Below are 268013 nucleotides of genomic sequence, written 5' to 3'. Positions count from 1 at the left end.
AGCTGCACTTGTTAGGTTGCCCAGAGACTGGTTCTGCTGCAGGCAACCCCCATTCCTGAAAGGGTAGACAGGCCAAATTTCAGTGAGTGGTGTTGTGACGTGGTGTATGAGGTCACAACGCCACTCAAATTTGGCCCCGCTGCCCAGGCAGAGGGGGTGGTAAAGCCAAATGGTGTTGCAACCTGGTGCACAGGAAGTCTGTTCCTGAATGGCCCAGTACAAATGAGTCCACGGAGAGCCTGACTCCTGGCAGCACTGTCTCATGCATTGCAGGGGCCATCTCTGGCCAAGGGGGGGCCAGGGTCCTTGTGGAAGGGGAGAGGACAGTGGGGACCAGAATTGGGTCCCTTCTGGGAGTTAGGAGAGCAGGGACCAGAATTTGCTTCCCCGCAGAAATACCTAAATTGGTGCCACTGTTGTCCAGCTTGTATTTTTACTGTCTATGCTTTACACATGTGAGCCGACAGACATCTTCCTTGACATTTATTCCTGCTAAGAGCAAAATTAATTCATATAGGATAATAGGCAAATTTGTATAATTCCCAGAGCCACAACAATGAGATGAGGGCTATGTGCACAAACATGAGGACCACCCCACTGATATCTCTGTATCCTCAATTGCAGAAGGCCTTCCTAGTGGTTTCTCAATATGTTTTGTGAAGGAGTCAAAGCTAAGGTGAAAAAAAACATCTACCCTTCATTCCCCTGACACACCTATGCACAAATGGTACTATGTAGTCATGGTACAAGGTTTCCTGACATGCACAGGTACACATGGTAGCCAGAATTTTTTCAGAGCATAGGTGGCATGTTAGCTTCCTCTTGCAGCTCTGTTAATGCACCTTTGTTCTGGCCTCCAGTGCTCCTGGTATTCAATTTTTGGGCCTTTTTTGAGCAGGGGATTCCTTACATTATAATGAAATGTATTGTGTTGCATGCCTGTGTTACATGACAAAATAATAACTACTGAGGTTGAACCAAGCTGAAAAGTTACTAAAGTTTTTAAATGGAAAATATAGTGTCAATAGAGCAAGAATTTCCATACAAATAAAGTATTGCTAATTCAATTACAATAATGATTTATATAGAATAGTGGCATATTACATTTTTTCATACATTTTTAGTAGTTTAACATTACCATTTTTGTACCTTTTCTTATCCTAGCCTAATCATAAACAATTCTAAATTACAAATTATTACTAAATCTTTCACAAGACTATTTTTAGCCATTTCTTTTCTGAAATCAATAATTTTAGTCTATATAATTGTGGGAATTATACAAAGGAGCCATTCCTGCAATCTTTACATAGGCAAAAGGATGGAGTCCTAAGTATTGTGTTCAGCCAAAATATAGGTGTATTTCTACACCACAGAAATCTGCCTTCCACACCCAGCTAAGCTAGTCAACAAGGAACTTGTCTGTGCCATGGAACCAAGATGTTCAAGATCAGTAATCAGCTCTAGTACAGAGAGCTGCTTAAGGTGTAAACAGTGTAGTTCTTATCTCATTTCTTCCATTCAGCCCTTCCCTATGGAAAACACTAATCCTGATTAACAGCTGACTCCATGATGCCCATTTATTATGACACTAAATGCTGTAAGTGACACTAAAGTTTCTTCAAAAAGAAAAGGAGTACTTGTGGCACCTTAGAGACTAACCAATTTATTTGAGCATAAGCTTTCGTGAGCTACAGCTCACTTCATCGGATGCCATTGGTTAGTCTCTAAGGTGCCACAAGTACTCCTATTCTTTTTGCAAATACAGACTAACACGGCTGTTACTCTGAAACCTAAAGTTTCTTCAATTAACCTAATAATTTTCCATAAGGACTCAACTATAGTCATTTATCATCACTTTATTTTTGTATGAAACAGCTTTTCTAAAATATTTCCATTAAATATGTTGTTGGTCCCTTTGATATTGCCCTTATATTTTACTTATCTTATATTGTAGAATACTTAGTTTAATGGTGGCCTGAATGTATTTTGAAAAATTGTGGGGTTATATGTTGAACCTTCCAAATACCATGGGAAAATTTATCCTTTTCAGTACTTGGGTCTTTTCTCTGAAGAATTTACAGCTTAAGGGCTGGATCATAAGAGGTGCTGAGCTCTCAAGTTGCAGGTGCTCAATACCTCACAGGATTGATCAATTATTAAATAAATAAATCAGAAAAGAAATGTAAAACTTTCTGTCCCTTTGTGTTGCAAAACTGGAGAAATACTTCACTATGTGTTAGTGCACTGTTGCCTTCTCCACCCACAAGGTGAAGTAATGCACATTGCCTCCAGTCTTGTGATTGCAATAATAAAGGTATCCTTCCCACCCAACCTTAAAGTCAACTTGAAATGACATAACATGAAAGTCTGGTTGGACAAAGTGTTCTCAAATTGTTTCATAGTGTGAACCACATCATAATAGAAAGATAATCTTATGAACCCCCCACCTCTCCCAGTTTCATATGCAATCATGCAACATATTTGGCAACTGCAGCAAATGTTTTACATGGAGATGTCATATTAGGAAAATATTTATTTATTTATTTACCTTCTTTGATTGTGATAAATGTTTTGTCCTTTTGAGGGAAAAAAAACCCCTGTTTCTTCTTGCTCTTTGTTTCATCTCTCCTCCCATCTATTCTGTTTCTCTCTTCTGTTCATCAGCATGTGCATCTCGGTCTTTGGCTTCCTCTGCATGTATTTTTTCCCCTTCTCTTCTGTATATATTTGCCAGGGACTTGGTTTCCTTCTCCCCCAACACACTGCCTAAATGCCTAATCCTCTTTCTCTGGCATGTGCTGCCTAGCTCTGTTCTGCTGTACCTTTCCACTCTTTCTAGGTCGCCATTTCTGATAGCGCTTCTCGTTCCTAATTTTTCCTCTCTTTCTCCTCTTATGTAGAAACAGCTTCTGGTGGAGCTAGAAATTCTGTCTTCTCTTCAAGTTCCATTCCAGCTCTTGAAGCCTCTCGATGCCTGCAGAACCAGTTGGAAACAAGGGGCGGAACCAGGAATACGTGACCTGCTGACTGCAGGCCACCAGCAAGTGCTCCATTGACCACAGTTGGGTAACTGCTGGTTTAGACTATTTAAATGCTAAAAATTATTACTCACGACAAGAACAGAACATCTAATTGTAGAAAACCCACTTTAAAAAGCTACACTTGGGCAGGAGGTTATGACTGTAGGTTAGAAAAATCTACACAGAAAATCCATCAGCTGTCTACCCTGACCAATGGTTGACTTGCTTTGGGATAATCTCAGCCACTGATTGGGTCAGCGGGCCAACAAGTGAACAACTGATTGCTCTGGGAAAGGGCCATGCAAAGTTTAAACTCAGTCTACTGCTCCTGCTTGCCTCTATGACCACATAAACTGTATCCTGGGATGTGGCACTCCCGCTAATTTTTGTAGTTCTTTCGCTACCCCAGCTCCACGTGGACTAAGATAACATAAGTAGATGGCCTACTGTTACAAGGAGGGGAAGTTTGGTTCAGAGGTCCTATGGATGTACCATGTGCTCCCTTCCTACCACTCCCCAGGCTTGGTGCTTCACAGGACCAAGGTGAAGGCCTATGATCCTCTCCAGCATGCAGTACAGCTCTCCCTGTGCAGGTCAGCCCTGTCACCCAACATGCAGCAGATCTTAGCAGGGAGAAGTTGTGGGAGAATTGGTTTAGTGTAAACTTTAAAAGGGTTGGTGCATAGAGCATTGTTCAGCCAAATACATGGGAGATAGGACAATGCATTCCCCAGTAATGGAATGTCTTTGGATATTGCAGTGTATTGGGATATTATGGGCGTGACTTTAAATTCAAGTTGTGTTTGCTCAACACTTCTGAAAATCTGGCCCTTTGTTCTTTGAATTTTTCCAGTATTGGTAGTGTTTATTGCCATCTGGGTCACACCTCTTAAGGGAAAGAAGGTACAACTCTAGTGAGTCTGTGCTCCAGATAGTTAGTGAATAGACATACTGGGGTTGCCAACCCTCCAGGATAGTCCTGTAGTCTCCAGGAATTAAAGATTAACCTTTAATTAAAGATTATGTCATCTGATGAAACCTCCAGGAATATGTCCAACCAAAGTTGGTAACCGTAAGGCCTGGACTACACTACGAAGTTAGGTCGAATTTAGCCGCATTAGGTCGATTTTATAAGGAATGTGTCTACACAACCAATCCCGTTCCGTCAACCTAAAGGGCTCTTAAAATTGACTGCTGTACTCCTCCCTGACAAGGGGAGTAGCGCTAAAATTGACTGTCCTAGGTCGAATTTGGGGTACTTTAGACGCAGCGCTGTGAAATTCAGTGGTATTGGCCTCCAGGAGCTAACCCAGAGTGCTCCAGTGTGACTGCTCTGGACAGCACTTTCAACTCTGATGCACTAGCCAGGTACACAGGAAAAGCACCAGGAACTTTTGAATTTCATTTCCTGTTTGATCAGCATGGCAAGCTCAGCAGAAGAGGTGAACATACAGTCCCAGAATTGCAAACGAGCTCCAGCATGGAGTGAACGGGAGACACTGGGTCTGATTGCTGTATGGGGAAAAGAATCTGTACAGGCAAAACTCCGATCCAGCAGAAGAAATGCTGCTATATATGCCAAAATTGCACAGGGCATGGCGGACAGAGGCTACACCAGGGACACACGTGAAAATTAAGGAGCTCAGGCAAGCCTACCAAAAGACAACAGAGGCAAACAGTCACTCCAGGTCAGAGCCCCAGACCTGCTGCTTCTTTGATCAGCTGCATTTCATTCTAAGGGGGGACCCTACCACTACCCCACCACTGTCCATGGACACCTGCAAGGTGGTAGCCTCACGCAACAGGGAGGAAGATTTTGTGGATGAGGAAGAGGAGGAGAAGGAGAATGCACAGCAGGCAAGTGGAGAATCCATTTTCCCCAGCAGCTATCAATTGCTGGCAGTTCAGCTGTCCCTCCCCACACTACCCTCTGCCTTGGAGCTGCTCCCGGGAGCCTCCTGCTTGCTGTGCGGGCGGGGGGAAGGGAAGGGGGGGGCTAATGTCAGGGTGTCCCCCTCCCCCCTGCTCCTGCCCTCCCACTTACCCCTTCTCCATATAAGCAGGGTGGGGACACCACAGGGCTCAGGACGGAGGGAGCTTGCTGGCCGCAGCTGCTGTCTCAACTTGCTGATCTACTTAAAAAGGCAGTGTACTTAGAGTGGTGTCAGCATACTTAAAGGGGCAATGCACATCTCTCTCTCTCTCTAACACAGGGTGTGTGTTTCTGTCTCTGTCTGCCATGCTGTCTTCCTTCCCTCCATTCCTGCTGCCTTGAAGAGTGTGAGGCTACATTAACTACGTGTTAACCCTTGAGGGCTCAGCTGAATGTTAGTTCATCATTTAGCAGTAAGGCATTCACTGAGAAATATCCCACCCTCTTCCACCCTGTAACTTCACCTTTCACTTAAAGTCACATTTTTCAGGAACATAACTACAACATTAAGCGAGGAATTACTGTGTTGGCATTTCAACATCCCCAACGGTAATTTTCTGGTCTGGAAAGAAAGTCCCTTCTTGCAGCTTTTCGAACAGCCCAGAGTTCCGAAAGATGCGAGCGTCATGCACCTTTCCCGACCATCCCACGCTGATGTTGGTAAAATGGCCCTTGTGATCCACAGTGCTTGCAACACCATTGAGAAGTACCCCTTGCAGTTTATGTACTGTTTGGCAAGGTGGTACGGTGCCAAGATAGGGATATGCGTTCCGTCTATTGCCCCACCACAGTTAGGGAACCCCATTGCAGCAAAGCCGTCCACTATGACCTGCACATTTCCCAGAGTCGCTACCCTTGTTAGCAGAAGGTTATTGATTGCCTTGGCTACTTAGATCACAGCAGCCCTACTCCGCATTGCCCACTCCTAATTGACTCCCGACTGACCGGTAGCAGTCAGGCGTTGCAAGCTTCCACAGGGTTATCGCCACTCGCTTCTCAATTGTTAAGGCAGCTCTCATCTTGGTATTCCTGCTCTTCAGGGTGGAGGAAAGCAATTCACAAAGTTCTAGGAAAGTGGCCTTACGCATGCAAAAGTTTTGCAGCCAATGGGAATCATCCCATACCTGCAACACTATGCGGTCCCACCAGTCTGTGTTTGTTTGCTGGGCACAGAATCGGTGTTCCACTGTATCAACATGCCCCAGTGCTGCCATGATATCCCAATTGCCACATCCCGTGCTTTCAGGAACGTCTGTGTCCATGTCCTGCTCACAATCTTCCTTGTGCTGGCATTGGGAGCTTATCCCAGAATTCCAATGGGCAGCAGGAACTGTGGGATAGCTACCCACAGTGCACCACTCCGTGAGTCGATGCTAGCCACGGTATTGAGGACGCACTCTGCCGACCTAATGTGCTTAGTGGGGACACGCATGATCTGTTGCTAAAGATCTACTTCTATAAAATTGACCTAATTTCGAAGTGTAGACATGTCCTAAAACCTACATATCCTCTTGGTAGCAAACGTTAGTTGATTCTTTGTTTTATGTGAACTGCTATAAGAATTAAAAAGCATGTATGTGTGTGCTAATTGTACTGCTGATTCTCTCTCCCTTTGCAGACCAAATGGTTTCACTAATTAGCACCAAAGAATCATTTGAGTTAGAATTTTATTCAGGGTAAAAAGTGAAAGATAGCAATGCTACTGTGTATTTAATCAATTATCTTTGTAATAACTTTAGATAACTACAGCTCCTGCTGTTGACATATCCTGTCCATGAATACCAAGACGGTACCAGTATTGTGGTTTATTTTCTGTAAAGACAGGTTTCAGAGTAACAGCCGTGTTAGTCTGTATTCGCAAAAAGAAAAGAAGTACTTGTGGCACCTTAGAGACTAACCAATTTATTTGAGCATGAGCTTTCGTGAACTACAGCTCACTTCATCGGATGCATACTGTGGAAACTGCAGAAGACATTATATACACAGAGACCATGAAACAATACCTCCTCCCACCCCACTCTCCTGCTGGTAATAGCTTATCTAAAGTGATCATCAAGTTGGGCCATTTCCAGCACAAATCCAGGTTTTCTCACCCTCCGCCCCCCCCCCCCCCGACTCACTCTTCTGCTGGTAATAGCCATTCCAAAGTGACCACTCTCTTTAAAATGTGTATGATAATCAAGGTGGGCCATTTCCAGCACAAATCCAGGTTTTCTCACCTCCCCACCCCCCTCCAAAAACCACACACACAAACTCACTCTCCTGCTGCTAATAGCTTATCCAAAGCGACTACTCTACTCACAATGTGTATGAAAATCAAGGTGGGCCATTTCCAGCACAAATCCAGGTTTTCTCACCCCCCCACCCCCATATACACACAAACTCACTCTCCTGCTGGCAATAGCTCATCCAAACTGACCACTCTCCTTACAACGTTCATGATAATCAAGGTGGGCCATTTCCAGCATAAATCCAAGTTTAACCAGAACGTCGGGGGGGGGGGGTAGAAAAAAACAAGGGGAAATAGGCTACCTTGCATAATGACTTAGCCACTCCCAGTCTCTATTTAAGCCTAAATTAATAGTATCCAATTTGCAGAGGGGCATTGCTGGCACATGATGGCATATATCACATTGGTGGATGTGCAGGCATCATCCACATCATGTGGATGGCATCATGTGCCAGCAATGCCCCTCTGCCATGTACATTGGTCAAACTGGACAGTCTCTACGTAAAAGAATAAATGGACACAAATCAGATGTCAAGAATTATAACATTCATAAACCAGTCGGAGAACACTTCAATCTCTCTGGTCACGCAATCACAGACATGAAGGTCGCTATCTTACAACAAAAAAACTTCAAATCCAGACTCCAGCGAGAAACTGCTGAATTGGAATTCATTTGAAAATTGGATACTATTAATTTAGGCTTAAATAGAGACTGGGAGTGGCTAAGTCATTATGCAAGGTAGCCTATTTCCCCTTGTTTTTTTCTACACCCCCCCCCCCGACGTTCTAGTTAAACTTGGATTTATGCTGGAAATGGCCTACCTTGATTATCATGCACGTTGTAAGGAGAGTGGTCAGTTTGGATGAGCTATTGCCAGCAGGAGAGTGAGTTTGTGTGTGTATGGGGGTGGGGGGGTGAGAAAACCTGGATTTGTGCTGGAAATGGCCCACCTTGATTATCATGCACATTGTAGGGAGAGTGGTCGCTTTGGATAAGCTATTACCAGCAGGAGAGTGAGTTTGTGTGGGGGGTGGGGGGGTGGGGTGAGAAAACCTGGATTTGTGCTGGAAATGGCCCACCTTGATTATCATACACATTGTAAAGAGAGTGGTCACTTTGGATAAGCTATTACCAGCAGGAGAGTGGGATGGGAGGAGGTATTGTTTCATGGTCTCTGTGTATATAATGTCTTCTGCAGTTTCCACAGTATGCATCCGATGAAGTGAGCTGTAGCTCACGAAAGCTCATGCTCAAATAAATTGGTTAGTCTCTAAGGTGCCACAAGTACTCCTTTTCTTTTTTTTGTAAAGACTACATTACAAAGGTACTGTTGAGTAAATGAGGAAACTAAATTGGTTTCTGTTTAGGTCTCATAACCAACAGACTCTCATTTTTTGTGCGTCTTTTATTACACTTCCTCTCTCTTCAGTACTTAGACTAGCACTGTGCAAGTCATTTTCAGTAAATAGATTTATCTCGTCAACTTCTTTCTTTATTTCTTTGGGACACTGCCAGGAGCCCATCTTGAAGGTGCTATTAAAATAATATGAAGCTGCTTGTGTGGAAATGTTGAGAAGAACATAGCCTGTTTTAGCCTAATCCACTGGAGAGAAGAAGAATGCAGAGGGTAAATGCTTGTAGAAAACGAAAGAGTTTCCTGATTGGTTTGTTATAGCTTGGAAGCCTAGCAGTCTGTAAACCAGATCCTTCCTCAGCCCTGCTCAGTACAGCTGACAGGACAGGGGCAAAAGTGACTTCAAACCACTTGCTTGCATTCTGATGCTTTAAGTTCTACCAGCTGCCACAGCCCAAAAGGGTCTTCTCAGAGGAACACCTCTGATACTCTCCATATACTAGGGGCTGCAGGGTGTGGAGTACTAACTCAGCTCTATGCCACTTGGGGTTTCTCCATACTGGAGGAATCCACAACTTTCTAGACATGGCAGCTTAAAAAACCCTTTATGCTACCAGAGTGATGCAAAGGGACTGTACTGAGACCAAGGACCTGGTCATGTATCCTCTGGAAAAAGTGAGATTTTAGATGATAGGTGTATTTGTTTCAATCAGGGTAGCTCAGCTGAACTAGTTGGACTTGACTGGAAATATCTTCGCAGACCCTGTATAGGCAGAGGTTGCTCAAACAATCTGAAAGGTATTAAACTGCATTAAAGGGGTTTCAATCCAAGTAAGCTAACTTCAATGAGCTAACTCAGTTAAAAAACACACCTTTTTGCCTGTGAAGACAGGACTTTAGAGACCTCACTGATGTGGGTGGGAAGAAACACCTGAAGAATGAGAAGGGAGATCACCTAATTCCTCCAAAGAGAAGATATGACTACATTTGAATTTTTAGGTATGTTACTTTAAATAACTGTAAATTCAGCTATACACTAGATACAAACTTTGTGTGTGCGCTAGTCATGTTTAACCCTGGTGTTTGTGTCCTGGAACAAATATTTATGTAGTATTTAACCTGGAATTTACAATCATGATAGTTAATGTGAAGATTACTAAAATCTTCAAATACAGACAAGTCCCAGATGGTTGGAGTCTCACAGCAGTGATTGCTTTCAAATCAAGCAAGGACTTATCTTCTTGTGCCAATGCCACTCAAGTGTTTTCCTTGCATTTGTTCTATGAGGTGGGATTTGGCCTCTGTTTGGGCTATTTCATCCAAATTTTATGAAGGGAAATTTCAGTTGTGGGGTGCCCTTGGGGCCTTTGGCTCTGGGGTGGCTAGTGTCAGTGGATGAGAATGAGGTGACAAAAGGACTTTACTGCATTTGGAAGATTTGTACTTTCATCTAATCAATGGCTACAGAATGGTTGTATGCTTTAAGCCTAGATAGTCTAGAAGTCCTCCATTGTCTTTGGATCTGCCAGAAGATTTTCTTCCTGCATTCATTCCCATAACTTAGGTATTTGAGTCTGAATGGTGAGCTATGATGAGGTTATTTGCCCTTTGGCAGGGTAGGTAGGTGGTTGCCTGGTGTTCTTTTAATTATTGGTAATTGTTTATTTGTGTCCAGAGGCCATTTGATGTTTCCTGGCCTGCAATGGCAAGTCCCCTCCTCTCCTGATGTTTTAAAGGAGAGAGTTGTATTCTAGGGGAAATAATTTTCTGGTTTGTAAAGTTTTTTGTGTCTGTAGTAAGGCATTTGGGGGAGGGGGAAGGGGCTCCCACTGCTAGTAAAGTATGAGAGTGGGGGCTTCAAAGAGGTTTGGTTAGAAAGGTAGAAGTTTGTTCCTGGACACTTGTATCTTTTTCTGCTTGGCAACAGGACATAATGGCCCTAATCCTTTTTGCATTAAAACATAAGGAAGGGGAAATCTAAGGGCATGGCTACACTTGCAGATGTAGAGCGCTTTGAGTTAAACCAGCCTTCGGAGAGCACAGTAGGGAAAGCACTGCAGTCTGTCCACACTCACAGCTTCAAGTGCACTGGTGTGTTCACATTTGTGGCACTTGCAGCGGCATTGGGAGTGGTGCATTATGGGCAGCTATCCCAGCATGCAAGTGACTGCAACGTGCTTTTCAAATGAGGTGGGTGGGTGGGGTGGAATGTGACAGGGAGTGTGTTGTGTATATATGGGGGGGGAGAGTGGGTTTTGGGGGGGCTGAGAGCATGTCAGCATGCTGTCTTGTAAGTTCAGACAGCAGCAGACCCCCTTTGCCCCCCGCCTCTCTCTCTTACACACAGCATTCCACACTAATGGCTTGCTTTGTCTCAGAGCAGATAAGGAGCCGGCTGTCAGAAATGGAGCTTTCAAAGGGCATATCCACATTCCTGCAGCGATTCAAAAACAATGACAAGAATGGCCACTTGACTTAAGGGGATTATGGGACGTTTCCGGAGGCTGATCAGAGCGCAGTAATGGAACACCTCATTCACACTGGCGCCGCGGCGCTCCAGCAGGGGCGCAGCAAATGTTATTCCACTTGCCGAGGTGGAGTACCAGCAGTGCTGTAGCTGCGGAGTCAGAGCGCTCTACGTGCCTTGCCAGTGTGGACGGGGAGTGAGCTAGTGCACCCGGGGCTCCTTTATTGCACTGTAACTCGCAAGAGTAGCCAAGCCCTAAGTAAAAAAGCTCCATGGCCAGTAGTAGCCTATACACCACCAGGGGTTTCTCCTCATGCAGACGGAAATTCTTAGCTGGCCAGTTAAGCAGCCTTTAAGGCCCCTTTTGCACCAGGGTGCTAAAAAAGAGCTGTTTTATAGCTGAGAATCTGGCCCCATATGTTTAGACATACTGTATTGTATGGCGCATCAGAGCTACTATACATTATCAGTTTGTACTCTGCTTCTGTTTGATTAAACAGTAATGAAAAGAAAGTTAAATAATGATATGGGTACCAAGAAAAAAACTGCCTGACCTAATTTGTTATAATGCATATAGTGAGAAGAGAATATATTCCATAAACAAACTGCAAGGGGAAGAAATTCTGACTGTTTGATTTTTTTAGTTCAGACTCAGCTGAATTTGATCTGTGAGATCCTTAACCTCACTTGCTGTTTGATCCCTATTTCTCCATTTTCTCCTTGAGCACTGATTCTCTTGAATAAAAGCTCTCTTTCATCTTTGGGTATGGCTCGAAGACATCTTTAATCCTTTATTCACTGCAAGCAGAGCTTTTCAACCACTAGAGAGGTGTTTATTGTGTTTATCTCGTTGATGGCACTTTTCTATTCATTTTTATCAGTGAATTCCACCCTGATTTCTCTTGTGTGGCTGCTGACTCACCAGTCTATATCCTGAAACTCTTTACCATGATCTAATGTAAATAGAAGGGATGAGCTCATCAAAACACACAAATCTCATTTCTTGCAGTTGCAAGTAGGGCATATCCCAAATACCATTTATTTGGGGTATTTTATAGTTTGAATAAAATCAGTCATAAAAATGCCAGAGGTTTAATTTCTGGCAGACATTTCTTATTGTTTACACAGGATTCTACATGTTTTAATTGCATTACAGACAAATGGGCAATCTAAGACACATGAGGATATGTGAGCCTCCTTAAAGAGTATTTTGCTGTACTAAAGATCTAGCTGCCTCTCGGAGAGATGGATTAACTATGTCCATGGAAAAAACTCTGCCACTGATGTAGGAAGTGTCTATGTTATGGCACTGTGCCATAGCTCTGCTGCTGTTGTAGCTGTAGTGTAGACATGCCTAGAATGTTGACCTGGGTTACTCGTAGAACAGTAGTGGTTTAAATTTACTCCTTGGGTTATACTGAAAAACCTTTATGTGTAGGTAAGGCCTTAAACTACATCAAAGCAGGGCACTCTCAATCTGACATAAGTGTGTCAATGTAAGACGGTTTCCACCAATTTAACTAAATCAGTTTCTAAAGCAATTTATTTAAATCTGTTCTCAAAGGACCTGTGTATAGATCAGCCCTTAGGGAATTTACCCTCTAAAGAAATGTGCTGTTATCATAAAACTTCCCTATAGAAACACTGAATAGATGAATAAAGGTGACCTGAAAAGGAGTTTTTGTCCTTCTAAGCTCATTTATTACGTACCAAAAAGGCCTGTCTATTTTTTACCTTAGAAGTATCAAGAACATAAAAGCTGGTCTTCACTGTTTTTCCTAGAAGTGGTATCAGGTATTTATTGTGAGTTTTCACACTTTAATTGAAGGGATGAAGTGTGTCCATTGAAACGTTAACAGAAACATCCTTTCAACCAAGACCTTGTCTGGACTAGGGCTATGTCTTGGCTGCAAAAAAGGTGCATTTTCACATTGTGATAACTATCTTGATAAAAATCCTAATGGAGATAGGGTGCAGGTAGTTTTTACCTCAGTATAGCTAGTCAAGATCAACACTATACACCCATCTGGTAATTTACCATCTAGGCCAGGGGTGGCCAACCTGTGGCTCCGGAGACGCATGCGGCTCTTCAGAAGTGAATATGCGGCTCCTTGTATAGGCACAGACTCCATGGTTGGAGCTACAGGTGCCAACTTTCCAATGTGCCCGGGGGGTGCTCACTGCTCAACCCCTGACTCTGCCATAGGCCCTACTGCTCTGGCAGCTGAAGTGGAAAATGTCAAGAGGTCTCTGGAAGTCATGGATTCCGTGACTTCTGTGACTTCCCTGACATAATTTTAGCCTTATTCATTATGCATTGGTGTTAAATAGATGTTAACAAAAGTGAACAAAAACCACAGAGTTTTAAGCAGTCTGACTAAAAAATCCCCTCAGCTCTCCAGTGTTCAGCTTTCAGCCTTTTGTGGTATCAACATTTCACTAATTCTTCAGTCACCAAAGAGTGATCCTGGTTAGACAAGACCTGAGGCCTGGCCTACAGTAGGTAACTAGGACAATTTAACTATATCTGTCAGTGGTCAGAAAAATCCACACAGCAGGATAATTAAACTGACTTATGTCCCTGTGTAGACAGTGCTAGGTCAACAGAATAATTTTTCTGTTCTGCACCTAGCTACCACCTCTTGGGGTGGTTGATTATCTACATGGACGGGAGAATCCCTCCTGTTAGCACAGGTAATGTCTACACTGAAGTGCTACAGTGGTGCTGCTGTTGTGGTGCAGCTGTGCCGCTGTAGCGTTTTAAATGTAGACAAGCCCTGAATGTCTTAAAAAAATAAAACAAAATCCTTTCATGGCTTCTTTATACATCAAAAAGAACCAAAAAAAGGGAGCAAGCCCATATTTTCCCCCTATGGAGGTCACAAAGAAGCCAGGACTAATTGATGGGAGTGGGAATAAAGGGCTCTGAAAATACAACTTGCCTCTACCTCTGAGGAAATAGTACCTACAAACAGCTGAGTATTGCTTCACATTTTGAAATTAACTTACATATGGTCAGCTAGAACCTGGAGGGATCAGGCCCTCTCTCGCCTTTTCCTGACAGTCGGAAACAGAGCTTAGTCTGCAACAGTGTCAATGATTCGGCCTCCAACATATTCTCTACTTGTCTAAGAGAAGAAAAAAAACATACATAAATTTGGTCAGGCGAAAAGTCCACTGAGGGAAGGCACAGCTCTTTTCATCTGATAAAAATAAAATGTTCCAACCAACTACCCTCAAAGAGAGCTGACCTATGTCTGACCATTTAGGGCATGGCTACACTTGCAGATGTAGAGAGCTGTGAGTTAAACTCGCCTTTGTAGAGCGCAGTAGGGAAAGCGCTGCGGTCTGTCCACACCGAGAGCTGACAGCGCACTGGCGTGGCAGCATTTGCGGCACTTGCAGCGGCATTGGGAGCGTTGCATTATGGGCAGCTATCCCACAGAGCACCTCTTCCCATTCTGGCGCTGTGGCTTGTGGGAAGGGGGCAGGGAGGGGCATTCTGGGTCCTGTCCCAATGCCCCGTGATGCATTGGTTCGCATCCCAGCAATTCCTGTGCTTCCGTCCACATTTGGCACCATCTTTCAACGTTTTTTGTACTGCGTGCTCTGTCTTCCCTTTCGGGCTGCAGGAATGGAGCCCGAACTGCTGAGGAATATGCCGACGAGTCTCGCCAGCACGTCACGTTTGGCAGTCGAGTTACTCCTTAAGCTACAAAGTGATAGTGAGGACTCCGACGATGATATTGATGTGAGTAATGCATAGAACACAAGTTTGCCTGTGGCATTCACAGACATGCTCATCACCATGGAACGCCACTTTTCGGCTCAGGAAAAAAGCACTGAGTGGCGGGATCACATCGTCATGTAAGTCTGGGATGACGAGCAGTGCCTGCAGAACTTTCGGATGAGAAAAGCCACTTTCATGGGTCTGTGTGAGGCACTCGCCCGTACCCTGCGGCGCAAGGACACGAGATTGAGAGCTGTCCTAATGGTGGAGACGCAGGTGGCTATTGCAATCTGGAAACTTGCAACTCCAGACAGCTACCGATCGGTCGCTAACCAGTTTGGAGTGGGAAAGTCGACCATTGGAATCGTGTTGATGCAAGTTTGCAGGGCCATTAATCGCATCCTGCTCAGAAGAACCGTGCCTCTGGGTAATGTGCAGGACATTGTGGATGGCTTTGCACAAATGGGTTTCCCTAACTGCGGAGGGGCGATAGATGGGATGCATATTCCAATTCTGGCACCAGCCCACCTAGCCTCTGAGTACGTTAATTGAAAGGGCTATTTCTCTATGGTTCTCCAGGTGCTTGTGGATCACCGTGGGTGTTTCACAGACATTAACACAGGCTGGCCTGGAAAGGTGCATGACACACGCATCTTTTGGAACACTGGCCTGTTCAGGAAGCTGCAGGCTGGGACTTTTTTCCCAGACCAGAAGATCACCGTAGGGGAAGTCGAAATGCCCATTGTGAGATCCTTGGAGACCCCACTTACCCTTTAATGCCGTGGCTCATGAAATCTTACACAGGGAGCCTTGACAGCAGCAAGGAGCGGTTCAACATCAGGCTGAGCCGGTGCAGAATGACTGTGGAGTGTGCTTTTGGCTGTTTAAAGGGCCACTGGCACTCTCTGTATGGGAAGCTGGACCTGGCTGATGATAGCATCCCCGTGGTTATATCCACATGCTGTACTCTCCATAACATTTGTGAAGGGAAAGGTGAACGTTTCACTCAGGCATGGAACTCGGAGGTTCAACACCTGGAGGCTGTATTTGAACGGCCAAAGAGCAGGGCTATTAGAGGGGCCCAGCAAGGGGCTGCAAGGATTAGGGATGCCTTGAGGCAGCAATTCGAGGCTGAAGCCACCAGTAATGTCTGGTGCCCTGCACGGGAGTGAACAGTGCAGTGGTTCCAATGTTTGTAGGAATCCATGTTTCCTACGCTGACTTGCAGTGCCTGTTTCTTTCCTGGGCTAAGGTATCTCTTACTTTATGCAATAATAAAGAATGTTTTCAAAGCCAAAAAATTCATTTATTGAAAAGAAACACAACTGCTTGGGAAACAGAAAGGGCCAGGGGGTGGGGTGGGGAACGGTACAATCACAGATTTGTGTATGTCCTGTCTGGAGTGCTGTGCAATGAGTGCTGCACTTTAGGATGGCTGTACTGCATGGTGATGGAGGTTGAGTGCAATGGGTAAGGGTCGTAGTTTTCAGAGCTGGGTGGTGAAGCTACTGGTTTTGGAGGCAGCTGGTGGCGGTAAGAACCTGGATGTTGGGGAAAGTGGGTTGGAGGTGACATGGGGGCACAAGGGAAAGAGTTTTGGGACAAGAGCTGCGGGGTGGGGGGTGAGTGCGGTAGTGCTCTGCATGGCTATGAGTGCCTGGATAGAGTCTGCTTGGTGCTCCATGATGCTTATCAGCCGCTCCATGCTTTGGTGCCGGCGATCCGCATTCTGCTGGCGGACCCTCCTTTCACTGTCCCGCCACTCCTGCACTTTTCAATTTTCATTACTTGAATGCTGCATTACTTCATGCAACGTGTCTTCCTTGCTTTTACGTGGCCTCTTTCTGATTCTTTGGAGCCTTTCGGCCGGTGATATCACGGATAGCTGAGATCTCAAGGTTGCATCTGTAAAGGCAAAATGCAACAATTAACAGAGGCAGCATTGTTCACACCAGACAGAGCAATGATTCCCCTGTACTTAAGGGCAAGCACGGTCTACACAATAGCATAATTTGCCCAACCCAAAGCAAGCACACATAACCCACGGGAGCCCCAAAATGGTGAGTAAGCACAGGCTCAAGAGTGACTGTTTCAAGGCTGTACTGTCCTCTGGGTTTCTGTGCCCTGGGGAGAGCCAACAGCGGCAGGGGGCCCCTATACCGAACACTGTCCCCACATTTTCCACAGGATGAGTTCGTCCTGGAAGATATCTCGCTGCTGAGGGTGACCTGGGAAGCAAGGGAGGGTCTTCTACTGCAATGTGGCTTCTGCCCTGGCCCATATGCAGCTTGCCTGTGTTCAGCAATGGTCCCCCTGCCCCTCATGGCACAGTGGCACGGACACGTTAGCCTGACTGGGACAAGGACCACAATGGCTCGCCCAAGTTCTGGCTGAGACCTTTGAAGAGATCACTGAGGCCGGTTACCGTGATGTTAGAGAGCACATCAACGTCCTATTCCACATCTAGGCATCTCTCTCCCTAACCCTCCTCGCCCCAAGAGCCCGTACCGAATAAACTTCCTTCCCAAAATAAAAGCCGCTAACCGGGAACCTCCTCTGGTGTTTGTCCTTCCCCAAGCACTGGCTGCCACGAATGGCTACCTTCCTCCTGGCTTGAGAACAGCTCCTGGCTGCATGCATCTAGGGGTTCTGGGGTGTCTTCCTCCTCCTCAGCACCCTTGCTCCCACTTTGCTGCTCCTCCTCCTCCTCCTCCTGCCTTGTTGGACTGGCCTCTGAGGTGTCCATGGTTGTGCTCGGAGTGGAGGTGGGGTCGCCCTCAAGTATCCCGTCCAGCTCTTTGTAGAAACAGCAGGTGGCGGGGGTTGCGAGGCTAACCAATGGAGTGCTGGTTAGCCTCGCAGGCTTTCTGGTAGGCATTCTGCACTTTAATCCTGCACTGCAGTGCATCCCGCTCATGGCCCCTTTCCATCATGTCCCTTGATATCTGCCCAAAGGTATCGTAATTCCTACAGCTGGAGCGCAGCTGGGACTGGACAGCTTCCTCCCCCCAAACACTGATGAGGTCCAGCACCTCGCCATTGCTCCATACTGGGGCTCGCCTCGTGCGTGGAGGCATAGTCACCTGGAAAGATTCGCTGAGAGTACTCCATGCCTGGCTTAGCAAACAGGAAGGCGATTTTCAAAATTCCCAGAGAATTTAAAGGGTGGGTCTGACGGTTGGTCACCTGTGGGCAGGGCAGTAGCATCCAAAGTGATGACCAGAGAGGCTAGAACAGGCATGTGGGACACCTCTGGAGGCCGATCAGAGTGCAATATAGGGCCAGGGAGTCCACACTGGTAGCGCAGCGCTCCAGCGGGCGTGCAGCAAACATTATTCCACTCGCCAAGGTGGAGTACCAGCAGTGCTGTAGCCACAGAGTCAGAGCGCTCTACGTGCCTTACCAGTGTGGACAGGGAGTGAGGTACAGTGCTCTGGGCGGCTTTATTGCGCTGTAACTCGCAAGTGTAGCCAACGCCTCAGTCATCTCCCTAGTAGTTGTCAAAATAGTTTGTTTCTTTTCAGTGGTTCAGAAAAGCTTCCCCCACCCTTGAATAGATATATATAATTTGAGAAAACTCTCATATGTTCAGTTTAAAGGTACATTTTCCAAGCATAACTCACTAAGAACTTCTGGGGACGTGTACATATTCTGTATGTATGGCACCAGCCAATGCTGAAACAGCCAATGGGCAAACTTGAAGCTTGTGGCAGGGTTTTATTTTCATTCTGAAGGAATTAGAAGCAGCAGCAGCATGGTCAGAAAAGAAGTTGCATCTTGTGATTATATTAACAAACATGTACTCGTGACGTGCTCCTTGCTCCAGCCAGTCTCTGCATAATTGCAATGCAGCATGTGTTACATACTATGTGGTACACTGAGAGAGGCTTAGCAGACAGGAGAGGCTTTGTGTATGTAGTAAAGAACACAATTTCATGTTATAATACACTTTGAAGATATGCATGTGTTAAACTATGGGATAACAGTAAACAGTAACTGTTTTCAGTTCCTATCTATTATTTCCAGTGGACTGTGGAGCAAAGCCATTCCCAACATTGCCTACCTTAAGCATCTTTGTCTAGAAAGTTGTCTTGGCCACTTAGTGATTTATAGTTAGCCATATTTTTCTCTCTCCTAACTTCATCAGAGACTACCAACTTTGATAGTATTGTTTCAATTGTTGTCCTCTTTACAGTAAGTTTAATCAAATTCAATTAATGTCTTCATTTACTTTATTTATGTACAGTTTGAGCCTTCAGGCAGATGTTCTGGTTTTGAATATTTCACAGAGTATCTGCCTACGGTGTTAGGAATGTGCATTCTCTTTGGCTAAACATTTAAGTTATGACCTCAGGTATATCTGAATCCCCACTGACAATTTCTGTGTGTAGTGAAATAGCTAACAGATTTACCACAGAAGCACCAAAAAGAGCATAAAATAGACAAGGTGGAGAGAGCTATTAATAACTAATTATGACAATTAGCACTTATACAGTATTTTTCAATTTCAGAGTGATCTTCACAACACAATACCTAGGCAGATTAGTAAGTGCTGTTATCCCCAGTACAGAGAGTCTTGCAGGAAGACAATATTATGTTCAATGGTTACTTTTTTCATATTCCTTGGAATTCCAAGGGGGGAGGAATATTCTATTGATTGGATTATTAACATTACCATTTATTTTTAGTTGTTTCAGTGACCACTGCTACTCTGAGGCAATACCACGTAGTTGATGGGCACAGCATCTGGGATCACAAATGGTCAACTTTATATGTGCATCACATCCTGAGGTGACATATACCCAGTCAATATGGAGATAGTTGAAATCCTCCATTATTATTGAAATCCTCCATTATTCTTTTTTTAAAGCCTCTCTAATCTCCCTGCACATTTCACAATCATCATCACCATCCTGGTCAGGTGGTCGGCAGTATATTCCTACTGCTATATTCTTAATTATTCAAGCACGGAATTTCTATCCATGGAGATTCTATGGTACAGTTTGATTCATTGACTATTTTTACTATATCTGACTCTATGCTTTCTTTCACATATAGTGCCACACTCACACCAGCATGACCTACACTGTCATTCGTATATATTTTGTATCCTGGTATTACCGGGTCCCCTTGATTGTCATTATTCCACCAAATTTCTGTGATGCCTATTATATCAATATCTTAATTTAATACCAGGCACTGAAGTTCACCCGTCTTAGTATTTAGACTTCTAGCATTTATATACAAGCATTTATAAAAATTGTCACTTGTTAGCTGTCTGCCTTCATGTGATGTAATTGAATGGGATTCTTTTTCATTGCCACAAGGAGTACTTGTGGCACCTTATACAGCTCACGAAAGCTTATGCTCAAATAAATTTGTTAGTCTCTAAGGTGCCACAAGTACTCCTTTTCTTTTTGCGACTACAGACTAACACGGCTGCTACTCTGAAATTTTTCATTGACTGTTTCTCTTCAGTTCCTACCTGTACTTTATCAACTTCTATCCTCTCCTCTTTATTAGGATATAGAGATTCCCTGTTAATAGATCTTCCCCTATGGGATGTCTCTGTTTAACCACATGCTCCTCCTTACCTGTCAACTTTCCCTCAGCCCTTAATTTAAAAACTCTTCTATTACCTTTTTAATTTTACATGACAGTAGTCTGGTTCCATTTTGGTTTAGATGGAGCCCATCCTTCCTGTATCGGCTCCTCCTTTCCCAAATGGTTCTCCAGTTCCTAATAGATCTAAACCCCTCCTCCCTTCATCATTGTCTCATCCATCCATAGAGACCCTGCAATTCTGACTAACTTGGCCTTGCACGTGGAACTGGAAGCATTTCAGAGAATATACCATGGAGGTTCTGGACTTTAATATCTTACCTTGCAGGCTAAATTTGGACTCCAGGATCTCTCTCCTACCTCTCTCTATGTCATTGGTACCTATATGTATCATGACCATCAGCTGCTCCCTGGCAATTGCACATAATTCTTCCTAGATGTCTCGAGAGATTCACAATCTTTGCCACCAACAGGCAGTTCACCATGAGGTTCTGCCGGTTATCACAGACCCAGCTATATTTCTAACGGTTTCTAATGATTCCCCCCATTACTATTACCTATATCTTCCCAATAACTGGGATTCCGTCCCCTGAAGAGATATCCTCAGTGTGAGAGGATACCATGACATCATCTGGAGGGAAGGTCCAACTAGGGTGACCAGACATCTTGATATTACTGGGACCGTCCCAATATTTGGGGGCTTTGTCTTATACAGGCAACTATTACCCCTGCCCCTGTCCCAATTTTTCACACTTGCTACCTGGTACCCTAATCCCAACTATGGGATTGTTTTCCTCCTCTCCAATTTGATGTTCTCCTTCCCTGAGATTTTCATCATCTTCAACAGCACAGAGGCTGTCAGATGAGCTGTCCTACCCCCAGTCTGACAGCCTCTGTGCTGTTGAGGATGATGAAAATCTCAGGGAAGGAGAACATCAAATTGGAGAGGAGGAAAACAATGTCCCAGAAAGTCTCATCTATGTATCTGATAGAATCATAGAATATCAGGGTTGGAAGGGACCACAGGAGGTCATCTAGTCCAACCCCCTGCTCAAAGCAGGACCAATCCCCAATTTTTGCCCCAGATCCCTAAATGGCCCCCTCAAGGATTGAACTCAGAACCCTGGGTTTAGCAGGCCAATGCTCAAACCACTGAGCTATCTCTCTGTCTGCCTTAGCTCCTCCAGTTCAGCCACTGCGGTCTCAAGAGCCCGTACTTGGTTTCTGAGGGCTATGAACTCCTTGCACTGAATGCACACATATGCTACCTTCCCACAAGGTAGGTAATCATTCACGCTGCATTTAGTGCAGTAACTCAATGGTCACACTTTCATAAGGGGATTGGGTGGGGCAGGGGAAATTAATGAGCCCCTAGTAAAGATGGCTGACATTTTCTATTGTTTCCAATGGAACTGAAGCCACATTCTGCCCTCAGGGAACATGGCCACTCTAGAGCTATATCCCTAAAGTCTTCACATGTATCATTCTTCAAACTTGCCAAACTTTAAGTAAGTAAAATAGGTGACAAATGACCAAAAAATGGAACTCTTAGCTATTGTGTGTCACACCATAATTGACAGAACATAATTTTTTTAACTATAAAATGTGTTGTTAATGATGTTTTCTTATGTTAATTGCATAAACAAGATTTTTAAGAAGACAGAAAAAAAGGGAGAAACAGAAATTCCAAGGGCCTCCTCCTCCATTGGTTTGAATTCTGGATTGTGTGTACTGCAGCAAAGGCATCTACCATTTAATCTAAAGGAATAACTGTTATTTGTCAACCCTGCATGAGGATGTGACATTCCCTTTACCAGTGATTTATACAACTATTTGCTCAAAAGCAGTGGAATGTTGGAGCTTCACATTCCTGGGTTCTGCTCCTGGCTCTGAGATTGGAATGTGGATTATGATCAGAGGTACAAACAAATAGCTAAGGCCATAGATTTGGGATGTTCAAACCTGAAAGGCGGTGTGACAGAGATTTGGGTTTACCATAGTAGAAACCTGGGTTCTAGTCCCAAATCTGTCAGAAGCCATTTTGTGCAACCTCTCAATCAACTTGTAAAATGAAGGAATGATACTTGCTGCCTCCCAAGTTAGGCTATGAAGCCTTACTCATTAACGATTATGAAATACATAGACAAATAGACAGCAGAGCATAGAGTGAAATTTTAAGTAATGGTTTCCTGACTCCCCACTCAGGGCATCTTTCCCTAGGCTAAAAGGTATTTAAATGGTGATCTATATCTGCAAGAGTTATGGGAGCAAGAAGTCCTACTCTTCCAGTGAGCCGTGTGAAGTGGCTAGTGGCACACTTGGAACGTGCACTGTTCCCTACCCAAAATGAGCAGGTTGAGATTGTGAGATTTAAGCTTTTGGTTTAAAGTCCTAGGACAGCTTTCTGGCACAAAGATCCCTTGGTGGACTAAACAGGATGTTGCGATAGATCCTTTTCAGAGGAGGACCTCCAAGAAAGGAATGGACATAAATCCCAGGTACTAGGCCTGAGAAGTGCTATCCTCTTTTGGATTCCCCCTAGGGCAGAGGTGGGCAAACTGTGGCCCATGGGCCACCTCCAGCCCACGGGACCCTCCTGCCCAGCCCTTGAGCTCCCGGCCAGGGAGGCTAGCCCCTGGCACCTCCGCTGCTGTCCTCCCTTCCTCGCAGTCTCAACTCACCATGCTGCCAGCGCTCTGGGTTGCGGGGCTACAACCGGGTAGCGTGGTTGCAGGAGCCGCTGGCCTGCCCTGGTGCTCTAGACTGTGCGGCAGTGTGGCTGGCTCTGGCCAGGTGGCGTGGCTGCCAGTCCTGGTGCTCTGAGCGGCATAGTAAGGGTGCGGGTGGGGGGTTGGATAAGGGGAAGTCGGTCCTGGGGGGCAGTCAGGGGACACGGAGCAGGGGGCGGTTGGATGGGGCGGAGGTTCTGGGGTGGGGCGGTCAGGGGATGGGGAACAGGGGGGTTGGATAGGCGTGGGAGTCCCGGGGGGCCTGTCAGGGCACAGGGGTTTGGATAGGGATTGGGGCAGTCAGGAGACAGGGAACAGGGGGGGTTGGATAGGGGGTGGAGTCCCAGGGGGCAGTTAGGGGCAGGGTGGAGTCCTGGGAGGGGGCAGTCAGGGGACAAGGAGCAGGTGGGGTGTTGGATGGGTTGGGAGTTCTGAGGGGGGCAGTCGGGGGCAGGGGCCAGGTTGTTTGGGGAGGCACAGCCTTGCCTACCTGGCCCTCCATACAATTTCGGAACCCCAATGTGGCCCTCAGGCCAAAAAGTTTGCCCACCCCTGTCCTAGGGCCTATGCTAGGACCTACTTTGTTGTAACTGTTTAATCAACAAATTTAAGCTATCTGCATTTTTTTTCTGCCTAATTAATTATCCTATTGTTCGAGCCACACATATAAGTGGTTTTTGGAACCCACCAGCTGCTAGGGGCTTAAAGTGCTGTCCCTCCAGCCATGGTGCACTTAGCACTCCACCAACTATCCCAGAGATTCTGAGGCGGAAGGGACCATTGGGATCATCTACAGTACTCTGACCTGCTGTATAACTCAGGCCAGAGCATATATTCAAAGTAATTCCTGACTGACCTAGAGCACAACTTTTAGAAATCTTGATTTAAAAACTGCCAGTGAGGGAGAATCCACCACCAGCTTTGGTAAATTGTTCCAGTGGTTAACTACCGGCACTGTTAAAGGAGGCCCTGTGTTACCATATTTACTGACTCCAGCTCTGCAGTAGGGTATTTACTGTGTTTTAAACACAATGCGCTCTGATTGAGTGTGTCACCAAGTATACCGGTTAAACATTCAGCCTCAGATGAGCATTGCCATATTTAACAGCATGATCCTACTTATTGCGCTAGACACACAGCCCTGCCTTCCTGGTCTAGTCAACAGGCTAAACAGGCCACCATATTTACTCAGAAAGGAGGACTTGTGGGACCTTAGAGACTAACAAATTTATCGGAGCATAAGCTTTCGTGGGCTACAGCCCACTTCATCGGATGCTCTCATCAGTGTGTTAGTCCCTAAGGTGCCACAAGGGCTCCTCGTTCCTTTTGCGGATGCCGACTAACAGGGCTGCCACGCTGAAACCTGTCATAGTTACTCAGGAAAACACGCTAGTCTCGTTGGACGTTACCGTATTTATTGAAGTCCAACCTTGACTTGGGTTTAATGGGTTAATCAGGAAGACCTGGCTCACGTTACCCTCCGTTTTAGATTATTTATTGGGTTAAGCATTGAACACGCACTGATCTAGGCTTTACTGATTTCATGTTGGGAAGCGGGAAACAGTGAAATCTGGGATGTGCGCTGCCGTATTTAATGGACTAAACGCACCCGTGACTGGGCGTTAGCATAAACCGAAACATGCAACTCACCCTCAGTTTTACAGCATATATTCCCGCCTAGGGATTACCGTATTTACATGGTTGAACACACAACCTTGATTTAGCTTTACCACAGTTCAGGGTTTGTCGTAATTAACAGGTTAAAAACGCAAAACCTACCGGGCGTTACCGTATTTACCAGTTAAACGCGGAGCCCTCTGCCTGCAGGTCCGAGGCGGTGCGGGCGGACATGCGCCGTGTGGGGCCTGGGTGGGGTGACAGGAGCGACGGGTCCCGCCTCCTCTCGCGGCTCTTGGTGCCGGGCGGGCCTGGGCTCACCTGGCTGGGCCTGTGTCTCGTTGCCGGGTGTCCGGCTCCTGGCAGCGCGGGGCCATGGCGCAGCGGAGAGCGGCGGAGCGGGGCCCCGGCGAGCTGGCGAGCGCCCGGCCCCAGCGGCAGCGCATTGAAGGTGCCGCCCTGATGCCCGCCGGGGGGCGGTGTGAGCAGCGGGGCCGCTGCTGGGGGCAGGATGGGGTCAGTGGCCGGGGAGGGGGCGGTTTGGGGCAATGGGGGGCAGGGAGAAGGGCTCTGGGGGGTCAGTGGCCGGGGAGGGGGCAATGGGGGGCAGGGAGAAGGGCTCTGGGGGGTCAGTGTCCGGGGAGGGGGCAATGGAGGGCAGGGAGAAGGGCTCTGGGGGGTCAGTGTCTGGGGAGGGGGCAATGGGGGGCAGGGAGAAGGGCTCTCGGGGGTCAGTGTCTGGGGAGGGGGCAATGGGGGGCACGGAGAAGGGCTCTTGGGGGTCAGTGTCCGGGGAGGGGGAAATGGGGGGCACGGAGAAGGGCTCTGGGGGGTCAGTGTCCGGGGAGGGGGCAATGGGGGGCAGGGAGAAGGGCTCTTGGGGGTCAGTGTCTGGGGAGGGGGCAATGGGGGGCAGGGAGAAGGGCTCTTGGGGGTCAGTGTCCGGGGAGGGGGCAATGGGGGGCAGGGAGAAGGGCTCTGGGGGGTCAGTGTCCGGGGAGGGGGCAATGGGGGGCAGGGAGAAGGGCTCTGGGGGGTCAGTGTCCGGGGAGGGGGCAATGGGGGGCAGGGAGAAGGGCTCTGGGGGGTCAGTATCTGGGGAGGGGGCAATGGGTGTAGGGAGAAGGGCTCTGTAGGGGAAGAGTGGGGGGAAGGTCAAGGGAGGGGCACTGTCTGGTCGATGTGTGGATTGGGAGCACTGATATGGGGTTGGTTTGGGGCAAAGGGAAGGGCACTGCAAAAGAAGGTAGGTTGGAGGCAATAGGGAGAGGGGAGTCTGTGGGGTCAGTGTTCAGGGATGGGGTACTGAGGGGGGTTGATGTGGAGTAGTGTGGGGGGCAGGGGACACTGTAGGGTCAGTCGCTTTGGGGCAGTGGAAGGGACTCTGTGGGGTCAGTGTTGCGGAAAGGGGCACTGAAGTGGGGTGGGGTTGGTTTGGTGAGGTTGGAGCAATGTGGGGAGATGGGGACAGGGAGAGGGGCACTGTGTAGGGTCACTGTTCAGGGACATGCAGGCACTGAGGTGGCATTGATTTGGGGAGGTGGCGGGCAGTGTTGTTGCCATTAAGCAAACAGCTCCAAGGACATGCTAAGCCCTGTGGGGCTGTGATGCTGTGGCTCATTCTGTGCTGATGGGCATCTCTGCCCTTCTTCCAGAAGGGTAAGCAAGGGAGCAAGTCTCTCCCTGCCAGTTACCAATGGTGGCTCCCTCTTTGCACCCCAGTGTTTCCCTTCCAGTTGTGTCACTTCCCCATTGGTCAGGATCTGAGTGTCTTAAAGCAGACATCTCACTTTGGTCATCTGAGCCCTCCCTGTTATGTGCTAGTGAAGGGCACTGTACTGAACCATTCTTGGGTGAATGGCTCATACAGAAGGGTCTGCAGCACCTATGAATTGTGAGTTGTCACTTGTAAGTTTGTCAGGGCTGGGCATTTTCAGGGAAACAATGTTAATAAAGTACAGTACTAAACTACACACAGTTGTACATAAGGCTGTTCATAGGCATTTGGTGACCGAACCTGATAATAGGGTATTCAAAATGAAAATACATCCTTAGTTTTCACTTCTGTAACCTGTCATGTGCAACCCTGTGCTCACACGTAGCCTTACTTGCACAGAGTGGTTTGCGAGATTGGGGTTTTAATTTGTGTGTACTTACTGGATATGTAAAATAGTAGAATAATTTAATATCTGGTTGTAAATTGATAGAGTTGGAAAGGGCAACAACGTACTTAGAAAATCCCTATCAGTTAGGTGCATTTGGGTAAGGCAGCTGTATATATCTGGTCTGACTAGGTATGGCAAGTATTGTGATTATCTACTCTGGGTTGTGTTAAAAACATTGAACTATATTAGCATGGTTTGGAAATTGGCATGGTTTCACAGTACAATTTAAAATCTTTAGTCACTTATAATAAATTCTCTGCCATATATCTTGCAAACTGTTAGAACAAATTTGGGTGGAATGGATGAGAAATGGAGAACATACTAATGTCCCACACATGCTTAATTTTACTACTATTAGTTCCATCCAGTAGATTTCCCTTCCTCATATTGGATTATCATCCTGGAGAAGGTGGTAGTAAAAAAAAACGCAATTAAGTTTGTAGCTGCATGGCTCTAGCACTTCAGACAAAACAGAGGCAGTAAAATCAAGGGACTATGGTAAACATTTTTACTGACTTAAGGCAAAATTGGCAAAGTAAGTAAACTTGAAACTAGTCAGAGCACTTGTTTTGTTTTTATTATGTTTCATCATCCTTTTTCTGGCTTACAACATTGAAATGGTAATGCAATAGATTGCTGTGCATGTTGCATAGTGGCATCATAATCATGCCACCAGGAGCTGCAAATGAAAACAGCATCTTGGGATTTTTGTGTTGTGGAGCTCCAGCAGAGAAATTAAGGCTAGGTATACATGTAAAATTTTTGCTTTTTTATTTTTAATGGAATAGCTATGCTGGCAAAAGCCTTAGTGTAGATGCAGTTATACTGCTAAAAAAGTGCCTTTGCTGGTATAGCTCATTTTGCTTGCTAACCCAGTATCTGCTATACCATCTAAAGCATTTCTGGTTGGTATTACTGCATATGTGGTTGGAGGGTTTTGCTGGTATAGCTGTGTTACACTCAAGGACTGAGCTACAGCAGACTAAAGCAACGTTACTTGTGAAAAAGAGCATCCATAGAGGGAGGGGGGGTTAATGTGCATTAAGGTTGCACCAGTTAATCTTCACTTTCCTGAATGTCTTTATGTAGACAAACCCTCATACTCCAATAAGAGTTGCTCCCGGTGGAATTCTGCACCAAATTTTTTTCTTTAAAATATTGTGCACAGAATTTTTTTAATTCTGCAAAATTCTGCATATTTTATTTGTCAAAATAACACAATATAATCACACCAGTTTCAATTATTTTTGGTAATTTATTTCAAAATACCTGTCAGCAAGTATGTCTGTAACAATACAGACAACAAAAAAGATTCAAGAAATGTTTTTTGACAAATAGATTCCTTGCTAGGCATATTAATACAGAACTTTGAGTAATAATTTATCTAAACTACAATACAAAACCGTATTTCCCACAGTCTTTTTTTTTGAAGCAGAGCAAAGGCTTGGAGGAGTCGGGGTAACTGCGGAGCTGAGGGAGAGGGAAGTAATTGCTGGGAAGGAGCCTGGGTGTGAAGTTGGAGGGCTGTTGGGTATGGGTGGGAAAAGTACGGAACAGGTTGTTTTTTTGTGGGGTAGGGAAGGATTGTTAGGGAGCTTCCCCCATGCACACCTGGCTGACCCCTAGCCTCTCCCATTCAGTCAGGCACATCTGCCCCTGTCCCCACGTGTCCCTGTGCCCTCACCCAGCCACTCCCCTGTCCCTATGTGTCTCTGCACCTCCTTCCCCACCGTGGCTCTGTGCCTCCACTCCCATTCAGCCCCTGCGACAGTCTCTCCTGCCCTTATGAGCCCCTGTCTGACTTCCCCCCCCCGCCCCCCACTCCTGTCTACTGACTTGGCCTGACAAGCCCTGCTGCTAAGGCAGTTCTCTTCCCTCCCTGAGGGGAGCTGCAACTTTGTTCTATTGCCACAGCACCCTCTGGTGGACAAAAGGTGGAACTGCAGCAACATTTTGGCAGACGCTTTTTTGTGTGTGAAAAATTAGAAATCTCTGGGACTCATTAAATATACATACACACAGTAGCACAGAACTCCCCCAGGAGTAAAGAGTATCTCCATTGGGTAGGGGAGGGGTTTACTTGTATCGTTATATCAGTTTAATGTCACATCTTAGGTTATATTGAAAAAAAACTTTCTTGTGTATACTAAGGCTATCTTTAAAAGTACCTTTTCCTTAGGCCTTGTCTTCATTAAAAAAGGTGTGGTTTTTAACATGTTAGCTACAATATGTTAATAAGTATGTGTTAAAATCCTAGTCTAGAAAAGGGAAGATAATTTTGTAAATGTATCTCCTAGGATTTACTTTGATTAGTTAATGTGTTAAAAATACCTTTTCTTGTAGTGTTGACATGGGTGGCCTGAGTTAGTGCAGCACTAGATCTTCCCTGAGCAGAGTTAGACAGCATGGCCATCAGCATTTTGTTTACTGTAGCTAAACCAGTGGTGGGGAATTTTGGCAAAAAGTTTAGTGTACTGTACTTGCGTGTTCTCATGTTACTTTGCTGTGGTTAATAAGGGTGTAAAGCAGGTTTTCTCCTTTAATGTATTAATTGAGGGCCAGCTCCAGTAGTCCTTATTTGGGTTTATGTCAGTGGGAGCTTTGCTCAAGTAAGGAATGCAAGATTTTGCCTGCAGCTTCTAGGGAATATAAGAGAGATGGCTTTTTGATGGGAAGATTTTATCCACAAAATACTTACTTTTAAAAACTTTTGGAAGCATAACTTTGAATTCTGTCATATTTGTTTTTATGTTAACTATAATTTTGTTAAATTTTAGGAAGGGCCCATACAGAAGGTGGATCAGCACGAATGTCACTCCTCATATTAGTGTCCATCTTTCTGTCTGCTGCTTCGATTATGTTTCTAGTATATAAAAATTTTCCACAGCTTAGTGAGTAAGTATATTAAGGATTAATTTGCTGGCTTTTCTTTGGAGTATCCTCTACAACTAAAGGTTTTAGGAGGTCCCCAAACTGACATACCTCAACGTTTTCATAAGCTGATAAAAATTTGAAAAAACTGTGGGGGGGGGGGGAGAGGAAATTCATAAGACAACCCAGAAAGTCAAAATATAAAACTTTGAAGTTGGAAATATCCAGAAGCAAGTGCTGGAGACTGCCAGTCAGCTAGTCTAAAAGCAAAAGTTGTACCACTTTAACTATACTGCTATAATTAAATTAGTACAACCTTCTCCTCTTTGGATACAGTTATACTGGTATAAATGTGATTTATACTGGTATTATTTGTTCTCATATGGGTGGGGGAAATAAGCTATATCTGTGTAAGGCACGTATATACTGGTATAATTATGTCCAAAGTGAGGAGGTTGTATTGCTTTTAACTATAGTGGCAAAAAAATAAAATTCTCATGCCTAACTGAAATAAGGTATAACAGTACAAAAATTATACTGCAGACTTCAACTTAAAGGCAAAAAAGAAAGTACGCACCCATAAGGCAAAATACCTGAAAAATGTTTCCTCTTCTGAAGGAGGTAACACGCCATCCCTCTCAAAAGATCTCAATCAATGTTAATTTTTCTTCATCTGTATAAACTGAACAAGGAGAAATAATGTTGAAAACACCTAAAATTATCTGAGGGTTTCAGCTGCAGAATCCTATAGATTTGTGTTCTCTGCCTAGGAAAGCTATCACCAGCAGTTATAATGAGAGCAAAGCAATTAGTCTAGCTCTTTGATTTATTATCTTATACTGGGGCAAATGAGTTTTAAAATTGTATTTACTGATTACTTAGCCTAATTCTTGGAAATCTTTTTTTTTCCCCCCCTCCCCCCCCTTCAGAGAAGAGAGAGAATGTATAAAGATTCCCAGAGAGATGGATGATGCTAAGGCCTTAGGAAAAGTCCTCTCCAAATACAAAGACACCTTCTACGTCCAAGTATTAGTGGCTTATTTTGCTACATATGTTTTGTATCCTTTTCCTGCTGATATAAAAGTTGTTTAGTTGCAATTAATGATGTTTTTCTCTGAAAAATTTGAAGGAGGGATGTAAACAAGCTTACTGGCTCTTAATCATTCGAGGATGAAGATTAAAAATGTAACTATTGGGTTGTCTTTAGGCTAGGTATTGAAATGCACAAGAATACTGAACTCTAAAGTACTTAGTCATTTTCTTGTGTATTCCAGTGCCTGCCTGCCTGTAAGAATGGACCAGACTGGCAGAAGGAAAGTGCGGTGTACATCTTCACTAGTAAATGCAGCTAGAACGTTGTTTTAAATCTACCAATCTTGACGGTGTCCTTTTTGGAAATGGTTCTTAATATTTAACTTATAAACTATCTGGCTTTATAGAACATATCGGTTCAATTGTTTCAAATCATTTGTATGGATCTTGTGGAGATCTTAAAGAAAATCAAAATTAAGTACAGCCCCACATTCCTAAGATACTCAAACACTGCATCTATTACAGCTACTATAAAAAGAATGAGAATTTAAACTTGTATCTGGGGCATTTCTTAGAAGTATTTCAAGGCACTCCTTAATTCCTGTAATGCCTATTTTACACAAAGAATTGCTGGATCTCTTTATGTGAAGTTAACAAGTACAAGATATTTGGAGTTAAAGTACAGTCTAATTGTTAGTCCAAGCAGCAGTTTTCTTTTTGTTGGTAGTGATGCAGGATTCAGAATATATTAATTAGTAATGGTAATAAAAAAAATGCTTAGATAAAAGTGAACCTTCAATGGCTGTTCCACTTACAATTTTTAAAAAAGGATGGTGAAGGAGGTCTTCTCTAACTCAATTTGAGAGGTTTTAGTAACTCAAAACAGGGTTATTGAATGTCATTAATTCAGTAATGATTTATTTTACAGCTGATTCTATTCCAAAAAGCAGTTGTTCACAAATAACATTTTAAATGGATTCTGTACAAAAGGGAAATTAGACAACTGATTGGTTTTTTTAAACACTTGTTACCTTACATCTATCTTTGTCATTTCAACTAAACACCATGACGTCTGCTGCTCTAATAGTTAAATGTCGTTGTTCTTAGATTAGTGACAGACTTTGGTCAACTAATGTGCATGCTGTGATGTTTATCTCAACCCTTGAAATATGCTTAGAAAGCAATTGTACACTTTGTTCATTTACTCTGAGTTTGATACTATATGTTTGTCTTGTTGTTCTGATCAGTCACACACAGTTAATATCAGGATGGCACTTTAAAATATGATTGATACTATATTTTTTTACAAGTTCCCTTAACAGGGATTTAAGCACTTTGCCCCCAATCATCATACTAGGGAACCATGTGTGTGCTGGAGCAGATCTCCCTCCCATGTCTTATGGAAGAGAAGATCTTGCTCCATAGGGGGGTCATTAGCCAGACCTCCCTTGCTTGAGCCAGACATGGGCCTTTATGAAAAGGCAATACCAAAAGAGGTCCAGCAACCTCCCTTGTCACTAGATGGGGCAGTAGCACTTGCACCTGACACCTTCAATGCATTCTAGTACCTGCAGACCTGGCTCTCTGAGGCCCTGTGCATTGAAATCTCAGTGACCCAGGAAAAGGTCATTAAGATCTTTGACATCCTGAACTCCTCAGCCGCAGCCAGGATTGCCCTCCCTATCAGTGAGGGCACACTTGAACTCGAGAAGGGCATAATCTTCACCTTCGGCAGACCCCAACCACTCTTGCTCCCTCATCTTCAAGGAGCAAAAAAGAGGAGCCACAAAAGAGCTTTGAAAATCTATATGCCCACTGTAACTGTGATATCAGTAGTACAGGAAAAATCCAGGTCTGCAAAGGGCACCCCAGAAAAGACCATTTTAAAAATGGACCTTTTTTGGTGTTAGACTGATTCCTCAGCATCGCTACTAAGCTCTGTGTTCTAAAGTAAAATAGGTTTTGTTCAAAATATAATTTTGTGACATGAGAGCAATGCTCGCACAGGATAATAAGAAGGAACTCTGAGAGCTCATGAAGGAGGGTCAAATGGTCTCAAAGATTTGCTTACGAGTAGCCACGGTTGTATCGGACACTGCCATCACCATGAGATGGCCTTTGGTTTCCAGTGTTCGGCATTTCCAAGAAGTGTAATGCATCGTAGAGGACCTGCCCTTCATAGGGATGGAGCTCTTCAGCAGTCAAACAGCTGAAGTGCTCTACTCCTTTAAGGATTTTAGATCCCTGTTGTGATCCCTCGCGGAATGCACCCCAGTCCCCTATTGTAATCGTACATATATCGTCCCCAAAAGAGAGAGCTCCCTTCTACTCCGTACTTAATAATTGGAGTACCTCTGTGAAAGGCCCTGAGATTCAAGGAGAGACACTGGAACCAAGTTAGAGCCTACCCTGACCTTCAGAAGCCACCTTGTTCTTCTCACCAGGTGTGGGTTGTGATTACAGTTGACCAGTGGGTGCTAGGCATCATCAGCCCTGGCTACTCTAACCATTTCCTTGCCTTTCCCCCCATGTAGTCCTCCTTCCCTGTCTTTTCAGAAACCTTTCTTATGAGAACCTACTCCAAACAGGAGTAGCCTCGTTGCTTTGTCTAGAAGTCATAAAAGAGGTACTGCAGGAATACGGGGAGATGTTCTGGTATTTCTTTATTCTGAAGAAAGGGGGAATCTGGTATTTCCTTATTCTTTGTCCTATCCTAGAGCTGAGGAGATTGAATGAAAATGACACAGATTCAGTATGGTAACACTTGCCTCCATCATTCCATCTCTTCAGACTCAATAGAGGCTTGTAACTCTCGACTTACAGTACTCCCACTTCCGCATAGCCATCTACCCGGCCCACAGGAAGTACCTGAAATTCATAGTGGGGCCCAGCCATTACTAGTACAAGCAGTGAGCCTTCACAAAATGCTTAGTTGTGGCTGCAAACCGAAGAAGTATCAATGTCTACCTGACCCCAACAATAGATGTCAACAAGCCTGAAATGTGCCTTCTACCTGTTTTGCCTAAGTGCGCTTCCGTGTGAACTAAGAAGAATCGTCCTTCCCCTATCACTAATATTAGTGTTCATAGGTTCATCATCAGTTCCGGTCAGTGAGGGCTTTCCTTCCAGAGGACAGAGTCCTATCATTGTAGTAATTTTTAAACAGAATAAAATCAAACCTGACTATGATGGTACAGACTTGCCTTGGAATTGTATACCACATTGGCAAGTGCTTGTGACAGCGCTTTCCAGACTTCCACTTGTGGCCCCTTCAACTTTGGCTCCAGTTAGCCTGCTGCTCGATAAGACATCAGATGAACAAGGTTGTAGTCCCACCTCATATCAACACGGAGCTGAATTGGTGGCAAGACCCCCCAAGAACTTTTTTTCCTCTACTTCTAGGCAGCAACTCCCAGTTCCTATGGAACTGAGTTTGAATTGACACTTCAAGCAAATTAATACTGGACAAGGGAGTCCACCACTCTGACTCACTGTTGCTTTCAGATTCATGCCTACATGGCATCAGTTACTCTAAGTTTGCATTTGGATGGCTTCCTTAACAACTGAGAGGACTAAAAATACACCTTTTTAGAAAGGGGGGGGGAAGCTGAGTGAGCTTCTGCACAAGTTGAACATGTCTTGATGACCACATAAATAAATACTTTAATTTAATCTGGACTATACGTTTGACATCCCTTATCTAGTTTATGTAGTGAGAAGTATGTAGTCCTTAACATGGACCTCTAGGATGAAGAGGTTTTTAAAAGGGAAGAAATTTAGGGTAGGAAGGCGATCTCATGGCTGTCTGATATTACCCTTGGTTTGTGTGCAAACTTGTCACTCTTTAAAATTAAGTCCATACAATGGATTATTGTATTAGATTTTAACTTTTGAAGACTTGGTTTCAAATTCTGGTGTATGTCCCAAACAAATATGGGTTTGTCTTATCCTAGTACCAACACCCATAAAACCTTCACAATGTTTAGGATGTTTTGGTAACTTCTGGGGGGGAAAAAAAAACACTCTGCAGCTGAAACAGAAGTTAAAGGGTTGGGCAGGAATGACTAGGTGAAAAGTCTATGGCCAGTGTTATGTGAAAGGTCAGACTAGATTATCCTAGTGGTCCCTTCTGCTCTTAAAATCTAAGAAAAGTGGTGTGAGGCTGAAATGGTATGTGTATGCTGCGGGTGAAGAATGAGATTTTGGTACTGGTTATATAGTACTTATTTGTACTTTACCTTATCAAAGCGGTTTCAGTTGTCCCATCTCTCCAATGAACATTAAACCTAAATCTGAAAGAAGAAAACAGTTTGCACTGACTTAACTAAAAGTGTCTTTGCAAAAAAGATTGTTAAATTGGTGCAAGTTTATGTGGGCAAGGCCTTAAAAACTCATACATTAATGCAGTGCTCCCCAAATATCTCTTGTAAACTGATTATGCCAACAGTAGTATTTTGAAGATATACATATTTCTAGTGTTCAGCTTGTAAGTTGGTAAATACCATGATCACTTTTAAAATGAAGAATGTAAAAGTGCTAAGTAATGCGATGTTCTATCCTTAACTGAGAAGCACTCAGCTTGCAAACATTTGCTATACCTGGCTCTATATTTCTCAGTATCCTCTCAGGGTTTCTTTATCCGTTCCCATTAGCCTTATTTCTTGTCTGTCTGGTAAGTATGTATTCCTCCCTCCCCTTCCCCCAATTGGCATTTGGGATGACTGCGGTTGTGGTCAGGCAGGGTTTAGGAGCATGCTGCCTCTGTATCACTCTTAATCCCTGTAGCTTAACCCCCTGAGGTGTTGGTGAGGCGGTTTTAGCACCGAGGCTGTGTCTACATTGGCAATTAAATGACACAACTTTTTTGTCTTTGAGGTGTTAAATTCCCCCCCCCCCCACAACAACAACAAAAAAGACAAAAGTTTTGCTGCAACAAGTGCCAGTGTGAACATTGTTGGCAGGAGCACTCTCCTGCTGACAATGCAAACACCGCTTGTTGGGGTGGAAGCTTTTTGTCTGCAGGAGAGCTGACAAACAGAGCCTACGCTGCCCGACTTAGCCGCACGGCTGTAGTGGCATGCCAGTAGCGACACAGCTGTGTCACTAAAAGCGGTGTAGTGTAGACAAGCCCTGATTAAGTCCAATGAGGCAATTGGAGTATTATCGCAGACTTCAGTCAGCATTGTTGAGCTGATAGAGCCTCGCTTCTAAAGTGCTCAGCCAGACTTCATTGGTGTTAGCTGTTTGGGCCAGGGACTGAGCAGTTACGAAAATCTGGCCCCAGTTGTTGACTCATGCTGAAAACTGCCTATAAAATACATCATAAAATTCAGACTGCTAATTATTTAGGTCTGTGTATTTATTACATTACATTACAAAATCAGAGGGATACTGTGTACACAACAAAACCACTATGCTTACAAAAAATACTCCCCCCCCCAATTTTTTTTTCCAGTTCCTATTGGTAACACAACAGTGTTAGCTGAAACGGTTTTTTAAACCACTGAGTTTTGTGGCTTAAACAGAGGTTCTTGAATGGTCTTGACAGGCTTCAAAAGGTGTCGTGTCTTGTCCTGACCTCTTCTGCCAAAAAGATGATGGTCCTCAAGGGCTTAGGATAGAGTTAGTCAAGTAGATCTAGACTTGAGGTGTCTAGAGCTAGATCTAGTTGAGGTGATGGGTTTTCACAATTGAGGAATCTGAATCTATTTAGAATACAATTAAAAGGCTTTTTTATTGTTACTATTCAAAGCCTTCTTAAACTGATTGGTGGTAACTGTTCTCATTTAGCATTTTTGGAATAGAAAGTAATCTTGTTACATCTATAATGAATGTCAAGATGGATGTAAACCAATGCATCTTTTTGCCTAAATCAGTGGTTCTCAAACTTTTTTTCGTGGACCACTTGAAAATTGCTGAGGATCTTGGCGGACCACTTAATGATCTTTCCAAATGTTGTTTGTACCGTTAGCTAACTGTGTTCAAGCGCTTTGGATAAAAGCACTATATTAAAAAAAAACCGTAATAATAATTAACTATCCCTCTTGCTTGCATATTATCTCCACACATAGCTCTGCGTTAAGATGCTAAACAAATCTATGAGTCAACTAGAAATAGTCATGCTTGTTGCAAATATTAATACAATATTTTCTGATACTGGAAAGGAGAGTAAAAGGCATTCATCCAGGTTTATGAAATTTCTCTGAGATGTCAACTCTTAATTTGATTAATACTTCACACATAGAACAGTAAAAATCAGTAATAAAGTAACACAGCAAAACAATAAACAAATAAGTGACACTGAAAATATGAAGGGAAGTAAAACATCAAGTGGTTGGTCATGGGTATTTTAAATGAGTGTTTAAGACCCACGCTGTGCAAATGCACCAGAGCCTTGTAGAAACAGGCAGAGATCTCCTGGTTTCACATTGTGTATGTCACCAACTCAGAAACTCACAGTGGACTCATGGAGTTTTTACAAGCCCTGGAGCACATTAACACATGGCTTGGAGTTTGCAGACAGATCCCTGCTTCAAAGAGCTTGCAAATAAGGTCTTTATCCTACAAAACACCTAGCAGCACCCCCACTAAACCTAGTGCTGCTTGCTACTTAAGAGTCAATGGAAGTACTCTGAAGAGCCAGAACTATACCAGTAACAAAGATCTGGCCTTAATGGTTTCCATACCTCTCCCCAAATGTAATGAAAATCACTTGTCTGGACAAGTGATTTCCATTAAGTTTTTTTAGCAGTAGTTTGGGGAGAGCTGTCTCTCTCCTGCTGCGGCATCCCCCAGCTGGGCTGGGAAGGAGGAGGTTGTCTCTCCCCCACCATGGAGCTAAGGCGGGGAAGGAGGGCTGTCTCTCCCCAGCAGCCATAGTACTGGAGCTGGGGAAAGTCGCCTCTTTCTCTGGCCACCACAGCTCTGCACGTCCCAAATTCCCTCCCCCTCATCCCACTGCCCCCCCCCCCCCCCAACTACCCCATATTCCCCCCAAGGCCACCACCTCACCTTACATGTGCGTCTTCTCCAGGGTCTAGGCAGCTAATTAGTGGAGCTGTGAGCTTGTGCGACTCCACTAATTAGGTGGGTGGCCCTTCATTCTCTCATGTGCAGCTGCCCAGGTGCGCACCTTAGAGGGAACTATCTGCGGACCACCTGAATGGAGCTCGTCCATGGATCACAGTGGCCTAAGCAAAGCAGTTATAGAAAATATTATAACGATAGGTGTTGTATGTGTATATGTAGGAGTGGCTAACACAGACAATTAAAGGAGAACCCTGTAAAGCAGCCGAAATGGATAGCTGTATGGAGCCAGGCCCTTTACTGCTAATGAAATCAGCAGGGATTAGAGATTGTTGTACAAATTGCAAAGAATTTCTTCTCACTTTTTTTTTCCCCACTGGCAGTGTTCTGGACTTGGAGCCTCTTTCTGTTATATGCTTTCATATTTAGTTGGACGGCCAGTTGTGTACAGATATTTAACAGAGAAAGCAGTGAAATGGTCAGAACAGGTAAAGTTGCTTTTGGTAAACATTCATGCTGATTATATAAAATGTGAATTGAAGAAGATGGAATCATAAAGGTTTTGATGTTCACAATAAACCTAATAAGAAATGGCTGATTCTGCTATCATTACTCACACCTAGTACCTCACTCCAAGTGTATTTTCCTTAAAGCAAATGGTGCAACTCCTTGAGTGTACAGTACTACTGTACTTGGTATGAATAAGCATGGCAGAATCTGGCCCAAAGCACATTTATGGAATGAGGTTGAAAGCAAATTTAGCATTAAGGAGGTTCAGCAAATACAATTAAATATGTAGTCTTTCTAACATATTTAAACTCTTTCATATAAGGAATCAGCTTAATATTTAAAAATTAAACTGTTCTCTTAAATTTGAGTTCATAATTAATCTAACTGCAGTAACCCTCTTATTTCAGATTTTTAAAAACATGACTTTTTTAATGTTACAACAGTAAACACCCTCTTGGATGAATTTCACTGGAAGAGATTTTCTTGATGAACAAAACCATACTCTTTACTTTCTGTGCCCAATGTTCTATTCTTAAACAAACTTTAAAGCCAACTTTTCTGGTAATTGTGGATCAGGAATAACTATTTTACAAACCTTTGTTTTGGATGTATAGTTCATTTAACATTTTTTTTTTTTAAACCTGTTTCTCTGTAGCCAGGCAAACTGTACCTGATCTGTTTTGGCAGGAATCACATTAAGCTGTTATCACTATTTGTGTATATAGGGTCTCTAGTCCCACTTACATGACTATTCAACTATGGGAGTGGGATTTGATTACAATGTAGTTGTCCCATTACTCTTCCAACACAACTGGTTCTGCAGTGTAGATGAAACCGAGACAGTTTTAAGAATTGTGCTAAAGCCTGGGATATATTCCAATTAAGTGAAAACATTAAGCACTTGCTATCTAGAATCTATCTGTGCTAGTAAAGCTACATACATGAACAGCTCAAAACCATGTTATAAGCATGTTGAGAAGCAGTTTCTAAATCAGATAACATATTTTGGTTCTAGGCCCACAGGTAAGATCAAACAGTGTTATAGTTTAAGGCTTCACTCCTCTTGTTTTTCACCAGGATAAAAAGTGTATTTTTAACATGGTGTTGACAAGACAATTCGTAGTTATTAGTTTTAATGTTAGCTAGTCAGAGTAGGCCTTAGGCTTCCCTTGCTAACTCATGTTCAAATGCACCTCATTCCTTATGTAGACACATCTACTATGTCTAACCTTGGTGTATAAACATAGTAAAACCTCAAGTCTGGATAAGGTTTTCAAATATGTGGTGTGAAAGGGCATCTGGATCTAAGTTTATACATTTTGCTGTTCTATCTGATGTAGCTGCACAAACAAAGACCAATAGTTGCTCTTTGGTGAACTACTTTTCCTTGTTTAAAGAGTGAGTTGATTTAGTTCACTGAGTAGATATAATATAATGTCTAACTCCCATCCCAAAAGTCAGAATTTCTAAGCTAACTTCAGCACTATATTTAACAAATGTTTTTCCTGACCCTCCTCACAAGCTCCAATCCAGAACTTGTTTAAATATATTGTCTATTTTTTTGCGTTTGTTTCCACTAAAGAAATCTATATAAACTTGTTAGCTAATAACTAGACTGCAGATGCACTGTATCTCAATAAGAGCAGCCTTATTGAATAATACATGTGTTTTTTCAAGACAGGGATTTTACTGAATTTTTTCTAATTCTGTGGCAGGTTGAACGACACAGAGAACACCTCATTAACTACATAATATTTTTGAGAATAACGCCTTTTCTTCCTAATTGGTTTATCAATATTACATCTCCTGTAATAAATGTACCACTGAAAGTATTTTTCATTGGTACTTTTCTAGGTAAGAATTTTGGTTAATAAATTAAAGTGTTTTAAGGACCCCATTGTTCCCCCCTCCTGCCCCTTCAGAGAATCATTTAGTGTATATCCGCATCTACTGGTCAACTGAATGATTACATGACTACACTATTTCTTTTATTTGTTTCTCTATGGAGCTGATCATCATAATATGTGAGGGCCTCACTTCTTACTCCAGTAGTGTTCCCATTTTACAGTTGGGGAAAATGAGACCGAAGTTCAATTACTTGTCCAAAATTACATGCCAAATCTGTGTGCTTCAGCAGTGTCCTTTGTTCCATTTTGTGCTTTTTTTTTTCCTTTGAAGTAGAATGACTGGTTTTTTTTTATTGAAAAGGGAAACTCAGATTTACTTCATGTTCTTTATGCAAAATTGTTTTGCCTCAGAATCTCTGTTTTCACATGAAGGGCTTGTTTTTCTCCCATTTGTTTACCATTGTCATTTTTCTTGAACGGATTAACTTCCTAATGATATTCAAAAAATGTTTTGAATAGGCTTCAGTTTGCATTTTGTTACAAATATTTTTCACATGGGCTATGAGTTATTCATATACTATTAACTGTATTGAAAGCCGTATAGTCTAGCGGATGAGACACTGGATTAGCACTCAGGAGACCTTGGTTCAATTCCTAGCCCTGCCATTGGAGTGCTGGGTGATCTTGGGAAAGTAAGTGCACCATTTCCCCATCTGTAAAATGCAGATGATAATACTGACGTGCTTTGAGATCTATAAAAGAGCTAGGTGGTATTATTATTTATTATGTCTTGACGGAACCTGAAAGAAAGTGGTAACTAAATTAATCTTACAGGATGGGAATTGTCTCTATCTTGGTGAACAAGTGAATTATTTTCCCCTTAAAAAAACCAACCCTATGATGTCAAAATACATCTATTCATTGGTATGCCTATTAGATTAGGTGCTTTGAGAGGTTTCGGAAACTCCATCTTTTCCTTGTCACAAGAAAATTATATTTTTCCAACCTTCTAGTTTTATTGAGCTGCATAGTTAAAAATACAAACAAAGATTATCTACTTAGCACTTATTTTATTTTATTATTAGCCACTAACTATGTAGGGAAAAACAGCATGTAATTTAACAAGACTGTACTATGGTGTTGAGACTTAAATATAAGAATCTGTTTGTAATAAAGCTTACTAAGTAATATGCTTTTTTGAAGGGCATTGTCTTTTAAAATTTAGAATGAATAGAAATAGTATGAATGGGAACTGTAAGGTGTTCTTAGTTTGGGCTTTTAGGATATAGTCTGTTGTGGTAATTTAGGAAGGTCCCACTCTTGTAAAGAAAAGGACTACTCATGGTAATAAAGTTAACCACATGCATAAATTATTAGCTATCCAAACTGAAATCTCAGTTTGGGTAAACTTGCTCAGTTTTTTCCCTGTGCTTCAATGGAACTACATCTTATATTTCCCTCTTTATAAATGGTGACCCTTCAAAAGTTGCTCTCTGACTTCTTGTGTACCAGCATATGTTCTTGTCTTTTTTTATTATGAATGGGTAGTTAAGTGTCTTTGTTTGGAAATAGTATGTAGTATTTGATTTCATAATGGATTACTAAGAAAAATCCATGCAGAAATGTGTCATTAGAAACAAAATTAGACATGTTAAACTGTTGTTTTTGGTCTAATCCCCATGTGCTACTTAGTCTTTGTGTATGCAAACTAAAAAGTCAGTACAATATACATCGCAGAAAAAGAATGTACACTGCCTCTTTAGATTATATTATAAAGGTCTAGGTGCTATAGAAAAATGGTGTGTGTATGTATGTTTTTCTATATGATACTGTACTTGTTATGAACTGTATTTTTATTAAGTTCTGGACTTTGTTGCCTTAAACTGTTTCCAACAAAGTTCTAAGGTGGAGAGCATTTGCTTGCCTTAAAAAAAAAAATTGAAAAGTAACGTGTGCTTTTATTGTTTTAGTTCTCTTTCACTGATTCTTTGTTTTATCTCTGTACACATAGGTGTTGCACCACCATCTTTTGTAGCAATTAAGGCGGGAACAACACTGTACCAGCTTACAACAGCAGGGGAAGCAGTTTCCTGGAACTCTGTATTTGTTCTCATGATTCTAGCTATTCTCTCTATTCTGCCAGCTGTCTTCCAGAAGAAGCTTAAACAAAAGTTTGAATAAAGAGCACATTGGATCTAAATTTCCCATAATTCATCTCAGGAGCAGTACTTCTGATGGTCATATGTTTGTTTTTTATCAGATCTTCAGCAATGTAAAAAAAGGGGAGACTTGTAAGGGATAAGAACTTCCTTATTTCTTTAAAGGAGCACATTTTACTGTCTGAAATTCAAGGAACTGTGTTCAGAAATGCTCTGTATATAGCTTTGTAGCCCAAATCATCAGTGTTTTATTCTTTGAAAGCAAGAGGAGGGAACTCAAAACACAGAAGATGAGTTAACTTTTTGCTCTGCTTCATATATGTGGCAGAAAGGCAAAATTGGATAGCTTAAAATGCAACCTTCAGATATGGGTTTCTAAAAGGTCAAATAACTTTTGATTGGTCAATGTAGTTTGTAGCATTCTACATGACTCTGAAGACTTGCATGTAACTTAATGGTTTGCTCTGAATAATTTTCTCTTCATTCTGATTTTCCCCTTTCATCTACTTTTGTCCTTACTGGTCCCAGAATAATGTAAAGTACAATGGCACTCACTTGCAAAACATAAGGCTTCTCTCTTGGAGTAGTAAGTTAAATTCCAGTGATGTAAAACTGCAGGAGGCTAAACTGCTTTCTTCTTTCTCTTCATTAATGTTGTCTCAGTTTAAATACTTGAACTGCTTTAACTGGATTAACAAATTCAGTCAAATCATTCCCATATTGTAGATTTTATTTTTGGAGAGCAGCTCAGAATTTTATCTTGGCTTGTTGATTAACTCTGAAGTTTTTAATGCTTGTTTAGACTGATTTTTATTTGTCTAGTTTTGCCAGTATTTCAGATGCATAGACTTATCCTGCCAATTTAAGATAATTACCAGATTTTGTTATACAATATTTTTCAGTCCTTAAATGATTAAAGCAAATAGAGTAATTATAAGCGACTTACAATTCTTAGGATATATTACTTGAGAATTTGGGATGGAGGGGAGGGAATCTTGGTCTTGGCAATACCATTACAACTCATCTGGCTAAAAAGTTTTATCAGGTATGCAAATTATTACAAAATTCTTGTTTATCTGAAATATTGCCATGTAAAGCTCAGTTCATCATGTAATAAAAATCTTACACTTTATACATAACCTAGAAGGCTGCATTCTGTGTTCTGATTGGTGGGTAATTGGTAGTGTTTTATCATCCACTAAGGTATACAATACCTTCTCTTCAATAGTTATCACTACTGCTGTCAGTTTGTTGCATTCTCAGTGGGCCCTTTAAAATATAAGCTCCCAATTCAACATGATACTTAAGCATGTGCCTAAGTATGTGAGTAAGTCCCACAGAAGTCAGCATCTGCATGCTTTAAAGTTAGGCACTGCCTAAGTATCTGTCTGAATCAGGTCCTGACTCATCAGTACCTGCTTTGCAGTGCTCAGATTTCTGAGGAATTACTCAGCTGAAATTTTGTACAGTGTTTTTTCATCCTGAAAACATGGAACATTTTAGATATAAGAGAACAGTACTATAAATGGGATAATATGAAAGGTACTGGTACCTTCTTTTGTAACATAATGGGGATTGAGTCATTCATTTTATCACAGTATTATGTGTAAATACATAGGAAATATATTAATTGCCTACACTATTTTTGTCATCTGTTTTTCTGTTATGTAAACTAACTTTTCAATGCCTATTGAATTTTTCATTCAGATGTGGACTGCACAATAAACTGGTGGTTTTGTGTTGCTAACTAAAACATCAATGTTTTATCACTTGTTTACAAGTTTCTTTGTAAAATACAGCTTTGGGTATTTATGGGTTTAGAATTTTTAGTCTAAAAATGTACTTTAGTTTTAAAGGTTGATAATGTTCTATGACCTTGGATCCACAGTCTGAACAGTGAGACTTCTTCCTACTGTAGTGTTAACCTCAGTCAGAAAAAAAGTCACTCTTTAGAGATGGTTCAGCACCACTGCTAGTCCAGTGGCATCTCTAAACATTTCTTTGTGTCCTGCCTGACATAGGTCAGTATAGATGTTACTTTTAGGTTTCATGTACACTATCAAACTGCAGTTTGAGGGACTCTTGTCATAGAAGCGTCTGAAATATGTTTCAAGTCCTTATGAATCATGCTAGAGCCTTGGATTTTACAGGGTAGTCACAATTCACTGTGTAGATAGGACTAAGCTATGTTATGAAGTTAAAACTGCTCCAACCATGTTCTAATTGGCTTCCCAGCACAGTAGCTTTTTATATCAAAGAAAGGACCTTACCTTACAGTTCTCTTCTTTTGCAAAAACATAATTGGCTTCTAGTCAACTGTTCCATATATATCTTCAGTGGATGCCAAGAGAAATTCCTTGAACAGTCCCTCATCCCTGGGAACTACTTCAGGGTATCTGAATACTACAGGCATTAGAATGAAAAGAATGTGGGGTAAGGCCTAGTTATGGAACACTTGCAATGCCGTTTCACTGGAAGGAAATTCAGCAAGTGATTAAGAGGTAGGCACAGCTTTCTAACAGGAAAACAGTGTCTGTCATGAAGCAAGTGGGGAGGTAGAAGAAGATAAAAAAATGTAGCTCCTTTGAAATATCAAGGCATTTTGAACTGTTAGGTAACCTGTTCTCTTTGGAGTTGTAAACAATATTTTCCAGACACCATTACTAAATGTCTTTTTTGCATTTGATAATAAAACAAAACTATACAAACTTGTAATGACTTCTTTCTTTTGTGTGCACTATCTTCACCTTTTTTCTGAACATACAGTAAGTTTTTAGCTGAATCTATTTATAAATAGTTGAAGTGTTCTGAAATAGTTTTTACAGGCACTTAGAATTATTAAGCCAACTTCAATGCACTGGCTATTCTCCTTGCAGAATAGATTTAGTTTGTTTGTTTGTGGTGTCAGAGCAAAGTAAGAAAACATGGCATTTTGCCATGTCTGAGGATTTTAATATTTTGCACAAACAATCCTAATGACTAATTATGGAGTACTGTCATGATGCTGCTCAGACTAAGACAATTGCCATATCTAGGGATTTAGGATGATACAAATCAGACACTGATGACCAGATGATGAGATCATCTGTGCTGATCACTTATTTTATATTTTCAATGGATTATTGATGAAAGACCCAGAAGTATTTTAAGTTTTGAAAGTTAAACATCACTCATAGTCTTCAAAGTTAATGATGGATCCATATGTCCAATCTACAGAATGCTGTCCTGTAGCAGTGGGATTGTTCTTACATATTAAAAGGACCTAATAGGCTTTTTATCATAAAATTACAATAGAAAATAAGGAAAGTGTTTTTCCTTTAAAATACCACTGACTGGACTATCCTATTAAGCAGAGTAAAACACTTTTTTAATTTTTTGAGCTTTTCAAACTCAGTTTGCAATCCTGTTTTGGTTGGTCTGTACTGGTAAATGGTATATGAAATAGATGGATATTCACTATTGTAAGATAAACTAAAATAGAATTCACCTTAGGACAATTTTGGAAATCCCTCATCCTATGGTTTGCAATGGCACCTATGTGTTCTCAGCCTGTCTGCCTTAATGATACCCAGCCTTTTACTAGGCGATAAGGCTGTATCAAGCTGGCAGGCCTACTGGCAGCTGGGGGTTATACCAACCCCATTCAGTGAATGGAAATACTGAACGAGAGGTTTTCTTGATGCACCTTGGAAAATTATTTTTAACATTAGTAAATCGCTTTTAAACTATGTGGAATATTATGCATTTTGTAAATGGTGCTATGCAAGAGTTAAGTTCTATTTTTAATGTCTTTGCAGCACTGTGATTATGCTGTGGAAATACTAACAAGTACAATTCTAGCACAGCTTCATGGGGGGTGATATCTAAGATATATGGGTACAGTGAGGCTCACTAATATGGCCAAAAACCCATTATGTACAGTTTACTAGGATTTAAAAAGGAAGCAGCTGGATATTTCTAACTCTTCTGGATCCACCAAAACAGAATTGACCTGAAAAGTTGTAATCTGTAGGAGAAAGTTGTTCAGAGTTTGTCTAGTTTTTAAACTCCTCTATGTTGTAGCACCTATCTTTCCCCCCCAAAAAATTCATTGCTATAATTTCTTAGCAGCTACCACCACTGTACTAATGTTAATGTGTTCCCTATGCAGGCTCTAGTATTGCTTTCTACATACACATTTTGTACTTTGGCAAAGTAGTGAAAGTCCACCTTTACCTAGCGAAGTAAAATCTCCACTCTAGGAAGATCAAAATCAGAAAGATTTGCTTTTGAGCTGTATATATACAAGATTAACCTGATTTCATTCCAACAGCTCTCAGGTGTAGTTGGGCCTCAGCACATGTGGCACTTCTGCAAGTGACAGAACGAGCTGAAGTTCACAACTATGGATATGCCTTTACTGCAGTCACCCCTGTCCCCCTTTTCTTCACACATCCATCAACCTCTCAAGTTCAGTAGTGCATAGAAACTTGAGGTATATTTACACTGCAAATTAAGGCAATTTGCAGTGCAGGCAGGCATACCTACAGTAGCTTTAAGCTAGTGACCATGGCTAATAATAGCACTGAAGCCACATGACTCCTGATCATCAACCAGAGTATGTACCTGGAGGCCTAGTACAGGCCAGCTAGCTCTTGCTGCCATATCCTCACTATAACTTGCACCAGCTAGATGAAAGCTAATGTGGGTATGTCTATCAGTGCTGCAATTAAACAATGTTTAGTATAGATGTGCCCTAGGGGTAGCTGGAGGTGTGGATTAGAGCCTGGGCTCCACTTTCACTCAGACTCGTAACTTACCCACTTTGCAGTGATGATGCAAGATAAATTGCATTATATTTCACCTATACCTCAGACACTCACCTGGAAGCCAGTTTTGCTGTGTATTGATCATAGAATCATAGGGTTAGAAGGGACTGTAAAGGTCATCTAGTCTAGCCCCATGCCAATATGCAGGATTTGTTACAGCTAAACCATCCAAGACAGATGGCTCTTCAGCCTCCTTTTGAAAACCTCCAGTGAAGAAGCTTCCACAACCTCCCTAGGCAGTCTGTTCCATTGTCCTACAGTTCTTACAGTTAGGAAGTTTTTCTTGAGATTCAACCTAAATCTGCTATGTTGTAGTTTGAACCCACTGCCTCTTGTCCTGCCCTCTGTGGCAAGAGAGCGCAACTTTTCTCCATCTTTTTTATGGCAGCCCTTCAAGTAATTGAAGACTGCTATCATGTCCCCCCTTACTCTCCTCCCTTACAAACTAAACATACCCAGTTCCTTACTTCATGTTGTATTTCAAGATTTGTGGGAAGGTGTTATATGTGAAATTTCTTTATCTCCTTATATGTACTAGATTTCTGGTTTGTGGGTTTAGAATTTAGTATTTTTAATATAACTATAATTTAGTTACTAAATAGAGTTTCTTTAATATTGTTCATTACTTTCAATTCTACAGTTAAACAATTAGAAAAAGAGAAAGGAGAAAACCTAAATTTCACTAAAATGTCCAGAGAGCCCTGTAGGGAAGAGTGCGCTCTGGATAAGAGTGAGGGAACAGTTTATTAGTAGCTCAGACCAACAACTTCTTTACAGAGCTATCCAGTGTTCAGATGCTGGCAATTCTGAATGCACAAAGCCCAACATAAGCAGCTGGGTTCTGTTTCTGTTAGGGTATGTCTACACTGCAATATAAACCCAGAGCCTAAGCCCCCTTCCGTTTACACACAAATCATGCTAACCCAGGGTGTGGTCCCAGGATCTCATGGGGTGAAGGGCCTGAGTAAAACCAGGATACAGGGTACAAGTTCCATTGCTTTGCAGCATAGATGCAGTCACCCTGGATGTGTCCTCTGAGAGTTTGTCAAAAGTATCCCACAATCCCATGGGCTGACTTCCTTTATCCTCTGGACAGTCAAGTTTTCCCATTCTGCACCATGAACAAAGGGCTAGAGCAGCTACATTTTGGGGCAGTGCTAGGAAGTCTGGGATATGGGTGGTTGGACATGGTTTTGGACAATGCAATGTAGATGCTGGAGCCCCAGGTTGAGACCCAGGGTTCAACAATTCCTAACCTAGGGTTACAAATGGGTTAACAAAATCAAAGCTTGCTAACTCCAGTTCTACTCACCCGGCAGACTCAGATTATTTCCAAGTACTTTTTTAGACACTCTAATAATTAGTCTACTATAGCCTTAATGTATGTAATAAGCCACTGGGCCCATCAGACATAAAGATCATTCACTGAGCCAAGATAAAGATTTATCAAAGACATTGTTCAGTCTTGAAAACCTTTTCTGGGAGCTTGGAGAGGAGGGGGGAATAAATTTTCTTCTGAGCTTGAATTATCAGACATTTTTCTTTCTCAAATCTTGATGACTGAATCCTTAGCACTTGTGTGTGTTTGATTAGTTTAAATTCTAAAATAACTGTCTTTACTATTTTGAGAAAAAATAAATTAGTTTAGCTAATAGTTGCAAGTATGTGGGATGTCTTGAATGCTGAACATTTCACAAACGTTTTGAGCACATTAATGTGTTTCAGGTGTACAGTTCACAATAATTTTTAAAATAACCCTTTCAATTTTCCTTAACTCTCAATATGAATAAAAATGTTTTAATGGAAGGGAAAAATAAGGGGAAATGGATAGTTCCTGGGATACAAATACTTCCCTGCAGGGCTGAAAACCCAAAAGAGTTGTGGTAGAGTATGAGCTATTAAATGGAACTGACTTTAACTTTTTCACACTGAATGAAGTATAAAACAGACAGCCTAAATGGTGAAATTAATAAAGCAGATAGATTATTAAAACTGAATTTTAAAACTAAGGTATAAATAGAATTAAAACATTTTTGAATTACTTATCTCAATAACATCTCTTAAACCAGGGTACCTAAAATCTAATGCAAATATAATACTCTTATCTGCATCCTTGATGATGTGTACCAGATTTGTGTTGGGCTATGGTGAATAACTCTAACATTTTAGGTTTTTCTTTTTAAACAGAGCCTCCCCCACAAAAAAGAAATCACGTTTTTAAAACCACATTGAAAGTGCTGACATGGCATCCTTGACCCAGAACATTGCACCTCTTTTAAATCTCCTGTCTTCACTTATATTATTTAATTGTGGTCCTATACAGTGGTAAACAAATGTATACTATTTAGCAGTACAGGAAGTTTTTCTTTCCTTCTTTTGTCTTAGTACTTACTTCATTCTAATGTATGGTAACAATTTATATAAAATAAAAATAACTATTTTAATAAGGATTGTGAGGGAACTGTGGTGTGGAAAGTGGCTAGGTGAAGGTGGCTACAGCAGTATTTTTAATTGGGAGCATGTAATTACCATGCTCCCTCTCCCCACAAAACCCCTCCACAACTATCTGTAAATGGGGCAAGCCAAAAAGAATGATTTTACTTAGTTGTATTTTTTAATAGGCTGCACACCAGAAATAATAATAGGCCTAAACCTGCAGTTCATTGCACACACCAAATTCCAGTTGACCACAGTGGGAGTTATGTATACAAAAGGGCTATGGTATCTGGGTGCACACAAGAGCAGCATCAATAAACTAGTGAGTTTATGGAGGTGAGGGGAATCAGTCAGGGATCAGATTTACATTTCAAGCTTCAAAGGGGATAGTATGCTGCAGATAAGTTAAAAAGTGGGGTAATACCTAGGGTAGTGCTAATGTTTTAACGTAAATTTTTGCATGATATTTTATTTTCATGATAGCATTTAAAGAAAATATAAAACCAGTGAATCCACTTTGCTTCATGGCACCTGCATATACAAGGTGGCTTGGATGATGCATTGATATGCCACCCTGGTGCACTTCAGGAAGTACTCAAGCCATTCTGGTGAAATGGAGATGCCTGTAAACATGGAATACTAGACACTGCAGTACTGATGTCATGAAACACCATAATGATTCATTTGGAGACATTAACGTGCATGTTTCAATGCTGTTACTGCCCATTGACAACTTGAGACTGGTTTTGCGTATTATGCTTAACATGCATTGACAGCTTATGCTGAAGCTGCGCTGGAGCGGAGGAATGTGAATACTTCACTATACATAGAGCCATTCAAGGGATAATATAGTCTGATGAAATCAGTGGACTGTTATCATTAGAACCTGACCTAAAGAAGCTTGTCTCTCTCACCAACAGAAGTTGGTCCAAAGATATTACGTCACCCATCTTGTCTCCAACATGGTTAAAATAACACTGCAAACATCAATAGAACTGGAAGAATAACTAGCAAAGATTATACACCAATATTTTTAATTTCATTAAGTTTACAGATGTTCAATTTCTCTTCCAGATCCCTAACCAAAGTAAACATGAAAAAAAAATTTGAAAAGCTGTCTTAAAAATGCAAGAAATAAAACCTGACTATTTGAATGGTTGTAATCAAAAAGGCTCCATCAAATGCAATAGGTAATAGAAAGATATACAATATGAATAGCTGTTTTTCTAACATTAACTCGGCTGTTTGAAAATTACACCATATAAAAAACCTGTTCTCCATGTTGTGAACTGATGATTGTCAACATTTTATTTCAACAAACAAAACTTTATAGAGTTCAAGACAATGACCTTTATGCGACAACTGCTCCTACTCTGGGATGCATGTGGTGAGGGATTGGTGTAATGTATCATTTTCCAGTTTGAGCCACCAGACATGCTACGAAGGTTCAAATCCTAGGCTCTTGAAGCGACAATTTTTACTGAGTCCGTACTCAGGAAACACTCCCAGTGATTCAATGAGAGTTTTTGCCTGAGTAAGGCCTTTATGATCTGGCCTTAAGTGTTTAGTTATTCTGTCAATAATGAGTGAAGTCTTTTCTGTTCTTGCTGGTGCCTCAGTTCTTTGAAAAAACCAGCACAAAGAGTGATTCCAGCAGACACTTTAGGAGTGAAGGAGAGCAGCTTTCAGGTATTGCTTCCCAGTAATCCCACACAAAGAGTGGGGCATGATTTGAAAATGTTTTGTTTGAAGATGCACTCTGAGGTGGTGACCTAAAAGAATAAATTGAAACCAAAAAACCCAAATGACTTTCTAAACTAAAGGACCAAGAAAGTGAAAGATGATTTGGTTTTCCTGATAACCAGCAAAGGGGAAGAACAGTGAACCCATAAAAAAGATGCCAAAGGTCGTTAGGGCCAATGTCCATGCCAGTTCCATTATTTAATAAAAGAAATGCAGCATCACTTGTTGAAGCAGAGATCTGTTATGAACTGTGCTATGGATGGGTAATTATTTATGTTGGATTGCTATGGTACTTCTTGGCATAACCAAAAACCTGTACCTTCCTGAAATGGAAGCTGTTAAGGTGAACTGGGAAGGGCTAGGACAGAAACGTTTATAACATTGAAAAAGTTACTTGTATGCAAAATTTCAAGATTTCACAGCGTCCCTCGCCCTTCCCATCAGCTCACAAAGTGCAGGTTAAGAAATTGGATGAGTGTCACAGTGTGTCCAAGTAGCTTTACAGCACTAGAAACGGGAAAAGACTTTGAAAGATGCCTGAATGCACAAGAAAAACGCTTAGAAATTCTCCTAAGACCAGGAAAATACAGCTACAGCCTCCCTCTGCTACACTAATCTTTGCATTAGTGCAGAAGCCTATCTAGCTTCTTATACAAGTTTCTACCATGCAGTGCCACAACATGGATGGCATAATGGAAGTCAATGTGAATTTCTACACTGATTTCAAGGACAGCAAGATCAGAGCCAAAATGGACTGTCATATCCAGCACTTTGAATATTCATCTAACTCTTCTATAGTTATGGAATGCTGTGGATGTGCTGTGTGCTATTTTAAACATCCCTACTAATCCCTTTTATCCCTGTTATTCATAACCACACTTGTTCTTATATGGCAAAAGGCACCATGCCTCATTCTGAAGGCATGGCAAGTCTTAAGTCTTTTTGTTTTAAAACCTGAAAATGACTTTTTAAATTTTGTACAACGCAATTTAACTTATTGAATCAGAATTCAGGATCTGAGTAAAATTTCCTTTGATCTGAAAACTTTCTTAATAGGCAAGAAGCCTTTTTTTGTTCCTGTCTAGATAACTCCAAAATTGCTGAACTAATTTTTAAGAAACTCCATTAACCCCCTTTTACCTTAAAAAAACACAGAACAAAATACTCCTGGGCAGTAATCATGAGAAATTTTGGACCAAAATCTGAAAACTAGAAGTTTATGAATGACTGAGAATAGCGATTTAAAAAGGAAGTATCATACCAATTTGAATTTGCATATAGAACATCACAACTGATGATTATATATGTACATTATGGTTGAAAAAAATTGTCTCTGTGCAGGGGGCCAGCACAAAGGCCGATGCATTTAAGTCTTAGGTGAGCCCAAAAACAGCCTAAATGGAACTTGAATGATGCATAGGCCATTGTGCTGGCCCTCTGCACAAGGGTGAAATTCATCTTATCTCATACATCTCACTGGTATATACCATTCCAACAGAAATGTTTATATATTTAAATTTAATAAACAATATATATATATTTCCATTTGCTTAAAAAGTTAGTTTTTTCTTTTCTCTTTTTTCCCCATGATTAATTACAATGTGTTAGCTTTGGGTTTGGGAACGATACAGTACTGTACCGCATACCTTTCTCTACTCAAAATTAGATTAGACATATCCAACAAATCCTGTGATTGATGTGCCGGACCATTACTTAATACTCCATCATAGTGGCAGATTGCTGAAGTTGAAGTAGAACTGTACAGTAAATGTATAATGACCTACTTTTCATAATGTAGAGCAGGCGCCTCTTTTGCAAGACCAGAAAATGCTTTGATTTCTATTTGCAGGCAGAAGAAAGAGCACTTGTTGAATTACAGATAATTGCTCCTTCTATCAAAGAAACGTTGTAAGGATTGTGAACCATGTGCTCTAATGGAATGGTGTAAGGAGAAAAAAAGAAGTAGTTTTTATATGTGAGTGCAGCTCTGGGTGAGCTTTTTCATCTGTACTTAAAGAGAAATCAGTGTGTTGTGATTATTACTATGATCAAGATATGTGTCTTCTAATATCAACATTTCCCCCTCTAATTCTCAGCTGATGGAGATTGAACTAACCGTGTCCAGGGTTATAGTGGAAGAGGGTAATGGCCTACATGGTAGGGGTAATTAATGTATAAGCATCCTTGGGTGAAACTCTCAGTAGAAATTGTTGAAGATACTGTACAGTAGCCATGTTCAGAGAGTTCTTAAGCAGCGCTGTGTGGGTTATAGCTAAGCTTGGAAGGATTAGATTGTTCTTGATAAATGTTGGTAAGCGGCAATTTTACCATACACACACAAACCAAAGAAATATTTTCATCAATAATAACTGAAATTTACAGAAAGGCAAAGTAAGAAAAATGCTATTTGAAAATTTATCAGTGTTTGAATTAAGGACATTAATTTTGACATGCGATTTTCACAATTTGCGTTTTAACTTTTTGAATCTCAATGTCTACTGTAATTAAATAATTATTGTCTAACCCCCACCCCCATAATTTCCTGCAACTGTGAAAATGTAGAGTTGTATGACACCTTAAAGAAAAACAGAAAGGCAAGATAGCTGCTTTTGTGGATGGGACAGAAATTCTTTTGTGAGACTTCTGCAAGAGGGTGATGCTATGTGTTGTTTATTTCCACCCCCTTGGAGGAAACAAGAATTGTGTACATTTGGTAAATAAACAAATTGCCCTGCATCACTGATTTCTGTTCCAAACAGGAAACTGACCTGAATTCTTCTACCACTCAGCAAAGCCACAACACTACATTATATCTGAGACACAGATGCGGTGTCAAACTTACACTGCTGCTACCCATGTGTACCTGTCCAATGGAGAAACAGGACTTTAGTTTCTGAAGGTGTTTGTTAATTTGGTATTTTTCATGAACACAAGACTCAGACACGAACAAAACTAAAAATTATTAGTAAAGTTATAATTAACTTAGAATTGTGAAAAGTAAAGGATGTGTCTAATAAAGCACTAGTCAAAGCCATGTGTGAATATCATTCAAACTAACCCCTCATCTATTACAGAGATGTCAGTAGTGACTCCATAGGTAAGGTTACAATGAGATTTGCACTTAAGCAGGGCTAAAATCCCTCTTTCACACTTTAATGATTGAAAGTCTCCAAATTTGGCACAATAACTCTCTAGAGCAGTGGTTCCCAAACTTGTTCCGCTGCTTGTGCAGGGAAAGACTGTGGCGGGCTGGGCCGGTTTGTTTATCTACTGCGTCCGCAGGTTTGGCCGATTGCGGCTCCCAGTGGCCACGGTTCGCTGCTCCAGGCCAAGGGGAGCTGCTGGAAGCGGCGGCCAGTATGCCAGCCCTGAGCCTCTCCCACACCCACACCCAAACCCCTCATCCCCATCCCAGAGCCTGCACCCCCAGCCCAGAGCCCTCATCCCCTCCTACACCTCAACCACCTGCCCCAGCCCAGAGCCCCCTCCACACCATGAACCCCTCATTCCTGGCTCCACCCCACAGCCCTCACCTCCGCACCCTAAACCTCTGCCCCAGCCCTGAGCCCCCCCCCCAAACCGCTCATCCCCAGCTCTGTTGTGTTGTGGGCATCAACCATTTCATTCAACTGGGTCTCCAGAAAAAGAGCTTGAAAACCACAGTTCTAGATAATACTTAGCCCTGCTATGAGATCAGGGCACTAGGTTAAATGACCTCTCGAGGTCCCTTCCAGTCTTATGATTATTTCCATTTTAAGGATGGGGAAGTGAGGCACAAAGAGACTAGATGACTTACCCAAGGTTATACAAAAAGTCTGCAGCAGAAAAGTGAACTGAACCCGAATCCCAGGCTTGTACTGTCATGAAAGAACCACAGGTGCCTTGTCTCCACTAGGCTTTTACAAGGGGATAGTTAACATGCGTCAGTTACAGCACTGTAAAAAACCACTTTTTTTTGGTAGAGAAATAGCTCTTAGACTAGAGTCTCTGTGAGGAAGGATATTTTTTTACAGCCAGGGAGCTAGTATAGGTCAACACTATACCACTGTCTGTAATTGACCTTGCCTAGTCTACCTCATGAGAAAATTTAGGAAAATTTTACAGGTTTGAAGGGCAGAGAAAGGGTATAATGAGGGGTTTGAAGGAGAGTCTCATTAAACTTGGAAGGTGTGTGGGGAGCAGCAGGAGGGTCTAGAGGTGACCTGATGAAATTAATAAGCAGCAGGTTTAAAACAAACAAGAGGAAATACTTCATACCATGCACAGTCCACCTGTGGAACTCATTGCCAGGGGATGTTGTGAAGGCCAACAAATATAACTGGGCTCAAAAAAAGAACTAGGCAAGTTCCTAGCAGATCGGTCCAGCAGCAGCTAATAGCCAGGATGGGCAGGGATGCAACCTCATGCTCCCAGCATCCGTTAGTCCTCTAACCTCCGACTGCTGGAGGCTGGGACTGGAGGACCAGCGATGGCTGAGTGAACAGCAGGGGTTGCCAACCGCCCACGATGCCCGGGAGTCTCCAGGAACGAAAGACTGCCGTGTGATGAAATCTCCAGGATCAGTCCAATCAAAATTGGCAACCGGAGTAACAGCCCTGTTCATTCCCGCTGAAGCACCGGGCAGCGGCCACTGTGGGCAGGCCGGACACCAGGCTGGACAGGCCGCTGGCCCGAGCCAGCACCGCCGGGCTCCTGAGGGAACAGGGGTCCAGGGGCAGAGGGAGCGGAGCCCCGTGCACCGGGCTGGGAGCGGGAAGGACGAGCCGTTGGGCGGGAAAGGAAAGCGCCAGAGGACGGCGCGTGAGACAACAAGGGCGGGGCGATGCCGTGAGACCTGCGCCCCCTCCCCCGCCCAGAGCCGGCCCGCCTCCGACAGGCAGCAACATCACGTCATCCCATCCGCTCAGAGCGCACGCGCAGCATTGCGGTTGCTCTCTTCCCCCGCCCGCTCAGGAACAGCTGGGGGCCGTACCCACAATGCCGTGCGGCGCTGCCCGCTCCGCTCCGTCATGGAGGCAGCGGCCGCCGCCGCCGCCGCTGGAACAGCTGGAGCAGCCCGGGCGATGGCCGCCTCCCCCCGGGCGCGCTGAGCCCCCCGCACCCCTCGGGCTCCAGCATGAGCGGGGGCGGCTCCTCGGCACCCGGCCGCTTCGCCGACTACTTCGTGATCTGCGGGCTGGACACCGAGACCGGGCTGGAGCCGGACGAGCTCTCGGGTGAGGGGCGCCGGGGAGGGGGCCTTTGTCCCCAGCGGTGCGCAGCCCCTGCGGGAGGGGCTGGCTCGCAGTTGGCCCCGTTCCCCCGGGAGAGGCGCTTCGCCGGGGGGGGGGGGGGGGGTTGCTTGCCGTGGTTGTGGAGGGTGTTGCGGGCATTTGCGGTTGCCCTGGAGGATGCCCGGCTCCCGGTGGGGATAAAGCGCGGGGCCGCGGCTTGCTTCGTGCACACGCTGGATCGGGGGCATAGGGCGTCGGTAAAAGGTCCCTGGAAGCTGCTTTGTTGTGGCAGCAACAGGGCGCCCTGGCGCTGTAAGACCCCGAGTTGCGGCTGCTGGTCCTAGTCGGGGCCGCTGGGGGGGCTGAAATGCTCTGTCGCTCTCCCCTGGCGTAGGACGGAGGGTGGAGGAGGGTGCTGGCGGCAGCTCTGAACAGCTGGAGGGGAGGGCCGCACAGAAACGCCTATCGGGGCCCTTCTCCGGATTAACGGCCTTCTGGCCGCGCTCGTGCTTGGGGAGGTGTGTTTTGTTTCAGGCGATGTAAGCAGTTTAGAAACAACCTCTAAAAAGAGCTGGGCAGCGTAGGGGTGTCTTTCCAAGAAGAAACAACAAATAAAGCCAGGAGGAGCTTTCAAACCTAATGGAAATGTTACACGTATCAGTTATCATAACTAGGGTGCTGGTGAGTGTAGGAGTGCAGCAATTAGGCATGTTGGGATGGTACAATATGTCCCAAACACATTCATAATGGTCAGTATCTTACACTGTACATAGGAGATCACTATTCTGGTTTGAGGCCAGGGAATTAACAGGTTCAGTTAGGCATTGAAAATATTCTAGATAAGTACATCACTTTAAAAATTCTTCTGTACATGGCTACACTTTTTTGGAGCTTTTTATCTGTGCTTAAAACAAGGTTAATGCCCTTTTTAAAAGTAGGGTGTGTATACTTACATGAGTGGTGTTGTTATATCTCTACTGCGGCTGCTTCTGTCAATTGATGTGAGATTCCTGGAGGCTTTTAAAATAACGTTTTAAAATAAATTATTAAAATTATGTTTAGAGTTAAAAAAATCATATGCTGCCTTTTTAGAGAGAGATTAAATTATATTCTGCATGTTTGTATTATCTTGAGTTACAACAAAAGTTAAGAACAATAAAAATGTTAAGAGAACAGTTTTGTTATTTCTAAGATATTAGTTTATTTCCTTTAACTGGATTCAATAGTGTGTCTTAGAAGCTGTGTCATTCTTATCTGACACATGCATTTTTTTTGGCTTCTGGTTAGGAGGTGTGTCTTACAATATCATTACAATCCTCCTATGCTTATATTAAGTTTACAGGGCCAGATTCTGATATGTTTTTCTCTGGTTTAGCAGCACCTTGCTTCACAAGTAGTTCCATTCACTTCAGTTGGACTATTCATGGAGTAAGACCCTTTTCCGTCCAAACACTGTATCAGAATCTGGCATAACATCACTGAAGTCAGTGGAGTTATTCTGTATATACACTAGTATAGCTGAGCTCAGAATCTGGCCCACAATTTGCATTTTCTTGCTTCCTTAAATGTGTTTCATAATGTGTGGTGGGTGTTACTGTCTTAGTAATATTGACTGGAAATTCTTGACTTTTTTTTTTATGTTCACTGTAGAGTGAAATTTGTATAGAGGAGTACTCATTCTATTGACTAAATTTACATCATTTTGGCTATGACTGAAACTTTTTCATATTAATCACTTTGGGCCAGATTTTTTCACCCTTACTCATGCAGAGTAACAACTTACTGTATAATGAGTCCTTTTCAATTTCAACAGGAATGACTGTAAAGTACATCAGTCTGAATGAGTGAGTAAGGATGGCACAATCTGGTACTTTAAAGTACATTATAAAATTTAGTTTTAAGGATATGAATAGTTAAATGTATTTGGGGTAAAAAGTTTGCTGCTTTAATAAAAGCTAGGAGTGAACAAGACTTGTATGCTGAAAATAGTGGATTCTTCCTAGTGTTATTTTTGTCACTCCTATTATTTTTTGCCTTGTCCTGAATTCCACAAATTGCTGCACAATAGTTCTTCCCTCCTTTGCATGTGAATAGCTCCTCCTCCCATAATAAATGTTACTTTGAGAAACTATCTAATATTTAGGAAACTGAAAGATTGTTGTATGATATTACCTTAATTTTATGTCTGAATTTGAAATAATAAAGACTGGAGTATGCTGTTTTGTACGTCCTTTTCTTGCTAAAGGAAATTTGTGGAAATATAGGCCCCGATCCTCCAGACTGTTCCGTGTGGGTGCCAGGTCTGCCTGCGTATAGTAACTTGCAGAATTGGGATCATATTTTGCTAGTGTGATATGCACTCTGTTCAAAGAGATTCTGTATTCCTTGAGGGGAAAAAAAATGAGGATTTTGGAGCAAAGTGAACCAATTGAGAGGAAAAAACATTTGATATAACTTCACTGAATATAAATTTAACTGGAGTTTCAGTACAGTTGGATGAGTTTAGTGTAAGAAACTAGTATTAGTTATGCATGAAAATGTGTTGGCAGATGTTGCTTTTTAAGTCTTAAGCAGACTCTCTGAACAAACTAAGCTAAGATCCTGATCCAAAGCCCATTGAAGTAAATGGAAATGGCTCTTAAATGTTTTTTGCTTCCTGGAAGATTCATTTATTTGAATGAAAGGAGCATTATGTAGCTTTTCCTCTTCCTTCTGTATTTAAAAAATCCATTCTGTATTCTTGAACTGTTGAAGCAATTTGCTTAATAAGTGGCCATTGTTGGAACTGAGGCATTGGCACTACTGTTGCTGTGTGCGGTGGAGGGGGAAGCAGGATTCTTAAAATAAAGCAAAGCTAAACACAAACGATCCCTTGATTGGCACACACTGAGATTCCCTTCAGGGCTTTTCTGCATCAGGTCTGCCTTGAGCAAAGCCCCCAAATGATGTCATAGTAACTTTAAACTTGCTTCAGGAAATTGACAATGGCTGCCAGAACCCCTAGGGATGCTGTAAGCATATTTTGTTATAGCCAAGCTAATGAAATCTGATACTTCAGGTGTTTCACAATAATATTGATCATATAGCATTTTGTTGGAGTTTTGTAAATAAACTATAAACTCACAAACAGTTCGATTTTCTTTCTGATTATTTTTGCTTAAAAGGTGGCTTCTGTTTCCACTTTCCTCTATCTACATAAAAAGTTTACTAAATGTCATAACATTTTACAAAACTTTATGATTGGCATTTACGCTCAGAGTGGTTTAAGGATAATATATTCTCTACCTCCAAGTTACTTTTTTTGATCCAGAAATTTATACAGCATGGTTATTTGGACTTCAGTGAAGTAATGAAAACTGTTCTTACTGGATGTCTTGGTGACAAGCAGCTAGAAAGTTTTTATTTGCTAGTAATTGATCGAGTCATACTGTCATACCTTAAAAACTCTCCCTGGGGTGGTTGGAGTGGGGAACAAGTGAGGGAGTGAGATGTGTTTCCATGGGTTCTGTAGAATCCCCAGAAGACTGTGGTAGAATTTTTGTAGTTCAGCAAGTCTGTATTACAAACATTTTTACTTAATAGATGAAATAATGAAGTGCATCTATTACTAAGGGCTAGTTTACACTGGCAGCGCTTTTATGTTGCTTGTGAAGGCACCTCCACGAGGGGTGTGGCTCCCAGCACTGGTGTACTGTCTACATTGGCGCTTCACAGCGCTGAAACTTGCTGCGCTCAGGGGTGTGTTTTTTCACACCCCATGAGCGAGAAAGTTGCAGCGCTGTAACGTGCCAATGTAGACAAGCCCTAAGACAAATCTATATTTATAGTGTAACTTACTGTTGCAGCAGTATGGATAGGATTTCTGAATTTAGGTCTCATGTCTGCATCTTGTAAATGTAATGAGAAGTGTGTAGTGCCTCTTATTTTTCAATCAGAGCTATAAATGGGTTTTTCAAAAATAGTCTGAAAACTGGGGCAAAAAACAAACTAGTTTCATCATAAAATTATTAAGTTTGTGGCAGTAGTGTATTTTATATTTTTTTACACTAAAGACGTGTATTTTTGTTCTAATTCTTAACTCAGTTTTATTAACAAAATCCTATGGACAGCATTTGTTTACTATATAGTTAAAAACAAAGAATGAATCAGTTTATTGTGTTGCTTAGGTGCAAGATGAGTTGGGGAAATAAGAAACTCACCACTATAGAATGTGAAATTGCAGTTTCACAAATCTGATCATCAGTTTATAATCCAATATAGTCTATCACTTACAGAATTTGAGTGTACTTGGAAATAACTTCCATCTCATAATGACAAATAGGTAATGAATGTTTTTCCAAAATTACAGTGTACAATGGAGAAATGCTTAATGGAATGCAAATGTCTAAAATTAACTTGTGCTGTGAAGTAAAGATCCTGATGATTTTACAATAAACCAATAAAAAACAATAGTTGCTCTTTACTATGGTTTGGTTAAACATTTAACTGATGGCATATCTTAGGGATTGATCATGATAGTATTTAAATATTGCTCTGACCACATCACCTTCCTCTTTTAATCTTCACCTGGGCTCCCCATTTTCCACTGTGTCAAATTCAAGCTTCTTGTCCTCACCTTCGATGACTTTTAGCAACTCTGCCCCTCTCTACTTTATTTCCCCTTGTGTTATAGGATCTGATCTGCAAATCACTGAAGTCGATGGAAAGACTCCCACTGACTCTGGATGAAGGTCCATATTGTGTTATCCCTTTGCTCTGTCAAACAAGCCAGGCTTGAATGCCCGCTGTCAGCTTTCTCTGTTAACACCTCTGTACTTTCTTCCATGTTGCCGTGTTATATGTCGAACACCATCCCTGAATGGATGTGTAAGACCTCCTTCCAGAGCCTCCTCAAGACCCACTTATGCTTTGACCCCAAGAAATCATCTAACTAAGGATGGCTAGGTTTTGCAGCAGTCGGGGATAGCTGACTGTTGATTTTGGTTTAGGAAAAAACAACCTCAACTTTCAGATGTATTGGAACCATCAAGTTGAGCAATAAATAACCTGTGTAGTTTGACCTTATTTTTGTAACTCTTTTCTTCTCCCTTCTCCACACTTTTTTGTATCTTGTTTGTAATTGGAGTGTAATTTGTGTAGGAGAAGGACTGTGCCAACTCAGGTGTTAATACAACACCTAGCACAATGAGGCCTTGATACTGATTAGGGCTCCTGGACCCCTACCATACATAATAAATGCTTTTATAGTATTGATGCATGAAATCAGAAAGGAAAATAACTAGAATTGGAACAAGTGAAATGACTTACAAATTATGCAGGCTCAATTGCTGTCCTCCCCTGTGTGACACTGTATGTGTTAGCAAGGTAATGGGAAAATAGTGGTCTAAATTAATCCTAATAAAACTCCATTGACTTCAGTGGAGCTACACCTATATGAGTTTGGCCTATTGTTTCTAGAACCAGAAGTGTTTCTCTTGAGCAATAATGTAGCAATATTGTTTCCCCTCTGTCTCTTTACATTTGGAGGCTCTATTCCTGGCTCCTTCAGTCTTCCAATACACCTGTATTTTTTTTGTTTCTTAGCATTAAGTTTAGAATAGAAGATGATCTTCACATAGTCCCTGGTTTTAGGGTTTTTTCCTCACACAGAACTTCCCTTTTCCTTTTAAGAGGTTTTTAAGTATTATTCAAATAAACTGAAGTACTTGAAGGACTTGTCAGATAAGTCAAGTGATAAATTGCTCATTGTATTAGAGCATCAGAAATATAATTTTCCTTCTTTTTGGTGGCTAATAGAATAATACTGTTGCCAGCAATTGTTTGAATGATGTTGGGCATGACTTTTACACACTAGGAAACTGTTGTAGCCTTTATCTTATTAAAAGGGTATGAGGAAGGTATTTTTTTCTTTTTAATTCTTTAACTAGAAAGTTTGAGGAGGAAAACATTGTAATGCTTAACTTTGATTAATGCTTTCCCTCTTAACTACTGACATTTTCCTTTTGTTTTGTATTTTCTTCCTCTGTGGATGAAGGATGAGCTTGTGATTAAGATACAGGATTGGGAGTCAGACCTGAGGCCTCTTCCTGTAATAGACTTCTGCAGCACACTGTTTACATTTACTCATTGAATAAATAAATGTTCCTTTATCTGTAAGGTGGGGCTAATATGTATCCCTTTTGGCAAAGATGAATGTGTTGGTGAGAGGTGCTGGCTTGACTTCCCCAGAGATTGAAGTAGTGTTGCCTTTTTTTGGGAATAACAGCAGTGCTGGCTTCCCACACTGCCCTGACAGTGTGCCTCTATTCTGACACGAGGATTAATTCTAAAGACGAAAGGGTATTTTGATCTCCTTGGCTTTGCTAACAAAGGTGCTGATTCTGTTATGGGGGCCTGTCTAGTAGTAGGACTTGAACTGAGGCCACTCACTCTGAACAGGCATCAGATGATAACTTTAGGCTGCATTTGAACTGGCTTCTGTGGAAAGCTCTAGGTCTCATTAGCAGTTCCTCTTCCTCCCTCCAATCTTCCTTTCCCCAAGAAGCCTGAGTTGCTTTCTGTGTTTTAGAGTGCCAAAGAGATCTTTTGTGTCATTGGGAACGGAGGCAGACGTGCTGTGGTAGCTGATATACAGAATAAAGAATGGGAGGTCTGATGTAAGGAAAAGCAGCTGTACTCCATTAATAGCATTTGGAGCTACAATTTATTAAGCTGTTTCTATAATACCAAACTTTTGATTGTCATGTCTGTGTTGTAGGTTAAATTACAAGTTGTGTCTTCCAAAATCTCCATTATAGAAAATGAATGACTTCTTTTCCCCCAGTACATTTTTAAAAATCCCTGTGTTAGGTGTTCAACTTCTTTGTAAAGGAAGGAGCATGCTCCATAACAAGGTGCTGGGGGTCAGGGTTTCTAAGTTCTCTTCCAAGTGCTGCAGTGGACTCATGATTTATTTATTTTTAAATTAATATTTTAAAAGTCTAGTTTCTGGAGCCTACTTTAAATAGCATGTCATATCATACTCCCCTTCTCTCTACCCTTGCTCCCCTTCCTCCCCCACCAATGTATGAAACATTGTGTAAGTGTGTTTCTGCTCCCTTGTTGATCTTTTTAAGGACCGGCCTTCCTAAAAGCGAGCAACTACAATGCTGTTGTATGCACAAACTAAAACTAAGAGCAAAGGTTATTCTCTTCTAAACTTTCAAACTGTAGCAAACTTGAGGGGAGTTTCTTGTAATGACTGTAGGTACCAAATGTTTGGACAACTATGGCTTTTCAAGTTGGTATTGTCCCTCTTCACTGCTCTTAGGGACTTTTCATATTAGTGCCTTTTAGTTCTCTCTCGCCCACAGGGTTCATGTGGCAGCAATAATGCATATGAAGTGACATTGTCAGAATCAGTTACTTATTTTTTACTGTATACAAAAAGTATTCCTTCTGATATTTGTCACAAGAGCTTCCTGGATTTGTGGCTTGCAGTCAAGTTTACAGCTATCTAAAGCAGTGGTCTCCAAACTGGGGTGTGGGAGATGATCCCAGGGGGTGCACGGCAGTAGTAGCACCGCCGGATGGCACTCCGCCGTTTTTCTCTTTGGCGGCAGCTCTGCACGTCCGCAGCAGGTCTTCTGGTCCTCTTCCTTCGGCAGCGTGCCTGTGGCAGATCACCCTGGGGGTGCGCGAGCCAAAAAGTTCGGAGACCACTGATCTAAAGTATGAAATGTTACTAAATACAGAAAAACTGTCTTAACATTGACACAGACGGTCTCAGGTGGGGAATTTGCTTGGAAAGCTGTCACGTCAGGCTTATTTCCTCCTCTTTCCAGGGAAGAGCTTTCCCCAGATGGCTATTTCTCGGGTGACTGTCGTTTTATCGGGGTGTATGGCGGGGTGGCCTCCACAGCACCCTCTTGTCAACCGCTGTGGCACTATTTACCTAGCCTCGTTTTCCCTCCTGGAGAAACTCTTGCAGCCAGTCGTGTCTCTTGGCACCATCCTGTGAGGTGCTGGTAACAAACAAACAATCATCACAAGTAGAATATAAACAAAAAGGGGTCTGAAAGTGCTAGAGTGACTTAAGAGCTAGGTCTCCTGGGAAGTCTGTGGGTCTTAGGTTCATAAGTGCCTCAGTAACTTTAGAAAATAGGACATAGGCTCCTAAGTCACTTTTAAGTGTTTTAGAAAATTTGATCCTTTTGTCTTCACATCTGTCTGTAAGGAGAGCGGTGGTGGGAAGTTAAGAGCTACAGAAAAGCAAATTACTGTCAGTGTTGGCTACCATATGGATTTCTGCCTAGCACTGCAGTGGAGTGTGCCATGTAGGCCTGGTGTGCACTGGTTAAATTTCTCCCAGAACTTGAAATGGGTTTAGAACCAGTTCAGCTCAACCATTTTAAACCCATTTGGAATGATAGTATAAACCAGCTGCAGATGGCCTGAACTGATTTCAAAGGCAGCGTCAGCAGAGTTTGAACCAGTCCAGTTGAAATGGTTCAGTTTGCCTGGGCCTTGGGTGGCATTATGGCTGCAACAGGTTTTAAAATTGGATAGGATTCTTGATGCAGCTCCCTCAGGGGCATGTCTACATTACAAAATTAAGTCAACCTAAGTTATGTCTGCATGCAGATGCCACAGTAATTATATCGCTTGAGTGTGTCTACACTTTGCTCCTTGTGTTGGCATTGCACATCCTCACTAGGAACTCTTACATCAATTGAACTGTCAGTGTGGGACATTGTAGGATAACTTTTGACAGTCAGCAACAGTTGATGTAAGCAATACAGTGTCCTCACTGACGCTACATTGACGCTGACTCTATGCCTCTTGTGGAGGTAGAGTTATTAAGTTGGTGTTACAGGTGAGTTACATCAGTGGGAGCAAAATTTTAGTGTAAACACATAGGTTGACATAAGAGGTCTTGTGTTAACCTAACTCTGTACTGTAGACCAGGCCTGAGTATCGATCATGCTGTAGAGTGGTGGAGTCTTTTGGGAGGGTTAGAATAAAGAACCAATCTGTGCAGCGTTCACATGGATGGTTTCCCCTGGCTCCTTGCTGTAGAGCTGCTGTTGTCCTAACCTCCATGTGTTGTGAGTTATTTTTGCTGGGATTTTCTCTTACTCCCTTCCAAACTGCATAGGAAAGGGGAACACCTGAGCCATAGTACTTACAACTTCCCCTCCATTTTCAGTTGGAGATGGTATTCTTCACTTTCTTTCCTAGAAACTCAGTGCTGTTGCTGTCTTAGGATGGCTGCCATATTGCAACTCTGTAGGTGGATGGCTACTTTACACACTGGGCCTAATCCTGGCGAAGGTGGAAAAGTAAGGACATCAGCCCTTGGATAAAGGGTGAGTCAGACACTGAATGAGTGATCTTGCTTTTTTGTGAGAGTGTGAGCAGGGCCACCAAAGGGAACTGTTTTTCCCTAATTCAGTTTATGAACCAGCCCCAAACTGAGTGGCTATAGTGTGCCTGCCTCTTGGTTATTGCAGAGGCACAGTGACCCCTGCACTGTTTTGCACCATGGAACTGTCCCTGGCATCTACCATTGTGCCTGATATTATGGTATACCTTGTTCTCTGATACAGCTGAAGGAGGGGTTTAGCTCATAGTCTGTTAGTTCTTTAGGAGGGTAACTGTCATGGCTCTTACCTAGCTAGGTTCTTATGGGAAGTGGCTAGGTTCTTATGGGAAGTGTATTCATACTTTTCTTGTGGTGGTGGGGGAGGAGGAGAAAGAGCAGTGAAGTTTAATTATTAATATTTCTGTGGGTAGTTCTGAGTATTTCATCCCTAAAAGCATTTTCCAAATGCTAATCCTTACAAACATCTCTTTGAGGGGGGAGAGACACGTTAACTTCATTGCACAAGCAAGATAACCAAGCTTGAGATTAAGTGGTTTGTCCAAGGCCACAGGGGAATATCTGTATCAGAGTGAGTAGTGTATTAGAATTTGGCAGTTCCTGGCTCCCAGTCCTATGCTTGGACCAAACCACTTTGAGAAATACAGGACTAGAATGTCCAACTTGCAACTAAGCTCTTACAGGGTCTTCTAAAAATAAACACAGTTTTAAATGTGTGTTTAAAAGAGAAAAAAAAGTCAGGTAATTCAGTGAGTTTCCTGAAAAAATTATTTTGGGGCCTTACATAACCTCATGACTGACTAAGGCAAAAGTACTCTTATCTTGGTCAAGAGCACTTCCACTTCCCTTTTTAAATACTGAAGTGAAATTGACCTGCTTTGGCTATCTGTGCTGCATTGCAGCTGTGCTAGAGGGACTCAATTGCTGAGATAATCTTATCTGTAACTTTTCTATGTGTCAGGGGCTGGAGATGGGATATTGAAACTGCGGCTCTTGATTGTAGAATTTGTTTCTAACACTGCTCCAACTAAACTGGAGTTTGTTGACCTACATGAAATGCTCCAAGGATTTTCTATTCAGGCTTTTCCTAGGTAAGTAGAGTCCTTTGTGTGCACATGTCTGGGATGGGTAGTTGGAGGAAGTCACAGTTTCAGTGTTTACTGCAGCTGTATTCCTCCTCCCGGGTCCCTTAAGGGCACCAGCTTAAGGCTTCCATCTCCCAGAAATCACCTCTCTTGGGTGGAGACATGGGTTCTGTTCTTTCTGGGGTTTTAAAGCTGCACAGCTGCCTGCTTTACACTGATATATCTCCAGTAAGTCTAACCGTCAGCACCTCTGCATTGCTTTCCTTTTGAGGACTATGAACAGTGTATTGCCAGCAGTTACAAGTTACCATGCAGCTTTTTTTAAGCAAAGAGGTAAAAGCATTACAGAGAGAACCTGTTTAGCTCCCCCCCCCCCAAAAAAAAACAAAAAACAAAAAAACAATAAGAGTTCCTATATGCCAGCTAAAGAGTTTACCAGCAGTCCTGTGGGGCCCCAGTATATCAAAACCTTTCTAATCCTTGCCCAAGGGTTGGCACCCCCCTTATACAGAAGAGCCTGTCTGTTTGCTGGATCAGAAAGAAGGCCCTGAATCAGTTTAAACCCAGCCGTTTTATAACAAAGGCCCTTTCTTTGTCTGTTGGTCTTTGGAAAACCCAGTTTGAACCAGTATATTAAAGCCTCTGCAGGGGGCGTACCTCTCCGGAGGAGTGGCAATAAACCTCCCCGCTGGAATTTCATAAAATTCCCGGCCTGCAATGATACACAAGCTTAATACAATATGGTCCCCGAAGATATTACATGCTGTTGCAATATCTGTCTGTTGCGGGGCGATGACTCACCAGGGCGGGGCCTCCTGTCTGTCATTCTGGGAATTAGCTCTTCCAGCCAGGAACACCCTCTGCAGGCTGGTGTCCCTCCCAGACCCCGGTGCCCTTCTAGATTAGGGTTCTGCCCCTGGCAGTACCCCCTCAGTCTGAGTCTCCCATCCCAGGGGAACCCCCAACCCCCTATCCTTCCCTTGCCTCAGTGGCTACTGCCAGTCATCATCTAGCCCCTGCTCCCTAGGGCAGACTGCAGTCTATGAACCACTCATCATGGGCTGCCACTGCCTATCTCTGGGTTGCCCCTCTGCAGCCCCAGTATCTTTTATAGGCCTTTAACTAGACCTGCAGTTTTGCTAGGCTGGAGCTCCACAGCTCCCTCTGCCCTTCCCCAGTACTGCTCTAAGCTAGGTACCCTTCTCAGGTCCCTGGCAGCCAGGTCCTTCTCTCCCAAGGAGAGAGAGAGAGAGAGACTGAATCCTTCTTGCCCACCGCCCTCTTATAAGGGTCAGCTGAGCCCTGATTGCACTGGCTACAGCTGTGGCTGCTTTCCCAATTAGCCCAGCTTTCCTTGCTGCCGCTCTCTCTGGGGCTGCTTTATTCCCTTCCAGCAGGAGCAGGGTTACCACCACACTACACTGTCACAGGGGGCATGGGGAAAGTTTTGTACATGCTTAAAAGAATTGTGACACTTACTGTAGATGTGTATAGAAATCATCATTACCTCCAGGAAATGGAAATCAGGTGGTTTCTGTTCTGAAGATATTAACTCTGTTTAACATTGGCTGGCTTTGGGTTAGTTTGTAGAACTGAGCTAAAAGGAAGGTCTCTAATAGCAGTGCTGATATATTCTTGCCCATAGCTAGGGCTCTACCAAATTCACAGCCATGAAAAATGTGTCACGGACCGTGACACTCTTGTTGGCTGCACACATAAGGACTATGTTTTAACTTTGGGCTGCTTGGTCAGGGTTAAGTGACAGTGGGGCAGGATTACTATTACAGTCATTAGGATGCAAAAAATTCCAGGTATTAAGTTACAAATATGAGACTCATACAGTAGATGAGACCTTAATAGTCAGTAATAAAACCAAGGCTGTTATAATAAAATGAGTACCTGTGGTCCTTAATAAAATATTCAAATATAAATAATATGTTGCTGTTCTTCTGAAGACTGAGGCTGGAGTTTTTCAAAGAGGCCTAAATCCCAGTCTCGGTACTTAACTAATCTGATTTATTGTTACCAGTTCAAAGTTTATTAGACTTAATGATTTCCCAAAAGGAGGAATAACTGCAAGCATAGAATGTGAGTGTTCTAGGGTAAAAATTGAAAGAATTAGTTTTTTTAGCATGTCCAGGGTGAATGAGAGAGGAGGAGGAAAAAAGTGTTTGAATGAAAGATAGATGTGGTTCTGTCTGAGGAGAAAGGGTTGAAGGAAGGAAGGAAACGAGTCATAATTTGGACCCAAAGTTGTCCATCACTGTAATGGCTCTTCATTTACAGATCTGGCAGCTGCAACTTTGGTTGAATCTTGGTTTTGTTCCATGAATCCTTGTTTAACAGTTGCATTTCTTACTCCAGCTATTGCCAAGCCTTGGATGCTGTTTCCTGTTTTTATAGCTTTCACAATAACATTGCTAAAGAAATAAGCAAAGGATCTTGCTAGCCTTTCAGAAGCAGGTGTGAGCTTGGCTGTGTATCAGTAAGGGCTTCTTCTAACTATAATGCTAGATTGTGTTAAAACACAACCCTGAGGAGTCATTTTAACTAACATGTTAAACTTGACTTTGCAGCCAGTGACCAGTTATGTTTAACATTGTGCCAGCTGGTCATGGTAAACCTGTGCTACCATTAATGACTCCTCAAGGTAATGTTTTAGCACAACTTAATTTACTAAAGAAGATAGACCTTAAATGACTTAAACCTTGCTACTGATAGTTTATGTCCACCCTTTCACCCCCCCCTGCCCCACAAAAAAAAAAAAGAGTAACTTGCTGAGTGAATCAAACATATTAGTGACCTGATCATCAGGTTTGAAATGATCATAAAGCCTGGAACCACAGGTTCAAATCCCGTCAGGATCTACTCTGACTGTTATTCTTCTGAGGGCTGGGCAATACAGATGAACATGGTTTTGTTGTGTGGGACTTTCTGGTAAGGCCTCTAACAGAGGTACTGTCTGCTTGGGTCTGAGAGAATGTGTCCTGTTCTGGCCAGAATATCCCTTCTCCTTGTGTAGTGGGCTGTGCCCTTGGGCCCCACCAATTATTGGAAACCTTTTAAAACACACCAAAGGGTGTTTGACAATATCCATACTATACATATATGCTAATTCATAATTCTGGACAAGAACCTCTGAGCTTCTATCTTCAGAGACTTTATCATACAAGGAAGTTAAAATAGTAGAAAGGGTTTGGTGAATATAAAATTATTAGACCTATATTTAGAAATTATTTTCTAATGTAGGGACCTGATCCTATAAAGATTTATGTACATACTTAATCCTACATGAGTAAATCTTATTGAAGTCAGTGGGAGTACTTTGTGCTTAACATTGCACTTTTATGTAGTCCTGTTGACTTGATTGCATAAAATTAAGTCTGTGCATAAGTGTTTTGCAGACTTGGGGTTTAAGTTCCTGCGACATGCCAGGGCACAGTCAAGACCAGTGCGGGCGGTGTCACGCCCACCCAGCAACTTCAGATACCTTACAATGCCTTGCTGAAGTAGCTCCCACCTGGGCTGATCACAAACAGCCTTCCAGCATGCAGGCCACACCCTGAGTGTGTGTGTAACTGCAGCCTGCCAGCTACATCCTGGCTCTCAACAGCCTGGGTTATGCTGCAGGGTTACCCCAACACACCCCGAGTGCTGGATCTGTATGTGCTATGCTGCCCAGCTCTCTCCTGGGCAGGACAAATATATTAAGTCTGTTAAGGGAATAATATGCCAGTTTATTACTTAAATGAAGTTATCCAGACAATTAAACACATTGGATTAGATAAAACAAGTTTATTAACTACAAAGAGATTTTAAGTGAATACAAGTAATGAGGCATAAAAATCAGAAACAGGTACAAGAAAAATAAAGATAAAACACTTACTAGTGTCTAACCTAACTATATCAGATTCAAGCAAAATTTCTTACCACATGCTTCTGGTAAGGTTACTGACCAAACTCTTCATGTCAGGGCCCTACCCAAAGTCCAATGGTTGTTTTCCTTTTTCTTAGGTGCAATGCCAGAGATACACAGAGGAGTGAGAGGGGGTGTCTTGGGGTATTTGCCCCTTCTTTTTATAGTTTCAATCCCCCTCTTGAAAAACATTTCCAACTGGGAACTAGGAGACAGAGTCTGTGTGGAAGGATATTCCCTGAGATTTTTTCCCACCTATTTGAGCTTCCTTTGTTTTTCCTTCCTGGTTGATTACTCTGTTTAAATGTTTAAATGCAAATTAAGAGAAACATACATTCCTTTGTTCAAGACAGGCCTGTTTGATCAGTTTGGTGCTGCGTGAGTTTTGAACATGTACTCTTGACATCATATGGGGGAATCTTAAAACTTCACATTACAGTGTTGCCACACACATTTTATCTGGACAATACAGACCAACAAATTATGAATTTTCAGATGATACCTCACATGGCATACCTTGTACAAAGATTTACGGTAGTGTGTAGGGTGTGAATACAGAGATGTATTCAGTCACAGTTCTTACCTATGCAGAAGTAATGAGTTGAACCTATACATGCTGATCAACAAAACTGAGCTAGAAGCAAGGTTAGCTGGGTCTGTATTTAAAGAGGGTAACTAGGTGTACTTTATGCCCTCTGTTGAATTTATCTTGGATTTACTTTTATCTGAGTGGCTTCTAGTTAGTTTAATGCTCCTTGAAAAATCTTTTCTTATAGGCATTCCGATAGATTCAAACAGGCCTGATGCTTGGTTAGCAAAAGCTTGAAAACGAGATACAGGATTTTAAGTATATCTGAAACCTAACATTGGTTGTTCTTTTCGGGGGATTAGAAGAAAACTTTCTGGGGGCTGTCTTTGAAAACACCTGAAAGAGAGTTTTAAATACACTTAACCAGTTAGCAAAGACAGGACCTATCTTAGACCTGGACTAAACTAGGAAATTAGGTCAGTATAACTACATCACTCCGGGGTGTGAAAATCCCCACCCTGTATGACACAGTTAAACCAACCTTACCTCTGGTGTAGACAGCACTATGTAGATGGGAGAATTCTCCCATTGACTTAGCCATTGCCTCTCGGGGAGGTGGAGTACCTACCTTGACAGGAGAAGCCCTTCTGTTGGCATAGGTATTGTCTTCACTGCAGTGTTTTAGGTGTAAACAAGACTTTAGGGTTTTATACTGCTGCCTATCACCATAGCATCCGAGTGCCTTCTGAGTAAAATCAGTAGCAATTCTGAAGTCCGTAGTGGACTTCATGGAGCCTCTGGCAGTCTCCTTTTTGTAGTAAAAACTCAGTTTGGGGATAGGACTTTGTATGTGTTTTAGATTTTATTAAGTTCCTTTAATATGTTGGCGGGGGGGGGGGGGGAGAGTGGGATTGGTTGGGATTTTTTTTTTTGAGTAGAAGTGGGGAGGTGTCATGGGGGGGCATTCTTATGGTTGGGACAGGCTTCTTTGAAGAGGAACATACTACTAGAAAATCTCACATCTTTACAAATTGCATTTGATCCCAAAATTCTTCAAACATATGCAGCACCTCTGAAATCTAACTGCTTCTGGAAGAAAACCAAATAGTACAGCTTACAATTGATTTTTTTTTTTAAAGACAAAAATGGACCATTAGATCATCTAGTCTGACCAGCTGTATAATACAGGCCATAGAATTTCATCCAGTTACTTCTGTATTGAGCCCAATAACTTGTTTGAGTAAAGCATATCTTCCAGAAAAGATATCCCGTTTTGGTTTGAAGACCTTGAGACAGAAAATGCACCACTTCCCTTGGCAGTTTGTTCCAATGGTTAATCAACCTTAGTGTTAAACATCTGTGCCTTATTTCCAACTGAACTTGTCTGACTTTAACTTCCAGCCACTGGTTCTTGTTATACCTTTCTCTGCTGGATTAAAGAGCCCTTTAGTACCTGGTATTGTCTCACCATGAAGATTACGTTGTATACTGTAGACACTTCTTGATCTTTTTAATAAACTGTGACTGGATATCTGGAGGGGCCACACTGAAAATGCCATGCTCGGGGCAGACTGCGAGAAATAGGGCAGACAATCCCCCAAAATGGTGGTTTATTCTATAATTAGATTCACCAAGCCAGTAATAAAAGTGCTTCTGCAGTACCACCCTGGTTAACCAGAAGCCAAACAGTCCCCTTTTGGCATTCCAGTCCCTGGCTCCCATCTAGGCAAAGAGATCTAACGTAGTGATAGGTTACCGAAAACCCTGTTCACCAGACTTAAAGTTCTCCCAATTCCAAAGCATCAGACACTTATGTTCAGGTCAATATATTTTTCAGATCTTACCCAAATATTACACTGTCATGCAATCCTTAGGAAACTCACTAGAGATTTATTAAGAAAAGAAAAGAGTTATTGAATGGTTAAGGAATCGTATACGTATAAGTGATTTTCATTGTTCATAAATCAGGGTCATAGCAGTAATGTTATCTGCTGGCTTGTAAAAGTCTCTTTGGAATTATCCCAACAGTTCAGAATCCAAAGGCAGCTTAGATGTAAAGTCTGTTAGTCTTTCCATATTTTTTCTAGGGTATTCCAAATAATACTTGGAAGATCTCAATCCCACGGCTTGAACTTTCCCAGTTCAAAGTTCAGCAGATGAGAGATGACAGGATCATGCCCCAGATCCAGTATTTATAGCTCTCTAGCAGGCTGACAAGCCTCCTCACAATAATTGTCACAGCAGGGCTTTCCTCCTCAGAAGAATAGGCAATGCAGATAGTTTGTGGACCTTTGCTTTGAAGTTAATCTTCTATTTCCTATTCATACATAGGTAAACTAGTTACACTCATTTACATAGGGCAGTTAGCCGGTCCTCCATTATAACAGATAGTTGAGCTGAAGACAGTCTAGATATGGGTACCTGCATGGCCCCACAATATGCCAACATTTTTATGTCTGACTTAGAACAATGCTTCCTCAGTTCTCTTCCCCTAACATCCCTACTCTACTTACGCTACACTGATGACATCTTCATCATCTGTACCCATGGAAAAGAAGCCTTTGAGGAATTCCACCATGATTTCAACAAATTTCCATCCCACCATCAACCTCAGCTTGGACCAGTCCACAAAAGAGATCCACTTCCTGGACACTAAGGTGCTAATAAGCAATGGCCACATAACCACCACCCTGTACTGGAAACCTACTGACCGCTATACTTACCTACATGCCTTCAGCTTTCATCCAGACCACATCACACGATCCGTTGTCTACAGCCAAGCTCTAAGATACAATAGCATTTGCTCCAATCCCTCAGACAGAGACAAACACCTAAAAGAACTCTATCAAGCGTTCTTAAAACTACCCACCTGCTGAAGAAACAGATTGACAGAGCCAGAAGAATACCCAGAAGTCACCAACTCCAGGACAGGCCCAACAAAGAAAGTAACAGAATGCCACTAGCTGTCACTTTCAGCCCCCAACTAAAACCTCTCCAGTGCATCATCAAGGATCTACAACAGAGGTGGGCAAACTATGGCCCGTGGGCCACATCCGGCCCACAGGATCCTCCTGCCTGGCTCCTGAGCTCCTGGCCCGGGAGGCTCACCCCCAGCCCCTCCCCCACTGTTCTCCCTCCCCCACAGCCTCAGCACGCCATGCTGCCGGTGTGGCGTATTAACCTGCTCTGCGTAGGAATGTGATACTGGTAGCAGTTACGGAGAGCAATTTACTACACTACACTGGCGCAGTGCTCTGGGCGGCCGGGCAACGCTCTGGGCGGTGCGGCTGTAGTGCTGCCAGCCACCGGTGCTCTGTGCTGTGCAGTAAGGGGGCAGGGGGGGTTGGATAGAGGGCAGGGGAGTTCGGGGTGGTGGTCAGGGAGCGGGGGTGTGGATGGGGTCGGGGTGGTCAGAGGGTGGGGAATGGGGGCAGGGACCCCGGGGGGGCAGTCAGGAGGGGGGATTAGATGGGGTGGTGGGGGACAGTCAGGGGACAGGGAGCGTGGGGGTGTGTGTGGATGGGGTAGGAGTCCTGGGGAGGGGGGGCTGTCAGGAGGCGAGAAGCAAGCGGGGGTAGATGGGGGTGGGGGCACAGCCTCCCCTAACCTGTCCTCCATACAATTTCTGAAACCTGATGTGGCCCTCAGGCCAAAAAAAGTTTGCCTGCCCCTGATCTACAACTTATCCTGGAGGACGATCCCTCACTCTCACAGATCTTGGGAGACAGGCCAGTCCTTGCTTATAGACAGCCCTCCAACCTGAAGCAAATACTCACCAGCAACCACACACCGCACAACAGAACCACTATCCCAGGGACCTATCCTTGCAACAAAGCCTGTTGCCAACTGTGTCCACATATCTATTCACTGGACACCATCATAGGGCCTAATCACATCAGCCACACTATCAGAGGCTCGTTCACCTGCACATCTACCAATGTGATATATGCCATCATGTGCCAGCAATGCCCCTCTGCCATGTACATTGGCCAAACTGGACAGTCTCTATGTAAAAGATTAAATGGACACAAATTGGACATCAAGAATTATAACATTCAAAAACCAGTGGGAGAACACTTCAGTCTCTCTGGTCACTCGATTACAGACCTAAAAGTCGCAATTCAACAAAAAAACTTCAAAAACAGACTCCAACGAGAGACTGCTGAATTGGAATTAATTTGCAAACTGGACACCATTAAATTAGGCTTGAATAAAGACTGGGAGTGGATGGGTCATTACACAAAGTAAACACTATTTCCCCATGCTAATTTTTTTCCCCTACTGTTACTCACACCTTCTTGTGAACTGTTTGAAATGGGCCATCCTGATTATCACTACAAAAGTTTTTTTTCTCTCCTGCTGATAATAGCCCACCTTAATTGATTAGTCTTGTTACAGTCTGTATGGCAACACCCATTTTTTCATGTTCTGTGTATATATATCTTCCTACTGTATTTTCCACTGAATGCATCCAATGAAGTGGGTTTTAGCCCATGAAAGCTTATGCCCAAATAGATTTGTTAGTCTCTAAGGTGCCACAAGTACTCCTTTTTTTTTTGTTTGTTTGTTTTTTGTTTAGCTAATATTAGTTTTCTGCAGTGTCTCACATCTTTGATTTTCAGGTTAACTGAACACGGTAGCACACAATGTAAGGCAATTAAGACAGTAAAAGGATTTAGTATCTAAAAGCTAATTGGATTACATTGGTAAACTTTTCTAACAAGATATAGGTAAACTCAGACAAATACACTTAGCAACTATTCTTTGATTCTTACCAATACAAAGTGATTGAGTTGGGGATTGCGAGCCTAATGAACATTTCTTTGATGCTCATACATAAGTGGATTGTCTTGATTACAATTGCAATGCCTCATGTTAAATTTTGATGGAGTCATTCATACATTAGTTTATGTGACACTGACAGATCAGCTAACTGAACAGAGTAAAAGTCCTTAAATCTTTCACTGTAAAGTGTTTTCTTCAGGTCTTGCATCACTTTTGTGGTTCTTCTCTGCACCCCCTCCATTTTTTCAACATCCTTTTAAAAATGTTGACACCAGAAGTGGATGCAATATTCCAGTATCTGTCTTGCAAGCCATCTGTAACTATATTTGGTCTGTGGATTATAGGACCGGAGCAGTTTGTAGGTTTATTACTTATAATAATCTTATGGGGTTGCAATTATTCTCCCTTTATGGGAAGAATTTAAGTCTTTTTGTATGTTCTCTGAATTCTATTGTGGGTTGAATCAAGACTCCCACTATCATTCTTGCCTGAAGCTGAATTTAGAATAAGTACTTCTTTGTTAACTGCCAGTTACCCATACGATACATTATCTGCATTTTGGAAGTAATTTTGATATTCATATTTGATACCTGTGTGTAATCCTGTTTGACTGTGCAGCATGTTATTATAGAATGCAGTTTCCACCCAAGAACAAGAATTAAGAAATCAAAAGGGAGTTATTTTTATGTTTACTTTCATTTAAATATGTCCATGTACACTGCACTGCAGTTTCTTGGAAGCAGGCTAGAATTAAAGTAGAACATATGATAAATTAGTGTATTTGAAATTCTTAACTTTTATGAGTAGTATTTGTTTTTATAGATTGCTTTGAATTAATGTGTGCATTGCTGAGAGGTGTTCTCTCTAGCACTCAGACACTAAGGGCTAGCTTGTGACATAAATTGCATGGTGCCATGGGTGAGGAAGACTAGCATCCCTACATCCTTGCACAGGTTCCCTGGTCTAGACTTTGGGTTTGGAAATGAAGTAGTAAGTGGGTGTGGAGAGTGTGTAAGGGGAGTTGATGGAGCCTCAGCTCTACTCTGCCAGTGTGCTGGCCAGCACAGCTGAGCCAGCATTAGGGGTGTCATTTGCTGCTGCTGCAGACCACCAGCAAATCACTCCATGTTCTTGTTTAATTTGTTGCATTATATTTAGTTAAAGCTTAACAGCCAGGGTGAACAACAATCAATGATTTAAAATAATAAAAAAAAGTCTGATTTTTTAAATTTAAATTGGATTTTTTTGATAAAAGGTTTTTTCCTCAAAAAGCATATCTAAAGATAGCTACATTATAAATCAAAGATATCTCGTCATGGAATAGGGATTATAAATTCTAATTCTATAGTATGAGACAATATATTCATGTAATGTTTAAGAAAAGTTTTGTAAATGAGTTTCAATAGTTCATGGATTAGGGACCCAATTTTATGGGGTTCCACGGGCTTCTGTATAGATTATTTAGGTTAATCTTTCTATCTGTCTAGAAGATACTATACAATGCTTAGTTTTGCAGTTCTCAGACTGTGGATTTGTGTCTCCAGAAGTAACATGCTTAACAGCAAAAATGTTTTTAAATAAAATATATAGAAGTGAGAAGTAACAGACCTCAACTCTATTGTCCCTCTGCAAATTTGTGTACACAGAATCAATCCCTTACCTCTCTCTAAAAGTGCAAAGTTTCAAAAAGTTCAATGAATAGAAGATTGTTGGGAGTGGAATAGATCTGGACAAGGAGAAGTCTGGAGATAAATGTGAGAAGCGAGGGACATATGCTTGTTTTGTGAATATATTATATGTTTGCTGTTGAAGAAAAAAAAATTCAGAATACGTAATGTTGTTTACTTAAATAAAACATTTCAGAAATGTCTATCTGGTGATGTTCTCCTCCTAATACAGCATGGCAAGAAAATCCTCCAAATATTAATGATTAACCTGTTGAATTGGAGATATTTATGAAGTCATTGGGAGGTGAACTATCTGCTTCAATTACCTTTGGTAAATGAAATAACCAACCAACCATTCATTTAGCTGTAAAATTAATCTGAAAAGTTTTGCAAATAAATCACTGTTTAAAAATGGTATAGTGTGTACCTTCTAAAAATGAAACCTACATCTATCGCCGAGTTATGAAGAATATGTATTAAGGTTATAACAACCAACAAGAATGTACTTTTATGTAGAAAACCATGATTAAATCAAGTCTTCCCAACTAGTGATTTAAATCACTATTTAAATCAAATCCACCCTGTTAACAGCCTTTAAGATTTTTGCATAGTTAATCTATTTTAATATCTGATGTCTTAATGAGGGGAGCATCGGTCTTTATACCACATAGGATTCATATAAGCATATGTCAAAATATAAACTTGATGTTTCGATAACCTGCTACATTCAGTATGACTTATTAAAAAATGGAGTACATAATGTAAATGTACATCAAGATTGAATGAGGTGGATCAATAATATCCTGTATCATGGCCATTTAAGAAAAGAAATGATGTTTGGCAGATAGCGAAAAGCGACAAATTATTGAATCAAAATCAATATGCTTAGTTTCTGGCTGTCTTTGTAATTGTTTTGAGCAGCTCAGACTCTGTACTGGAGCCAATAAACAAATGAAGGTGGCACTGTTAATGATTCTTTAAGGTCAGTGTATCATGATCAGTCAAATTTGCTTGTATTTTTACAGGCTTCTTTTGGTTAATAAAGGTCTCCTCTCCAAGTTTGCTGTTCCTGCAGTCGGGGGTGACAATGGAGCTTTACGATGCTTCGTCTCATATGTTGTTCTGAGTACTATGTTCCTGTGCAGTTTTCACAGTCTTGCACAATTTAAGTACAAGAATAGTAGCACTGCAGTAAAAGGCTTTTATAAATTCCTCAAGGTGGAAATTGTTGACTAACAAGTTGGTTTGTGTGGTTTTTTTTAAAGGCAGTTTTCCTGTTTACTTACAAACATTTTTAACATTTCCTTTCATCCTCACCCTGTTTAAAGACAAATGTGCTCTATGAAAATCAACTATTTTATAATATTTAGTGTTGAAAACACGACCCGAAACCTGCCAGGGTAGCATGTGGGCTGCAAAGATTAAGTAATTGTGTTAAAAGCAGGAAAGAGCCCCCTTGCGAACATATTTTCATTTTTTTAAAAAGAAAAACAAATGGTTAGGAAAAAACAGATCCGTAAAACCATAAAGTTTTCCTTGGAAGGGATTGGCACTGGAAAAGGTACAGGTGGTAATTCCTGTCCAGATTATAACTGGACCCATATAAGTTACCTAGATGCATTTAATATAATTAGCATGGTTCAGATCTACTGTATACAATTTAGGCTTTTCTGCATTATAATTAACTAATTTTGTAACCATCTAGTCACAGGGTTGTCACAAATGACTTGTGCCCATATACAAAATATACTGTACAGTTAATAATAATGGCTGCTAACCATGCAACGTCCTAGCCAATGACTTCCTGTAAATAGGTGGTAACTGGAACTGTTGGAAAAATGAATTGGTGAAAATGTTTGAAGTTTTTCGTTTGCAAGGTTTGAAATAGACTCATTGTCCATTAATGTGATTAAAAAATTAAATTTGTCACTTACCAAAAAAAATAAAATCCAGTTTTCAGTAAATATGTGGTTTTCAGTAAGCTATTTGACAACTATGTCAATTAAGATTCATGAAATGCGTCATAGAAAATTTGTCACATTGACCATTTTCCCCACAAACTTTGTGTTTTAGAAAAGTTTTTTTTCTATGATGAAATGTGTGCAAAAGATTTTAATCCATTTTACTTGTAACATTTTTCTTTTGGGGTATAGCTGGGGACCTTTTACTGTGCCTATCTCATTTACTTAGCTGGTATTCGTTCCTCCCAGCTTTTTGTGAAAATAGGACATCTTTTGTGGGTTTGTTGATGTAGCTGCAACCTTATATAATTATGGACTCATACTTGAGACTTGCTGATAAGCAGGCCAGGTGGGAGACAGGAAAAAGCCTTCCCCTACAGTATCCAGAGAAGTCCTGAAGGCTCATCAGGACATGATCAGAGAGAACCAATTACTAAAGACTTGAGATCTTTTTCTCTAAGTTACAAATCTAAGGGAAGCTTAGTTGACAGGACTTTGCAAAGTACTGAAATGAGGTATCACCTGCAGAACACTTTTTCAAATTGCCTTTGTCATAAATATAAAGGGAAGGGTAAACCCCTTTGAAATCCCTCCTGGCCAGGGGAAAGCTCCTCTCACCTGTAAAGGGTTAAGAAGCTAAAGGTAACCTCGCTGGCACCTGACCAAAATGACCAATGAGGAGACAAGATACTTTCAAAAGCTGGGAGGAGGGAGAGAAACAAAGGGTCTGTGTGTCTGTCTATATGCTGGTTTTCTGCCGGGGATAGACCAGGAATGGAGTCTTAGAACTTTTAGTAAGTAATCTAGCTAGGTATGTGTTAGATTATGATTTCTTTAAATGGCTGAGAAAAGAATTGTGCTGAATAGAATAACTATTTCTGTCTGTATCTTTTTTGTAACTTAAGGTTTTGCCTAGAGGGGTTCTCTATGTTTTTTGAATCTAATTACCCTGTAAGATATCTACCATCCTGATTTTACAGGGGGGATTTCTTTATTTCTATTTACTTCTATTTTTATTAAAAGTCTTCTTGTAAGAAGCTGAATGCTTTTTCATTGTTCTCAGATCCAAGGGTTTGGGTCTGTGGTCACCTATGCAAATTGGTGAGGCTTTTTTATCCAACATTTCCCAGGAAAGGGGGGGTGCAAGTGTTGGGAGGATTGTTCATTGTTCTTAAGATCCAAGGGTCTGGGTCTGTGGTCACCTAGGCAAATTGGTGAGGCTTTTTACCAAACCTTGTCCAGGAAGTGGGGTGCAAGGTGTTGGGAAGTATTTTGGGGGGAAAGACGCGTCCAAACAGCTCTTCCCCAGTAACCAGTATTAGTTTGGTGGTGGTAGCGGCCAATCCAAGGACGACGGGTGGAATATTTTGTACCTTGGGGAAGTTTTGACCTAAGCTGGTAAAGATAAGCTTAGGAGGTTTTTCATGCAGGTCCCCACATCTGTACCCTAGAGTTCAGAGTGGGGGAGGAACCTTGACAGCCTTCTTAAGAAGATTACTGTTGTAATTTCATTCCCAAAGAAGACTCAAATCTTGCAATTCTGAGGAGAGTTGCTGAAGGGAAAGGAGTTTATGGGGCCTAAACCTTATTAATCATCTCAGTCAGACAGGGCTTAGCTGTAGGCGTCCTCTCCCATTAAGGTGTACCACCCAGGATTACTGTGGGCAAACACAGAGGAGAAGCCTAAACACAAGAGAGGAGATGTGGTTTGGCAGGGGTGCAGGTGACACACATCATAACATGGTCTGCTTCCAACTTTCAAAAGAAACCTTGTGGCTTGTTGTTTGTCAGATTAAATGCAGTTGGTTGTTTGAATATGGGATATTCTAAATACAGCAGTTGTACTGAATGTGCCATGAGTAAATTCAAACAAACAGATGCATGGCTAAGCCCTTAATGCTATCTGAATTGAAGTGCAGTCATTTCATAGTAAGTATAAACAAGATCAGGATTGATTGGCTAGTTCCTTACCTTGTCTTGTGAGTCCATGCAACACAGAGTATGTCTTGGTTACTAGAGGTGTGGCATGAAGTCTAATAAGGCTGTGAAAACAAGTTAATTTTATCAGTTATCCTCTAGAAATCATGTTAAATTAAAGGGTTCTTGAAACCTGTTTAACTTTGTCCTAGAATGGACAAGTTCTTAGTTTCCTTTACATTTGTAAGGTCTGGTCTCCACTACAGACCTATATTGGTATGACTGTTGCTCAGGGGGTGAAAAAGCACACCTGAGCAATGATGAGCTGCCAAAATCTGAAGAACCAGTTCCTTCAGTTGCTCCGGGTCTTCGGCGGCACTTCGGCAGCGGGTCCTTCACTTGCTCTGGGTCTTTGGCGGCACTGAGGGACCTGCCACCGAAGTGCTGCCTAAGACGCGGAGTGACTGAAGGACCCGCCGCCAAAGTGTTGCCAAAGACCGGGAGCAAGTAGAGGACCCACCGCCAGAGTGCTGCCGAAGACCCGGAGCGCCGCCGGGTGAGTAAAAAGGGATTCTCAAGGGGAGCCTTCCCAGCCGGGAGCTCAGGCAGGTCGGACAGGATGGTCCTGCGGGCCAGATGTGGCCTGCAGGCCGGAGTTTGCCCAACCCTTTAACAACCGGTTCTAAACTGGCTTCAAAATTTTTAACAACTGGTTCGCACGAACCGGCTCCAGCTCACCACTGCCCCTGAGTGACATTGTTATATTGACCTACCCCCCTGTGTAGACAGCTCTGTCAGTGGGAGAGCTTTTCCTGCCGACACAGCTACTGCCTCTCAGGGATTAACTACGCCGATGGGAGAGCTCTCCTGTCATCTTAGAGCGTCTTAATTAAAGCGTTACAGTGGCACCGATGCAGCATTTTAAGTGTGGACTTGCCCCAAGACAGCTCATCAGCTGAGCTTATTTAAAGCTCAGGCAGAAGGGAGGTATTGAGCAACATCTCGTGAACTGCATCAGTTAATGAGCTCAATATTGAACTTTGATGCTTCCTGCCAGTGTAAGTTTGTATTTGATACTTTTCTGTGATATGCCTCACGGTCGGCATTACGAATGGGGGTGGGAATTGAAATCTTGGGATTCTATCTGTGTGTGCAAAGGATCCTGGGGAGAGGAGGAGATTATAGTAACTTTCTATGTCAGGCAGGTCTTCCCCAAGAATTTTCAATCTAGTTTAAGAGGAGATGCAAGTACCTTTATCAAACAAATAAAAGTAAAGTGTCAAAGGATGGGAACTATAATAAACAAACTTCACTTGTGTTCCTAACTATTCAAACTTTATATCTTAACCTTATTCCTGCTTACATTATTTCTGTGGCTTCTTTTCCACTTTGTTGATATTGTGGGGACTGTGGAAAAATGGGGAAAAGATAAGGTAGAATGAAGGAAGCATGAAGCATAGTGAGATAAAACAAGTAAACTTTTCCCTCCCTGGCTGCTGTGAGTCCCCCCATCTGTGCTGGGACTCTCTGTGAAAGGAGGAGCTTTTAAGCTATATCTTCAGAACCTATGTATGGGCTGAATAATTGATTGACAATACCTACCTTGAGTTAAAACTCCAGTGTAGACAAACCCTTTCTGTGTGATGGTTCAATACCTTGCACAGTGGGAGCCCCAATCTCAGCAGGGATCTCTGCATGCTGCTGTAATACAAATAGTAATGTAATATTATAAAATTGGCTCATTATATTGAGGCATACACCTCTTCCCCCCTGCCCCTCTTATGAGAATTGTATCCCCGGAGGGGGAGCAGGGAAGAGCCTTGCCTGGCTCCTGCAGCAGCAGCAGCGATTGGCTGCTCTACCCTAGTGGGCAGGCCAGTGGAGAAAGCAGCCAATCGGGGAGGCTTCCCCTGTGTTTCCCTGCCCCCTGGCAGGGTGAAATTCACTAGAGGGCTGGAGCATCTGGACTCATCACAAGATGAACACCAGCCCTGGCTGAAATCTGTCCCTTGGAACAAAAACAAAATAAAACCGACAAACAAAAAAATCTCAAGAGTTGGCAACACTGAACTTATTGGACACATCAGATTTTTACAGAACTTTTCTTTTCTCTTCCATCCTCATCTTCTTAAGTTTAGAGAAACTGTTACTGGTGTTTTCCAATATTCAATTTACTGTGTCTGTTAAACTTGATCTTCCCTTCTTTATTGAAGCCTTTGAGGTCAGCAGTAAATGAAGAGATGTCAAGATGATTTGCTTTCTCCATAAGCCACATGGTCCTGTAATCTGCCGATTGGCAATGCCAGAAACATAGTTAACACCTTATTTGCTTTTATCTGCACTTTGAGATAAACAATGCCCACAAGCAATATATGATCAAATTTCTCTTTTCCTTGGTAGATGTGTTCAGCAGCACTAAAACCTGCAGTTGTTGAATATCTTCCTTTGGCAGTTACAGGAAAAGTGTGTCTCAGGGGGTGGATTTTTGGACTCAAGAGGCCACATCTTGGTTTTCAGCCTAAACTTTGCATTAAGCCTTTTCTACATAACTTGCCTTTTGAAATGTGCTAATGGAACCCACCCGTTTTCTTTTGAAGGCAAGATTGCTCATTCTGAAGGCCCACTTGCCAAGGCTGGTAAGAGACACCTGTAAGGTGAAAAGACATACTGTGGTGAAAGGAAAGATGAGCACTGTTAACTTGGAAAGATAACAGGACAAATCTGAAATCAGGAAATAGCATCAGTTCTCCCAGATGCTGATGAAGACTGAGCATGATGGCTGTATGTACAGAAGAACAGTATCAAAGCAATGTTGAACATAGCCTACTCATACAACAGTGGCACATGTGCACTAGTTTGATTTCTGCTGACTTTACAGGATGCTATGTGAGTTTTGTTTTGTATTTCCACCTGGGCCGTGGATTGACTTAAAAGAGAAAAAACAAAAACTGTTGACTTCTAGGGGTCAAGTCAGTATTTTTGGCTTAACTTTGACAGTGTCATTTTAAAAGTTTTTAACTTGTAGACACAGCTATAACAACCCCTGATTTCACCTATACTGCAGAGCCACACTTTTTCTTGCTGCAGGTTCTTAAATATATTTCAGACAGCTTCTCTTCAGTGATATCACAATGTTACTCTTAATTGCAGAGTTAAAATGGTCTCAGCAAACATGTACTTTGAAATTGATCATAATGAAACATCCTTGTTAAAAGAAGGTTCCTAACCCAGGGAATTTGTGTTTTCTTTTCTTTTAAACGTCTGCTGATAATTGTGGTTTTGGGAACCTGGTGATTGAAACCACCTACCACAAAGTATAGGAGAGAAGTTGGCATGCAAGTGTTTACTTCCATCTGAAATACCATGGAAGAAAAACAACAAGCTAACTTAGTGAATGTCTATCTTTTTCTGAATTGATTAAAGCTGACATTACATCATTCTAGACTGACACAGTATAGAAAACAGTATGTGTTTTAAATCTCATTACTTGTTTCTAAAAGCCTGTACTACAGAGGTCTCTGAGGTTTTTCCTTGGAGTCTGTGTGAAAGTTGAGAGATCTGGGGTGGATGTGTGGAATGTCATTTATTTTTCTTTGCCCATTTTTGACAGTGGTAGCTTGCATCTAGGACAGTGGTTTTCAAACTTTTTTTTCTGGCTACCCAGTTGAAGAAAATTGTTGATGCCCGCAACCCAACGGAGCTGGGGATGAGGGGTTTGGAGTGTGGGAGGGGCTCAGAGCTGGGGCAGAGGGTTGGAGTGCAGGAGGGAGTCAGGGCTGGGGGTGCAGGCTCTGGGGTGGGGCTGGGGATGAGGGGTTTGGCGTGCAGGAGGGGGCTCCGGGTTTGAGGGGGGGCTCAGGGCTGGGGCAAGGGATTGGGGCATAGGGCTGGGGTGTGGGCTTACCTCCGGCAACTCCTGGTCAGTGGTGCAGCTGGGGTGCAGAGGCAGGCTTCCTGCCTGTCCTGGCACTGCAGATCACGCGGCTCCCTGGAAGCAGCCAGCAGCAGGTCCGACTCTTAGGCAGAGGTGCGCAAGCGGCTCCACATGGCTTTCGTTCACAGGCACCGCTCCTCCAGCTCCCATTGGCTGGTTCCCAGCCAACGGGAGTGCAGAGCTGGTGCTTGGGGTGTGGCCTGTCCCCCCTGCTTAGGAGGTGGGCCTGCTGCTGTCTGCTTCCAGGGCACAGCACAGTGTCAAAACGGGTAGGAACTAGTCTGCCTTAGCCAGGCAGCACTGCCAATGGGACTTTTAATGGCCCAGTCGGCGGTGCTGACCAGAACTGCCACGACCCAGTGCTTTCCATTCCGTGACCCATTACTGGGTCGTGAACCACAGTTTGAAAACCACTGGTCTAGGCTGTTGGGTTCACTTTTTGTTTAATTATTTCATTTTAAACTGTTCCATAAATGTCATTGTTACTAAATAGTCCTTTTTGTTGACTCTGACCCTCCAAATGATCTCGTTAGTTACATTTTAGAGGAGTTATGTGGTCCTTATTTTCTTTTTAATACCCAAATGTTCTATTAATAGATTTCAAATTTTTCCAAATAGGCTCTTGCACAGTAACTAGATATAGCTTATCTATATAGCTTAGGCTCTTGCACAGTAACTAGATATAGCTTATCAGTACCATATAAAGATGTACATAATTACAAAAGCAGCTGAAAAAAGCTGCATGGCGATCAGATACATTTACAGAAAAAAGGTGGATGTGCAAACTAAACTCATGAAAGTGAAAATTGGGGGCTCTTTTTTAAATATGGGGGATTAAATATGTCAGATCCAGCATGGCCTCTGTTAGGTTCTGATTCAGGAAAAAGTCACTGTTCAGTACAGCATTTAAAGATGATTAACTTTGAAGTATGTGCTTAAGTGATTTCCTGAATTGGAGCCCTTGTTAGGGATTTTCACGTTAAGAACCCCATTAAAAGAGTTGGTAGAGTTTGCTGCTGTGTCCCCTCAGAAAGCTATATTTGGGAATGTGGGGACATTTTGCAGAACCTAATGTTGTGCAGCACAAAGATTTTAAGCTGTTTCAGTCAATATAGAAGTGTAATTTTAAATATGACTGTAGAAGAACAGAACAAACCCAACAAATTCCAAATCAACTTCGTTTGCTGCTTAATTATTATGTACAAGATAATAAATGAGGGGTTGAAATGTGGTGGGGTTTTGTTTTGTTTTGTTTTCCTTTTGCAGGTGTTGCTGAAGTCTCTAGATTTATTTAAAGCATGTGATTTCATGTAATTCTGCCCAATTGTTACAGCAGCTGTTACTAACTGCATGCTTGCTACCACATTCTAGTAAGAAGGCAAAGGTTATTTTGGGAGGCAAATTTTGTTTGCCTTTAAAAAAACCAAAAACCAAGTATTAAAAATTGCAGTTGGTGAAGTGAGCTACAGCAGCAAGACCCATGATGGTTGAATTTTATACTCTGGAAATTAAATTCATTCCAGCACAGAGGCTCCAAATGAGGCTTTATGGGCCATATGGGCTTTAGGTCTCCCATTACTCAATGGGGGAAGTCAGCACCATGTCCATGCACCACTTAAATCTCACCTAAACCCTATTTTGAGGGTTTATGTAGGTCTTAACTGGTGCATAGGTCTTGGCCTGGGCCCTTGCATGGGGTGAATTTCATCATCTCCTCTTAAGGGAATTTTAGAATATGGCTTTTAAAGAAGGCATTAGTTTAACATGTAGTTAATTACCACTGCAGTGGTGTCTTGGCCAAGGAGAACTGTTGTGCAAAAATTCCCGTCCTCTGAAGTGTATTTATTGCTGACATTTCTGATGGCTTATTAATGCTCCATTTTTATAGCTATTAATATGATTTAGTAGTATGTGTTAGGAAAATATGGAATCAAATCTATTGTGCCGGCTAATTTTGTATGACATTGTGCATTGGTCACTTCTAGCTGTATAATTACTGAATAGTTCACATTATTAAATTGTAATGCAGTGTTGTTTTTATTTGTTATATAGCACTATGCCAGTATATACAGGCCTCTAAAACCCGAGATGGTGCCGGCTGTTTCATTGCAAGTGCAGTAGAAGGTAAAAGGAAAAAAAAAAGAAAAACAGCACAGACTTTCTAGCTCTTTCAATATCTTTTGTGCCCTTTGACCTCTTAACTTCCTAGATTCTCTCTTCACAGCTGACTTTTTTTTTTTAAGTAGGGGGTGGATTTCCAGACTGTCAGTCTCCAAGAAGAAAATTTGAGGAGATTTTTAAGTGATGTCACTTGTGTCTGTCTCAAGCTCTGTCTTAAGCTTTTTGCTTCACCTTTGCATCTCGTCTATTTGTGCTTTTCATGGGTAATACAATTCAGATTATGTTCTGCAATGTATTCTATTGCTGTGCTCCAAACAGAATTTGAAATAACCCAAATGCAGCTTCTACAGTTGCTGCTAAAAAATAAAGACAAAACAGTAACTGTAGACTGCCTCTAGCATATTCACGTTTCAAGAAAAGCACAGATAAATAATGGTGTATAAATGTTACCAGTGCTAATACTTTTCAGTCTAATTATATGCTATCTTGCATTTTCTGTTTCTGTTAAAGGGAATGTCTGTACTTAATCCACTTATCTTCACGTTTGCCTACTGACATTTTGCTTTCTGGCCTTACGTGAAAGAGCTTGGAAAGAGAATGAAATGATTAATTTGATTTTTTTTTCACTTTTTCAGGTGAAAATTTTGAACAGACTCCATTAAGACGCACATTTAAGTCCAAAGTTCTTGCTCGTTATCCTGAGAATGTAGAATGGAATCCTTTTGACCAGGATGCAGTGGGAATGGTCAGTATGACCTAAGGTGCTCTTTGTTTTTGTTGGGTTTTTAAGACTAGTGCTCCCTTTACTATAATTGCCCAACTGGATTCTTTCAATAAATTATCTTTTGATAATGGCAAAATAAAAAGCTGTAGTACAAAATGTTAAATACTGATTGACAGGTTGCTCTAAATTTTGCAGATTAGTTTAAATGAAACAATTCCCATTTGACTTTATACTTGGAGAATATAAAAAGGCCTTTTCCCCTAAAATAACTGATTTTCATATTATCATGCAATTTTAGGGCCAGAAGTGACCTCAGGAGGTCATCTAGTTCATCCCCCTGTGCTGAGGCAGGACTCATGATGAATAATTTTTTTACCCTTATGCTGCAGTATGCCAAAGAGTAGACTGTTGGAGTAGAAGTGAGGGAAAATTAGTCTTTTGTGGTTAATGATTAGTTGTTCCGTCTACATCTAATTTTTCTTTTTCAGGGAATGGAATTTAACTTCTTACCTCACCTTGTATTTTTACTGTGCTTTAAATAAAACATATGTTCTTCTTTTAAAAGCAAAAATCATGATCAAAACATTTTTTCTTCCACTATTTTTGTAGGGTGTAATTCTGTTCATATGAAGCCAGTGATAAAGTTTCCTGTGAACTTCAGTGAAAAATCAGATGTGGGCCTTATGCTGCATGCCTTTGTTCTGTGTAATAACTCTTAGTTTTAATGTGTTTGTGTTTAAGACACTACCTAATGTAATAATGTCTTACAAAATCTATTTAGAGAGAAATGAAATGTAATGTCAGTCCTCAGCATTCTCAAATGCTGTCTGTTATTGCCAAAAAATTTGAAAGAAGCAAAATAATTTAGTATTTATTTAACTTTTCCCACTTTTTTTGTTTTCTTTTATAGCTGTGTATGCCTAAAGGGCTTGCTTTCAAGACCCAATCTGATTCCAGAGACCCTCAGTTCCATTCGTTTATAATCACCCGTGAAGATGGCTCGCGGACATTTGGGTTTTCTCTCACATTTTATGAGGAAGTTACAAGCAAGCAAATCTGTAGTGCAATGCAGACATTATATCATATGCACAATGCTGAATATGACATTCTGCATATTCCACCCACAAATGACAAAGATAGCTGTAGCAGCATAGAAGACTGTAATGTAACTTCTGTATCAAAGCTACAGCGTTTTAACTCCTATGATATTAGCAGAGACACACTGTATGTCTCTAAGTGCATTTGTCTGATTACCCCAATGTCTTTCATGAAGGCTTGTAAGAAAGTACTTGAGCAACTTCACCAAGCTGTAACTTCTCTTCAACCGCCACCGTTACCTTTGGAAAGTTACATCTACAATATTCTCTATGAGGTTCCTCTTCCTCCGGCAGGGAGATCCTTAAAATTTTCAGGTGTTTATGGACCAATTATCTGCCAGAGACCAAGCACCAGTGAACTGCCATTATTTGACTTTCCAGTTAAAGAAGTTTTTGAATTACTTGGAGTGGAAAATGTGGTTCAGCTCTTTACTTGTGCTCTTCTGGAATTCCAGATACTGCTTTATTCACAGCGTGAGTACTCTTGTTTTGTCCTGTGTAACTAATGGCATGAATTTTTTTAATAGAGATTCAAAAAAATAAATAGCTGTAATAAACTACTATTGGCATGTCACTGCTGTCAGTGTGTTGCTGCTGTCAGAGTGATTTAAATCAGACCTCACTGGAAAGTGAAGGCCCTCAGCAACTCTGAAAATCATAGTACCTAACTTCAGGCACTTGAGTTTGAAAATGTTGGCCTTACTTTAATATTCTGTATGCATGTAATGACATGAGACAGGACAAGAAAGCTGGCCTTCTTCTTTCTTTGCAAAAATCACCATTAATTAGAGGAGTAAATGGATGGTTTCTCCCCAGCTTGCTGAATTCCTGCTCTGCCTTCACTCAACGAGGGGCATCTTAGGTGTGGTCTACACATAAATTAGGTCAACACAGCTATGGCACTTGGTGGTATAAAAAATTCACAGCCCTGAGCACTGTAGTTGTGCTGACCTAATCTCTGGTATAGATGCAGCTAGGTCGATGGAAGAATGCTTCTGTCAGCCTTGCTGCTGCCTTTCCTTGGAGATGTGTAGTTCCTACACTGATGGAAAAAGCTCTTCTGTCATTGTAGGAAGTGTCCACGCTACAGAGCTACAGCAGCACAGCTATGGTGCTATAGCTATGTCACTAGACTGCCTATAATGTAGATATATACAATTGTAAACAGGGTGGATAAAAAAAAATCCATGATTTAAAAAAAAATCAATTTTTTAAATTTAAATCTGTTTTTTTTATAAAGGTATTTTTAATTAAGATCCATGATGAGATATAATGTAATAGGGATTATACATTCTCATTCTATAGTCTGAGACAATATATTCATGTAATGTTTAAGAAAAGTTTTGTAAATGAGTTCCAACAGTTCATGGATTAGGAACCCAATCTCATGGGGTTCCAGGGCTTCTGTATAGATTATTTAGGTTAATCTTTCTATCTACCTAATGGGACTCAGTGCTCAGTCTAGAAGATATCAGAGATGCTTAGTTTTTCAATTCTCAAACTGTGGATTTGTTTCTTCAGAGATAACATGCTTGTTAATAGCAAAAAATGTTTTAAAATAAATTAAGTATATAGAGGTGAGAAATAACAGACCTCAACCCTATTGTCCCTCTGCAAGTTTGTGTTCACAGTCAATCCCTTACCTCTCTAAAGGTGCAAAGTTTCAAAAAGTTCAATGAATAGAAGATTGGTGGGGGCGGAATAGTTCTGGACAAGGAGAAGAAGTCTGGAGATAAATGTGAGAAGGGAGGGACAGGCAGTAGAAACAAATGTGAAACTGTTTGAGCAGCATATTTCAGAAGTCTTGAGGTCTTTCTGAGTGTAGCCTTCATTGGTTTGAGATCTACCATACCATTCTCTCATTAGAAGGGAAAACCTATAACGGCAGCAGGCCGTAACAGAGACCCAGAGAAATATTTTAATGAAGTTTCTCTTCCTGTGGGTAAGACAGACGTGTGCAAAATGCAAATAGTGCAACAAAGAAATGCAAGGCCTGGTTTCATAGAATCATAGAATATCAGGGTTGGAAGGGACTTCAGGAGGTCATCTAGTCCAACCCCTTGCTCAAAGCAGGAGCTATCCCCAATTTTTGCCCTCAATCCCTAAATGGCCCCTTCCAGGACTGAACTCACAACCCTGGGTTTAGCAGGCCAATGCTCAAACCACTGAGCTATCCCTCCCCCTAAATTGTTGTTTCCTGAATGAAACATCATGAGAAGTGTTCCTTCTTTGGAGGAAGCTGCGTTGAAGATGATGAAAGGAACATGACTGAACATGCAGGATCTTCAGGTTGGTAAACTTTATTTTATACTTCTTTCTTAAGGACTGCCTGTCTTCCTTCTGGACTATTCTTGAATTCTCATGTTTGAGCAAAAAAATACAGTTGTTACTCTATGGTACTATCAATTTAGATGCAGTTGTGATAAAAAAATAGCTGAAATAGGCAGATCTTCCTTTTACAATTTCACCTTTAAAGTAGTACCAAGTGTCAGTGAATGCAATGACTAATACTAAATGAGCAGTATGGTAATAATAAATAAATAACTGCATTGACTTACTTTGTTTAGGAGAATCTGTCCTCAACATACAGGATTCTGAAGACTATCCACCTTCAAGATCACCATCATTTTCTATAGTTTCAGCATTATCTGTCAGTGATAGTGTTTCAGTCACACCATGTATGTCACATAGCCACAGTATATCACCTGTAGCAAAAAGAAAAAAAGTCTCCATCATCCAGAAACCACCATAGATAAGTTTGTGTTAAGAACCAGCAGATTACAAAAAGAGGTAATTGATGAAAAAATTGCCTGGTTTGTTTATACAACAAACTCTCCTTTCCGCATGATTGAGCGCCCACACTTCATTATCATGGTTCAGTCATTAAGACCAGGATACAGTCCACCCAACAGAGCAGATGTCTCAGGCAAATTGCTGGATAAAGTGTATGAAAAATTGAGCAGTGTGCAAAAGGTCTAGAGGGTAAAATTGTTAACCTGAGTCTTGATGGGTAGAACAGTGTCCATAGTGATCCTGTTGTATGTGCTTGTGTGACAACAGAAGAGAATGTCTTCCTTACAGAAACAATTGATGCATCAGGAAATACACACACAGCAGAATACTTACAAGTAGTAGCAGTAAAAGCTATAACAAACTGGGGAAAAAATTCAAATGTCTAGTACGCAGCTTGGTCACAGACAAGGCTGCAAATGTATCCAAGATGAGAAGAAATTATTTAGAAGAGAGTCCCAAGCTAATAACATACGGTTGCAGTGCTCATTTGATGCACCTCCTAGCCAAAGACTTCAGTGTTCCAGAAATAAAGGCTAATGTTGTTGAAATTGCAAAATACTTCCGTAACAACTGCTTTGCAGCAGCTGCTCTGAAAAAAGTGGGAAGAACCAAGCTAACTCTCCCCCAAGAAATGTGATGGAACTTAGTAGTGGACTGTTTTGAGCACTATAGCAAGAACTGGCCTAATCTGATGACAGTTTGTGAACAAAATCATGAAAAAATAGATGGCACTGTCACAGCCAAAGTTCTCAACATTGGGCTTAAGAGAAATGCTGAACACATGCTGAGTACCCTGAAGCCCATTTCTGAAGCCTTGAACAAAATGCAGGGAAATAGCTGTTTTATTGCTGAGGCTGTTAATTTGGAAGGAACTGAGTGAGATCTTAAAAAGAGAGATATGCAATGACAGAGTTAAATTACAAGCATTAAAAAAATGAATGGGACAAGCACTATCTCCAGCTCATTTTCTTGCAAATATTCTCCATACTTGGTACCAGGGTCAAACCTTAACTCCTGAAGAAGAGTAGTTGGCTATGACATGGACATCCAGCAATCATCCCTCCATAATGCCATCTACAATAAACTTCAGCGCTAAAGGTGAACCATTCAAGAAATATATGTTTGCTGATGTTTTAAAGAAAGTCACACCTGTGAACTGGTGGAAGTCACTTAAGCTCTTGGATTCAGAGACTGTTGAAGTGATAATCTCACTTTTAACAGCAGTAGCTTCTTCTGCCAGCATAGAAAGAATATTTTCTTCCTTTGGACTAGTTCATTCCAAATTGAGAAATCGTTTGGGACCTGAAAAAGCAGGAAAGCTTGTTTTCCTTTTCCAGATTATGAGCAAACAGGAAAACAAAGGTGAAGACTACTTCTGAGTTAGCTGCAGAAGCCAATATTTTAAGTTTCTCATGTTGACCTGGCTGACATAGTCTATTTAATTTTTGTTTTGTTAATTATTTCATTTAACTATTTTAGTTTAAAAACAATTTTAACAAAAACAAACCTGATTTTAAACAACTTGAACGTTTAACTAAATTCAAAAACTCATATGCTTGTTTTGTTAAAATATTATGTTTGCTGTTGAAGAAAAAAATCCAGAATACATAACGTTGTTGTTTTAGTTACATAAAACAATTTAAATGTCTCTCTGGTGGTCTCCTCCTAATACAGCATGGCAAGAAAATCCTCCAAATATTAATGATTAACCTGTTGAAATGGAGATAGTTCACCTCCCAATGACTTCATAAATATCTGCTTCAATTATCTTTGGTAAATGAAATAACCAAACAATCATTCATGTTCTGATATAGCTGTAAAACTAATCTGAAAAGTTTTCAAAATAAATCACTTTGCAAATGTATAGTGTGTACCTTCTAAAAATGAAACCTACGTCTGAGCTGTGAAGTGTAACGGGTTGTTAACTCACCACCATGGTGCCCCCTGCTGGTTGCTCCGGGAATTAGCTCTATCCAGCTGTGCAGCGCCCTCTGCAGGTGGTGTCCTGCCCATCGCTGTGCTCTGCGGTGCTGTCTGGGACCTGCATTGCTCCCTGGCTTGTGGCGTCCTCTTCTGGACACAGCCCTCCGGCTGTGCCCCACTCAGTTTTCTCCCCTTCCAGGGGTATCTGCAGTCCTCAGTCTCCACCTGCCCTTGTGACCAGCTGCAGCCCAAAGTCCCTTCCCTCAGGGCAAGCCACAGTCTGTATCGGGCCAGGCTCCTCCACGGCCAGGTGCATGGAAAAGGGGGACCTAGGCCCGCCCACTACTCTGGGTCCCTGCCCAGGGTCCCTCTGGCAGCAGCCATGTCCTGCCCTCCTTCTCTCCCATCTACTGCTCATGCTCCCTGGGCCACTTCCCCTTTGGCCCTTGCACCTTCTCAGCCCTTTCTTTCAGGGGCCTCAGCCTGGCAGGTATCAGGCTGAAGCTTTCCCTCCATTCCCCTGAGGCTGCTCTATCTAAGGTGCTATCCCTGGGAGCCTGTCCTCCTTCCTTGCTTGTCAGGGAGAGATTCCTGTCTCCTCTGCTTTGTAGCCTTTATATGGAGCTCAGCCTGGCCCTGATTGGCTGCTTCTAAGCCTTCTGTGATTGGCCGGGTTCTGCGCAGCCGCTCCAAGGGCTGCTATGAACCCTTTGTCTGCCAAAGTGGGGCAACTGCCCCACTACATGAAGAATATGTATTAAGGTTATTACAACCAACAAGAATGCACTTTCATGTAGAAATACATGATTGAGTTGAGTCTTCCTAAATCAGATCCACCCTGGTTGTAAACATACAATGAACTGTATGCCCCAGGTTGTATTTCAAGAGACATTGTTCCCTTAATTCCCTTCAAGTTCTTTGCCCAGAAGTATCTTATGTCCAACCATTGTTTGGTTTCCTCCTTGCTCTTTGTATCAGACCCTTTTGATTTAATTCCCTTTAGCCAGTCTTAACAGTATCAAGTAGGTAAACTGAGGTACACATAATATTTATAAAAATGGCTCTCTCCTGTTCTTCACACATAGGTATATCTGTTCACTAACAAAAGAAGCTTTATATAGAAGCTTGTTAACTTCTTTGATTGTAGTTGTCCTGTAGTGTTTTAGTTTGCCTCAAGTGGTCATACTCAATTGCTAACATAAGTTGCTACTTGACTTTGCTAGAGTTGCCAATGGTCCAGGAGATTGCACTGGTTCCTTTCTGTTCTATTAAAATGCTCCAGACACAACTGAACTTTCTTTGATATTTGTCTTGAAAAGGAACTGGGAAGTACTTTGAAGTAATTTGAAAGTTTGCTTTATTTTATCCTATCTCTTGTGAGTGCTCCTGTATCGTTTGGTGAAATGCTCTTTTTTTAAAATTTACTACAGCAAAACCTCGAGGAAAATTGCAACAGATATCCCTACTCTATTTCTAGCATCAGCATAGTTAATAATGTTTGTTTTTCCTCTTTCAGAAGAGGAAGAACACCGCTGTAATAAAACTGTGGCCACTTATTTTGGTACTTACAATGACACACTCAATCTAAAAATTGTCTGAAGTTTTTTTATATAATCAAAGGTGTTACTGGTAACATTTACCACTGGGACTAGAGAAAGTTTTTTGTTTTTTTTCCCCAGCTTGTTTACTTTATATACTTAACTATACCTTGTATATAATTTTCACTGTTTCCCATATATGATCAGTTTGATTTCCTGTTTTGCTTATGTGGGGTTTTTCAAACAGCAAAAAGGGAAAACACTTTTAAAACAGGGAAGTTTGATTAAAAAACCTCAAAATTTGGCAGGGGAACTCCAAGGCAAATAGAATGTGAAATCATTTTAACTAATTTTTAGCATGGTCTAGATTTTGTTGACAGTTGTGTCTGAGCATGGATCTAGGTGCTGAACTTTAAACACCCAAATTTGAAATTTTTGCTCTAAAAACTTAACTTTTTTTTTAAATCAGTCATGAAACCTGATTTTTCCAATTATGTGACAACGTAATTGGTTAGAACAATTTCTGTTATGCTCTTTGGGTCAGATCAGATCACTGTACTAGTTCAGTAGAGCTTGACTAACAAGCATACAGATCTGAAAATCTAAAAAGTTAGGGTGCTTGTCTACACAGGATGCTGTGTTGCTTTAACTTCAGTTTTCAGAGTAGCAGCCGTGTTAGTCTGTATTCGCAAAAAGAAAAGGAGTACTTGTGGCACCTTAGAGGCTAACCAATTTATTTGAGCATAAGCACCTTAACTTCAGTTTGTTCACCTAGCCTTGTGTCTAGACGTGAACTTTTTAAAAATTAAATTATTTGGCATCTTAAATTGCAGTAAGTCATCCTCCCTGGAACAGGAGTAAGTCCACTTCCCAGTGAGTTTGTTTACTTTAAAGTTTGCATGAACTAATTAAGTACTTCACTTCTGACAGTCCTCCAACTAGTATCCCACACTGCATTTATTCACTCCTGGATTGGCCTGTCTTCGTACCTTTGTGCCCTCTACTGCTCTGGGTCATCTTGATTGGATGTCACTTCTCTGTTTAAATGCTGTATCAGGTAGCGGTAGTGAGTTCCCACGCCAAGAGTAATGTACCCGTTATAGCAGCCGGGGTGCTCCAGGCTTCCACATGGATCTCTTTAGAGATCCTGGACTTGTTTGCCCTCTCTGGAGAGCTGTGTGTCTAGCCCCATCTAGAGAAGAGTCACCAGAATGTAGAAACCTGCAAAAGCAAATGAAGGTGAAGGGGTGCTGGCCAAGTCAAAGCTAAGGTGCTATAGCAGAACTCCCTGAAGAAAATGAAGGACATGTTCAAGGAACTTGTGACTGCATCCCAAGAGAGGACTGCTAAGGCAAAAGTGTGGAGGGATGGTTTCCTGGATAACTCTCAAAGGTTTGTAAGTGAGCGCATAGCCCTGGAGAAGGACATAATGCAGACAGTACAAACAGCTGTGATAGAGCAGGTTTTGTTATGAAGATCCTGCATTGCATGCCAACCTTACAATAGCCTGCAAACTATGGAGAACGCACCATACTGGGACCATCATTTCCATCATCCTAATTACAGGCCTTTCCCACAACAGTCAATTATATTGGAGATGGAGAACACTTTTGAGCACATCGCATACAGGAGTTTGAACGCTTCATAGTTTAGTTTGGCCATGCCTTAGTTCCTTTAGTTTTAAGCTTTCACTAAGTTCTTGGTTAACTATGTACTTGGTTAACACGATAAAAATCTTTGTTAAACTTGGCTGCAGAACTTCATTGAGGTATAGTTCCACCTATACATTACATAACATTTCCCCAAGTGGTATCAGTTCCTAATCAAATAAAAATACACAAACACATTTCGGTCATTTCCTTGATTACAGTACATTCATTACTCACAACTATTGGCTTCAGAGTAGGAGTACAATGCATCCCTGATCCTGTCTTGTTGGCTGCTGGGGTCATTTTTCAGAGATGCCACCTCTGGCTGTCCATAAAATTCAGAAAGTTTCTTCACCCCTTCCTCTCACCCACCCGCCATGTGCTCTCATTGCTCTCAGATGTTTTGCAAAATATCATAGTACTTATTACATAGGATACATGTGGATGAGAAACATCCAGCCTTGTCATGTAGCACCCTCCACCTTCATTTCCTTCTTCCAAATGCACACTCCTCTATCATTCTGCAGCTAATCGGGGTATAGTTAAACAGGTCTTTTCTCTTATCCAAGTGTCCAGTAAAAGGCTTCAAAAGCCAGGAAAACAGAGGGTAAGCTGGTCTCCCAGAATAACTCCATTAATGTCCAGGGTGGTATGGGGAGCAAAAACTCTCTTGCTTGCTTCAGAAACAGGCCAGAGTTTCTAAAGATCCTGGCATGATGGACTTTTCCAGATCACACCACACTAGTATTTGTGAACCTTCCGCAGTGATCAACCAGGCCTTGCAGCACCATGGAGAAATACCCTTTCCTGTTTATAAAGTCTCAGACCTGGTGTGGAGGGCAAAGAAAAGGCATGAGAGTCCCATCAGTAGCTCCAAAACAGTTCAGGAACCTTATCCATGGAAAACTGTCAATAACCTCTCCTGTACTGCAACACTTTGTGACCCAGCATAGCTGCACCCCCTGAATAGCATTACAAACTTCCATGAGGTCACCACTGACAACTGATCTACCAATACCAAACTGGTTAGCTGCTGACTAGTAGCAATCAGGGGTGGCAAGCTTCCAGATGGTGATGGCCTCTCACTTCTAGCCTAGATGAACCTACTACCAGGATGCACAACTGGGTGGAAAACTGTACTCAGAGTAGTTATCAGTGGTTCAGAGTCAAACTGGAAGGGCGTATTGAGTAGGGTCCCACAGGAATCTCTCCTGGGTCTGATTCTATTCGGTATCTTCATAAATGATTTGGATAATAGCATAGACAGTACATGTATAAAGTCTGTGGATGATACAAAGCTGGGAGGGTTTGCAAGCGCTTTGAAGAATAGGATTAGAGTTCACAATCATCTTGCCAAACTGGAGAAATGGTTGGAATTAATTAGGATGAAATTTAGTAAGGACAGATGCGAATTACTGCACTTAGGAGGGAATAATCAGTTGCACAAATACAAAATAGGAAATAATTGCCTACGAAGGAGTACTGCAGATAAAGATCTGGCAGTTGTATTGGATCACAAACTAAATGAGTCAACAGTGTAATACTGTTAGGAGCCCCTGGCTGCCCTAGCCAGGGGCTCCAAGCTACTAGTCCCGGCTGGGCTGGGGAGGCACAGGATTTGCTCTTCCCCTGCACGGCTGCGCCTGGGGGGAGATCAGACCCACTTCCACCTCTGGCAACCTCCTGCAGCTGCAGGAAGCTCCAAGGCTGCTGCCGAATTCCAGAGCTGTTTTTTCCCCCAACAGTATTACATTGTTGACTCATTTAGTTTGTGTCAACAATGTAATACATAAGTCAATAATGTAATACTGTTGGGGGGAATGTATTAGCAGGAGTGTTGTAAGCAAGACACAAAACGTAATTCTTTCACTCTACTTAGCACTGATAAGGCCTCAACTGGATTACTGTGTCCAGTTCAGGGACCATGCTTCAGGAAACATGTAGACGAATTGGAGAGAGCCCAGAGGAGAGCAACAAAATTAAAGGGCTAGTAAACATGACCGATGAGGAAAGATTAAAAAAAAAAAAAAGTTGTGGGGGGGGGGGTTGGTTTTGTCTGGAGAAGAGAAGACCGGGGGTGGGAAGGGTGGAGGGGTAGAGGGAGTACAGGGGATACATGATAGTAGTCTTCAAGTATGTAAAAGGTTGTTATAAAAAAGAGGGTGATAAATTGTTCTCCTTATCCACCGACGAGAGGACTAGAAGTAATGGGATTAAGTTACAGCAAGGGAGATTTAAGTTAGGTGCTAGAAAAAACTTCCTAACTATAAGGGCAGTTAAACACTGGCACATATTACCTAGGGAGGTTGTGGAACCTCCATGATTGGAGGTTTGTAAGAGCAGGTTAGACAAACACCTGTCAGGGAAGGTCTAGATGATACTTAGTTCTCCCTGAGTGCAGGAGACTGGACTAGATGACCTAACAGTGTTCCTTCAAGTCCTGCATCTCTGTGATTCTCCATGCTGAGGGGAACTCATGTTGGCGTTCTGCTGCTGCAGGTCCAGGGTGAGTTCTGCGCTGCTTTCTGGGAAAGCAGTCTGTGTCGTCCCTGTTCTAATCACCGCTCTCTCCTGCCACTCATTGCAAGGTGACCGAGCCCAGAGGCAGTACTCTGCTGAGTCAAACTGCTCCAGATAAATGCCCTGCAGAAGTAACTGTTCAACTTCCTCCTCCTCTTGTAGTCATATTCCTACAGCATCCAAATCCGTACAGTTGGAAGACTGCCAATACACGTGCGTTATCCTGTTCCTATTAATGACTGCCATGATGGTGGCGCTCATCAGGCCCTCCTTGGTGCCTCACAGCAGTTCGAAAACAGCGCTGACAAAATACAGATGTATTAAGGGAAGCCAGGAGAGGAATTACATGAGTTTTTAGACTCCACGTCCCAAAATTCCTGTAGGTTCCAGTATGCATCTCTGCCCGATGCACTGCAAGAAAAAGTAGACCACAGAGCTGAGTGGCAGAACATTGCACCATGAGATCTGCCCAGAATGCTGTGTACTTGATTTGAAAAAGCACAGAGCCATGTGGATGCTATGAGTAACAAGGAAACTACCTGCTAGCTGGCATTACAAAACAGTGCGGATGCACTTCTGTTTGATATAGTTAAATGGCTGCACATAGGGCAAACAAACTAATCTGATTGATCATCGTCATGTAGACAAACCTTTAAAGTATAAAAACATTCAAGTGATCAAAAAATATAACAAGTTAGTTTTTTAAGTCCGAATGCTTGCTTTTTCTGTTTGCCAGAAGCTGGGAATGAGTGACGGGATGAATCACTTGATGATTACCTGTTCTGTTCATTCCTTCTGAGGCACCTGGCATTGGCCACCATCAGAAGACAGGATACTGGGCTAGAGGGACCTTTGGTCTGAATGGCCATTCTTATGTTCTTAAATACAAAATAACAACACCCTTGTATTTGTTGATAATTGTTGCCTCAATTCATGTTTGTTAGAAGATATATTTTTATTCAATGACTGGAGCAGTTATTTTTTCTTCAGATATTGTCAGTAAATTCTTAGCTTGAGTCAAAAATAATCAGTAACTATTGAAAAAGGTTTGTCCAACACTACTGTTCAGATGAGGCCTAGAAATGACTTTTTAAAAAAATGACAAGGTGGGTGAGTTAGTATCTTTTATTGGACCATCTTCTGTGAATGCGAGATAAGCTTTTGAGGTATGCAGAGCTTTTCTTCAGGTCTGGGAAAGGTATTCAGTATGTCACAGCTAAATGCAAGGTGGAACAGATTGTTTAGCATAGGTAGTTAACACTTTCTAGGAGACCATTCTAGGTGAAGTGGCTTTTTAACGTGTCTGCAGTCATAGGACAAAAAAGGGGGATTAGTGGGTTACAGATTATTGTAATAAGCCATAAATACCATGTCTTTGAGACCAGGATTTTTAGTGTCCAGCGAAGTTAGGAATTTAAGCTCACAGGCTCATCTTTTGAAGGTGTTGTGCAGGTTTTCTTTGAAGATGAGGACTAAGAGGTCAGGTATGGAGTGCTTGTTCTGTGAAGCGTTCCCCTGCAGGTGACATGAGGTTTTCGTGTCTCATCATTTTTCTGGGAGAGAGACTGGAGTGATTGTCTGACTTCACCTGGGGTCGGTTTGTGGGAGATGAGGTTGTAAAGTTTCTCTTGGAGTTGCTTGGGGAAAGATTTGATGATATCCTTAAATTCCTGAGTGAACTGTGGCGTGGGATGCTCTGAGTTCTTTGAGTTCTAGGTGTAAGTTGGCTGGCCTTGTTGATGTAGTCATCATGGTTGAGAACTATGATGGCATCCCCTTTGTCTGCTGGTTTGATGGTTATCGGGTGATTGGATATCAGAGATCATATAGGTGTCCTCTCAGCAGTGGAAAGATTGTGGTGGATGTGATGTTTAGGGATTTCAAGTCCAAAACAACTTACTCAAGTTTTTAAGTAAGGATAAGCTACATCCGTGCCAGTCACTTCTTTTTTTACCCAGTGCAGTGCATCTATGCTAGGATGTGCTACACTGGTGAAATAAAAATCTCTGTGTAGCAAGGCCTTTCCACAACTTTTTGTTTAGTACTGTGAGTATGCTTGGTATTCCGGATTTTTCTTCGTTTGGTGTGTGCTCTTTGGAAACTTTTCACCAGAAAATGGAGGAAGGTGATGGGAAGTGATGCAAATGTCAAATACTTCCCTCTTCCACAAATGTATTTTTTATGTATCTGGTTGAGTGAATTAATAAGCTACATGCCACTTATGCAGAAAGCGTACCAAATACATATTTATGAATCACTGCATGTATGATGTGGAATATGGCAGAGATTTTTTCCCCCCCCTCACTCAATTTTTTTAGACCAACTTTAGTCTATCTAAACCTCTTCTTTTTCATCTTTCTTCTGGCATAATTGATAAACAGAAATAATTAATAAAGGTAAATGGGTTTTTGGTTACATGCAAGTCCTGTAAATAGTTTAGTCCACTAAACAGTAAATAAAGTAAAAACAATACAAAAGTAATACCTTCGGGTTAGGGCTTTTCCACAATGCGTCTGTCAGTCAGGCTATGGGAAAGCAGAGCCAAGTGTGGAAGATATACTAGCAGGGTTGATTTAAACATCCTCTTAATTAAATTTAGAGATCAAAGGGGAAAGATGTAAAAATAATATGAAACAGATGTAGATTGGAGTTTCTGTTCTGTGGCAGCTCATTGTGGATTACTATTTATAGGAATAATATCAGTTTCCAGATAAAAATATTGAAGACATGTAAAAAAGGTCAGTTATTTATGGGATGAAAAGAGATGCACAAAATATTGCATTTGTTAAACAAATACGATAGGCCAAATTCAGCCTTGCATAAGTGTGTGCAACTCTACTGAAGTCACTGAAGACTGAATTTCACCCTGGAAAGTCAGGAAATAACAATCTTTTAAAAAGCCAGACATTTTGGAAAATGTACAGTTAGGGTTACAGAACAATTTTAATTATGCAGTCAGCACACCTGCAAGATATATCAGTTGTGATCCTCACAACTTGGTCTCTGGTTGCAGGCTTCTTAAATCCAATATTTTTTGGAGGTAGCTCTAACTTAATGAAGCCTGGAGCATGTGGCTGCAGTTACTTGAAGATCTGAACAGTACCACAGTTTAAGTAGCTAGGAATAGCTGGACTATCCAGGATGAAAGGTGACTGCATCCCTAGGAATCTAGGCAGCTGTGGCTGCTAAAGAAATAAAAATATTAACTATGGAGTTACTGGTGTGTCTCCATAGTTAGACTAATTGGGAAGGTGAATGCTAAGCGTTATGTAATAGAGAGAAAACCCACTTAATTAAGCAGCAAAAATTTTTTATAGACTCATTATTTTGTATATTAGGAAATCAATGTTTTTAATTTGAGACTTGTTCTTTCAGATTAACATTCCCTCTCTGCAACTGCTGGACTCTTCAGTATATATGTGCCTGGCTGCTTTTAAAAATTCCCTTTAAAATGCAAAACATTAAATGATAGAATGAAGTGGGGGTTTTGGGGTTTTTTTTTCCCAAACCCTCTCCCCGCCCATCTCTTGGTCACTACCTATTTGTCACTCTCCCTTGCAGTGAAGGTTTGATTAAGGTAAAGATCTGCAAGTAACTTTGTGCAGGCAGACAGACCCCAGTACCCAGACAGAAGTTGCAGAATCAGTATCTAAGATAGTAAAAAATGCATTACATTTCCCTTGTAATCATGGAATGCACAATTAAGTCAGCAGCTTTGTCCTTAACATACATCACCAGTTTTGCTTAGGAATCACATTGGTCTTTAAGCAGCTTTATATTCTGCAGTTTGAACATTGAGTAGGGCTGATAAGGATGGAATTGCAGCCATAACTTTGAATGCATCTGATGAAGTGAGCTGTAGCTCATGAAAGCTTATGCTCAAATAAATTCGTTAGTCTCTAAGGTGCCACTAGTCCTCCTTTTCTTTTTGCGAATACAGACTAACACAGCTGCTACTCTGAAACCTTGAATTTATGGACACTCAGTGTCTTAAAAAAAAAAAAAGATTCTTACTCTCTCCCTTTTGCCAGCTCCTTCCTCAACATAATGAGACTTGACACAGTGTGTAGCAATTTTTGAAACCATAATGATGGGCTGTGTATTCAGATGCATTTCAAAATTTATATTTACTAGGTTTTGTAAACAGGTTGAGAAGAAGAAAAACCTCTTCTCTGAGGTTGGGGGGAAGAGAGAACTATTTTTTCCTCTTTCCTCATTATTCATTTTTTAAAATGCAGCTTCTGGCTAGAATCAGACATTGCTGAGGTGCCTTGAGAAGACTATTCTTGTGTTTCCAGCTTGACTGGAAGTGAGGATTATCTTAAGTCTTGAAAGCTTGTTGGTGCAGTCTTCGCCAACCCAGTTTACAGAGCAAGAAGTTTAGACAGATCAGCTAAACCATCTGAACTTTCCGATGCTTATCTGCGTTGAACCACTGGACCTTCTGAGATTCTTCCATTGCTAATACCTGATCAGTTGTGTAAGGGTTTCAGAGCTATTAGGAATGATTAAAATCTCTTCCGTAAAAAGTATTTGCTTTGTATTTGGATTTGTGCTGGAAATGGCCCACCTGATGATCACTTTAGATAAGCTATTACCAGCAGGACAGTGGGGTGGGAGGAGGTATTGTTTCATATTCTCTGTGTATATATAAAGTCTGCTGCAGTTTCCACGGTATGCATCCGATGAAGTGAGCTGTAGCTCACGAAAGCTTATGCTCAAATAAATTGGTTAGTCTCTAAGGTGCCACAAGTACTCCTCTTCTTTTTGCTTTGGCACAGTTTTGTAGTATGAATGCTTGTTGGATCATATTAAAGAAGTTCTGTATTAAAATCACAAATGAGTTTGATTCCCCATAGTTCAAATTCCAGGGTATTACTAATTAAGAGGTCTCTTGGTTTTTGGTACTGTTTCTCTCCCTCTATGTGTGAAACTTGCAAGCTGCTAACTGTGTTAGTACATTCTAAGACAGTCTGTTCTCAAAGCAATTCACAGAGAGAGAGACTCAAAACAATACTCTAACAACAGAAACAGCACCCAGAGACTCCCCGCCCTTTTGTTGTATTAACAATTGTGATTAAAATAGAGATAGAGGATGTATGTGGATGGATGCTTGGTGTGGATAATAACTGAATGATCAGGGAGGTGTCAGCCTAAGAATCCAGTGTCCATCGGCTGAAGAAGGCATCAAGTGGAAATAACCAGAGGACCCCCCGGAGGGCAGACTGGAATCCACCCAACAGCCTCAAGAATGGGAGAACCAAAGAACAAGATAACATCTTGGAGCCGTCAGGAATGTGCTATCTGCTGATTGATTCAGCAACAGCATGATGAAGCAATTCCCATAGACTGGCATAGGAAGAAATTCCTATAAAAATAGACTCTAAAAAGTGAGAACTTTGGGGTCTGATTCTGCAAACCAACTTCCAGGAGCATCAGATGAGCATCTGACAAGGTCCTGCTCCCTCCTCATGTCCAGGCCACCTGGCCAGTGGCTTGGCATGAGCAACTCTAAGGCTGGTAACTATGACAATAACCTTGCAGAACCTGTGTGTGTGTGTGTGTTTGTATGAATGAATGTGTGAATAAATATGAGATTGAATGGAATGTTATAACTATAACTAACTGCTTACTATGATTCTTTCTGTATTCACAATAAATGTGGTATTTTGCCTTTTTCCCTTTAATAAGATCCTGCTGGTTTTTATTTTATTGGTATAACATGCTTTATAACTGTCTCGTAAAAAATCTTTTAGAAATAGCTGTCAACAGCAGCATACTGGACATGTGTGGTTAATCACCTTTTAAAATCTCTCAGCCTTGAATGTTTAACTTAAACTTCTGGCAAGAACTAGTGCTATATAATAATCAGTTGCAAATTCAAATGAAGCTGTTCCTGATCTCTGACCCAATTATTTGTTCACCATCAATGTTGTGCTTCTTGCTGTGCAAAATGGATTGCAGCAGTTTTTAATGAACACATTTAAAAAAAGAAAGTTGTTGCAGAGATACCAAGTATGTTGGGTTTCAGCCTGGTGCTAGCTTTTATAGTGAAGTTATAGACCCACAGCAGGTGGGAATTCGACTGGAAATACTGGAAATATTCGACTGGACTGGAAATATCTTATCCTGCAGTAAAACTACTTCCGTGCTCAAAGTGGTGTCCTGGTATCTGCCATTTTGGTTTCAATAGCAGAGAGTGACGAGATGAATGCCAGGACCAGCTTTTCTCATTGCTGTATGACTTTTAGCAGGACCAACATTTTTGTGTTAAGCCCTTTCTTAATCAACCATGTTGAACTCGTATCTGCAGAATGCACTGAGGTACAGAAGAATCTGCATTAGCATAAGAACTTGTGTAGATCAGTGATACTCAGACTGAGACTCAGGAGCTGCAAGTGGCTCTTTAATGTGCCTCCTGCGTCTCACGTGATATACAATCACCATGTGATTTATTTATTAACCAATCTTAAGTTATTAACCAAACAGGATGCTTTTACTCTGTTATTAACCAATTGCAGACTACTTGGTCAGTTATTTTGCTGTGAGAATTATATATATAGAATACACACAAAGGCGCACACACACACATTTATACATAGAGAAGGAAATAATGAATTTAACCCCTGAACCACTGAGGGCCGAGTATCACTGGTGTAGATAATACACTGTGGGCTCTCTGTGTCACCTTTTAGACAAACTGTTACACTTGGACTTTCTAATTCAAACTATATAGCATCCCATCAATTTGTTGCCTTGAGTTTAAGTGTATTTCTTTCACAAACATCTTTCTTTATTGTTTGACTTTTAGATTACCAGAGATTGATGACTGTGGCAGAGACCATCACAGCTCTAATGTTTCCATTCCAATGGCAGCACGTATATGTTCCCATCCTGCCAGCCTCTCTCCTTCATTTCCTAGATGCCCCTGTCCCTTATTTGATGGGCTTGCACTCCAATGGACTGGATGACAGGTCTAAGCTGGAACTGCCTCAAGAGGTGAGAGAAGCATGACTGGATTGATAGATATTTTACAGGGCTACTAGGTTATTTTGGTAGAAGTGAGAGAGAAACTGAGTGAACAATGAAATCTGTAATAGGGAGTGTAAGGTGGAAACACACATTATGGGCATTCCTATTTGCACTGACCTGGTGGATTTCATTGGGGATATCAGATAAAATCCATTCCAATGAAAGAGAGAAGTAAAACTCACTGTTTTGGGAACTTTCTTCTGTAGTAAAGTTAAACCTTGTAGTCTACCAGCTATAGTGTATTAATGCAGTAAAGGTACTTGAAGAAAAAATACAATTTGACCTACAGAAAAGTCCATGTTTATTTGTTGCTAGTTGATAGTAATTGTGTGGTAGACACTATACAGTCACAGAACAAAAAAGATGATCCCTACCCAAAGGAGATGACAGTCCAAATATGGATTTGGGGCCGCACAAATGGCTGCATTACATTTATTTTGTCCCCTTTACCCGCCTACCACCAGTTTACAAGCTCAACAGGAAAGGGTGGCATGGCTGGCTGTAGAAATCAGGGTGTGCTGTGACAGGATGGCCTTAAAAACTGTCCGAGACAGCACAGGGGAATGGCTGCAGGAGCAGGTAGCTGTCATCCTGAGGCTCCTAAACCAAATAGGAGCAGAGCTCCACTCCTGGTAGACTTGAACTTAACATACAGCAGGTACCTTCCCATGCTGTTCAATTCCAAAATCCTCAAGGGGATCTCCACCTCTGAGGTGTGGGAGAGCACCAGCCTGGCCGATGTCTGCTCCAGCTTGGGAGCCGTGTTGCATATTGGATCATATTTTAATCAATTAGTGCCATATAATGCATTCTCAAAAGTACTGGGAGTTTTGAACCCTAAAACTACATGCAAGGAGGTGTCCAGAAAGTGTTTGGCCATCCATCCTGCTCTCATATGACTAATATATGGAAGCAATATGGAAGTCTGAACATATTGGCACGCGAGAGCACGTTACAGTAAAATAGAGACTTTCCAGCATTAATGAAAGTGTCTAAATGTCTTCTTAAATCATCTTGGTTTGGATGAACTGATTTTGGAAAAAGGCCTTGTGGCAGGGCAGGGGTAAAACCCCTTGAATGCCCTGCCAAAATGCTGGCTATGCCCTGCTTTCTGGTAGGGAAGCCAGGTGCAGGAGCCCAGGCAGTCAGCAGAGAGCCCAGCTGCAAGCCCTAACCAGGGCCTGCTCACAGCAATGACCTGAGCTAAGTAGCGGCAGCTGGGCTGAGGAAGGGAAGGGCTATAAAAGCCCTGGAGAAAGCTCAGTCAGGAGGCTAGCCTAGGAGGAGGTAGAAGGTTTACAGCTCTGTCTCCTCACCAAAGGCAAGGAGCCGTATGGGCCAGGAGACCCTGGGAAGGGTCTGAATTGGGATAGCTGTTGGGGGAATAAAAGGGACTACATGGTTGTAAATAGAGACACAAGGGTGAAGCACCAAAGAAGGCGTTGGGACTCTTTATTTGGCCGGCCAACGCAGGGCACAGGCACGAGGAGGTGGAAGCCTGTGCAGACCCTGTGACAAGGCCTATTGATGTAAGAACATTTCGGTGTTTTATTCGTACGATTTCTTTACCCTTTTGCTAACAATGACCATCAATATTTTCTTTAGTGATAGAGGCATCTAGCCTTTTTCAGTAGACTGTTGCTTTCAGAATTAATACCTGTGAAGTGCAACTTGGACACTATGATCCAACTGGTGTTTAAATGCTAGTGTAGGCAGGACAAATCCATCCTCAACACTAGCTGAGTAGGGAATAGAAAAACACTGGTTATGGAATATTAATGATGAACAAAGAAAAGGGCCAAGAGTTTATGGACATCTAGCTGCCTCTTTTTGTTTTCATTTTAACTTACGTTTTTTCAACATGATAAAAGAGAAATCAGCAAGAATTTGGCAGAAAAATACATGCTTTTCATTATCCATCAGTGCAGAAACACAGCTTGACATAGAAAACTTCCTAAAAAGGCCTCTTGATATTCGAGGGGCGATTCTTCTGTAAATCTCCACTTCAGTCACCATGCCAACACTTTGTTATTTTTATTCAAATCCATATGTCAACTAGTGTTTATAATAGTTTATTTTCAGTTGTTTATCTTAGGAACTGAAAAGTTAAATCTTTCCCTTCAGATACTGTCACATTCTTTTTAATAAACATTGAGTGATTTGTGGTTTTTTTCTAGTACAGCTAAGCCTATATTGATCTGTCTATTTTTGTTTACTCCTTGTTTATGCATCAGTATCGTTAATGACACCAGCAGGAACATGCAGAACTTTGAGAATGGTCAATTACTTCAGCTTACTTCTGCTAGCAAATGTTGCTCTTGGTTTTGTTGGGCCCAATGAATATAGCTAATACTGATTTTTTTTTCTTTTAGTTTTTTTAGCTGCCAGCTGGAGTGAAATGAATGTGTGAGTCTGCATATGTGTATTAGTAATATATATTATTTATTAGTACATGGACTTTTTATTTATACAGTAACCTAAAAGTCAATGGTCCATAACAGGTGAAAAAAATATAGTCCCTTCACAATGGAGGAGGAGAGCTTGTCTTTAGAATCTGGAGAAAATTTCCCAACAACTTAACGTTAATAATTTTTAATTTCACATTTTGAATCTAAACTGTTTGACAAGTAAATGGCTTTCTGAAGGGCTTTCTCAATATTCCTAAAAGACCTAAATAGGAATATATCCACTCCCTATATGCTCAAAGTAATCCTTCTAGCACCTACATTTGGGAAGTTTTGTTACAAATAACTTTTTTGCAGAATTAAAAGTTGGTTTTCTATAGCAGCTCATAGATAAAACAGAATCTTCTGAGGAAAATGTAGTGTTGAAAGGGGTGTTCCAATGTAATTAAACCAGAGTTTGGAATAGCCTGGACTAAAACCTGGCTCCTCTGAAGCTTAAATGGTTCAAATTCTTGTTCACTCTTACACCCAATGAATGGACAGTACTTCATTCTGAGAAGTCCCACTGTGGAAGTACAGATAGACTAAATCTGAACTGAGTTTTATCACTTTGCCTCTACTGCTTCACTAGTTAGCTAATATTTTCTTAGCAGAAAGGAAGTTATGCCTCATCGGATGACTGGAACAAGTAAGTGTGGTCTCCACATTCCAAAAATATTTTTTCCAAATTAAGAAAAGCTGCAGTCAGTCCCAAAGTATGGCAGGTTTCCTCACCTCTTCTCCTGTTTAGCTGTGAGGCAGTACCATGTGGATATTTATAGGATTTTTGATATTCAGGTTCCATCTGAGTGTTTGGCTGCCTTTACAATTGTATTTTTAACTGCTCTGTCTGCAATCAAAATGTTCTCAGGTTTAAAAGAGGAAATAGATTTTTCTTGAAGGTAAACTGCTGGCAGATAGGAGGGAAGATGAGGTGCCAAAACACTTTAGCCTTAAATATTTTTGCAACTTCCTTCCTCCACGTTCTCCATTTCCCTCTCCCCCCAGCGAACCATAAATTGGAGCTTCTTATTTTGTTCTCTGACTGTTTCCTCTTATTTTGGAAAAGCTTTGTTTCCAGCTGTCCTGCCCTGTGGCTTTATGTTCAAGGTTTGTAACATGAGTGGCCACTCCAAGTAATTGACTGGAAATATTTTCTGCGTTACTTTCAATACTATCGTGAGTTTTTTACATCACATGTTTTTCTAATGTACTAGATCTAGTGCTCACCTCTGGTGATTTCGCACTTTAGGTCTTACAGGGTTGCTCCCCATCCAGGGTTGGCTGTGCTGCTCCATGTATGGAATCTAACTTCTGTAGTTTGCAAGAAGGCTTTTTATTTTGAGACTTGTTTTGGAGCTTGTTTGGGTTTTTCCTGAATTACCAGGAGTATTCTAACGGTACTGCAAACTTCTGTGGTACAAATATACAACAGATAATGAGTTGGGGGAAAGTAAACCAAGTTATACTCAGGTGGGCCTGCAGAGCTCAATAACATGCATCTGTGTCCTCTCCCACTTGTTATGAATGAACGCTACATATAAAAGCAAACCTTGGTCTTTGGGTACAATGTACTTTTGATGTGCCCCAAACTGGGGAAAGAGCTACCCATGTATGTGAGTGAATTTGGAGATCTGCCAAGGTAAATCTACAGAGTAACCTTATTCTGTATGAATACATGTGCCTGCCCAAGAGGTGAAATTGAGAAGAAAAAGAGATCCATACTAAGGGTATGTCTACACTACGAAATTAGGTCGAATTTATAGAAGTCGGTTTTTTAGAAATCGGTTTTATATATTCGAGTGTGTGTGTCCCCACAGAAAATGCTCTAAGTGCATTAAGTGCATTAACTCGGCGGAGCGCTTCCACAGTACCGAGGCAAGCGTCGACTTCCGGAGCGTTGCACTGTGGGTAGCTATCCCACAGTTCCCGCAGTCTCCGCTGCCCATTGGAATTCTGGGTTGAGATCCCAATGCCTGATGGGGCTAAAACATTGTCGCGGGTGGTTCTGGGTACATATCGTCAGGCCCCCGTTCCCTCCCTCCCTCCCTCCCTCCGTGAAAGCAAGGGCAGACAATCATTTCGCGCCTTTTTTCCTGAGTTACTTGTGCAGACGCCATACCACGGCAAGCATGGAGCCCGCTCAGGTAACCGTCACCCTATGTCTCCTGGGTGCTGGCAGACGCGGTACGGCATTGCTACACAGTAGCAGCAACCCCTTGCCTTGTGGCAGCAGACGGTACAGTACGACTGGTAGCCGTCATCGTCATGTCTGAGGTGCTCCTGGTCGCCTCTGTGAGGTCGATCAGGAGCGCCTGGGCAGACATGGGCGCAGGGACTAAATTTGGAGTGACTTGAGCAGGTCATTCTCTTTAGTCCTGCAGTCAGTCCTATTGAACCGTCTTATGGTGAGCGGGCAGGCGATACGGACTGCTAGCAGTCGTACTGTACCATCTTCTGCCAGGCAGGCAAGAGATGAGGATTGCTAGCAGTCGTATTGTACCATCTTATGCCAGGCAGGCAAGAGATGAAGATGGCTAGCAGTCGTACTGTACCATCTTCTGCCGAGCAGCCATGAGATGTGGATGGCATGCAGTCCTTCTGCACCGTCTGCTGCCAGCCAAAGATGTAAAAGATAGATGGAGTGGGTCAGAACAAGAAATAGACCAGATTTGTTTTGTACTCATTTGCCTCCTCCCCTGTCTAGATCACACTGCAGTCACTCACAGAGAAGGTGCAGCGAGGTAAATCTAGCCATGTATCAATCAGAGGCCAGGCTAACCTCCTTGTTCCAATAACAACGATAACTTAGGTGCACCATTTCTTATTGGAACCCTCCGTGCAGTCCTGCCTGAAATACTCCTTGATGTACAGGCACACCCTTTGTTGATTTTAGCTCCCTGAAGCCAACCCTGTAAGCCGTGTCGTCAGTCGCCCCTCTCTCCATCAGAGCAACGGCAGACAATCGTTCCGCGCCTTTTTTCTGTGCGGACGCCATACCAAGGCAAGCATGGAGGCCGCTGAGCTCATTTTGGCAATTAGGAGCACATTAACCACCACACGCATTATCCAGCAGTATATGCAGCACCAGAACATGGCAACGCGATACCGGGCGAGGAGGCGACGTCAGCGCGGTCCCGTGAGTGATCAGGACATGGACACAGATTTCTCTGAAAGCATGGGCCCTGACAATGCATGCATCATGGTGCTAATGGGGCAGGTTCATGCTGTGGAACGCCGATTCTGGGCTCAGGAAACAAGCACAGACTGGTGGGACCGCATAGTGTTGCAGGTCTGGGACGATTCCCAGTGGCTGTGAAACTTTCGCATGCGTAAGGGCACTTTTCATGGAACTTTGACTTGCTTTCCCCTGCCCTGAAGCGCATGAATACCAAGATGAGAGCAGCCCTCACAGTTGAGAAGCGAGTGGCAATAGCCCTGTGGAAGCTTGCAACGCCAGACAGCTACCGGTCAGTTGGGAATCAATTTGGAGTGGGCAAATCTACTGTGGGGGCTGCTGTGATGCAAGTAGCTCACGCAATCAAAGATCTGCTGATATCAAGGGTAGTGACCCTGGGAAATGTGCAGGTCATAGTGGATGGCTTTGCTGCAATGGGATTCCCTAACTGTGGTGGGGCTATAGACAGAACCCATATCCCTATCTTGGCACCGGAGCACCAAGCCGGCAAGTACATAAACCGCAAGGGGTACTTTTCGATAGTGGTGCAAGCTCTGGTGGATCACAAGGGACGTTTCACCAACATCAACGTGGGATGGCTGGGAAAGGTGCATGATGCTCGCATCTTCAGGAACTCTGGTCTGTTTCAAAAGCTGCAGGAAGGGACTTTATTCCCAGACCAGAAAATAACTGTTGGGGATGTTGAAATGCCTATAGTTATCCTTGGGGACCCAGCCGACCCCTTAATGCCATGGCTCATGAAGCCGTACACAGGCAGCCTGGACAGTAGTCAGGAGCTGTTCAACTACAGGCTGAGCAAGTGCGGAATGGTGGTAGAATGTGCATTTGGACGTTTAAAGGCGCGCTGGCGCAGTTTACTGACTCGCTTAGACCTCAGCGAAACCAATATTCCCATTATTATTGCTGTTTGCTCCACAATATCTGTGAGAGTAAGGGGGAGACGTTTATGGCGGGGTGGGAGGCTGAGGCAAATCGCCTAGCTGCTGGTTACGCGCAGCCAGACACCAGGGCGGTTAGAAGAGCACAGGAGGGCGCGGTACGCATCAGAGAAGCTTTGAAAACCAGTTTCATGACTGGCCAGGCTACGGTGTGAAAGTTCTGTTTGTTTCTCCTTGATGAAACCCCCCGCCCCTTGGTTCACTCTACTTCCCTGTAAGCTAACCACCCTCCCCTCCTCCCTTTAATCATTGCTTGCAGAGGCAATAAAGTCATTGTTGCTTCACATTCATGCATTCTTTAGTCATTCATCACACAAATAGGGAGATGACTACCAAGGTATCCCAGGATGGGTGGTGGAGGAGGGAAGGAAAATGCCACACAGCACTTTAAGCACAGCACTTTAAAAGTTTACAACTTTAAAATTTATTGAATGACAGCCTTCTTTTTTTTTTGGCAATCCTCTGTGGTGGAGTGGCTGGTTGGCCGGAGGCCCCCCCACCGCGTTCTTGGGCGTCTGGGTGTGGAGGCTATGGAACTTGGGGAGGAGGGCGGTTGGTTACAGAGGGGCAGCAGTGGCAGTCTGTGCTCCAGCTGCCTTTGCTGCAGCTCAACCATACACTGAAGCATACTGGTTTGGTCCTGCAGCAGCCTCAGCATTGAATCCTGCCTCCTCTCATCACGCTGCCGCCACATTTGAGCTTCAGCCCTGTCTTCAGCCCGCCACTTACTCTCTTCAGCCCTCCGCCTCTCCTCCCGGTCATTTTGTGCTTTCCTGCACTCTGACATTATTTGCCTCCACGCATTCGTCTGTGCTCTGTCAGTGTGGGAGGACAGCATGAGCTCGGAGAACATTTCATCGCGAGTGCGTTTTTTTTTCTTTCTAAGCTTCACTAGCCTCTGGGAAGGAGAAGATCCTGTGATCATTGAAACACATGCAGCTGGTGGAGAAAAAAAAAGGGACAGCGGTATTTAAAAAGACACATTTTATAAAACAGTTGCTACAGTCTTTCAGGGTAAACCTTGCTGTTAACATTACATACATAGCACATGTGCTTTCGTTACAAGGTCGCATTTTCCCTCCTCCCACCGCGTGACTACCCCCTCAACCTTCCCCCCTCCCTGTGGCAAACAGCGGGGAACATTTCTGTTTAGCCACAGGCAAACAGCCCAGCAGGAATGGGCTCCTCTGAGTGTCCCCTGAAGAAAAGCACTCTATTTCAACCAGGTGACCATGAATTATATCTCACTCTCCTGAGGATAACATAGAGAGATAAAGAACGGATTTTGGTTGAATGCCAGCAAACATACACTGCAATGCTTTGTTCTACAGTGATTCCCGAGTACGTGTTACTGGCCTGGAGTGGTAAAGTGTCCTACCATGAAGGACGAAATAAGGCTGCCCTCCCCAGAAACCTTTTGCAAAGGCTTTAGGACTACATCTAGGAGAACCGCAAATGCCAGGGCAAAGTAATCCTTTCACATGCTTGCTTTTAAACCATGTATAGCATTTTAAAAGGTACACTCACCAGAGGTCCCTTCTCCGCCTGCTAGGTCCAGGAGGCAGCCTTGGGTGGGTTCGGGGGGTACTGGCTCCAGGTCTAGGGTGAGAAACAGTTCCTGGCTGTCGGGAAAACCGGTTTCTCCGCTTGCTTGCTGTGAGCTATCTACAACCTCCTCCTCCTCATCATCATCTTCTTCTTCGTCCCCAAAACCTACTTCCGTATTGCCTCCATCTCCATTGAAGGAGTCAAACAACACGGCTGGGGTAGTGGTGGCTGAACCCCCTAAAATGGCATGCAGCTCATCATAGAAGCGGCATGTTTGGGGCTCTGACCCAGAGCGGCTGTTCGCCTCTCTGGTTTTCTGGTAGGCTTGCCTCAGCTCCTTCAGTTTCACGCGGCACTGCTTCGGGTCCCTGTTATGGCCTCTGTCCTTCATGCCCTGGGAGATTTTGACAAAGATTTTGGCATTTCGAAAACTGGAACAGAGTTCTGATAGCACGGATTCCTCTCCCCAGACAGCGATCAGATCCCGTACCTCCCGTTCGGTCCATGCTGGAGCTCTTTTGCGATTCTGGGACTCCATCATGGTCACCTGTGCTGATGAGCTCTGCATGGTCACCTGCAGCTTGCCACGCTGGCCAAACAGGAAATGAGATTCAAAAGTTCGCGGTTCTTTTCCTGTCTACCTGGCCAGTGCATCTGAGTTGAGAGTGCTGTCCAGAGCGGTCAGAATGGAGCACTCTGGGATAGCTCCCGGAGGCCAATACCATCGAATTGTGTCCACAGTACCCCAAATTTGAGCCGGCAACGTCGATTTAAGCGCTATTCCACTTGTCAGGGGTGGAGTAAGGAAATCGATTTTTAAGAGCCCTTTAAGTCGAAATAAAGGGCTTCATTGTGTGGACGGGTGCAGGTTTAAATCGATTTAACGCTGCTAAATTCGACCTAAAGTCCTAGTGTAGACCAGGGCTAAGGGTATGTCTACGCTATGAAATTAGGTCGATTTTATAGAAGTCGATTTTTCAGAAGCGATTTTATACAGTCGATTGCGTGCGTACCCACTAAGTGCATTAAGTCGGCGGAGTGCGTCCACAGTACCATGGCTAGCGTAGACTTTCGGAGCAGTGCACTGTGGGTAGCTATCCCACAGTTTCCGCAGTCTCCATTGCCCATTGGAATTCTGGGTTGAACTCCCAATGCCTGATGGGCCAAAAACATTGTTGCGGGTGGTTTTGGGTACATGTTGTCAGTCGCCCCTCCCCCTCTCCCTTCCTCCATGAAAGCAATGGCAGACAATCGTTTCACAGCTTTTTTCCTGGGTTAACCGCCCAGACGCCATAGCACTGCAAGTGGGAGCCCACTCAGCTCACCGTCACCACTGCTGTTGTGGGCAAGTCTACTGTGAGGGCTGCTGTGATCCAAGTAGCCAGTGCAATCATTGACATTCTGTTACCAAGGGTAGTGACTCTGAGAAATGTGCAGGCCTTTTTAGATTTTAGGTGCATCATATTCCTGTCCTTTGTCACTGAAGAAGTCTTGCAGGCGCACATTCCACAGGAAACAGCTCCAGGGCTCTTGCTCTTTTGCCTTGGCCAAACAGCAGCAGCTCCTGGGTGCCTTCACATCAATGGTGAACAGCTCCACTGCTTCCGCTGCAACTCTGCAGCAGATAGTGAAGTAGGGCTGCTAGCCGTCCTCATCAATGGTCTTTTGCTCGCGCCACCGCTTCCGCTGCAACTCTGCTATCCTGATCTCCTGCGAGCTGGAGGCTTCTGCCTCAGGCTGCTCTCCCAACCGGCAGCACCATGCAGTTTCACCTACCCCAGCCTACTCCTTGCTCCCATGGCTCATGAAGCCTGGACAGTAGTAAGGAGCAGTTCAGCTATAGGCTGAGCAAGTGCAGAATGGTGGTAGAATGTGCCTTTGGACGTTTAAAAGCTCGCTGGTGTTGTTGGTCAGACCCCAGCGCAACCAACATTCCCATTGTTATTGCTGCTTGCTGTGTGCTTCATAATATCTGTGAGAGTAAGGGGGGGACATTTATGGCAGGGTGGGAGGTTGAGGCAAATTGCCTGGCGTCCGATTTTGAGCAGCCAGACACTGATTAGAAGAGCACAGCAAGGCACACTGCATATCACAAGAGACTTTGAAAACTAGTTTCGTGACTGGCCAGGCTACGGTGTGACAGTTGTGCGTTTCTCCTTGATGCAAACCCGCCCCCTTTGTTGATTTTAATTCCCTGTAAGCCAACCACCCTTCCCCCTTCAAAATCAAGTAATTATTGTTTTGAAACCATGCATTCTTTATTAATTAAAAAAAATTGAGATAACAGACAAGGAAACCACCAGTGGTTTTGGGTACATGTCATCAATGACCATTCCCTTGCTCCCTCCCTCCGTGAAAGCAATGGCAGACAATAATTTCTCACCCTTTTTCCTGGATTGCCTGCGCATATGCCATAGCACGGCAAGCGGGAGCCCACTCCATTCACCACTGCAATTGTGAGCATTGTAAACACCTCACATTTGCCCTTGGAGATTTTGGCATATATATTGGCATTACGTCTTTTGGAACGGAGTTCTGATAGCACGGATTCGTCTCCCCATACAGCGATCAGATCCAGTTCCCCCTGCTTTCGGGGACTGCCTGGTCACCTGTGCTGATGAGCTCGCCATGCTGGCCAAACAGGAAATGAAATTCAAAAGCTCCCGGGGCTTTTCCTGTGTACCTGACGAGTGCATCTGAGTTGAAAGTGCTGTCCAGAGTGGTCACAATGGAGCACTCTGGGATAGCTCCCAGAGGCCAATACCATTGCATTGCTTCCACACTACCCCAAATTCGACCCAGTGATGTCGATTTTAGCGCTAATCCCCTTGTTGGGGAGGAGTACCAAAATCGATTTTGAGCCCTTTAAGTCGACAAAAATCGCTTCATCATGTGGACGGGTGCAGGGTTAAATCGACCTAATGCTGCTAAATTTGACCTAAACTCGTAGTGTAGACCAGGGCTAAGAAAATGTTCATGCAGCTTAATGTGATCATTTATTTTGGAGTTTCTCGCCTATTTTTAAAATGTGTTGTCATTTTCTGTTTGGCACAGCAGGTGAGAGTTTTTTGCCATGGATTCTATTAGTACAATCACAAAGATCAGTATCTGTTATCAGTATTTTTGGTACCAGTAATACCAGCAGTCAGCTTTAATATATTTGGAAATGTAGCTGCAGGCTGATATCAAAACTATGCTTTACTGTGAACATATACTGTCCAATATGCTCAGTTTTAAAACAAATAAAATAAAAAATACTTCTGCTTTTCAGTTCATACAACAGTGGAAACGTAAAGCAACTAAAAAATGGCACCATGCAGCAATACAAAAAGCCTTGTAGGTCCCAATTGTTGTATTGCGGCAAAAGCAAACTATTAATATCAGTAACAAAAGCACTGGTGTAGCATCATCTGTTAGCTCAAAGTTTGGAACACTTTTCATATTGTACAGAGATCAGAATGATTACATCTAGGAGCTTATTTCCAAATCCTGCCTTTCCTTGACTTTTGAGAGTAGAAATCAAAATTTGTCTTACACCATGTGTGAGTCAAGAGGTGTCTTACCCAGTCATCAATTCATTGTTTTTTGAGTTGGTCACAAAAAACAGATTGACACACAGTTTGTGGAATTACAAGAATGAGCCTTTTATCTCTAACTCTTTTACCCATAGAAAGAGAGAGTTCAGGTAAGAAATATGAAGTACCTAATTTAGACAATGGAAGAGAACTGAGTTTTAAGAACTAGCTAGTCAGTGGTTTTCAAATGGAGGACATTTAAGAATAGAATCTTGCTATTGTAAACACAGTAGGAATGTCTACACTGGAGTTTTGAACTCTAGATTTCAGTTGTTTTCAACACTTCTGTGTCCAGGCTGGAACAAATGTTTGTGGAGTGTCCAGACTAGTGTTTACAAACATATTGGCTAACTCAAGTTAATTGGCAGTTAGCTTGAGTTAAGTCTAAAGGAGACAGACCTTGAGGATTATATTGGTATAGTTAAAGCAGTATAGCCCCCAGCTTTGTTCCAATATAGCTATTCTCGTACAGAGGTGCCAGTATAAATGTGCCCACTCTAGAACTTGTACTGGTTTAACTATTTTAGTTATTAAATCACAGTCCTAACTGCAGTAGTTTCAGTAGTACACAACTGGTGTGTAGACAAGGCCTTGGGTACATTGGAAAGTCAGCTGCAGAGGGTGAAATTCATTCAAGTTCCATAGGGTCTTGAAAGAGCCTGAATTCAGCAAAATCAAATAAAAGGAATTAAGGCTTTGAAGCTGTGTATATGGGGCTTAGACCAGCAATGTGCCAATAGTGCTATGCAGTTGCATAAAGCTGAGCATATGTGCTTAAATATTTTGCTTTATTGGAGACAGAGTGCTCAGCATTTTTGCAGGATTGTGCCCATGGTGGGGGCATGGGGCTAGTGGTTGCATCACAGGCCTCTAAGGAAACCAGAGAAGGAAAGGGGAGGGGCTGTACAGGAAGACGCTTCTAAAAATTGAAGTGGAGGGAAGGACAATCCAGTTTACTGTAAATATTTTTACTGTTAGTGCTAAGAGTGTGGTTTGTTTATCAGTAATGTAGATCAGAGTGCTGGCTACACAAGCAAATCATAAAAACCTAGCATGCAAAAGCAACTGAATGTTTTCTGTGTTTCCTTTAATTTATCTTTTAAAGTAATTTGCTTGCTCAGCTAAATTGTGAGAATATTGCAAGAGTTTATCTGGGGCATTTCATAGTACAGGCTTAATTTGTATATTTCATTTCTTTCTGTGAAAAGAAATGCAGGGTGGAAAAGCACAGTGGCCATTCAAATAGTAATCATTTTGAAATTTCTGATGAGGTTGAGCAGGGCTGTTCAGTAAGTGCTGGGAGAGTCAAACACAAGTAGTGTTTGCTAAAACGCTTGTTTGGAACGATGTGGTGGTCCCTGTGATCTTGGGCAGATGTCGTTTCCTTTTCTGGTCATGTCAGAATGCGGAAAAGAAGATGACATTTTCACATTTGAAGGTGAAGTTGTGCCTTAGGCCAAAGCTTCTCTCTCCGCCGCCGGTGTAATGCTTGTGTCCATCGGCATTTAATCCCAACCATTGCAAAAATCTCACTTCTCAAACTGGATTTTAACAAGGGCCTTGTTTTGTTTTTTGTTTTTGTTTTACCATTCCAAAACAAAGCTCTTTGTTTCTCTGAATTCCAACACATTAGATCATCTTGACCAAGAGCGTTACTTTGAATGCTAATGGCTGCTTTGTGTGTTTTTCCTATTCATTGATCGGATGATTTCTTGAGGATGTTGCACATTCATTTAGGACCCTGATTAGGTTGTGATGATGACCAATTTAAAGTCATTCCTTCCTCTCAGCTTTAAGACAGCCATTTGCAGAGTTAATTTCTTCAAGCTGCTGCCACCAGTAATTTTCCCCTGCAGATTCTGATTTGGCATAAAGAGCAGCAGCACTGTGAATCAGTGTAAATGGTCATCATGGATACTTGCAGGAATGGAAGAGAAACTTTCCTTGAAGCATAGAACCCATAAAAATGTTCTCTAGGCAAGACAACCTTTATGGGGCCAAGTTCTGCCCTCAGTCATACCATTGCAGTTAGCCTTTTAAATGGCTTCCCTTGTGTTGTAAGCATATTCAGTCTCTCTCATGTCTATGCAGAGACACCTGGGTGTAAGTGGCCTGATCTTGCATCTGCTATGCATGTGCTTAGTTCCATTGACTTGGGTGCATAAGGCTAAGCACATGAGTTTTTGCAGGATAGAGACCTTGGATACCAAGGTGAGAGGTGCCTTAAAAATGCTTCAGGCTACTCCTTCTGAACTTTCTTCATACTGTAACCCCATGTTGCCACAGAAGCATTTTTTTTGGACCTTCTTCCTATCTAGCCACAATAGGAGGGGGCAAAGCAAATCTCTGAAGCCTGCTTGTGACCTCCCCTCCACTCTTCCCTTGAGAGCCTGTGCTAGACAGATCCCCTGCTGTACACAGGCTTTGACTCTGTTTTATGTAGATACAGGAGAGGAGTCTGAGTAACATATGCACATTGTATGAAATGTTCAAAATAGAAGTATTTTTTTCTACTTTCAGCATAATGACAGGGTGGGAAGTTACTAATTGTTAAGTGAATGAGCTATTTTCTCTGCCTTTTAAGTGTCTTTTTAGGAAACATTGATGCATTTTCCTCCTCTGTTTTTAAATGGAACTGAAGGAAAGATATAGGCTTGATGCAGGAATTACTGAGTGAGATTTTTGGCTTGTATTCTATAGAAGAACAGTGGTCCCTCCTGGTTTTAAAATGAGTTTTGCCATTTACTTAATGAGGCTAGGATTTCACCATATGAATCTATGAAAATTGATTTACCCATCACACTCATAAGATTAATAGACTTGAAGCCCTATTTATTTTGGTCCATAAAAGTTTGATTACACTGTAGGCTGGACATTAAACTATAACATTCAAACCATATAACATTTTAGTGCTTCAGAGCATAGTATGATTGATTACTGCAGGAGGCTGGGAAGAACCTTTTTATTGGACAGTTGGGTGCAACGTTGGGTATGATGAAAAAAACCATGGCACTGAATCTCAGAGCCTGGGTTAGCTGACTCAGGCTCATAGGGCTTGGGCTTCAGGGCTAAAAATTGCAGTGTAGACTTTTGGGTTCAGGCTGGAGCCTGGGCTCTGAGACGCTCCTCCTAGTGAGACTAGAATCTAGGCTCTGGGAACTGAGGCCAAATTACGCTGCCATGTTGTATCCTTTGGAGCCAGCTGTGGCCATGCCAGGGGTCTTTTTATTGTAATGTAGACGTACCCTAAGTGAGCTTTTTTTTTTTTTAAGTTGTCTTTTGAAGCATGAGGTAGTGGCTGAAGCTAGAGGCAAGATACTTGACAAAATAAACCAATAGTATGGCAAAGTAAATATGTTTGTGTGCTTAGTCTCTGAAAGCAGAGACTAACTTTGTGATGCCCTGTCAACAATTTTGCTAAGACAGATAATATCTTTCCATTATTTAAACTGAACTTTTAAAAGTTAGTTTTGACTTTTAGAAGTACGTGTGTGTGCGTGTGTGTATGTGTGCATAGCAAAGCAAGAGATGGCCCATGCATTAATTTCTGGTGGCTGGCATTGTTCACAACCCAGTCAGGCTATGCTCCCATGAGTAGGTCATCAGAGCTCTTTGAATGAATGGTGAAAACCTCTGTACACTTTTTAATTTTTCATTCTATAGAACATATCCAACTCTTAATGCACGTATAATTAAAAAAAGGGGGAAATCAAGTAACTACAAATGGATACAATGTCAGTTAATGGACTCGCTGCCTCTTCTCTCCCACACCCTTACAAATTGAAAAATCAGCACTTTGCTAAAGATCCTACAAATGCATCAGTTTTGCAACACAGGGTGGATTGATTTAAATAAAGACAATTGAAGTCAGGAAGTGAAAAGCCTTGATTTTAATCATCGATTTTTAATCAACTTTTCCATTTGTATTTCTGTTACTTTCTAAAGGTGCATTCTCATTGGGTGATGAAATAAGAAGCGATGGAATGGATAAGACAGAGTCCCTCTGGGCAAAAATTACATTGGGCAAGAAAGCTATTAGAGCCTCCCCTGGGATAGTGCTTGGGGTGTGCTATAGACCGCCGGGATCTAATTTGGATATGGATAGAGCCCTTTTTAATGTTTTTAATAAAGTAAATACTAATGGAATCTGTGTGATCATGGGAGAGTTTAACTTCCCAGATATAGACTGGAGGACGAGTGCAAGTAATAATAATAATAGGGCTCAGATTTTCCTAGATGCGATAGCTGATGGATTCCTTCATCAAGTAGCTGCTGAACCGACTAGAGGGGATGCCATTTTAGATTTGGTTTTGGTGAGTAGTGAGGACTTCATAGAAGAAATGATTGTAGGGGATAATCTTGGCTCAAGTGATCATGAGCTAATTCAATTCAAACTGAAAGGAAGGATTAACAAAAATAAATCTACAACTAGGGTTTTTGATTTCAAAAGGGCTGACTTTCAAAAATTAAGGAAATTAGTTAGGGAAGAGGATTGGACTGAAGAATTTATGGATCTAAAGGTAGAGGAGGCCTGGGATTATTTTAAATCAAAGCTGCAGAAGCTATTGGAAGCCTGCATCCCAAGATTCGGGAAAAAATGTATAGGCAGGAGTTGTAGACCAAGCTGGATGAGCAAGCATCTCAGAGAGGTGATTAAGAAAAAGCAGAAAGCATACAGGGAGTGGAAGAAGGGAGGGATCAGCAAGGAAAGCTACTTTATTGAGGTCAGAACATGTAGGGATAAAGTGAGACAGGCTAAAAGTCAAGTAGAGTTGGACCTTGCAAAGGGAATTAAAACCAATAGTAAACGGTTCTATAACCATATAAATAAGAAGAAAACAAAGAAAGAAGAAGTGGGACCGCTAAACACTGAGGGTGGAGTGGAGGTCAAGGATAATCTAGGCATGACCCAATATCTAAACAAATACTTTGCCTCAGTCTTTAATAAGACTAAAGAGGATTTTAGGGATAATGGTAGCATGACAAATGGCAATGGGGATATGGAGGTAGATATTACCATATCTGAGGTAGAAGTGAAACTCAAACAGCTTAATGGGACTAAATCGGGGGGCCCAGATAATCTTCATCCAAGAATATTAAAGGAATTGGCACATGAAATTGCAAGCCCATTAGCAAGAATTTTTAATGAATCTGTAAACTCAGGGGTTGTACTGTATGATTGGAGAATTGCTAACATAGTTCCTATTTTTAAGAAAGGGAAAAAAAGTGATCTGGGTAACTATAGGCCTGTTAGTTTGACATCTGTAGTATGCAAGGTCTTGGAAAAAATTTTAAAGGAGAAGGTAATTAAGGACATTGAAGTCAATGGTAAATGGGACAAAATACAACGTGGTTTTACTAAAGGTAGATCGTGCCAAACCAACCTGATCTCCTTCTTTGAGAAAGTAACAGATTTTTTAGACAAAGGAAACGCAGTGGATCTAATTTAACTAGATTTCAGTAAGGCATTTGATACCATGCCACATGGGGAATTATTAGTTACATTGGATAAGATGTGGATCAATAGGAAAATTGAAAGGTGGATAAGGAATTGGTTAAAGGGGAGACTACAGTGGGTCCTACTGAAAGGTGAACTGTCAGGCTGGAGGGAGGTTACCAGTGGAGTTCCTCAAGGATCGGTTTTGGGACCAATCTTATTTAATCTTTTTACTACTGACCTCGGCACAAAAAGTGGGAGTGTGCTAATAAAGGTTGCAGATGATACAAAGCTGGGAGGTATTGCCAATTTAGAGAAGGACTGGGATATCCTACAGGAGGATCTGGATGACCTTGTAAACTGGAGTAATAGTAAGGGATGAAATTTAATAGTGAGAAGTGTAAAGTCATGCATTTAGGGGTTAATAACAAGAATTTTAGTTATAAGCTGAGGATGCATCGATTAGAAGTAATGGAGGAGGAGAAGAACCTTGGAGTATTGGTTGATCATAGGATGACTGTGAGCCGCCAATGTGATATGGCCGTGAAAAAAGCTAATGCGGTCTTGGGATGCATCAGGAGAGGTATTTCCAGTAGGGATAAGGAGGTTTTTGTACCGTTATACAAGGCACTGGTGTGACCTCACCTGGAATACTGTGTGCAGTTCTGGTCTCCCATGTTTAAGAAGGATGAATTCAAACTGGAACAGGTACAGAGAAGGGCTACTAGGATGATCCGAGGAATGGAAAACTTGTCTTATGAAAGGAGACTCAAGGAGCTTGGCTTGTTTAGCCTAACTAAAAGAAGGTTGAGGGGAGATATGATTGCCCTCTATAAATATATCAGAGGGATAAAAACCGGAGAGGGAGAGGAATTATTTAAGCTCAGTACCAATGTGGACACAAGAACAAAAGGATGTAAACTGGCCACCAGAAAGTTTAGACTTGAAATTAGATGAAGGTTTCTAACCATCAGAGGAGTGAAGTTTTGGAATAGTCTTCCAAGGGAAGCAGTGGGGGCAAAAGATCTATCTGGCTTTAAGATTAAACTCGATAAGTTTATGGAGGAGATGGTATGATGGGATAACATGGTTTTGGTAATTAAATATTCATGGTAAATAGGCCCAATGGCCTGTGATGGGATATTAGATGGGATGGGATCTGAGTTACCCAGGAAAGAATTTTCTGTAGTATCTGGCTGGTGAATCTTGCCCATATGCTCAGGGTTTAGCTGATGGCCATATTTGAGGTCGGGAAGGAATTTTCCTCCAGGGCAGATAGGAAGAGGCCCTGGAGGTTTTTCGCCTTCCTCTGTAGCATGGGGCTTGGGTCACTTGCTGGAGGATTCTCTGCTCCTTGAAGTCTTTAAACAATGATTTGAGGACTTCAATAGCTCAGACATAGGTGAGAGGTTTTTTGCAGGAGTGGGTGGGTGAAATTCTGTGGCCTGCGTTGTGCAGGAGGTCAGACTAGATGATCATAATGGTCCCTTCTGACCTTAGTATCTATGAATATGTTTTAATGGTTATAACTAAATTTGCACTAGATTTGGTACATCTTTTTGCTACTACATTATATCTATATAATTACTGAAGCCATTTTATAGTTTAATATTTTCAGACTCTAACTGTACATTTTTAGTGTAAAGCGTAAAGCTTGACCTAAAAGATTAGATGTTTTTCCCTGATTGTTTCTTTATATGGAAAAGCAGCCTTTAACTGAAAAGGTTTAAAAGAAGCTCATGGATTCAGCATATCTATTTTTTGTTTTTATGGTTAAGAGATTATAAGTCTAGGCCTTAGTGTATTTTTAAAAATAACCTAAAAAAGTATTGTTAAAATATCCATAAAAATCAGATTTAAATAAAAATTCAAATTTTTAACTTTGATTTTTACCCATCCTATTGCAACATGATCTGAAGACTGCTTGAGGCTATTATACCTACCTTGATTCTGGCATATGACAGTTTTTTTCAATTTCTAGCTATTTTCTTTCTGCAGTGAAATTTGAATCTAGTATCTTTAAAAGGCTTTTAAAATAGGGAAAACTGCCTTTCCTGTTTACTTTGAGGAATATGGCTCTGATTCCGGAAGGCATCCCTGTATAAGAAGGGCTCTTAACCAGTTGTTTAACTTGAAGCCTGTGTTCAAGTCTCCTTGATTTCAATGACACGTAAGTGCTATCCTGAATGAGGACCTAAATTACTACTACTTATTACTTGCATTGCTGTAGCACCTGGGAGCATTGTTCATTAATCAGGACCCCATTGTGCTAGAAGCTGGAGAGAAACAGAACAAAAATCGGGAGAAATATTTGTTCCCTTTGAATATAGTAATGCAAATATTATACAACGCATGTTTAAGCATGAGCAAGCAGAAGTACTAGTGGGGTAAATATTAAATGGCATAGTAACAACTGGTTGTGTGATAACCAGCCACCTCTGTGGCTTGCATGTAGGCTGTGTGTATAGTAATCTGAAAAGAGCCTAATTTCTATACAGCAATTTGACTAGAAGAAGAAAATGTTTGCGAGATGAGCCAAACACTGGGCTTCCCTTGTGAAGAAAACTTCACATCTGGTTTGGCTTTTCCTTTATTGGCAAGAGGTTTTATTTTCTGGATTATGCAGCCACTCTGGTCTCTCTGTAATTAGGATGAAGCTGGCAGTCCATTATAAACCAAATATTTGTCCAATTCTCCTCCAAATACCCCAAATAAATCTTTCCCATACTAAACCAAGCCAATGTAAATGTCACATAGAGAATCTTTTGCTAGGGTGAAATATTGCTGAGAAGCGTAAGGAAAATTGGATGAGGCTTTTGTGAAATGAGGGGTAAAAGAAAAAAGTATTATTATTTTTTGTAAAAGTTTCTTAATGTGTAAGTGGCTTCTCACTGATTAAACAACTTGACAGAAATTAAATATTTTTTGTTCTGTTGTCCTGAGCAATTACAGGTAAAGTGGACTGGTTCTGAGGTTTAATTATTTGTTCAGTACCCTGTGTTGCAAATACTTGTACTCTGCTTGGTAGGTATTTGCAGGACCGGGCCTTTAGTTGTTAAAACCTCTGATGCATATATGAGGATCACTGGGAAATTCCTAAATTCAGTCTTCTACTTAAAATACAAGAGCTTCCTAAATAATGCATCTGGGCCATGCTACATGGTTTCAAAGAAGCACATGGGAGCTGCTCTGCTGTCTACCCCTTCGGATGTAAACAGCTGCAGTTTGCATGTGTCTTAAGGCTAGCACTGGAGGCACTGTAGTGTGCACACCTAACGTTTATTGTGTTAAAACTACATTGGTACTGAACATAAGTCCAAACCAACACATGTGCCATTAAAAATTGCTTTTAAGGGCTGGAGGATGAACCCACACTAAACTTCATGGTACTCAGTTTATTTACTGCAGAATAACTATTTTGAGTCCATTGAAACACAAAAATCTTTATTGTGGAATCAAAGTGAGGGATCCTGACCATTACCCTGTGCACCTCTCACTGAAGATGGGATCTTAATTCCTTAACAACTCAAGTGTTAGAAAACCAGAAAATGTGGAGTTAGGGGTTCTCCACATACCCATTCTTTGTTTTATTATTTGTTAGGTAGGACTTAGGGGCCAAATGAGAATGGGAACCAATTATGCTAAGCTCTGTTCAAACCTAGGATAATACAGTCCTAGCCTCAAAGAGCTTACCTCTTAGAAGAAGGTTAGTGTTACAATATAAAAAACCCTACAAATGTTTTAAAAAAAAATCCAGGAAGTAAGAAACATTTCCTTCATAACATAACCACACAAACTTAACTCTGTCCCATGGATGTCGAGAGGAACTGGGACTATCATAGTACGGAAGGGACAACATTAATTCACGTGATTGGGATCAGTGCGTGAGCAGCCACTATGCAAAGCCACACATGAGTTAGTGTCCTCACTGGTGTGTCGCCAGGACTTCTCAGGGCACATACTATGGCCATCTCGTCAAAAGCTTGGGAAACCATGCCTTGCAGTGTGCTCTTAAGGCCAACAGATTCAGGCTGTGTTAACCCAAGGAGTGTATGTGGAGTAGAGGTACATTTAAGAGTCCATATACAATATGTAAAATGTATCTTTATAAAACATTTAAATTCCATGTTTGAAGCTTAATGTTATGCTATCCTGACTTAATTTTGCAGGCTAACCTGTGTTTTGTGGACGTAGACAACCATTTCATTGAGCTTCCAGAGGATTTGCCCCAATTCCCGAATAAACTCGAATTCATTCAGGAAATCTCTGAGATCCTAATGGCATTTGGAATTCCACCTGAGGGAAACCTGCACTGTAGTGAAAGTGCCTCAAAGATGAAAAACCTCCGAGCATGTGACATAGTTTCTGATAAAAGAAATGGGAACATAGCAGGATCACCTTTAAATTCATATGAACTGCTAAAGGAAAATGAGACCATAGCAAGGCTTCAAGCACTTGTTAAAAGAACGGGTGTGAGCCTAGAAAAGGTAAGTTATGGAATTGCATATAATCTCTTTGGGAGTTGTATTACAGAATTGCAGTATCTGCTGAGTGAGTGAAAGATTTACGGAGTGGTGGTCTGAATGCTTGGGCCTTACCCTCACTAGAAAAAAGTGTATTTTTAATACGTGTTTGCTAACCCATATTAACATCGTAGTATAGACAAAGGCAAGTTGTTGTGGTTTGGTCGAGGTTAATCCCTTGGCTCCACCTAGTGTTTATTTTTCTCTGTTGACATGTTAAAAATACTTGCTTTGCCTACACTAGGGTCTTAACTTATGTTAGATAATCAGTGTTTTAAAAACATGCTTTTATTTTTCTTATGTAGACATGGCAAGAACTGGCATACAGTTATTTGTGGAGACTAATCTTAGCTTTCACATAAATTGGTGTGTTGGCATCTTTCTGTCTCAGTTTCTCCACCTGTTGAATGTGGAAAATAATGTGCCCGCCTCAGCGATGCTGTGAGGCTTTATTCATTAATGTGTGTAAAGTGTTTAGGGCCTGGTTTTCAGAGATACTGAGCACATATGGCTTTCTTTGTTCTCAACTGTGGGTTCTCAGCACCTTTGAAAATTGGGCCCTACCTGCGTAAGTGGGGTTATTGAAAGTTCTCCAAGGTTTGTTTTACATTTCTAATATGGAGGGAAGATTTTCTCAAAAAGGTTTGCTTGTTTGCCTTGCATGTTTAAATTGCTCCCCACAGACCTCCCCTTTTGTAAGGCTGATTCTTGCTTGTTTTGCTGAAGTTAGTGCTACAAGAGGGGAGATTAAATGAAGGAACTGACTTACTGCTGTAGGACTGCTCTAGGGAGTAGAGCTGCTTTAAGGAAAGAAAACTGTGTGAGGATAGTAAGGGTGAGCATTCAGTTACTAGATATGAGACTCTCTCAAATCAACTGTGTTTCTTTTAGGCTTTTCTTTTGCATTGTTTTCTTTCTCTTCGGAGGGAAATTGGGAAGAAGCTTTTGTTTTGCTTATTGCATTGGAAAATAGTGGGGAGAAATACAGGTGTCTGTCTCCTGTGAGTTTCTATGCACTCTGGCCTCTCTGCACTCTCCTCCATTTTAGATTAGAAAACAGTTTCCAAACTCCCCTTTATTAACTTTCTGTAGAAATGTCTGTGATTGTGGATGTGGACAGGGCATAACTTTGTTAGGTTTTTGGTTTTTTTTAAACTGTTTGAGAAAAGAAAACTGCTCCTGAAGTAGCTATCCTTTAGTGCTTGGCTCTGAAGCTAGAAGTAATTTCAAAATTTGAAACACTACCTGTCTAGGATAGAGTTGGAAAGAACTGTTGAATGTTGCAGCTGTCTGCACTGGAGAGAAGTCATTGTAGAATCCATGGGTACAGCTGGTTCTTGACTAAGGCCTTTGTACCAGGCACTGCAGCCAGCTAGTATAACCAATGTGGCTTAAAATGCATTGGTTAGCTGTTGTGTGTGGGTGCAAGTCATGAAGCATATGTGGAAAGCTCAAGATATTCCATCCAATTACTTTTTTTAGTGGCATGTCCCATAATTGAGGCAGGAGATATGAATATTGCACCATTTTGGATATTTTACATAGTTAATTATGGCTGAGATTTTCATAGCTACCTAATGAACTGGACACCGAATTCCTGTTAAAATTAATAGGAACCGAACATCCAGATCCTCTGTGTAGCTTTGAAAACCTCAGTCCACGTCCTTTTTAAAATTACGTTTTAAAGCATTGTTTTGGCTGTTTAGAGAAGTGTGTGGTTTTTAAATAAAGCTTGCCACTGAGGACTTCTGATCTTGGAAGAATGCCTACTCTACTTGGATAGCAACTTTCTTTTGATTATGCACATCGATATTAATATGAAGGTCAATACATCATGACTTGGAACAGTAATAAATATGGATTTATGATACACCTGAGAGAAAAGCATATTCACCTAGTGTGCCTGAATAGTAAAGTCTCTTGTGACCTCATAAACGTGTTGTTTTTTTGTTTGTTTAAGGACCAAAGAAAGTAAATGGTGTCTCTGTGTATTCTATATATTCTTTATCTTTTAAAAAATGCCTATTTTTAGTGTCCTGAATATCCAGTTTATTATTGGAGCTATAATCTGTTATAGGAACAGTCTTTTCAGCTGAGTTATTAAATGCTGCTCTCCGTGATAGTGCTGTGGAACCTTGTGGGTTATAAGTTAGAATGTTGATTAGAGGAATGACAATTGGATAACAAACAGGGCCTGAATGTGGGCCTACATTCCCTGTGTACTTAAACCTCCCATAAAGGAAGGGACACATTTGGTTCTAGTATGTTCCCTTACTCTCTCAGCTGGAAGTGCGAGAGGAGACCAGTAGCAACAAGGATCTCAAAGTTCAGTGCGACGAAGAAGAGTTCCGGGTTTATCAGCTGAACATTCAAATCCGAGAAGCTTTTGCCAACCGTTTTACGCAGATGTTCGCAGACTATGAAGTATTTGTCATTCAGCCAAGTCAGGACAAGGAGTCTTGGTTTACCAACAGGGAGCAGATGCAGAACTTTGATAAAGTAAGTTTGAAAAGAAGTGCAAAACTGAGTCATGTTTGTTTAAATAATTACTAATCAAACCTGAAAGTACAAGTTATCAGAGGTGGTCAGAAAATGGAGGTGGGGTGGAGAAGGAATGTTGTGAACATTTTAATTTCTTCTTTGAAACCTTCCAATCAATTGTAAAAGAGATGCATATTATTGTACATATAGTGATATTTATATTTGAAGACATTCTAGTGCTTGTGGTAGAGAACAAAATTGTGTAGATGACAATAGGCTCTCCCCCAACGTCCCTTCAGGCTCAGATCCCGAGAACCAGCCCATGCTAGTGTGTCTGCACAGCTGTTTTTAGAGCCGTAGCATGAGACTGTGTCTGTCGACTTGGGCTCAAAGGCTCGCTGCTGTGGGCTGTGAAGACAGACCTTCTGGGACTGATCCAACACCCACTGAAGTCAGTGAAAAGACTCCTGTTGACTTCAGTGCGCTTTGGATCTGACCATAAGTACATAATGTGTATATCGAGTGTTGTTTTTGCCACTGGGGGAGCTTAGCTGAGCTAAAATTTCAAAATGTTGGGTTTTTCTAAAGTCCTTTATATTTTTTTGTTTATAAACAAAGTGCTAAAAATAGTTGATTGCCAGGCAAACTAAAAAGTTTGCATAGTATATTTTTCAAGATGGAGTTGGCATCCACAGTAAAATGAAACGTCTGCAAAAAAACCAACCTCCCCCAAAAACAGAAGGCTTTGGATCTCTCTAAAACTCTTCAATATGTCCGTGGTTAGAAATACTTCCACTTTAACTATATACAGAACTATAGCAAGGCATTATATAGACTTTATATAAAGTCACTTGTCTATTTGTTCACTAGGCATCTTTCTTGTCGGACCAGCCTGAACCTTACTTGCCTTTTCTCTCAAGATTTCTGGAGACACAGATGTTTGCGTCTTTTATCGACAATAAGATCATGTGCCATGACGAAGATGACAAAGACCCAATTTTGAGAGTGTTTGATTCTAGAGTAGATAAAATTAGACTGTTAAATGTTAGGACACCAACTCTGCGCACATCTATGTATCAAAAGTGCACTACCATTGATGAGGCAGGTAAGAGTAACAAGAACATTTCTTTCAGATGTAATGAGTTATAGCCGTTGTCACCAGCACCTTCAAAGTTAGACTACTTGTTCAAATAAGATATTTTACCAGCCATAACATGAATCTAAATGTCATAGTGTTTCAAAAACAAATTAGAGAGCTGGAAATTGAGGCTCTGGTGGAGAAATAAATTCTATACTGGAAAGGGCAGTGCAAGAATCTGAGACAGTGAGCTAACTCTGTGAGATATCTGTAAAAGGGAATTCCGCTCAGCTCTCCTCTTCACCTGCCTGAGGGTGGGACGTTCCAGATAAGATGAGCATCTTGCTGCCATTGATAGCAGTCCTTGGATACAGTACAGACTTGTACATAAGCCTCCCTGTTCAGATATTGGTCAATATGGGGATTCCCCATCCCCTTAAATTACAGATTTGGTGGGTTTGGTGGGTTTTTGGTTTTTTTTTAGTATATATGGTAACTTGAAAAAGGAAGGTTATCTGCAGTGCTTAAAGTGGTTTGAAAAGTGTGTGTGTGTGTGTAGAGATGTCTGTCATAATCTGGGAGAAGCAGCTTTGGTAAGGCAGTGCTTATAGTGCACCTCTCAGTGACCCAACTTGATTAAAACTTCTCCCCCACCCCTACACTTACCGCACTGGTTATCTGTAAAGTTACATGCTTAAGAGATTTTTTTTTTTTTTTTAAACATTCAGAGAAAGCTATTGAATTAAGGCTTGTAAAAATAGATCACACTGCAATCCACCCACACTTATTAGATATGAAGATTGGACAAGGGAAGTATGAACTTGGGTTTTTCCCCAAGCTTCAGTCTGACGTACTCTCCATAGGACCAGCAAGCAACAAGTGAGTACACAAACTTTATTGTGCATTATGGAGTGGCACTGGATCTTGGTGAGATCTAAAGCATAAGACCAAATTTGTGATGTCAAAATGCAAATTTAAACACTTCTAAATGACACTTTAGAATGTGGTGGACTCTTAAGGATTCTTTTAGTAACAAAGTGAAACAAGGAGGCCAGTATTGCAATGGGGACAGAGTTAAGGTTTTTGAGTGACTTTATTTGATACTGGTTAAAAGAGAGAGCCCTGTGCCAGAGGTCAGTTAAGAGGTAATGGCTTAAAATAAGGGACCACCTTGTAAAAAGTGGGAGGAAAGAGGAAGAAGAGGATAGTAGCTGCAAAGGTGACTAAGAAGCCGAAAAGATGTGGAAACTAGAAACCAAGTGCACGAGATTGTGTTTTTGCTTTTTTTCCTAAGAACTATGGACAGATTTTCCAGACAGATTTTATTTTCAAACAGTACAGGCTCTCTGCTTACAAAGAGATGCTAAACAAGTCAAGTATTACACAAGTGTGCTTGCAGCTAACCCGTGTTTGGCACTGGTTTTGGCTCATCTGTTGTCAGTGGGTGTTTTTTGTAATGTGGACAGGCCCTGTGACCAATCCAAGATGGACACCTTTGCTCCTGCTTTTCGCTCCTCTTCAGCTGACTCTTGGTATCTAATGAATAATCTTGTTTGATCTATAGATGGACAAAGAGAAATGCACCTGCGCAGTGGAGGCGGAAAGACAGACAAAAACAACACACAGAGCACCTGCGTCTTGACAATGATCAGAGAGAGGTGAAAGCTGTTCAGTAACTGTAGAACATGATTTTCATTACAGAAATCACACTGTCTTTCCTACAAAATGTCAAATCAGTTATTCCATAGTAAACCTCAGCTGTTCCTTACTCTGGCCTTTCAAAAATAAAGAGCAGATCCTCAGCTAGTGTAAAATGTCATAGATCCATTGACATTAAAGGAGCTATGCCAGTCAGGATCTGTCTCAGGAGTGTGAAACCAATGGTAAAAAAAGGTAACTAAGTTGCAGTGTTTAAATGTGCCAAAAGTCAGATACCAGTATGCAGGTAGACATGCGCTGTCTGATCTGAGTATTGGGCTGCGCTTGAAGGCTGAATTGTTCAAAGTGCTGATTTTCAGCTCTAAATCTACTATGGATCCTATATGCTTTGGGAGGATTCAAAATAGTTCCTTTTGTAAAAAGTGATGTTCCTTTGATAAGTATAAGTCTGTGTTTTGAGGAGGGGACCTGGCTAGAAAGAAAGAAAAACTCCAAGAATCCCCATGTGAACCTTTTAAAGTGACATTAGTTGGGTCATATGATGCCAGCTACTTTGCAGTTACTTAAGCAAGAACAAAATGGTTGGTTAGTTCTCTGAACATCCATTGCACAAAAAATATAGTGGTTAAATGTAATATGAGAATCATTTTTCCAGTGTTCTGATTTCTTTTTAAAATATTTGAATGGATATGTGCTTATATATAAACAAAAAATAAAGCTTTGGGATACATTATTTTATGTTTGGGTGAAGAATCTTTTAACCTTGTTCTCTTTAAAGTTTATACCAAGATGCTTGCAGGAAATTTTTTTAAAATATATTTTCTTGTTCATTCATTCCATCATTATATGTGAACAATGATGTAAAAGGTTGAACTGCACTTTCCATTGTAAACCCTATTTTCCAGGATTTTGTGACTTGGTTGTAAAAATGGTAGTTGGAGATAAAATTAGATGTCATCTCTTTTGTAACTATATTAAAAAAGAAAAAGGGGTTTGTGCACTTTGATTGTACAAATAAGGAACATTTACTTCTTTCACATGCTCTTTATGGTGCTGTGTCTCAGTAACATCTTCCATTTAGGAGAAGAAAGAGAAAGTGAGTAGTAGTTAGTCAATAATCTGACATTGTTTTTGACAAATATGGTGCTAGCAGGTGTGAACCATTGAGGTATCAAACTGTAATTATACATGTAAATAGTCACTTTCCATTTTTCAGAAAGATTTTTTTTAACGAAAGCTGAATATACTTAGCAAATGGTTAATTATTGGAGAGCAGCTACCTTAGTATGTGAGGTAAATAATATATCTTATGAACCATATTGCAAAAATGTGTTCAGCAGATGGAGCTATTCTTGTCCGTAGGGTTAACTCATTTTAGATATTTATTTAGAGTGGTACCAAAATCTGTTGGGTAATTTATCCAGGGGGAACCCCACCCACATAATTCCAGATTTTCCCCATTAGTCTGTAACAGCTGTAAGGGAGTAATTTCGAGAGTTTTTGAGTGGAGAAGTGAAAATCCTTGTGGCTGGTAGGCAGGGATTGGTAAAAATAAAAATTAAATTGATGGTCTGAGGTAATTGTCTAGAACAGTGGTTCGCAAACTTGTTCCGCTGCTTGTGCAGGGAAAGTCCCTGGCAGGCTGGGCCAGTTTGTTTACCTGCCGTGTCTGTAGATTCAGCCGATCGCGGCTTTTACTGGCCGCGGTTCACTGATCCAGGCCAATGGGAGCTGCTGGAAGCAGCCCGGGCCGAGGGATGTACTGGCCACTGCTTCCAGCAGCTCCCATTGGTCAGGCACAGCGAACCGTGGCCACTGGGAGCCACGATCAGCCGAACCTGCAGACATGGCAGGTAAACAAACTGGCTCGGCCCGCCAGGGGCTTTCCCTGCACAAGGGGCAGAACAAGTCTGGGAACCACTGGTCTAGAAAGAAACTTTGAAGTTGAGATTTGACAACTGTTAAGACTCTTGTGAAATTTTATCACAAGTATGCAGTAAAGGACATAGTTCATTTTAATTCTTTGTTTAATCTCATCATAATTATAGTGTTTAAATGCTTTATTTGCTCTTTCCTTTATATAAGCTTTCATTATTTACGGGTTTTATGTTGCATATTTATTTATTAGTCTGAGCTTTAAATGGCATTGAGTTCTGTCTTAATTGTTTTCTTTTCTGTTTTTGCATGCACGCTTTTATCATATCTGCTTACCGTACTTTTGCTTAACATGGGCTGTCTGATTGTTTGCTACAAACCTCTCCTGCCAGCATCTGGATTTTTCCTTGCCAGAGCTTCATTTGCAATTATATTTAGACTGGGACCAGCATGACTGGCTTTTCAGACCCTCTATAAAATCTGTGTCAGAGCTTTACTTGGTATGTCATATGTATAACATGACCTGTAGTCATGACATCAAAGATGCATAGTTAAATATATGTACTTCATAGTTCTTTAGACTGTTTCAGAAGGCAGATAAAGCGTGGATTTTTTGTTTTGTTTTTTCTGGCAAAAGGTGAACACTTTATTCATTATGATGTAGCAAGAGTAGGATTTCAGTCAATCACAATCCAGAACAATCAAATGCTGCCCTCTCACAAGTGTCACTGAAATACATATTGATCCATCCATCAGAATGCAGCAACATTAGCAGCACAGATCTTTTATGAGTCAAGGAAATCATTTTTCCTCTAAAATGTTGATGGTTCTTTTTTAGATTTGTAATATTGGAGCCTATTCATAATAAACTGCTGCTTCAGTTATCACACTCCTTCGCTTAGCTTCTGTCTTTAATCACCTGACAAAGCCATTTAGGGTATGTATGCATTGCAGTTAGATGCCCGCAGCTGGTCTGTGCCAGCTGGCTTGGACTCGGGCTAATGGGCTAATTAGGTGCCATGTAGATGTTCAGGCTCAGGCAGACTGTACTCTGGGACCCTCTTTCGGTGCAGCCCGAGCCAAAATGTCTACATTGCGGGTAAACAGCCCCTTAGCCCAAGCCAGCTGGCACGGGCCAGCTGCAGGTGTCTGATTGCAGTAGAGACATACCTTTACTGTCACACTTGCTCCTCCACCAAAAGCGTCATTACTTACCTGCAAAATAATCACATTTGGAAGGACTGTTTCACTGTGACAGTAATATCAAGTATGTATAGCTATAATTACACGCCTTTTTTAGAGGAGAAAAAGGAAAGACTTTGTAGTAGTGGAGGGAGAAATGAAAACTCTATGCATCCAAACGGGTTTGTGTTTGTGTTAATCAAAGACTCAACTGCATGCTGATGCTAGCTGGACAGTTTATATGGGATCTTAACTCAGTTAAATAATACAGTAAATCTCTTTATCCTTTTTAAAGGAGCATTCTTTTGAAAGATGGTGTGATCTTTTTCCCTTCTGGGCATGGGGGCAGCAAAGACAGATTGTTTGACACTGTGATTCGTAGCTACTGTATACCATTTTGTCACTCTTGTTTTTGGGTACATTTGTTTTTTCTATCTTTGTACAGAAGTATATCCAAGAAGCCAGGAATCTGGGCAGCACCATTCGTCAGCCTAAGCTGTCTAACCTCTCTCCATCGGTAATTGCACAAACAAACTGGAAATTTGTTGAAGGCTTACTGAAGGAATGCCGAAATAAGGTAACGTAGAGAACATGACTTCTCATCCCCACACCTTGCTGGGCTATAGTTAGTAAAACTAAACTCACCTTTTATACACACATGCGCACACCCTCAGATGTATGCATAATCTGAAACTGGTCTACACTGTCTCTTTTGGGGATTGTATGTCCCTTCAATAAATAAATGGAAGTGGTTTAGATATCCTGGAAAGATTGGAGACTTTTCCTGTTTGGAGATGTACTATAAAAACAAAATTATAGAAATAAGAAAGATCAGATGCTCTGGTAGGTCTCTGTTTTCCTGCCAGTCTAGGATTGTTCCCAGCCATACATTTTCTGGTGTATTGTCCAGTCTAGTTTTGAATGCTTCATTCTGAGAATATTTTTAAAATGTCCTACAAGAGAGAGAATACAGTGAAAATCTAGACACTGTATTTAATTGTTAAAATGAAGTGAGTTAACGAACTGCAGAAAACACCTTTTTCCTAAGAAATCTGGTCCCAATTTGTAAAATTATTTTGACTGATATATTTGAGTAAACATCATCAAAGTTGCTTTGCTGTTTCATATAACATTAAAGAGAATAACTCTTCCATAAACTCTTACTTAAATTCTTCCCTGAAGTCAACAGAGTTAATTTGGACTATCATGTATAATGCCTGGTAAAATCTATACATTTTCGTTATTCTTACTTACAAAAACTGAAATTGTGAATATGTAGGCACTCCAGATAATCTGTCTCTGTGCTTTGTTCTTTGTAGACCTTCACTTGGTATAAACTGGCATATCTCCATTGAAATAAATGGAAATACATTGATTTACACCAGCTGAGGATATGGCCCTTTGATTTTAACTCTTCCATTATGGGAGTAAGGCGCCATTGGATGTGAAAAGTTTGCAAGTAATAGAGATGTTGTTAGAATATCCGGGAAAGAGGGGGGAAATGTATGAGATGCTTATGACTGTTGGCATGAGATACTTGCAACATTTCAGATGAGCCCATTAATTAGCTCTCCTTAGACATGGATGAATTAGAAAGATGTTTAAGAATAGCAGCAAAAATTATGAAAAATGATCTACGGTGAGAGATTAGGAGAAATGGATACATCCATAGAGAAAAGATGACATAGGAAGCATATGGTAAATGTCAGTGCTTGGGAGGTCATAACATAAAAAGGGTGAGGACTTTTCTGAAGGTGGTTAAGGACAGTGTATAAAGAAGTGATAGTTTGAAACTAAAAATAGAAAATGTAATTTGGTTTATTAGGAATGGTTTTTAGCTGCTGTTGCATTGTTTGTATGTGCCCTGTGAATAATAGCAGTGAGGTCAATTAGACAATGAAATAACTTGCACTGGGCATACTGAGAGGATAACCTGGCAATACCAGGTCACTGACGAACCATTTTCAGAGAGGTTCAAAAACAGACTATGGTAGATAAAACAGATTAATGTAATGTACTGTTACATCAAATGGATTAGATACCTAGAGCTGAAAAGTGATGCCTAGCTTCTAGGATGTGACAGGATTACGGTAGTTCCCAAGGTCAGTTTGAAGCAGATAATGAAAATTAAAGCATGGCTTTACTCTGCAAAGTGACTGTGTAAAAATGGCACTTCTCTTTTATTCAATAGATCTGTTCCTTTCGAATATTTGGTTATCCGATTTTTTTTAACTGCACTGGATTCTATTTTATCTTTTGCATCATCAACATACTTGTTAAGAGCCAGATTGTGGACTCTCAGTCATGAATACAAATTTAGTTAATTACTGTGCTCATTTAGTCTAATACACAGTCTGTTGAAATCCATCGAAAAGCTCTCACTGATTTCAGTAGGTTTTGGATCAGGCCTGTTCTTCCACTGACTGCAATGGGACTATATGCAGCTTATGGTACTGCTCTTCATGATAGACTGCCCCTAAATTCCATTCATTTACACCTGTGTAAACCCTTGGAAGGAAAGAGTTGCCTAAATAACGCTGAGGACATAAGTCAAAGACCATGGCGTTGCCCAGGTGTAAATGAGGGCCTAATTTGGTCTGCAGAACTTGATTACTTGAAAAGGTGCATGAGCTAGAAAAGAGACAACTAGAGTCTCAGATCTCTGGACAAGTTCTTCGTAGGAGGTATTTTCAAAAGCACTTATTAAAACTCACTGACTTTCAAAGTGGATTTTCAGGGGTGCTTGTGTAACTAAGAGTCTTATGTACTTTTGAAAATCCCACTCTCAATATTTTTATGATTGAACGGAGAACATTTGATACATGAATCACTGAGAGGCAATAAATATGGATGCTTATGTTTTATAAATGCATATAAAATACTTCGCTTTTATCATCTCTAGCTCTCACTCAAAGCACTGTCAAACCTGGCTAAATTATTATCTCTGCTTTATAGATAGGGCAGATTGAGGAAGTGAGAAATTTAAGTGTCTTTCCCACAGTCTCACTAAATCTGACAGATCTAGAAATAGAAACCAGAAGAGCTGGGTTCTAATGTTCTATCCACAAAGCTACACAATGTTTGGCATATACATATTCTAAAGTACAGCCTCTCATATAACTCTGTTCTAGCCTATTGCAGTGAATAAATTATCCATTGCAAGGACTGTCTCATTATTTATGACTGTCATAGAACCCAGCACGGGGGCCCTGATCCTGACTGGCGACTTCGGAAGCTACCATAGTTCAAACGTTTAATAATAAACCTGTTTAAAAACCTGTTCATGAGGACAACTTCATATAGATATTGTTAGAATGGTAAAGTAAACCCGTTACAAGAATACATCTTTTCTGTGATGTGGCTGCCACCTGGCTGGATGAATGTGAGTTGTCTTCATCTGCTCGTGCCTCTATCCCTGCATTCACAGACAGCAGGTTCATTCTGACCTCTCCCCACCACTGCCGTCTCAGACGGAACTGCCGTTATCAGTCCATAGCAAGGGCAGGAGTGGCTGTGAACCTGGTCACTACAGGGGAGACAGCAGCATGCATGACACCCACAGACCGCTACAGCAGCCACCTGCAGACTCCAGGGACAAGTAGGACAGATTATATGTCCTCCTGGATACCCAGGAAAGGATTCCTCTTGGAAAAACAACATTCAGATGGGGGCTCACAGGAACAGCATGCTGACGGTAGGGTGTTCCCAAGTCTTTCTCAGCTTCACCCAGAGGAGACATAGCCTGGATAAATAGGACCATTCCTGTCTATCACAGAGAGTCCTTACAGCAGGGGTGGCCAACCTGAGCCTGAGAAGGAGCCAGAATTTACCAATGTACATTGCCAAAGAGCCACAGTAATATGTCAGCAGCCCCACGTTAGCTCCCCGCTCCCAGCGCCTCCCACCCACCGATCAGCACCTCCCCGCACCTCCCAATCAGCTGTTTTGTGGGGTGCAGGAGGCTCTGGCAGGGATGGGGGAGGAACGAGGGCACAGCAGGCTCAGGGGAGGGGGCGGGAAGGGATGGAGTGGGGACAGGGCCTGTGGCAGAGCCAGGGGTGGAGCAGTGAGCATCCCCCAGCACATTGGAAAGTTGGAGCCTGTCGCTCTAGCCCCAGAGTCGGTGCTTATACAAGGAGCCACATATTAACCTCTGAAGAGCCGCATGTGGCTCCGGAGCCAGAGGTTGGCCACCCCTGCCTTACACCTTCCTTTCTCAGTGAGAGGGCTCCCTGGCTACCTTCTCTGTTTTAGGGTACCGTGCCACAGCTAGAGGGTAGCAAGAGCCTCATTCTTTTCACTGTCTCCATTTCAGATAGGGAGCTTTCTGAAGAGAACAAGCTAATTTTGAATCTGGTTTGCTCGTCCCTGTCCACCTTGCTACTGCTCAGGAACCCCCAAGAGGGTCACTCTAGAGGAATAGGGTTACTTAAAGGCTGTCAGGTGATCAATACTGGTGATGCCACGTAATGGAGGACTATTGGTGAAATAAGAGAAACGTGTTTTGGCACTAGCTTGTCAAGGGTACAGTATAAGCCCAATTGTATTATCACTCTGTTACTATTGTAAAGGAATTTAAAGACTGTGAAGGATCATAGCAGTTCCTGGTGTGTAAGAATAACTTTTTTTTTTGCCATCTTCTTTTCAAGACCAAGAGGATGCTGGTTGAAAAAATGGGTCGAGAAGCTGTGGAACTAGGTCATGGTGAGGTGAACATCACAGGTGTAGAAGAGAATACGTTAATAGCCAGTCTTTGTGATCTCTTAGAAAGGATATGGAGTCATGGTCTACAGGTCAAACAGGTAAATAATGGTATTTCACAGAATTTACAACTTTACAGCCATTTTTTCACTGTTTCTTTTTTAATTTAATTTTTTTCAATTCTATTCTATACTCTTAAAATTCAACAATTCTGGTACCGAGCTAATCCCCCCCCCGCTCAAAGTATAGTATACAATTGTACTCTCAGGGATGACTTTCTGAATGCCTGCTTACTATTTTATTTGTCTGTTTACAGAATAATAGTTTTTATCTATTTATCTATCCATTTTTAATGTTCTCTCTTACTGTAGCTGTGCGGACTTAAGAGCTTGCAGTTTGTCATGCTATTAACTGGTTATGGGATGTGGGGATTTGTCCTCAAGCACGGTAGCTTAATTTACAAAACTATAAACCCCCTTTTTTCCCCTTTCTTTTGTTTGTTCTCACTAAGCATGGTACATATTTAGAGGTGGTCAATTGACGTTTACAAGGCCTCTAGCTAGCCACTTTTCTTTTATTATAGAGCTCCAGCTGTTTGGGCTCTCCTGTGAGAGTAGACAGCATGGGAGATGTTGTTTCTTCCTCCTTTCCCCTGTGTGTGTGGGGAGGGGGAAAGGGACTTGAATGCTGATTTGTTTAAAGGAAGTATTTCGCAGAGTAAATACGTTTAATCCAGGCAGCCTTAATCCAATTGCTCTGTCCTCTGCATCCGTGCCACCATTGCCTAAATCTGCTCTCATTCAGACTATAACAGTAGTTTCTCTATGTGAAGGTATATCGTCTGACTCTCCCCTTCCCTCTTGTATACTACTTAGGATAGAAGCTGTACTACTTTCATCCTAGAAGACAGAGCATCAGTATACTCTGCTTCAACTCAGATTTGGGCCTTTCAGACAACCAGGCGGCCAACCCCACATAAGGTTAATGCTTTGGATTGATTGCAGATGTTGGCAAACAGTGCTGAACGGTCTGTTGTGGTAGAATAATTAGAGGTCTGATGCAGGAAGTGCAGTGCATCTAACGCTGTGATCCAAAGTAAAAGCACTACTAATGCGACATGTACTCTGGCCTCTATTAAAATTGTGAAAGTCTATTTATAAATTGATTTGTCCAATAATGAGCCAATTCCTTCTCAGCAGACCATAGTAATGAAGATGGCTTCCCTCCCCCACCCCATGCTTTTGCCTGTTTCCCTGCTGATCGATCTGTTTCGTTCCACATAGCTACCAACTGGTTCTTTCATGTGTTGTTAAACTCTACACCCATCAACTGACCAAATCCCACCTCCTGCCTCAACTGATCCAGTATGATCATGCAATGTAGGATCTAGTGACCTTGTCAGTCTGGTCCAGCCTAAACGTATATGAAGACCTTGTTTTTTTCCCCTCCTTCCTTTGTGCTGTCTCCTTCTCCTCTTTATACTTGTAACTTGCATCATCGTTACTCTCCTCTAACTGTCCAAATAGTAACGTGATGGTGAAAGAAACAGGCAGATGCGTACAGTATGATTTCTTCTCAGTACTCACTGGTATTGCTGTTTCCATATTCTGTAGAGACCTTTGCTTATTTGCCTTCTTCAGAGGTGTTCCAGCACTGGGAGCATATGCTATCCTCGGCAGTTGCTGTACTGAGTTGCCAGAACGTATCTGAGTGTGCATTTGTTTCCCCCCAGAAATAGTATTTTGGCTGTGACCATCTCCCTGAATGATTTTCATACTTGTCCTTTTGCAAGGCCCATTGTACATTTCGGTTTCCACAATGGACCTTCCAGATACACTAATGAGAAAACAGACTTCTTGGGGGTGGGGGGGGACGGGATGACTTTTTGTTATGTTCTCAGGAAACACATTTTTGAAAGCAGATTTCCTTACACTGTCATAACTGAGACATATTTACTGCTTTATATTTTAGAAACCTACCACCATAATTTGTGTGGGAATAATACCTTGGAATAAATCCCTTCTAGGTCTGTATATCAGAGACACTAATTCTCCCTGTCCACATCACTTGCAGAACTGAACAAGTTGGGCTAGATTTTTAAAGTCGACTTTTCTTTTTGCACCTGCAGAATTCACCCCTCAATTATTTGCACCCTGACAATCAGCTGTTTAGATGTTTTAAATGACATCAGTGGTGCCTACTGACTGCAGGTGCAAATAGGTAACCCCCCCCAATAAAGCCAAGATTTGACAGCCCTTTTGCTGTACAAACAGCTTCTCTTTTTGAACAACAATAATATCCTTATAAATATGCAAAAAACTTTCTAATCTACTCATTTAGCAGAAACATATGATTCCCAATCCTTTCCTGGAATTCCCAATTAACTGTTAGCTTCCTAAAGGAATCTGTTACTTACAAATCATTTACTGAGGAAGTGCATCCAATCAATGTACTGGATAGTCCCTATTTGGTTATTGGTGCCTTCTGTGACTTCAGTAGCACTTGATTTGTCATTCACAAATAGCTTTAGGGTGAACTTGAGAATCTCTTTGTTTGTGATGAGTCTGTGATAAATCTCACCACCTCATCTTTTAGCGTTTCCTGACCCTTTTTAGGAAGCCAGCATATTGACTAAAAGTATATATTTTACCTTTGGCTTACAGTGTCCTAAATACTGCATTCTGAATGTTGTCCTTTAAAATTTCTTTACTATCTATAAAAACAGCATCAAACTTTATTTGAAATTCTTTATTTTCCTGCATGTGGGGTTTTGTTTTGTTTTGTTTGTTTTTACATTTGTAATGAGGCCCTTCGCTCTCTTTGCTAGAGGAACTTGGAAAAATCTTTGGAGGACCTGAAAAAGTAGCTTTCAAACTCCACCATCAGCTTGGGTAGACTGTTGCAGACTCAGGGCTGGGGTAGACTGAAAAGTTCCACTGGTATAGCTACATCTCTCAGGGATGTGAAAAATTTACACCCCTGCGAGACGTATCTATGCCCACCTAGCCCCTGGTGTAGACAGCACTAGGTTGATGGAAAAAATCTTCCTTTGACCTAGCTATTGTTTCTTGGGGTGGTTGGTTAACTACAGTGACGGAAGGGGTTCTCCCGTTGCGGTAGTGAGTGTCTACATTGAATAGCTATGGCAGTGCAACTGCAGCTGTGCTGCTGTAGTGTTTTAAGTGTAGACATAGCCAAAGAGTCTGCCCTGTCCGATTGTGCATCTCTTCCCCATTCGGTGGGTGAGATAGCTACAAACTCAGGTTACAGGGTCATGAGACATCACTCTGTAGTACACATCACTTTATAGTATGTATTTAAATAAATGTTTTGGTCACATCTTGATAAACAATGAGAAGTGACGCTCAGCTGATTTGTTCAGTTACCGGAATCTGTAGGTCCAGCTAGTTTCTTTCTTTAAAAAAACACCAAGAGCGGATATGCAGGACAGTTCCTTTTACAAATCATTTACACTTCTCCTTTTGTTCTACTGTCCTTTTTCCAGCTTTTTACCTCCTCCTACCTCTTTAGTTTCTTGGTTTTTTTTCTTTTTTATCAATGATATCGATAGGGAAAACAAAACATCTTTAGAGCAAACTGTTGTTGTAAATGTTACTTTTAGTGTTTTTTAATTTTCAGTTTTTATTAAACTCAACAGACATTCATTTATTTGCATTGTTAAATACAATGTTACCAATCAATTTTTTTTAAATTTTAGGGAAAATCTGCTTTGTGGTCTCACTTATTACATTACCAAGAAAATAGGCAGAGAAAGCCCACTTCAGGAAGCTTCAGTACCTCAGGTAACGTTGGCTTATATTACAGAAGGGTTTTCAGAAGTACTAGTTGAACTCCTCTAAAAATGGTCAAAATGTCCAAATTACTAGGTTTTAATCTCTTCAAACCAATTCCAAATTATGCACATCAAGCAGAATACTATAATTCTCCACTGCTCCAGGTTTTAGAGGATGAGATTTACTATGACGATGATGTCATTTTCACATAACTGTTGAGACTGATTTGTTGACTGTAGTATTTACATGGGGTAGACTTGTTTTCCAATTGTTTTGTGTAGGATTTCTTGTTCAAGACTTGTTCAAGACTGGTATCCTGTTAACTGGTGCTTGGTGTCCTACCAATACATGATGTTTCAGAGACAGGCCAAAAATAAATCTGTTTGATACACCTAGCCAATCATGCAGTGATGTACATAAGGTGAAAGATCCCTTTCTAACCCATGAAATAGTCATCCTTTGCTGTGAAGCATGATTTTTCTTTACCCCTTCTTAAACATGCGTAGATGCATTACTGAGTGTGAAATTATCCATCCTGTTTTAAAATCCAAACACAACATAAATAGGGTTTCAGTAATATGCTGTATGTATAACTTTTACTGGTGGTACCTAATATGTAGTTAAATATAATTAACTATACTTATAGGTAGGAACACATGGGAAGCTTATAATTTCTTTCATATTAATAGAGTGGGGAACTAAGTATTTCTTCCTCTACAACGGGGGTTCTCAACTGGGGGTCAGGACCCCTCAGGGGGTCACAAGGGTATTACATGGGGGGGCGTGAGCTGTCAGCCTCCACCCTAAACCCTGCTTTGGCTCCAGCATTTATAATGGTGTTAAGTTTATAAACCAGTGTCTTTAATTTATAAGGGGGGGGTGCACTCAGAGGCTTGCTATGTGAAAGGGGTCACCAGTACAATAGTTTGAGGACCACTGCTCTACAATATAAGTTCCCTTATGCAGTGTAAATACCCTCCATTTAGTGTAAAATTTGCTTTCAGCAAACAGGTATCTTTTGAAAAAAAAAGAGAAAGTACAATAATACACTTAAGTCAGTGCATTACAAATGTGGGTGAAGCTCTTTAGTTACCATTTTACCGAAGGAGAAACTGAGGCACAGACAGCTGTTAGCGCCAAATTCTTTGCCCAAATTCAGTCAGTATGCCAGCAGAGAATTTGACCCTTAGTAACCCGTCCGTGCATGGTCATTCAGGTAGTCAAAGGCAGAGCAGTGAATAGAACCTAGGTCTCCTGATTCCCATTCTGGTGCCCTGGGTTCGAAAGTAACTGCTGATCCTGTGCTCTCCAGCTTGAGACTGAGAGCAGGTGATTGCTCACAGTATAGTGTTTGAAGTATGATATAGAGGTGGCATTGTTTGTTTAGCATTTAAATTGCAGATTTTGGGTTCTTGTATTACCCATTTCTGTGTTTTAAGACTGATGCATTGGATATATTGTATGCATATCATTTAACCCCGAATTCTCCAAAGTCAATAATGCCAACTTGTTTTAGCTCATTTGGGAAGGAAGTGAAGAACTCGTTTTAGAAAATAATACTTCAGTGATAAATAGTCTGTTTAGATCCCACTCTTTGGTCTCACGCCAATCCTGGATATGTCAAAGCTTATTAATATGTCCTAGTGCTGAGCATATTATGAGTTGCCTGAACATCTCAGTATACCGACAGTCAATGTTTTTCCATGGATTTAATATACTGCCATAGTCAGCACTGATTTGTGCCATAATGTTTTCACAAAACCATGTGTCACTGACAACAGAAAAGTATGCGGCCAGGTACCATTTCTGGATTCGAGGGAAAACCATTTCTCTCAAGATGTTATTAAATACTTCCGTTGTGTTACTGGCACAAAGTGTTGTTTAAATATTACTTTTAAATCTTTGAATTATTTTTCCATTGATTAAAAAAATATTCTGCTCGCTTTAGGAGTACTTCTCGATTCAGAAAGGAGGAAGTCGGATGCCAGCCCAGCCATGTCGCCCCTGAGGATCTCTCTCATTCAGGATATGAGGTTAGTGTGGGGCAGTAAAAGAAATCCTAAAGATCTGTGTGTTCATTCCTATGTAAGTAACTAGTGTAAAAGGTTTACTTCAATAACATTGGAAGAAAGTATAATTCTGAATGGCTCATGTGAGTTTTGTATGGTCACTATCTTCATTCTGAGTGAACCTGAGCTCTGCCACAAAATAGGCTCAATTAATGTAAATAATGAAAATCACCCTCTCTTATTGTCCTCCATAAAGTCTGTTATGAAGGAAAAGGGGATGAAAGGACTTTCATCAATAATCCTTGGAAAGACTAAGATAATTTCATGATATGAAGAACTGTGGATTATAAAGGCCAACTTTGGTATATCAAGGCTCAAACTTGCTTGGTTGTAGTTCCTGGTTGTGCAGTTGATGTGTTTTAACTGGAAGAGATGCTTGCTCAACTGGAAAAGCAATGCACTTCAGCTGGAAGAAATTGCTAAGTTATTTACCAAAGATTATAGTGAAACCCTTTCAATGGCCTGAGTGAAAACTTGCTTCACACTGAGGGAACCATACGCCTACAGTATCTCCACTGTAATACTCATTGGCTTATAACTATAGCTGGACACTTTTTAAAAAATCTCCTTCCTTGTCTGTCTTCTGAGCTGTCTCCGTGGTATCTTATCTCTGAGATCGGGGGACAGGGTCATATCTACCCAATCACTATGGAACTGGTTGGGCAGTTCTGAACTCCTCCCTATTTCCCGATGAACCTCAGAGTGTTTTGGCTGGGCATTGGCCATTGCATGTACTTAGAGTGTGAAAGCCAGTGCCAGAAAAATATGAAACTCAAAACTGAAAATACATCTTTTTTGTACTTGCCATTTTCTAGTAACAAACACCTTTTCAGACTTGAAGATGGATTAATTCTGAGGCCTGGTAGCTCTGCTATCGATTTCCTCTGTGGTGTTGGCAGATAACTTAGCTTCTCTGTGTCTGTGTATCCCTCTCTGTAAAATTGGTATGATCCCTACCACAGAGTTCTAGGAGTTAGTTGTTTGATCTCTTCAGTTGAAAAGCATGATGTAATGCAGATTCCCATAATTTCTTCTCTTAATCATGATTAGTTCAAAGTCTCCACTGCACTTGCACCTGATTCATACTTGAATATTTTCAGTTTAAATTTATCAGCGTGCAATGCTAATGCATAAGGCTTATTGAACAACTGAAATGGACTAAATACTTTGGAACAGGGTCTATAAAATATGGGAGATAATTTTGCAATTGATAAATCTAGTGACAGGAGTTGTGTATTTTAAGCAAATAATAAGGTTTTACATTTTTAATATAGATAGTTATAGTTTCCTCTGGACTGTTTAAAGAAAAAAAAAAGTTTGAAACCTGGATTGACCAGCAATCAGAAGATGCTCTTTAATAAAGCTGCATGGATTGGATGTTTCTGTGAAATGCTATTTGTCTGACTGCAGGTCATACTGTTTTTTTTTTTTCTTTTTAAACAAAACAAAACTTTAATTTATTCATTTTTTTTAAAGGTTTTCCTTTCCTTGGAGTTTTTCCAGGTTAACCTTAACATTTTGGAGAGGGGGAAGTAAACTGAATTTATTCAAAGAACGTGATCTTACCTGTAATATGTATGTAAAATATGGGCACAAAGCATTGTGACTGCAGTTTTAGAGGACAAGCTGAAACTCTCTTTAGAGTTTGCCCTGAAGTTATTTATTTTTTTGTGTTGTGGTAGCACCTAGAGTCTCCAGTCAGGATCAAGACTGCATTGTGCCAGGCTCTGTAGGTGAGGCATGGGTCACTTGCAGGTTTAAACTAGTATAAATGGTGAATTCTTTCTGAAGTCTTTAAACCATGATTTGAGAATGGCAGTAACTCAGCCAGAGGTTATGAGTCTATTACAGGAGTGGTGTGCAGGAGGTCAGACTAGATGATCAAGAGGGGGGAGGGATAGCTCAGTGGTTTGAGCATTGGCCTGCTAAACCCAGGGTTGTGAGTTCAATCCCTGAGGGGGCCATTTAGGGATCTGGGCCAAAAATTGGGGATTGGTCTTGCTTTGAGCAGGGGGTTGGACTAGATGACCTCCTGAGGTCCATTCCAACCCTGATATTCTATGGTTCTTCTGACCTTAAAGTCTGAGTCTGTAAGGACAAGAGTGAGCCTTAAATCATTGTGAGGTAATGGGATGGTCTAGAATCCTGAAAATAGGCCACTGCAGTACAGATACTTCCCTTTCTGTCTTGCATTCCTCTTTAACCAGAGGACTTAGATAATGAATTATATTAATTTATGGCCCTCTCTTTTTTCCAGCAGTTGTCAAGATATGAAATATTGTAAGGCAAAATTCCTTCCCCAGCCCTGCTTGATGTGAAAAATCTGAAAGGATGATGTGGAGATACTATTAATCAACATCTGATTATCTTTGTTTTCCTTTTTAGGCATATCCAGAATATTGGTGAGATCAAAACAGACGTTGGCAAGGCGAGGGCCTGGGTTCGACTGTCCATGGAAAAGAAGTTACTCTCCAGACATTTAAAACAGCTTCTTTCAGATCTTGAACTTACAAAGTAAGTCTACTTATCCTAAATAGAACTTTTAAAAATCAAACCTGTTTTATAATTGTTCAGCTTTAAAAACGCAAACTTGCCCAGACTCGTATCTGTTTAACAGTGCAATCAGAAGTTACAGTGATGGAGCTAACAAGCCATTCATAGCACCAGACATGTTTGAGAGGAAGGAAGGTCTGTGGCTAAGGCCCTGGACTGGGACTCAGGAGAGCTGCGTGCAGTTCTCAGCTCTGCTATAGACTTCCTGTGACCTTAGGCAGTCACTTAGGCCACGGTCTCCAAATGTAACTAGTGATTTTGGGTGCCCAACCTGAGACATCCTGAGTGGTTAAATCAATTGGGACTCAAGTGTGTGCTTCAGTTTGTTAAGGTGCTTTGAATCAGGGCCTTTGTGCGTTGGGTCTTTGTACATCAGCCCTTACATGTGTAAAACTGGAATATTTCCTTTTTCCCCAAGGATTCTCGCTCTGTGTCTATACAGAGCCTGGCACAATGCAGCCTTGATCTTGACTAGGGACTCTAGGTGCTACCACAATACAAAAAAATAAATAACTTCAGGGCAAACTCTGAAGAGAGTTTCAGCTTGTCCTCCAAAACTGCAGTCACAACGCTGTGTGCCCATGTTTTTCACATCCTAGTTATGCAGTTATTCAGTATTAGCATGGGATTGAATAAACTGTTTGGACTCTGAAGGAAGATAGAAGTGGTGGGTGGAAATTGGTACTGTGGGTTACAGTACAGGTTTGTGCCTTGACACTACCTCTTTTCATAGAGAGCCAACGTGGCTGCCATAGTTAAGGGATGAGGGGGAAATAAAACACACAAACACACACACATTAAAGGAGAAACTAAGTATAGTATTTAAGTATAACAAGCACCAGGATTTCATTAATCAGTATCACTTATTTAGAGAAAATGTGTGTAGGTAAGCCCTTGCAGTTGGGAGTCATGGTGCAATGCTAAGGACCAGAGCTGAATACATTAGTGCTTGATGTGTAGGCATGGCCTGATTCCCTGACATCAAAGTAATTTGTTAAAACTGGCAACATTTATCCATGTGGAACAAGTAACAGGATTTAAAAGAAGATGCTCAAAAGCACTTGCCTATGTGTTGCTTCTTAGTGAAACAGATACTAATTTTCTAGATGTAGCTCAAAATGAGAGAAACAAAAATACAAATATGTACTCAAAATGGAGAGTGACGTGCAGATGAACTGCTTACATATAGACAGGTTTCAGAGTAACAGCCGTGTTAGTCTGTATTCGCAAAAAGAAAAGGAGTACTTGTGGCACCTTAGAGACTAACCAATTTATTTGAGCATAAGCTTTCGTGAGCTACAGCTCACTTCATCGGATGCATACTGTGGAAACTGCAGAAGACATTATATACACACAGAGACCATGAAACAATACCTCCTCCTACCCCATTCTCCTGCTGGTAATAGCTTATCTAAAGTGATCACTCTCCTTACAATGTGTATGATAATCAAGGTGGGCCATTTCCAGCACAAATCCAGGTTTTCTCACCCCCCCCCCCCCCCACACACAAACACAAACTCACTCTCCTGCTGGTAATAGCTCATCCAAACTAACCACTCTCCTTACAATGTGTATGATAATCAAGGTGGGCCATTTCCAGCATAAATCCAAGTTTAACCAGAACGTCGCGGGGGGGGGGGGGGGGGAGGAAAAAACAAGGGGAAATAGGCTACCTTGCATAATGACTTAGCCACTCCCAGTCTCTCTTTAAGCCTAAATTAATAGTATCCAATTTGCAAATGAATTCCAATTCAGCAGTTTCTCGCTGGAGTCTGGATTTGAAGTTTTTTTGTTTTAAGATAGCGACCTTCATGTCTGTAATTGCGTGACCAGAGAGATTGAAACCTGGAAATCCTGGGCGCCCCATCATCTCAGGCATTGGCACCCTGACAGCAGGATTGTCTGGCTATGTAGACTCCCTCCTCAGGCCATACACTACCAGCACTCTCAGCTATCTTTGAGACACCACTGACTTCCTGAGGAAACTGCAATCCATCGGTGATCTTCCTGATAACACCATCCTGGCCACTATGGATGTAGAAGCCCTCTACACCAATGTTCCACACAAAGATGGACTACAAGCCGTCAAGAACACTATCCCCAATAATGTCACGGCTAACCTGGTGGCTGAACTGTGTGACTTTGTCCTTACCCATAACTATTTTACATTTGGGGACAATGTATACCTTCAGATCAGCAGCACTGCTATGGGTACCCGCATGGCCCCACAGTAAGCCAACATTTTTATGGCTGATTTAGAACAACGCTTCCTCAGCTCTCGTCCCCTAACGCCCCTACTCTACTTGCGCTATATTGATGACATCTTCATCATCTGGACCCATGGAAAAGAAGCCCTTGAGGAATTCCACCATGATTTCAACAATTTCCATCCCACCATCAACCTCAGCCTGGTCCAGTCCACACAAGAGATCCACTTCCTGGACACTACAGTGCTAATAAACAATGGTCACATAAACACCACCTATACCGGAAACCTACTGACTGCTATTCCTACCTACATGCCTCCAGCTTTCATCCAGACCACACCACATGATCCACTGTCTACAGCCAAGCTCTATGATACAACTGCATTTGCTCCAACCCCTCAGACAGAGACAAACACCTACAAGATCTCTATCAAGCATTCTTACAACTACAGTACCCACCTGCTGAAGTGAAGAAACAGATTGACAGAGCCAGAAGAGTACCCAGAAGTCACCTGCTACAGGACAGGCCTAACAAGGAAAATAACAGAACCCCACTAGCCGTCACCTTCAGCCCCCAACTAAAACCCTTCCAGCACAGTATTAAGGATCTACAACCTATCCTGAAGGATGACCCAACACTCTCACAAATCTTGGGAGACAGGCCAGTCCTTGCCTACAGACAGCCCCCCCAACCTGAAGCAAATACTCACCAACAACCACATACCACACAACAGAACCACTAACCTAGGAACCTATCCTTGCAACAAAGCTCGTTGCCAACTGTGCCCACATCTCTATTCAGGGGACACCATCACAGGGCCTAATAACATCAGCCACACTATCAGAGGCTCGTTCACCTGCACATCCACCAATGTGATATATGCCATAATGTGCCAGCAATGCCCCTCTGCCATGTACATTGGTCAAACTGGACAGTCTCTACGTAAAAGAATAAATGGACACAAATCAGATGTCAAGAATTATAACATTCATAAACCAGTCGGAGAACACTTCAGTCTCTCTGGTCACGCAATTACAGACATGAAGGTCGCTATCTTAAAACAAAAAAACTTCAAATCCAGACTCCAGCGAGAAACTGCTGAATTGGTATTCATTTGCAAATTGGATACTATTAATTTAGGCTTAAAGAGAGACTGGGAGTGGCTAAGTCATTATGCAAGGTAGCCTATTTCCCCTTGTTTTTTCCTACTCCCCCCCCCCCCCCCCAGACGTTCTGGTTAAACTTGGATTTATGCTGGAAATGGCCCACCTTGATTATCATACACATTGTAAAGAGAGTGGTCACTTTGGATAAGCTATTACCAGCAGGAGAGTGGGGTGGGAGGAGGTATTGTTTCATGGTCTCTGTGTATATTATTTCTTCTGCAGTTTCCACAGTATGCATCCGATGAAGTGAGCTGTAGCTCACGAAAGCTTATGCTCAAATAAATTGGTTAGTCTCTAAGGTGCCACAAGTACTCCTTTTCTTTTTGCTTACATATAAGCAGGCATCAGTAGTAAGTAATCTTGAGTGCCTGTTTGTACATTTTTAGATGCTCTAGTTAGAGAAGGATTAGAGCATTCCAGTCAGCACAGATGAGCAGTGTGTTAAACAAGGCCATTTCAGCTCTTTAGAGGGGGGACTTCCATGTGAATTGCTGCACTGAACATAACCATGCAATGTGACAGGTTTCAGAGTAGCAGCCATGTTAGTCTGTATTCGCAAAAAGAAAAGGAGTACTTGTGGCACCTTAGAGACTAACAAATTTATTTGAGCATAAGCTTTTGTGAGCTACAGCTCACTACATCAGATGCATGCAGTGGAAAATACAGTGTGGAGATTTATATACATAGAGAACATGAAACAATGGGTGTTACCATACACACTGTAACAAAAGTGATCACTTAAGGTGAGCTATTACCAGCAGGAGAGCGGGGGGGGGGACGACCTTTTGTAGTGATAATCAAGGTGGGCCATTTCCAGCAGTTGACAAGAACGTCTGAGGAACAGTGGGGGGTGGGGCGGGGAATAAACATGGGGAAATAGTTTTACTTTGTGTAATGACCCATCCACTCCCAGTCTCTATTCAAGCCTAAGTTAATTGTATCCAGTTTGCAAATTAATTCCAATTTAGCAGTCTCTCGTTGGAGTCTGTTTTTGAAGTTTTTTTGTTGAAGAATTGCCACTTTTAGGTCTGTAATTAAGTGACCAAAGAGATTGAAGTGTTCTTCGACAGGTTTTTGAATGTTATAATTCTTGACGTCTAATTTGTGTCCATTTATTCTTTTACGTAGAGTCTGTCCAGTTTGACCAATGTACATGGCAGAGGGGCATTGCTGGCACTTGATGGCATATAACACATTGGTAGATGTGCAGGTGAACGAGCCTCTGATAGTGTGGCTGATGTGATTAGGCCCTATGATGGTGTCCGGTGAATAGATATGTGGACACAGTTGGCAACGGGCTTTGTTGCAAGGATAGGTTCCTGGGTTAGTGGTTCTGTTGTGTGGTGTGTGGTTGCTGGTGAGTATTTGCTTCAGGTTGGAGGGCTGTCTGTAAACAAGGACTGGCCTGTCTCCTAAGATCTGTGAGAGTGATGGGTCATCCTTCAGGATAGGTTGTAGATCCTTAATACTGTGTTGGAAGGGTTTTAGTTGGGGGCTGAAGGTGACGGCTAGTGGGGTTCTGTTATTTTCTTTGTTGGGCCTGTCCTGTAGTAGGTGACTTCTGGGTACTCTTCTGGCTCTGTCAATCTGTTTCTTCACTTCAGCAGGTGGGTACTGTAGTTGTAAGAATGCTTGATAGAGATCTTGTAGGTGTTTGTCTCTGTCTGAGGGGTTGGAGCAAATGCAGTTGTATCATAGAGCTTGGCTGTAGACAGTGGATCATGTGGTGTGGTCTGGATGAAAGCTGGAGGCATGTAGGTAGGAATAGCAGTCAGTAGGTTTCCGGTATAAGGTGATGTTTATGTGACCATCGCTTATTAGCACCGTAGTGTCCAGGAAGTAGATCTCTTGTGTGGACTGGTCCAGGCTGAGGTTGATGATGGGATGGAAATTGTTGAAATCATGGTGGAATTCCTCAAGGGCTTCTTTTCCGTGGGTCCAGATGATGAAGATGTCATGAGTGTAGCGCAAGTAGAGTAGGGGCATTAGGGGACGAGAGCTGAGGAAGCGTTGTTCTAAGTCAGCCATAAAAATGTTGGCATAATGTGGGGCCATGCGGGTACCCATAACAGTGCCGCTGATTTGAAGGTATACATTGTCCCCAAATGTGAAATAGTTATGGGTGAGGACAAAGTCACAAAATTCAGCCAACAGGTTAGCCGTGACATTATCGGGGATAGTGTTCCTGACGGCTTGTAGTCCATCTTTGTGTGGAATGTTGGTGTAGAGGGCTTCTACATCCATAGTGGCCAGGGTGGTGTTTTCAGGAAGATCCCCAATGGATTGTAGTTTCCTCAGGAAGTTAGTGGTGTCTCGAAGATAGCTGGGAGTGCTGGTAGCGTAGGGCCTGAGGAGGGAGTCTACATAGCCAGACAATCCTGCTGTCAGGGTGCCAATGCCTGAGATGATGAGGCGTCCAGGATTTCCAGATTTATGGAACTTGGGTAGCAGATAGAATACCCCAGGTCAGGGATCCAGGGGTGTATCTGTGCGGATTTATTCTTGTGCTTTTTCAGGGAGTTTCTTGAGCAAATGGTGTAGTTTCTTTTGGTAACCCTCAGTGGGATCAGAGGGTAATGGCTTGTAGAAAGTGGTGTTGGAGAGCTGCCTAGCAGCCTCTTGTTCTTATTCCGACCTATTCATGATGACGACAGCACCTCCTTTGTCAGCCTTTTTGATTATGATGTCAGAGTTGTTTCTGAGGCTGTGGATGACATTGTGTTCTGCACGGCTGAGGTTAGGGGGAAGTGATGCTGCTTTTCCACAATTATAACCATGCAATGTGTCTCATTCTCCAATGCATTTTCCAAGCAACTGCTGTAGTTAGCAATATTAAGGGGATGGGTTTTGTCCTGTGTGACAGACATACTGAGACATATATTCAGTCTGGAAAAGGAACATAATGAGGACTGGGGGGAAAGCCCCTGGCTACATTTCCTTACTATCCTTGTAATAATGACTGCACACTTCTGGCAATTTTTATCTGCTGCTTCTTAAGAAAAAGTGAGGCCTAGAAAATGGAAAAAGTCCTGGATCAGGAATTGGCCAGTTAGTTTTGTATCCGCCTAGTCACTATTCTTTAGTGCAGTGGAAGGTTATGCAGAATGATTTAGATCTCTAAGGCCATTTTTTAAAATATGGAAGAAGCTTTATGTCCACATTAATCCAGAATGAAAAATCAGTCTAGATCATTGTAGTAATTTCTGCCAGTTTCAGGAAATTCTGTGGGATCAGTCTCTTCACAAACCAGAATTGTGGACAATGAAAGTAAGAGAATTCCAAAGACACTGGTGAGCCTAAATTTCAAATGTGCTTCTGGATGCTGATACCAGTATGTTCCATGACTAAAGGCTGAATTGTATATTCACATGCAGGAGCAGGAACTATTGAAGCACCTTACTTTTGAAAAAAGGGCTCGGAGTTGTAAATCTTGCGTGTTGAGATAACTTAGTGATTGGAATAATACAATACAGTGAAAGTGGCTAATGTAATAGCATATGAAAACTAAGAGGGAGTGAGAGCTGTGTTATACCAATACTTTTAAAGTGTCCATTCTGAGTAAATGAAGAATAAAAATGTTCAGAAGTTGGTTGAAACACCATCAGAAATTTTCAAAAGGTGAAATACAAACAGGCGAAGGTCCCCAATGACATTTAGCCTCTTGGATAGGCTGTCTAAACACACAATTCAAGTTATACAAGTGAAACATGGACTCATTGACCCATTAGGTGCTCAGAGGTCTACTGCTCGTGTGGCTCAGGGCTAGTTCAGTTGATTTAAAACTGTGGAGCTTTATTTCCAGTGAAACATTTTTCTGTGTGACATGTATTATTGGTTTGGTGGTTATATAAATGAGGATGTTGTATATGTTAATTATTGATTTGTTTTGTAAATTTTTGGCCTGTGATCCACTTGACAGCTTTTCCTATGTACTCTCTGAGATTGATGCAGGTTGTCAGGAGGTCTGCCTAGAAGGAACAATCTGTCCATAATACACTTGGTTGCGATAGAAATTTTATACTGCTCTTACGTCTTTTCTGTTTAAATATTCTTATGTCCTTAATAAGAATGGGTTGAGCTGGTTTGATTTATCTTTGCATGCTCGTCTTTTGTGGATATTCATTAATGCTGATTTCTTTAGTTGTGATACTGCAGAAGAGAGAAGTTTTTTTGCTTAGTTGCTCTTCATTTCTGGATGTCTCTTGTAATTCTGTATTGTGTAGTCATCCATAAAAATAATATTGTAATCAATAAATAGAAAGTGACCACGTCTGTTCTGTGGCTTTTTGGCTGCAGCTGCATCAACCTAACAAAAATAATGATTACTGCTATGTACTAGTGAATAATATCAGGCCAGGGTTTGTTCCAACTCGGATTTTGATTTGTAAAGATAGAGATTGTAAGTTCTCCTTTTGGGTCCTGTACAGTGTCCAAGCACAAGGTGGTGTTTAGCAAATAAATAATGCTGATCACTATACACAGTTGCTTCCCTTTGTCTACATTTGATTCCTCTGTAGAGGGAATGGCTTCTCTAAACTACCAATCCTGGGATGCTCCAGGGACTACTTAAACAGTCCTGGGGACCTGTGTAAGGGTATATCTAAACTGGAGCTGGAAGGTATAATTTTCAGCTTGCAGAGACATTCCTGCGCTTGCTCTGATTGAGCTAGCACGTTAAAAATAGAAGTGTAGCTGCAGTGGCATGAATGGTGGGAGGGGCTAGCTGTCCCAAAAACATACCTAGGGTCTTGAACAGGATTGTACTTGGGCAGTGAGCTCCTGGTGCCTCAGAAGCTACGCTTCTCTTTTTAGCTTGTCCGCTCGATCAAACCTAGCGCACGCGTGTCTCCATGAGCTGGAAACTACACCTCTAGGTCACAGTACAGATGTAGCCTCAATTACAGCAGCCTCTCTGGGCCGCACCATAGCTGTCCAGAATCTCTGCAGTGCTGTGGCCCCATTGACAATGCTGCCTACTCAGGGAACAATCTTACAGCTGTTATCTACTGGGCTTGCCCCAGCAGGATCCTCACCTAGCTGGGTATGGGGCTTTTAAGGCTACTTTACCTCACTCCAGTATTTTTACACAGCATAAATGGGCCAGAGCAAGCGTGAGGATCTTACCCCAAAAGGTAAAATCCCCTTCTGCATATACACAGTGAGATCTTTTATTCTAACGAACTGTATCCTAAATTAAGTTCAGAGGGTGTGGTGCTCTCTGAACTTTCTGCAGCTCTCTAAGCTGGCAAAAGGGGTTGAGAATAGCACAACAAACTGAATTGACACATTCCAGAACGAACAGACTTGCAGGATGCCTACGTGTCTTGGCTGATTTAAATGCTCTCAGCACCCATACTACTTGTCATTTGTAATTGCTTGCATATTCTTCACAGTTCTACCTAATATAATAGAAAACATACAACTGAAAAGATCTTGTTACTGTCATAGCTTATTTTTGTTTTGTCAGAAAACTGTACAAGCGTTATGCCTTTCTCCGCTGTGATGATGAGAAAGAACAGTTCCTCTATCATCTCCTGTCATTTAATGCTGTCGATTACTTTTGCTTTACCAATGTTTTCACAACAATCTGTAAGTACCCGTTTTCCCTGCCATGCTGCTCTTCCCAGCTTTCAGTTGCTTCTCCTTATGCAAGTTTCTAAGCTGTTTTGATTATGTTCTTTCACAGAGCTGCATTAATTTCCTGTTCACATTCAGATATGTACAACTATGTCACTGTCATTTTTAATATAATTCCTGAGAGGTGGTAATACCTATCCTTCTATTGCTAGGGAGTTTGTGTTACTCTCAGTGTGTGAGCACTATGATCAATAGGAGTTGCCTGTGTGAAACATGAAACTAATAAAGCTATCAATAATGTTGCTTAATTCCCACTTTATAGTGTGAACTGAATATCGCTATCCTATAAATGAAGAATTTCAGAGCAACCTCATTTAGCCAAATCATTGACTGAGGGACATAATTTGTTTGGTTTTAAATGAAAAATGTGTCAGTACAACAGATCTTACTAAGGAGAAATACTGTCCAACACTAAGTTCTTGTTTTGGATACTGCTAAGCTATCACTAATGCTGCAATTAACAATACATCGGGGGGTGGCGGGGGAATGAAAAGGAGAAGAGTTTTAACAGTTTTAAAGGTCATGGGCACCAAGCGTTTAAGAAAATCCAGTACCAAATGCTTTCTTGAGGCCACTGTCAGATGAGGTGATGTTGAGAGAGAAATATATTAATTGCTTCAGCTGAACAGCCTTCACAATAAGCCATTTATACATTACAAAACCACGTAAATTGCCAAAGAACACAGTGACCATTCACATAATTGAATTCTCTATAAAAGCAGTTTGGTAAATAGAGGCCATGCACTAGAGTTCTACACCATAATGTTAGGCAGTTGAGTAATACTTATATTTTTTCAGTGTTCTCGAGTCAGAGGAGCCATAACCCAGCTTCTCTGCTCATACGTGAAATGCTAAGAAAATAAGTGCTTGATGCCCAAACTCAATTTTTTTAAAAAACACTTTTATTAATAGTTTATTACTTGGTCCTTGAATTTTTTTTTTTTTTACTTTTTACATTCAGATTAATGCAATATGTGGTACAGCCAGGTGCACAGTGCTATAGTACGTACTATCTAGAATTGGACAGCTACAGCGTTTATCATCTTAAAATGTAATAGCTTTGTTGCAGTAAATATTGGCAACAAACAAGCCTAACAAGTTGAAGTTTCAGTGTGTGATTGAGTATGTCGGTCCGAATTAAGGCACATGGCAAAGCCTGTTCTGAGTGCATGTGTGTTTATATAACAAAAATATAGGCACAGAGCTAGATAAAATAACTGGCTTTTAATCCCAGTTCTCCTACAGACTCCCTGCATAACCATCGGCAAGCCATTTAACCTGGGTGCCTTCGTTTTCCTAAATGTAAAATGGGGACGGTAACCATCTTAGTGATGTGATTTTTTAAGATCTCCAGATGAAAAAGGACTAAATTAATGCAAACACATTATTTAAAGTACATTTTTATTCTTTTTTATGGTGTTTGTCATCAACTCTACTTTTAATATACTGCAGCATTTATTTTAGCATCAGTTGCATATTCCTGATCACTCACTATGTACATATATTTTTGTGTGCTTCTAAATTTGCCATTCAATTCTTTGGCATTTGATAACAGATTAAATTATTATTAAACATAAAGAGGAAAAGATAGTGTAACAGAAAAGGCGTAACTTACTATTTTACATGATTATTCTTTTTGGAGGGTATTCTTTAAGTGAGTTACTTCTTGTATTTGCAGTGATCCCATACCATATATTGATTGTTCCTAGCAAGAAACTTGGTGGCTCAATGTTCACTGCCAACCCTTGGATCTGTATCTCAGGAGAGTTGGGTGAAACAGGAGTCCTACAGATTCCCAGGAATATATTGGAGATGACATTTGAGGTTCGTATTATTGACACAAGGAAATATTTTGTTGGTAAAACATTCTTTGTTCAATTTAAATTCATATTTTTTGTAATGTTTCATCAGTGTTGTAGTCACAAATGTTATCTATGCCTGTACCCATCAAACTACACCTGTATTTAAGCAGTATGCAGAGAAGAATGATTGGTAAAATAAGCTTAAGTGAGGAGGGTGAGACTTCTGGCTTAATATTAATTTTGTCTAAGACTTTTACATCATCACCTCACCCTACATTGTGGCTTCTTTTTCATCTGTAGGGTAAGTTTTTTGGTGACTTGTCAGTTCTTTTTTTAGATTAGTTCTCTTTGTGTTTAGTGAGCAAACCTTATTTCCTCTAAATATCAAGGTACCTAATATCCTGTCTAATTTTAGTACCAAACATTTCTAAAATGTTGTGGAGGTTGCAGGTTCCCACGGTATTGTAAACGGGGGAGGAAAGCTTACCTTTTCCAGATCCTGCCACTAAGCAAAAGGAAAGAGCTTTAAGACAGACACATGAGTTTCTTGTTCTTTTTTTTCATGGTAGTCTCCACAGTGTATAGGTGTTAATAGTGCATTATTCTTTGATATTGTTATTTTTAGTGCAGTAGTACCTAGGCATCCCAACAGAGATTGCTGTACACTTGTAGTAAATGCTATACAAACACATATTAATTGACAGTCCCTGCCCAAAGATCTTATGGTCCAAATAGACAAGACAGAGGAGAACCAGAGGCATGAAGAGTTAAAGGGATTTGCCCAGGGTCACATAGCAGGTCAGTGGCAGAGCAGGGATTAGAACTCAGGTTTCCCAACTCCTCTCCCAGCACCCTCTCCCCCTGGACTACACTGCTTCAGCCAATGTCAATTTCTCTTTGTTTCAACATAACAGATAACTTGTTTAATTTGCAGTGCCAGAACCTGGGAAAACTCACCACAGTACAAATAGGACACGATAATTCAGGGCTGTACGCCAAGTGGCTAGTGGAATATGTTATGGTCAGAAACGAAATAACAGGGCATACTTACAAGTAAGTATCATCCTGGCATTTTAAATTGGGTAAGTAGAATTTTTGCAGGGAGTTAGCATAACAGACCTGTCTGTTCATCAGTGCTCCTCTTCTCAGACTGCATCTTCAGGTGCTGATGCCCAAGGGGTTGGAGGGTCACTGGATTTCTGGTATTGAGCAGGATTAAGATTTTTTGGAAAATAAACTGAGTTTCATTTACAGATGGTTCATATTTAGCCACCCAAACAAATAAACCAGGTGCAGACATAGAGGGAGGGGGGGTAAGCATCTCAAAAGGAAACTGCCTTGAGACCAAACAAATAGCCAGTTAGAACTTGCTGCTTATCAAGTACAGATAATGTGCACCAATACATGCACAGATCTGAAAAGCTCTATGAAATTATCAGAGGAACTCTGATTTTTGGGGATATGTCAGAATGAAAGTGGGTGAGGGCTGCGTGAGAAGGGTAAGAGGAGTTTGATAATTCTTACTGCAGATATGATGTATGTTGTTTGCAGTGTGATTTGGTGCCTATCTCTTGCTTGTATAAGCTATGACAGCCTTCTGTCAGTGAGAAGACAGCTGTAAATCCTTTCAGTTCACAATATCAGCTTGTTTGTCATGAAGCAAAGGGATAGGATTCTATTTTTGGATACTGGTTTGCTTTCCTAATTGAGCTTGTTCGATTTGAGCCAACTTGGCTTCCTGGTGTCTGGGCTACCAAATATCTGTATTTCAGTGGATTGGTCAGTGATTTGGAAACTGTGGCATACAGAGTTGTTTGTAGGTGTGAAAGTATTCATAGATGCTTCAAAGAAGCCATGTGACCATATAAGAGCTTAAATGTTTAACATGTCAGGTTAAATAAGCAATTGAGCAGCGAACCAATGTGCTAACTTCTTTTTGACTATCGCATACAAATTTAACAGAGGTGCTTCCAATGTTGGAAGTTAAAAGTATCACCTGATTGCTACCATGCTGATATGGGGGGAGGGGGAGAAGGGAGAAATCCTCCCAAACCAAATATCCTGTGTATGGAGCAGAAGACAGGAAGGCTGCTACTTGTTTTACTTTGTGTATCTGCATCATCTATTACCCTGTACAGCACAAATCTGGAATAAGACTATTTAACTTATGTTCCCTCTGCTGGCTAAAAGAGCCAAAAATAAATAGAATTGATTTGTTTGCCACTGTGTCAGTAAGAAAGTAAAATAATTTTTGAAGTCAGTCAGGATATCCAGAAGCCAGAATATTTGCAGTCCCCAATTCTAAGCCTTTATGTCTTTAGGTTTCCATGTGGGAGGTGGCTTGGAAAGGGGATGGATGACGGCAGTTTAGAGAGGATCCTGGTGGGAGAGTTACTAACTTCACATACCGAGGCAGATGAAAGGCAGTGCAGGACCCCACCACTGCAGCAGTCACCAAGTATGATCAGAAGATTTGTCACGATATCGCCAAATAACAAACCAAGTAAGTCATGAGGGACATGCTCCATTGTTTGAAATTATCTGTTGCCAGTAAAGGCCCCTCCCAAAAATATATCTATTGCATTATTTTTGTGCCTTCCGTGTCCTCTTCTGTTTGACTGTGCAGTGGAGGCGATGAGTGAGACACAATGTCTACACTTTAATTAGACACCTGTGGCTGACCCGTGACAGCTGACTCAGGGCTCGGGCTAAGTGGCTGTGTCCGTGTGGTGTAGACGCTTGGCTCTGGGACCTTCCCACCTCGCAGAGCCCTAGAGCCTGGGCTGCAGCTTGAGCTGGAACATCTACACTGCAGTTAAACAGCCCCTTAGCCAGAGTCAGCTGACACAGGCCAGCCATGGGTTTTTTATTGCAGTGTATACGTGCCCACAGAGATTTACCTTCAGCTCTCTCCTGGGTCTCCCATGGGTATAGACTGCAAATTATATCTGGTTACATGCAAAGGTTTTCTGTTAAAGGTGCTCTGGCTTGTCTTGTCATGTCATTCCTGGCAAACCTTTCTCTTCTCAAGCTCACCCCGAGTTGTAGCAATACTACCCCTGTAATACAACTTCGACAACTCCTATATTTGGTGCACGCACCCACCCATACAGCCCAAAATACATTTTTTTCTTTTGTTTCAAACCCTAATCTGAAAATCTGCATAACTAAGTGTAAAACTGTGTCCATACTATTTTTGGATTGAAACATCACAGTCAGTTTAGGTCTACACCTTCAACTTTAAAAGAAAAAAGAAATTTAAACTTTATATGAGTGTGAAAAAGTACTGGCAATCCAGCACCACCAATCCAAGATACACCACAGATAATGACTGTGCTGGTTTCTCTCACCCTGCCCTAGAAGCCCTGGTCTGCAGATACCACCTCAAACCTTTATGAAGTAAATGAAAATGGTTTCTTATTTTTCACAGAGTTAAACACAGGTCAGATACAGGAAGCTATTGGTGAAGCAGTGAATGGCATTGTCAAACATTTCCACAAACCGGAAAAGGAGGTGAGAATTTCTTTTGCTAGCTACTCCTTTGTTATTTTTCTGATGCTTCTGAGTCTACAACCTGGAGTCTACAACACCTCCAAGTATATCACTTTTGCTGCTAACTGTACTACTGTATGTTCTTGGTCCATGGCCATCATCCTGGTAGCTGAACCCACAGTAAGGGCCAGATTCTGTCTAGGATTCATCTGTTTGGCTCTCAAGTGTCCTATATGTTTTTTTTAATGTGGTTGCATAAATCTTTTCATGTTTTAGTTATTCACTGTGAGACAAAAGCCAAGCATTTGATGAAGAGCCCCTATAAATGAGCCGTCAGTTGATTTATATTTTCTAAAACTGGGGGTGGCTTAATAGTTCTCACTTGTACAGTTTGGAGCATGCAGATAGGCATGTCAGCAGCACAGAATACTACACTTGTCTGACTCGTGCTTTAGCTGTTATGTCTTCCCATCCCCTTCCGTCTCCTAGAGATAAGAAATGTATGAGTATGTTCCCCCTTTCTTTGCATCCCCACTTACTATGGGAATTATTAGAAGGTAGCTGAGTATCTTAACATCCCTTTTGACCTCACTCTTCTCATAGAAAGCTGCATGTTGGGATATACTCAAGTGTGTTTTTCAGCTGTCTCTTTCATTTATCCTGTGATGGCCTTACAAGAGCAGCATGTGCTTTTGTGTCCATGAGACTTTTATTGTGATACTGAGAGCAGGGCATCTACTTCCTATATAGCTTGCTCTGAAGGAAGCAGCATGTTTGCTTACTGGTTGCACTATCGGTTATTCTATTATGCCGACCCCGGCATTCCTTGCTTTGACTGCCTACAGAACGGGAAGTGTTGGGCAACTGAGCTGCTTTGTCATGGTAAGACCCACAGCTCTGTTGCAGCGGTATCTCAGCCTGCCTGCAGCTTTGGGGCAGGACCACACCTGCCCATCACTGGCAGCAGGGGCATGCCCCAACCTGCTGAAGTTCCTCCATTTTTTTTCTCCACAAGGGTCAGTGACTCAGCCAGCCCGTCCTGCCTGCAGAGCTTTTCTGAGGGGAAATTCCAGTTTTTATTCCAAAACCTGTAGGCTATATTTCAGCTTAATAATGTGTCTAACTCCCAGCTGTGCCCCGGGGCTGTGTTTGATTTTTAAGGAGATTGTCCCTTTAGCTCTGCTTTCCGTTCTGAGGCATTTGCAGTGACAGGTGCCGCCAGGGAGTGAGCAAAGCCAGAGACAAAAGGAAGGGTCTGTGTCTCCTGCTCCCGCCTTAGCAAGTGTCTCACTGGGGAGCTCAACCAGCTCCATCTCACTGCCCCATCTGGGTGGGGTCACCTCATAATTTCCCCTCCCCTGCTGCTGCCCCTCCCCGTAGCAGGAGAGAAGACAAGAAGGATTGAAGAGGCTGTCTGTGCTGGACCAGATGCAGCCCAGGCCGGGCAGGGTTATCTCAGCACCCCCCTTCCCCTGGCAGGAAAGGAGCCAAGCAGGACCAGAAAACAACTGGTTCTGAGGCAGGCACCCTTCCTCCCCCATCTCCACGAGGGAAGTGAAGTCAAGGACAGCGTGCCAGGTGGAAGATCACATCTAAATTCCTGTAGCCTGCAGAGCTAAGCAGCCGCTGCTTCCCCACGGGTCAGAGGTGCAAGGCACTGGATGCAGCTTGGATGCAGCCAGTGCCAAAGAGTGCTGTGAGAGACTTTTAGGCCCAGCCTTGTCCTGCTGCTGCCACCTCTATAACAGTCCTTCTTTGCACCCACCCAGGATCCCTACTCACAATCCAGGCCGAGACCTCCCGGGGAAGTACAGGCCAAAATGCCCCATGTGAATCCCATGCAGTAGAGAGAGGGGCTTCCTCACTATACAGGTCCTTCACAGGCAGTCAAGTCCAGGCCAGCTTGGTCACAGCCCCCTCCTTTGGGTATGAAAACTCCGCTGGCATCAAACCAACAAAAAATAAACAAATCTGAACTGTCATCTGACACCCTAATAGCCCGTGCACACATTCACAACCAATACTAACGTGGGTGGACAGTATTGCAGGTATAATCCCTTTCAACTAGAAATCACATGGCCTAAGAGCTTTTTCCTGAAAAGCATGGGATTCACACGTGTTTCATGCATAAATATATCGGGCTTTGATCTTTGGGATCATATACTCAGACAGTTCAGTCCCAAGCTAGTTTAGTGATAAAATGGGAAACTTTATGGAAAACTGGAGCTATTCAGAGGCATTGGAGAAGTGAATCCTGATTCATTCCAGGCACTATAGAGAGGAATAGAAGTCCTATGGAAAGATGAACTTCTTCAAGAAATACAAAAGGAGAAAATACTTCTTTGCAAGTGGTAGCTAGAGCAAGTGCAAGATCATTATCTGTCATCTGTTGCCTCAGGGCTATCTGCATGTCTCCCAGACAGCTCTGTCTGGAGTTGAACCCTTGGTTGGTGTCAAGATCTCAGTTCGGAAGCAAAAAGGCTTCTAACAGCTTTGAGCAAATGAGATCACTGAACATTGTCCAGAGAAGGTATCTTCTGGAGCTGTGCAAGAATTTCAAGAACAGCTTTGTCCCAATCCCAGTGTCGGCAACCCATGGAAAGGCCCCTGTGTGAATGAAATCACCCAGGATCTACTTCAGCTCAGAGCATTGCAGCCTGCTCCCCATGCTATTTCTAGCCTGAGACAAGCAGAGCATGGCTTTAATCATTACCGTTGGTCTTACATGTGCTCTCAGGGTTTCTGTCCAGGACCAAGGCAGCAATAATTTTGGCTTTAGATAAGAAAATTCACTTATTTTCCCAGACAATTTTTCTGACCAAGGTCCTGTACGGAGAGAAAGCTGAAGCAAAAAGACCAAGCGGTACAGGTACCAGAAAGAGCGAGCGCAGCATTCACCAACTGGAATACTGTGATTCAATTGACATCTCAGAGCACTGCTCCTCCATGCTTAACAGACTTGTTCTGGTCAGGACAGTCAATCTGTCTGATAAGGCTTTTATAACAACTGGGAAGAATGTGATCAGCCCCATCCCAGACTGAAATTCTCCTGTCCTGGATGAAACAAAGTTTCCAATCTCTATGTGCATTGCCCACCAACGGGGGAGGTGAATATCTAAAGTTATGTGGCAGAAGTTGGATTAGAAAAGTGTTTACTGCACCCAGAAATATGTCATCCTAAATCAGTTTGGTGGACTTGTGATTGACTTCTTTGTATCTTGAAACAGTAAATAAAGTGCCTCATGGCCTCCCTGGGTCAAGACCCATGATACGAGGTGGTGAATGACGTCTTGTAAAGCTGGGCAAGATCCCATCTGTGTCTTTGCTCCGTTTCCACTGCTTCCCAGGCCAATACAAAAGATAGCAATGAAAGAGTGGCAGTGATACTGTATTTTCTTCCTGGCTGAAGAGACCATGACTCTTAGGCTTGATTTAATCTAGCACTGGATCTTCAGGTGTCTCTGTCTCACTGAAGAATTCTGCTATTGCAAAGCCAATCCTACATCTGGGTCTAGACCAATTTAAAGTCAATACTTGGATGAAATGATTATTGCTCTCATAGACCCCAAAAGTGAAATCAACAAATAGAATTTATTTTTCTGGCTGGTTTAAAGTCTGTAGTTCAACTACAAAGTTAAACCAGTAAAGCATAGCCTTGAATTCCCCCAGGGAGGCTTTTGTTAGGTGTGGTAATTTCCAAGCAAAAGGTCAAATGTCTGTAGTACAACATTTTCGGCAGGTTCAAGAAAAAGAAAGTTTTGTACAAATCCCTACATTAAATGCTTTCTTAGTGCATCAATCTTACTTCAACCCTGCAGGGTCAGAGAGAGTGACCTCGGAACCTCATTCTGCTCCTTGCAGCACTATCTAGATTGAATCCCTGCTGGAGGTGGTGTACTTCCTGGTCATTAGAATAGTCTATTGATGGCTGCTGTCCCCAATCAGATTAGATTTTTTTTTTAAATTTGAAATTGTGAGCTTTTCTGAGACCAGTATTGCACTTACAATTCAGACAGTCCTCACCACTGTGATAGCATTAATTCCCTAAGTAAATTCAAGAAATATTCTGCCTTTGGTTAAGCATCTAAGTCTATTCCTTAGGAGCACTGACAATCTAAGAGCAGTAGCTATGTCTCCTGTATTAAGATTTGCTAGCTGGCCATTTGTCCACCAAATTCTTCATATTGATCATCCAATCTTGGCCAATTTAATTTCCTTTCTTTTTGCAGAAGTCGTCTCAACACCTTAGTGCCCAAGGGCAGATGCAGGAGATAATTTATGTATAACCTACCTCGTTTTGGGTGTCCATATTTAAACAGTATCCTGCTTCCCACACTGCAAGCATGCTGCTATGCAAATCCCATTGTAATGGGTCTGTGGACCATTTCACACAGAAGAATAGGAAAATTTATTTGTGCTTGCCTGGAAATTTCCTTCCTTTGAAAAGTAAGATCCACAGATCCACCCACCCTGGAGACAAATGGTTCATCCAGAATAGAGATGGAAAATTGGTATCCAAAGATTTGAGTTTGTTGTCATTAGATAGACCTTGATCTGCAGTTGGAGGAGAAATTGTGCTTTTTACTCAAACTATATTTAACACAATCTGTAATGTAGGAAAGTAGATTTGAATTATCCTGGCTGTGGAAGTTATCTCAACTAGTGAGCTTCAGGAGACAAGGCATACCACTGCTGCCAGTGACTGACCACTCTGGTTTGGCTTCCAGTGTGCAAGCAAGCTGGGCTACTCATTGAAATGAAGAAAGAAAATTCTCATATTAGCACAGATAGCTTTTGTTATATAGGGGTCACTAACAGCTCCCACTATAATAAAGAATTGGATTTTCACAGCCTAAACGTTATAGGCCCTGGCCACCCTGAAGACTTCCTTCTTGAGCCTCATTTTGATGGGTGTCAATGTGACGGTGTTAGAAGTCAGCAGGAGCTACTGGATTCTCATGGCGTTTGGAAATCAAACTACATTTTTTGGTGCCTATGTATGGGTCTAGGAGCCTAACTTTAGGCACCCATTTTCAAAAATGTTGGCCATAATAACACACATCATTTACTTTTCTATATAGAAACTGGAAAACTAAAAAGAGAATGTTTTTGTTTGTTTCCATATGTCCTTGGCAGAGAGGTAGTCTCACTCTGTTGCTGTGTGGAGAAAGTGGACTCGTTTCAGCTCTTGAACAGGTGTTTCAGCATGGATTTAAATCACCCAGGCTCTTCAAAAATGTCTTTATTTGGGACTTTCTAGGTAAGTGTGAGGAAACCATACAGCCAGTGTGTTGCTGTAAAGTACATATATCTGCCTTCTGTAGTGTCATCACCACTTTTGTATGCCAGATTCTCAGCTGGTGTGAATCGCGTACTTCCATTAAATTCACTGGCGCTCTGCCGATTTATACCAGCTAAGGAGCTGATGCAATGCAGTAAGTGTTACATTCTCTTTTCACTTTCAGGGAAGAAGAATCTGTGTTCTATGGATATTAACACTGGCATTCTCATATATCAAATGTATTGCACTTCAATATTCTGGGGGGTAGGGCGGAGGTGGCAGCATTAAGCATTTTGAATATTTCTTAACAAAATGGTGTTAGAATGAGTAGGTAATGAGGAGGAGGAGTTTAATGTAGTTGGAAGCTTGGGTCTGGTAGCCGTATGTTATTTTTAATAGAGCAGTGTGAAAGATATAATGCAAAGCAAAGTTCTGCTGAGCCTTCTTAATACAAACACTAGAAACTACACACGATATCTATACTCTCAAATTCGTAGTCTTTTAAAAAGTGAGTCACTTAAATAGCACTTCATAGTTCTGTTGAGGTATTTACATAGCCCTCATCACCAAACTATCTGATTGCCTCACAGTCTTTAATAGATGTTAATCTTCTCTCCACTCCTATGAGGTAGGAAAGTATTATCCCCATTTTACAGATGGGGAACTGAGGCCTAGGGTAGAATAAATAATTTATCCAAAATCACACAGGAGGCCTGTGGCTGAAATGGAAATTGAACCCAGGTATCTTGAGTCCTAATCCAGTGCCCCATCTACGAGACCATTCTTATACCTACTTACATAGAGGCTGTCAGCTGAGGGTCTTAAATTGCTTTACAAATGTTCATGTAATTTCAGCACACACATTTGTTGTAGCTGTTATACTGAAGTATATTGAAGTTAAATTTACTGTCTCTCAGCAATAGAACCCAGTAGGGCTGCCTCCCTGATCTCCATTCTCACCACTATTGCATAGCATATTTATGGCTATTGGCATTTTCATTGATCAAACTCCACCATCACCTATCTTTCCCTTTCTTTCAAGAAAAAGCACAAACCTATTATGAGACCCTTGATCAGAACGAGATAGTCCCAGAGGAGAACTGGCAGACTAGAGCCAGGAGTTTTTGTCGCTTTGTCACTGCTATCAACAACACTCCTAGAAACATTGGGAAGGATGGCAAGTTTCAGATGCTGGTGTGCCTTGGAGCCAGGTATAGGGGAACATTTTGAATCATATACATAAGGTTTGAAGGGGATGAGATGAGGTCACAAGGCTGCTTGTGCTGTGAAGATGGACTAATGTTTTGCAAAGTTCTTTGAGATTTTCAGATAGAAGGTGGTGTTTAATAAAACTGGACACTCACATACAACAGAATCTCAATTAGCCTCAAATCTCAGGAGCACCCAAAATTGGAAAGATCTGAGATTTTGGAAAATTGGTACAATGTGAAAAACCAAAACAATGAGCAGCAAGCCAGGAGAACAGGGTTGGAGCTCGGTTGGCTCTGCCTAAGCGTAGTGGACTGCCTAGCAGAGGACTGCTCCCCTTTCCTACACAGCCAACCAGGAGAGTGGGCATGCGGGGGTGTGTTGGGGGAAGCTGAGATTGAACAGCCAGTTAGGGCTCCTTGATCATCTGCCTCAGCTCAGGTGAGAACAGCAACTCCCTCTCCTCTTCCCACTGGAACCATTGTGGGGAGGGAGGTGTAGGATCCAGCCCTATGCCAACTTGGGAATCCCCAGCAGCTGACTTGTGAGTGGGTTCTGCTTCCTTGCACTGTCTGTGTGGTGCAAAGGAGGAGCTGCTGAGAGAATCTATCCATAAGTATTGTGGCTTCTTACCCTTGAAATAATGTGCTTGACCTTCGGGCTGAGAAGGTTGGACACTTCTGCCCTAGATTATAGTTCTCTCTACTTATAAAGTTGTCATGTATCACTACAGTATTATTCCTCCTTCCCCAGTTTATCTGGAGAAAGTGGTACATTTCTTTAAAAGATTGAAAATATAATTTCATTAAAAGTGAGTTGTTAACTTGGTTTTTGTTTTTGTTTTCAAATTCTGAAATGTGACTTTCTCAGAGACCACCTCTTACACCATTGGATCGCCTTGCTTGCAGACTGTCCAATCACAGCACAGATGTACGAGGATATAGCATTGATTAAGGATCATACCCTTGTTAATTCCTTGATTCGAGTGTTGCAGACCTTGCAGGAGTTCAACATTACACTGGAGGCTTCCCTCGTCAAAGGAATAGACATCTGATGTGTCTCACCGCAGACACTAAAAAAAAGCAACAAGGAACAAATCTTAGTATGCAAAGGTTCTTTCTGCTAATACGTTGTATTGTGAACTTGTTCATGGCCACAAAACACAACTTTGACTTTTCTTGAAGGAATCTCAAAAAATAGTGCAGAAAAATGGACAGAAGCTGTAAACTCAATGTTAAAAGGGAAAAAAAGGAGGATTTTTGGTATAAATCTATTTTAGAGTTTATTTGCTGATTTGCTTTTTACACACTTTCATGTGAAAGAGAGAGAGATGACTATTTGTGCAGCTTATTTTAAAGCTGCAGTATTTCCTTGCCATAGATAACGTGCAGTGAGCCTTTCAGCATTCTCTGAATTTGTCTTCAGATTTGCTGTATGTTGTAAGCCCTAATGTACACCCTCCATTTCTGCTAAGAAGGTCATTCTAGAGTTTTTAAACTAATATTTTGTATATTAACATTATTACCAATGTTTGATTTTTCTTTAAATTGGGTCACTGCTGTGCTGCAAGGGAAACGACAAATTCTGGTGTGAGCTTTTTTTAATAGCCTCAGAGCACTGATTTGTCAGCAAATCACTTTTCTTTATTTTTGTTGTCAGTATTACTTTTAGTGGGTTCCAGGAGACAGAACCATGCAAATGGACAGAGATGAAAGTAATATTTTTCATATTGGTACATAATTGCACAGAAGAAATTGTAAGTGTGTTGTATTTTTAACTGATATTTTTATTTATTTAACCTATCGTGTTTTTGTAAGATTTTGTTTTTTAAAAAACCGTATACAGTATAACTGGCTATATTATGTTTGCAATTCAAAATTCACAGTTCAGTCCACTTAAATAAAAAGCCTGGATAAGAGTGTATCTGCTAGCAAAAATGGTTGTGTGCACCAGCCTTTCAAATTAGAATTTATCTTGGTGTGGAACACCCTTAAATTGTTAACAGCTAAAGAAATAATTCCTAACCCCATGTGCTTTGATTTATATTCTAATGCAAAGGGGACAGTAGCTAAGTAGAGGTCAGTGCCACGGTGAAGTAATGATGCCACTCATAAACCTAATTCCATGTTTCTATTTCAAATAACTTTCTGTGGTGATCTCACCTGACAAGCATAGACTGCACATAGGATTTACTGTTGCAATACCAAGCTCTCTTATGTGCTAACTTTGCAAGCTGCTGGATTCTGGGATGCTTGTGTATTTTAAGTAAAAAGGCTTTAGCCCACATTCATAAATTATAACTTTCAGACTGCTTGGATTTTGTTGAAATACAGATCTTGGGATTTGGTGAGTGCATAGAGGCAGCTCTGTTCTTTTTAATTCTCTGATAAAATCCCTTTGAAATGCAGACCTGATTTGAGAGAGAAACCTGGTCAGCATAATGAATTGCTGTTCAGTACTTCTGGGCTCTGTAATTAAGTGGTCTCCACTGTATGAACTTCCCGGCAATATCTCCCTTACTATAAAGAACAGAAGGTTGTTCTTGGTTGTCAATCCGTTGAATATTGTGGCACCTTTTCGTTATTCTCTTCATTTTAGTGACATCTTGTGATAGCTTTATTTGCGTAATTTAAAGGTATAGCACATGTATTAAATTTTTGACTATTTTTACTTTTGTCCTATTTATTTCATTATTAAATGGAGAAGTTTCTTTGTCACTCTTATATTTTCTTTTATCCGCACGAGGTCCTGCCTTCAATGCCTATTAGCGTTGGAAAAATGAGTGGGCAGTGTCCAGACCACATGCACATTCTCTTCACACTGGATCGATGAATGTACTTTCACAGTTTGGAGTTCACATCATTGTTCATGGAACGATTTTTCCCTGTTAATTTTGGAAGGTAAAGGGTTAGAATGCAGTGTATATGTGCTTAAAGAATAACTTATTCAACCTGAACGATGTAACAGAGAGAAGCCTTCTAGACTCACCACTAAACCCCAGATTTAATCAAACATCTTACTATTTTTCATTCAACACTCCAGACTGCAGTAGGCTTGTATATTTTACAATACAGTGGGGACGTGTATATTAGGAAAAGAGATTGGGGTTAATTAACGTGTTTTAGCTGACCCTGACCTAACTTCAAACTCTTCTCTCATAAAGATGAAGGGTAATGCTGTTTACCTTGATTTAGTTGGCCAAAGTAGACCCCAGGCAGAAAAGTATTAGGTCAGAGTTAGCCAAAATGTGTTAGCTAACCTCAACTTCTTTTCCTGACATGGAGTTAGACATTATGGCAAACGAGTGTGGTTTGGTGGCTTGTTTGTTTTTTACTTCATTGTTCATGGTAAATGGTTTGAGATGCTCACTTGCAGGATGCAAGGACACAAGTGAAGTATCTCTGACCCCTGAGCGGCGGTTGCTTTGGATAACACATCAGGCAGATAAAATTGTTTTTCTTTAGATCATGTTACTTCCTAGTGAGCTAGTCACTGTTCAAACATGGAGGGAAATGGCAGAGCATAATCTAAATCATGTTTTTTCACCTACAGTACTATGTCATGATGGGCCATTCCTGTCCCCTTTCACAGTCAATGAGCTCCATCTGGGTCCTATTGAAATCCAAGGCAGTTTTTCCGTGGACTTCAGTGGAATAAATCCTTACAGGCCTGGAAGGGCTGTAAGAGGTTTCAAGTGCAGCTGAACCAGTGTGGGCACAGAGGGAATGGTGGAGGACTGTGTTATGCATCTTAGCTCTGTGGCAGTCTTTGTAAGCAAGCCAACATACGAGGGATTAAGGAGTAGAGTTTGGCTACGAGGCTACAACGGCAGTTCCCTTGGTCAAAGCCTACTGGTAAGGGCCACAATACTGAACCCTAAGGCTGCAGGAGCAACCATGCTCATTTCAACTCTTCTTGTAGTTTGTCTTGTAGTTCCTGTTTCACACAATCTGCTTGCTTGAACTATATAGATCAGGAGTCAGCACAAAGGAAGCAGGTTTGGGCCCAAAGTTAGCCGCTTCCATAGCAGTCACTTCTGATTGGCAGAATCAAATGAAACAGTTCCATGCAACTTCCTTCCATGAGTCACCTCTGCTAACGTTGTAGGGAAAGAATCATGGTCACTGAATCAGAGTATTCCATATGACAATAGCAGGTGTGACCTGTTATGCCACTAGATAGAATTTGGTAAAATAATTCTGCCTTTTCAAAGATGCTGTTCCAGAATGAGAGATGTACTGATTTACTACAGCTACTGGGACGAATGCTGGTTGCCAATCTGAGCACTGATTGGGTAATGCTGTTACTATACACATTTACTGTAGGCTTTGAAAAATTTATGGCCAAAAATGTGCCAGTTATATTAAACTGAAGTTAAAAATGCTGTTTTCATGTTAGCACCTTCTTTGAGATGTGAGAGAAAACAATGGACAAAAATATCACCTCTTAAATTTCCTTTATGTATTAATCCTAGCATATTCAATACTATGAGACTGGTACACACTCACAGCAAATAGCCACGGCTGTTTTTGTTGTTTCACATTTAATGTAATACTTTGAAGGTAATGGTTTGTTTTAAATTGTTGGATTTAAAATTAATATATACAGGGAAATTAATCTTTCTATTATGTTCTGTAGCTGAAAGCATATTGTTCATGAACTGAAAACCATTCTTCTACCATTTCCATTGTGAAGAGTATTTTTAAATTTTAAGAATTGTATATCTGGGACCTAATAGTTAAAAGCTCCATATATTTTGGTGTGGTATTTGAATTTATGCCTATATAAAGGCTTTGCTTCTGCAGTGAAGCTTTCTGCAAGAGTTAACTGTCATTCTGTATAGTGACAAAATTTTTGTCACAATAGTGCAAGATACTGTAGGAGACTTGAAAATACTTGAAGTTATTGTACATGTACTTCTCATCTTTGTAGATCTTTTCCTTTTATATCTAGAGACTGGCTGTCACTCCAATTAAGATGCAGCATCAATTACAGTAAATTATATATTTTAATATGCGGAGAATTTACTGGCATTTTTTTAAGAGTGTGCATTGAAGTTTACATTATGATGTCTGAGAGCAGGTAACCCAGGTACTGTACTCCTTTTTTGTAACCCTTAGGTCAGTCAAGCATTACTGTAACTTGGAAATATGAAATAGTTTTGCAGATGTAGCTTATTTGCTGAATTGCAATAAAACTACCTTCTAACATGAGGAACAGCATTAATTTAGTGTGCCATTTTTGGCAGCTTCTTTATTCCAATCAGGCTAATTATCGTCCCCTTTGTGTCCCAAAAACAGGTACGTATCACTCCATTTTTCATGTCTCAAAGATAGAAGGCCACTGTTTCAACTTCGGATGGAATTGGTTAGAAGCATTAATTTCATTATGTTACGTGTACACTGTAAGGACTTAAACTATTGAAAATACCAAAATTAACGTGTGTAAATGATGACATGTTTCCACACTTGCTTTCTTAGTGTTTTGAAAAAAAGTTGTTTCCCTTTTAAGCTTTTCGCTGTAGCAATCAAGCCTGAAAAGTATGTTGTAATGTGCTATCATGTTTGTCACTCACTAGCAAAATATTTACTAGAGATGGGCCTGAAGTTCAGAGTTCTGATCCAGTTCTGATCTTCCTCTGTGTTTGAGGATATTTTGAATCTGGAGGTTTGATTTGGCCCTGTCTCTAATATTCACCTAGTTTCCCTTCCCTTTCCTTCCCCCATATGACCCCTTGTTCTTCTTTCCTGCGTCGGGCCTTCAGTTCAAGCCCTTCAGGAGCTTCGGCTGCTTACTGTTGGAATTATAGCATTACGTGCAATGAGTTAACCACTGATCGAGGGATGCTACCCCGCATTTGTGTTTCTTCTCCATATGATGAAACCACTAAACACTAGTTCTCTTCTGGGGGACCGAAGACTGTCTAAGGGGTCTGTGAAAGGTTGTCATTACCATAGAACAGTAGTTTTCAACCTTTCATCAGTGGACCCTTGGGGGTCCGCAGACTAAGATTTCCAAAGGGATCTGCACGTCCATTTGAAATTTTTTAGGGGTTCGCAAATGAAAAAGGGTTGAAAACCACTGCCTTGGTGATACTCAGAAGAGTATATGAGAGAATATGGCCAAGTATACATACACATTAGTACATCCCATGTAGGTGAAATCAGAATTGGGCCCTTAACTTATAAAAGTCATGAGTGGTGTGGAGAAAGTGAATAAGGAAAAGTTATTTACGTGTTCCCATAATATAAGAACGAGGGGCCACCAAATGAAATTAATGGGCAGCAGGTTTAAAACAAATAAAAGGAAGTTCTTCTTCACACAGTGCACAGTCAACCTGTGGAACTCTTTGCCTGAGGAGGTTGTGAAGGCTAGGACTGTAACAGGGTTTAAAAGAGAACTGGATAAATTCATGGAGGTTAAGTCCATTAATGGCTATTAGCCAGGATGGGTAAGGAATGGTGTCCCTAGCCTCTGTTTGTCAGAGGGTGGAGATGGATGGCAGGAGAGAGATCACTAGATCATTACCTGTTAGGTTCACTCCCTCTGGGGCACCTGGCATTGGCCACTGTCGGTAGACAGGATACTAGACTGTATGGACCTTTGGTCTGACCCAGTGTAGCCATTCTTTTATGTTCTTATGTAAGGAATAACCATATTCATAAACAGAGCATAGACTTGGAAAAATGCAGTCGCAGCTGGGAGCAGTACCACAGCAAAGGAGACAGGACAGTCAACTGGATGACAAATTTAATGAGTCGTCAAAGTAATGGTACCAAAAAAAAAAAAAAAAAAAGGCAAATGCGAACCTGTCTATTACTAGGGGCATTCTGTTTACTGTGAGCAAGGTTCTTCTCTGATCTGCTCAGAACAGGCCACCATTTAGACTAGTGACATCTCGGGGCAGCACATTTTAAAGTGGTCTTGATTCTTTTTAAAGAATTCAGAGATGAGCATGAAAGATGCCGAAGGTTTAGAAAACAAAATCTCTGGAGGAAAAGCAAAGAGAACTGGGCATGTCTATGCTGGAGAACAGACAAGGGAGGGCAGGGAGCTATTACCAGGAAAAGGGATGCTGTGAGGAAATCATGGATCAGTTCTGCTTGCTCTCTTCCAGTGGCCCATCCACAAGGACGTCCTTTGCTTCATGTCCCAAGGCAGGACCTGATCAGAGCGCTGAGACATCACCCCCAGGTTTTCTTGCCTTTTCCATCTTATGGCAGCCCAATCTTGTACAAAATTGGGTTGCATGGCTGCCTTGCTGATGCATCTTTCTCTGTTCACTGATAAAAAATGATTCAGCTTTACGCTGCTCCTCTCCTGCCTCTCGCCCCTAATCCTACAAGTGTAGGTGGGGAGATTCACTCACCCTCCTAACCAACACTGTTCTGCAAGGGGTGATCCCCAGCTCTGATCAAAAATTGTGGTGCCCAAGCAAATACAAGAGGCCTTTTCATTCTGATCTTGCTCATGCTGGTGTAAATTAGGAGTAACTCCACTGAAATCAATGGAGTTATATCAGTGTGGACCTAGTGTGAGATCAAAACCTGTTTATTAAGCCATAAAAACACAGGAAAGATGAAAATGATCAGAAGCATCTACCCAGTACGTGGAAATGCCCCAGGAACGCTGTGGCTGGGGTATGTGCTATAGCATAATAAGCAATCAGTGGTGGAAGAAAAGAGGACGATACAATGAAGATGAACTTAGTGCAACCCCTCCCCTCAAGCACACAGAAACTGGGGGAAGATGCGTGGCTGCTTGTGCAGTAAAAGTAGGCCCTGTTTACCTCTTCAGTCAGGCCTTTATGGATTGACCCATTTGTAGCCGGTGACTTATTACTTGTTTAGTGTGGCCAACCTGCTTAGCACTGTACAATATACAAAATGGTCCCTGTCTCAGATATATCAGAGATGGGGGGACACTAAAAACCTGGAGGGTAACTTAGAGAACCTCTCTCCATAAGTAATACTAAATTTTGTTTCTTATGAGCACCACAGAAGTGGGCTTTCAGACAGTATTTGAATGAGCAGGTCGTGAATGGGCAAACTGGGGTAGAGACACAATTCCGTGCAGTGAGGGAAGACTGGAGAAATAGAGGGGAGAAGGAAGAGACAACATTGGGGGTGTCAAGACTGGCATCGTTGGTGGGACAGTGGGGGGAATACAAGAAACAAGGGCTGAGATGGAGGCCAGGTCAGAGCTCCGCAGGGCTTTGAAGGACAAGAAGTTCAAATTTTATGTAATGTGCAAGTGGAGAGGGTGCCATAGTTGGGTCAACAGGTGAGGAAGATCTCTGCCCTGAGAGTCCTTGTTGCTGTAGGATCAATCAGATCCAATGCTGCAGGAGAGTCCCTGTAGGACCAATCAGGACCTACAACCAAGCCCCATTCAACAATATGGGAGTGGGAGGAGGACTGGGCCTTAGGCAGTTCCTCCATCTGTATAAAACAATGGCTCCCAAACTTGATTGGTTCATGTGCTGTCTTCTAGACAATTGTCAAGTGAAAGGTTTGGGAGCCTCTGGTATAAATTCCTTCAATCACACAGCACCTGATTGCCTAGTTCACAAATACGTGTATGCAAGGCCATCATTCAGATCAACAGGTGCCTGATATAGTCTCTGTATCTGTCACATCTTTGCCTACTTGTGGTCTGTATGAAGAATTTCAGTGATCTCCAAACACCAAAAAGATGTAACACAACAAACTCTTACCAAACCAGCTCTTGGGTAAAGGCAATTCAGTTACCTGCACCACTTGCATGAATTATTCACCTGTCTCACTGAGTTATCCCTCTACCCCTCGGGACGCCATAAAGCCAGATCCAAAGACTTCTGAAGTCCATGGAAGTCTTTCTGATGACTTCAGTGGGCTTTGGAACAGGCTGTGCAATACCCATTTTACTATGCCTGACCTCCTTTCATTGTGTTCCTCTCTGCTTTGGGGTTGGGCATATGTGGGCATGAAATGTGAAGATACCAGTACCAGTTATTTTGAAGGTAAAATACATAGTCACAGATCCACCATCCCTGACTCCAAATTTCCCTCCACATACAGAGACTGGAGAGCTGTGCTCTGCAATACAGAGGTCTTATGGAAACCCCCTGCAAGCTCCATGGATCCTGCCCTGCCCTCCCCTGAAGAGCAAAACTGCACCAGTTCTGCCACATGTAGAGCTGCCCTCCCTCATGGGGGCGAGGGCAGGAGTGGCTCCAATATGAGTATAGTGATCGACTCATTTAAATATATGCAACTGTTAATCTGTCAATATACCTGTTTACAAATGTTGAAATAGATGAGCCTGGGTCCACTTTCATTACTAGCTCTACATTTTTTCTAAGATATTAATTGGACGGCTTGGTTTAACATTTGTGATATTTGCATTAATAAACTAATAGCAACAGGCTTGTATATGACCGATGCAATACCTGATTCCTAGTGAGTGATGTGCATCATAAACAGATGAGTGGGCTTGTCCACGTTCGGATGGTTTTGTCCCCACCTTAGACTACTGGGTGGAGGAAATAGGAGAGAGGTCACACATTGTAATGTTTATGTCATGGATTCACAGGTCGTGCCCACTCTTGGCCCCATACGGTCCCTGAGGGGAACCCCCTTCAGTGTGACAGCCCTTCTCAGGGGTCCACTCTCTGTCCGGGGTTAAGCCCCTCTGCCTCCTGGAACTGCACCTCTCTGAGCCGTAGCATGCCTGTTTCTCACCATGGGCCTCCTCAGGGAGTTCACTTGCTCTGGACCCCCGGGCCCTCCACTTCCAGAGGGAATAATTCAAGCCTGTTTTCCAGACTGGAGTGACTCTCCGCCAGCGCAAATCAGGAGGGTTTATTGAATGTCTGAACACAGCATAGGAAACTCTCAGGGCCCTCAGGCCTGGCCTCCCTCAGCACAGTACATCTAAGTCTCTCCTGCATCCAGGTGGGCTCTGCCTGCTCTCTCTCTCCAGTCCCGAGCCCCCGTGCTTTCCAGCTGGGGATCTGATCCCCAAGCCCCACCTCTGTCCATTGTCTTCTATCCAGGTAAACATGGTTGCCTGGGCCTTCTTTCCTCTCAGCCATCATTTGCACCCCTCTGGCTGGAACTGGCTGGTCAGGTCACCGGGGTCCTCTCTTCACAGCCCATTGTCCTTCCACTGGCCAGAACTATGACTCCCAAGCTGGGCCTCCCGGTCACCAGTTGCTGGGTATCCATTCTCCGGACTTTTGGCTGCCGTCCTCTGTAACAACAAACTCCCTCCCACATCACCTCGTTAAAGCAGTAACACCCAGGGAAACTGCGTCCCACACCTTCTGCATGCAAACCATTGAAAAAACCAAGAAAACCCCCTATGATAAAACTAAGAAAAAACCAAGAAAACCCCTATGATAAAACAAAACCAACACTTGTCATGAGTTACCTGTCAGAACAAACCTCTGGGCAGGGAGTGGAATTTAGTTTCAAGATTCCATAGTTACTATAAATGGTGTTTTGGAAGGGGGAATATTTACAAATTATGAAAAATATATTGACCAAAAGATGAAGATAAATGAGTTTATTGATTGTTATATAGGAATTCAATATTCATTATTTGGAATGATTTCTGAGGGTTTCTTCATGGATGAGGATTTTTAACAGCAGCAAAATAAAAACCTACTCTTCATTCTCCCTGGGCAATGTTCTCCCCATTCCAGAGAGGCTGCACCAAATTTAGCCTAGGGCAGGGGTTCTCAAACTGGGGGTCGGGACCCATCAGGGGGTCACAAGGTTACTACATGGGGGGTGGGGGTCATGAGCTGTCAGCCTCCATCCCAAACCCTGCTTTCCCTCAAACATTTATAATGGTGTTAAATATATAAAAAAGTGGTTTTAATTTATAAGGGGAGGGGGGGTTGCACTCAGAGGCTTGCTATGTGAAAGGGGTCACCAGTACAAAAGTTTGAGAATCACTGGCCTAGGGTATCTCATGTCTGTTCTCTGTGGTGGGGTGAGTTTCACCCACAGTGTACAGGGAAATAATCCTAGTTTGTGAAATGCTTTAACTAGATGGCGCTGTTGACCTGAGTCTTAGTGAGATCTTGGGGCTCCGAAGAACTGAAATATTGTACGTTTCACCATTTGTGCTATGGTTTATATATTGGAGACCAAAAATACCAAACCCTTTATGAACTGGGCCTCTCATCTTCACCCTCTGAGTCTTCAAATGTTAAAACTGATCATCCCAGATTCCTTGTGGGTTCCTACTTCTTAGGATTCCCAACTGGTCAGGTCAGCGGGGACTGGTTAGGTAGAAGGATGTCAGAAAAGCTTTCTTTCTTGAATCTCTTTACAATGAGTCTAAATGCTATCTGCTGCTTCTGCACGCAGATGGCGCAAAAAGAGCAGTAAGGACGGGGTGGAGAGATGTGGATGGAGGGACTGTTGGCTCCACAGCACTTCTCCTTTTACCGCACTGACGCTATTTATGTAGGGGACAATGTCATTAACAAACTTGTAGATCCTGTGTTGCTGCAGAGGTCCAGCACTTCAGTCAGATGAGTAATTCACTATAGAACTGCTTGGTACAGGCATTGTGTGCCTTAAAATCTCATTAAATGCTCTGTGTATATTATTGCATTATACTTTGTTATTGGAGGTGATGGTTTTAAATGCCACTAAAATGTTAGATGGTTAAAAATGTCAAAGTGAAAGCTGCACCGAGCAGATCATTGCCTCTTTAGGCAATATGAAATAATATGAAAATAGCGTCTGTATCCCTGTTGAACGATACTCTCTGCCCTGGGAACCAACTCATGAAGGTAGATGAAATTGAAGTAAATGAAATAGGTGTCCCAGATTCGGCCCTGATGTGAGCAGGTGTAATGCCCATTGACATCAGTGGCAGTGGAATTTATTCCAGAGCTGAATTTATTTCAGGGATCTGCCAATTTTTAAGAATAGCTAAGGGTCCTGATTCTCAGTTACAGTAAAGCCCCTTTATACCACTCTAGCAGTGTAAAGGGACTCGTAGGCAGTGCAAATTACACTTGTACTCACGTAAGGCCTTTGACACTGCCAGCATGCACAAGAATTCTCTAAGAATTCAATCCTGCTCAAGATGTGCCAGTGACTTCAGTGGAAGCAGGATCAATCTCCTTTAAATTACAAACTCAACTCTTACTACTGAAGTTCTACCTTCTGGAAGTCCACTTTGTGATCTCACTATGTCAATCTTAATAATCTGGGAGGTGATGAATACTATGATGAATCTCGATACCGATGAAAAATCCTTCAATAGATCAACTCAGATGATCACGCTAATCAAAGCCTGATAATCACACAGGTGAAAAGGTCTAAGATGGTATGGGGATGCGGGCCATGTAAGTACCTATATAGCCTAGTGATGCTTTGGGAAAACGACATGTTGAAGAGATTCCCTTCAGTTATCTTTTTTTCTCCCTTGCCCCTCTGTCCTTCTACCTACAGGTATCTTTCTTTTGGTTGTGGTAACCTCAGTTTGCCTCATACGCAGTGTGTGTCTTCAGGTATATCTACACTACGAAATTAGGTCGAATTTATAGAAGTCGGTTTTGTAGAAAGCGTTTTTATACAATCAATTGAGTGTCCCCCCACACAAATGCTCTAAGTGCATGTAGTCGGCAGAGTGTCCACAGTACCGAGGCAACTGTCGACTTCCGGAGCGTTGCACTGTGGGTAGCTATCCCACAGTTCCCACAGTCTCTGCCACCCATTTGAATTCTGGGTAGAAATCCCAGTGCCTGATGGGGCTAAAACATTGTCACGGGTGGTTCTGGGTACATATCGTCAGGACCTCCCTCCATGAAAGCAACGGCAGACAACCATTTTGTGCCTTTTTTCCTGAGTTACCTGTGCAGACGCCATACCATGGCAAGCATGGAGCCCGCTCAGCTAACCGTCACCGTATGTCTCCTGGGTGCTGGCAGATGCGGTATTGCATTGCTACACAGCAGCAGTTTATTGCCTTTTGGCAGCAGACAGTGCAGTATGACTGGTAGCCGTCGTCGACGTAGTCCTGGGTGCTCTTTTACTGACCTCGATGAGGTCGGGGTGCCTGGGCAAACATGGGAGTGACTCAGCCAGGTCATTTCCCTTTTAAGTTTCGTCTCATGGCGATTGAGTCCTACTGGCAGTGCACTGTCTTTTAATCAGCAGCCAGCAGAAGATGATGGCCAGCAGTCATACTGCACCGTCTTCTGCCAAGCACCCTGGAGAGGATGATGGCTAGTGGTCGTACTGCACAGTCTGCTGCCAGCAAGATGTATAAAGATAGATGAAGTGGCTCAAAACAAGAAATAGACCACATTTGTTTTGTATTCACTTTCTCCTCCCTCCCTCTGTGAAATCAACTGCCTGCTAAACCCAGTTTTGAGTTCTATCCTTGAGGGGGCCATTCAGTTTCTCACAAAGCCATCTCCTTTGTTGATTTTAATTCCCTGTAAGCCAACCCTGTAAGCCATGTTGTCAGTTGCCCCTCCCTCCGTCAGGGCAATGGCAGACAATCATTCCACGCCTTTTTTCTGTGCAGACGCCATACCACGGCAAGCATGGAGCCCGCTCAGATCACTTCGGCAATTAGGAACACGTTAAACACCAGACGCATTGTCCAGCAGTATTTGCAGCACCAGAACCTGGCAAAGCAAAACCGGACGAATAGGTGACGTCAGCGCGGTGATGAGAGTGATGAGGACATGGACACAGACTTCTCTCAAAGCACAGGCCCTGGCAATGTGGGCATCATGGTGCTAATGGGGCAGGTTCATGCTGTGGAAAGCCAATTCTGGGCTCGGGAAACAAGCACAGACTGGTGGGACCGCATAGTGTTGCAGGTCTGGGACAATTCTCAGTGGCTGCGAAACTTTCACATGTGTAAGGGCACTTTCATGGAACTTTGTGACTTGCTTTCCCCTGCCCTAAGGCGCAAGAATACAAGATGAGAGCAGCCTTCACAGTTGAGAAGTGAGTGGCAATAGTCCTGTGGAAGCTTGCAATGCCAGACAGCTACCGGTCAGTCGGGAATCAATTTGGAATGGGCAAATCTACTGTGGGGGCTGCTGTGATGCAAGTAGCCAACGCAATCAAAGATCTGCTGATATCAAGGGTAGTGACCCTGGGAAATGTGCAGGTCATAGTGGATGGCTTTGCTGCAATGGGATTCCCTAACTGTGGTGGGGCCATAAACGGAACCCATATCCCTATCTTGGCACCGGAGCACCAAGCCGGCAAGTACATAAACCGCAAGGGGTACTTTTCAATAGTGCTGCAAGCACTGGTGGATCACAAGGGATGTTTCACCAACATCAACGTGGGATGGCTGGGAAAGGTACATGACGCTCGCATCTTCAGGAACTCTGGTCTGTTTCAAAAGCTGCAGGAAGGGACTTTCTTCCCAGACCAGAAAATAACCATTGGGGATGTTGAAATGCAGATAGTTATCCTTGGGGACCCAGCCTACCCCTTAATGCCATGGCTCATGAAGCCATACACAGGCAGCCTGGACAGTAGTCAGGAGCTGTTCAACTACAGGCTGAGCAAGTGCGGAATGGTGGTAGAATGTGCATTTGGATGTTTAAAAGCGCGCTGACGCAGTTTACTGACTCTGTTAGACCTCAGCGAAACCAACATTTCCACTGTTATTACTGCTTGCTGTGCGCTCCACAATATCGGTGAGAGTAAGGGGGAGATGTTTATGGTGGGGTGGGAGGTTGAGACAAATCGCCTGGCTGCTGTTACGCACAGCCAGACACCAGGGCGGTTAGAAGAGCACAGGAGGGCGCGGTGTGCATCAGAGAAGCTTTGAAAACCAGTTTCATGACTGGCCAGACTATGGTGTGAAAGTTCTGTTTGTTTCTCCTTGATGAACCCCCCCGCCCCTTGGTTCACTCTACTTCCCTGTAAGCTAACCACTCTCCCCTCCTCCCTTCGATCACCGCTTGCAGAGGCAATAAAGTCATTGTTGCTTCACATTCGTGCATTCTTTATTAATTCATCACACAAATAGGGGGATAACTACCAAGGTAGCCCAGGAGGGGTGATGGAGGAGAGAAGCATGGGGAGGGGTGGTGGAGGAGGGAAGGACAAGGCCACACATCACTTTAAAAGTTTAAAACTTTAAAATTTATTGAATACCAGCCTTCTGTTGCTTGGGAATCCTCTGGGGTGGAGTGGCTGGGTGGCCGGAGGTCCCCCCACCGCGTCCTTGGGCTTCTGGGTGAGGAGGCTATGGAACTTGGGGAGGAGGGTGGTTGGTTACACAGGGGCTGTAGCAGCAGTCTGTGCTCCTGCTGCCTTTCCTCCAGCTCAACCATATGCTGGAGCATATTAGTTTGATCCTCCAGCAGCCTCAGCATTGAATCCTGCCTCCTCTCATCATGCTGCCACCACCTTTCAGCTTCAGCCCTCTCTTCAGCCCGCCACCTCTCCTCCCGGTCATTTTGTGCTTTCCTGTACTCTGACATTGTCTGCCTCCACGCATTCATCTGTGCTCTGTCAGTGTGGGAGGACAGCATGAGCTCAGAGAACATTTCATCACGAGTGTGTTTTTTTTCACCTTCTAATCTTCGCTAGCCTCTGGGAAGAAGATCCTGTGATCTTTGAAACACATGCAGCTGGTGGAGAAAAAAAAAGGGACAGTGGTATTTAAAAAGACACATTTTATAGAACAATGGGTACACTCTTTCACGGTAACCCTTGCTGTTAACATTACATACATAGCACATGAGCTTTCATTCCAAGGTCACATTTTGCCTCCCCCCAGCACGTGGCTAGCCCCTCCCCCCTCCCCATGGCTAACAGTGGGGAACATTTCTGTTCAGCCACAGGCAAACAGCCCAGCAGGAATGGGCACCTCTGAATGTCCCCTTAAGAAAAGCACCCTATTTCAACCAGGTGACCATGAATCATATTACTCTCCTGAGGATAACACAGAGAGATAAAGAATGGATGTTGTTTGAACGCCAGCAAACATACACTGCAATTCTTTGTTCTACAATGATTCCTGAGTATGTGCTACTGGCCTGGAGTGGTAAAGTGTCCTACCATGGTGGATGGAATAAGGCTGCCCTCCCCAGAAACCTCTTGCAAAGGTTTTGGGAGTACATCCAGGAGAGCCGCGAATGCCAGGGCAAATTAATCATTAAACATGCTTGCTTTTAAACCATGTATAGTATTTTAAAAGGTACACTCACCAGAGGTCCCTTCTCCACCTGGCAGGTCCGGGAGGCAGCCTTGGGTGGGTTCGGGGGGTACTGGAAACAGTTCCTGGCTATCGGGAAAACCGGTTTCTCCGCTTGCTTGCTGTGAGCTATCTACAACCTCATCATCATCATCTTCCTCGTCCCCAAAACCTGCTTCCTTGTTGCCTCCATCTCCATTGAAGGAGTCAAACAACACAGCTGGGGTAGTGGTGGCTGAACCCCCTAAAATGGCATGCAGCTCATCATAGAAGCGGCATGTTTTGGACTCTCACCCGGACCAGCCATTCGCCTTTCTGGTTTTCTGGTAGGCTTGCCTCAGCTCCTTAAATTTCATGCGGCACTGCTTCGGGTCCCTGTTATGGCCTCTGTCTTTCATGCTCTGGGAGATTTTGACAAATGTTTTGGCATTTCGAAAACTGGAACGTAGTTCTGATAGCACAGATTCCTCTCCCCGTACAGCGAACAGATCCCATACCTCTCGTTCGGTCCATGCTGGAGCTCTTTTGCGATTCTGGGACTCCATCATGGTCACCTCTGCTGATGAGCTCTGCATAGTCACCTGCAGCTTGCCACGCTGGCCAAACAGGAAATTGAAATTCAAAAGTTCGCGGGCCTTTTCCTGTCTACCTGGCCAGTGCATGTGAGTTGAGAGTGCTGTCCAGAGCGGTCACAATGGAACACTCTGGGATAGCTCATGGAGGCCAATACCGTCTAATTGTGTCCACAGTACCCCAAATTCGACCCAGCAAGGCCGATTTCAGCACTAATCCCCTTGTCGGGGGTGGAGTAAGGAAATTGATTTTAAGAGCCCTTTAAATCGAAAAAAGGGCTTCATCGTGTGGACGGGTGCAGGGTTAAATAGATTTAATGCTGCTAAATTTGACCTCAACTCCTAGTGTAGACCAGGGCTAAGAGTCCAATTAAGCTCCAAGTACTAATTAACAAAATGACCCACTATCTCTTTCCCACAGCAGATTCAGTTCTCACTGTTCACTTCTCTGCAATTTACATTTATCCAGATTTCCTTAAAACACTTGGCTGTTATTAAACAAAGAAGACTACAAGAAACGTAGCGTGCAGAGTAGTTTCTAGTCTAAGCTTCCAGACAACTCAGTTCAGCTCAGCCTAGAAGACTGCGTGATGAGTTCCAGGAGTAAAGTTTACCTTTTCATGCTCTAGTGTTGTCATTTTTATGATTGCTTAGCCCACGCTGGAGTTTAAGGAGACCCACAGTGGTGATACTAGGCAGCACAAAGTGTATGTAGTCTGGGAACTGGAGTCAGAGAGAACTTACATGGTCTTGTCTGTGTACATCAACCTCCTGAAAGAATCCCCTTTACCTTAATTACAAAGGAACCCTACAGACACAAGGCACTTCTATCCATATCAGCATGGTAGTCACATGGGACTGTAGCTTACAGGTATACACTGAGAAAATTAACCGTTCACCTTCAGGATTAAAATACTCTATATACTGTTAGTATATATCTAACAAAAAAAATCAGCAATTGATTTTAGGATCAATATTAAAAAATTCAAGAAAGCAGTCTGGTCATATAGATCTGTCATGCTGGTGTATCAACCACTGGTTTGTAGAACTTTTTTTTTTTTAAAGTCTCTTCACAACTTCTTGATTTCAGAGCAACTTTTAAAAATATAACATTACTTTATGCCTCATTTTTGGAGTAGTTCAATTTCCTCTCACTCCTCGCTCGTATAGTCCACATTCATAAGGCTCTGAACTTCATCAGCTTTTGCCTAACCTTTCTTCCAATAGGAGTTCACCATGCCCAGTGCATGTTCTTTATGGCTCTGGGTCTTAGTCTCCCACTATGATGCTGTATCATACTTTAATAGAATCAGTTATGTCAAAGGAGATTATATAAACTAGTCTGAGTTGAGCTCCTTACTTCAAATTCTATTCAATTTGTGTCCATAAATAAGGATGAGTCAAAGAGGACATGTGTAAAGGGAAACACTCTGGCATTGCTTCTTGATTATCATAATAATATTATATATTTCTATTGCATTATACTTACTCTTCTTTGCAAAACACTGTGAGATCTATGGACAAAAAGTGCTATATACCACCAAAGTTGTTTTAGTATTGGTCTATCTTATTTTGTTTCATAAAGACAAGACCCTTTGTCTTTATTATGCCTTAAAATTTGGCTTGCTTAAGCTTAACATATATGGCTTACACCTGTGTTACCTGTGACTTTATTCTGTCAGTTTCTACCTACCTCTCTACCTCACTGGAGTGATGTGAGACTCAATTCATTAATGTATGTAAAGCACTTTGAAAACCTTGGAAAGATGATGCTGCAGAAGTGCAAAGCAGTATTTTCTTTTTAAAATTAGATGGTCTATAGTGACGTGTTCCAATAGAAAAGGCCGGTTCTCTGACTTTTAAATTAATGGATGTAAAGCTCTTTGAGATGTTTGGATGGACAACGCTATGGAAACATAAAGCTGTATTATAAATATTGTTTACTCACAAGATCATGGAAACCAGCAGCCACAATGTCCTTTAATTTAATTTCCCACTACTTTCTATTTGGTAAAATAAGCTGGAGGCATCCCTCAAGTATTTAATGGGCAGCTTTATGCATTTATAGATGGGTTTGACTGCAGCTAAAAATGTCCACGACATACAATAGGTTGTTTCTAGCTGGATTTAAAAAGAAAATAACTTTGATCATTTCAAAAGCAATGAAGCCTGATGCTCCAGGGAGAAAGGAAGGCAGTAATTTATGGCTACCATTAAGGAAACAAAGACAAAGACCGAGGGAAAGTTTCACTAAGTGAAGATTTACAAATGTGTATAAAACACCCTTACAACTAGAAACAGCCTGGTATTTCTCCCAGAACAAAACAAAAGGGAAGAGGAGGGGGAAGAAGGGGATACAGCCTGCCCACCTGCCTTCACTGGGCACAAAAAGGTCAAAGGAAGAACAATTTTTTTTAAAGTTATTTTACCAGCTAACATGGCCACTTTGCCTACAGAGGAAACGAGCTGTGGGAAAAACTGTCACCGTAATAAGAAAAGGAGTACTTGTGGCACCTTAGAGACTAACCAATTTATTTGAGCATGAGCTTTCGTGAGCTACAGCTCACTTCATCGGATGCATGCCGTGGAAACTGCAGCAGACTTTATATACACAGAGAATATGAAAAAATACCTCCTCCCACCCCACTGTCCTGCTGGTAATAGCTTATCTAAAGCATCGGATGAAGTGAGCTGTAGCTCACGAAAGCTCATGCTCAAATAAATTGGTTAGTCTCTAAGGTGCCACAAGTACTCCTTTTCTTTTTGCGAATACAGACTAACACGGCCGTTACTCTGTAACTTGTCACAGTAATATCTGGCTTAGGAAAAAGGGCTATGGATGGGTGGTGGCCTTGGTAGTCTCTGTGCATGACCGGGACTCTGCCTCTATTTTGCACAGGGTTGAGCATAGTCAGCACTTAAATAAGAACAATTAACAAAATAGTTGCGAGGGTATCTATGGAGGGGGTGTGTGTTCATGTGTAGTGCTTCTGTATACACATGTAAGTTGAATGTAAATTAATGGATACAGAGTGTGTGTGCACTGCATGTGTGGGATGTTTGCATGGGTTTGACTACATTAGAAATCACCTTTTGGGCCTTACAGCAAATGAAGGTCACACAGTTTCTCTCTGTCTACATGTGCAGTTAAAACATTTTCAGCACCAGTTTAGCTGCACTTATTGCTTGGACACCCCTTGCCAAGCCCTTTATGGGTGTGAGTGGTGGCTGTGTATGTCTGCAAGGAATGCCTGTCTGCATATGGGGTATTGTGCGGATGTTTGAATACAGGTGGTGTGGGTGTGCGTATAAGTGTCGGGCCTGTGTAGGATGCTGAGGTGTGGTGGCTGACTGTGCATGGGCGGGTGTTTCTAGAGGTGGTGGTGCTTGTATGTGTATGTGGGAACATTTGTAGAGGCGCAGAGGTGTTTCTGAGGCAGAGTATTTGTGTGTGGTTGGGGGGGGACTTTTATCTATAGCTGTAGGGTGTGTGTTGCTGTGAGAGAATATTTGGCCTTGCCTGTGGCTGCTTGCAGGTGTTGCTGGGGTGGGTGGGTGGGTGGGGGGTATCTGCAGGTGGGGGACAGTTGTGTCTATGTGTGCCCACAGGGTGTGTGTGAGAGAGACACACATACACACCCCCCCCCGTAGGCAGAGCGCTGGGAGGGAGGCAGTGCAGGCTCCTCTCTCAGGGTGACTGGCTGCGGAGTGGCCCATGAGAGGAATGAGGGGGAGACCCCGCGGCCAGCCCCTCTGCGCCCCCTCCCCGCCGCCCCCTCCCCACGGCGCGCGGCAGCAGGAGCGGGGCGCGAGGCGGGCGTCAGTGTCAGTGCCAGGCAGGCTGGGCGCCCGCCGCCACCTCCCCCCCGCTCCTCCTCCTCCTCCTGCGGGACGCGCCAGGCCCCGGCGGCCGCGCGATCGATGGGGTCCGGCCGCCGCTGCTCCGCCCGGGCGGCGCTGCTGCCCCCGCTGCTGCTGCCGCTGCTGCTGCTGCGGGGACAGGTCCGCGCCGCCGGGCTGCTCCTGCCCGGTGAGTGACCCAGCCCAGTGCCCGGGTTCGTTCCGTGCGTGGCCGGGCCCCGCTAACGCAGCCCGGCTGCCCGGCGCCGCCCGGGGCGTCTGATGCTGACAGCAGACGGGTCCTGCTGCCTCCAGACCTGGACAGCGGCGCTCGCTCTTTGCCTCGCCCCCCGAAACCGGCTGCTGGCCCGGCCTGAGTCCGCAAACACTTGCGCGCCTGCTTAACTTTACCCCCCGGTGGGACATGGGGCGGGGGTGGAATGAGTGGGACTTAACAGGGGTGAGGGAAGTTAAGGCTCAGGCCCCTCGCTGCCAGTGCTCAGCACCTGCGAAGATCAGGGCACTGCTGGAGGGGTTTGTTTCTTAATATTGGCTTTGATCCACTACTTTAAGCCTGTGTGGAGTAGTCCCAGTGACTGCTCACATGTCGAAAGTGACACTTGGGTGCAGTGCGGTTGTAGTCCCGTGAGTCCCTGGATGCTGGAGAGACAAGGTGGGTGAAATACTCCCTTTCGTAGGACCAACTTCTGTTATCGTCCCTGGGCATTTAGTGCACTGGATTAGGTATACCAAATTGTGATGGCCGGGTGTAGGATCCATAGATCCTGAAAGGTGTGCTGGGGTGGGGGTGTTGGTTCAATAAAAGATATGATCTCCTCACCCACCTTGTCTCTCTAAAGTTACACTTGCTCTTTCAGTCCTTTGTTGCTATTATTTTTAGAAATGGGCTTGAATCGACCTCCAGCTCTAAAGCATCCTTGGAAGATGGGGAGAGTTCAGAAATGGGACTGAACTTCACAGTTATTATTTTTATCTGTAGTGGTTTCAATTGGGAAAAACATAGTTTTATTTTATTTTTAAAAAATCTCTCATTTCTGAACAGGGTGCTGGACAAATCCTAGATGAATACAGTATTTACATAGCACCACAGAGGTGGCTGGCACTTTTCAAACATATGAGATTATTAAATGAAAAATAATGTATCTGAATTAAAATGTGCAAACTTTGTGGACTGTTAGGTTGCTTTAGTTGGTTTATAAGATGGACAGTGGTAAATATTTCTGTGACTGAACTTTTATTATGATGGTGGTGATTATTTTAAAGTTTTGTTTCCCCACTAGGAATCCTTCAAATAGCAAAATTAATATCAAAGAAATAAAACAGATGTTTAGTGTTTTTGAAAAAATCTAGAAGTACAAGGTTGATGTATCACAGTCTAAACAATGTTATATTAAATGTGGAATAAACCTAATAATTCTTCATGCATCTTCCTCCTCCGCAGCAGTTTCACTGCCAAGTTTAAGACTGCAGCGTTTGCTCTTAGTTTTCTTCCCCAGAGCCTCTCTTTCCAGCTCAGACTACATTCAGTAGGAGCAGAAATCTCACCAATGTGTACAGTAGCTTTAAATCAACTTTCATTCTGCAATATACACTAATGCTGCTTTTACACTCCCATTCTTCATGTGCATTCTGGAGATCAAAGGAATTAATAATAATAATAATGTTAAAAAACCATAAAAACCTGAACCAACCACTATGGACAAGGCACAGTATCTGTTTGACATTTATGCATTTTAGTTTTAAGAGAAAAACACTCTTGAATGTGTTCTCTCTGTGACAGTGCTCTCCATAGACAGGTAAATCTACGAACATCCCAGTGTGTAGACAGATACATGGACAAGGAGAGTGGGAGTAGTTACTTTGAGATAATGCATGAACTTAATTTATACACATTTAAGGTTTGTTGACAACTGATCTCCTCCATCCCATACCATTTTTCTGTCTCAGTGCTGTACATCCATATCTAATTGAAGGTCTTCTGGTAATTCCTCTCACCTCCAGAACCTTCTTTGCTGACCACTCCCAAGACTTGAAAGCTTCCCTTATAATGGTTTTCCTTATCCTGTCCCAAGATCCCACCTTCTGCTAATCTCGCCACCCCAGCATTGGTCTTCCCCTCATTTCCTGATGATCTTGATCAAAGGTATTTGTAGGGCATCCATCACTATTACCTAGACCAAAGATTTGCAATCTCTGTTCAATGGGTCATTGAGGTTCAGCAGCGTATTTGATCATGGCGTGTTGAGCCGGTTGGTCATATGATGCTGGCCTGTTGTCTTGTTCCCTGCTGCTAAACTGCTTTAAAAGAAGCTAAAACCATATTAATATTCTTCCTCATAAGCAATTGCTCTAGTTATTACGGGATGTGAGGTGATATGTGGAAGGAGAAGGAGATCAGTGCGATTGACTCCTGGGACACCTTCTCTTCCATTCATAATCTCTCTGTTACAATGTGATCCACATTGGGGAGGAAGGAGAAGAAGGGGGAAAGCTTGGGTACTTATGATATAGCCACCAAATACTGTATTAAGACTCAAGGAGGACCTCCACTTCTGCTGATTTGTCTGCAGTCTCAGATCCTTCCCGTCTATGACTTCCTTTCCTACAGAACTGCCTTTTCCACTGATCTCCTTCCCCTTGACCATCCATGGGAACTCATTCTGTTTGTGCTGATTTGCATCTTTTTCTGCTGCCCTAGAAACTCGTGTTCTGATGATGTCTTCCCCTCCCTGTCACTCTTCTTTGATGGCCATCTACAACTCCTCCTTCATATCCAGGAATTCCTCTTTTGCTGATCTTTCTTATTCCTCGCTCCCCCTGCACTGAAGTTTCCAGCTGGATGTTTTAGCTGTGTACACTTTGTGCTTCTTGAAAGGTGACTGCCTGCTGTGTGTTTCAGCAACATTGCTCACCAGATGTGACTTTCACTTTTTATTTAAAAAAGCTAATTTGGGAGCAATAAAAACACTTGAATAACCATCTGTTTAAAGGTAAGTAAAAGTTTGGCGTGTCTGGGGTTGTGATTTTGAAACTCTTGACTGAGTGAGTGTTCATTTTTTGTGAGACCTTTTTGTTAGTTTAAAGAATGTCATGCTTCCTAAGAGTGAGGTCACAGGCTTGAAATGTGATTTTTTTCAATAACTCGTGGTTTGGGGGTCTATAGATTAATGCTGTCTGCATGTGTGTCTGATTCTTAGCTCCATACAGAGACACAGGGTCGCATTTTCTGCTGCTGTTAATACAGTACAGTATAACTCCATGGAGTTACACCGATTTACAGCACCTGAAGATCTTGCCCATAATGTTTAAATGCAGATACTGGTGCAAATGTATGCATATACACAATCACGCAAGCTTGTGCTAATACACACACATCCACACATACAACCATCATGCAAGCATGTCTCGTGTGGGTCTCTTTCTCACACATGCATGTGCGTGTGCACATACATGCACATGACCATTCAGCAACCAACCAAACATTCTCATGTTGCACCTTCTGACATCTCTCATGAATCTGTTTGTTTGTTTTTTTTTAAACAGATGTGGATGAGTGTGCCCAAGGGACTGATGACTGTCATCCAGATGCTATTTGTCAAAACATCCCGAAGCTGTACAAGTGCACATGCAGACTGGGTTACAGTGGTGAAGGGAAAACGTGTGAAGGTAAATTGACTGCAGTAATACACACTGCTTCGGCCGTAGTGTGTGTGTGCCAGACACAATCCTATTGCCATTTGCTGGTTAACCCATAGGATTGCAAAAGGGATTCATGGGAACATTTGTGACAAGCTGTTGACTCCTCATGTCATATATGTTGCCCAGGAATCTGATATATTCCAAACTTAATTATATATTTGTGTGAGATTTTAAAAAACCACCATCTTAAAAAGACAACAAATGCAGCCACTACTTCTGTCCAGCTCCTTAGATTTACTTTAGCTATAGAGTTATGGGCAGTATCCTTTTGAAAAGCCCTGGCTTGGAAGAGGCGAGATCGTGCCTTATTTCTACTGTGAATTTGTCTAGCTTCAACTTCTAGCCGATGAATCTTGTTGTACCTTTGTCTGCTAGTGTGAAGAGCCCTCAATTTCAAAATTGCTGTTCTGCACATAGATACCTATGTACTGTGACCAAGTCACCCCTTAACCTTTTCTCCATTAAACTGAATAGACTGAGCTCCTTGAGTCTATCACTATAGACTCATATGGCATATTTTCCAATCCTTCAGTCCTTCTTGTGGCTCTTTTCTGAACCTTTTCTAATTTATTAACATCCTTCTGGACTTGTGGACACAAGAACTGGACACAGTATTCCAGTAGCAGTTCCAAACACAGAGGTAAGATAACCTTCCTACTTAGGGTGACCAGGTGTTCGGTTTTAAACTGGAACACCCGGTTGAAAAGGGATCCTGGTGGCTCCAGTCAGCACAGCTGACCAGGCTGTTGACTGTCCGATTGGGGCTGTCTCGCCACGGGGCTGGCAGGCTCCCTGCTAGCCTCCGCGCCGTGCGGCTCCTGGGAAGCAGCCGGCATGTTCCCCCTCTAGCTCCCACGTGTAGGGGCAGCCAGGGGGTTTCGCATGCTGTCTCCGCCCCAGGCACCGCCCCCGCAGCCCCCATTGGCTGGGAATCATGGCCAATGGAAGCTGCCGGTCAGCACCTGCGGATGGGGCAGTGCACAGAGCCGCCTGGCCATGTCTCTGTGTAGGAGCCAGAGGGGGGATATACTGGCTGCTTCTGGGAGTTGCTTGAGGTAAGCTCTCCCTGGAGCTCACACCCCTGATCCCCTCCCGGGCCGCAGCCCCCTGCCCCAACCTTGATCTGCCTCCCACCCTCTGAACCCCTCAATCCCAGCCCGGAGCCCCCTCCCATACTCCAAACCCCTCATCCCTGGCCCCACCACAGAGCCCGCACCCCCAGCCCTCACACCCCCCCTGCACCCCAACCCCCTACCCCAGTCCAGAGCCCCCTCCCACATTCTGAATCTCTCAGACCCAGCCCAGAGCCCCCTCCTGCACCCCTCATCCCTGGCCCCACATCAGAGCCCACACCCCCAGACAGAGCCCTCACCTCCTCTGCACTCCAACCCCCTGCCCCAGCCTGGATCCCCCTCCCATACCCCAAACCCCTCATTTCTGGCCCCACTCCAGAACCCGCACCCTCAGCCCAGAGCCAGTACCTCCTCCCACACCCCAACCCTCTGCCTCAGCCCGGAGCCCCCTCTCATACTCCAAACCCGTCATCCCTGGCCCCACCCCAGAGCCTGCAGGCACACCCCCAGCTGGAGCTCTCCCTCCTTCCCACACCCCAACTTCATGAGCAAGTGAGTGATGGTGGGGTGAGCAAGCGACGGGGGGGGGGAAATGGAGTGAGTGGGGGTGGGCCTCAGTGAACGGGCAGGGCATGGGAGGGGCCTCGGAGGAGGGGTGGGGCAGGGGGTGCGGCAGGGGTGTTCAGTTTTGTGCGAGTTGAAAGTTGGCAACCCTATTCCTACTAGAGATTTTCCTGGTCATACATCCAAGGATTGAATTAACCCTTTTGACCATGGCATCACACTGGGAGTTTGTGTTCAGCTGATTAGCCACCATGACCCCTAAAATCCTTTTTTGGAGTTACTGCTTCCCAAGATAGAGTCTCCCATTGTGTAAGCATGGTCTGCATTCTTTGTTCCTAGATGTATAAGTTCCACCCTGTAAGTTTCAAGGTGTTTACCATAAAAGCAGGCTGGCCATTGACAATACATGGGAACAAATATAGCATTGATTCATTTAAAAGAAGTATTAGTTTCTTGCAGTTAGGGCTAAAGGTTTGTGCCTCAGGCTGAGTTGAAGCTGGTTTCAGCAATGCATGTGTAAGTTTGAAACTGGGGCAAAATCATGCTTGTCTGAACAATATCACAGAGTTATTAAAGTTCTAGTGAGAAAACGGTTTTGGCCAAGTCTAGGCACAGTAGGGGCCTGATCCAGCTCTGCTTATGTCAGTATGACTCTTTCCATTTTCTTCTATGGTAGCTGGATTGGGTCCATAAAAAGCAGAAACTTTAGCACCTGCTGTATTTCTTTGCTTCTTCTGTTCTATTTATCATATTTCTAAAAAGGGAAACAGTAATAAGAAGCCTAGCTTCAAAGCAGGGAGTCACTTACATTACAGTCATGTGTATGAGGGCCTTAGAAACATAAGAACTGCCAAACTGGATGAAACCAGTGGTCCATCTAATCCAGTATCCTACTTCTGACAGTCGCCCCACCAACTGCTCCAGGGGAAGGGGAAAGAAACCTTGCAATAGACAGAGTTATTTTTTGAATCCTGCTTGGTCTTACTTATGTATTGTGGAAGGAGTTCCACAGGCCAATTGCATGTTATATGAAAATATATTTCTTTGTATTCATTTTGAATTTCATTGAGTATCCCCTTGGTCATTTGTTCTGAGACAGGGTGAATAGAAGTTCCCAGACTATCTTTTCTATCCTAATTGTTATTTTATATACCTTTTATCATGTCACCTTGTATTCATCTCCTCTTTAAGGCAAACACAACCCAACTTTTCAATTTCTCTTTATGTGTGGGTTTTTCTATATCCCTACTTATTCTTGTCATCTGGCTAGGAGCTCACTCTATTTCTTTTATAGCCTTTTTCAGATGGCATGTCCAGAACTGACCATAGTATTCCAGTATGCCATTAATTTAGAGAATGTCATTATAATAGTTTCTCTGTTATTATCGATCCTATTATCAGCCAGCAATATATTGGCAGCATAGCAATGATAACTAGGATGGATCACAAAATCTAAAAAAATTACAAGAAAAATTTCAACGTCATTTTCTGTTTCACACGTTTTCACCCTTTTTTTGTTTTCTGTTTTTGAAAAATTTAATCACTTTTTAATTAAAATATTTATCAAAATGTTATCAGAATGGTTAGTGTAATTTTGCATGTACCAAGAAACCTGGATTTTGATAAACAAAAAAAATCTCTGACCAAACTGATGGTTTTGCTTAAAATTTTAATTAAAAATGGTGCAAAAAATATTAACTTTTTCTCACTGTTTTGGGCTTCGCAGTGGGTGAAATCCTGTCTTCCTTGAAGGCAACTGCAAAACTCCCATTAACATCTGTGGAGCCAGGATTTTACATGGCAGTTTTTGGTTTTGGGAAGGAGGGGGGAGAAGAACACACCCACCCACCCTGTGTCCATGACAAATTCATCCCAAGGGGGCACATGTACCTACTGAGTTATTAAGGTATTTTTATAATGAGCAGCTTCTTTAAAACATAGTTAGGCAGTGAAACATTGGGGGCTAAGTCTTAATTCCTGTTGAAGTTCTTAGTGCCTCTCAGAAAGTACAGAATGTGTTTTAAGATTGGGCTTTTGGACCCTAAAATGAGAAAAGCCAACCTGGGCCCCTCAGATGACACAAGGGTGGCAGAGTGCACTTGCTATAGCTAAGGCCAAATTTTTCACCTACAATTAGTCACCTATATCTATATTTGAGCATGTACTAATAAGTGTCCTGATTCCCAAAGGCTTCAGTGAGCACTGTAGATGGTGAGTGCCTTGGAAAACCTGGCTACAGTAGATTTAGGTATGTAAATGTGAATTTAGGGAGCCTTTGTTAGGGACCCATGTTTGAAAAATTTCACCTTAATGTTTTGGGGTAACTGCTACCATAGATGAAGCTCTAGTGGCTAGAGCTCAGGAGACCTGGGTTGTGTTCTTGGATTTGCCACTAACTTACTGTATGACCTTGGGCCGTTATAGTTATAGTGGTACAACCCCTCAGTGTAAATACAATTATATCAGCATAAAGGTGCTTTATACTGTTATGGCTATTGCCTTACAGGGGTTGTACAGGTATAACTGTTATGGTAAAAAACCCAAAACAGACTAACACAAAAAAAAAGAACTCAAATCCCAGCCCTCACTGTAATAGGTGCACTGGTAAAAAAAACTGTATAAAGACCAGACCTAAATCATTTAGGTGCATGAGTGTTGTGGTCCAAAGTCACTACATTGTTTTTGAAAATCTCACCCTTAGAAATCCCTAGGTGAAAATAACTGTGTAAGCTCTCATAGTATTATTAATAGTGTAACAAGCATCATAGGATGTCTGGGAAAAGCAGAGATTGGTCCAAACCAAAAACCTGGATCCACCCCCCAAAACTTTCATAATGGCAGAGGATTTAGGAATTGAAGCCTGGATCTGAATTTAGCACCAACTCTTTCTCTCTATTTTGGGTCAAACCAGAACCCTAGGATTAAACATACTGAACATTAAGGGATTCAAAATCTGTATCTGGATGTTGTGGCTTTGACCCATCTTTAGTCTAAAAGCTGTATTTGAAACTTTTGTCTGACTGTAAAAGGCTTTGGGTATTGTCCCTATCTCTTTCCCTCAGTGCCCTAACCATGCAGGTGAAATTCTGCCCTGTGCAAACAGATGGGCAGCAGAAGATGTAGGTACCACCTCAGAGTATCAGTGGGATTTTGAAGATGTGCACAGGCAAATTTCATCGTATGAGCTGAGTCCCAGATGCACCAATGGTGTTAGGAGTTTTGCTGTTGATTGAAATGGGGAAAAGATCATTCGTTGGTTTGTTTGTGTCTTTTAAATCAAAGCTTCTAGTGTGTGATTAGTTTATTTTGCTTAAGGAGTATTATGCTATAGATTGTTTTCTAGTACAAACATGAGCAAGATGAAGTCCTACATATTCAGTTTCTTTATTAGGAAACAAACAAAGTGTTGGTCATTTATCATTTCATTTGAAGTATCAAAAAAAAAAAAGGTGATTTAGGGCCAATGTTTAGATTGGGTGTTGACAGTTTTTAGAAAATATGTCAGATAGAATCGTATGAAAATGTTTTTTAAATTAAAGCTGTTTATTTGGTTTAAACATTCCCTTGCAGTATTTGCAACCTAAGCATTGCAGCTTTATGCTAGTGCTTGAGAATCAGAAGCTAAATTGACTCGTGCGTTTTAATAATCAAAACCGAGTCAAATGCAAAGTGAACAGACAACTTGAAATGGTAAATTAGATAGTTAAAATTCTTTCCATTTTAATAATGAGAGTATTGTGATGAATGCAGGTAAGGAAATTTATCATTTTTTAAAAATATGCAGTTTGATTCTCCCTCAAATTGATTCTATGTCAGTGTGACTTCAATGGATTTAATCCTGATTTACATCAGCATAAAATAGAGGAGAATCAGATCCATGATTTTTAATCTAACATCTTTTTTAATAAGCAGCTTTAGAAAGCTTAAAACTATACTGTAACACTGGTTGGGAATCCTAATGCATCTTGTCATTTTTCAGAAACATTGAACAAATAATGTGTTAAGTATAGTTCATTTGCAAAACAATGATGATTTAAGAGAGCAATTACTGTTCATATTTATACAATCATGTCAGGACCTGTCTATGCCAAACCAAGAAGCATTAATCAGATTGACTTTTGCTTTATCCCTCAGACATTGATGAATGTGATAATGACTTCAATGGAGGCTGTGTACATGAATGTTTCAACATTCCAGGCAATTATCGCTGCACTTGTTATGATGGCTTCATGTTGGCTCACGATGGCCATAATTGTCTCGGTAAGGAACATGCTTGCTAACATTGCAAATATTGATGCTAATATATCCCTTTTTAATTTTGTGAAAGTAAAAAACCTGTGATTCCTGGATGCTGTGTTAGATAAGATGTCTTAAACAAGAATGATACATATTAGACACAGGAATTCCAGGATTTGACATTTCAGTCTCTGTGTGACTGCTCTGTTGCTCAGTTTCCCCATCTGTAAAATGGGGGATAATACTGACACACTTTTCGTAACCGCTTTGAGTTCTTTGGATTAAAAATTGAAAAGTATCCTTCATTATTCTTTTAACATGTTTCTTTAGGGAAACTTTAATAAATTGATCTGTTTAATACTAAGAACATTTTCTATTTTTTGGAAGTGTTAATTTAGGGTCCATGCCCAGCCATGTGTTGGGGTTGGGAGAAAGGAATCCTTTCTCCAGGTAATGGAGGAGCTATGCCTCACCCTCCCATTTATGTATCTTATATGGGCCCCATTTCTGTACTATCTGAGCACCTCACAATCTCTAATGTATTTGTCCTCACAATACCCATATGAGGTAGGGGAGTCCGATTGGCTCCATCTTACCGTTGGGGAACCAAAGTACAGGAAAGGTAAGTGACTTGTTCAAGGTTATCTGGGAAGTCTGTGGTGAAGCAGGGAATTAAACCCAATTTTTCCTGAATCCCAACCATTGCATCACCCTTCTGCTCTGTGGGTTTGGCGGTAACTGTGGCTCCTGCTTGCTGCTACGTGGTGGGCCATGATTGGTGGAACCGTGTAGTGGGTCTCCCTTCACACAAATGTGTGGACCTCTGTGCACCCCCTACAAATACTGCTCATCACTGCCTGAGCAGTGGGGCCATCACTGGGTAAGTTACCTCAGGAGATTTCCACTCCTGTTGGGGAAGGGACTTGCCCCCATTGCAGAATTTGAAGACTGTTGTGAGCCTTGCAAGGGTGATGAGATATTTCAGATTACCACGCAGTGTTTTAGTAATGGGACTAGGCCTCTATTAAATATTTAGGGCAAGATCCTCACCTGGTGTAATTTGGCATAGCTGCTTTGTCTTCGTTGGAACTACATCAGTTTACATCAGCTAAGGGTCTGGCCCGTAGACAAAGTCATGTCTGTTGGTGTGTAAATGGGAGAGGATGGGGAAGGCACTAAGTCCCAAGGGCTGCACTACCAAACCCTTGCATATGCCAAAGCTGGGTAGCCATATAGTCTGGGCAGAAGCATCTGAACGATTTATTGATGCTTTTTAATATTAGGAAGAGTGTCTTATCCTCTCTCACACTTATTTAAACACTCAAGTAGAGTTCCATGAGGTTCACATTAAGGATACTCAACTGTGTGAGCACCTGACCTCTTTAATAAGGCAATAAAGGGGCATATTCTCTCTCCATACAAAGAACTCCTCTAGCACATGAATACATCTGGTCATATTCTGATCTTAGTAATTTCACTGGAGATACCTTGAATGTACACAGCTATAACTGAGGACAGAAACTGGCCCACTGTTGTGTTAATATAGGGTTTTTCATTATTGCTTGGCTGGTTGTTTTGAAAAGAACAACATTATTGATGCAATGGTTCGGAGGGCGGGGAGCATATAAAGGATAATATGGACTTTAAAACAATGAAGTTCAAATCACAGACCTCCTAATTTTGAGTGTTCCTTTGAAGATCTGATTTAAAATTAAAATAGATATTTTGACATGCAGCAAATTTGGCTTCATTTTCTGTTAAACTGTTTACTTACTTAGTTCATGCCACTTTTTTGTTAACTAAGCCGCATCTGTATTCCTGAAGACATGATATGTGTGGCTGGATTTTAGCTGAACAGACAATTACTTTTTGGAGAGAGAAGACAATATTCCATTATTTTGTCATGATCCACAAAGCAGAAACATTTTCTGGAGTTTCAAATCCACAGTACTGGAGAGTCTTGGTGGTTGTTTCAATACTGATTCCTTAGATTCAGATCACTGTCGAACTACTAAAATTAACTGTTTCTATTAAGACTGAGACATCTAGACCTCTTGGAACATAATTTTTATCTTCATTCTTTTCTATGATCATGTTGCGGTGCTAAATCCATCTCGGTTTAGGTACTCAGGTTGGCCCAGTGGTTTCAAGGGAACTTAAATCTATCACAGTGTTTGATTTCACTTGTTGGTAAGAACACAATGGCTTCTTCCTGTTTTTAGGAACTATTTTATGCAAAAAATGTTAAATACTCATTTAAAAAATCTTAGCCCTAGTACTGTAGCAGTGAGCAGAGTGGGGAGAACATGATGCACCAAATGCGGTTACATAGGAGCAAATGAGAGCAGAATTTTGCCATGACACTTTTATGGCCTGTTTTCCTGGGTGTCGAGCATCCATAACTCCCACTGAAATCAATGAGAGCTGTTGGTGCCCAGTCCTTCTGAAAATCAGACCTGTAAGGTTTATACTATAGCAAGAGGCTACAGAAAGCTTAAATCAGTGATGAGTAAAATTCAAAAGGCTTGGAGGTTGAGATGAACACTTCAATGTTCAGGGACTTAGCTGGAGCTTTTCTACTCTTTGTATCTCTTGGTTCTGCCAAATTAGATATATATCTGCAAGAACAGACTTTCTCCTGAGGTTCCCCATACTTCCTGCCTCTGGTGAGGCCATAAATGTTACAAGATCAGCATTCCTTAAACTATTTCGGTAACTTTTGCTTCTGTCCCTGGCTACAACCCGGAAATACAGAAGCAGCCACAAAATAAGAGACAATGAGGTGAAATGAGGAGGTGGAGGATAATTAATCAGACATTCTTAAACTTCAGAAAAGACCTAGCATTTGGCTTGTAGTTTGGGTGAAGGTTCCGTGTGATGATGCAAATTGTGTCCAAATTGGGTTACCTGTCTCTCGCTTGAACCTGAGCCTGAGGTTTTTAATAATTTTCTCTTCCTCTATCTCTGTCTCAGAATGAAAATCTTCTTTAAATGCCCTGATCTATAGACCCACTGAGGCTTTGGTCAAACATCTATTTTTAATCTATACTAGTTGCACACTTTGAGATCAACTTCCGGGCACTGATTTATAGCAGTGACAGTAAATGCAGCTGTGCAGATACAAATCCAGTCTCTTTATTTTTCAGATACGGATGAATGCATGTTCAACAACGGTGGTTGCCAGCACCTTTGTGTCAATACCGTGGGGAGCTATGAGTGTCGTTGTAAGGCAGGGTTCTTCCTGAGTGACAACCAGCACACATGCATTCACCATTCCGAAGGTACTGGTTCTTTCCTTCCAAACAGTGAGCAGAAACTTCTTATGGGAGCACATAGCAGACTCTCTTAAGCATTTTCACAAACATTTAGAGTTCTCTTCAACAAGAGAAGAGGTTCATTGTTTGCCTGCCCCAGAGGGTATGTCTGCACTGCAACAAGACACCTGTGGCTGGCCCTGGTCAGATGATGGGTTCATGGTGGTTGGACTGTGGGGCTATAAAATTGCAGTGTACATGTTGGGCTGGAGACTGGGTTCTGGTCCCTCCCACCTTGCGGGAATTCTTCAGTCAACGTAGTTATTGCCTCTTGGAGAGGTGGATTACCTACACCAATGGGAGAACTGCTCCTGTCAGCATAAGTAGTGTCTACACTGAAGTGCTACAGTGACACGGCTGAGCTGCTGTAGCATTTTAAGTGTAGACTTACCCAGAATACTCTTGACTTCAGGGGGGCTCTGCAGACAGCCCTCATGCTATCCATTGTAGAATCAGAGCCTGGAACGCTGTCAAATGAGATGACTTTGCCATGGGAGAGAGAGAGTCCCTTTTCCTTTGTATTTCCTCACCAAGATGAATGGTTCCTTCCCCCCTCTGAACTCTAGGGTACAGATGTGGGGACCTGCATGAAAACCCCCCTAAGCTTATTTTACCCGCTTAGGTTAAAACTTCCCCAAGGAAGTTATTTTATCTTTTGCCCCTGGACTTTATAGCTGCCACCACCAAGCGGCTAATAAATATATAAAAGGGAAAGAGCCCGCTTGGAAACGTCTTTCCCCCCAAAATCCTCCCAAACCCTACACCCCCTTTCCTGGGGAAGGCTTGATAAAAATCCTCACCAATTTGCATAGGTGAATACAGACCCAAACCCTTGGATCTTAAGAACAATGAAAAAGCAATCAGGTTCTTAAAAGAAGAATTTTAATTGAAGAAAAAGTAAAAGAATCACCTCTGTAAAATCAGGATGGTAAATACCTTACAGGGTAATCACATTCAAATTTGGATACTGTCTGACGGATCGAAAGGCAAAATCAGTTGTTTTAACGCATGTCTGTACCTGATTCCTGGTGGAGAGCTCTTCCCTCTTTCTCTGTCTCTTCTTTAGTAAGTCTTGAAAAGAATTCTGCCTTCCCCATTTGTCCTGTTCCAGCAGGAGTAACAACTTCTTTCCCCTCATTCTTCATTGTATCTTTTCCATTTCCTCCCCAAATTCTCTTCCAGGATCCATTGTCTTGCTGCTCTTGTTCTCCTCTGTTTTGCTGTCTCTTTCCCCTTCACCTGCTTCCTCATTTTTGGTTGACTGATTCCCCATATTCCATGACACTAAAGCTGGTCAAACATTTGTTGTCAAAACATTTATGTTTGCCAAAAAAGGGTGGTTTTGACCAAAAAGTAATTTTTTTCTGAAAATTTTAATTTTGGTCGACAATTTCTGCTTTTTCATCGAAAAACTGGAAGTGAAAAACCAATACCTTTTCAGTAGAAATTTTCTTTTCAAGTCAAATTTTTCACTTTTGTGAAAACCAATAATTTTTTTTTGCCAAAAACCTCATATTTTTACCTAAAATGCTTTGAGAATACCAACATTTTTTCAGATTTCAGTTTTTCATTGAAAACCCCAAAAATTTTAAACTGCCTCTCCATGGTTACCTATTTTCCATCTCCCCCTTCTTCTCTTTTTCTTCTACCCCATGATGGAGCCTCACCTCTCTCTTCTTCTGTACGTGTAATCTCTTCTGTGCCCATACTTCACTTTATCCCTGTCCCCTATTTCTCTGACCCTCCTCCCATTTCTCTTTCTCTTTCTTCCTCCCCTGACATTTGTACCCACCTCCCTTAGCCTACTTCTATAATAGGGAAAAACAGTCATGTATTTAGGGCACAGGATTCAGATACAGGAGATCTGAGTTCATTTTCCTGCTTTGCCACAGATTTCCTGTGTAGTTTTGAGGAAGCACTCAATCTCCCTGTACTTCAGTTTGCCATCTGTAAGAGCACTTCCCTACCTCCTAGGGGTGTTCTGAGGATAAATCTGTTGATGTTTGTGGACTCTCTGATTCTGCGGTGATGTGGTTCGTATAAGCAGCTTAACAGAGTAAGGAGGTTGTGGAGGTGGGCAGGAGTCCTGGCCTGTGGATAGAATGAGAAGGCAACTGAGTGGCTATTCTGTTGCTCCAGCTGATTTGCATGTTGAGGTTGACTTGGATTATTAGCTTCCTGGAATCCATCCTTCCTCATCTGCTGTGCTCCACATTGTCTGGCTCAGGTCTGTGAGCTGGAACACTGCAGGAGTTTTTAGAGGCAATAGTCAGGTGTGATAGTTATCTACTGTAGTGGGGTGGATCAAGAGCAGTGTGGTGCTCCAGATGGTTCTCTGGCTCTGTTTAAGCCTTGCGTAGGTCAGCTGGGCTCATAACCTCCCATTGAGTTGTGCACAATCATAAGTTTTCCTTGACTACATGCCCTGGATTTATTCCTCTTCAGCTGTAAGCGACAGAACAAATGCTTTGTGAGGACATTGCATCAGTAATAGCGATAAATCACTTGCCTACCTATGGCTTTTCTCTTTGTTGTTTAATTTGCTTCATAATACCTGTTAGGGGGCTTATTCCTTCACCCACTTCCTTCCCTGGTCCTTCTCGCATGAACAGAGAGCAACAATACCCAAAGTCCAAAGGTGCAAACAATTCGATGTTTATTGGGGTGAACTTCCAGCAAGCATGATTCCAGTTTCCTTCCTTAGTGTCCCCCTGCCCAACTCTGACACCACAGAGCCTTACACCTGTGTCCCTGTTCCCATTCCTGCCCTTAGCCAAACATGATTCCAATTTCCCTACTCCCATTCTCTGTTCCCATTTCCCCCTTTAGCAAAACATGATTCCAATTTCCCCACCCCCATTCCCTGTTCCCATTTCCCCCACACCCACACACCCACCCACTCACTTCCTGATTGACTGCAGACTATATAGTAAAACTTGAGTTCTGCTTAGCTATGCCTTAACCAATCATTTTCCTGAACTTTAACTTACCAATCCCAACATATTGTAACATGATTATGTAACCAATTATATCCCACCACCTTAATTAGTTTACACCCAGCAAAATTAATTATACAGCAGATAGAAACAATCACAGAACCAGACAGAGATTATACAGACAAACAATAGCAAAGTGGGAACTATAATGACAAAACAATACAGAAGTGAGGATTTCACATCCCAGCTATTGATAAGCGAGTTCTTGCCAGACAGGATGCTATCAAACTAAGTTTCCTTTTACGTTTTCTAGGCACTTCCCTTTCTCTGGAGGTGATAGGCACTATCAGGACAGAATTGTATTCCTAACAGCCCAATAGCACCTTATTTCAATGTGACTAGTTTTGGAATGTGAGGATGTGACCGGTCGCTTCCCAGCTTATGGCTGCCTCTGTTGCTGAGCCAAAGGCCTTAGCCTAAGAACAGGGCCTCAGACTGTCACAGTAAGAGAAGGACCTTACACTGGCAGACAGTGATTTTGATTCTTTCTTTTATACCTCTAACTAGCCAAGTGATAAGAATACACCTAAATTCTTAAAGTACAGGCCTTTGCAGACAGGCCTGAATATCTATATCCTAACATTAGCGAGTTAGCAGATTCCAGGGGATGCCATGCACATGCAGTTTTTACCATAGAAATAAGTGTTGTGACCATGATGTATCCTCTTATTATCATTTCTAGTGATAATCCGTCTCCACTTAGGAATCCATCACAGTCCATCGCAGTATGTCACAGAAGCCACAGTTATTTACTTCTTTTGGGCCAGAATCAGTGGGCATGAATACGAGCAGCAGGATTTGGCACATTAGGGTTAGATTTAAAGCCATGCCACCTGAAGGCTAGTGCACAGAGGCACCGCATCAGCAGCAACTCCTGGAGACATTTTACCTGTGGAGACCTAGGCAGCCAGAATGTCTCTGGGAGTGGGAAATGCTGCTCCCTTTAACAGGGTAAAGCATGCACTCTACACAGGACCAGTCCCTTTCTCCAGTTTGTTGGAAGGGATGCAGCACTCCAGGGATGTCTAGCTCTGCTAATGGTGCTGGCATTCCCCTGGCTTGTGCTCAAGCAGGGCAGCACCGAGATTCTGGTCGCTCTTTGTAAAGGGACATCCTTTCCCCATACCTCCTTGTAAGCCTGCACAAGACTGTCCAGAATCTGAGCCTGAGTGTTGACAACAGAATGGCAATTATGGTGATGAGTATGACCCAGCCTTGATACAGCACCTTCCCGCAGCACTTAGCAGGGCTTGCTAACTGGGTGTACATCTGGCTGGACAAATACCATTCTGACTTATTCCCTATACAGTTCCACTGATATGACTGCATAAGAATTGAATCACTTTGCTCATTCTCATATCAGGTACAGATACACTGACATTTTTATATATATATATATATATATTATGTAATATAAAATGTTCATTGGAGCTGATTTTTAAACAGGCCTGTGAAATAATGTGACTGATTTATAGTAAATAAAATGTTAAAACATTTGTATGCACTTCTCCATAAAATATCCTCTTTTTGGTCAACTAGATTTTGTTTTTATGGTCGTGGAAAGCACATTTAACTAGTCAGATTCTGGGTATTTTATTATTAAAATGTAGTTCATTTTGTAAGGTCCATTTTAACTTTTGGTGGAGAAGTGACTGAATTCCACATGCACAGAACTGAGCAATTACCAATTCAGCATTTAAACTATTTGTTCGAGTTCAGTGAACTTTACCAAAGTACCTGGTTTAACAGTTTCTTCTTCAGGAGATGAATGCACACAAAGAAATTACTTTGCTAACAGAAACTAATCCGTTAATTCTCTTAATGCTTTCTTAACACCTCTTAGCTTACAGACAGATCATATTGCATGTTTAAACTTAAAAATATCACAAAAACACTAGAGTTAATAAGGCTAATTTGTGATCTTATGTGCTGCACAGATCCTTGATTGACACCATAATAGTGGATGTTGGCTTTCATGTGGGGATCTTTGGGCTCTTTTGTATATTCTGTCAGATTTGAGGCATCATTGTCTTGTTAGGCTTCTACAGAGTGGGAAAGGAAAGGGAAAAGGGGAAAGGCATCCCACTGTGGGAAAGGAATCAAAAAGCCAATAGAGCAGAATAATCTAAGCAATGTAGCATCCATTCCTTTGTTACTTAAAGCTTTCTTAATAGAGGAAGAATATTGTAGCCTAAAATTGGGATGTCAAAAATATAATATGCAAAGTAACTGCCTGATTAAAATGTAACTGAATGTTTATGAAAGGTTGACCCCAGCTCCCACTACAAAATTTTTTTCCTCATTTAATAATATTCCTTCAAAGAGAGGATATTTTGAAAATGCATAGGTTAAGGAAACCTTTACCTATTTTTTTTACACAATGAGTCTTGTCTCCGATTTTTTTTTTTTTATTCAGGGCCGGATCCTGCTTCCACTGAAGTTAATGGGAGTTATTTCAGTTGGCGCAGGATTGGGCCCTCAATAAGATTAGCCAGCAAGCCTAAATAAACTGACCAGAGTCCTCTTGAAGTGGTTATATTATCTAAAAAGAAAAAGCAGTCAGTCTTTCTCTGCTGCTTCCTGAATTTTAGCAATACAAGAGGATTCAGTAAGGATCTAGAGTATTCTGCTCTGTACTACTAAGCCATATGGGAGAGTTAATAGTTTAAACCCCAACATTTCTGTAATATGGAAATTTGTGTTTTCTTTTGCAGTCACATTCCAGCCAAAAGTTGTGCTGTTGCAAGGGTTGTGTGTGTGTGTGTGTTTTGTATATATTGTAACATGCTAGAACTTTTTGCAGTGTTACGCTATTTCTGTGTAGTGTGACACTCTGATGGATTAGGCTGGAGGCCCATAGTGATGTGTGGACATTTTGCAAGTCATGCCTAAAGCTCTGTCAATGAGCTTCAGCACTGATATCTAGGATTGCTATTACAACAGGCAGCAGCTGCTTGAGAACTACTTCACCATAACAGGTTTCAGAGCAGCAGCCGTGTTAGTCTGTATCCGCAAAAAGAACAGCAAAAAGGACTTGTGGCACCTTAGAGACCAACAAATTTATTTGAGCATAAGCTTTCGTGAGCTACAGCTCACTTCATCGGATGCATTCAGTGGAAAATACAGTGGGGAGATTTATACAGGGGACAGGTTTTATACAGGAGATTTATACAGGTTTTTATGAGGTACACTGAAGAGAAGAAAAAGTCAACTAATGTCACATTACTCTATTCATTTGGATCCAGACTGCACTTGCTTGTATTACATTCTATTCAGCAAGTGAGAGACATAGCACAGAGGTGCAGTTGTATATAAAACATCATGATGACTCTCCAGAGGTGTTGTTAAAATGTACGGGTTGGAATTAGAAAGAATCCAGTAGATATCAGAAAAGGTTAAGATGCTCCCAAAACAGCAAATTCTTTGCTGCCCATGGGTACGGTATGTGTGACTGCTGGGTCCGCTGATAACCACCAAAGAAAATGTGGCTCTGTGACTCTATGGATCAAGGCCAGTAATTTGAAAAGATGTGAGAAGAAGCATTTGAATTTTGTATGTCTCTGAATAAATGAGGACATTCCCTTGCCTCACAACAGCTCATTTTGCTATTTTATGGGGTGACTAAAGGGGAAATGACAGCCTTAGTGCCTGGTCCTGCAAGGTACTGATTATCTCTCAATTCCTATTAAAATATGTGGGAGGAAGAGGAGGAGTTATTATTACTAATAAATATTTATATTATGGTAGCACCCAAAGGCCTCAATGAAGGTTGGGGGTCTCATTGTACTGGGTGCTGTACAAACACAGAGATGGAAGATCCCTGCCCCGGAGACCTTAAGACACAAACAGACAATGGATTAGGAGCAGGGAGATCACCTTGCAGGCCATTTGCTTAGCCTTTAGCAGTATCAGGTTCTTTTTATTTCTTGTATATCAGCTGATACTTTTTTCCTTTTGTTCAGTTACAGGAAATTATTTCAAGAGGTACAAGTTGTCTGCTGTTTACTTACAGTTGGGCTAATGTTTGTATTTGAACTGTTACCTGCATCTGAAGACACTGAGGATACTGATGATCTGTGATATTTGTACTGTTTTGCAGATGGCATGAGCTGCATGAATAAAGACCATGGCTGTGCCCATATCTGCAGAGAAGCACCGAAAGGAGGAGTGGCATGTGAATGCAGACCTGGATTTGAACTGGCCAGGAACCAGAGGGACTGCATTTGTATGCAACAAATTCATACTGATCCTTAAAGGGAACAAATAGAATTCTATTATTTCCGCAGTTGATCACTAATTTTGGCAGTTGTATCTATGGATGTGCTAGGATGATACAATATTTAGACTGTATGTTGTTGATGAAGTGAAATATCATATTAAAACAGTGGGTTTTCAGAATGTCATTGTACAAATCCATCAATTAGTACTGAAAGCTCTAGTTTGGGAGTCATGTTAACATTCACACTTGAGAAGGGTAAATTCAGCCCTGTGCAGTGATCTGAAATTTGAGGCTCCACTGTATGTTTTCTTTCCAGTGACATGCAATCATGGGAATGGTGGGTGTCAGCATACATGTGAGGATGCCGATGATGGGCCCATTTGTGGATGTCACCCAAAGTACGCAGTGCACTCAGATGGGAAAACCTGCCTTGGTCAGTAAGCAGTGGATGAATTCTTTTCTGTTGATGACTCACATGAAAATGAGTTTCAAAATGTTACCATTTCTGCAGAGTAATATGTTCCAGTTGTATTGCTGAAAAATTGCATAGAGGCCAAAACGACAAGATCTTTGAAAGCATAGGCCAGATCTATGGGTCTGGCCAACCCGTGCTTGACACAAGACTTGGGTGTGAAGGAAAAGTGGTTCTAGGTCACATTTCTGCTCCCCCCGACTCTGAATTTGGATCCAGTTTGGCCCCTGGCATAACTTAGAGAAACTTTAGGGCTGCTCTAAGTGATGCCTGCAGGAAATCCCTTGTGGAGCATTCTGCTATCTGGGGAGCACTTGAGCATAGGAAAGGCCAGAAGAAGGTGGTGTAGAGCTGATTGTGCTGGCTTTACATCCCATGGAGGTTACCCTATGTTAATGGACTCTCCACCTTACAGGCTGCTTTCTGATTGCATGAGAAGCACAGAAGAACTGGCCCAGAATGTTAAAGAAAAAAAGAACTTCTGTTTTTAAGTATATTTTGTTCTGGTACTTGTGAAGCATCACACATGCTATTAATCAGGGGACAATTCCTTTCCATTTTCTTAAGTTTTCATAGATTCGTAGAGTCCAAAAGGAACCTCTAGGATCATCTAATTGGACTTCCTGTATAACCCAAGAACTTCACCAAGCAATTCCTGCATCAAACCTATAACATCCGATTGAACTAAAGCATATCTGTTAGAAAGGCATCCATTCTTATGTAAAGAAATGCTTTGGTGGATGAACACAAATGCTTTGATGACCGGTCTCTGACCATTGATTAAAAACAAAAACCCAGCCACAGTTAGTCATCTCTTTCATTAGCCAGTGGGTGATCAGGATGGCAGGACACTGGTATGTAGCATCTGATCTCTGATTAACCCTTTTGTTGTTCTGTTCACGACAGCTACTATGTTTTAAGATTTCTGAGGTGAACACATGGGTCTTTGAAAAGCAAATGAAAACAAAACAAGAAAAAGAGCTATGAGGTTTTTAATTAGGGAGTTTTAATAGGTTTTTTTTGTTTTTAAGTGTTTATTTCTGACTGTTTCTGCTTATGATATATGATTCAACTAATTGTAGAGCTTAGCTTTGTTTTAGAATTGGATTTCAAAAGGAATGTCGTACCAAGATACGGCCAAGATAGTTGGCCACTGCATTAGGTACCAACCGTCGCACTACCACTCACTGATTTTTTACCCACCATGTACTTGCATTACAGAAAGAGAGGAGGCTGTAGCTGAGATCTCTGAGAGCAATGCCACAGCAGGAGCAGATGTGGATAAGCGAGTAAAGCGGCGGCTGATCATGGGTAAAAGTGCCCATCTTGTTTTGCTGTAGGGTTTCTTAACTAGTCTTACATGGTGAACCCTTACTGTATTGGGTAGCTGTCATTGAACATAGCTATTGTGACTATGGGCTGAAGTCTGCCCTTGGAGAGACATGCACTACCCATTGAACTCAATGGATGCTCGCTCACCTGTAAGGAAAGGCTATGTCCCTATAGTGTATAAGTAACCCTGTATAGTATTTGAGATGTATAGCAGTATGAGCTGAACCAGAGCCAAGAAACCTGCTCTCTACCTATGCTGTCACTACTGAGTTCCCCAGTCTATGACTATTCTGCTATTCAGAGCTTGAATATAAAACTCACCAAACTCCTAGTCAGATGATTTCTTTTAGAGTCAGATTAAATGCAAAACCTTTAAACTCTTTGGTACTGGCCACTTTGATTGGCACAGCGGGATTTAAGGGACTGGCCCAAAGTCCCACTGAAACTTTGGAAACTGACCCTGAGTTTCGTGAGTCCTAGTCCAGTGCTTCAACGAGACTATCCTTCCTACCTCTGAGACATGCACTGTGAACACCCAACTCCTGGTGGAAAGCAGGGTTCTAGTCTCTTTAGATGTTTCCCAGAATGTTAACCACTTTCATATAATTCTTCTTCTTCTCTACTTGGGGTTCCTGACCTTACAGCTCTAGCTAAGTTAGGGGACCCAGTCACCATAGAGATAAATTGTAGTGTGGACGGGACCTAGCTCTATCTTTGTATATGGGCTAAAGTTTGCGACTGTCCAAGGTTTTAATTCAGCAATGGGAGCATAGTTAGATTCCATCTATATTACAGTCTTTAACCATGTTGTAAGTAGGTCAATGGACCTCCAGTATTTTAACTGGTTCCCGGAGGTAGATAGTTACAACAGTATAAATCTGGTGTATGGAAGACGAGAATCAGGCGCAGTATCCTCTAAACTTGTTTTGTCCCTTTAACAATAAGATGCACTATTTTTCCCCGTGTGTGTCTCTTTGTACTGAAGGGTTAAATGGACTGTAAGGACAGGTTTGTTTGGAGTTGGAGTTCACCCCGATTTTGTAGCTGATAGGGAGTTGGGGGGGGCAGCAAATTCCCACAGTACAACAAGAAATTTCCAATGCTTCACTTTTTTTCCTCTCCTAGGGAAGTGCCACACATCGTCCCTGTCCTGAAATGTTTCAGTACGAACTAAATTTAGTTGTAGTCTGTTTAATGCAGAGGTGTATCCAGGGGACTATGGAACAAGTCCCTGTGATCTCAGTGCGGTTCCGAGTGAACAGATATCTGGGTCACAAAAGCATCTCCACAGCTGGCACTGATCATTTACTATTCCTGCTGGCAGTCTCCTCAAAGTAGTAGAGGCAGAGGTGAAAGCTTTCAAAAATCGGAGACTAAAGTTAGGCTCCGAAATCCATATTTAGGCACCTAAATAAGCAGCCTGATTTTTAAAAGTATTGCGCTCCCAACAGTCCGGTTAAGATCAGTGGGAGATGAGAGAAGTTCATTCCCCACACCCATGCTGTGGAGCTGGCTAGCAGTGGAGAAGGGCGGTCTCCTCTGTTCTGTGCTAAGGAGCTTATTATTATTATTTATATTACCGGAACACCTAGGAGCGAACCCCATTGTGATGTGTGTGTTACAAATCCAGAACAAAAAGATGTTCCCTGCCCCAAAGAAATTACAATGTAAGTGTCAGACAAGAGGCAACAGATAGCTAGAGACAAATCAATGGTGGAATACAAGGAAACAATGAGATAAGATGGTAAGTATGATTAGCAATGGTCTGAGCACAACTGTTGTCATGTGGGGTATTTTTTGTTTTTGTCTGTCGGCATCACGGCAAAGGAGAGTTTTGAGGAGGGTTTTGAAGGTTGATGATGAGGTAGCTTTGTAGATGTTTATGGGGAGTTCCTCCCAACTGTCCAGGGCAGAATGAGAGAAAGCACAAAGGTGCTTGTCTGAAAATTCAAGTGGGCGATGGAGATAGGAGTCAACTTTTCGATGCCGAATGAGAGATGAGGGGTAGGGTGGGGACAGGCTGTGACGGGCCTTGAAAGTGAAGACAAACAGTTTATGTTTGATAGAATAGAGATGGGGGAGCCAATGGAAGAATGCAGACAAGGGGGATGACATGGGAAAAGCAATGAGCTAGGAAGATTCTTTGCAGCAGCATTTTGAATGGATGCAAGCAGGGCAAGATTGCATTTGTCAGGGTCAGAGGGAAGGATGTTGCAGTAATTGAGACATGAGATAATGAGAGCTTGGATGAGAATTTTAGCTATGTGAATGGATAGGAAAGACCATATCTTAGAGATGTTCTGCAGGAAGAAATGGCAGGATTAGACATAGCCTGATGTCTTTGACCGGGAGTAGGTGGTTGTGCCTAGTGGTCGGAGTAGATCTAATGATCAGAGCACAAGTCACTCCTAGTGGTTATAACAGGAGTCAGTAGCCAGAAATTGGAGCCCAGGGTGAGAGCTGGACCCAGGAGTCGGAGCCCAGATGCCAGAACCAGGTGCCAGAGCAAAAAGGCAAATCCAAAGTCAGAGGTTAGGAATCAGAGCCAAGGATCAGAACTGAGTTACCTGGAAGGAGGCAAGGCTGCCCAGGAACTGGATCTGCTGCAGGCCCTGCTTCCAGACCGACTGTGCTGCAAACTTTGATTCCTGACAATACTCCCTCCTTGAAGGTGCCTCACAGGGGACTTGGGGCCTGGTTTCTCAGGGTACTTCCAATGGAACTCTCATAATAGGTCCAGGGCATAGATGTTCTTTGTTGCTTCCCAAGACTGCTTGTCCGGAGTGTACCCTTCCCAGTCCACCAAGTACTGGAGCTTTCCCCTCACTCACTGAGAGTTGAGGATCCAGTGGACCAAGTACTTTCCTGTCTGTGGACTTTTGTGGGTGGTGGATTGAAGTGGTTTGGGTATGGGTTCTTGATACAGGGCTTTAAAAGTGAGATCTGAAAGACAGGACGGATCTTTAAGGACTTGGGCATCTATAATCCGAAGGCCACTGGCTTCACCCATTTTATAATCTTGAAGGGGCTCAGGTATTGGTAGTCTAGTTTGGTGGATGGGTGGCTTGATTTAAGTTTCTGGTCAAGAGCCACACTTTGTCCCCTGTAGCCAGATTGGGGTCAGCCTGATAGTCTTCGTCTGCATGGTGTTTATGGGGTTCTTTGGCAGACTGCAGGTGTTCTTCAGCTCCCAGATGCCAGAGCCAACAGTCAGAGCTGAACTCAGGGGTCAGGAATTAGATCCAAGAGTCATAACTTGGTTACCTGGATGAGGTGAGGCAGGAACAGGGCTGGGAACCAGCAGGCACAGGAGCTATTGCAGCCACTGATCTGCTGCTGGTCTTAAAAGTCAATCGATTGATTCTTCCAATCAGTCGGGCCAGCTGTGATCATTTTGTTGGGAGACTGGCTCTGCTGCAGGCCCTGATTGCTGACACCTAGATTTGTGGAAGTAAAGCAGGGTCAAAGATGATGCCCAGGTTACTGGCCAGACTGACAGGTAGGATGGTGATGTTCTCTACAGGGATTGAGAAAGAAGGCGGCGGAGAGAGTTTTAGGGAGCAGGATTAGGAATTCTTTATCAGCCGTGTTGATTTGAGCTGATGGCATCCATGAGGAGATATTGGAGAAACAGGCCAAGATTTTAATTTGGGCAGAAGGAGACTGGTCTGGAGCAGAGAGAGAGCATAGAGATGGTAGCTTAATTTGTGTTTATGGATGTAATTTCCCAAAGATAAGGTATACAGGGAGAAGAGAAGGACAGACCCTTGAGGAAGCCTCACAGCAAGTTGGAGGTGGCTTGGGGAGGGATGGTGGTTGCCTATCTCCAGCCAGACATCTTGCTAAAACTGGTACATGCATAAATTAGGCAGACAGGCAAAGATACAAGGAATGTAGATATTTTCTTCCTTCTCTAAATATACAATATAGCTGAATAGAAATGGAGTGGGCCACTGCTAGCACCACATGCTACTTTATTTCCCTTACAACATTTCTGTACAAATGTTAGCTTTATTTTTTCTGTGTTAGAAACATGCGCTGTAAATAATGGTGGATGTGACCGCACTTGTAAAGACACCTCGACTGGAGTTCACTGCAGCTGTCCCATCGGATTTACACTCCAGTTTGATGGGAAGACATGTAAAGGTAGATTTTGCAGTTTTGGAAACATACCTGTATAAACACCTAGCAGCAAGTGCACTAATCTCAAAGGGAAACTAGTTGAAACATTCCTGAGAAAAAGCCAATGTGTATCTACCTGGGCATTGGAGAGCACGAGGGAAACACGGAAGGCAGGGAGAGTTGCACAGTCCCCTTGCACATGGTCCCTGTTGCACCAGACCTAGATATGGAGCATGTGAGTGCAAAGTATCTCTGCTTTGCCTTTGACACCCTTCCGATCTCCAGTATGGCCTCTTTTTCTAATCAGGAGGTAGCAATGCACTGATGGTACAATGGAGGTAAATGTAGCCTCTAGTCCACCAGCCAAGGCATGCATCCAGGCTATTGCAGGCGTATATCTCCATGGAGGATCAGACTGTCAGCCTGATATTATAACAAGCATTTGAAAGGTTTAAATATGAAGATAGGTGTGGAATTATTTATGTTGGGGCAAGCAGATATAACAAGAAATAAAGTGTTGAAAACGAGGAAAGGAGAATGTAAGTCACATGTTAGAATAAAATTCCCAAGAGTGAGGTCTTTTAGACTCATGCCAAGCAAAGTGATGGAGTCCCTTTTGCTTGACTCATTTAGAATTAGACAAAGAACTCAACAATCTGACACAGGAGTGGGCAGGGTAAGGTGACCCAATAGGTCTCTTCTGTCTGTAACTGAAGCACTTTGGGGAGGAGGAAGAGAGAGAATTTTTAAAAAGTTAAGACCTTTAAAGAGAAAAGCTTAGTTTAAGGCTCTAAGGGCTTTCCAGAAGGATGAATGACTTTATCTTCTCTAATCATATGAGATAAGAAAGAGCCCTTCTGTATGTGTGTGCTCAAGTGAATGTGAATTTGATAGCAATATATTAGATTAAAGGAAATAATACAGAAATGGGCCTGAACTGCAAAGATCATTTCTGAATCTGAATTTTCCTGAAGTTCAAGGTGATTTAGTTATTGAATCTTGTTCAGGACTCTCCCTTCAGACAACATGAACTTTCCAGTCACGTCCAGCTTTTTCATGCATAGAACATGTATATGTCTTTGGGATCTACCAACGAAAGGACACCAAAGATGTTCCTTTTCTTTGCTAATCACTTTTCTATTACAGATATTGATGAATGCCAGGCCAGCAATGGAGGCTGTGATCATTTTTGTAAAAACACTGTTGGCAGTTTTGATTGCAGCTGCAAAAAAGGATTTAAATTATTGACTGATGAGAAGTCTTGTCAAGGTATGTGCATGGGGAGGCAAAAAAAAGTAAAATAAATAAGACTGGCTTGGATACCTACTGAAGTAATGAGGTGCTGGTAGACTCCCGAGTGATTGTCATGCTTTGGATTTCTTCTTTCTAAAGTTGCTGTTAAAAATCAAAGCCTTTGCCATGATATCAGAGTGGGAGATTTGTTTGAAAGGTTGTTCACTGTATGCTGAATGGTTATCTGAAAATAATAGAGATTGGCAGAAAATGGAACTATCAAGAAAGAAACTTCACTCCAGTGTGGGTATTTCTAATCTTTTTTTAGGTCAGACTTAACAGGACAAATATTTATGCAAAGCAAACTTGCCGGAGAAATGTAGGATTTCCAAGATTTCTGATGGAAGTTGTTTATGAATGTATATTTTAAGGATTTATATCTCCTTTTGTCTATGTTTTTTCTGTCACTTCTAGAACATTGTAAACTTGATGTAGCTTGATTTGGGCCTGATCCCTTAAAGAGCAAATTTGGGGTAAGACTCCAATTTTGTTTCCATCTATGTCAATGGGAGTTTTGCCACGGACTTCTATGGGAACAGAATAAGCCTCATCATGTTTAATATTTTTTTATAGCAACATAGAGTATTTTTGATGATAATATAATAAACATTTAGGGCCTCTGATCCTGCTGCCCATGGAATCCATGGGAACTTTGTCATTGACTTCAGTGAGAGCAGAACTGGGCCTTTACACTGAATTTGCTTTTTTAGGTAAGATGTACAATATACAAAATGATTAAAATGCCCAGGAAAAATTCAGCTGGATGAAGCAGACATTCTAGCCAGCATTAAAGACAAAGGCTTAAGGCATACAAAGCTTAAGCCCAAGATGTGCAGTGTAATGCATCTATTGCCTACTGATAAATGTATCCGGTGGTGTTCCACAAAGAGAAGAATAGATCCACGTGATGGTCCCTTCAGAGCTGCACTGAGGCACACTGCTTGGGCTGGGTGGAGGAAGCTTCCGCAGAAGCCCATGCTCTGTATAGCAAAGGAGAGCATTTGGGTTTCTAGGGGTACCAGTCTGATGCCTTTCACCTGCACGAATTCCCAACACTTCCTGTCCTTTATTGCCTTTGGGAGAGGTATTTCAGTTGCTAGGTGAGGGGCCGAACACAGATCTAAAACAAGCACTGCGCATGCACAGTTGAGGTAAATATTTGGCCTCCCAGTTTTGTCAAAGGCAGAAGGAAACAGAAAGTTACTTTAAAAATATTTTTCCTGCTGACTCTTGCGTTGCCTTTCCTTGCAGAAGCATTTTTTTTTCCGCCGACAGTCTTCTGCAGTGAAGAGAACTTTGCAGATATTTATTTTAAACATTACTATTAAAAATATAACCTCGTTTACTCACTTGCCAAGAAATGTCTTACTTGGCAAACTAACTGCTCGCTTAAAAGTTGTTACTTCAATATGTTACAGACTAATGGCTTTAAAAGAATTCGCTTATGTCATATAAAGCTGTGTGTCTCTACATCCAACTTTGCTAGCTTATAAATGCTTCCTTGACAAGCCAAGAGACACTAACGTATCCTTTTAAAAATTACAGACATTGATGAATGTTCTTTTGAAAGGACATGTGACCATACGTGCATCAATCATCCAGGCTCTTTTGAGTGTAGTTGTAACAAAGGATACACTCTCTATGGCTTCACGCATTGTGGAGGTGAGTATACAAAGATACTCTTGTATATGTTTGTCAGAGTGCAGGAGCAACGCGGAGGTGAGTATAAAAAGATACTAGTGTATATGTTTGTCAGAGTGAAGGAGCAACGCTCATTAACATCAATGGGATCCATATGTCTAAAACCCTGTACAGCAAATTTATCCTTTGTCTTTTCCAGGCAGTTTTTCAAAAGGGGAGCCCATCCAAAAATGAAACACAATCCTTGACTATGTCTTTTTGCTTAAATGATTTCCCTCCCACCCCCACCATCTATGTATTGGAAAGCAACAGGGACCATTAGAACAAACAGATGCATTCCACACGTAGATTCTAGGCCATGATCCAACAGTGTTTCCACATGAAAAATTCCCATTGATTTCATGTGGAGTTCTGTATGCTAATTGAAAACTTGTAAGAAAAGGCTTCAAATGAATTATGATGTTAAGTATTTTGCAGGCTTCCTTTAGAATAAATACACATTACCAACAAGCCTAACGGCCAGATCCTCATCTGGTCTAAGATGGCGTAGCTCCACTATAGTCATGGAGTTACACTGGTTTATACCAGCTAAGAATTTGGCCCTAAATTGTTTACTTCTGATTCCAAAGAAACCCTAAGTGAAAGAGACCAATATGTTGACATGGACCTTGATCTGACATCTGAAGCAAGGAAACTTGCAGAACATTCATATGAAGCAGCCTGAGTTATTTGACACTAAATGAAAACAAAGCTATTTTCATGTGAAACATGGGCAAGATCTTATATGACTACATATATGAATTCAGTTCAATGATAGGCATATGTGAATATGAGGCAGAAGGTGCAAGATTGACCTTGGGGACCATGATGCAAATACGTTGTCATGTTCACAATTCTTCTTTGCATCATATTGGGTGTTTCTAACCATGGGGATGAATTTAGGCTGAGATTCTCAGGGGAGCCTAAGGGAATTAGATACCCAGCACCCATTTCAATGAGATTTGGGCATCTAACTCCCGAGGTCTCCTTTGAAAATCCCAACCTCATTGCTTATTAATATGAGGGACTAATCACAGTTGGCTTGAGTCTTGTCTAATGAAGGCAGTTGCTGTGCAGACTTCCCCACTCAGTATTGCCATTTTCCCCTCCTGACCTGCAACATCTCTGCCATTCCAGTCCTAGACCTTGTTTGGGCAGAGACAGATAATCAGTTTTGTGGTAGTTTTGCAATGTGGACAAAAGGACCAAATTAATTTCCCCTTTGTATTTAATGCAGTCTTATATGAACATCCTTCTATTAACATGGGACCTGATTCTGTCACCCCTGTTCATACTGACTGGTAGTAAGGTACCATGCACCTAGGGTGACCAGATAGCAAGTGTGAAAAATCGGGACAAAGAGGGTGGGGGGGTCATAGGTGCCTATATAAGAAAAAGTCCCAAATATCAGGCCTGTCCCTATAAAATCGGGACATCTGGTCACCCTACATGCACCCCTGACTCAGGGTAGGCAGTCACATCATTACCCTGTGGAGTGGGAACAGGGAACACAGGAGAATGGATGAACACTGCTGTTATGGAAACTCACAAAGATGCTGCTCCAGTGAGAGTGGAATCACTTCCAGGAAATAGCTTCACTTGACCATTCACATAGAAACTCCTGTTTATGGGTTTGATCCTGTGCCACTCAAGTCAATGGGAGAAGAATGAAGGCCTAAGAGAAATGTGTTTCATAGGTATGGCATGTGATTCTGCAGTGCGTGTTAGAGATCAGGTGGGAAGACCTGTGTTTGCATCAGGCAGAGAAAAAATATATATAGCATTGGGAATAATGACCGTGAGAGTAGCCAGCACAAGGTGAGACTGCCCACCTGGCTTCCTAGGAGCTGCATGCTGCAAACATGCCAATTAAGACTTTTTGGTTTAACATCTTTGAGTATGGTTGTTCCAACCTCTACCTCTACTGAGCCCAGCTAGAGAGAGACAAAAATATGACAACATTGCTATCAAAGTTCAGAGCAGTTTCACTTGTATTTCCCCTCTGTGGTCCAGCCAGGGCACTCGCTCTCAGGCTTCCAACTCTGCAGCCATTGCCTCTCTTGAGTGGAGACCTGCATCTCTCTCCCTTCTGATGGGGTACTTCTAGGCCCAACAGTTCCCTGACTATACTGTGACCTCCCCAGCAAAAGACAGGCTGCCTAAGCAGGCCTGCTTCACTTCTCTCCTCAGAGATGGGACACGGTGTAATCGACACAGTTAAGTTACCACACAGCTCTTTCTAAGCAAGCCCATTTATTTTTAAGGTAAAAGCATCACAGAGAAAACCTATTTAAACAATAGAAGAATTTACATGGATGCCAATAAGCTCATCAGAGATCATCCCACACTCCAATAAGAGCTCTGGCTGGTAATGAGTCCTTCCAGTGCCAGATAGGGTTTTTTTCCTGTGGGCACAGGTTCATCACAGCTTTAGCTGAAAACCATCACCCAAGTCTTATGGGGCCTCACTGGGCTCAAATCCTTCCAACCCTTCCCTAAGGATTGGAGATCCTCGTTGGACTGAGGTCCTGTCCATTTGCTGGATCAGAAAGAAGGGCCTGAGTTAGTTTTAATTCAGGCTATTTATCCAAAAATCCTTTTGTCTGCTGCTCTCTGGAGAATCCAGTTTGAACCATGTGAGTCTCTTGCCAAGTGGTGGTAGCCCTCTGACATGATTCAACCTTTGTGAATTTGCCTGACCATCTCCCACTGCTTTTACTTCATGGAGTGCTGTGGTTCCTTCCCCCCATGGAAATGCATACAGTCCCTCAATAGTATGTAATCATTGGCACTTTTAATAGAATAAACTCCTAAAATCAGTGAGTTTTGACTTAATTCAATAAGTTTTGTTCAGGATATTGCAGGATACTGTGTTGTGTCATATGCAGTGAAACCCATTTATGGCCAGCAGAATATCAATCCTCACAAAAGTTCCTCCATATTAACTGTACATCATTATGTGACCACCCATTATAACAGAGAAAAATAGCAGTCCCTTTGGTGTCTGTTACTAAAAGGCTTCCCTGTATATTATTCAGAGTGGTAGCCATGTTAGTCTGTATCAGCGCAAACAATGAGGAGTCCTTGTGGCACCTTAGAGACTAACAAATTTATTTGGGCATAAGGTTTCATGGCCTAAACCCATTTCACTGGATGCATGGAGTGGAACATACAGTAGGGAGATATAAATACACATCTTTTTCAATATGAAAAGATGGGAGTTGCCTTACCAAGTGGGGGGTTAGTTCAATTCAATTAAGGTGAAAGTGGGCTGTTCTCAATAGTTGACAAGAAGGAGTGGAAATCACTTTTGTAGTGCTAATGAGGCCAATGTAAACAAGGGGGCCCATTTCAAACAGTTGACAAGAAGGTGTGAGTATCAACAGGGGGAAATTAGTTTTTGTAGTGACCCATCCACTCCCAGTCTTTATTCAGGCCTAATTTGATGGTGTCCAGTTTGCAAATTAATTCCAGTTCTGCACTTTCTTGTTGGAGTCTGTTTTTGAAGTTTTTTTGTTGAAGAATTGCCACTTTTAAGTCTATTATTGAGTGTACAGGGAGACTGAAGTGTTCTACTGGTTTTTGAATGTTATAATTCCTGATGTCAGATTTGTGTCCATTTATTCTTTTGCGTAGAAACTGTCCGGTTTGGCCAATGTACATGGCAGAGGGACATTGCTGGCACATATCACATTGGTACATGTGCAGGTGAACAAGCCCCTGATGGTGTGGCTGAGTCCTATGATGGTGTCCCTTGAATAGATATGTGGACAGACTTGGCACTGGGGTTTGTTGCAGGGTTTGGTTCCTGGGTTAGTGTTTTTATTGTGTGGTGTGGTTGCTGGTGAGTATTTGCTTCAGGTTGGGGGCTGTCTGTAAGCGAGGATGCGGCTGTCTCCCAAGGTCTGTGAGAGTGAGGGATCGTCCTTCAGGATAGGTTGTAGATCTTTGATGATGCACTGGAGAGGTTTTAGTTGGGGGCTGTAGGTGACGGTTAGTGGCGTTCTGTTACTTTCTTTTCTGGGCCTGTCCTGTAGTAGGTGACTTCTGGGTACTCTTCTGGCTCTGTCAATCTGTTTCTTCACTTCACCGGTGGGTATTGTAGTTTTAAGAAAGCTTGATAGAGATCCTGTAGGTGTTTGTCTCTGTCTGAGGGGTTGGAGCAAATGCGGTTGTATCTTACAGCTTGGCTGTAGACAATGGATCATGTGGTGTGGTCTGGGTGAAAACTGGAGGCATGTAGGTAAGTATAGCAGTTAGTAGATTTCCGGTATAGGGTGGTGGTTATGTGACCATCGCTTATTAGCACTGTAGTGTCTAGGAAGTGGACCTCTTGTGTGGACTGGTCCAGGCTGAGGTTGATGGTGGGATGGAAATTGTTGAAATCCTGGTGGCAGAAAGCTACAGCGAGCCCACAGAAAGGGAGTGGGAGAGAAGAAATTGTGAGCATGACCCTGAGAGAGAGCAGAGAGACAGCTCCTGAGACATGACCCTGAGAGAGAGCAGCTCCTTGGGACCTGGGTCACACGACTGTCTGGGAATCACGAGTCAGGAAACTGCTTGGTGTTGCACCCAGTGTCTTAGGAACCAGCGTGTAGGCGATCAGACCTTGTGGTCAGAGTGGAGCTGGAGTTGGGAGTTTAGCCAAGGATCAGAGCCAGACTCAGAATCAGGAATCGAGTCGGAGTTGGTAGCCAGAAGATGAGCCAGGGTTGGAACTGGGAACTGGTAGCCAACGTTCAGGAGTGAAACATGAGGGCAGGAGCCGAGACAAGGCAAGGATTAGGCATGGAGCAGGAGCAAGGCAGGAACCGAGGACAGGGGCAGGTACAGGAGCAGAGCAGGAGCTGGGAGCGGGAGTTGGATATGGATCACAGGAGACAGGCAACAGCAGAGTCTGAGGCAGCAGCAACAGAGAGAGACTGTGCACAGTGCTCGGACAGCCCATAAAGGTCACTTCCTGGCTTCAGTAGTGGGCGTTAACCAATCAGGCAACCACACACCTTGGGCATTCTGGTAGGTCTTCCTGTGGAGCCTGACCTTTCAGGATCGGTGAGGTATCTTCATCTATCTCCTTTGGTGGTGACAAGGGAGTATCAGAGACCCAGGGCTCCTACAGCTCCAGGTTCTAAACCCACTGAAACTGAGGTCCAACATCCTCCTATCCTTACCCCCTATGTTCAGGAAAACAAGGCTTTGTGTATGTTCTTTATAATTAAACAGGATTGCATGGACACACAAAAAACTACCTGTCTTGTACAACTGATTTCTCACCCTAATGGAAGCAACCTGTCAAGGCCCTGAATATTGGCTAAGAACTCAGCCTAAAGGGGTATCGATATGCGGCAGAGTATTGCCCTCGTGTACTCATTAACAGTGAGATAAAATGTATTGCAACATATTTATGCATTTGAACGTTTAAGAAAAATGGTCAGTGTGAATCTTGTATGTTACTGTCTGATTTTGTTCCAAACTTAATAAATAACCATAAACAATACACTGTTAACTTTTGAAACACATTGCTGAGGCTGGAACATTTGTAACAGTCAATTTGCAGCATATTCAACACACAACTAAACCATTTTGACCAGCCAAAGGGTGGTAGGGAATGCAGACGCATATAGGGTCCGATTTTCAAAAGTTGCCCATAGAATCAGATCCAAATGATACAGAGCAGCGTTTGTATGATTTCAGCACTGTGTGAAAATGATACTAGATTAATTTTTTTAAAAGGCCTTTTTCTCCCTCCTCTTTAGATATTAACGAATGTAGCATCAACAATGGAGGCTGCCAGCAGACCTGTGTGAACACACTGGGGGATTATGACTGTCAGTGTCATTCCAGCCACAAATTACACTGGAATAAAAAGGACTGTGTCGGTAAGGTGCATAGAAGACGTATTTATACTTTGGGTGTGCTTGAAAGCTATGCAGCTCAAGGCAATGCTGAAAATCTTGATCCATCCAACAAATCAGCATGGATCGTTATTTCCTTCATTAGATTTCTGCTTTACTTTTTAGTCAGACATGATGGCCATGGTTGAAACAGGTGAAAAACAGGAGATACTTTGAGGGGTTTTGGTGCTTTCTTTTCTGTGCTTTTATCTAGGCTTATTCGTTCGTTCTCTTTTGTGCTTTCCTGCATGAAAAAATATGCTGGGATAGTTTTACGTGAAAGGAAATTACACACGGTGTTTGATCCATGTGTGATTTTTTTTTTTTTAGTTCCCTCCCCCTACTCTCTGTACAGAATGTTAATTGCATGGATGCAGTTTGGTACCAGTTATGTGGCAGATGTAGCTGCAAGTCTGTCTCTCTGTATGGTGAATGCCGATGTTTTACTTCTCCCATGAGTGTTTGTGTTTTATCCTGTTTAGAGATAGAGGGGTCCTTGCCTGATAATATATCACCCAAAGTATTGCTGTCCTGTACAAAGAGCGATAGGAGCGATAAATGCATCTTAAACTGTCCCTCCGAGGTCCATTTGATTTCTGGTAAGTCCAAACAGAACAAAACATGAGGCTGTTCAATATGTGCTGCTATGTAGAGAATTTAAGAATAACAATACTTACTCTTGTAAAAGCCTGTAATAAGTAATGAAAAAAGATAAACCTTTTCTGTTTATATAGGTATTTTCAGGTCCCTGCCAGAGCCCAGGAATCCCCCTTTTTCTGACTTGTATAACTACTCTACCCTCAGATCCCCTAGATCATAACCATTGCTTTCTTCGGTGAAGAGGATTTGATAGAAATTCCAGTGCTGTCCGTGGCATTCCACGACTGGCCAACATAGTTCAGGAATGTGAGGCACTCCATCCTCTGCATCTGAGCATGCTGCCTGCACGGCACTCCCAGTCCCTGTGTCTAGGGGAACAGGAAACTAGGATCGGCCTTTGGTTAAGGACCACGTACAAACAAGAGGGCAAAGCCACATTTATACCTGACCTCTTTTAAAACATTGATTATTTAAAAAGATGCAGGTAGTTACCCCAAGCTCTGACTTTGGAAATTACCTAAGTGTTCCTTTTTAAAAAGGGAATAAAGATCAGCACACTACTAATGTCTTAAAACCTGTGTGGATATCCCCAGTCTGTGTGTATAGCCTGCATCCTGCCTTTAACGTCTGCCTGTATAATCTGTCTGTTAGGAATGCAAGACGCCTACACTCTTACCTGTGGCAGCTCTTCTCAGCTTAAGAAAAAACAGCAAAATACAAATGAATCTACTTGCCTGGGTAATTACTAGACTTACATGCTGCATGACTTGGCTCATCTCTTTTGGTAGGGCAGTGTAAAACAGGGGTATATTATTCCGTTTTTGTGGTGTTCTCTCCATCAGTTTATTACCTTCTTTTTTGCTTCCTCTGCTTTACCCGAGTGTGCACAACACACACACAGTGACCCTGCTCAAAGTCTGCACACTGCTTCACCAGCATCTCCTGCATTCCTGAGCCCTGCAAATGAGAATACAGAAAAGGGTCCGTAGCTAAGGTGAACAGTAGGGCTGAGGATTTAGGACTGAGAGGATTTAGACCTCTCTTGAGGCACCCCGGTGGAAATATTTTGGCTATATATAACATATATAGCTTTTTTAGTTGAATAGTAAAAATTTATAAAGCATACTACTATAGATAAGCGTAGAGAGACAGATCTTCAGCTAGTGTTAATTGACGTATCTCCTTTGAGTTCAGTGAAGCTGAGGACCTTGCCCTATGATTGTTATTGTTCCTGGTTTGTTAAATAAAATATATCACAGCTTGTTAACTCCAGTTCTAGTTATGAACTAACTTACCAGCCAAAGAAAACTGGTATCCAGTGATGCCAGCTCTGCACACACAAAAAGCAGCATTTTAGTGATGGATAGTTTTACAGGTTATAATGTCATTTTAGTGACCTGCTTGACATTGCCTTAGTATTTTCAGTCTTTTTCTCTTTGAAAGTCACACTTTCTTGTTTCTCTCAGAAGATACCTCAACCATCAAGACAAGTGTAACCTTTAAGTTTAATGAAGGAAAATGTAGTTTGAAAAAGACTGAGATGTTTCAAGAAGGTCTGCAACAGAAAATACCAGGTAAGGATGTATACCTGAAGGTAAGCAGGCTAATGCTCTAATTCAGGGATTCTTAAACATTTTCATGGCATGGACTACATTTTAATAGTCCAAGAACTTTGCAGACTACCTCTCCTTGCCTTGTTGATCCTATGGCCCATGCCTCTTCCCAGTCACATCTCCTGCTTCTTCTGTCTCCATGGGCCCTGACGTGTATGATCATACTGTGTCCCTGATGCCACATTGAAGAAGCTCCTGGCTTTTCTCCTTCTGGTGACTGTGGTCCCCAAGGTTGGCTCCTGGTTTTCTTCTCTTCCACTTATGTACCAGTAGGTCCTAATGGTCTGTACACAGCGAGACTGGCTCCTCCCACTTGTTTCCAGCTTCTTTCTGGTGGAAGGATGAGCTGGAAACCTGTAAAGGCAGCTGGAAACAAGAGGGACGATGCAATCTGCCCACAGGGCACTGTTTGAGATGACTCTGAATATTCTTTATAATGCAAACAAGATGCAGAATGAGGTACTTTTACTTTATTGAATATGAAGAATCAAATCAGCATGCCAATTTGTTTGGCTTTGAAAGAATAGGAGTGATCATCTGTACTACACACTTAGCAAGAACATATATTTATCCCAGAGCCAAAATGTGCTCCGAATGTTTCCTTAAATTGAACTTGTTTCCTTAGGGAAACTTTAAACAATAGTCTTTGTAAGGCCTGTGCATACTGGGACTAGGCCCAGTTGTGTGGAAAAACTGTGGTAAGCTAGTATAGTTTTCACACACTCTCAGACCAGAGCAGGCAAGAGTTTTTCCAATGAAAAATGTACTAATGACTAACACATTCTGTGCAGGGAATACCATGTTTCTAATATGTTTACACAGGCCAAAAAAGATGCACGAGGACCCTGCTAATGGCAGCTACATTTAAGCCATCTGGTAGCGTTAGCAAGGTTCTAACCTCAGTGTGGATAGTACCTTATGCACAGTGAGGCCAGATCCTCAGCTGGTGTAAATTGTTATTGGTCCATTAAAGTCACTGAAGCTACAGCAAAGTACACTAGCCAAGGATCCAGCCCAGTTGCTTGTAGTTTATTAGCATGTGGAGTTAATCATTTAGTCCCCTAGCCGTCTTCATAACAAAATATTTACTGAGCTGTAGTGAATGTCCAGTAACATAATTGGCCAAGCTTTCGCTTCCTTTAATTTTGTTAATACAGATTATCGTAACTCATTAATGGAGAGCTTCTACTATGTAAACCTAAAATGCAGCTCTGGAATGAAAGTTCTCAGCGCCGTCAGCAGACCCACGACAGCTAAAGAAATGTTTATCACAGTGGACTTTGAGCTTGAGACAAACCAACAGGAGGTGACAGGTTGGTTGGAGAACAATCCAAGATGCAACGGAGGGCTTCTTGCAGTTTGATCCTTAATTTCTTTCTTTCACTTTCATCTTTATGCAAAAAATAATAATACAAAAAGTATCTCCTGTTTTGAAGCTTCATTTTACTGGTTTGGAAAGTATGATATATATGCCTAGTTTCTAAGATCATTAAAAATTGTCCGTTTGATCATTTTCTTCTGGCCTGCTGGTGTTCTCCTTAAAGATTTGACCCCTGCTTCACAGTTTTCATTCTCAGTTGTTTGCATTGACCAGTGTTTTAAACCAAAGATTCTTGCAACTGTCATTTATACTGAAGTTCTCTGCTCCTAATTTTCATCCTTGTTACCTTGTAGACACATGTGATTTGAGCTGTGCTCGAAAAAGGACTGAGAAGAGACTCCGCAAAACAATTAGAACCTTGCGGAAGGCAATCAACAGGGAGCAATTCCATGTTCGTCTCTCTGGCATGGACCATGAAGTGGCCGAAAAGTCTCCCAGACCCTCGAATCCACAGGAGTTCTGTGGCATGGGACAAATGCGTGTGGATAATAGATGTGGTAAGCCCAGTGTGGAACAAACCTAACTTTGGGACAAACCACTTTGCATCCATTTCAGCATCTTGCTCAGGATTGGTGAGCACTGAGGAATGGGGAGAGAGTGAGGGAGCTTCACCAGAATGAAAAAAGAAAACAGTATAAGGAGGTGTAAGATATTGTGCACAGTGGGAATTTATGTTGGGCTCAGAGCATGTGTGATTGGGGTAACAAAGTAGAGCAAGTACTCTATTCTGCACTCCCTGGTAGATGACATATTGCCTATAAGGAGTTAGGAAGTGGGGATAGTATTGATCTTTAATTGTCCTTGTAGTTTACCAAGTATGTTTTTTAATTATGATGTTAATGGGTTTTGCTGTGAGTCTCACTTAGTGTCTGAATATGCAAACATATCATCTTTGTCTAGTCCCCAACCCAAAGCAGATTTTAATGAAATCACATTCTCTTTGCTAGTTGAGGCCTTGTGTGACTCACAGAAAGCAGGGTTTTTATAGGGGAACACCGAGCAAATCTTAATGATCTTGGTACTAGCGGGTGCCACCATAACGCAGCCAGTGATAAATGCTTCCAAAGGACAAAGGTTTAGGGAGAAGGTTCAGATGTTATCTTAATAGGGGCCTAATGACCATGACGGCTAATTCAAGTCGCACGGTGTATGCAGTATGTAACTGCTATTGCAAACCAATAAGCCTTTAAAATGCTTGTCAAACTAAATTTGACTTTTTGTTAGTGTGTCTTCCAGCAGCAACCCTTTTTTGCTCTGGATGTGCAAACTCTGGAAAACTTGGAAGCATCTCTGAATTTCATATAATTAAGAAAATTTAATTAATGGTTAAACACCTTTATGCAAGGAGGCCGGGTCCAAGGGAGCTGAACATACACAGCACCCAAACTGCTCAGGAATGTCAGAAATGAGCTGGAAGTTTCATTTCATTCTTAGTAGCTTTGTAATAAGGCAGGGCAAAGCTTTGGATACTTCACTGAGTGTGGATATTGAAAAGTTTTCAAGTCTTTCTAGTGGAGAAAGGAGGGAAAGTCCCTTCAAGCCTTCTGGAGTTTGTGGTGCAGCAGAGAGTTGGGGAGGGCATGGGACCTGGAGATGGTTGTTCCCTTCTTCATGTTCCATGCTTGGAGTGAGCGGTTTATGGACATATCTCATATGGACAAATGATTTAAGGGAAGGCAAAAACTGGCTAAAGATTCTCAATCTGTGAGGTGTTACCAGATAATTACCCTCATCATACCATTTACCAGCCAATCATATGTTTTCTCTCCTCATACCCATTTCACAGATCTCTATCGATATCATATATGATATTTATATGCAACATCCTTCATTCTGCTATATGAACTCCTTTCATACACCAACTCTGAAATGCAGCCACTTTTGCCCGTTGACTGCGGTTAAAGGCAGAAAAAGCAAAAATCATGGTGTTATAAACTATGGCGTTTTGGGTAATAGAGACAAAACATACTTAACTTGGGACAGTATGTCAGCTTCCAAGCTGCCTGAATTAATCTGACTGGAAAAAGATAATGGTGCTTAGCTAATATGTCGATGAACAAACTAGAAATATCATAGGACAGATTGATTGCACACAAAAAATCAGAACTCATATGGCTAAACTATGTCCTGATTTTCTTGGCAACCATTTTCTGTCATCCAGATCTGTAGTGGCTTAGTTATAAATAGGAACTGGGACATGCAGAGCCATGTGAGAGGATGTGTGTAATTATTTTCCTGTAATTTGCAGAGACATTTCTTACTCATTAAAACTCAGGAAGCTTTCCTTCCATTTCTGTGCTAAAAAAGGAGGCTTCTGCAGAGTGGTAAGAAAGATTGTTCTGGCCATGGCTAGCCTCTGTCACATTAACTAAAACAGAGGATGGCCCTGTGAGCACAAACATCAAGAGGAGGAACTCAGATAAGCTGTTCAGTGGTACTGGGAACTGAATTGGTGCTCCATTTTCTCCAGTTACATCGCAAACAAAATACTCAGAGATCTTTGGGCTCCATTCTTTCTGTGCCTCTGCCCTGGGAATCTTTTCAGGGTACTGCATTGTGATCTATTTTCAAATTCATCTATTTTGTCTCTTTAAAACACAGTTTTCTGAATCTTTCATAAGTTTAGCAGTGGATGAGTTTAGTTCATTAGTTCTGTCCTCCATAGTGCTGATCCTCTGCCCATCTGCAGTCAGTCCGCCCTTAGTCTCTGCCTGTTATGTCAGAGAGGAACCTAAATGATCAATCTTTGCATTTACTTCATCTTCCATGTACAAGCTGGCTTGCAAAATGCCTGCATTGAGGGCCTGATCCTGCCTCACTGAAGTCAATGGAAGCTTCCGTGTGGGAAGGATAGGCCCTAAAGGGACAGGGCTAGAATCCTCACTAAGGACTATGGCACCATTTTTGGCTGCGCACTCTAAAAATGGCACTGGGACTACTGCTACCTCTCACCACCAGCCAGAAGGAAAAAAGCTAAGGAGCGGCTGAAAAAAACAGTAAGAAGAAAGAATTTGGAGTACTGTAGAGAGCAAGAAGGGAGTATTAGGGGAAAAAAATAGTTCAGGGATGTAGGTAGGTATGAGATTAAGTAGTGTGTTGTTTGTTTTGCGGTAGTTCCCGAAGGTCCCAAGCTACTGTGCTAGGCACCATAAAGACACATGGAAAAGGAGACACTTTGAACGCGAGGATGACTATGTAGCAAGAGATAGCAAGTCAGTGAATGGATTCAAGGACATAACAGGAGTAGGAGATAACTTTGGCAACAGGATTTTGAATAGACTGGTTCGAAGAGAAGGGAGCGGCAGAGGGACAGGAGCAGGTAGACTCTTGGCACGGATGGGGCTTTGTGGTGCGGATATTGAGTGAAGGGCAGATTGCGGTTCAGAAATTTCAAATATCCTAGTTAGAACAAAATAAATGTCTGGAATCTTAGGAGACTGCCTCTGAATAAAATTCACCTCAGTGCACACAGCCTGCTTTACAGAGTCACAGGGCCTTGTGCTGGCCCTCAATACTTGGATGTATTTATCACCTCTGAGTAGTGTCCAGACTATAAAAGGTGTCCGTTAAGTGGAAGGTAAAGGTGCAGCCTGTGCTGTAACAACTATTGGATTGGGTGCTCCAGTTAAAACTCTGGATTCTCTCATGTAGCTTAACCAGGAGTTGGTTTTGTAGACAGGAGAACTTTATTTAACTTAGTCTCTAAGGTGCCAGAAGTACTCCTGTTCTTTTTGCGAATACAGACTAACATGGCTGCTACTCTGAAAGCTGCTACAGTGTAGACTGGCCCTTACCTTCCATTTAGCAGCAATTCCTGCAATCTGGACATAATTCACATTCCCAGCCTTTTCCTTTCAGTTTTTTCCCTTCTGTTATAGCCTCTTCTGACTTATTTTTCTTTTTCCCTCAGTCTCAATTTTTCCTTTTCATTATTTTCCTCTTTTATATGCACTAATTTCTTTAGAATTAGTTTTTATTCCTTTATTCTGATTTCCCCCTCCAAATTCAATATTTGTTCTCTTTTTCCATAAATGACTCAATCCCTTCTTCACACAGTTGCTATTTTATCTCTTTTCCACTCTTATTTTCCTTGGTTTTCTTCCCTAACGTCTCATCTTCCTCAGGATTTTATTGTTTTTATTTATTTGATTACTTCCTTTTCCACGTTGCCTTGTTATTCTTAATTTTTTATCTCCTTTCTCCAGGCGTTGCCCTTATTTCTGTTTTAAATGTCTCCCCATCATTCTTTCCCTAAGCTTTTCTTCCCCCTTCACACTTTTTTGCTGGTGTTTAGAGTGGGGGTTAGAGAGTGGGTTGCTTTCTCCTCTGCAATCCCAGATGATTTCCCCCCCCCCCCTTCTCTTTGATTGTTAGGCAGAAGCTGAAACCTTGCAATGAGCAGGGAGGGATTCTGGAAGCTAATGCTTTAGCTTTATTTCAGATAGACAGATTGGTTGGACAAATATTATGTACAACAAGATAATAAGAGCAGCAATGAAAAAGACATGGCAGAGATTCTACCTACTCCCACACAATTGAATTCAGTTACATAGGCCCTGATTCAGCAAAGTACTTAAATATATGCTGATCTTCTACCATGAGCAGTCCCACAGAAGTTAAAGGCTGAATTAGGGCTATAATCTCTACATACCTGTAACAATCTCTTATTTAGTTGGTCTCCTTTTCAGTGATGGTTTTATTATATAATATATATTGTTGAAGGGGGTTCCAGTGAAAACTCTTCTGTTATGTTCAGCATTTGATGTCAGGAACCATTTTTTGAAGAAAACATTTTTTTTCCTCACCCTTCCTCTTTTAAGCTCCCAAGGTCCAAATTGGAGCACAATATGACATAAAATTCCTAGACTCGGGACACGACAGGCTATAGTAGAAAATCTGTTACTAGTGCAGTCTACCTTTCCTAAAGCTGGATGTTTGCATGTACATTCATGGTACATAGTTGTTGATGCTAAAAGCAAGGCCATCACTAGTTCAGGAGCATGGAATCTTCCATCTAAAGGCTGTTCGTTCAAATCCAGTTCAGGTTGACTGAAAGTTGATCTTTCTGTTCAACAGCTGATGGCTGTTTTGAGGTCTCGGTGCAGTTGAATTTCGTGGTCTTAGCCTGATGGTTCCATTTGTAGATATTGTTAAAGTGTGCTCTGTTAAAGAGATATCTAGACAGTTGTTAGAAAGAATTCAGTCTACTGGCACATAAGAATATGCAGCATTGAGTTAGTAGATTCAATAAAACTGTTGCCTTGCACTGCACATGGCTCCCAGTTTGCAGCTCTGAGAATGTAGCTCCTAAAACTTACCACAAAAACAAAATCCCCATAATTTCCCCTTTATTAGCAATCTTAGGACTTGAACAGGCATGGAGACTGAACTGCTTTCTTGCTCCTAGAGATGATCCTCCCCCACATCAGGCTTACGTCATTGTGCTGAAAGGGATGCGGGTTTGAAAGCTGTAACTTCAAGATGGGGTCATTCAGGGAAACTGGAAATGCCAAATGATCCTTGAGGAGATGGCGATTCATCATCCTGGAAGGTTTTTTGATGGCTTTATCTGCATGTCGAATATACGTCAGGGTGCCTGGTTACAGCAAGACTCTCCACTAATGTGGTTACAAACATTGGTTCTGTAGTGCAGACTGGACTTTCACCATGTTTCACTAAAGCCTTACTCTGACCAAGATCAAATGTCTAAACATTGACAGTTTCTTATCAGTGCCTAATTTACTTGGAATATTTGTATCGGAGAAGAGGGGGAGCAGTGGCTGACAACATCCATCAAGGGCCTCCTCTCCTACTGGGACATTTCCCAATGAGAGAGGGGAAGCCAACTCTTAACACTTTTTCCATTGCTTTGACAACTGTGCTGCTGATGTATTTTGGCTACATCATTCCAGTAGAGCTGCCTCCTTTGCGTACAGTGAACATTCTGTGTTGGATGTATGGTAGGTGCGGCACCCTGAACAGCCCAAGTGATGTGCGCAAGGCAAAGGTGACACAGCAGCTGGCACTGTTCCTTGAATTTCCCATAATGCATCAAGAGTGTCAGCATGCTCTGCTGCCTTGTAGTAACACAATGAAAGAGCATTCCATCTGGGGGTATGTGTGTGTCAAAATTAACAGCAGTCTCTTTAGTGGTCAGTAGGTGTGAATAGCTCTGGTATATTAGGGCCTGATTTGGGGAGGTGCTGAGCACCTCATCTTCTATGGAAGTTCATAACGTTGGTTGCTCAACACCATGCAGGTTTGTCTACATTACGGGGTTAAGTCGAACTAAGTTATGCAACTCCAGCTACGTGAATAATGTAGCTGGAGTCGACGTAGCTTAGGTCAACTTATTGCAGTGTCTACACTGCACTGGGTCAACGGGAAAAACTCTCCTGTCAACTTACCTTACGCTTCTCGTTCCGGTGGAGTACCAGAGTCGATGGGAGAGCGATTGCGGTCCACCTAAGACCCGCTAAATTGAACCCCCCGTTGGATTGATCACTGCAGCGTCGATCCACAGTAAGTGTAGACATGCCCTTAGTTTTGAGAGCGAATCCAAAGCAATAAGAAATCACCATTGAAAACACAGCGGATTCCCATTGTTTGCATGTTCTATGACACTGGGATTCTAAAAGACAAAGTATGAAAAATATGTTTAAAGAGAAACACAAAAGGCCTGTCTGCCTTTTCACTTGTTGCAATTAGTAAATGTATTTTCACACAGCTAAAATCCAACACATTACATTTTTTTTCACTTTTAGAGAGCTAACAGGCAATAAATTCTCAAAGGAGAGAGGAAAGTGCAGTTCATACTGCTAACCTGCTTGCTTTCATGATAATAGACATAAATCCCTAAGACACATCATCTCTCCATGTGACCGAAGTCTGTGAACTGTTAAAAACAATAACTTCAAGGATGCTGCTTAGGCATCAATTTGCATCAGTTATTTGTGATTTTCCTTATAAGTCAAGGCATGAATCTTAGGAAAATGGTTAGATGCTAGATCATGACCTCTTTTATGAAGTTCACTTTAGTCACTGAAATACCAAAGTATTTGTCAATAGAGTCAAATGCTCAAAGAATAAAATGCTGAAAAGAGTGGAAGAGTCTTTAAATGTCTTTGTAGCTAGTAATCCTGGCTCCCTGTGGGGGCTCCCCCCTTTTTTTCCATCCGAAAAGCTTTCACATATATTTTTTTAAAAACAGCTGCTTGAGATTCAAGAATGGGATTTTAATGGGCATTGAAGACAAACAAAGACAGCAGCTACAAAAATGAAGTCTACTAGAGGCAATTGCTCCTTTTGTTCATTTGAAGAAAAACAAGCAGGTTGCTGGGGGGAGGGGAGGAAGCAAAGAAAGCCAGTGGAATTCTTGATTTTGCCTTGTTTGCAAATCTTTAGACCTTGTTTTAAACCAGGTATTTCCCATATGTCATGGGACACCTTCTATTTTGTGGTTTTGTGAGATGAGAATCAAATTTTTAGCTTTATTTAAACAAACATTGGCACAAAAGAATTTGCGTTTAACATTTTTCTTAGGTTTCCTGCTTAGAGGATTAGTTGTGTCATTCTTACTACACAAATAGTGCCACTGATTTCTCTGGGTGATTTCTGTAGTCAGGTACAACTTGCCATGAGAAAGGAATGTATAATTGAGCCTAAAGAAAGATCTGTGTCCCTTGGATAACAAATCTTTTTGTTTAGCTACATACTCAGTTTGTTAGGCAGCAGATAAGTGACCCACATTTAGATCATCTGTAAATAGGAGATGGGGATGAATATGGGCTATGTCCTCTTACTGATCCATCGTGAATATCTGTGAGATTAAATAGTCTGATACATTGCACCATTTATCCACATAGAGTTATCTGGAATAAATACCCTATGTGTACTCGAGAGGGCTGGGGAACTCTTGCCTTCTAAGCAAGGAGGCATAAATCTTTGGAACCTGTTGGTGCTTCTTTAATTCTAATATTTAGATTTAATAATTAGCAGCTGTCAGATTAATGAATAGCTAAAGATGCATGAAAATGTAATTTTCTGATCATTGCTGTCATAGACAAGCAGGAGCTGTTTCAATCTTGCATCGTACGGCATGTCTCAGAGGAGACAGTGGATAGAAATACAGAGATGAATTTTTCTACAGACATTGTGAAAAGGTTTTTTAATACTTGATTTTCCCAAGCTGCACTTTTTGGGTACGTTTTTACCATTATTGAAACTAACTCCAAGAGGTGCTGAGCACTTTCAGTTCCTAGAGTGTAGTGGATCCTCAGCACCCCTCAGCATCAAGCGCTTTGTTAGCACAAAGGGGTTTGTTAGGTAACCAGCTGTTTCTAGTAACATCAGATATGAATAAGTGTGGAATGCTTGTCCCCTGAGTAAATGGACTTTGCACAGGGCCCGGTTCAGGAGTTGTTGGAGGCAAGATGTGGGTGGCTGTGTAGTTGGGCTTGTCTGTTATTACATTGATAGGTGCCAATATAAAAACATAACCAGCTAAACAGCCACTACCACAGACTACAGGTTGTGAGCCCCCCAAAATGAGGTTTATAAGCAGATTTAGGCAGCTTGCAGTTGCAGTGGCAATGCCCCGGCACTCCTAGATGTGTCTACAACCTCCCTTCACGTGGCACTCGGCTCCCTGGTGGGCAGGGGTTGTGGAATCCCCTAGTACAACCCTATACTTCCTGGGCCTGTGCGTAGCAGATCTACAGTGATACTGCTGAGCTTCAGGCCTATGTGGCCCCTCTGTGGCTGGAAGGGTTTCACCTCCACGCCGTTTAATTGATGAAAAACTAAGGGCTGATGGAGAGTTGAATGATGAGGTTTGTGGCTTGTTTTGTGAAATCTTTATCTCCCCTCCAAAAAGGGCTGAACATTTAATGTTTTCTCTCCATCATACTTAGCAAAACAACCCCCAGAATGATAAAATTATGGAGTGGGCAAGGGTTATGCACATAGGTGCAAGGCTGATTTGGGGATGCCATTTTGAAATTAATGCCCCCAACAGCAATGAGTGCCCAGGAAATTACTTCACAGCCTAGATGGTGGGGGGCTAAACTTTGCTCTTGGTTACACACCTGCAGTGAGACTGCAGGGATGTGACCAAAGTAGATTTTGGCTCTTGGTGAGCTACTGCCTGTCCTGTTGTTATTTTAGGGGGAAGGAGTTGATGTTTACAATGTTCCCCTTCTCTTTATGACATATACAATTTAAAAAGCATGTTTGTTAGAGCTGATCATGAATTTTCTCTCAAAATGTTTATTGATGGAAAATGTAGTTTTAGCAAAATTGAAGTTTTTTCCCTGGGAAAAATGCTGACATTTTTTGATTTGCAGTTGGGATATTCAGAGCTAAATATTTTGTTTTGGGTTGGGTCAAGCTGAAATGAAAGAATTTGATTTGTTGAACTGAATCAAAACATTTCATTTTGGGTCAGTTTGACATTAATCTGAGTCTCGCGCGCTTCTGTGGTTCTAGTTTGGGTGCCTTGTTCCCCCATTTTTTCTGTGGGGCAGATTCCCTGCCTGGACTACATCTCTTCTGACTCACCACAGTCTCCCCTCTGGTTGAGTCAACATGGTGCCTCATGGAAGTTACATGGTGATGCTGCACCATGGGAGATGTAGTCTGGTGAGCCTAGCCCATAGAGGACAATAGCGACCTCATGAGGCACTTGAATTACACCTCCCATAAGGCACGGCAGCTTTGGGGGGGGGCACAGTTTAACATAGAACTGAGTTGAAATTAAGCTTTCTGATTCAGTTCAACAAACAGAAATAAACTATTTAAATTTGTACTTCCTCCATTGTCAGCCCTTTGAAGCCTCTCCCCTGGTTTTAAACTGGCTCATGACCTTCTTCCTGATCCAGCACCATTTCTGACAATGGTATCCTTTGGGAGTTTTTTTGCTGGCTTTGTAAGAGGAGACTTAGTGCACTTTGAGGGCCAGATGTACCCTTTCGCTAATGGTGGTTGCAGATAGCTACCCTCACTAGCTTTAGTATGCCAGCTGAGGTAAGATCTCAGGGTGTGTCACAGTGGTACACACACAGCTCCGTGCAGCCACCAATGAGAATTGAGTGAGTTGCCAGGGCCAACTGCGTGCAAACCACCCGCCATGGTTGTGGCCGTCGGCTGTGCAGAGGTACTTCCTGTTGAACTCACCTTGTGCACCCCAGTGGGCACCATCAGACATGGCATATTGGACTAGATGGACCATGAGTCTGACCCAGTAGGGCAATTCCTATGTTTCAATGTCCCATATCTGTTCTGAAAATCAAAATAGTCTATACAGTCTGATGTGGTCTCTGTCGGTATGCACTATAGTAGAACCATTGGTTTTCTCTTTGTAGGGAATATTTCACTCTGCAAAATTCTAGAACATCCCCGCCCCTTGCATTTTCGTGGTTCTATTCTAGTGGGTTTGCCTTAGAGGTACAAGGCATCAATCTGCAAGTCATTCAGCAACCTGGTACCTGCCAATTTAACTTACTGGCTTTGAAGAACATAAATTGAATTTTGGTCACCAGATGTTTTTTCATGTTGTTAGCTAACTGCAGTGTCGGAACATACTATGATGGGGAACAAGAACTCTGTGTTTTATGCCCTAATGGAACATACCAAGATGAGGAAGGACAAATAACTTGTGAACCTTGCCCAAGTCCTCAGAACCTGGGAAACCAAAAATTAACTGGAGCTCGGGATATATCCAAATGTGGAGGTAAGGTTCTTACACCCTACAGAGCTAGAAAAGGCACAGAAATGATGCCGTCACTCCTTACTTCACTCACCTTGAAAGTATCATGTGTGCTATATAAGATCACCCAGCACTCAAAGGCCCCGGCAGTACCTGAGAACAATGGGGAAAGTTAAAAATGGAGTGGCAGCTGTGACTCAGAATTTCACTGCTTTTTGTATGTGATTCCAAAATATTGAATTCAAATCAGTTTCCTCCACAGTGGGTTTTACAGCACGTAACTACAGATGAAAGTGATTTGTGAAGACAAGTAATGTGCAAATGGCAAAGCTGCTGAGAAAAAGAGATCCAGTGGAGTAGATTTCATTCAGATATATTGTGTGTTCACATAGCTTCTGCCCTTGGATGAGTGCATAAGGCTTCCACTGAGCTCCTTGTGCATATCTAAAGACTGTGTTGGGCTGTTACTTTGTTCAGGGGGTGTATAATGTGAAGCTAGAGATCTAAGAAAAGTCTGGGGGGAAAAGTCGCACCTGATTTAAAAAATAAAATCTAAACCAGTAAAATAACTTCAGCAAAAAAGAAACAGTAAAGGAGAAGCACTTAGGAGGAAAGATGTTCTCACAGTTAGGTCATAGAACTGAGATACAGGAGATCGGGTTCTGTTCCAGATGTCTCTGCCACAGACTTCCTGTGTGATCTTGGCAAGTGACTTAGTCTGACTTTCAAAAGTGGTCATTGATTCTGGGTGCCTAAGTTGGCTACCTGCTTTTCAAAATTAACCTTACTATCCTTAACCTCTTCTGTACCTCATTTTTCTTGTCACTAAAATGAAAGTAGTTTGTGGGGGGGTTTTTAACCTCTTAGGGACGTTCTGAGGCTTAGTTCATTAATATTTGTGGGGCTCACAGACACTACAGAGATGTGTGTGCCATAGAAATACCTATAAAATAAAGAGGGACTTGAAAAGAGCCACGAGCAAATGAATGAGTATCCACAAAGTGCAGAAGGTTGGATAAAAGTGTTTTGTGTTGGAGAAATTAGAGTCAAGAATTAGGATGATATTTTTCTTCATTCAGTTTCAGTATAATGAGCCAGATAACATCACTTTATCTGCTGCCTATAATACACGAAGGAGAAGCTCATTATTAAACTGAATTTGTTAGCCATAAACAAAATTCTTCATCATTGATCATGACCAGTAGTTAATGTCCTTTTTGTTTTTTAGTCAAATATTTTGAAACGAAGCCAAGGCCAATTTAACTCCTTAACAAAACAGCCATTCACGGAATGATTTATTGGAGCTATAAACTAAAACTAACAACCGGTTTATTATCGCAACAGCTCTTTAAAAGGGCAAAATTTCTCAGCATGGCTGAACAACTGCAGCACGATTCTGTGTCATCCAGAGCAGTGTAATTACTTACCACTGTCATTGAAATCAGTTGCTCGCTACAAGTTTTGAAGACAGATTTTATTTCAGAGATTTCCATAAAGGATCCACAGGGTCGATAGAGAATCAGTTCCGTGAGGTAAATCCTACCTTCATACCGTAGCAGAGCAAAGCAATTCAGAGTGGAGACAATATCAAAGACCCAGAGTCTGAGGGCAAGAGTATTTTGAGTCACGGACTGTGGTGCAGTATGTGTTTGTATGGAGTTTAGCACAACCCCTGATCTGGATTGGGGTTTCAGGGTGATACAGTAATAAAGTGTTTGTTTAATTACTGATTATTAATAATAATCATTGTATAGAATAAAAATAAATTGTTAATTCTACAAAATCTGGGTTTCTGCTACTTATAGTTTCAGTGCTAGGTTAGTACAGCTGCCTGTTTTATAGACTCTGAGCTCATTAACAAAATGGCAGGAGAGTCTACATAATCTGCAGCTATATGACTTAAAAATGCTATTAGTGGGCTAGCCCCATTGAGACTCTTCTATAATGAAATGTGAAACTCCTCACACCAGGTTCACTGAAGAGTTCACCAATGTTTGTGAACCAGTCAGTGTTCATTTTGATGTTACAATAGGCAACTTCTATGGGGCAGGTGCTGGCTCTTGCTTCCATTTAAATGAGAAAAGCCACAGGCAGCAGGGGAGCAGTGCTGTACTTTAATTGCAGCTACTGGGCCCTAATTCTCGCTCCCTAAAATCTGTGGAGTTCCAGCTCAGCAAGCCTCTCCCCCGTATAGCAGTGGATCAGAGTGGGACTTTGTTTTGGAGTACCTCCTGTGAGTTGTACCGGCAGCCTCCCTTGCTTGATTACTTGTGTCACATGCCCAGAGAGTTGTGTGTAGTTGTGTAGTTGTGTGCAGGCAATCAGGGCTGAAAGAAAATGGGTGCAAAATAACACTGCATTTTTCATGCTTTCATTTGTGTCCATTTTGGAGACAAAAGGAAAAAGGGCTGGAATGTTGTCCTACAATTTTGAAGCAACATGTAGCAAAAATAGAACCAATTTTATTCCAAACATCATTGTATTAAAGCCTGTAAATGATTCCAGCCACGTACTTATTAAGATCTTATTTCAACCCATGTTTTGTTGCATAAAATTGGTTTCAGACTTTCATACTCCATACTTATGACCAAATGATTTGCACCAGCTGAGGAGCAGGTGCGTAATATTCGTTCAGCCATGATACAGCTTCCATAAAGTTCAGGTTTATGCTAATGTGTATTTATGTTCTCTAGGTCAGTGCTCACGGGGTGAATATTCCTCTGATGGCTTCAAGCCCTGTCTGCCTTGTCCCTTTGGAACATACCAACCTGAAGCTGGCCGGACAGCCTGCTTTCCATGTGGAGGAGGCCTGACAACAAAATACAGTGGTGCATCAATGTTTCAGGACTGCGAGACGAAAGGTAAGATCAAGAAGAGATACAATGAACTGCAGTGCTTTGAGAGACCAACACTGTCCCTGTTGTTATGAATGCTAAAGTTTAAAAGGGCAAAATATGTCCCCTTTTTAAAGCTATCGTTTCCCAGCATTCTCACACTTGAGTGTCATGCCCCTGGCTCAAGTCATGTGGGAGCTCTCTTACATCTCAAGTTTTTGGCATTTTGGGACTACCAGATGGTCTGGCAGATATCTTGAACCTGGTCAATGATTTGTCATGACGATCTGTGAAGACAGATAGAAAAGAACATAGGAAAAACCAGGTATTAATCTCAAGGACAAAGGAGAGCTGACTGTCTCTGAGTGATGGCTGGCAGCAAGATGGTCCCCTTAGTACCAGAATGGATGGATGCACAAGGGAGCCACACAATCATAACACCACCAACCCTTTGGGATCACAGAGGCCAAAGTACCCAAACTGGCTATAATGTTAATTATGTGCTGACTGGAAACCACAGAAGCAGCTAAAGGAATCCAGGGTCTGACTAAAGAGCAGTAGGTTCTGAGAGATGGATCCACAACAGTCAGAACCATTGACTAGCTCCTGCAGGAAGGGAGTCCTTTATGACCAGGCTGAAAATGGAATTAGCCAGGATGCTCTGGAGCATGATTAATGGGCATCATGTGGGTCAGAAGCCCCCCTGAAAACTTGAGTTAAGGGAGGTCCCACATAATTGGCACTTGAGCCCCAATGCCTGTGACCTACGATGAGAATCCTGTGGTGATGATATTTTAACCACAAAGGAGTTTCTTGTTAACATTTGCATTAAAAATCATAGGTTTAATGTAAGCAGCATTGTATTTTTTTTTTTGCAAACAGTAATCAAAATTGGTTCTAATGGAGATGTATGGGATGTAAGTCCTGTGCAGGATTTTGCCCCACATCCTTACAAGTTCAGGAGTCATATGTAACCAGGGGGCAGGGGTTATAATGCATGATTCTAATATAGATTATTCTATATTATTCTAAGAGTGTTGTTATGGGAGTATAGCGTAATATGTGCATTAGTCATTGCATAAGACCTGCAAAAACAAGTGTACAAATCATGAAGGGCCAAATCCTCCTCCCCTTAATCATGGTGCGTAGTGCCCTACTAGACAATGAATTTCAGCAAGTCTGTTCAGGTAGTACTGTACTTCTCAGTATAAATAAGTGTGGCAGAATTGTTCCGTTGATATATGAATATACAGTTGATTTGCCATGTGTAAAACTATCAGGGTTGGACCATTTAATGAAATGTTCTTTTTTTCACTATCTGTTATTTACTTCCCCCCCACCCCCTTGCTCCTCACAGACAGACAGATACACATTCTTTCTCTTTCTTTCTGCTGTTTCTCACTTCTAGACAGGAACTAGCATGTGGCACTGTGAGCTATATTTGTGGTCTCACAAAAAGAGCTATGATATTGGAAATGCAGTAAGGAGCCTAGTACGCCTTCATTTTATTGCTGTAGCTCCACACAAGTATAACATTAGTTATTTACTTAGCTTATAATAAGTCCTATAAAAACATACATAAAGCTACTTTCTAGTGTCATAATCGCTTTTGGTAACTGTACTACATGTTTACAAACCCCTACAGTTCAATGTTCACCTGGTCATTTTTATAATACTACAACTCACCGATGTATTCGCTGCACAGTTGGGACCTACCAACCTGAGTTTGGTCAAAATTATTGTATTTCATGCCCTGGAAACACCACGACTGATTTTGATGGATCAACAAACATAACCCAGTGTAAAAGTAAGTATCACAAATGGATTTCTCAGCCAGTTAGAAATGAAACAGGTCAGAGTCATTAGCATCCAAAATGAGAGTTGTAGGGATTGAATTCAGATTTGGTGCAAGTGGGCATAACCACAGGGAAGTCACAGGAGTTGCACCTGTTTACACCACAAGTGAGTTACGTCCCTAGATGACTTATTGAGGCATCTAGCTCTGTGAATGAGGCTTGTAGTATTATTGTGCTAACAATCATTAATTTTGCCAGTCTGCACATAAGATCAACCCTGGGAGTGTTGGGCCGCACTTGGGTACTGCTGGTAGATCTTGGCTTTGCCATGTAATGCAAGAGATTTGGTTGGGTTCTTAGTCTCCTTTTCTCTCTCCCTGGGCTAGCAGGGGGAAGGAATGCGGCTCAGGCAACTCACTCTGCTCTCTGGGCTTCTTAACAGTAACCTTTCCAGCTTATTACAGAACAGGCCCAAAGGGAGTCCCTGTTGGTTTCTGAATAATGGTGGCTGCAATGTAGGAAGATGAGGGCATAAAGCAAGGAGAATGAGGGGAAGAGAAAATCCTCTGATGAAACCCTGACTATATATATCTGCTTCTGGTAGCTGCATCTCTTCGTAAACGAAGGGCTGCAGTTGTAGGGCATGCCACAGCCTTAACAATATTATAAGGCAGCAAGTGCCCAGACCCGCCCAGGTGCACAAGAAGAGTGTTCAAAACATCCTGCATGGGGGCTAGTCACAATCCCAGTTTTTCTGCATTCGTTTCTGCAAAAGAGGTAGGGAGGGGACTCAAGGTCATGGCCTTGCATCTCCCCGACAGCAGCCAATGGAGCAGGTCTGGTATAGGAGGCATGCACACTGCACCCTCTGAATGGATGGGGCAGAATTCACTCTGTCCTGAGCTGTTGCAGACATTGTGCATCATATATTTGAATTTCCAATACCTTACACCCTGTGTAGTTACTTACCCCTGTGTAAAGCTGAGTATAAAAATGTTACCCTGGATGGGAGCGAGTGGAGAACTCTGACACGGTCGTGTCTTACATCCCCTTTGCAAGCGGCTGTAGCCTCACAGCCACCATATGCCTCTGTGCTAATAGTTCTGCTCCTAATTTTATTTTTCAGCCTGGATCTCACTATTTAAAGAAACAAAGGCAAAAGCAGGGACCAGTTTGATGTGCAGCTGACAGAGGGGTTCACCTGTTTCATATGCAAACAGAAATGGGTTCATATGTCTATTGCTTTTGCTGACAATGACTGTAGAGAAGGCTCTAGATATCCCTCTCCTCATTCCCCGGCCCTGGGTGACGTGTTCCTTTTTCAGATAGACACTGTGGAGGTGAACTTGGAGATTTCACTGGATATGTTGAATCCCCAAACTATCCTGGGAATTACCCTGCGAACATTGAATGTACGTGGACTATAAATCCACCTCCTAAGCGCCGCATTCTGATTGTGGTTCCAGAAATATTTCTGCCAATAGAAGATGAATGTGGAGACTACCTGGTGATGCGAAAAAGTTGTAAGTCTGAAATATCTTCCAAACCATATAATGTCTGTCTTTCCAATGGACCTCAGGGTGAAGAACAGAATTCTCCTGCTTATTCCACGCCTGGTGCATAAACTAAAAACCAGTCACCTAAAGCCTAGTTCTAAAGAGTAGAGAAATAGGTTTCATTTGACAATGAATTTGGAAATCCTTTCCAACATCCTTTCCATCATCATGTGGAATTGGGTCCAGATGAATCGAGGGCCTAAAGCTGAAATGTGCCATTGTGAGAAACCTTCATATAGCATTTGTAAGGGTTGATGAACGGTAAAGAGTTATGGGTACTTTTACCTCTAGGTGAGCCCTGCCCAGGTTGGACTGGATCGAATACTAATACCATCCGGATTGAGACCCATTCCACTTGGACCAATCAACAAGATGAAATTCAATAAAGACAAGTGCAAAATACTACACTTAGGAAGGAAAAATTAAATGCACAATTACAAAATGAGGAATAACTGGTGAGGTGGAGGTACCGCTGAAAAGCATGTGGGGGTTGTAGTGGATTAGAAACTGAACATGAGTCAACACTGTGATGCAGATGAGGAAAGGACTAATATTCTGGGTGTGTTAACAGGATTATCGTATGTAAGACACAGGAGATAATTGTCCCGCTCACCTCTGCACTGGTGAGGCTTCAGCTGGATTGCTGACCAGTTCTGAGCGCCACACTTTCAGAAAGATGTGAATAAACTGGAGAGAGTCCAAAGGAGAGCAACAAAAATGATAAAAGGTTTAGAAAACCTGACCTGTGAGGAAAGGTTTAAAAAAAGCTGGGCCTGTATACTCTTGAGTTAAAAAAGACCCGGGGAACCTGATAACAGTTTTCAAATATGTTAAAGGTTGTTATAAAGAGAGCGGTGATCAGTTGTTTTCCATGTCCATGAAAGGTGGGACAAGTAGTAATGGGCTTTATCAGCAGCAAGGGAGATTTAGATTAGATATTAGGAAAAGCTTTTTCACTACAAGGGTAGTTATGCTCTTGAATAGGCTTCCAAGGGAGGTTGTGTAATTCCCATCATTGGAGATTTTTAAGAACAGGTTGGACAAACACCTGTCAGGGATGCTTGAGGCTTACTTGGTCCTGCCTCCGGGCAGGGGGCTGGACTTGATGACCTCTCAAGGTCCCTTCCACCCCTGCATTTCTGAGTCTATGATTCTACATGTGCTGTGGAGAAACCATTTCAGTTTCTGGCACTGGCACATTTCACAAGCAATATGTTTTAAGAAGCTAAAAGAAAATAAGAAAAAAATGTTTTATGAAAATAATTATGGAGCCAAGTTACATGGTCAGGGTATGAGCAAGCCTCCCATTTGCTTCACAGGGATCAAGGTGGCAGAGGCCCTCTTACCAACTGCAGGTCACCTGGCAAAGAAAAAACAGAGCATGCACTGACCAGTCACTCCCTGGATGCCCCCCCCTCCACAAAGCATTCATTGGACTACTGTAGGGCTGTAGTAACACCTCTCACGCTGCACAGCGCCAGTGGGATAAAGAAGCTTGAACTGAGCACTGATGTGATTCTGTTAAGGGATTATGGAGATCGGACACGAGCACTCTGTCCACAAACAAAAACTCAATTCCTGCAGCTCTGATTCCCTGGTGCCTGCACTCAGGATATGTCTACGCAGCAGAAGCTGGCTTACCTGAGCTTGGTTGAATCCAGCTAGCACAGGTAACAAGCAGTGAACACAGCACAGTGCAGGCTTCTGAGAGAGGAAGTGACCAGAACACCTACCCAGGGTCTGTGCTGCGCTTGTACTACCCATTGCTTGTTACCTGCGCTAGCTGGATTCAAACTAGCTCAGGTAGGCTAGTCCATGCACAGCTTTTTGCTGTGTAGACATACCCTTAGGCACTGGTCTGGGCTGTCTCCTGATTCAGTCAGCCTGCTGCACTGCCAGATAACATGTGGTCTGGGAGATTGCACCTTCCAGAGGCCAGATGAATTTTCTGTGCAAAGAACCCTAAAGTATTCAACTAATAACTGCAGTTGTCCTTTCAATTAGACTCTTGGGGTGGAAGTTGGCCTCCTGTAGCTGAGAGCAGAATTTGGCTCTGGCTATTGCCCAAAACAGTTCAGACTAACAGCAAAATCTTGGCACATTAATGCTTGCAAAATGAGGTGTAAACTGCACTTATTTAACTTGTATTCCTGTTATTCTCCTACCATAAAAGCATTTTTGTCACTATAGGTTAGTGTGTTTTTTAATCACTAAGTAACTGAAGAGTTAAGAACATAAGAACGGTTCTACTGGGTCAGACCAAAGGTCCATCTAGCCCAGTATTCTGTCTTCTGACAGTGGCAAGTGCCAAGTGCCCCAGAGGGAATGAACAGAACAGGTAATCATCAAGTGATCCATCCCCTGTCGCTCATTCCCAACTTCTGGCAGTGACACCAGAGGCTAGTGACACCATTCCTGCCCATCCTGGCTAATAGCCATTGATGGACCTATCTTCCATGAATTTATCTAGTTCTTTTTTGAACCCTGTTATGGTCTTGGCCTTCACAACATCCTCTGGCAAAGAGTTCCACAGGTTGACTGTGCATTGTGTGAAGAAATACTTCCATTTATTTGTTTTAAACCTGCTGCCTATTAAGAGTTGCCTGACAGCTGCGTATTGTACATTTTCTTTGGAAGCTTCCTCCAATTCTGTGACCACATATGAAACCTGCCAAACCTACGAACGCCCTATAGCTTTCACATCTAGGTCTAAAAAACTGTGGATCCACTTCAAGTCAAATGAAGGGAATAGTGCCAAAGGATTCCAGGTGCCTTATGTAACATACGATGGTAAGTGGCTATTAACAGGTGATAAGTAATGTAGAATATTACAGTGGGAGCATGAACCTTTCAATCCCTGGAGGGTAGGAGGAGCACATTGTAAAACTGATAGAACTCTCAAAAAATGGAACCCTTGCAGTTTGGGGCATTGATACTTAGTCTATGTTTATTGCTGGTCTAACATGAGGGCCATGAGAATGTTAGCATAGACTGGCTGTTGGCATTTTTACCACTGTATTGTCAAACTCTGCTCAGAGACAGTCTAGACTTGACTAGGTGGCTAAAACGCTTCTGGCTGGTGTATGCTAGTGCTTCCATTCGTGCTATGCTAGCACTGATGGCTCTGCAAAAATGTCAGTGTATACAAAGCCCTAGGCTTGCTTTGCCCTGTTGTTTCACAAACATTTTGGGAGGAGTTTTAGAGCCCTCCCCCCCTTTTTTTTTGCATTGAGTTTGACTGACTTTACTTCTGTTAGAGTTTGCTTTTATTTATTTTTAGTGCACTTTTCTTGCATCTAAACATAGAAAGTTTTTTGCATACTTATATATTGTAATATTAACGTATTTCCAGTGACAAAAAATATGATTCTGTGCTTATCTGGCATTAAATTGACTTAGCTGAATGGTTGGATGAGCAGAGGACTTGTTTATGTGCAATTACATCAACTCCCACCCTGTACTGCAGATTATGACAGTCTGATTGTCAGCTTGTAAAATTTTCCAACAAGAACCTTCATACTTTCTCTTTCACTTCTGTGCATAAAGACTTACGCACTGAAATCTTCATCCCTGACATGGCCAAATTTGGTCTTGCTGCACTCAGTGGTATTCATTTCAATGGGTTCTGATCAGCTCTCACTGAAGACAATGGAAGCTGTATCAGGGCCTTTATAATAAGTAGCAGTTTCTATAGCAATAGGCATCCTAGCAATACCATAGTTATAAATTTAGATAGCTTGATAGCTTGAAAATGGACCAGGGGACTTAAGCCTGTTTCCAATAACAGCCCCCAGCGCCGGTAGCTACACCTCTCGTGGAGGTGGGGTTTTTTTAGAGCGCTGGCTCTGCCATGACTAGCGTTGCCAGTGTAGACTAGCCCTGAGTAACTTTACACAGTGACAAGTATCAAAGGGGCAGCCGTGTTAGTCTGAATCTGTGAAAGCGGCAAAGAGTCCCGTGGCACCTTACATACGTATTGGAGCATGAGCTTTCATGGGTGAATACCCACTTCGTCTGATGCATGTAGTGAAAATTTCCAGAGGCAGGTATAAATATGCCAATGAAGCGAGCTGTCGCTCACAAAAGCTCATGCTCAAATAAATTGGTTAGTCTCTAAGGTGCCACAAGTCCTCCTTTTCTTTTTGCAAATACAGACTAACAGGGCTGCTACTCTGAAACTTTTCAAAAGGAGAGATTAGGCTTCAGTTTGGCGCAGGTAGCCTGGCTTTTCCTCTCTCTCTATACAGCATACACCAAACTCCCTGCCCCGCAGAGGGGAATCCATCTGGCAATTGGTCTGTAGCTGTTCCCTTCCCCGAGGGGAATGTTATTAGTGTTTTAAGGTGAAAAGGAGGGAGGGTGTCGCGGGGGGGGGGGGGGAGCGGGGAGAAGCAGCAGCAGGATGAGGAGGGGAGCGGCGACAGCTGCATGGCAGGTGTGGGGGGGCAGGTGGCGGGGAGGGGTTTGTCAGGGGGGTGAGGAGGCGAGCAGCAGCTGGGCGAGCGGCCGGGGGGAGGAAGTGAGCGGAGGGGGGACCTCAGCAGGGGAGCGGCGAGTCAGCGGTGGGCAGAGGTGGGACCTGGGGCAGAGCAGGGGGGTGGAGTGTGGGCGGGGTTGCGGCGGAAAAGGCGGGACGAGGAGCCAGCCTCCCACGGGGAAAGTTTCCCCCAGCGCCCATGGTGCTGCACGTTCACGCCAGTGCCCTATTAACGCCAAAGCGGGGCTTGACTGGGGACTGAAGGGAATTACCTGGCGGGAACCCGGCCGAGCTCCGGCTGCGGCGCTGTAGAAAGGCAGCCGACGGTGATTCACGGAGCGTGCAGGGAGCCGGGGACACCTCAGCGGAGGGGAAGGAGGGAGCCGTAGCAGAGGGCAGCGCAGCTAAGAGATCCCCTTTGGTGCCGTCTCTCCTGAAGCTCACAGGCTTTGGTGGAGGCTGGCGGGCTGAGGCAGTGGAGTGCTGCAGGTAGCAACACCTCCCCGCCGGCATTTCTGAGGAGGAGGAGGAGAGGTGCTCCCCGTGCCCTTCTCTCCTACCCTGCAATGGAAGATGCACCAGGACTCAGCCCCCTCCCAGGGGCTGCCTGCTGTCTCCGTTCCTGTGGCTGTGAGAGGAGGTGGGGGGCACCCTCTTCCTCCCAACAACCTCTCCTGTCAGCAGCCCCTTTCCTTTGGCGGCAGGGATGCACATCCGATGAGCCTCAGGAAGCTGGTCAGGCTGTCCTGCTCACAGGGCTGGATTTACACTTTCCGTGCCCCTAGGCACAGCATCTTCAGCCCTCCTCCCCCACCCCCGCCTACAGCTGACCTTCGTGTTTTCCCTAAAAAATGAAACCTTTAACCCACTTGTAACTTTTAGGTGCCCCTAGAATGCCGGCGACCCTAGGCACATGCCTACTGTGCCCAATTGGAAATCCGACCCTGACTGCACGCATTCATCTCCTTCACCCTTAACCCCAGCCTCATGCTTACCCTCGAAACTTCCCAAAGCTCAGCCCTTAACCTGGACCCCAGGGGAGAAATCCCGGCTCCTTTGAAGTCAATGGCAAAAACACACATTGACTTCAGTGGGGCCAGAGCTTCACCCCCCCGCCCCCCGGGTGTCTCCTCTGCACCTGTGTCACTCTTGGTGAGGTTGGACTTAAGGCTTTGTCAGACAGTGTGAGCTAGGTGTAACATTTCCCTGTACCCACTGGTGGGCTGCAGTGTCTCACTTACAGTGAGTAATTCATTGGTTGGGGGAAGACCTCACCCTTAGCTTGGAGTTTCCTTCCTTTTAAGGCTTTTGTTGCCTGGGAGGGTTTTGCCCAGGCTCAACTGTAACTGCCCTTTAAGAAAGTTTTTGATTATAATATGAAAAATCCAGCAAAAGATTCAGAATATTTAAAGATGGATTTTGTGTGGATTTCTTTAGCAACATAATAAGTTTGAAGCATGCCACATGGTTACAATTCATAGAGCTGTCCCCAGGTTGCTGCTTCTTTCTCTTGCCTTTGACAGATTGATGATGAATAGCTCAGCTTGTGACCTCATAATAAATAGTACAGTGTATTTATAGGTCATTTGAAAAACCAAAGATTGCTAATTTGAGAGCCAGATGTTTGGTGTTACATGTGAACCTACACGCTCACATCCTCCCTGTTGCATCCAGTGGCCAGCAGCTCACTCATGTGTTAAGGGAAGAATGTGGCCCTCATTGATTATGCAGCTGAGTCTAACAGGCAAATGATTATATCATAAAAAGAAAAGGAGTACTTGTGGCACCTTAGAGACTAACCAATTTATTTGAGCATGAGCTTTCGTGAGCTACAGCTCACTTCATCGGATGCATGCCGTGGAAACTGCAGCAGACTTTATTTATACACAGAGAATATGAAAAAATACCTCCTCCCACCCCACTGTCCTGCTGGTAATAGCTTATCTAAAGTGATCATCAGGTGGGCCATTTCCAGCACAAATCCAGGTTTTCTCACCCTCCACCCCCCCACACAAATTCACTCTCCTGGGCTATCACCAGCAGGAGAGTGAATTTGTGTGGGGGGGTGGAGGGTGAGAAAACCTGGATTTGTGCTGGAAATGGCCCACCTGATGATCACTTTAGATAAGCTATTACCAGCAGGACAGTGGGGTGGGAGGAGGTATTTTTTCATATTCTCTGTGTATAAATAAAGTCTGCTGCAGTTTCCACGGCATGCATCCGATGAAGTGAGCTGTAGCTCACGAAAGCTCATGCTCAAATAAATTGGTTAGTCTCTAAGGTGCCACAAGTACTCCTTTTCTTTTTGCGAATACAGACTAACACGGCTGTTACTCTGAAACCTGTGATTATATCATGTGTCCCCAACAGAGGATTACCAGGAGCTAATAGAAGACATAGTTCGGGATGGTAGACTCTATGCATCTGAAAATCATCAAGAAATACTTAAGGTACATTTCCTCTATTAAAGCTTTGGTATGAGAATTAATGGAGAGATTAATACAGAATTGTAAATTACACTTTCTTGTGCTATTGAAGTTACTTCCCCACATGGGATTCACTCCACTGAGGCCCTCTCTTGGACTGTCTGCATGAGCAACATTAATGTCTTCCAAGACCCCTATGCTAGCCCTATAGGTCCAAGCCACTTCAGGGAAGTGCTAAATCGGTGCACACCCCTTCCCAGGCCTCAGCATCAATAAAGCCCCCTGCCTAGATGTGGACAGAGCAGCTGCACAAGGGTGCCTATGCATCTCTTAAGCTCCAGGAAAAGGATCTCCAGGCTGGCTTCACATAGGCCATCTTGGAAGGCTGCAGTGGGAGCAAGCTTGGGAAGGGGGACATAGGCCTACATCTACTTGGATCCAATGCCCTGCACAACTGGCACGGAGAGACAATGGTTGCTATTTCAGCTCACAGAATAGGAGCCTTGAAGGAGGGAGTGAGGGCCCTGCAGTTATTAGCCCTGGATTGGAGAGACTGATCTCACTTCTCTGACACACATCACACTCCACCTTTTACAGAGCCCAGTACTCAGGTAGGTGGAGTAGATTTCACCCAAAAAGCACGTTTCTCCTGTCAGAACTGAACTCAGTATTCTGCTTTCTGTACATGCTTGGATCTGCCAGTATTGAAATAAAGGCTGGGGTGAAAGCCTGGCTCCACTGAAGTCAGTGGCAAGATTTCACCAGGATTTCACTCCAGCTGTGTAGATCTGAGAGCCCACATTAGTGACTGGAAAGAAAAAAATTCAAGGCCATTGCCTATATTAAAACAATCTGCTATGGAATCATTGGGGATTAAGTGTTGGTGATTCTGAATGTAACTAGTCTGTTCATTGACAGTAAAAAAATCTGCCTTACCTTTTTCAGGATAAGAAGCTGATAAAGGCATTGTTTGATGTCTTGGCACATCCACAGAACTACTTCAAGTACACAGCACAAGAGTCTAGAGAGATGTTCCCACGATCCTTTATTCGACTGCTGCGCTCTAAAGTTTCCAGATTTTTGAGGCCTTACAAATAACCGGTCCTACATTTTGAACACTAAACAGCCCCTAATGATGCAGCAGAGCATTGGGATGGATGAGGCTGTGTCTGAGTGTTTTGCACACTGGCAGAGAGACTGCAGGGAAGATCTCCAATTAGTTCTTTTGCAGAGTATGGCTTTCATAGCTAATATAAATGTTTTTGGTAAACAGAATTTTGATTCCTTTCCAGATGATCCCTTTCAGGTCACAAGATGCTCTCCGGGTTAAATGTCTGTTGGATTAGAGACTGGCAATGTTTTCTGTAATTAAATGATGCCAGGCATGATCTCTTCAGAGCTCTGTCCTGTTGCTGCATCAGTAACACAAAAGCTAATAAATGTGGACGTGCTAAGTACTGCCGTGTGGCTCTGGGCTGTAATTAAGGCTTGTCACCTCCAGAAAGCTGGACTCACATTCAGTCTGGTTGAAAGTGAAAACAAGTTTGATGTCCCTCTCAAACCTTCACTGCCAGGAAATTCAGAGCAGAGGTTGAAATGGTCTTAACCCAAACCAGTGAATCCAAGTTTTGCACAAGATTTTCTCTCTGTGTGTCATACTAGATATAGTACCTATGCATGGCAAAGTAAACTAAGGATGAAATTTCAGCCTGAACTCTATGGAACAGATTTACCACTGCATTGCTCCAGTTTCTGCTGATGTCTGTCTTTTGATTTCAGAGGGGTTATATTAGAGTAAAACAGGAGTACCACAATGATGAATCAGACCTTGATCAAACTGATCCACCAGCCAATTTCCCTTTTGTATATGGATGCAACAGCTCCTGGAGCCCTGAGTTTGAAGAAGTGGCAGAATGGCTATGTAACTTCTCTCTGCTAGATCCCAGTATATTTTCCCTTCCACACAACCCCTGTTCTTAGGTTATGTCCAGGAAAGAGGCTTTGGCCCTTTGAAAATGGAGTGTTATGAATGTTCTTATATGGGCAACTGCAGATTAACTCCCAAGTCCCATTTTAAATATTCACCTCAACATTAACCTCTCACACATCCCTGTTACATCTTTCCATGTTCCCCCATTACCATAGTAACGGGCACCTCACAACACCCCTGTGATGTAGGGAAGTGCTATTATTCCCATTATACAGATGGGGAGCTGAGGCACAGAGAGACTAAGTGGCTTGCCCAGGGTCACACAAGAAATTTGGCAGAGTAGGGAATTGAACCTAGGTTTTCTGACTCCCAGGCTAATGCCCTAACCACTGCACCATCTTTCCTACAGGCTAGAAAGTTATCCTGAAAGGATTCCCACGGAGAGTTACTCTTGTTTGAACTGTTTGTGCTGTCTGAACGCAGTTCTGGTCAGAGTTTAAATTACTTCATTATCTTGTGGATGTGCACAATCTTCTCAGCAGAAGATGCTCTTGCTGCTCTGTGTAGGAGTCTGTGCACAAATCCCTCCAGTCCAGAGATGGCCCCAGTATCTGTCTCTCTAGGGATTAGGCACTGGAAGTGCTGTGAGATGGAAACAGCAAACATTTTTGATCCAAATGATTTACTGTGCCTTTCTTTTTGAAAGGTACAGGACCCTGCAAGCTGAGGTCCTGAAGTGTGATCGTAATGAATGCTATATGTACTTGAGCAGGGGTCAGTAACCTTCGGCACACGGCCCATAAGGGTAATCCGCTGGCAGGCCGCGAGACATTTTGTTTACCTTGACTGTCCACAGGCACGCCCCCCCCCCCCACCCCTCGCATCTCCCAGTGGCCGCGGTTCGCTGTTCCCGGCCACTGGGAGCTGTGGGAAGAGGTGGCCATCACGTCCCTGCAGCCTGCGCCGGGACTGGGAATGGCAAACCGCAGCCACTGGGAGCTGCGGGGGGCCGTGCCTGCGGACGGTCAACATAAACAAAATGTCTCGTGCCCGCCAGCGGATTACCCTGATGGGCCGCATGCCAAATGTTGCCGACCCCTGTACTAGAGTTTGGAACCAAGGAATTGCCTGCAAAGACAGTAACACTCTTTTGGCTTCATTGTACTAGCATGGGGTATATAACTATTGTATGAGAATAATACCATGTTCACAGTGGAATGGATGAAACTAATGTACAAAGAGAAGACATTTAAAATCTCTTACTTGCCTTATAAGAGTAAATGAATGTCACTGAAGGGCTGTCTACCCGATTCACAATGCAATAAGAGCTCAGTGCTGTAGTTCTGCAGCATGCAAAACTTCCACTGGTTTCTGTGCACAAAATACCTGTAGTATTAGGTTTCAGTACTCCCTTTGGCTAGCATTCAAGGCCATGCCTGTGCCTCCAGGCCACACTACTCATGCCCACCCAAAGTGACTTTTTTGTGGTTTGGATGTGCTGCTGGGGATATAAACCCAGTTCATACAACTGCTATAGACCTAAGCCGCTGAAACAATTCAACTTTATTTCCCAGAGAGACATCAACCAAAATGATTGATTTAAAAGAGGAACCAAGAATAGAAAGTTCTGAAATGTCCACATGTTGTATTTGTATGTTGGTGAATTTGGTGGGCCGATTCCAGTGTACGCTGGGACAATGGAAAGGCTCCTATTGACTTCAGTGGGCTTTGGAACAGTCCCACTGCTGCTCATGCTGTGTCCAAATTCATTTCTACTTTCACATTGTTTCCATATGACAAATTTCTCCCCTAAAACCCACATGGTGGATATCAAGTCTGATATTCCATTCTCCCAGGTTGTTGTGGTGATTTCCATTGTTGTCAATGGATATTCCCAGTTTGTAGGGAGAGAATAGTATTAGAGGCAAAATCTATGTTGCTGAACTGCGTCGAGAATTCTGCCCTTTGTAAAGAAGAATAATTTTTCTCCATGGCAATGTTTGGTTTTGGCAAATGCTCAATAGCAATGTTTGGTTTTACCTTTAGCGTGACCTTTGTACTAAACAGTATGAGCAAAATTCCTCTCTGATCCACACTGTAGATTTCACTATTGATTTGCAGTGTAAAATGACTAGGGGACTCTTACCCTAAGAAATCACTTTTGCCACCTAAAGAGAATGAGAACTGATCACTATTTCAGAGTGGAATAGTGCTTGGAATTTTAACTCCAAAGTGAGGCCAGTAGTTATAGATATAGTTCTGTAGACATTTAATTTGAGTTCTACATCATGTTTGTAGACTGTGACTTTTTTTTTTCAGCAAGAAAGAATTCAGAAAATTTGTAACCTTATAAAACAGGATTTAACTTTAAAAAGATATTAGCACTAACTGGATGATTTACCATCTCTTGTATGAAGTGGATTCATGAGGATTGTTCTCATGACTGTAAATTATCTAAAACATTTCAGATTGTTACATGATACTCTTAATAAGAGAAATAAATCAGTGACTTTTTAGTTGCATGAGAAAAACACTGGATAATGTTTTCAGTTTTCTTTTATTATCAAAACAGTATTTTGCTCAGACTAATGGCTGTATAGCAAGCTATCCCACAAGAGATAAACTTCATGTCCTGGGAACATATGTTACCTTTTATTATATATTCTCTGTAATTAGTGAGTTTTCCCAGTCATACAAAAGTGTACATATTTTTGAAGAACATAAGAACTGTGTTATCTTGGCATTTAGTATTATAATCCAATGAGGAAAATACAGAAGGGTTTATAATCTTGCAATTGACTAATATGTGGATATAAAAAGGAATTGGGTAAACTACTGGTTGCCTATGTCAAAGAATGAACTATATGTAACAGCTACAAAGCATTTTGTCAGTTTATGATATAAAATTACAATCACAATAATTACTATAATAATAAAGAACTAACCAGTTTGCACAATTAATTTAAGGCTAAACCCTAGCTTCATTGAAGTGTCTGGAAATTTTAAAAGTGATGTAAATGGATCTAAAGAATCATTTAGATTTAAAAAAAAAATCTAAACCAGGATTAGGTCAGAAGAAATTATAAATAATGTGGTTGTCTATTACAGTGGTTCTCAAAGCCGGTCCGCCGCTTGTTCAGGGAAAGCCCATGGTACGGCGGACTGGTTTGTTTACCTGTCGCGTCCGCAGCTTTGGCCGATCGTGGCTCCCACTGGCCGCGGTTCACCGCTCCAGGCCAATGGGGCCTGCGGGAAGCAGCGCAGGCCAAGGGACGCGCTGCCTGCCCTTCCCGCAGCCCCCATTGGCCTGGAGTGGCAAACTGCGGCCAATGGGAGCCGCGATCGGCCGAACCTGCGGACATGGCAGGTAAACAAACCGGTCCGGCGCGCCAGGGGCTTTCCCTGAACAAGCAGTGGACCTGCTTTGAGAACCACTGGTCTATCACACAATTTAAAACTACTGTTTCTTCCTATTGGTTTCTGTGATGCTGAACTATGAGTATACTTTCTTTACTTGGTTTGTGAAATCCTCTTATAAAAATAATTCCTATACAGTGCCTTCCACTTAATTCATCCACTGGTAAGTTTGATCCTTAATTTAATTTGATTACAACCACAGGAACTGATTTGTATTAAAATTAGTGTAGACATTTGGACTTTGTTCGTTTTTGGTAAGTGTGACTGGCCACTTCAATCACTATTTGTAGAAAGCTGACCTTTTAATGAAAAGCAGTGTTGTAAAAGAAAGAGAAGAGCATAAAGTCCAGGGAAGGTCTATGATAATAACAGGCCAATTAGAGTGAAAAGTTGAGCTATTCAGATGTGCTTTCTGACATTGTAAGCACTATTATGTGCTAGGTAAACTATATACACTGTGATACAGCACAGCCAGAGGGCAGCAGGAGAGTGTTAGAAGGGAGCCTTATTCCCTGTAAAGAGAAGAAAGTTTGCTATAAATTAATTAAAGCACCTGAAGCCAGTCGCATGATAAACCCCCCCTGCTTCTGAGACAAGGAGAGGAGTTGAAGCAGAGTGGATTGATGTTGGAGCAGAGAGCAGTTTGGAGGGAAGCAGAGGAGAGTTTGGAGAAGTGCTGCGGTGGGCTAAGAAGACCAAGACCCTAGGTAAAGAGACACCTGGTTTGTGCAGAGGGAGGGCAGGAAGCCCCACAAGCTGAAGGGCAGGAGAGGGAAGTAGCCCAGGGGAAGGAACCACTAGTTCTAGTGGTTTACCGCTATCTTAGGGCCCCTGGGCTGGGACCCGGAGTAGAGGGCGGGCCCGGGTCCTCCCTCTCCACTCCCCTCCCCTAGGACACTAATGGGGCAGTTACTACCCCAGTTCAGGGGCAAGAAACGGTACCCTGAACCCCCACCCAAGAAGAGAAAGTGCGAGACCCATCATAGTAGTGCCTGCAATTTTCCACAGCACATTGGAGATCAAAAACCCTGTAGGACAGGGATTGTCTCTTTTCAGTATCAGTACATTGCCCAGAACAATGAGGGCCTTTGGGTGCTACCATAATATAAATATTTAGTACTACTAATAATAGTGTAAGATTTGCAGCTTATTTAAATCCAAGTGATAGGAATGGATTTGATCAAAATAAGAGGGAAGGAATGGTACTATAATCTCTGAAAACATAACCCAAGGGTAACAGTTTGCAAACATAAGTAAATTAAATAAACTGTCTGGATTCTTTCAAATGCAGATAAATGGTTTACTGTCTGTGTTAATTACATTCTGTAAATGAAGTAACAAAGAAAATGTAAGGTTTCAGAGTAACAGCCGTGTTAGTCTGTATTTGCAAAAAGAAAAGGAGTACTTGTGGCACCTTAGAGACTAACCAATTTATTTGAGCATGAGCTTTCGTGAGCTACAGCTCACTTCACCGATGAAGTGAGCTGTAGCTCACGAAAGCTCATGCTCAAATAAATTGGTTAGTCTCTAAGGTGCCACAAGTACTCCTTTTCTTTTTGCAAAGAAAATGTAAGTTTCCCTAGGTACTCTCCATTTTTTTATACAGTTCCATTCGTACATCACTCTTCATTCTGACTACAGCTTTGCCCACACAAGTATTGCTTTTTAATAATTCTGGGCCAAATTCAGACTTGGTGGAAGGAGGTAGAACTCTGTTGATATCAATGAAGCTGCATTCTCTTACACCAGGTCTCAGTATGGCCCATTACTGTTGTATGATTCTTTTGTTTGTAGGCAAACTATTGCTCTTAGATCTGTATGGTGGCGATCAGCACTGGTATTCTGCTCTCCCGTGTAAAGCTCCAGTGGACATTGATGAAAAACCCACATGTGCAGGGAGAACAGAATTATCTGTTCATGAGCTGATGGTATGCATGAATTAAATTCTGCCCTTAGAAGATGAGTACACATGGTTTATCTCAAAATCAGTTAGCTCTGCATGGCCTTTGACGGTAGAATTTGGAATTATTTTATTAAATGGCCTTTTCAGTCTTAAAGGAAACAAACATTTGCTGTCTAACTGCATCTTTGTGTTCCTGCAGCCATTGCCAAGAGGGTGTTCTGATGAAAGAAATCCAGAATAACAAAAGAATCTGTCAGGTGGTAAGCAAAGTTCTCTGGGCTTCTATGTAGTGAAACCCATTTAGTATGCAATGAAAAATGTGAACCAGTAAAAAAGAAAGTTTCAGCCTTTTTGTGGCCCATGTTTGTGAGCTGAAGTTTCATTTCCTAGTAGAACAACATCCATAGCATGTTTAGGGCAATCCACTATGCAGCATAGACACCAAATTTGATCTAACTTAGGGCTGGTCTACACTACAGCTATAGATCAACCTAAGTTACACTACTTCAGTTACGTAACTGAAATCAATGTAACTTAGGTCGTTTTACTGTCAGGGCCGTCCCTACCCATACGCAAAGAACGCAGCTGCGTAGGGTACCAGGAAATTTGGGACACCACATTTCCTGGTGCCCCATGCAGCAGCGTGCTGCTCCGGCCCCTGCTCTGCCTCTTCCCCATGGCCCCTGCCCCGACTCTTCCCGCCCCTGCTCTGCCCAGCCCCGCCCCTGCTCCCCTGAGGACTGCAGCAGGGCTGGGCCTGCGCTCACCAGCAGCGGTGGACGTGCAACGGCCTGGCCCCAGCTGTGGGTTTGCAGGGGGGCTGCGTAGGGCCCCAGAATAGCTAGGGATGGCCCTGCTTACTGTGGTGTCCACACTGCACTGTGTTGATGGGAGACACTCTCCTGCCGACTTCCCTTTACTCTTCTCAAGGAGCTGGAGTACAGAAGTCGACAGGGGAGCGCTCTGCCATCGACCTAGGGGTCTTCACCAGACCCACTAAATCGACACCACTGCATCGATTGCAGCAGTGCCATCAAGCCCTTACAACTGTTATTATCCGAGGCCCAGTCTCTTTAATGGAAAGTTTGCCTGATTAATGACTGTAGACTTAGGATCCTCGCAGGTAATATTGTCTAGTTTTTAAAAATTTACAATGAAATTTCATTTAAATGACTACCCATGGGGCCAGGATAAATGGTTCATGGTCTAATTGAACTAAAGTAAGGCTAGACTTGTACTGGAAATGATTGTGATATTTTAAAGTGGTCACTTAAGACAGAAGTCGGATTGTTGAAGGTGGTCTGCAGCGTAAGTGTATTTTGTACACAAATACATTTATATGATAGTCATTGGGGATTTTGTGTGCAGAAAAATCGCATGACGGGGTCCACACAAAGTGATTTTGCCTTGTACCCTGTGCATGGCTCTAAAATGGCAAAGGTGGTTGGAATACTGTCCTGACTGTGCTCTCTTCTATGCACTATGGTGGGAGGAAATATGCTGTGAACATAAAGCCTAGGACTAATAGATCAGAGTCTTGACTTTATCTGGGAATCTGCATATGGGATTGAATAAAAAAGATGGAGAATATTGTGGGGCATAGGTTAGAGAGTGTATATTTCATGATGCTAAGATGGTGATGTGAGACTACAGAAGCAACCTGTAGAGATATAACTGTCATTCAGCTCAAGAGGGAAGAGTCTGAAAACTCATTCAGGACTAATAACCTGGGGATATTTAGAATATCTGAAAAGTCATGAAGTGGGTGCAGGGGGGAAAGAGCTTTATTGTGAAACAACTTGTTTGTGCAAATTCACTCAGGACACACCGCCTCCATTGCCATAGCTCACATAGTACCACACAGAAGCTCCTCAGATCCTGTCCTGCCAAGGATGGGTGACATTAGCAGTATATAAATCCCCCTAAAGGCAAAACATGTGATTTGGAAAAAAAATTCCGAGTTTTCAGGAGGGGTTCTCAATGGGGTGTAGAATCAGGAAAAGCTGTACTGATACTCAAATCAGCTTAGAGTTCGTACAGGACTTTGAAGATGTAACATGCCACATAAGTGTTAAGTAAAAAAATTTATTAGGAACCTTTAAATACATGCCAGTATTGTCGCCAAAAGTAAACTAGCAGTGTGTCGAATGCTAATAGTGTAATTTCTGTCGTTTAATATCATGCATACTCAGGAGACACAGATCATGAGACAGCATCAGCTACAGCAACACAGTTGGATGTCAAACGTAGAGGCTTTATCTAACATATGACTATTGGCCCCACCCAGTGGTAGTAAAGACAAATATGTACAGTACATGCATTGATGCAGATCACACTTCACTTACACAAAGTGTTTGCCATGTCTACAGCAAGTTGAGAGTATAAGAAGATGGAGAACAAGATCTGACAGATTTAACTTCATGGCATATGGTTTGAGTGATTTTTTTTTTGTATGTGATGTTATTAGCGTGATTAAGCTGCACAAAAATACATAGGGCCAAATTCTACCTCCACTTACGCCCAAGCAGCCCTCCCCAAAGCCAAGGGGAGCTGTGTACGGAAAGAACATAATTTGGCTGCAAAGGATTAAAGTTTCAGTGCTTGCTTATTATCAAGGCAATATCCCAGATTCCCAGTGATGTTTGTTCCTGTGTAATCGACGTAGCAACAGCTGTGTCCTTTCTCTAACTTGCCTCAAGTCAATGGTATATGTCTTATCGTGGCCAGTTGTGAGAATAGAGAGCTTTGCCTGAGAGGGGCATTGTAGGATGTTAAACTGCATGAGAGCCAGGGAAGTATTGCAGTGGCGGGGCCTGAGGTTGGATGGGAGACCTTCGAGGTGCTGTAGGGCATGGTAGTGATGGAGCAGGAAGCACTCAGTCAGTGCTGGAGCAGCGTGCCAGGGATGCTATGCTGCTGGAAATGTTGTATTTTGGATTAGAAGTAAAACTGCAGTCCTGACCCCACTGATCATTAAGAAACGTCTGAACGTCATCATGGAACGTCTGACTTGGGTCTGGCTGTGTTACCCTGATGTACTGGCCAAATTCTATATACTGTAACTCCACCCGGCCTCCCCCTGCACTGTCAATCACATACATTCTCCCTCTTCATTTCCTGTCCTAAAGCAGCTGCTGCCTTCTGGCCCAGAGGGGAGTGCACTGCAGTGCTGGGCCAAGCCTGTGAGGCCTGTGTAGGAAGGGAAACACGATCCTGCCACTCCCCTCTGAGTCCCTATGTTGGGAGGCAAGGCAACCAGTATTGCTGTCTGCACTCCCCACGCTGCCCAGCCGGCCCCTGTAGCTCTGCCCCCAGCTGCTCAGGCAGTGCCCCTCCTGGAATGGAAACCTGAGCAGAGGGCAAACAATGTGGGCGAATTGGCTGCTGAGTTAAAGGCTCCCCTGTTACACACGCCTGGCAGGAGGTGAGGCGTCACCCTGGGACAACTCACCGTGTCCCTTCAGTGGAAGAGGGAGGGATGGGGTTATTTTAGGATAGGGGCAGGAGATGGGGTATAGTGAGAGGCACGTTGAGGGCAGGCTATGGGGGTGGCATGGTTGGGGGTTTCTAGGCTAGGAAGGAGGGTGGGGGTTTAAGGGCAAGGGATGGGGGATGAGATAGGAGATTGGGGGTGCTAAAGCAGGGAGGAGGGCATGTTAGTGGAGCAGGGGAAGCTGCAGGGCAGGAAGAGTATGGGGGTGTGATAGGTAGAATGGGGTCTTGGTGGAGGGGTCTGAGGATAGGAGTCTCCAGGAGGACATAAGTAGGGGTTACCGCCTTTAAAATACAAAACCCTCAGCACTCCTCCTCTCCCACATCACACAAGGCAGTTATGTACATATAACATGGTCACGACTCCCACTGCACGCTTCTTGCCTCATTAACTTGTGTTGGTCTGGTGTTAATGTTTTTTGATGTTCTGGTACTGCTTTGGGGGGGAAGTGATGGAAAAGCTGGGATGTTGCAAATCAATCCAAACATGATGGCATGGATGTGGTTGGGTAGCCTGCCTGGCTCGAGCAGTGTCATTATTACACTTTCACTCACATAGGTGCTAATTCTGTCAGCCAACTTACAAAAATAAAGTTGTGAAAAGGCTTTTATCCGCACTGAGAACAGTGGTTTCATTGAGCTTAATAACTAACCTGAATACTAGTAACTGGGCTATTTCTGTGTAGTATTTATTTAATAGAGATCGTAAGTCTGTGCACCTGTGTCTGTAGCATTAGGATGACAGAAGGATGCCACGATATGGAAAACAAAAATACTTATTGATCTCATATTTAGTATCCTTTTATAAATCTGTCTGTCTTTGCCATTTGCAGCTGGGACAGATAATCAAGGCATAGTTTCTCACCTACTTTCCAACACAGCCCAGCATCCAACATAAATCATCCATAGAACATATGATCTGTGAGACTGTGGCCTTCCCCTGCCCCTAATGTATTATTACATGCAATACTATGGAAGTAAAACTTGGTGTTGACAACAGCATTAGTTAGGAATGGCTATGGCCTGTGCTCAGTCATCTAAACACCTTTATGTAACAGCTTAGACCCTTGTGTGCACCATTAGGAGCTCACAGAGACCATTCTCCCCCGCAGTGCGATTGGGTGTGTGTATAGCTTCATGGGCTGTATAGGGATCAGACACACATGCTGTACAGACGTGTGTACTCTGTCGTTCCCTTATAGCAGGCACACATAGTGGTGCCCTCTCTTATGTAACTACCCCTGCAGGATATTCACAGGTTGTGGCTCTCTGTGCTGGCCATGTTTGCCATGCCATTGAGTGATGCTTTGCATATGGATCATGGGCCATACTATTGTGCTCCTTAACACACAGTTGTTTCCTGGTGTTTGGCACAGATGTAGCGCTTACCACATGGTTTTCCACAAGAGGGCAGCATATGGCCCCTAGTGAAACAACTATTCAAACAACACATGATGCCAAGCAACAAGAGGTTTTGTTCTATGTCCACTGTAGCATTCGGCTTCAATCTAAAGGGGACATTGAAACAGTGAGCTTCATTATGGAGGGCCCATTTGTTTCCTGCTGCACAGGTACATTACATGGAACTGATGAAAAATATCTTGTTACGCAGCCATAATTTCTATTTTATATGGTGAAATCTGAATGAAGAAGCTGCTTCCCTCTGATCCAGGCAAGAAAGACTCTAGATCTAAGCAGAGAAAGCATTCAGATAAATAACTCTAACAAAATGGTTCATCCAGTTTTACCGAGGGCACACTTAATAAAATAGCAGGATGATGAAAATGTAAAATCCTGTTATACCATGGATAGTATTTGTAGCAGCAACCATTACAATCACTGTAACTTTGCTGAATAAACATAATGACTTTAAACAAACTCATATCTTGCATTATTTCATATCCACAAACTGATTTCAAATGACAGAAACAAAATCTGGAAACTGCTGTGAAGCTATGGAAAATGCATTTTTCCACCTCTTCAGTCAGCAGTGGAAAGAGACCTTTTTTCTGAACGAAACTCCACACTGCCTCCTATCAGGACTGTTGTCTCCACTTTTGAATTCCCCGTGCAGAAGAATCCAGGCTGCAAGCTGTGGTTTGCACAGAGAAAACATCCAGCGCATGATGGGAAAAGGTATCCTGGATGGGTAAGACTATGCACAGTGACTATTGTTTGTGCATGAACACCTTAAGTATTTTTGGCAATCTGTTTCAACATGAAAAGTCCCATCCTTAACGTTATCCAGTTCTTATACTTGTCATTAGTGACATCTGAAAGTTTAACCCTGTCAGTAGAACTATACCTTTCCCCCCCTCCCCATTTTCTTTCTTTTTTCAGAAAAGCACGCTCAAGCTGGATGACAGCTTGACCAATATCCAATGGGCAGGCTCTCTTGGAAGAGTTGAGTTTCTAAGGTAGAGCAGAAGCCTTTTGAAGGAAAGGTATTCAATAGCTCAGTATTTCTGATAATTCTCATCAGTGCTGAGCAGACCTAAGCCTGTAGAAAGGCTAGCATCCAGGCTTAGCGTAAGCTAAAATACTCAGCAGTTCACTAGACAGGAAGGTGAAGGTATTTAACTAAAACCACAACATGGCAAACACACCCACTCAGTAAAATTACATTCCAGGCCATTTGTGTACTTGACACACAGTTGGCAAATGTGTGCATTTGCAAATATTAGCACTAAATATGCAGTAATGTCTCACTCAATCTTATTGGTTATGAGTTGCAACATTTTTGAATATGTTGTGTGGAGAGAGGGTGTGATATTAATTTGCTTGTACGGTACCACTCGGGAGTTCTGGATGTTTGGCCTCATAAAGTAAACATCACAGCGCCATGTAGGTGAGAGATCCTGTGTTTGATTAGCACTGTGGTGTCTGCTTCTTTTCTATTGCTAGGTAAAGTATTTTTGTCCTAAATGGATACTGTCAAATAGCTCAGGCTCAAATTTTGATTTACCATAAAAATTATTCCAGGCAAATTTCAGGATTCAGAACTTGGGGTTGTTTTTTTCTGCTGGGAAATTGACTCCCCCCCAACCCCCCCCCAAAAGTTTGCAAACGACCTACACAAAAATGCTCTCTTTCCCCATCCCCTTTCTGCCCTCTCTGAAGGAGGGATGCTGCTGTAGTAGTTTTGGAGTCCATAAGAAGGAGAAAATATTTGTCAAATAATGTCCTCTCCACAACTGGTCTTAAGAGGCAGAATATTTTCAAGTTTTGTTTATAAAAGATATAAATGTTAGTGTTATAGTTTGGAGAACCCACCATCCTTATTTGGTGAGATAAACATCTGGCTGCAGAGTTTTAGCAAAGGACCTGGGAAGTTCCTAGGTTCTAATCCCATTATGTAAACTCGGGCAACTGGACCAATGCACGAGAATGGCAAGCAAATCCACCCAAAAAACTGGCATTAACAAGTAGGATCTCAGTAAAAATCATGAGCTGTATCAGAGCTGAGTTTTCCTAGCTATGTTTCGGAACTGAATGATTATTTTTCTGTAGTTTTT

The 268013-nt window shown here is 42.3% G+C and overlaps 3 protein-coding genes across 8 annotated transcripts; all 3 read left to right on the top strand.

Annotated features, from left to right (window-relative positions):
• The first annotated feature begins 24889 nt into the window (after positions 1-24889).
• Positions 24890-44968, top strand: TMEM41B (transmembrane protein 41B). The gene is made up of 7 exons (XM_073347533.1): positions 24890-25094; positions 29586-29703; positions 30609-30737; positions 35290-35383; positions 38121-38225; positions 39963-40101; positions 42106-44968. The coding sequence occupies exons 1-7, from the start codon at positions 25019-25021 to the stop codon at positions 42273-42275; spliced, it is 831 nt and encodes a 276-aa protein (XP_073203634.1). The 5' UTR covers positions 24890-25018; the 3' UTR covers positions 42276-44968.
• An 11227-nt stretch (positions 44969-56195) lies between these two features.
• Positions 56196-173526, top strand: DENND5A (DENN domain containing 5A). 6 transcript variants are annotated; one of them, XM_073347527.1, is made up of 24 exons: positions 56196-56456; positions 87661-87732; positions 88365-88474; positions 89364-90024; positions 106785-106972; positions 128316-128633; positions 130953-131168; positions 132021-132255; positions 132957-133107; positions 133793-133886; positions 137390-137521; positions 141594-141746; positions 142521-142625; positions 145364-145448; positions 147388-147472; positions 149894-150022; positions 158903-159024; positions 160751-160896; positions 161809-161927; positions 163196-163377; positions 164305-164387; positions 169503-169626; positions 170690-170858; positions 171727-173526. In XM_073347527.1, the coding sequence occupies exons 1-24, from the start codon at positions 56357-56359 to the stop codon at positions 171908-171910; spliced, it is 3963 nt and encodes a 1320-aa protein (XP_073203628.1). In that variant the 5' UTR covers positions 56196-56356; the 3' UTR covers positions 171911-173526. The 6 variants fall into 6 exon arrangements, with proteins under 6 accessions (XP_073203628.1, XP_073203630.1, XP_073203632.1 ...); XM_073347528.1 differs by lacking the exon at positions 56196-56456 and adding an exon at positions 66665-66905; XM_073347530.1 differs by lacking the exon at positions 56196-56456 and adding an exon at positions 84539-84560.
• Positions 173527-191328: 17802 nt separating this feature from the next.
• SCUBE2 (signal peptide, CUB domain and EGF like domain containing 2) lies at positions 191329-255213 on the top strand. The gene is given in 24 exon segments (XM_073347526.1): positions 191329-191382; positions 191385-191643; positions 195018-195140; positions 200945-201070; positions 204193-204327; positions 211456-211581; positions 211892-212008; positions 213269-213358; positions 217409-217525; positions 218648-218770; positions 220340-220456; positions 226231-226353; positions 226851-226967; positions 227620-227706; positions 228435-228542; positions 229739-229894; positions 230256-230459; positions 240521-240691; positions 243361-243528; positions 245147-245308; positions 246623-246820; positions 249491-249643; positions 253701-253780; positions 254702-255213. Coding segments are annotated over 24 exon segments (3267 nt in total). The 3' UTR covers positions 254855-255213.
• The last annotated feature ends 12800 nt before the right edge of the window (positions 255214-268013 follow it).

Source organism: Lepidochelys kempii, chromosome 6, assembly GCF_965140265.1.
Source record: "Lepidochelys kempii isolate rLepKem1 chromosome 6, rLepKem1.hap2, whole genome shotgun sequence".
Classification (NCBI taxonomy): Eukaryota; Metazoa; Chordata; order Testudines; family Cheloniidae; genus Lepidochelys; species Lepidochelys kempii.
This window is presented reverse-complemented; position numbering and strand designations above follow the sequence as displayed.

Excerpts from the sequence above, each read along its gene's own strand:
- DENND5A (XM_073347527.1), top strand. The coding sequence starts at position 56,357 with ATGAGCGGGGGCGGCTCCTCGGCACCCGGCCGCTTCGCCGACTACTTC. Across the intron at positions 133,108-133,792 it reads ATAGGACCAGCAAGCAACAA|ATGGACAAAGAGAAATGCAC; the intron begins GTGAGTACACAA and ends TTTGATCTATAG. Across the intron at positions 161,928-163,195 it reads ATAACAGGGCATACTTACAA|GTTTCCATGTGGGAGGTGGC; the intron begins GTAAGTATCATC and ends TTATGTCTTTAG.
- TMEM41B (XM_073347533.1), top strand. The coding sequence starts at position 25,019 with ATGGCGCAGCGGAGAGCGGCGGAGCGGGGCCCCGGCGAGCTGGCGAGC. Across the intron at positions 30,738-35,289 it reads TATTTTGCTACATATGTTTT|CTTGCAAACATTTGCTATAC; the intron begins GTATCCTTTTCC and ends AGAAGCACTCAG. Across the intron at positions 38,226-39,962 it reads CAGTGAAATGGTCAGAACAG|GTTGAACGACACAGAGAACA; the intron begins GTAAAGTTGCTT and ends ATTCTGTGGCAG.